Source organism: Myodes glareolus, chromosome 14 (genome assembly GCF_982192425.1).
Source record: "Myodes glareolus chromosome 14, mMyoGla1.1, whole genome shotgun sequence".
Taxonomy (NCBI): domain Eukaryota; kingdom Metazoa; phylum Chordata; class Mammalia; order Rodentia; family Cricetidae; genus Myodes; species Myodes glareolus.
In genome coordinates, this window is record NC_142039.1 from 69,906,936 (window position 1) to 70,192,027 (window position 285,092).

General features: G+C 45.3%; 9 protein-coding genes and 2 long non-coding RNA genes across 33 annotated transcripts in view; 5 read left to right on the forward strand and 6 right to left on the reverse strand.

Annotated features, from left to right (window-relative positions):
• Positions 1–14,483: 14,483 nt before the first annotated feature.
• LOC146892093 (uncharacterized) lies at positions 14,484–18,905 on the reverse strand. Its single transcript, XR_015004988.1, has 2 exons — positions 18,751–18,905; positions 14,484–15,022 (listed from the first exon to the last, which is right to left on the reverse strand). It is a non-coding gene; the product is annotated as an uncharacterized LOC146892093 (long non-coding RNA).
• A 40,379-nt stretch (positions 18,906–59,284) lies between these two features.
• On the reverse strand, positions 59,285–68,533 carry Thoc3 (THO complex subunit 3). Its single transcript, XM_087896603.1, has 6 exons — positions 68,194–68,533; positions 67,261–67,417; positions 65,841–66,045; positions 64,263–64,424; positions 64,071–64,171; positions 59,285–60,636 (listed from the first exon to the last, which is right to left on the reverse strand). Exons 1-6 carry the CDS (start codon positions 68,458–68,460, stop codon positions 60,473–60,475), a joined length of 1,056 nt encoding a protein of 351 aa, XP_087752729.1. The 5' UTR covers positions 68,461–68,533; the 3' UTR covers positions 59,285–60,472.
• A 92-nt stretch (positions 68,534–68,625) lies between these two features.
• Positions 68,626–81,959, forward strand: LOC148119911 (uncharacterized). Of its 2 annotated transcripts, XR_015734903.1 has the most exons (3): positions 68,626–68,774; positions 76,597–76,647; positions 76,908–81,959. It is a non-coding gene; the product is annotated as an uncharacterized LOC148119911 (long non-coding RNA). The 2 variants fall into 2 exon arrangements; XR_015734904.1 differs by lacking the exon at positions 76,597–76,647 and having other exon boundaries at positions 79,378–81,959.
• Positions 81,960–109,051: 27,092 nt separating this feature from the next.
• Positions 109,052–143,115, forward strand: Simc1 (SUMO interacting motifs containing 1). The gene is made up of 10 exons (XM_085699541.2): positions 109,052–109,271; positions 117,357–119,582; positions 122,022–122,254; positions 122,897–122,966; positions 133,167–133,321; positions 136,327–136,479; positions 138,317–138,445; positions 140,012–140,168; positions 140,317–140,401; positions 142,203–143,115. The coding sequence occupies exons 1-10, from the start codon at positions 109,143–109,145 to the stop codon at positions 142,451–142,453; spliced, it is 3,588 nt and encodes a 1,195-aa protein (XP_085555667.2). The 5' UTR covers positions 109,052–109,142; the 3' UTR covers positions 142,454–143,115.
• Kiaa1191 (KIAA1191 ortholog) lies at positions 143,048–156,257 on the reverse strand. 8 transcript variants are annotated; one of them, XM_085699548.2, is made up of 9 exons: positions 156,099–156,257; positions 155,424–155,530; positions 155,099–155,185; positions 152,243–152,421; positions 148,953–149,079; positions 146,779–146,903; positions 144,700–144,806; positions 144,440–144,579; positions 143,048–144,357 (listed from the first exon to the last, which is right to left on the reverse strand). In XM_085699548.2, exons 3-9 carry the CDS (start codon positions 155,124–155,126, stop codon positions 144,152–144,154), a joined length of 912 nt encoding a protein of 303 aa, XP_085555674.1. In that variant the 5' UTR covers positions 155,127–155,185; positions 155,424–155,530; positions 156,099–156,257; the 3' UTR covers positions 143,048–144,151. The 8 variants fall into 8 exon arrangements, with proteins under 8 accessions (XP_085555674.1, XP_085555673.1, XP_085555670.1 ...); XM_085699547.2 differs by having other exon boundaries at positions 143,048–144,360; XM_085699544.2 differs by having other exon boundaries at positions 152,159–152,421.
• Positions 156,258–167,663: 11,406 nt separating this feature from the next.
• Positions 167,664–176,187, forward strand: Arl10 (ARF like GTPase 10). The gene is made up of 4 exons (XM_048447836.3): positions 167,664–167,920; positions 168,335–168,533; positions 171,754–171,929; positions 174,146–176,187. Exons 1-4 carry the CDS (start codon positions 167,738–167,740, stop codon positions 174,317–174,319), a joined length of 732 nt encoding a protein of 243 aa, XP_048303793.1. The 5' UTR covers positions 167,664–167,737; the 3' UTR covers positions 174,320–176,187.
• Positions 176,188–178,195: 2,008 nt separating this feature from the next.
• Nop16 (NOP16 nucleolar protein) lies at positions 178,196–185,674 on the reverse strand. The gene is made up of 5 exons (XM_048447839.3): positions 185,420–185,674; positions 185,226–185,334; positions 183,994–184,063; positions 181,560–181,666; positions 178,196–178,763 (listed from the first exon to the last, which is right to left on the reverse strand). Exons 1-5 carry the CDS (start codon positions 185,524–185,526, stop codon positions 178,620–178,622), a joined length of 537 nt encoding a protein of 178 aa, XP_048303796.3. The 5' UTR covers positions 185,527–185,674; the 3' UTR covers positions 178,196–178,619.
• An 80-nt stretch (positions 185,675–185,754) lies between these two features.
• Higd2a (HIG1 hypoxia inducible domain family member 2A) lies at positions 185,755–186,714 on the forward strand. Its single transcript, XM_048447841.3, has 2 exons — positions 185,755–185,976; positions 186,292–186,714. The coding sequence occupies exons 1-2, from the start codon at positions 185,823–185,825 to the stop codon at positions 186,456–186,458; spliced, it is 321 nt and encodes a 106-aa protein (XP_048303798.1). The 5' UTR covers positions 185,755–185,822; the 3' UTR covers positions 186,459–186,714.
• A 2,150-nt stretch (positions 186,715–188,864) lies between these two features.
• Positions 188,865–212,750, reverse strand: Cltb (clathrin light chain B). Of its 2 annotated transcripts, XM_048447837.3 has the most exons (6): positions 212,470–212,750; positions 208,145–208,191; positions 194,700–194,817; positions 194,407–194,518; positions 192,693–192,746; positions 188,865–189,352 (listed from the first exon to the last, which is right to left on the reverse strand). In XM_048447837.3, the coding sequence occupies exons 1-6, from the start codon at positions 212,654–212,656 to the stop codon at positions 189,181–189,183; spliced, it is 690 nt and encodes a 229-aa protein (XP_048303794.3). In that variant the 5' UTR covers positions 212,657–212,750; the 3' UTR covers positions 188,865–189,180. The 2 variants fall into 2 exon arrangements, with proteins under 2 accessions (XP_048303794.3, XP_048303795.3); XM_048447838.3 differs by lacking the exon at positions 192,693–192,746 and having other exon boundaries at positions 212,470–212,745.
• Positions 212,751–227,333: 14,583 nt separating this feature from the next.
• Faf2 (Fas associated factor family member 2) lies at positions 227,334–267,997 on the forward strand. Of its 7 annotated transcripts, XM_085699553.2 has the most exons (12): positions 227,388–227,474; positions 235,143–235,261; positions 246,310–246,378; positions 250,924–251,058; positions 255,181–255,257; positions 257,993–258,131; positions 259,637–259,722; positions 259,820–259,911; positions 261,626–261,803; positions 263,409–263,580; positions 264,383–264,526; positions 267,226–267,997. In XM_085699553.2, exons 3-12 carry the CDS (start codon positions 246,331–246,333, stop codon positions 267,406–267,408), a joined length of 1,254 nt encoding a protein of 417 aa, XP_085555679.1. In that variant the 5' UTR covers positions 227,388–227,474; positions 235,143–235,261; positions 246,310–246,330; the 3' UTR covers positions 267,409–267,997. The 7 variants fall into 7 exon arrangements, with proteins under 7 accessions (XP_048303789.1, XP_048303790.1, XP_085555678.1 ...); XM_048447832.3 differs by lacking the exon at positions 235,143–235,261 and having other exon boundaries at positions 227,334–227,474; XM_048447833.3 differs by lacking the exon at positions 235,143–235,261 and having other exon boundaries at positions 227,334–227,474; positions 250,924–251,001.
• Positions 267,998–282,734: 14,737 nt separating this feature from the next.
• The window catches only part of Rnf44 (ring finger protein 44), a 14,627-nt gene continuing 12,269 nt past the window's right edge, over positions 282,735–285,092 (reverse strand). For all 8 annotated transcript variants that reach the window (XM_048447826.3, XM_087896607.1, XM_087896605.1 and 5 more), the window contains one exon: positions 282,735–285,092. This exon is cut by the window's right edge and continues 164 nt beyond it. The gene's annotated coding sequence lies outside the window, so the exon portion shown is untranslated.

The window sequence follows — 285,092 nt, forward strand, 5'->3', positions numbered from 1 at the left end:
GCATGGGCAATGGCTCTGAAGTGTGTGGGAATCTGGTACATTGTAGGCATCAGAGTGTGCAAAAGGTTGAAGGCGGGTACAAAAGCGGCAGTGGCAAGCCACAGTCCCCGGCTGCCAGTGAAAAGGAGGTGGACTTCTGCCAAAGATGCTGAGTAACCACTGGGAGTTTGGGGCAGAAGAGAGAGGGGGACAGGCAGTGTGACCAAGGCTGAAGCTATGGAAGGGACAGGAAGGAAGGGAGGTGTGTAAACTGGAGCCTGGCTTCTGAAGCGCTTCTTAATCTAGCTTCCAGTCTCATAATGAATGCCAAGGTTGAGAAAAATCTGGCAGCACACACAACCAGAAGGTAATTCAAAATCAAACATGCAATGAAACTGGGGTGGCTTGTGCAGGGCTCCCCCATGTTGTGCTGGGTTGCGTATGCTCACGGCAGCCTTGGTTCTGAATACACATAACTGTGCATGCCATGGCTCCAAGAAACACCAAGAAACACTGTCTGAACATCAGCTCTGAGTCAAGACTACTGTGTGTGATGTACTACAGTGTTCTTACTGCATGTACAAAGTCCTTCCTCTTATAGAAACATATCAAACTAGGGAAAACACGGTTTTTTATATTTTCCGTCATTTCTTAGCACGGAAGTAGCAAGCTGATCTATATTTGAATTGGGTTGTATTAGAATGTTTGATTTTTAAATGCTGTTCCTTGAGGTTCATTACAAAAAAATAAACCATTAAATGAATTTTGGCTTGGGATTAGGACAGAATTTCCAACAACTTCTGAAGTGACGCTAATTTTGTATTATGTATTTGCGATTTATTATCAGTACGGGTTTGACTTTTATTCCTATTTTATATATCTGTATATTCGGGTCATGTCAAAGTTTCTCTGGTATAAATGGGTCCGAAATGGAAGAGGTTTAGAGCGCCTATAATTAGAGTGTAGTTATAGGGAAGAGTCTGAAAGATGGCGATGGATTGCCAAGGAGAAAGCTCAAAGGGCTGAGTGGGGCTGCCTAGGGTGAGTCAAAGGAAGGAGCAGAAGAGGGGGTTCTTATATGAGGCAGCAGAGCCCTTCATGGAGATGAGGTATCACAGAGGAAGGGATGTCCAGATGCCCGGAAGCAGCCAGTCTCCACCCTGGGAGACTCCAGTAGACAGTTATTAGCTAAGAGCTTCAGGTTGGAAGCAGGAAGTTCAGCGCACTGATAACCCACAGGACAGGCAGTGAGGGAGAAGAGAAGAGGTTTGGGAACCAGGTCAGTTCCTGGGGAAATAACATGGTCCTATAGTAGGGAGCAAGAAGATGCGCCAAGACTGTACCCTGATTTGTTCCCAAAGATAAACCAGACAGGGTACAATGAATACTACATCCCCCAGCCCAGCTACCATGGAGACCAAGGGCATTTACCCCCCTCCCCAGATGTGATATAGCTTGGAAACACCATAGGAAGCAGCTTTGAGGCTAATTCAGCTCCCTACCCGCCTCCAAAAATGACCATGCGGACTCCTGCTCACAAGGAGTGGCTCCCACATAGTGAAGCAAGAGCTCCTGAAGAAGCCAGCTTCAGCCCTGCCCTATTAAATGACAAGGTATCCCCAGTCCAGGCACAGCCAATCTCCACCCCACTTACAACCCACTCCGGAGTTATATTTTTCTCCCTTATCCACCAAGCTTGCTGTGTTAGGGAGCGTTTAACCACAGGCTAAACAGGATAATGAATCTGCCTCCCTGTTCCTATCTCCTCTGAGGCCTTGGCTCTGGGCCCCATGCCCTATATGCCTACTCAGCTCTCCTGAACCCCTCACCATACTCACTGAGGCAACTGGACCTTGGGGAACCACCACCTGGGCTCCAAATGAGAAAGAAGGGGCCAAGCTTTGGGAAGGGCATTAAGAATTCTGATATACTTGGGATGGAGTCTCTGTCTGGCCTCATCCTTACATGTCACTGGAATCGATCTAGTGGCTAAGGACACAAGCAGCACACACAAACACATACGTGTGCACACACACACACATATATGTGCCATTTTTGAGGAGACACATAGTGCTTCCACTGGGCCTATGACCTATCAGTATTCAAAGGCCCTAGTTTGAAAAAAATCCTGCTTAGACCTCAAGTAAGATTAGAAGTCTTGCCTTCTCTACTTCCCAGTGTGCTGGTGTTGGTAGGCATTTCCCAGTTTTCTGTAAAATGAGGACCATACCCCTTTGTAATAGTTAATTCTCTTCTTCTTCTTCTTCTTCTTCTTCTTCTTCTTCTTCTTCTTCTTCTTCTTCTTCTTCTTCTTCTTCTTCTTCTTCTTCTTCTTCTTCTTCTTCTTTATCTCTCCTCTCTCTCTCTCCCTCTCTCTCTCTCTCTCTCTCTCTCTCTCTCTCTCTCTCTCTCTCTCTCTCTTTCTCTTGCTCCACCTAGGAAATATCTCTGTGTCTGTGCTGGCTTTTCAAGAGGTTTAACTGAGAAGGGCCAGACCTACCCTGAGTGTGAGCAGCACCACCCGTGAGCTGAGGTCCCAGGCAAAATGAAAAGCATAGGGCAAATGGAACAGCACCATTCCTCTCTTTATGCTTTGTTACTGCAGACATAATAGGGTTGGTTAGTCGCCCTACCCCCTGCATCCCTACAGCCCCGCCACCGCGTGCTCCCTGTGAGGACGGACAGTATCCTCAAACAGACCCTTCCTTCCTTCAGCTGCTTTTTGCCAGCTATTTGTCGCGTGAGTGAGGGACGCATCGGACACACCCCTCGTACAGAAAGAGGATAAAAGGAGATCCTATCTGGAAGGCACCGACACAGTGCTTCATGCACAGAACGTTCAAAATAAATTATACACCAGAAGGTTTCAAGTTGCACTCCCTGGCAAGGTGAGGTGTCCAATCAGGATGCAGCAGTTGCCCTGGAAACACAGGATTCTCTGCACAAAGGGGCAGGGGATGCCATGGGAATTGGGCTCACCTCTCTGCCTTCCCTTAGGCTGGTTTTGTCCCTTCAGGGCTTGAAACTAATTCATAAAATCCTCTTCCTGCTTAGTTACTGCTAATCCCCTGAGAACCTCATCCGACGGAGTCCGTGACTCGGGCCCATGAATCAGGGGAGCTGGACTCTTTTGTTCACATCTTCTCTCCAAATTGCAGACTTGATAGTGCAGAAGATGGGGATGTGCTCCTCCACACCCAAGATGTTGGCCACAGCCAAGCCTGCACACAGTCACACTCTCCCCGACTGTCGAGGCTATTACACCCCCTGTGAACTGGTTCTTCGGACCAGATTTCCTCTTGTACCTCCTCCACAAGGATTTTCCTAACCACTGGGTTCAGTTGCCCTGTGCCTACCTTATCCCAGGGTCAAAGCAAAATATTGATCACAGTCCAGGCTATGGCATACTCTGAGCTTTTATGAGGAACAGTCGCTGTACTGGCTAGTTACTTTCCCTCCTAGGTACAGGACTCCAATATTTTGGGGTGGTTGACTGCTTCTCCTCCACATCCAGCCCACGTAGTTTTGATCCCCTCTAGTTCCAGGTCCAACACAAAGAGGACTGTATTTCCTTAGCCATAGTGACTGGTTCAAGTGTGGTCACATGATCCTGGTGTGGCAATGAAAACTCTCCCTAGGACTTTGGAAGAAACTGCCAGGAGAAGAGGCACCTCCTTCCTGTTGGCTGAGGTGACCAAGTGCATGTCTGGAGATGCTGTTGGTCATCGTGAGAACCTTCGTGAGAGGGACGCTCACACAGAGAAAGCAGAGCTGAGTAATGGTGCAAGTTGCCTGTCTAGGCCTTGGGCATCACAAAATCAGCCTTCAGTCAGAGGACACTGCTCTCATGGTCCCCAAAAGCGCCAAGTCACAGTAGGAGGGAACCCCGAGATCTGCAGCACTCACTGGGAGCACTGATCTTGGACTCGCAGTCAGGCAGCATGGAGCACGGAACACAGCTCTGCATTCCAGCAAGCTTGACTTTGGGCAGATCACTCTGATCACCTCCTTTAAATCAGGGCGACAGGCTGGGAGATGGCACAGCAGGGTAAGGTACTGACTGCCAAGCCTGACAACCTGAGTTCAGTTCCCAGGAGTCATAATAAAGAAGGAGAGAACCAACTCCTGCAAGCTGGCCTCTGCCCTCCACAGGTGTTCCATGGTGTGCATGCACATGCAAACATGAATGCACACACAAATCAATAAAGTAATAAAATGGGATTATGACTTTCAGGGGAGGATGGAGACCCTGCTCTTCCCTTGGTGGACTGTGCTGGTCCTTCTTCTCCACCCCACAAGCTTCAGGCCCACCGTGGACTACCTCCAAGCAGTCTTCCTCTCCCTCTGTCCCCTGCCCCTGCAGTGACAAAATAAATTCTTCTCCACTTATAATAGAGTGATGCCCTAAAAAAATACATCATATGTTGAAAATATCAAAGGTTTGGGGTCAGCAACATAGCTCAGCAAATAAAGGCACTGGCCACCAAACCTGATGACCTGAGCTTTATTCTGTATCCCACAGGCTGTTTTCTGACTTCTGCACACAGAGACACATGCTAAACAAACAAATGAATGATTTTATTTTTAAGATTTTAAAGAAAAATAGCAAAGGTCAAGAGTGCATTAATGCATTCTGCTTCATATGTGGGTAAAAATGTAAAAAAATAAAAAACTGTATCAATGCACTTAACTTGGCTGGAATCATAACTCAACATCACCTTAGCTGCGGAGCTGAAGGGAGTTGCAGTCACTGTTGCTGTCCAGCATAGTACGGGAGCATCAGCCTGGGAAGATCACCCTATGTGTGGATCCTACTCCGCAGGTGATACCCTTACACTCTCATAAAGGAGCAAAAGAACGTTCTGTGCACTTGGGCAATTCTTATTCTATGCCGGGCCTCGTGTGCTGAATGGACTGCAGAGCAACTCTGAAAGGCCAAGGCCATCTCAAACAAAGCACATGAAGCCTAAATACTCGATGAATTTACCCGTGGTCAGCCTCCACCCGTCCAGCTGTCCATTGCTTCATTTTTCTCTCTTCCCCGTATCAGTTACTTTCTTACTGCTGTGACCAAATATCTGACATAAAGCACCTTACAGAAAGGAGGGTCCCTTTTGGCTGCTGGTTTGAGGGTAAGGTCCATCATGGCAGGGAGTCATGTGACAAAACGTGAGGTCACTGGTGGCATCGCATTCACTGTCAGGAAGCAGCAAGAGATGAATCCTGGTGCTCCACTGGCTTGTTCCTCTTTCCCTTTAAGAAGTTATCTACTTATTTTATATGTATGCGTGTTTTGTCTGTATGTATGTCTGCGCACCATGTATGTACCTGGTGTCCACAGAAGAAAGTGTCAGATCTCCTGGGACTGGAGTTCTAGACAGTTGTGAGCTGCCAGGTAGGTGCTAGGAATTGAACCCAGGTCCTCTGAAGAGCAGTCAGTACTCTTAACTACCAAACCATTTCTCTAGCACCATCCCTTCTCCTTGTTTTATTCAGTTTCATGCCCCCAAACCACAGGATGGTACCACCCACGCTCAGGGTGAGCTTCCTTCCCCATCCGAACCTCTCTGGAAACTCCCTCAAACATATCCCAAGATCTGCCTCCTAAGTAACACAAACTCCTGTCGAGTTGTCAATCAAGATTACCCATCATGCCCCTCACACACAAGACTGTGAACTGAACTCTAGGCTGAAGAAATGGTTCAGTGGTTAATAGTGCTTGATGCTTCTGCAGAGAGCCCAAGTTCAGCTCCCAGGACCTATGTTGGAAACTCAGAAACCTCCTGTATCTCCAGCTCCAGGAGATTTAATAGCATCATCTGGCTTCCACGGTAATTGCACTTCTATACATACTTACCCACACACATACATAAATAAAAATAAATCTTTAAAAAAAATAATGGAGTGTCTTCTTTAGAGTTTTATTGCTGTGAAGAGTCACCATGACAACAGCAACTCATAAGAAAAACATTTTATTCATCGGACTGGCTTACAGTTTCAGAAGTTCAGCCCACTACCATCATGGCAGGGAGCATGGCAGTCAGCTGGCAGACATGGTGATGAAGGAGTAGCTGAGACTCCTACGACTTGCAGGCAACAGGAAGTCAACTGACTCACTGAGCGGTAGCCTGAAAATAGGAAACCTCAAAGTCCACCCCGACAGTGACACACTTCCTCCAACAAAGCCACACCTCCTAACAGTCCAGCTCCCTATGAGATTATGGGAGCCAATTACATTCAAACTGCCACATGAAGTGTATGGATTTTGTTCATCTTGGTGTCCTGATCCACCCAGTCAACAATCTTTAAAAACACACTGAGGGGTCACATACATTCTGAACCCCGGAGAGGTCCCAAAATATCTCCTTCTGTTCACCCTACCCCTCTATCAGGATGCTTGCGTGTGCCCATGGAACCTGGAAGAGCTTTCTGGGCTGAAGTCGAATGTTCCCAGAGCCCAGCAGTGTGGCAAGAGGAAGTGCTGTGACATCAGGGCTTCCGTAGGGGAGAATGTGGTCCCTGTGAAGGGCCAGCGTCTGTCTGCAGCTTTGGAATTAGCGCCAGACACATTATTAAGTGATCAAAGCAAAGACAAAACCTGTTATAAATGAAGGGGAGATGAAAGGGAAGTCAGTCATATTCGTTTACGTCTGCATAAAAGTCACGGGGACGACACACAAGAAGCTGGCAGGATTTATTTGGGGGTGAGAACAAAGTGGATGGTGACAGGTGCACGGTCAGATTTTTATCCTTTGCTATTTTGCATTGTTTTGATTGTTGTACCCTAAAAGTGTTATTGTTTACTTACAATAAACAAATCAAACATTGCACCGTTGAAGAGGAAACCCCACTGCTTTCCAGCTGTGGGCGTACAAAGGTGTGGGTCCCGGGTTGCTGGGCTTTGCAATTACGGAGAAGTTCAAAAATGGAGATTTAGTGGAAAATAGCGGAACTTGTTTCATGCCCTTGGAACACACACAGCATAAACCCACAAGCATTTCATGTGTGCGGTTTCCCAGCAGTGACATGGTCATAGTGTCTTACATCCACCACAACCCTCTTCCCCAGCCCTTGGCCAACCTACTTCCCTGTCCCTCTGTGACTCTAGTAGCCACTTCACATAGGCAGGACCCTGTAACAACTGGGAGGATTTCACCAAGCATATTGCCCTCAAGTTTTGTCCGTGCTGTAGATTATGCCAAATTCTCTTTAAGACCAAATGTTTTACTATAGACAGAGATCCATGCATCTGCCAGTGGCCTCTTGAAAGGATCCCACATCTTAGCTACTGTTGAATAAAGCTACCCTGAATATTGTACGAACATCTCTTCATGTCTCTGTTTTAAATTTGGGGGGACACATATGCCCTAAAAAGTAGAATTGCCGCATCATATGGTAATTGTATTGTTAATGTTTTTAAGGATGCTCCATCCTGCTTTCCCAGTTAGATATTGGTGACCAGTGAATTGCACCAGCACTAAAGAAGCAGTATTTTCAAAGCAGCACCACTGAAGAGAGGGACTACAGCCATGGTGTGCTAGAGTTTTTCAGTTCTTTCTTAGTGTTGAATGCTTTACAATTACTCTCACAGCAGATGTGATCAAATAAGACCAAAGGGAAGCATAAATAAATGTTCTTAAATCCAAGAGAGACACCTGAAGACCAGACAGACTCATAGGCAGATAGTTGCTGGACTACACTGGACCCCAATCTCTCTGCTAATACTTTTTCCTTTGTTATAATGAAATGCCTGAGGCTAGGTGTTTTGTAAATAAAGTTTATTTAGCTCCAAGTTTGGAGGTGGAGAGTCCAAAACTGGGTAGCTTCCTTAGTTCAGCCTCCAAATGAGGGCTGAGTTACATACATCATAGGAGTGGAAAGAGATGCCTAACAGGACTGGAAGCCAGAGTGAAGGAAGCTGCCAGTAATGCTCTCCCGCTAGACTACACCTCCTGATGCCAGCTCCTCCCATCATTGTCACGGAGGTCCTAGTCAGCATGAACCTGTGGGGCAGGGTGCCCTGTCTCTCTGTCATAGCAGTCACTGCTGCTGCTGCTGCTGCTGCTGCTGCTGCTGTTGAACACTCAGAGTGGCCAGACCTCAGTCTCTCTGTCCCCTCACTGCACATGAACACACTACAAAGAAAACCAAAGAGACAGGGTCACCAGAGACAATCCTGAGACTGGCAAAAGTAGATGCTAGTAAGTATGCACTAAGTAGACACAAGACCAGCAAAGGAAATAAATGGTTTAGAAGTGAACTAGGCTCTGCGCCGGCCTCCCACTTCACCTGGTCTCCATCTCAGAACCAGAGCTCACTGAGCAAAGAGCCTGTTGCCAGGAGTTTAAGAAACTGGGCATCCAGAATTCATAGGCTAAAAGGAAGCTGTCTCAGTCAGGGTCTCTAATGCTGAGAGCTGACTCCTTGACCACAGCAACTCTTTATTTTTAAATTTTTTTTTGGTTTTTTTTTTTGTTTGTTTTTTTTGTTTTTCAAGACAGGGTTTCCTAATAGCTTTGGAGGCTGTCCTGGAACTAGTTCTTGTAAACCAGGCTGGCCTCGAACTCACAGAGATCTGCCTGCCTCTGCCTCCCGAGTGCTACGATTAAAGGCGTGTGCCACCACTGCCCAGCAACCCTTATAAGGAAAACACTTCACTGGGGTGACTCGCTTACAGTTTCAGAGGTTCAATCTATTATCATGGCGGAAGCATGTCAGCATGCAGGCAGACATGGTTTTGGCTACATCTTGATCAGATGGCAACAGGAAGGGGACTTGACACTGGTTGGTATCTTGAGCATAGGAAACCTCAACACCTGCCCCCACACTGGCACACTTTCTCCAACAAGACCTTGCCTACTCCAACAAAGCCATACCTCCTAAAAGTGCCACTCCCTATGAGCTTATGGAGGCATTACATTCAGACTACCACAGAGGGCCTTTCGGAAATCCCGGAAATCCGTGGCTGATGAGAGAACAGGAAGGGCTTGTCCTCAGATCAAAGCCCTCGGGTCTTCCCCAGGGAAGGCAGAAGACAAACCCAGTCCTCAGGGGTTCCTGACCTTTAGTGCAGAGAAACCTGTGTTTCCAGGGCAACCACTGCCTCGTAATCAGACTCTCTGATTGTCCAAGAAGCGCAGTTTAAAATATTCTCGTGTTTAATACCCGAACAAAGCCTGTGCCGGGCTTTCGGCCAGGTGCTTTTTACACATGCTCTCACTTAATTCTCCCGGCCGGAATCCGCTCCGCACTTCAGGTAAACACGTTGACGCGTGCCGGCGTTCAGTGACAGCCGAAGACTAAGTCCCAAGGTCACACAAAATCCATGCAAATCTGTCCACCAACCCTAATACATTCTTCTTCCATTTACCCAGAAGCTGGGGCCCTGTGAATGCATCCCCGAAACGTGGCCAGGACACAGTGCAGTGTATCTCCTGGCAGCCACACAAACCTGTTACACATGTGGACCTGAACTTGGCACAGGCCCCAGTTAGGCTATTAGAACAGGCTTGTGGGGAGACCCACCTCAACAGAAACAGACTGTCAACAAAAGGCAGAGACTGTACCCAGGTGCAGGGGGGTTGAGAGTTTTATAGAGTCAAAAAATGGAACCTTGGGGGTGGAAAATTTCATCTGTAGATTTTTTTTTCTGCATTCCCAAGGCCATAAATTCTAATAGTGAGTCTTATCGATATGTTGACTTCCAAGCCCCTAACTGCCTGTAAATGCTACCAACCTTCCTATTCAGAGTTTCTCTGCTTGCCTGAGGCTCTTAGGTCATTAGCCCTTCACAGGCAGACCAGCTGATGCTCTTCTACCCTCTGGAAGAGTAGCAGAGGTATCCCACTGATGAGGACGCGGCTGTCTTTGATTAGATTTTCTCTCCTTGGTTTTGTTGTCTGCTTGCTTGCTTGCTTGCTTGCTTGCTTGCTTGCTTGCTTGCTTGCAGAAATGTCTTTTGAGCTTCCTATCAAGAGGGGGTGGGTTCATCACCAGGTCTAGCGAAGGCCTCTGACCCAGGTCTGGCTCAGTGTCTTCCCACGTGATGAGCCTGGCACCATTAACCAGTTTGGGTTGACTGGTTGCTCCTGCTTCAGTCTAGTTTGTACCCTGTTCTACTCTGCTCGTGGGTTGTGGCCCCAGTTCACAAAGAAAGACTGCCTGAAGTGAGACCAACTCAAAAAACTTCGGGACAAGAGATAGGAGTGTGGGCGGGGGCTGGGGGGATCTTCATGGCAGCCTTTGATTTCCTGGATCCATCCATTCCTGGGGCTATTTTCCCAAACACATGAACAAATGACCTCCTCTCGCTAATCCCCTGATTTTCGTATGATGTCTTCTGGTCATATTCATGCCACTGATCTTGCCCCTCACTCCTTCCAGATCCACCTCCCTACACCCCCAAATTCATGACCTCAATTCCTGTTGTTAATTACCCACTGGCTCCAATGTATGCGGCCCATATACTCCCGAAGGCGGGGTTGTTCATTGGAGCATGGTCATGTACCTGGAGTCACACTCTTTAGTAAGTTTTATCGCTTGTAAATACCTACAAATAACTGCCTATTTGATATGTAAAACTACTCCTGGGGAGTCCTCCACGCTCAGCCAAACACTATTGAAGGACACCTTTGGCCTAGTTTTAGACATGAGTGAGTTCATGGGTGGTGCAATGAATACCGCGACACACCAAATATGTCCTCCTGTGGGATCAAACCTGTCTCCCTGGGTATGGGAAGCACCACCAGCATTCCTAGTAGCCAGCCCTTTCAGGGCCTCAGCAGAGAGAGGCCACCTTCATGCTGCTCCTGAGGCTGCTCAAATCCGGTCGTTAACTGATCAGAACCAGGGTCCAAAAACAACGCTAAGAAGTTGGGACACTTTCAGAACTCCCACCTGTCAGCTGAGGCTGCCACCGCTGCATGTCCCAGCTTGACTTCCCTCTGCCCCATCTTGTTTCTGTTCCTTGCCTTCCACAAGTGCTGATCTGAGACTAGCTCTTAATTAATGTCCCACGTGCTGAGCTGTCAGCGTCCTTTCCAGGAACCCGGCTTGCAACAGGTGTAAGTCAGCAAGGCAGATCCGGGGATGAGCGTGGGGCTGAGCTGCCTGCTGCTGGCTGGCACTGAGGAGCTCATCACGGAGAAGCCCTGGCACAGGTGATGAGGAGCCAGACCTGTGAGGGGGAACTCATTAACTGGTGTGCTACACTTGAAATATGTGAGCTGAGAGTTGGCTATAAGGACCATTCAACTGGCTGGCTATTGTTAAACACAGTTGGTTTAGAAAATGATTTTTAAAAAGCAAGCTGAGCATGACTAATGAGCAAAGACAGGCTAAATAGAAAAGGAGAAGGCCCCATCCTGGCCCTACAGGGCTCTCATCTCAGAAGCACAAGTCATCACTGGCAACATCTGGAATGAAGATTTGGCAAATATTCATCTCCAGACCCTTCTAACCTGAGGAGTCACCGAAACAGTCCTCCTTCCCTGCTGAAGGCTGACACTCCTGTCACGTCTCCTGCTTCGAATCTTCATCTCTCTTCCTGGCCTCCAGGCCGATGCTGTGGTTCAAATATGGCTGTTTTCTTCAGAAGCACAGGTTGAAATTAGATTTCCACTATGGCAGTGTCGGGAGGTAGGGCCTAAAGAGAGATCTTTAGTTCCAGTGGGCACTACCCTCTAGATGGATTGCCGCTGTCCCTCAGGAAAGACAACTCACACTCAGGGAATTGAATGTTCCTTCCCTCCAGTGCACACTGACGCAATGTACCATAATTCCCCCTTTCACCTCCCTCTGCTTCCCCCATGTAACAGTCCCCTCATGAAAGGTTAAGGTCATGCATGCTCTTGGACCTCCCAGCATATAGAACTGTTATGAATATTAGTTTAAGATGTGTTACATTCATTTATGCTGTGGAATATTTGTTTAATGATGCAAATGGGTGTTGCATTATTTTATGTTGTATTTATTTAACTCTGTAAAGTTGTGTTACTTTGCCTTCCTAAAACATCTTATTGGTCTAAAAAAGAGCTGAATGGTCAATAGCTTAGGCAGGAGAGAGAAATAAGCAGGCAGAGAGAATAAATAGGAGGAGAAATCCAGGCTAGAGAAGAGGAGGAGGAGCGAGAAAAAGAGAAGGAAAGGAGAATGCTAGCTGCCAGTCACACGGCCAACTGGGGAGTAAGAAGTGGAGAAAGATATATAGAATAAAGAAAGGTTAAGAAGCCCAGAGGCAAATGTAGAAGAGAAACGGCTTAATTTAAGTTAAAAAGCCGGTTAGAAACAAGTCAAGCTAAGGTCATGTATTCCTAAGTAAGAATAAGTCTCTGTGTATTTATTTGGGAGCTGGGTAGTGGGCCCCCAAAGAGTTTTAAAAAAAAAAACTATATAGACTCATGAGCCTAAATAAACCTTATGTCTTTCTAGGTTTCCAGTCTCAGGTATCCCAGCATAGAAACAGAAAAAAAAAAAAAAAAGCCAATGACGAGGAAGGAATCACAACAAGCTCTGGGCATATTGGGCTTGACAGGAAAGAGGAACTACATCTCCAAAGAGCTTCAGGGAGTGTTCAATACATGCCAGGAGGAACATGGGGCTGGGATTTGAGGGTATGGTCCAGGAGATATCAGAAATGTGCTACACAAGACCAGAACCCCTCTCTCCACACATGTACACCACCATCTAGCATTGCATCCAGGATCCAAAGAGCATCCACTCCCCAAGACTTTCAATAGGGCACACTTGGAAGTTCAGTGATGGCCCTTCTCTTCAGGCCAGAGCTGGCAGCAGGCAATGCTGTTATGGAACTATCTCAGAGCAGAGCAGACAGGAAGACCTGAAAATACAGAAGATGTCTGTCTTGGTACATTCCGAATTCTATAATAGAATGCAGTCATCCCTCCATTTGCCAGGGTGGGAGGGTCCAGAACCCCCACGAATGCTAATGTGAGCATGGCAGGAACACGTATACACAATGGCATGAGCATGTGCATATCACCTACACACCTCTCCCTGAGTACTGTAAATTGTTTCTAGAAGACTTACAGCCCCTGGCATCATGAAACGATCTGCAACAGTTACACTCTATTCTTTAGGGGATAATGACAAGAAAAGTCTGTGCGTGTTCAGCACAAGCAAAATCTCTTTCTACTTTCAACCCAAGGTTAGTAAAATCCACACATGTAGAACCCACAGATAAAGAGGGCCAATGGTATGTGGTAATTTAGAGACCACTGGGTGGGACCATGGGCCCAGGGCACCCCTGTGAGCTGGGCCAAGGCACTCCCTTATCAGATCCACAATAGGGCTTTGAGTTTCCCATTCCCTAGTTACCTGAGTCACTATGGAGAAGGATGGGTGGATGGCTTGGATGGAATTCCCAGCAACCATATTTGAGCTCAGTGTGAGGAATGGCATCCTCTTACCACCAAGCTGCTCAGAGGCAATGTTCCTGAGTGTCTCAGGACCAGAGAAGGCAGGGATTTGAGAAGTACAAAGAAGTCTCTCAGTAGTCTCAGGCTTTAGGATCCTTCAGATCCAAGAATCCTAGAGCCACAAGGAAATCAGCATCCCTCAATGAGTCTCCGCTTCTTCATGAAATGGCAGCAAAAAGATGCACCTGCGACTTTTGCATCTGGAAGGAGGCATTGCACATGGGAAACTGAGCAGATGCGGCTTTATTATTCAGGAGCCACAGTGCTAATTAGCCTCACTGAGGATGCAACAGGAACTCACAGTGCGGCGGCAACTGGCCTGCTGAAGGGGACAAGGCTGGAGCATCTCGTTTTGACAAATGGCTTTTGTTTACCCACGACTGTCAAACGCTCCATGATGTGTGGCTAATCACCTAAAAATAACAGCACATATGTTCTCTCTGTGGAGTGTTCCTTGTTAACATGGGCCGTGGGTGCTGGGGAATGGGGTGAAGACAGTTTGTACTCTCTGAGACAAACATGAAGACCCTCTTCTTGCATCCCACAACCCTGTAAGAGCTTCCCAAGGATCTAGTACCCATCTTCCTGCTCCCCACACCTATCTGCCATCCAGACCCATCAGTGCCACACACAAATCCATCCTCCCTTTTGCCTTCTTGCCCCAGAACCCCAGCCACTGTCCTTGGCCACGCCTCCTCATGTAGTACCAGGGCTGCTGTCACAGTCAAGACCCCTTGCAGCCCTTCAAATGCTCTCTCCTTCGGAGGATCTTTTTAACAGAGATCTACTGTGTCAGCCTCCAGCGCAGAAGCCCAGGGCTCCCTGTTCTTAGGTTATACCAATCTCACTCTTGTGGTGATATTTTGTTCATAATCTAACAAATAAAGCTTGCCTGAAGATCGGAGTGCAGAGCTAAGTCACTAGCTAGCCATAAAGGCCAGGCAGTGGTGACACACACCTTTAATCCCAGCACTTGGAAGACAGAGGCAGACGGATTTCTGTGAGTTTAAGGCCACCTAAGGGCTTCACGAGATTGATCCAGTCTAAAAGAGAAACAGAGTCAGGCGGTGATGGCTCACACCTTTAATCTCAGTACTTGGGAGTCACATGCCTTTGATCCCAGCACTAGAGAGGTGGAGACAGGAGGTGATATGGCTGGGCCAAGAGAGGAATATAAAGTGGGAAGAGACGAGACAGGAGTTCACCCCATTCAATCTGGGCACTCAGTCTGAGAATTCATGGAGTCGGGATCTCGCCCACTTTGATCTGAGGATTCAGTAGAGGTAAAAGGTCTCTCTACTGGCTGCTCCTTTACTTCTCTGATCTTTCAGCATTTACCCCAATATCTGACTCCGGGATTTTATTATTAAGACCAATTAGAATTCACGCTGCATGCTCCATAGCACGTTAGAAGAGCCGGCCATCCTCAGTGGCGTCCCTCAGCAGCTTAGAGCACCAGAGTCTTGGTTGTCGGTGGTAGACCCACACACATCTGTCTATGTAGCTCCATGGTGTCCGCAGCCAGGTGCCCTGCTCTCGGTGACATTTGTCCTGATGACCAGCTCCAGCCAGGACCATGGCCACAGCTCTCCACTGCATGTCCTCTCCTGTGATTTCAACAGTGACACATATGCAGGATCTTTCCAGTTGTTCAAGTAAGAAGCCCTGGAGTCCTCCTTGTCCTCCTTTCCCCTCCCAACCCACAACTGACCCGTTAACGCACGGGCTCAGTTCTGTCTTCACCACATCCAGCTTCTAGAACACTTCCTTGGTACCGCCACCATTTCTTATCCCCAAAGTAAGAAAAGAGGTTTCTGTCTTTGCTCGATGATCTGTTCAGGACACAGTTCCCACAGGGTAACTGAGAAGCTGCTCACTCCCCTTCCGCTCTCTGCCCCACATCTTCCAGGGCCTTCCATCTCAGAGCAAAGCCAAAGTCTCAAAATTAAGGAAGAAAATAAAAAGCAGGATGCCCAGTTAAATTTGAACTTTGAAGATATTACGTTAAGAGAAATAAGGGAGACGAGGATTACATAATCATATCACATTTATATGAGGAATCTGAAAATGTCAAAAAGAGAAAAGCAGAGTAAAATCTTAGAGTTGATCAGGGACAAGCCCAGTGTGGTGGCACACGCCTTTAATCCAGCAGTCAGGAGGCAGAGGCTAGTGAGTCTCAAGTTCAAGGCCAGACTGGTCGATAGAGAGAGTACCAGGAGAGCAGGGATACACAGAGAAATCAGTCTTAGATAGATAGACGGATAGATAGATAGATAGATAGATAGATAGATAGATAGATAGATAGATAGATAGACAGACAGACAGACAGACAGATAGATATAGATGGGTGGGTGGGTGGGTAGGTGGTTGAATTGATGAAAACTTTTCCCAGGGCTAGGGTGGGTAGGAGGACTGAGGAGGTGCTGGCCAACGTTGGTAGCTATAGTTACTAACAATATGTTGTACACTTCAAACTTGCTGCGTCTTTTTTAAAATGTTCCCCACAGAAGGGTGATGGTGGGTGGCACACAGGCATGGACCACTAGAATCTCTGGGGAGTGACTGGGGCTAACTGGAAGCCACTACTCTTTGAGTTACAGTCAACAAAGAACAACATCTTTAGAAGGCAGAATAAAAAGAGGTCAGAGGCCATCCCAGCAGCTCAGCCTTAGGCAGAGAGTGCTCTGCTCCCAGCCCAGGGGCTCAGCCTCAACCAGGGAGTCCCTGCTCCCAAAAGCAAGTGAGGGCAACTCGAAACACTTGGAACCTCCTCTTAAGACAAAGTGAGAACTCAGAAAAAAAATACACTGCCCCTTTATTAACAGGGACAGGGGCTGTTGTAGGGCTTCTCTGAGTATGAAGTTGTAAACTCTTCCATGATCATACCACAAACCCATTTCAAAGACTGACAAGTCACACAGTCAGGTCCATCACAACATTAGTCCCACACCACTTTGCTGTATTAGCTCCTCATTCCTGTGATAATACCTGATGGAGCAACTTAAGGAAGGAAGGGTTAGTTTGGGCTCGCAGTTTAAGGGCGCACAGTCCATCATGGCTACAGGATCATGAGGTATCTGGTCATATTGTAAACACTGTCAGGAAACAGAAAGAGATGAATGCTGGGCTCAGATCTCTTTCTCCCTTCTATTATGTCTCAGGGCCCAGCCAATGGGGTGGTGCTGCCCACGTTTAACCACCCTCATCTATATAACTCAACTCTCACACAGGCATGCCCAGAGGCTTGTCTTCTCAGTGAGTCTAGAACTCGTCAAGCTGACAGCCCACACTAATCATCCCAGATACAAGGGATTGCCATTAAAAATGAAATGAGCATGAGTGTTCACTCTTAAGTACTGTACTTGAGGTCATAGTTCAAGCAATAAGACAAGAGAAAGAAATTAAATGGATACAAACAGGAAAAACAGGAAAGCCATCGTGTTTGCAGGTGATATGCTCCTGCACAGAAGAGACTCTCAGAACTCATCAACAATTTAAGCAAAACATCAGGACATGAAATCAACAGGAAAACATCAATCCTAGTAGTATGTAGTGTGCCTACATACAGATAGCAAACATGCTGAGAAAGAATTTAGCCAATAACCCATTCACAATAGCTTCAAAAATACCTAGCAATAAAAATAACCGAAGAACTGGGTATGGGGGACACATGCCTTTAATCCCAGCACTCAAGTGGATCTCTGTGGGTTCGGGGATGGTCTGTTTCACATAGTGAGTTCCAGAACAGCCAGAGCTATATCGTGAAACCCTATCTCAAACAAACACAGAGAAGTAAAAGAAATCAACAATAAAAATCTTTAAATACTGAATAATGTGAAGGTGACACCAGGCTATGAGAGGAACATCCATGCTCATAGATGGCCAGAACTAATGTAGAGAAAATGGCTATGTTGCCTAAAGAGATCTAAAAGATAAATGCAAGCCCCACCAGAATTCCAATGCCATTCTTCACAGAAGTAAAAAATATAATCTAAAATCCATACGGTAGCACAAAGCAGCCCAGATACCCAAAGCAATCCTGATTTTAAAAAATAAAAACAAAAACAATGCTGTAAAGATCACCATGCCTGGTATCAGTTAAACCACAAATCCAGAGTCACAAAACCAGACCTGCAGATCAACAGAATAGAGCAGTGTGCCCAGAATTAACCCACACGGCACAGTCACCTGAGCTTTTCTTACAGAGTCTCGAAGACCATATTTTGAAGGAAAAACCAGCCTCTTCAGTAAATGATTCTGCAGAAGCTGGACATCCAGCGTAGAAGACTGAAGCTAGGTCTCTATGTATCACGATTTACAGAAAACAAGCCAACATGGAACAAAGACATTAATCTCAGCCCAGAAACCCTGAGAACTGTTAGAGGGACACGTCAGGGGGAATACCACAAGATGGAAGCATAGGCAAGGACTTCCTGAAGAGGACTGAGTGGCTCAGGATGTAATGCCATCATCTGGGAAATGGGATTACATGAAATTACAGGGCTTTCCATGATAATGAAAACATTAATTGAATTAAGAGTCAACCTAGGGACCGATGCCTGGGGCGACAAAGGTGCTTGCTTCCGAAGTCTGGCAACCTGAGTTTAATCCCTAGAATCCATATAAAGGTGGGAGAAGAAACCAGCTCTACAAAGTTGTTCTCCAATCGCTGCCTACATGCTGTGGCACACACGCCCACACACAGACCATGCACACACATAATAAAAGAGAAGGAGATGCCTACAGAGTGGAAAGGAAAATCCCTGCTGGCTATATATCTGACAGATTATTAATATCTGGAACATATAATAGGCTTTTAAAAACCTAAATGCCAAAAAAATAACTCGATCAATAAATGAGCCAATGGAGTGAACAGACAGTTCTCTAAACACGAAGTACAAATGACGATGGAGCATATGGAAAAAATGTTCAGCATCCTTAGTCATCAGGAAACGCAAATTAATATCCTGTGACTACTCAAGAGTCAGAATAGCCAGTATGAAAGAAGCAATGACAGCACCAGGCTGATGGGAGTGCAGGGAAAAGGGTCCCCCAAACCCTGCTGTTGGGAATTTGCGATTCAGCATGGAAGTTCCTCAAAGAACCGAAAAAGAATTACTCTATGATCCTGTTACATCATTGCTAGGAGCACTTGGCTTGCAAACAAAGACAGGTGATAGGCTCACGCCAGGATCCAATTCAAAGGTATGCCCCCTTGTTGACCTCCAACCAGGCCCTGCCTCCTAGAGATTCCACCACCACCTCCCAAGAGCATCATGAGCTAGGGACCAAGTGTTCAACACATGACACTTAGGAAGGAAACTGTAACACTCACTTGTCCTGGTTGACACTTCTCCACAGCATCTAAGACCATAGGTGCATTGGCCACATTCCCTGAAGGAAAATAAAGGTGACAGCCATGCATGTGTTCATCAGGGCCAGGAGGCAATGCATCTGAAAGAGCACCTTGAGAAAATCCAGCAGCCCTCCTCATCCTATGGTCTAGTAATTTTCTTCCCCTATGCTAACTTCCTCCCAAGAGTGTGGTGTCACGTCCTCCTTCTTATCCCCAGGGTCTACTCTAGCCGTCACATGGCAGGTTCTCAGTGTGTGGATCATGAGAAACATGAGAGACTGAAGAAACGTGAGAAGCAAACAGAAACTGATGCCTAAGCTTCAATGCGGGGGGCCAGTGTGAGTCTCTCGTCTCTGAAGGTAAGAGAGTTGGTGTGTAGGACCATTGGGATGCCTCTCAGGTAAAGGCACTTGTTGTACAAGTTGGCAACCTGAGTCAGTCTCCAGAACCCATGCCTAGACGGAAGGAGAAAACCAACTTCACCAAGTTGGCCTCTCACCATCACACCTTTGTTATGGCAGGCATGCTTCCACACACATCATACAAACATACACAATAATGATAACCTTTAAGTCAGGTGGTGGTGGTGCATGCCTTTAATCCCAGTACTCGGGAGACAGACAGAGTCAGGCGGATCTCTGTGAGTTTGAGGCCAGCCTGATCTACAGAGTGAGTTCCAGGACAGACTCCAAGGTTACAGAAAAAAAAAAAACCTATCTTGAAAAACAAAAACAAAAGAAAGATACATGGAAAGAAGGAAAGCAAGCCAGTCCTATCCTCTGGTGCATGCTCTACAAAGGATGTCACCCCCATGGTCCTCAGTAGCCCCCAAAAGCAGCTATTACTACTGTATTACACATTCCCAGCCCAGAAGAGCAAGCAGAAGCCCAGGAGGACCAGATCCCTTCTGAAGGCCAATGTGAGAAGGCGGAAGAGCAAAGGCAGACCCTGTCCCACACCATCCGGACCCAAGCCCATCACACAGCACTGCTCCTCTAACCCGCCTATTCCAAGGAGACCTATGGGGGAGTTTCATTTTCTGGGTTCATTTCCATAATGCCCCCATATTCTACATGGCCCCCAGAGGAACCACCCAGTCAGCAGTGTGAGTCCCCTTCCCATGTTGGAGAGGTTCCTAGTCCATTGAGAAGCTGGCACAGGAAGACTTTCTAAAATAAGGAGAGATTCTGGATTTCCACCAAAGGTTCTGAGGGACAAACCAGTCGACACCAGTTAGCATAGGACGACAGAGTCTCTGCCTAAGCTCCAGTTGCTCTGAACCTCTCTTCTGTCCAGGCATCTTAGAGGCCAGGCTTGCTGGTCCTCCTTCCGTAGCCACATGATCTCCTCTCTGCCTCTTACAACTGTTTCTTGGCCCATACCAGTTCTTCATGCAGCCTTCTGTAGCACCTACCCTGAAGCACTGCTTTTGTCTCAAAACAAAACAAAAAAAAAAAATGTTATCAGAATGTCATTCTGTACTAATGAGTCTACCCCACTTGGTCCCAGCTGGAACAGCTAATGTCTGCTGATTAATTAGTACAGCGCTCTCTGAGAGGCAAGAAGGGGAACGGGAGGGGGCAGGCAGGAAGGAAGAAATGAGCATTTGCAGACCAGAATAGGTTCCTCTGCCCACCAGCCATCCACACCCCCACCCCACCCGTCCTCATAGCGACCGGCTATGGAGAAGGAAATTGAAAAAAACGCCCCTCTTCAGTCGCTTCCTGTCCACAGTCCAGGAGAAGTGAAACACTTGGCTGTGGCCCCCAAGTGCAGAGGGATGGGTCAGAGGAGAGCACAGGGCAGACACTGAGAGATCTGGGTCCCAGCTCTTCCCAGTTCTGCCCACGGCAAATCTCTATCTGGTCTCCCCAGCCTCACTTTCCCTACCTATAAAACAGGAACAAGCCAAGGCGTGGTAGTGCACACCTGTAATCCCAGCCCTCATCATGAGTTCCCAGGCCAGTCTGGGCTCCATAGTGAGACCTTGTCAAAAGCAATAAACAAATTCAAATCTTTTTTTAAAAGAACAAAATTCTACCCCAGCACAAAAAGTTGGAAGCTCTCTGGAATGACAATATGGCTTCCAGTCCCCGATCTCCCGCTGCTGAGAGTGGCATCATTTGCCAAGTAACACACAGTAGGGTTGCAGAGGAGCCTGAGCACAGTAAGGCAGCCACAGTGTAGAGCTCACCCAAGCTCCCATCACAGTCAGGGGGAACTACTGCTATTGTATCCGAAAACAATCAACGAATTAAGCAAAGTGTATGACTCAACTTACCCAGGTCCCTAAAAGGAGACAGCAAATGGTGTGGTCCAGGAAATAGCCCTATTGAAATGTCTTCTACACTGTCCTGTTCAAGGGTTAGCCAAGGCTCGTAGTGAGGGATTTCTTGGTCTCGGGTCACACAGTAAGCAGCTGAGCTGGGAGTTGAACACAGAAAATGCCTGCCTCAGACCATAGACCCTCTCTTCCTGCTGCAATCCCTGCACAGCAAGAGGTTCAATTTGATTTGCTGCAGCCCTGAGCCTGCAGGCATTGCATCCTAACTCTGTATGATGGGGAAACCCCTGTGCCATCACTAATCACTTTTTTCTTTCTTTTTTTCTGTCTTTCCTTTCTTTCTTTCCCTTTTTTCTTTTTTCTTTCTTCTTTCGGTTTTTCGAGACTGGGTTTCTCTGTAACTTTGGAGCCTGTCCTGGAACTAGCTCTTGTAGACCGGCCTGGCCTCGAACTCACAGAGATTCACCTGCCTCTGCCTTCCCAGTGCTGGGATTAAAGGCGTGTGCCACCACTGCCCGGATCACTAATCTCTTTTAAAGGCTTGTCATAATCCCCTTTCTACTGCCATGCAGAACAAAGGGGGCTAAAAGAGGGGTCTGTATACAGGGCCACTATGGGCCCATGTGAGCAGCAGCTAGCTCATTCTGGAACTTGTGTGGTTTAGCTTAATATTCCACATTCAGTCATTCATTCAGCAGGTGTCCAGTGAGTCTAAAGCTCTGTGTTCTGGGATTGCAGCAGGACACAGGACACACAGGCGTGGCACTCCTGCCCTCCTTTCCCTAGGGCAAAACAGACAGCTGATAAGCAGGTTCAAACGTCAGGAAAGCCAATGAGCAGGATGGTGCAGTGGACAATGGGCTCCTTTGTGTAGAAGGAAGGCTCTCTGGTCAGGCGACATTGGAGGCTGAGATGTAAAGAAGTAAGGAGATCACCGTGTTGTTCAGGGCAAGTATTCTAGACAAGAAAACAGGGTGTTTGAGGGTCCTGTCTTATCTGTTTAGGTTGCTGTAACAAAATACCATCAATGGATAGTTCATTGACTTAATCCATTTTGTGCTACTCTAACAGTATACTACGGTGTCTTAGAGCTTCTATTGCTATGAAGAGACACCATGACCATGGCAACTCTTATAAAGAAAAGCATTTAACTGGGTGGATCACTTACAGTTCAGAGGTTTAGTGCATTACCATCACGGTAAAATATGGCAGCATGCAGGCAGACATGGTGCTAGAGCAGAGAGTCCTACATCTTGATACGCAGGCAACAGGAAGTGAACTGAGTGGCCACATGAGTGAAGCTTGAGCAAAGGAGATGTCAAAGCCCACCCCCACAGTGACACACTTCCTCCAACAAGGCCACCACACCTATTCCAACAAAGCCAACCGTCCTAATAGTACCACTTCCTTTGGAGGCCATTTTCTTTCAAACCACCACATATAGGCTAGGTCATTTATAAAGAAAAGGTTAATTCTTTCAGTTCTAAGGCCCAGGATTTTCCACAGCACCAACCCCATCATACAGAAAGGTATAAAGACAAAAGAGTGTGGGAGGGTGAGGGGATGCGAGGGAGGAAGGATGAAGAGAGGATACTGAATGCATCCTTTTATCAGGACCCCACTCTTGAAGCAAAAGCATTAAATAAACTATTGAGGAGAGCAGAGCACCTCTATCTAGCCCCCTTAGATGCCCCATCTCTCAGGACTCCTGCACTGGGGTGGGAGATGAGCTTCAGTACACAGACTGGAAGATGCATTCAAGCATAGTACTTATGAACAGAAATGTATTGTTGACACTAATTATATTAATGAGGACCCCCTATAACCTTTGCCTAAAAAAGGCACCATCCCCTAACCCTTGGAGACTAGTATTCAGCACGTAGCTTTAGAGGGTGAGGATGCTGTAAATCTCAGGCTGGAGCAGACCCTGAGGCTGGAGCATTCCTGGGTTGTTCAAGGAATAATAAAAGGAGCTAGAGAGATGGCTCAGAGGTCAAGAACAATGGTTGTTCTTTCAGAGGACCCAGGTTTGATTCCCAGCACCACACAGTGGCTAACAACCGTCTATAACTCCAGTTTCATGAAATCCAATGCCTTCCTCTATCCTCCTGAACAGGCAGTGCACACAAATGGTGCACAGACACACATGCACACAAAATAACCATATATAGTAAATAAAAATTACTAATTTGTTTAAAATTTTTAAAAGAAAAAGCAAGAGGCCAATGGACTGGGGTAAAGGAAGAGGGAGGAAAGGGGCGTGGCCGAGAGAACAGATGGTGCAGGATTTATCCTGTTCAATTGGAAGCATTTGGCTTATTATTTACTTGTTTATATTATTTGCATTTCCTTACCCAACAATTTCCTGTTTCTGCCTAGAGAAAACCCAGACTCACTGGTATGGTACTCAAAGCCCTTTTGAATGACTTCCCTCAGGCTGACCCTGAGCAGGTGTTTGGCATCCACTTGTAGGCACTATACTCCCCGGGGAATGCTGGGGAAATAAAAGTGTACAAAAGTCCCCCATCCTTGCCCATCTACTATCTCACCAAGACAAACATGAACCATATAAGTGGAAAAATAAGTGTGGAGGCTGGAGAGATGACTCGGAGCTTAAGATCACGAACTGCTCTTCCAGATGACCTGGGTTCAATTCCCAGCACCCACATGGCAGCTCACAAGACTGTAACTCCTGGGGATGACCAGACATGTCATCTGGCCTCTTTGGGCATCAGGTATGCAGGTGGTGCCCAAACATACATGCAGGCAAAACACTCATATGCATAAAATAAAAATAAATAAATCTAAAAATAAGTATAGTCTCCCTCCACATCTGCACGCTCCCCATTTAGAAAAGACTCTGTGTCTGTTTTGAGCATGTAGAGATCCCTTTGTGCTTGTCCTTCAGGCCTCTGAACCATGTAATACAAGATCTTACACGGCATGTATCCCGGGCTAGACATTGTTAGTCATCTAGAGATGATGCCAAGAAATAAAGCCTAGCAGGACAGCAGCTCAGGAGTAGAGCCCTCGCCTGAAGCCATGGATTTGATCCCCAGCACCACTAAAATAAAATATGGAAAGGTCACGGGCATTCTCCCTTGGTAATGGCAGGGAATCCAGGAAACAATCCTATGTGGATACCAAGGGCCAACCATTGTTACCATGTGGTAACTGCTGGGGTACAACCGTGGTTAGTAGCAGCCCCAACTGCTCTGGAATAGAGGCGAGTGATGAAGACCCTGATGGGTGGGTATGGGAGCTGAATCCCAAGAAAGATCCCGGAAAGAGGTGGATAATGACCCAGCTTAGCAGACAATGCAGGAGACGGTTGTAAGAGAGAGACGGGAGCTCAGCTCATTTTACCATCTAAGCCACACGGCACTTAGGACTCTGACGCTTGGGCCTTTGCAAGGCTTGGCTGCCAGGGCAGCAGCTCCTGACTTTTCACTTGACTGTTCTACCCCAGCCTGCTCCCAGGTGGGCATCTAAACAGAGCCAGCAAGGGCACTTAGCAAACAGGCAGCGCCTGCTTGGCTGCACACTAGGTAAACAGGACTCTGCCCTGCACCTGCAGCCCGCAGCTGCACAGGGATAAATATTTGCCTACAGATCTGTCTTGCCTAATGAGTGTTTGAGTATCTGCCAGGCAGGCCTGGCTCAAGAGAGCTGGCAGGAAGGGGCCAGTTCTGGGGGGACCCAGTGCCTCATTATCTAGCCCCACCTCCCGGGTTCAGGATCCAGACCTTGAAGAACCACGGCAAGGGCCACGGACAGGGTACCCTCAAAGGCTTTCCAAGCTCTACAGTAGGGTTCAGGAACCCTCATGCCAGCCAGCCCATGTACCAAGAATGATTCTGAGAAAGGCACAGAGAAGTAACCAGCAGTGCCCTCCACCCTTCCCTTCTCCTCCTCCTCCTAAAAGCAATACATACGTACATGCTAGGAATAAATTAATCCCGTATCAGTTGGTTACAAATAACTGGCACGTCCCCCTGGAGTCTTTGGAATTTTTGCACTTCATGTATTATTAATATTAGGTTTCAAATGACTGTGTAAGGTAATATATGCTCACACAAATGAAAATCAAGTTGTAAAGATTTTTTTAAAGATTTATTTTAATTTTTAATGAGTGGAAGGGGTGCAGATGTGCATGCGTGAGTTCAGGAACCAGCAGAGTCCAGAAGAGGGCATCCCCAGAACTGAATTCACTGGGTCGCCCGCAAGAGTAGCCCTTTCTCTTAACCAGTGGGCCCTGTCTGCGGCCTGGAAGAAGACTAATTAGTTGAAAAATTAAAGTCCCCTGGTCTCCCAGTCCTACTTCCCAACTTCATCTTAGCTTTGGAAAGAAACGTTTAATTTCCATCTCAACATTAATAGCATCGTATTCCCTCAACACCTTCCCACCCTTATGCATCCTGGGCGACCTCATTCTTTTCCGTGGTTGGAATTGATTTCGTGGTTTGAATATCCTAGTATTGAAAAAGACAGTTCCCTTTCAGTGGGTAACTGGGACCGGTATTTTTGCTATGACAAATACTTCCTACCCATTTACATCTACTTACCTCTGTGCAGATTCATCAAAGTCTATTTGTAGAGTAAGTTCTAAGCGAGAGGCTATGTGTCTCCTGCACTTGAAGAGTCACGTAGCGATGCTCTGAAAAGGTTAGTGCGCATTACTCTCCTACGTCCAGCAGCCCGTGAACAATTTCCCCACTCCCAGATAACCTTTACTGCACTCACTGGTGACAGCATCTGCTCTTCTTGTAATCTTAGTGACATTAAATATCTGTTAATGCCTGGTCTGTACATCCTATTTCCGCAAGCTCGTTCATCACACTCTGCCTGGCTCGTGGTTTTGGTTTTTTGTTTGTTTGTTTGTTTGGTTGGTTGGTTGGTTTTTTTGTAGAAGTACTTCCTTCCATTTTGGTAATACTTCAGGAGCAACTCGGGTTTTGGTGGATGTTGGGTTCTGCACTCCCCAGCGAGTTTCAAAGATTATCTGGGCTCTGATGGGGTCAGATGCGATGCGGAGCTCCTGTGGGGGGCATTCCTGAGGGAGTCACAAGCTGATGGGACCTCCCTCTTATCATCAGAAACAACACAGAACAACAGTCAGAGACTTCTGCCCCCGATGAGAAAATGACAGCAGTATGTATAAGTCAGTTTCAAGTGTCAGAAAAGTCAACCAAAATTGGCAACGACAACAACAAAAGAAAAGAAAAAAAAGGAACTGCACTGGTTCAGACTGTGGGCATGGCTGAATCCAGGTACTCAAACACCAAACACAAATGCCAAACACAGGTACTCAAAAACCAGGCGCTCGCTCTGTTTACGGGCATCTTCAGCTCAGCTTCCCACTGCTGCCTTTGTTTGCAATCTAGATGTGCTAGAACAGCCCCAGAAGCTAGAGGCCCATGTTGATTCAACAGCTCAGGGAGTTGCAACAAAGATGCTGGCACTGGCTGGGGTTTGATCCAGTTTGCATCACATGTCCATCACAAATCTAATCAAGGAGAGCTGGGTAACAAGTTATGCAAATTAGGCAGGGCGGGAGCTGAGCAATGAAGACAAGACTTGCATGAAGCATGTGTACCTGAAAAGGGAGATGGGAAAATTCAACGGCCCTTGCCAAATGGAAGCTACAGATGTTGGAGTCAGTTCTAGCCTTGCCTCCTCTCTGTGGCCCCAGACAAATCACCTCTCTTGGGACCCGAAGTTCCCCCATCTGAAAAGTCTGACTCAAAGTCAGTCGCTGATTCTGGAACCTTCTGAAAACAGAAGAATGTTCTATATTTTAATAAATATTAGAAGAAAAGAAACCCAATACAGAACAAATAAAGAGCTCTGTTGTATTGAAAATTTTATGCTATTTGCTTAACCTAGTATTAACTGGGAAGGGCCAGAGTATGCTGCCAGACAAGCTTCAACATTTCAGTCTATTAACAAATAAAGACTGGCTCCTCACCAGTCAGTGCATCTCAGAGAACTATGGCAACTCTCCCCCATCTCCCCAGCCGGTCACCCTGAGTCCCACCCTCCCGCCACTTTTATTCTATCATAGTAAAGACCTATCCTCTACGAAAGGGGGAAAAAGAAGGTTCACTGTAGCCCACACTCCATCTGGACCTCAACATCTGTCATATGTCTTAATTCACATGCCAGGGACTCTGGGAAAGGTAACCCCTGGTGAAGAAAAACGACCCATTTTTGGTACCTTTGCCATAAAGTTTGTACCATTGACATCTTATAGGTTGTATCAGTCTGCTTCTTGCTGTTAGGATGGAATCCCTGTAATGATCAGCGGTTGAGAAGGAAAGGTCTAGTTCAGTTCACAGTTTAGAAGGCTTCAGGCTAACTCACTTAGCCCCATTGCTTTGAAACCACGGTGGGACATATGGGAAGGGTGGCTGGTTCACTCTGCACGATCCATTTGTCAGAGACAGAAGGAGGAGAGACCAGAATCCTAATCCCTCTCCAGAGTACATGTCAACGACCTAACTTCCTCTTAGCAGGACCCATCTCCCAAACATCTACCACTTCCTAGAAGTATCAAAGACCGGAAAGCAAGCCCGAAGTATGTGGGCATTGAGAGGATATTTCCTAGTAGTACCACAGACTGGAAACCAAGCGTTCGGCATGTGGGCATTGAGAGGATATTTAAGAACCAAAACATGATATGGTTCAATCACAGAGTACAAGGTGAACTGTTGACGGATAAAAAGAATAAAGAATCAGCTGTGGGTGACAGATGTGTTATATGACATCACTCCGCAGCCCAGAGCCAATGTTTATAGGCTGCAAAACTTTCAAGTATTTTTAGCAGGCAAATATTTCTAAAACTACCAGTTTGCCAAAGAATAGGAATTAAAAATGCTGAGTTGCCGGGGGGGGGGGTGCACACCTTTAATCCGAGTGCTTGGAAGACAGAGGCAGGAGGATCCCTGAGTCTGAGGCCAGCCTGATCTGCAGAGCAAATTCCAGGGCTGCACAAAGAAACCCTGTCTCAAAAGAAAAGAAAAGAAAAGAAAAGATGCTAAGAGTATTCAAAAGCTAGATTTGTTTGCAATTTCAGGATTCTCTTTAATATGTACATATAACAGGAAAAACTTTAGTGAGAAGAAACTATGTTGGCTGCTGCCAAAATACTCAATGTCAGCACACGACATGTGTACTGGATCTTGCTTTGTACTCCCTGTTATCACTATTGCTATATGACAAACTATTAAACGTAATTAACGATGGTGTTTAGGAGTCTGTTTGGAGGTTCTAGAAGGACAGCACAACCAGTGGAATACTCCTGACAGACAACCACTCCTCCTCTCTTCAGGGAAAGTCTTCCTCTCCTACTGAGCACCGGGCTCCAGGAGACACCCACATCAGCCAGCCACATCAGCTAAATCAATGCTGGCGGTCAATGGGGTGGCAAATATCACAACCAGCACACCCTCAGACCCATTAAGTGACTGATGTTTAATCTTAACTCTTAATTAGACCGAGAGCCTTCTATGAGATAACAACGTCCACGTCTGGGTTTGTCCGCGAGGGGGTTTCCATAGACAATTAGACAGTGAGGACTCACACCTAATCAACACTTGGGTGCATGGATGAATTTGAGTGGGAAGGGGTAGCACTCTGGAGGGCGGGGCCTGGCCGGAGGAAGTGAGTCACTGAACGTGCACATGCGAAGGGTACAGTTTGGGTTCTGTGCCCCATGCTCCTTCCTAGAGCCATGAGGTCAACAGTCTCCTTCATTACCTGCTGCTCCTTCAAACAGTGCTGAGAACTCTGAAACCACGGGTCAGAATCAACACTCTCCCTTTTAAATTATTTCAAGCACCTGTCATAGCAACAAAAACCCTAACAGGTATTTGGCTCAGGGTATAGGGTTCTGGTATGCCATCAACTGACTGCAGGACTGGGGACATACGGTGAGGCTGATCCAGGAAACAGAATCGAACAGGAAGAAACAGGGCTTTTACAATTCCCCTCAAGGGCAAGACCCTAGTCACCAAGAGACCACCAGAAGGCACTACCCAGAAGTCAAAGCGTTTAACACAGGATCCTCTGGGGGATATTCCTAAACCATTCACTGCAATCTGTCACAGTGTTTGAATAGTTAAACATATAAAGTGTGTGTAGAGGTCTTGGCTTTAGAGAGCCGGATGCCAGGATGTTACTGAGCTTTATTATAAAGGATAAACCGTAGCGGTGGACAGCAGGGCACCCCCAGCAACTCATGGCATTTCCTCGGGCCTTGGATGCCTCATCTGGGACAATGTTTAGCAAATTCAAGGACTTGACCAGAAAAACTAGTCCATGGTGAGGTCTAGAGCTGAGATAGGTGTCTGTGACTTAACTGATAGCTGATAATTTAGTCACCAATTTTATAGATCAAAAATGACCACAAATACGGCCAAATGTTTATTGCATTATAAGCTAATATGTAAAAACCTAAGGTATACAGACATGTTCCACTTATTTAAAAAAACACACACACACATTTCTGGTGTCTCTTTAAAAAGAGAATCTTTGAAAGTAAAAGTAAAAAGTATGAGAAATCTTTATTGTGGTCAGTCGACTACCTCTATAGGAGGAGAAGCTCTCACTGGCAGTAACTGGGGCCCCACCTGCAGTATGAGGCAGTAGGCTGGTCATAGGGGTGCATCCAGAAAAAGTCTTTGTCCAGTTATGGTAATGTGTACCGTTCCCCAGCATGTAATTCTCAGAGTGTAAATGTGGGCATTCCTTGCAGTTCACGCAGTCCACACTGTCCACACAGTCCACGTTGTCCACACAGTCCACGCGGTCCACACAGTCCACGCGGTCCACACAGTCCACGTGGTCCACACAGTCCACCCGGTCCACGCAGTCCACTCAGCCCATGCAGTCCACACTGGTGGCTGATCACTCCCGGAAGGTGTGTGTGGGCACTGAATGTAATTTCCAGGTGGGGGATCCAACCGTGCAACTCAAGGGTGCTCCAGACCTGCACAGACGCTGGATGCAGAGGGGCTGCGCCCTTCCGTGCTGTCAGGTGGTTACGCTCTACAGCTCTGGGTTTGGCTGGAGCAAGACTTTTCTGTTTGGGATAGCTGGACCTCGTTTATGAAAATCTCTTCCATCCTCCTAGTCTCTTGATAATGGCCTTCCCTCCATGTTTGTGATTGTCAGTTAGGACAAAGATTTATCATTTACAACCTTAACAGGAAGACTCATGAGAGGAAAAGGAAATTGATAAACCATGCTTGACCAACATTAAGAATTCTGCTCTATGGAAAAACACTGGTGAAAGGATTTTCAAAAGCCACGGGTTAAGAAAATTCATGCAGGAAAGTTCTCTAAGTTTCTACAGTAAGGAGATGAACAGACAGTTGCGTGTGTTTCTCTAGCTGAAAAACAGAAATGCGTTGAATCATTTCTTCTAAGGAAAGGGATACTTTCCTGGCTTAAACCCTCTCTGGGTATGGGTTCTAAAGGACCATATAACCAGATACTAATACAAATCATTGCATAAAGCACAATGCTTGTATTTAAATTTTAAATAAATAAAAAACAATATTAAGTTTGAAAAAACAGCCACAGATTTGAGGGAGCACCTGTAAAACATACACAGTACCTGATTTTTAGTATGTGTATAGCATAGAGTATTTAATATGCAGATAGCATAGAGTATTTAATATGTATATAGCATAGAGTATTTAATATGCAGATAGCATAGAGTATTTGATATGTATATAGCATAGAGTATTTGATATGTATGTAGCATAGAGTGTTTAATATGCAGATAGCATAGAGTATTTAATATGCAGATAGCATAGAGCATTTAATATGTATATAGCATAGAGTATTTGATATGTATATAGCATAGAGTATTTAATATGTATATAGCATAGAGTGTTTAATATGCATATAGCATAGAGTGTTTAATATGCATATAGCATAGAGTATTTAATATGTATATGGCATAGAGTATTTAATATGTATATGGCATAGAGTATTTAATATGTATATAGCATAGAGTATTTAATATGTGTATAGCATAAAGTGTTTAATATGTGTATAGCATAGAGTATTTAATATGCAGATAGCATAGAGTATTTAATATGCAGATAGCATAGAGTATTTAATATGTATGTAGCATGGAGTATTTGATATGTATATAGCATAGAGTGTTTAATATGTATGTAGCATAGAGTATTTAATATGCAGATAGCATAGAGTGTTTAATATGTTTATACATAGAGTACTTAATATGCAGCTAGCATAGAGTGTTTAATATGCATATAGCATAGAGTATTTAATATGCAGATAGCATAGAGTATTTAATATGCATATAGCATAAAGTGTTCCAATACAAAGACCCTCCGAGATACAGAAAGACTGCCGATCACATGACTCCATCATATGAAATGTCCAGGCTAACCCATACGGAGACAGGAAATAAAGAAGTAACTCCTGGGGACTAGGAGTAGAAAAACGATTACGGGGAGTTGAAAGGTGATAACAACAGCAGACAGCTGCCAGACTGGTGGATTCTTTTTCTCCTATGATTAAAGAATTACAAGGCAGGAAATGTGCTCGGAGCAAAGCAAAAGCTAAGCTTATTAGCAAGTGATGTAGACTCCTTGAACAGGGGAGGGGCTCTCCGAGCTGGAGTCCAGTGGAGGGAACTTGGCCTGGAGATTTTAATGCCTTTTCAGAGTCCCCTCCCATGGGTTTTTCCCTCTATGCTGGTAGGCTTGTAGAAACCCCTACAGCTGAGTACCTCATCAATTTATTGACTCCACCCATTTCCAGCCCCCACCCCCAACGGTCCATAATCACAAAAGTTAACCTCTGATCGGATCCTTAATTTCACCGACCCAGTCAAACCTGGAACTGACATGATGGTCCCTCAAGGAGAAAGGAACCTTTGCCTGCAGAAAAGCCAAGTATCACTTAGCAGACTGGAGTAGAGTCATGTAGTCCATCACTTTACAGAGTTACAACCTTTCCTTGGTCTAGTGTATCCAACAAGTTCTTGCTCCGCTTTCCCTGATATAATCTTAATGCACCCATGAGCCCTCATTGTTTTAATTTACCCCAATAAACTTATAAGGTGGCTCCCTTTCTGTTCCCAGGAATAAGCCATTTTATCATCTGTGTTGGGTGGGGCTATCTGACAGATGGTGCCATTTCTGGATCCACCCAGGGCTACAGTTAACCTTCTCCCTAAAGATGGAGTCAAAGCTGCTTGTGAAATGGAGTCTCCTAGGACAGCAGTATGTGTCCTGGAAAACTACGGTTTGTTCAATGTGGAGTCACTTAAAGTGGAGCCTCGCCTAAGATCAACACTTCCCTTTTATGGACCACAGAGAGCCCTTTGTCTTCGCTTACCTGTTATGTCACTTTTCCCATTGGCTGAATCTTCCTCCTGGAAACTCTGTGGCTGCCTCCCTTCATCTGGTTTCTGGTTAAATGACCATCAGAGAAGCCTCTCTGACCATGTACAAAAAAAAGGTTGCACCTCACCCACGGAGCACCATGTCGGCCTTACTCCATCCTTCTCAGAGCATCTGTCAGCCCCTGCACACTCTATCATCTTCTCAGAGCATCCGTCAGCCCCTGCACACTCTATCATCTTCTCAGAGCATCCGTCAGCCCCTGCACACTCTATCATCTGTTTTCTGTCTTTGTGTCTTCGCAAAAATAAAAGCTAATGACAACGCAGACCTGATTTACATCATTGTGGTACCTTCAGCACCTTGAACAATGGCTGGATCATATGCCAGGAATCCAGACAGCACTTGTCAAATAAATGAATCCCACTTTATAAATGAGGAAATAAGATAGTTAGCAATAAAGCCATGGCCCCTATGAAAGCCTTGTATGAGAGTGACTCTCTCTCTCAACCGGGAGACAGTGTAGGGGACTTCAAGACAGGGACTTTGGAACCAGAAAAATCAGTAGTGCCTTGCCAAGTTGGAATCATGGATCCTTTGAGAACCTGTTGAGAGTTCAGGGCACTCTTCGAAATGCAGTGGAAAGCAAGCCTAATGTGTTAATCTTTAAAGTGTTGAGGAGCTCCTGGGTCCTGGAAACACCAGCTAGCCCTGCTGCAGTGCTGAGAAGTTCTATCCAGAGAGATCCTTCATCTGGCGATGGATGGAGATGGAGACGGAGACCCACATTGGAATACTGGACTTAACTCCCTAGGTCCAAACGAGAAGCAGAAGGAAAGAGAACGTGAGCAAGGAAGGCAAGATCAGAGGGAACCTTCATCCGACGATGGATGGCGATACAGACGGAGACCCACATTGGAGCACCGGACGGAGTCCCCCAAGGTCCAAATGAGGAGCAGAAGGAGGAAGAACATGAAAAAGGAAATCAGGACTGCGAGGGGTGCGATCACCCACTGATACAAGGGGACTGATCTAATGAGAGTTCACCAAGGCCAGTTGACTGAGACTGAGCGAGCACGTGATCCAGTCAGATTCTCTGAATGAGGCCGGATTCTCTGAATGTGGCTGGCCCAGAGTCTTTCTGAAAAGCCATTGACAATGACACTGGGACTTGTTTCCTCTGCATATACTGGATTTTTGGGATCCAGTCTGTTTGGATGCTCACCTTCCTGGACCTGGAGGGAGGGGGGAGGAGCTTGAACTACCCACAGGGCGGGAGACCCTGACTGCTCTTGGGGGATGGAGAGGGAGGAGGGGAGAGAGTGGGGGGAGAGGGAGGGGGTTGGGAGGAGGGGCGGAAATGGAGACTTTTGTATTTTAATAAACTTTGAGAAAAAAAATAAATAAAGTGTTGAGGACTCCTTGGTGCCTTCGCTGGATTACTGGATGCTGCCTTTGGATGAGTCCTTTCCTCATCCCTCTGGGCCTCACGTCTGCTCTGAAGTAAGGCTGATCAGTTCAGCCAGTGTTGGCTGCAGGATCCCCCAAGACTAGCATGAATCTTTGGTGCTCAAGTATCCTCCAGATCCATTTCCCCTTCCCTGCCTGACCCCTGTGTGGCCATATGGGAAACAGATGCTGGAGACCTGGGTCCCAGGCTTGCCCATCCTCACCCCAGCTTGTTGGACTCTCAGACTCTTACTGTCTGAGTATTAAAAGCTCTGCAAGGAAAATGGGATTATTGCTCATTAGTGGAATAATTAAAGGAATAATTCAATTTCAGAATTTCAGCAAGAAAGAAAGAGAAAGAGAGAGGGAGGGAGGGAAAGAGGGAGGGAGGGAAGGAGAGAGGGAAGGAAGAAAGAAGAGAAAGAGAACTGTTCTACAGATGTAAACCTAAGGAGGTCAAGAATAATGAAGGTCCAATCCCACATTACCCAGGCCTATTACAAAGTCTCCTTCTGTGCATGCGGCTTCTTCCTTCCGTTGTACTGCAGTCCCAGCAAAAGCCGGTTTTGTCTCCCGCCGGCCTGGCCCCAAGGGAGCTCTGTCACCCAGAACACCTTCACCTGCAGTGAAGAACTGCATTGTTAGCCCACGCAGTTTCTGTTTTAATTATACGCCGACATTTTAAAAAATGAGAAAATACACAAGGCAAACCGAGGGTTTTAACCTATCTTAGAAAATCTTAGAAAACTCAATCTATACCCAAAGTTCAAGTTCCTGCATCTCGGAAGAGCCAGAATTACACACGAGCCCTGTTCTTATTTCCCTGAGACCACCCACACAACCCCGGCTCCCACAATCCCCATTCTATTCTTACCTGCTCCTCTGCCCACGTGTTCCACGTAGTCTGGAATCAGTAGACCTGGGAGAGAGGCCTCTATTTACATTACAAAATACTGCCTGGAGCCCCCTCTGCAAGCACCACAGTCTTTGACCCAGGAGGGACCTCTGTGATGCAGGTGTTACCATTCCCCCATTATAGTGTGAACAAGTAAGTCCCCAGGAGGACAAAGGCGTGGGGGAGACTGGGGAGACAGGGACCTCATCCAAGACTATAAAGCTAATAAAAGGTGAATTTGAGACTCAGCCCTAAATTCTTGCTAATTAGAGACAGGGTAAATGTCTAGCAAGTAGTTTCCCCTTATTTAAAGTGGCATTCACTAAAACTACGTTCTGCTACATAGACTGGGTCAATGGGTCTGTTTTCGAATCTGCACTCTGCTGTGTATTGATAAACTTTACCTCATCTGATTTTACAACATTTCTACAATGAAGCTGAAAATTCTTTCTTCACTGGATTATTTTCTAATTCTTCGTTTAATTATGTGGAAAATGCTACCCTGACCCAGGAATAAAGGCCAGGACATAATGCATTAATCCCAAATAGACCAGGAGAAAGACCACTGACTCAAATCATCATGGCCAAATTAATTAAAGCAGCCAATTAATCGAAGCAAGCTTTTTTATTTCTGTGCATGGGCTGTCTCCCCCTAAGGTGGGGTTGAAGAAGTCAGCATTGGACACAGAGAAGGCAAGGTTTTTATAGCTCAGGGGAAAGGGTTTTCCAAATGGAGGATTTGGTGGACAAAATAGGTGGGGTTATAGAAGCAGAACATAGCAAGGTGATCATAACAAGGTAGCCATAACAACAGTAGGGTTTTGGGAGCATCGCCCAATCCTTGAAAATCAGGGGTTTAATCATAAATAAGAATGAGCATAGTTTGTTCTTACTATAAGATGGCTTCATTAACCCTTAGAAACAGGAATCAGCAGAAGTTTTTGTTTGCTTATCTACCCATTAAAAACACCAAAGAAGCTATTAAGGTACATGAAACAGCAGTTTCTAAGACACTGACCATCAGGCCACAGAGGGCAGCAGTCTCTGAGACACGTGAAATAAACAAGATGAAATCTGTGGCTACCCCAACAATATTGAGAGAGATTCCAGGCCACAGCCCAGAAAGGAGTAACTGAAGCAGATCTCAGCAGATACCAGAAGTCAAGGAGCCAGACCCAGACAGCCAGGGTCCCCACGTTAGAGAACAGACAACAGGCTTCCCAGCACAGCAAGCAGGCCAGGCGAGCTGGTGCAGATAGGGAGAACACTGGGGCTGTGGAGAGACTCGCCTGAGAAAGCTGAAGGAACTGCTCTCTGACATTTGCACAGGGCCAGACACAGGACTTGGTGCCGCCAGTCAGACAGCAGACGCTAAAACTTCATGGCGCATCAGACGGAGCACCCCGAGGGTCTTTCTTGAGTTATAGGGAATCATTCCCCAGAGACAAAACACTGCCCCCAACAAATGACAGAAGCAGAACTCAACGAGATCACACTGTTTCCAAATAACTTGACTTCATTCCAGAGCGGGGATTAACAGGAACACAGACATTCCCAACAGTAACAAGATGTGTCCCATCTGCTATCCAACCAAAGACTATCAAGAAACACAAAGAGTAAGAATAAACCACAAGGAGGAGTATAAGCCATGAATTGGAACTGAAAACTGACACCGATGCCAGAATTAGTAAATGAGGACACAAACAGTTAAGATAACTATAATCCATATATTCAGAAAGTTAGGCGGCTATCTGAGCTAAAAATGAAAAACAGGGGTAAAAAGAACTTCGAAAGCTAAAAACTATGCAGAGCCTTTTATAAAAAGTAGTAGGTGCCACATGCACCACGGATTTGTAGACAAGGCCCAGGCAGTCTGCTGTGTACACAACCCAAGTCATGAAGCGAGGAGAAGGAGATGAGAGCTAATATTCAAAGAAACAATAAAAGTTTTTCTAAAGATGATGAAATGACACACACAGTGCATGCAGTCCATTTAATCAAAACTTGCAAATATCTTAAAGACAGCCAAAGAAAAAGGGCGCCTGACCCAGCGAGCTACAGAGCTGGCAATAGCGTAGACATTGTGTCAGAGAAAACACAGTGGAGAGGATGGAATGGCCCCCGTCCAACAACCGCCAGTGAGGAATTCTTTTCTATGGTGGAGATGTTTTTAGAGTCAGAGCAAAGATGTACAAGCGCTGAAGAAAGCAATGACCGTCAAACCCACCGGGGCCTAGGAAACGTTAGCAGAGGGCTGGAGACTGCTCAGTGGTGAAGAGCACCGGCTGCTCTTATTATAGAGGGCCTGGGTTCGGTTCCCAGCACCCGCATGGCAGCTTACAATCATCCATAGCTCCAGTCTCAGGAGATCTGGTGCCCGTTCCTGGACTCTGTGGGCACCAGGCACTCATGTACACTGACACACATATAGGCAAAACACCCATACCTATTATATATATATATATATATATATATATATATATATATATATATATATGTTTTTTGAGACAGGGTTTCTCTGTAGCTTTGGGGCCTGTCCTGGAACTAGCTCTTATAGACCAGGTTGGCCTCGAACTCACAGAGATCCACCTGCCTCTGCCTCCCAAGTGCTGGGATTAAAGGCATGCACCACTGCCTGGCTAATAAATATTTTTAAGTGTTAACAGAAGCCCTTCAGGTAAGGGGAAATCATTATTTATGTAGAAATCCAGAACTACACAAAGGAGCAGAAAGCGCAAAAAACCGGAACCATGTCAGTGACTGCGTAAGATTTTCCTCCTGGTCCTTTGAAGCTTTTATAAAACACCAGAGCATGTATATGAAAGAGTGCTAGGCATGGTTACATGTATCTTTAATCTGGGCACTTGGGACGCTGAGGGAGGAGAGCTGTATGTAGCAGAGCAGGTTGTGAGACCTAGTTACAGACAAAGTGCTGCCCTATCTGAAAGAGAAGCAGTGGTCATGGAAGTCACCTGCTTCCAAACTGTCTCTACTTCAATCTGTGTATTGTCCTTTGACCACTATAGGTCTTAACCTTGAGGTCTTCAATCCACTTGGAGTTGCCTTTTGTGTAGATGGTGGTCTCAGCTGCATACTTCCAGGTGTAGATACTCAGTTTCCATATTCCCCTGTTGGAGAGGCTGTCTTCTCAAATGGCTGTGGTGGTTGTTATCTTTGTCAAAACTCGGGTGGCTGTAGCTGCATGGCTTGTATTAGGCCTTCCATTCCATTGATCTATGTGTCTGGCTTCATATCTGTTCACTAATACACTGCAGTCGAACATGCAGTCAGGCGTGGGCAAAACCTCCAGCATCATTCCTTTTGCTCAGCATTGCTTTTGCTACCTGGGATGTTTCATGCTTCCATATAAATTTTAGGGTTTTTTTTTAATTTCTACATGAAAACATATTGGAATTTTGGTGATGGTTGTACTGGTTGTGTAAATCATTTTGGTAAGTTAGCCATTTTCACAACATTAATTCTCCCAAACTATGAGTACGAGAGGCCTTTCCAACTTCTAGTGTCTTCTTCAATATCCTGAGTGTTGTAAAGGGTTCAGTGTAGAGGTCTTTTGCTTCCTTCATAGATTTATTCCAAAGTATTTCTGAAGCAATTGTGCATCGCTAGGGTACACCATGACTTGTAAAGGAAATTTCCTTCCACAACCAGCTGACAACAGTGATTGATGGACAGAGAGGTAAATTCTTAGGAGATAGTTTGACAGGCAGGCACATTTTGTCCATCTAATAAGGCACAGTAATTGTTTCCCTCCTGGGGGCTATGACTTCCCGACCTAGGTTTGTCCCCCTGGCTTATATAGTACTAGAATTGAGTTCCCAGTCTATGGAGCGGACTTTAAATTCAAACAGAAAGCTGTTGGTCTGCATCATTGCTGCAGATGGAGTCACGTCTTGGCTGGCATTTGATAGTGTTCTATACGGGGGCCACAGCCAAGCAGGAGTATTGGAGATTCTCCACCTGCACACTACGAAGTAGCTTCAGCATTAGGAAAGCCAGCGGCAGGGAGAGAGCCTCTGTTCAGTCCCACCCTGATTTCTGTGTCTTGTAACCAATGTATTACAACATCTGGAGCAGGAAGATTTTATTCTCTGGTTCTAGCATGTAACCAAACATTGACAACAGTCGGGCTTCTGGGGCCTCTCCAGCCAACCACTCATAGGGAGGCAGCCTATCTCTGGCATTGGGATTTTTTTTTTATTTGACAGACTTAAGGCTTTTCAGAGTGTCTCTCCCCTCAAACATGTGGGATAACCTTTTTTAAAATCGTACTGGGTTTTTAAACTGTCTTTAAAAAAAAAAAGTTTATATAAATCTGTAAGACACTCAAAGGTTACCGTTATGTAATAAGGCTTTTTTTTTTTTTTTTAACAGAGAGTGGGCAGAATCTCTGAAGGGCACAGTCTTCCATCTTCCATTCCAAGTACCAGTTGGTCTTCAACTAAGGGGATACCAAAAAGCAAACTCTAGAGAGACCCAACAAAGCATGAAACATTCGCACCACTTTTGCCAATTCTTTCACCAAAAGAGCAGTGTTGGGTCCGGGGCATGTTGCCAGACTCCGCTCCGTCTCCGTCTACGCTATCACCTACTGACATCTTCGTTGAGCTGCCTGCTCTCCTCACCCCGCAAGCTGCCCTTGCCACAGGGCTGCTGTGTGCCCCTTTGCTCTAACCATGTCAGCAGGGCCAGCTTGTACTGTTTGATCTGGCTCGGGTCCAAGGGCTGGACTCGGGCCTTCCACACCTACCGCTGGAGCTGGCCCCTTTGTTCTGGCAGCCTTTCCATCAGCTGCACCTGGCTGCAGAAAGGGCCCCCGCCAGGGTGAGCAATCTCTACCCACCCCCACATATTTTACACCACAGTCTCTGGGAGAGAGAATTGCCCATCCCTAGGACTGGCTTAGTCTTTTCTTATATAAACTGTTGCTCAGGGTTTAAAAGCTTCCAGGAAGTCACTAGCACAGCGCTTGGCTTTCTGTTGAATTTCTTCTCGAGATAATCCAGCTCCATTCAGACCTCCCACGTTTGCCTTGGAACACTTGGACAGGCTAGCCTCTCCGGTTCGTTTTTCTTGTGGCCCTTCGATTGTCTTTATGCTTTATGAACCCTGTTTCCATTTAGATCGAAGCCATTCAGCTCTATCAGAGTTTCTCTGAGCTCGTAAAGACAATAGCATACCACCAGGGTCAGCAAAGTCACCAAAATCCTGAACCATTCCTGAGGTCCCTGCTGAATTAGGCTGTTTCAATTCTCCTGTAAACTGAATATCAAGCACCTCCTCTCTCAGATCCAAGGCTCTCAGAACTAACTGTCCTTCCTTTATTGTCTTCCCACCCCAGGGACCTCAGCTGGTGATAACCAAGGACCCCCAATGGCTCTTACGAGTCAATCCATCAAAATTGATTTTCTTCCTATTGCATTAGTACTGTACTCTTCATCTCAAAGAGGGCTGAGTGGTTATGTTACTGTTTCTGTACTGCCCAGCACTAGAGTGACCTCATCCGCTCCCTTAGCCCCCAGCCTTATGAGCCAGGCTGTGACAGTATCTTCGTTACTTGCTTAAAGATTTTCTCAACTTAAGCTATGGTGAGACAGAGCACTCCCTGGCTAATGTGATCTCTTGCATCAGGTAATTTTTAGGATCTCCGTGTGCATATTGGGTTGTGGACTTTCCATTTCTCCGTACTAATGGGAAAGCGCTTCCCTTTTTCTGTATCTTCTACCACTTTCAGCTTGCTCCCTTTTTCCTGGCTGCCTGATTCCTCCCATAGATTCCTACTTTTAAGATAAATCTGATTCATGTTCTCTTTACCTTTATGGTCCCAAATTCTAAGAGTCAAGCCAACCCTTCGACCTCATCCTCCTTTTTTCTTTCACTTCCTTTCCCATCAGGGGCAAGCACTGAGGCTGGTAGTGACTGCATGTCCTTTCCCCACTGTGATTTCTCCTCTACACAACCAGGCTCTCTCTGGGAAGACCGCTGAGCCTCAGTTGCACGCCCACTTGCCCAAAGCAGGGCTTGTACACCTGATACCTCAGCCTGCTTACAGCCCATCTCCTGTGTGTGTCTTTTGGAGACATTAACACATTGTTTACTGTGTAGTAGATGTTGGTGGGGCCTCCCTGCATTCAAGAGGTAGATGCCACTCATGGAGGTAGCATGCCACCCCATACCAAGTAAAGGAAGATGGGCACCCTGGGATTCTGCCATATCTGTGCATCGTTCTCGGATGTCTCAGACTTAGTGGCATGTCCTGTCATCCATTCCAAGGATCACATGACTGCCACTGCAAGGAAGTGCTCTCCCCCATACTTCACGGATTTCCCCGGCAGCCTCCCTCACTCAAATTAACTTCAGTTGCAAGTCTCAGACCCCATTGTAGGAGCCATACAACCGCTCCTTCCCAACCCCTTTTTGTTGTTGTTCTGTCTGCCTCTGTTCAGGTGCCATCTATGCTCTGGGACACTTTTACGGAATGAAGTGAACGAACATCGTCTCACCTCAGAGACGAAACTAACAACAGACTGGGGTAACACTGGCACTGAAGTCCACCCTGGAAACCAGTGAGCTTATTGAGGTTGCTTATACAAACATAGGTAACTCAAAGGCTGCGGCATCACTGAACGCCCACCCCAGCATGGACGGTAGTATTAAAGGTGCATCTCTAGAGCCCTCTGTATGATGTGCAAGAGGCTCAACCGGTCACAGTCTCCTCTCCTCAGCAGTCCTGACTGCTAATATAACCTTGGGGAGCAGCGGCCTTGTGCATCTGGTAAGTTTCAGGGACTTCCTGATCTCAACAAGTCTCCCTGCAGACAATGTTTCAACCTTAGGAAATAGCTACGTAACAGGTAGAACAATGCTGTTTTAGTGGAAGTGTTGAAGTGTTTCTAGGTTAAGAAAAATATCCAGCAGGTGGTGGTGGTGCATGCCTTTAATCCCAGCCCTTGGGAGACAGAAACAGGAGGATCCTGGTGAGTTCAAGGCCAGCCAGATCTACAGAGTGAGTTCCAGACAGCCAAGGCTACACTGAGAAACTCTGTCTCAAAAAAAACAAAAAGAAAAATATCTATCTTCATATATTCATCTATATATTCATTCCATTAGTTGTGTCCCTTTCAAGAACTCTGAATAATACGAATACTCTTCACCTAGCTCCTCTGATATCAACAACAGACAGAATCACAGTACAATCATCAAAGCCCTCACTGTTTTACACCTCCTTCTACTCCTTTCCCTAGACTGACCACGGCTGACCAGAGTTCTCCCCAGAGACTCTAGACTCCAGCCTCCACACCAGCTACCACTCTGTGTCCCATGATCCTCTCCACTCCACCTCAGCACCTTCACAGACACCGCCCCCATCCTGCAAAAGTTTCGAGTCTTATAACTTACTGCCTCTAGTTCCCACATCAGTGCCTTCACAGTTACCTAAAGCCAAGTATGTTCATTGTTCCCACCCATAAAAACCCTTTCCTCCTGTGGTCTCTAAGCAAAGGGCACTGCCTGTCAGTCGCATTTCAAGGTCTGTAGACTTTCCCTCCACAGTCTCTAAAGCCCCACCTCCAGGCCCCAGCTATCCAGCCAAGATGTGGTGATGTCAGTCTCCCGGAACTATTAGAGCAGGCTTTAAATACTCTGAGTACTCCCAGGCTCTCTCCCATCCTACCACCAGGAGCAATCCTTCTAAATGCTCACTGACCTATGTCCCAGCCTGCTGAAAGCCCTGCAGTGGTTCCCAGATACCCACAGGGCAGCATTCTGGCTCCAAGTCTGGGCTCCCAAGTCCTCCTTTGATAACGTTTCTCAACTATTAACCAGATAGGTCATTCCCTGAGTCATCAGAGGACATTAAACTCCCCCCCCTTCCCAAGCCCACCAGACCCTTTGCCTTTCCCGCTGTTCCCTCAACCTAGAAGTTTCTTCCTGGTCATTACCATTGGGAATTCCCACCCAAGAAGTGACTCTTTTCACCTGGTGGAATAAGCCTTCTCAGGTCCCCTTCTTGTATAAAGAGCCCCATGTACAACCTTAGATACAGTTTTCTCTACAAATAACCCCGTGAAAGGTGAACGCCTAAAGAGAAAAGGTTGCTAGTTAATGTGCTTGTCTCTCCAGGCCAGGGCTTGGGGCTTGAGATACAATGATAGCTGGATGATTGGCTAACACAATAAATACATATATTAACGGAGAGACAGAAGAAGTAGACAGACGGAAATAGGAGCAGACCGTGCACTGTGAGGTCAACAGACGACTGAAAAGACACATAGTGGTTGCATGGGGGAATGAGTGGATGGATGGAGAGAAGGAGGAAGGTTTTCAGGGAGAGAGGAAAGGCCAGAAGGATGGAGGGGAGGGGAAAGGAATGAGTGAGGGAGGGGAAGGGGAGGAAGAGGGAGTTTCTAAAACTTGAAGAACAGAGTTCAACTGTTTTTATGATGCCCCAGATGAAGCCTGAGCTTGTTAGCAGATGTTGGAGTGACTGAATGGTGAAAACTGCAGGCGACAGTAAGGGTTTCAGACTAGGAACCCGAAGACCTGATCTCTGCTGTCAGGTTTCCTGCAAGGCCCTGGCAGTGTAAACAAGCATTTCTGATTTCCTCTGTATAAAATGAACCATCTGAATTACGTAATTTTTCCCCCAATCACGCTGGTTCACCAGTTTGAAGCTGTCGAGAAGAAGGGCCACACTGAGCAATGTATGCGTATTTACAACTTGTCCTAGTACAGAGCTGATCCCAGATCTCTGCCAGCGACAGAGAAGAATTAGCACACTCCAGATGACTGGCTGGCTGGAAGCCTTGTGGTGGCAACAAAAGACAAGCTGATGACAGAGCCCGAGGATACTGAACAGTGACACACACTGCAAGGCCGCCCATCCCACGGAAAAGGGAAGGAGCGAAGGATCAAAGCCCTGGAGGCCCACCGTTGCTGGGCAAGTGTGTCCTTTATCCAGAAGGGCTGGGTTTTGTTCCCAGAGCATGTTTCTGCCCTGATAGACTGGCACCTGGACTTCTGTCATGCTCAGGACTAGATACTGTGCTAAAACCACCCATCCATCACTAGTTACTGTATGAAGTCTGGACGTGCCCAGCACGGGCTATGGGGCACACATGCAGGTCCCAGATAGACATCACCTCATCACTTTCTCCTAACAGCACCATGAGGCAGGAGTGACGATCTTCATCTCAAAGAAGAAAAATGATGGAACTGATAAGGGCAGGCTTAGGTTCTGAACCAAGCATCACTGGCATCTGCCTATGATGTCTGGCTGCCATGTCTGTTGGTAGCTGCTGATCACACAATGATGCAGAGACGTTGGGGTTTGTGCCACAGCAAATTGACGGTGATGCCTCCCAGAGAACAGGCCCTCTGCGATGTGTTCTCATGCTGCCTTAAGCTGGCAACGTGAGCGATCATTCGCGCTTTGCAGCAACTGGGACACAAGACTCAGATGGTAGGTGAAAAGTCCCAGACGGTAAACAGTAGAACTGAGTCCCAATCCAGAGAGCACCACCCACAGTGGGCTGGGTCCTCCCAATTCAAGAAAATGTCCCACAGACTTGTCTATGGGCCAACTTGATGAGGAGATTCCCTCGACTGGTATTCCCTCTGCCAGGTATGTCTAGGCTCGCGTCAAGTTGACAAAACCTAACCATCGACATACACAGGACTTCCATGAACACTGATCAGCACCCATGTTTGGCTTCATCTGTTATGGTTTGGAAATATTCCCATAGGGTCTTGCGTTGATGGCTTGGTCCCCAGCTGGTGGCATTGTGGGAGATGGTGTAAGCCTTAGGAGGCAGAGCCTGGTCAGGATTCGGTCACTGGGGTAAGTTTTGAAGGTTATACCGAGTTGTGGGGCCATTCCTCGTCACCAGGAGGTGGACAACTCAGTCCTCGACCTCTGCCATGTTGTTCTGTGTTACCTCAGGCCTAGAAATAGACTCAGCACGATCATGCACAGAAGCCTCTCAAGCCATGAGCCAAAATAATCTTTCCTCCTGCAAACTGCCCTCATATTTGACACAGATGTGGAATGCCAAACTCAGATGGCACTGAGCCCTGAGGACAGAGTCCTAAGGGAGGTCGCTTGTGTGTCAAGCACCTGGTTCCTCCCTACAGAGGTGCTAAAGCTCAGAATCAAAGGTCTAAGTGCCCTCATGGAGACGGCTGTACAACCATGATGGCTGGCGTATGAGGCACCTGGTCACAGTTTAGCCACGGACAAGAAGCGGAGGGGAATGAGTGCTGGCTCTCATCTGGCCTCTCTTTCCCTTCTCAGTCAGGGTGACCCCAGTCCACAAAATGGTCAAATTGGGTCTTCTCTGTTAAACCTGTTTAAAAATAAAAACAAAAAAACAAAAGAAAAAAAAACTCACAGAGAGAGAAGTGGGAGTGGGGGGGGGTCTCTGGTGGGTGACCCAGGGTTCAAACCCAGACAGCCCAGTGCTGGATCCATGCTTTGAAGTGACCCCCACACTGTGGGACCCAGAGTTCCCAAGGCCATAGCCCTGGCTTTCTCCTTCCTAATGGTCAGTGCCCATATACTCCCTCTGGGAAAAGTCTGGATAGAGGTGAAATGGACAAGTCCCAATACTTTAAAAGGGAAAAAGCTAGGACTTTGGAGTCAGACATGCTGGTTGGAATATCTGCTAGGACCATCTTCAGGCCCTGTGCATCTTCCTGTAGCTTCCTGTCAGTCTTGACAGTCTTGACTGTCAACTTGACTTCATTTACAATCACCAAGGAGACACTCTCTGGGTACCCGTGTGAGGGGTAGCTGAGAAGGTAAGCTGTACCTTTAAGGCGCGCAAGGATGACTCAGTGGTTAAGGGAACTGACTGCTCTTTCAGAGAAACCAGGTTCAATTCCCAGCATTCATACGCAGCTCACAGCTGTCTGTAACTCCAATTCCAGGGGCCCTGACACCCTCATGCAGACAAAACACCAATGCACATAAAATAAAAAATAATATAAAATATATATAAAAAAGAAATTCTTGGAAAAAAATTTTAATATACCTTTAATGTGGGGACACCATCCTGTGGGCTGGATGATCACAGTCCGACTAAAGAGGGAAAGGGAGAAGGCCAGATGAACACCAGTACTCAACACCCTCTGCTTCTTGTCTGTGGACACTGTGACCAGCTGCCTTATTCTCCGGCCACCATCCACGCCGGTGCATCCCTGGGCTGCACCCACAAGTCATGAGCTAAAGATAAACCCATTAAGAAACCTCAAAGTTATGCTTTTCTCTTTTTCTTTTTCTTGGCATTTGGTTTCAGCCATGAGAAAAATAACTAATACAACCTTCCTTGAGCCCCACTTTCTTTGGGATTAAAACATCTCCCAGGCAGCTGGAAGAGAGACTATGTAAAACTACAGGCCGGGGTGGGGGTAGGGGGTGGGGGAAGATGGGGGGGTTCACCCCTTGCAGAGGAGTGAGCATCTCTATGTGAGGCCATTTACAGTTGTGTGCCTGTGATATGGAGTCTGGAGATCAACCCTGGTGTGGTTCCTTGGGACCTATCCACGTTGTTTTTCCAACGTTGCCCTCTCTTAGACAGGGTTTCTCTGTAGCTCTGGAACCCGTGCTGGGACTAGCTCCTTAGACCAGGCTGGCCTGGAACTCACAGAGACCTGCCAGGGTGCTGGGATTAAAGGCTTGTGCTACCAATGCCTGGAGAAAGGGTCCCTCTTAATGGCCTCAAGTATGCAAATTTGGTTGGCTGATCCAACCAAATTTGATTCAGAGGGTCCACCTGTCTCTGCCTCCTGGGCACTAAATACAACCATGCTGGGCTTTTTTCCACTTATTCTGGGGAACAAACCGGAGTCTTTGCGATTGCATGGCAAGCACTTTACCCATAGAACTTCTTGTGGATGTTATGGGATAAATCAATATACCGTGCTTGTCATAAGCTGTAGCTCCAAAACCTAGGAAGGTACTTCTGTTGTCTTTCGTCCCCTCCTCACACTTCATGACCTTGGAAGGAAAACCATCTCTGAAATGTTCCAGTCAGTGCGTTGAGAGGGCCCCTAGAAACGCTGCTCCCGGGCAGCCTTCAAAATGGATTAAGGATCTGTGGCTGACTTTAATACTCTACACACAAGATCAAAGAGTACAGGAAAGAGCTGGGAAGCAGGGAGGGTGCAAGATGGAGCAGACCGCAAGTGGCTGGCAGATCTGCAGGGAGCAGGCCCGCTTTCCATACTGCCTGTCTTCCGAAATTAAAACGCTGCTGACCCCTGGCGTAGGGCAAGCGGGAACTCTGAGTGTTTTCCAAAAGCAACAGCACGTGCACAGCGGGAAAAAAAGCTGGGCTGTCCGAGGCAGATGCACAGTCCAGACAAAGCTCCGCAACAGGGAATAAAGGCTTGAAACAAAGACAGACCCACTGCACCGGGAGCAGATTTCCGCCCTCAGCCTTGCCTCTGCTGCCCTCTAGCGATCACATGGGAACCCAACCGACAGGTCTCAACAGCTCCCCGAGGGAGGATCCCTGAGCTTTGAACCTGAAAAACCACAGCCCCTGTTCTCCTTCAGCCGCTAGCCTAAGTCCCTTTCTCCTTGGACTCTGCTACAGCATCCCCAAGGGTACCAATAAGATAACAAACAGCCTCCTGCTGCTGGATGCTTGTCTGTAGGACCTGCTCAGCAGTCACAAGCAACCCAGAATTCTTACAACTTTGTTTGAGGTAGTATCTTGTTTACAGAGGAGGAAACTGAGGCTCCCAAAGGTTGGGGAGAAGGCCAAGGCTGCAAATGTGTGGGAGATCTGCAGTTTAATTTGTCTTCATGCCGGAGCTGTGTCCTTGTGCCAAAGGAATTTGCCAGCAACAGCAATGTTTCCTGGACAGTGTTGAGGATTTAAATTTGGAGACTCGGTTACTAGCTGATGGTGAGATTAGACAGCGGTGAAAATTAGGAGGCGGAGCCTAATCGGAGGAAGCAGTTCACGGGGGGTGGGGGGGGGAGCATGCCCTTAAAGAGGATATTTCCATCTCCATCCCCTGTTTCCTTCCGTCCCTCCTCCTTCTTCCTCTCCCTCCCTCAGCTGAAGTAAACATTTCCTTTTGAAGTTCCACTGTTACATTACAGCAACACAAGAGCTAAAACTCCGGGGCCAGACCTAACAGCGGGGTCTCAGCCTCTTCAGCAGCGTCTCTGAGCGGCACCGCCCTGCAGCAGCCTCCAGCATTTCTTCCTTCTGATCTGCGAGTCTTCGCGCCACTCCAGGTGGTCTTTCTAAAACACAACTTCCGACTGCTTAAAGCAGGCAAGGCACTCAAGCTGACCCCTTAGCTCAACCGCTGGCCCCTTCACAGCCAGACAAAAGTGCTTCTCCGTCACCCCTCCTCCCTTTCTGTCAGAGAGAAGCTGGGCTGGAGCAGAGAGTCTAACAGAGGGGTCAGCCTTATGCGCTGTGTGAGAGCCCCAGGGTTGAACACATCGGAGAACATTCACACCCCACTGGTGGGGGGAAAAAAAACATACTTACGGATTTTGGAGTTTGCAAGACAAAATCCTGAGGCCATGTGACATTGCAGCCCAGATGCTTTCAAGCCAAACAGGCCAAAATGATTACAACGGATTACAAGTCGAGTCAGGGTTGCACACCTGAGGATGCTCAGATGCCAATAGGCATGGGCTTCCCAGTATCACAGAGCCCCAATGCACAAATCTCATTTTGAACCTCCTTGCTGTGAGCCACATTGGGAGTGCCCAGAGTCTGCAGATGAACAGGTAGTCCAGAAACAGGATGTATTACACTGGGGCTTCTTACTGTTTGGGCCAGAAAATTGTTATAGGACCATGGGTGTCTTATGGTTTCTATCCCTGTGAAGAGACACCATGACCACGGCAACTCTTATAAAGCAAACGTTTAATTGGGGTGGCTTACAGTTCCAGAGGTTCAGTCTATTATCATCATGATGGGGAGCAGGCAGCGTGCAGGCAGGTATGATATTGGAGGAATTGCTACATCTTGCAGGCAACAGGAAGTTGACTAACACACTGGGCTCATGGTATCCTGAGCATAGGAAACCTCAAAGCCCGCCCCCACAGTGACACACTTCTTCCAACAAGGCCATACCCTTTCCAACAAAGCCACACCTCCTAATAGTGCCAGGTCCTATGAGATTATGGGGGCCAATTACATTCAAACTACCACAATGGGCATATGAGTATATAAAATAGGAATACAAATATAAAACACTAAAAATAAAACAAATTCATTTAGAGATAGGCTTATTATGTAGCTCTGACTGGCCTGTCTCTGCCTCCCAAATACTGGGATTAAAGGTGTGAGTCATGACACCCAGCTAAGAGCGTTTTGTTTTTTTTTTTTAATGTTGGGGGAGGTTGCTTGATGTATGCCCGTGCCTGGTGCCTGAGGAGGCCAGAAGATGGCATTGAATCCCTGGAACTGTAGGAATAGATGATTGTGAGCCATCATGTAGGTGCTGGGATTTGAACCTGGGTCCTCTGGAAGAGCAACCAAATGCTCAGACCCACTAAACCCCAAGAAATTTATTTTTAAAATTCTTTGGCATACATATGTTATCATTTATTAAAAACTAAAGCAAGGCCAGGTGGTGGTGGTGCATACCTTTAATCTTAGTACTTGGAGGCAGAGACAGGTGCATCTCTGTGAGTTCAAGGACAGCCTGTTCTAAAGAGCAAGTTCTAGGACAGCCAAGGCTAAACAGAAAAACCCTGGAGAGAGAGAGAGAGAGAGAGAGAGAGAGAGAGAGAGAGAGAGAGAGAGAGTTAGTTTGGCCTAACCTGACCAAGTTTCCAGGTGGGTACTACCTCGATTTTTACATGTTCCATGACTCAAGAATGTGGAGTCTCCAGCAATGGGGTCTCATCAGCAATTCTGGAGAATAACCAAAAGCAATGGCAATTTACCCTGTAACGATCGGTGACTGTAGGACCCCACTGCCCAGCAATTCCAAAAGAAGTACCCATTTCTGGCACTGGACTTTGTATTTAGTAGTCTATGGTGTCTAGGAAGTGGCTTGTCCCTCTCCATTTCAACACTTTTGTATATTTGTACCTGTATATATATTAGGAAATTTCTAGACATTCTCAAAAGCCTTTTGGGTTGGTTATCTTCCCCCATGACCCCTCCTGTACCTGCTTCTCTCTCCTCCACTCCCCTCTTTATGTAACCAAATTCTTATCAATAACCCTGGTTCAACCGGGCAACCACATGTAGGGTCTTGAGTTTAAGAAGCTGTAGGTTAGACCACGGCAGGCAATGTAGAAGTGTCCAGGAATCTGGGTTAGCACACTCACCAGTGCAGGGGCTATGCGGAGATGCACACCCACTATAAGCCTTTGTCGTTCCTCCCGGCCAGGTCGGTCCTGTCACTCAAACCTTTCACCTAGCTAGCACACACCGCAATGCCTCCCCCAGGAAGTCTTCTCTCTCCTGGATGGCCATGCCTCCTTGTTTGCACTGAGAAAACAAGCAGGTTGAAGGCAGAGTTCCCAATGTAACTGGGATGAGGTCTGAGTTGGGGTCTGAACATCAGATGGTTCTAGTGTTTAGTTGGGGTCTCTTGACTTCTTTGCGTTCTACTCAAATTGGTAACTCCTTCTCCCTATATTTCTGTACTCAGAATTTACTGAACACTTACCTGCTAGTACTGGACCCGTGATAGACATAGAGGTAGAGCAATGATTGTGCCAGACAAGGTCCCCAGGACATGTGGCAGGTTAGTTAGAAAGGCAATCACAAAATAAGCCAATGGATGAGCAGCTCCAGATGGTGACATGTACTGCGTCTGGTTACACCACGTCCCCACGTGAAACCATCCAAATCCCAGTGTTGACAGTGACTAAAACCCCTGTTCAAGTGGCTCATAGAGCCGGAGTACTAGGATGAGACTTGAGAAGCCCAGAGGCCAAGCTGCTAACCTGGGTTCATCTTTCAAGTATTTGTTTCTATGTATGTTATATGCTTAAGTAAGGGCACCCATGTACCACAGCACACATGTGAAGGTCAAGGCACCCATGTACCATAGGACACATGTAAAGGTCAAGGGGTTTTCCAGAATTTGTTCTCTATTTCTACCTTGTTTTTTGTTTGTTTGTTGTTTTTCTGTTTTGTTTTGGTGTTGGTTTCCTGAGACAGAGTCTCGCTATGTAGTCCTGGCTGTCCTAGAACTCATTATGTAGACCAGGCTGGCCCTGAAGTCACAATGATCCTCCAAAGTGCTGGGATTAAAATCATGTTCCACTATGCCCAACTGTCTTCTGCCTTGTTTTGAGGCACAGTCTCTCCAGGTGTATGTGCTGCTGTTCTGTGTACTGGTCAGAGAGCTTCAGGCCATGTCTCCTGTCCTGCCATAGACTTCACTACCACATCGAGCTTTCTCATAGGTTCTGGGATCGAATAAGATCATCCTTGAGACATCATCCCAGTTTCTGACTTGTTCTTTTATGAAACCACTATATGAATCAAAGTTCTCTAAAAGAACAGAACTGATAGGATGAATATCTCTAAATTAAAGGGAATTTATTAAGCTGGTTAACAGGCTATGGTTCAAATAGTTCAACAGTGGCTGTCTCCTGAAACAAATGCCAAGAATCCAACAGTTGTTCAGTCCACGAGACTGGGTGTTTCCGCAATCCCAATCTGGTGCTGAAGTCATGAGAAATTCCTAAAGAGCTGTTGTCTTTAGTCTGTTCTGAGAATCACAAAGATGTGAGCTCTAACACCACCAAGGGGATGCTTCAGCAACAGGTTAGATGAACTTGACAATAAGAGTAAGAACACGCAGGCAAAAGTAAAAACTTCTGCTAGGCAGTGGTGGCACACACCTTTACTCTCAGCACTTGGGAGGCAGAGGCAGGCAGATCTCTGTGAGTTCGAGGCCAGCCTTATCTAAACTAAAGAGTTAGTTCCAGGACAGCTAGGGCCACACAGAGAAACCTTGTCTTGAAAATAAAAAAGAAGAGAGAGAGAGAGAGAGAGAGAGAGAGAGAGAGAGAGAGAGAGGAAGAAAGAAAGGAAGGAAGGAAGGAAGGAAGGAAGGAAGGAAGAAAGAAAGAAAGAAAGAAAGAAAGAAAGAAAGAAAGAAAGAAAGAAAGAAAAAGCTTCCATCTTCCATGTCTTTTATGTGTGGCTGCAACCAGAACATGTAACCCATACTTAGGGTGAGTCTTGCCAGCTCAAATAAATTCAATCAAGAAACCCCTCACAGGTGTGCCCAGCTGCTTGGGTTTTAATGGATTCCAGGTGGTCAGGTTGACAACCAAAATTAGCCATCACAACCATGACCACACTGAATTATAACCATTTCTGTGCCAGCCCAGGAGTTCCTGAGACGGAGACTATTGATCTTCACATCTGAATCCTTAGTGCTCAGGTTGGCACTGGATAGGTATCGAGGCTGAATGGACTTGCCTGCCTTCACCTGTCTTTTGTCTGCAGCTCACCAAGCCAAACTTCACTTTCCTCTGGATACACAGTGAGCACACTGGCACCTTCTCTGCAGAGAACCACATGAATCCCAAAGTCGACAGGAAAACCCCTACAGTTCCTGAGCTTTTATATCTACGCCACTGTTAGGGCTCATCTACTTGAAGCTGGATTTGTGGTCCAAGGCAGAGTCATAACACAGCGGGAGGAACATGGGCTTCAAAGCAATGTACTGATCCTGGATCCTGGACACAATCCTAACCTCTTGCCTAATGGATACCACCGGCTGCTTTATCACGCTTTCCCTGTATGAGCCCAACCGAGAGAACTCAGACACTTCCTAGCCGTTCCCAACAAAGACAGTGAGAATGTCTAAGGCCAAGCAAAGCCCTGCAGCTGCCAGGCTGGACAGGACGCTGCCCATCACAGACACTCAAGAAAGAACTGCTCCAGACAGCATCCCAGGCCGCATCACCTGCGCCATCTCATTCTAGGAGGAAACTTCTCAAGTTGGCTCTACTCCCCATTCTGGGTGAAGTTGAGGCCATGTTCTAGTTGCCTGCTCAGGGCACCACAGGGTGTTCTGACTCTTGCTCCATCTGCCGCACTCCCTGCCTGGTGTCCTTCCAGTGACATTAACGGCAGAGTAGGAAGATGCCTGTGTCTACCGTTTGCTCTCGGAGGCCCATGGCAGCCGCTGATGGTGACCGAGCATACACAGGCAACTCTGTTACTAGGGCATTGTTAGTTGGGTGACTTTTTCACACTCAGTCCTCTTTTCCTACATTACAAAAGCTGAAGGTATTAGATGTCTTTAAATCACAGCTAGGGCTTGGGAGTGTAGTTCAGCTGGAGAGTGCTTCCCTAGTATGTGTGAAGTCCTGGATTGAAGATCGACATCAAAATAAATAAAATAAATAAATAAAGCACTATAGGTTCAATTGGCAATAATTTCAAACATTAAAAACAAAAAGTAAATCTTAACTACTAACTAAACAGTTCCGAATATATTATTCTTTTAAAAAAAAAAAGTCTGAGGGAGAGGGAACTGGGATTGATGTGTAAAATGAGAAAAGACTGTTTTAAAAAATATAAATAAATAAATAAAGTAAGTAAGTAAGTCTGTGATGAATTCAATAACGGTGTCCCCCACAGGCTAGGTCCCCAGTTGGTGGTGCTGTTTGGGGAGGCTATGGAACCTTCAGAAGGCTGGAGGGAGTACTGTTAGGGATGGCTTTGAGTTTATAGCCTTGCCCCATATCCAGCCCACTCTCTGCTGTGTTTGTCCCTGAAAATGGGACGCTCAGCTACCTGCTCTGCCTGCTGCCGTCTTTCCCCAGCCATTATGGACTCTCCCTGTGGAACCACAGGCCAAATCTTCTGTAAGTTGGTTACGGCATTTTATCACAGCAATAAAAAGTAACTAATGCAGTGTTAAGGCTGTGTGAAGAGATACTGAGAAGCATTAAATGTCCATTTACAAATCCTTCCCACTCCACACCAGCCTTATTAAAGCCTACACTACACTTTGCTTAGGTGATGGGCCCAGGCCATAGTGAAAGCCCTTCTTATAGCAGCTAAGTCTACACAGCATGAGCACAGCCTAGCATGTGCTATACCTGCATGTGCTATGATGCTATACCTGTAATGGGGAAACTATCAACCAATCACATCTAGTTAGGGTGTGGCTACCTCTAGCCCAGGTAGCAAAACTGGTAGGACACAGGCGTGCGCTCTCTCTGCACGGTGCCTGCCGGACATATAGGACATCGGACCTCCCACTCTTGTAGCATGAGTTTCCCCTTTTCAACTATTAAAATATAACTGTTATTTTTGAGCTGGTCTGGTTATTTATCTTACCGACCTAATTCGCCAACATACCTGCATGTGTTATACCTGCATTGCTATACCTGCATGTGCTATAATGCTATACCTGCATGTGCTATAGTGGTATACCTGCACATGTTATGATTCTCTACCTGCACATGCTATACCTGCATTGCTATGATGCTATACCTGCACATGCTATACCTGCACATGCTATACCTGCACATGCTATACCTGCACATGCTACACCTGCACATGCTATACCTGCACATGCTATACCTGCACATGCTATACCTGCACATGCTACACCTGCACATGCTACACCTGCACATGCTATACCTGCACATGCTATACCTGCACATGCTATACCTGCACATGCTATACCTGCACATGCTATACCTGCACATGCTATACCTGCACATGCTACACCTGCACATGCTATACCTGCACATGCTATACCTGCACATGCTACACCTGCACATGCTATACCTGCACATGCTATACCTGCACATGCTATACCTGCACAACTAAAAGAGTTTTTTTTACCAAACATCTATAATGTGCCTGGTATTTTAATGCCAACAGACTCCACCCCAGCCACTCTGCTAATATTAACACTTTAAAGACTCAGTGGAAGAGCACAGCCCAGTGTGCGAGAGGCTCTGGGTTTGATCTCTAGCACTATAAAAAAAATTTAAAGGATAGTCTTAGCTGGGCTTCTATCACTGTGATAAAGACTATGACTAAAAGCAACTTGTGGAGTAAAGGGCTTAATTGGCTTACATACCCTTGGTCACAATCCACTGAGGAAAGCCAAGGAACATGGAGGCGGGAACTGAAGCAGAGACCATGGAGAAAGACTGCTTTCTGGTTTGCTTTGGTGATTTGTTCAGCCAGCTAATAAGACCCAGAACCACCAGCTCAGGGTAGCACCACCCAGTGAGTTGTGTGTTGCAGAATAGTATTTTAAGAGGTATTACATTCATTTATGCTGTGGAATATTTGTTTACTGATATAAAGATGCATTGCATTCTTTATTTTTTTGGGGGGGGTTCTTCAAAACAGGATTTCTCTACATAACTTTAGAGCCTGTCCTGAAACTCGCTCTGTTGACCAGGCTGGCATCGAACTCACAGAGATCCACCTGTCTCTGCCTCCGAGTGCTGGGATTAAAGGCATGACCACCACCCGGTGTGTTGCATTCTTTTATGTTACATTTGTTTAACTGGAAGGCTGTGTTACTTTGCCTGTCTAGAACACCTGATTGGTCTAATAAAGAGCTGAACAGTCAATAGCTAGGCAGGAGAGACAGGTGGGGCTGGCAGGCAGAGAATAAATAAGAGGAGAAACCTGGGAAGAGAAAAATCAAGGATTGAGAGAAGAAAGGAGGATATCAGGGGCCAGCCACCTAAACACACTGCAAACCACAGAGTAAAAAGTAAAGAAAGGTATATAGGATAGAGAAAGATAAAAGCCCAGAGACAAAAGGTAGATGGGTTAATTTATGAAAAGCTGGCTAGAAATAAGCCAAGCTAAAGCTGGACATTCATAAGTAGGACTAAGTCTCCATGTATTTATTGGGAACTGGGTGGTGAGCCCCCAAAGAGCGGAGTAAAAGGTAACCAAATCCAGTTGGGCCCTCCCCCATCAGTCACCAACCAAGAAAATGCCACGCAGGTTTTCCCACAGGTCAATCATGTAGTCGTTCGCTCAATAAAGATTACTTCATTCCAAATCACTTATGCCGAGTTGACGTAAGTATAGACAGCACAAGCCGGGTGTTGGAGGCACACACCTTTAATCCCAGCACTAGGGAGACAGAGGCAGGCAGATCTCTGAGTTCGAGGCCAGCCTGGTCTACAGATCGAGTTCCAGGACAGCCAAGGTTATACAGGGAAACCTTGCCTTGAAAAATCAAAATTAATAATAATAATAATAATGCCAGCACAGAGAGCAAAATCATGACGGTGAAGTAGCTTGTCCAGATTCCTCCAGAAAGAGAATTGGAGCCCAGGTCCCAGGACCTGACACTCCCACTTCCCTCCCCACCCAATCCCCTCCCACTCCACCTGACCATCTTCTCCACCACAGGACACCTTGCTGTGGGGCCAGCTGCAGCCCCCTCCCTCGGGTGGCCTCTGCTGCACATGTGACCCCACTCTACTCAACACTTGCACTGAGACCTCCTCCTCCCCCACATCTACCCCTCCTAGGTACCCCAGCTACCTGGAACTTTGCCTTCCTCCCCCATACCACCCACTGGCACACAGCATTGAGTTACACTCTCCTTGCTGTGCACACACAAACCCATCATGGACCCAAGCAGGCTGCAAGCAAACAGTCCCTCTGCCATGTCAGCGTACCACCCGCTGGGCCGGGTGTGAGGGCTGAGCCTTCTCCACAGCACCCACACCTGGGTGATTAATGTGGCCCATTCAGCTGTGGGAGGACCAAACAAGCTGAGGGGCAGGGGGGACAAGGTCTCTGCAGCCAGCCCCTGTGCTCACTGGGAGCTGCCCCACCTCCCTCTAGGGAAGAGAGTTATAACGCACAACCTGTGCCAGGGGCTGTGCGAGACACTTCCCTTCACTTCCCTCCCCTCAGCCCGCGGGAAGGGAACTCATTAGTCCATAGCTTCGTGATCAGAGTGGTTCCGCTCCATCACGACTGGCAGGTTCTCACGACTGGCAGGTTCAGAGTAAGAGGTGTCACTTGGACCGTGCCAGTGTCAGGGGAAAAGGCAACAGCTCACGTGCACATAGGTATACCGAGTCTGCAGTGAGCTCCAGCGTGTGGTTTCCCGGCTTCCTGATCTTTGAGACAAGGTGTACCTTTCCACTCTGTGAGGGCTTTTTCCTCCCACAGAGGGTCAACTTTCCATGGTTTGTTCTTTCTAGGATTAAGTCTCTGGGAATGGAATCTGCCCTTCAGAGAGTTAAGGGACTCAAGGACATACCTAACACTTGCTATATTTATATATTTCATGAGTGTTTTATCTGCAAGTATATATGTGTGCCACATGTGCAGTGTCTATGGAAGCCAGAGATGGTGTGAGCACCCTGGAACTGCAGTTAGAGTCTTGAGCTGCCACATGGGTACTTGGAACAGAACCAAGTGCTCTTAGCTGCTGAGCCATCCCTCCAGCCTCTCCCTACCACTCTTTAAACTGAGTCCATCACACTATACTCCAGCCAGCTCCTAACAGGCACAGGGCATGTAGGCACACACATCCCCCAACCCCCACAACATAGCCATCATAGCACCAGGGCTGCCGCAGAAGTACTGCAGGCCTGGCTGGCCTGAAACTCTGCGCTGACTAGGCTGGCCTATGCCTCCTAAGTGCCAGAATTAAAAGGTGGGAGCCACTATGCCCAGATAAAAGTTCCTACCCTTCAGCTATTTTTTTTTCCTTCAGGCCAATACCATGATAGATCAGGGAATAGTAAATCCCAGTTTTAACTTGCCAACTAAAATCCAGTCCTTAGCCTCCCTTCAGCCTCCCACTAACTCTACACCACAGAATGCACTCAAACCATGGGAAGCATCAGGTCTAGGACACACACAATGTCATTCTTCCGATGCATTTGACACCAAAACTTCCTAGGTTCTAGGAAGTTCAAGCACTGTGCAAAGACTGCCACTAGAGGGAGCTCTTCTCGAGTGGACTAGTGTAGGTGACAGTTAATCTCTAATAAGCAGTGTGCACCACACTGTAGACAAACTGAGAAAGGAAAACCCCCACACAGATGAGGGGGGAGTCAACTGCACAAACCCTCAACATCCTTTTCCAACGTGAAGGGAAACAGCTAGGTACAGCAGTGGCCACAGGAATTAGAAAACAGGAAAAGAGTGCCCACAAGTACACCGGTGACACGAACACCACTGAACTTAAGTAAGGGTGGCAAGGAACGTCCACGACAGGCTGCTGGGAAGCTGAAGAAACAACACCCAGCCCAAGACTGAGAGCAGCAGGTCCCCTCACTAACCTGGGACCAAGGCCTCCTCCTGTGAAACACGAAGGACAATCTTCAGAAACAAAGTTAAGGTTCGCAAGGCCTTCCAGCAGACCTGGATCTGAACATGATCCCGTTGTGATTAGCAGTGAGTTACCTATAATTCCCAAGACTAGAAAGTCGGAAATACCCTCCTCAAAAGGCAGTAAGAACTGGTAACAGGCAAAATGCTCATCATCACAGACACAGGGAAGGTCGTAACTAAAAATGTCTTTAAGACTTAAGTCAGGAGACCGAGGCAGGGGGATTGTTTTGAATTAGAGGCCACCCTGGTGAGTACCAGTTCAGGCAGGGTTACACTGCAAGAGCCCATCTCAAAACATCCCCAGCCCTGGCAAGCACTGCTCCTAAGAAGCCAGGCTTAATGAAGCAGAATGAGGTTGATTTGTTGACTACTTAGTGATGCGCTAATGGCACGGCTTGTACTGCCTCCTTGCCAAGCATGACTTCACTTACTCCCTGGAACAGAAGGACCTGGTCAAGGCTGAACCGATGGATCGTTGCCCCTAACAACCAGCCTGCCAGTACGCTTCTGTAAAATCTCCAATGCCTCTCACAATGCCTTGTGGCTTTTAAAGTGTAAAACGAGAATGCAAACTGGACCCAGGCCTGAGGCTTTCAGAAGCTGGCCTGGCTTCCGTCCACTCTCACGGGTGTCAGAGTACTTATTCCAGAAAGATCCCTACAACAAATGTGCTATCTGCCTGTAATAATAGCACTCAGGAGGTTGAGGCTGGAGGACTGTGTAGGCCAACCTGAGCTACAGAGCAAGTCCCAGACTAGCCTGGGCAACACGATGAGAACTTGTGACAAAAACAAAGACCAGCACACTGCCTGTCTCCATCCTGAGTGCTGTCAAGGAAGTTCAAAGACATTTAAATTAATAAGTCATCCATGTAGGTCCTCACTTTTCATATATTTCCTTCTTTTAAATGATTCCTTTTTATGTATGTGCGTTGGTGTTTTGCTTGCATGTCTGTCTGTATGAGGGTGTTGGACACCCTGGAGCTGGAAATACAGTTGCGGGAATTGAACCAGGGTCCTTTGGAAGAGCAGTCTCTTAACCTGAGCCATCTCTCCGGTATTTGCATTTTTCTCAATCTGATTTTGTATTTATTTGTTTTACAATGTTTCTCTATGTTTGCCCTAATTTGTTATATACAAAACCAGATAGAATGAGGTCAGACACACACACACCATGTAATCAAATGACTTTAAAGTACTGCAGCAGCCCAGCACTGCAGTTCAGAGTTCTTGGTTAGAATGTTACACAGGATTATAAACTCTATCTCTCTCAGATTTAAAAACAAAACGAAATTTAAAAACTTCAGTTTCTGACTGGAATAAAAATAGTAACATCATAACTTTAGAAGCATTATAATAAAAATCAGTTTTATTAAATGCTCAATTCTTAAAATTATTTTTTAAAATCCCATCCCTGCCCTGCCCTCCCTCTAAATAAGCACTGACTAAGAGCTATGCTCAGCAAACTCTGCCATTTACCTAAAATCCTGAACAGGGCTCAGACAGAGGGCGTGCTGTGCTGGTCATGTGATGGCTAACCTTGGATCAGCTCGACTGTGTCCGGAAATCACTGAAACCACCCAGCAGGGCACATCTCAGAGATTTCTCTTGATCATTTGAGGTCGGAAGACCTACCCTAAATCCAGGCCACACATTCAGGTGGCACCCTAAAAAAGGACATGGAGAAAGGAAGCGTTTGCTCTTCGCCTGCTTGTTCTCACTCTCGTTGCCACGTTCACCTATGCTGTTGCTGAGATTAGAACCTACTTCTTCAGGACTCCAGCGTAGGCTAAAGACCAGCAGTTCTCTAGGGATCCCGCGGGACTCCAGCACCAGAACAGACACCATACAGTCCTGGCCTTCCTACCAGAAGACTGCTGTTGTTGAACTACTCGGAAATCAGGCTGTAAGCCTCTCTCTCTCTCTCTCTCTCTCTCTCTCTCTCTCTCTCTCTCTCTCTCTCTCTCTCTCTCATACACACACACACACACACACACACACACACACACACTCACACACACTCACACACACTATCAGTTCTGTTCCCTTAGAGAACCCTAAAAGGGATCAGGACCCATACTTGCAAAGCCCTCATTAGCTAACTGGCAATACGGGGAAGGATGGAAACACCTAACACAAAACACCAAAAACAAAAACCAGGAAAAGGGGCAGGGCAGGGTGGGGGATGTAGCTAAGTAGTTAGCACTTGCTTAGCTCTGTGAGGTCACTTCTGGTCTCAGAACCACAGAGAGGATTAGGGATGCAGTTCAACCACAGCGTTGTAGTCTATGACAATTTATAAACACTCAGAGTGCCCACAAAGTCCAGAGAACAGCAGACACAAAGGAAGGTCTCCGCAGCGTTCAGGAGTCATTTGGGAGCCCAAACAGCTTCACAGTGCCAGCTTCCCGACTGCTGTCATATTTGCCATCTTTGTCATCACAGGCAAACGCCAGCAGAGGCCTCTTGGGGTGCCAAGCCACGGTGAAAGTTGGGGACTCACATTGCACTTCCCACAGCTTGTCTCCTACAGAAATCAACATAAAAATGTTATTTTTTTAATAACTTATTTAATTTTATGTGCATTGGAGTGAGGGTATGAGATTCCCTGGAACTGAGCTACAGATAGCTGTGAGCTGCCATGTGGGTGCTGGGAATGTTTGAAACCAGGTCCTCTAGAAAGGCAGCCAGAGCTCTGAACCCCGAGCCATCTCTCCAGCCCCCATAAGGAATGTGATTAAGCAGCACATTCATTAAGTACTCACAGAGAACACAAAGGCATAGAGATGTCACACACAGGTAGGTGACAGGCTCTATACCCCCTAGAAGAACAATGAACAGCTACCATTTGGACCTTAAAAAGAGGCTGAACTTTACTGAATCCAGTAAGACAGCTTTTTAAACTATTTATGAATGAGGGAGAAGTGGTGTCTTAACAAAGGGACACTAGACAAATAGCACACACAGTCAATGAGGCAGTTTGTCTCCAAAGACACGGGCATCATACACCACAAAGTCTTGCAAATAATCTTTCCCAAAAGTGACTCTTCTAATCTGTTGAAATTATTCATGACTTCTTTCAGCTCTGCTCCACTTTTCCCCTAACTTAAGAGTTAAGACTTATACTGTCAGGAGCTGGAAAGTTGCTCTTAGCAGCTAAGAGCATTGGCTGTTGTTCTAAAGGAACCAGGTTTGATTCCCAGCACCTACACGGCAGTTCACAGCCATCTGTTTAACGCCAGCCTAAAGGAATCCAATACCCAAGAATTCAACCCCTCTCCCTTTCTGGTCACTGTGAGCAAAAGGCAAACATATGTAGATATATATGCAGGAAAAACAGCCATAACATCAAAAAAGTTTTTTTTTTTTAAACTTTACAAAAGACTTAAGTGTAGTACACATCTAACAGGTCAACTATATGGCCAACAAATTATATTATAAACTATAAAGATGTATGCATATATATGCTTATTATAAGTACTTACTTTTATGTTTATATATATGAAGTATTTAAAGTAATTCTATGCCAGGGCAGCTATCTATGGCTTGTCTGAATAATTTCTAAGCTATGTGGACATACTCAGTGGTTTGGAGGCACTCACTACTACACGATTCTCTCTCTCTTTACCTGCTTAATTCTGTATCATTTGTTATGGATTTAGTTAAGACAAATACTTCACACAACTCAAGAAAACCAAAGCAATCATGAAAAAGCCTGACATGTTTCCCAGGTAACCATGCAGCCTTACAAACTGAGTGCTGTGCTGGCTCGTCTATGTCAACTTGACACAAGCCAGAGTCAATGGAGAGGAGGGAGACAACTGAGAAAATGCCTGCATGAGATCTATAGGCAGACAGACAGGGCATTTTCTTAACTAGTGATTGATGGGTAAGAGCCCTGCTCAATTTGGGTGGGGCCATCCATGGGTTGGTAGTCCTGGGTTCTATAAGAAAGTAGGCTGAGAAAGTTACAAAGAACAAGCCAGTAAGCAGTACCCCTCTGTGGTCTCTGCATCAACCCCTGCCTCCAGGTCCCTGCCTTCTTTGAGCTGCTGTCCTGACTTCCTTTGATGATGAACAGTGATGTGGAAATAAACCCCAAATCATTTTGGTCCTGGTGTTTCATCACAGCAATAGCAACCCTAACTAGGATAAACACCCCGATAATTTACTGCAGAGCTTGATCATCAGATGACATACAATGCTGACTGTGTGAGACTGAGACCACAATCCCAAGCCACCAGCTAAAACAGACTACTGCAAATTGTGAGGTGTGTCTGAAACTGAAAACTGAAATAATTCTATTAAAATCGGTCCTATTCTATACATTATGAGGAATAAAATCAAAATTCATTCTTACCTTGTTTCAACCTATCAAAAATAGTCAGGAGTTGTTTACTCCAATAAAAATACATAGACAGAAAAAAAACTGAAAAGAAATGTACAAAAAATTAGCAATAGTTATCTCTAAATTATGGACCTAAAAATGTGAAGCTGGCAAAGTAGCTCATCAGATACCAGCATTTACTAAACAAACCTGGTGACCTGGGCTCCACCCTAGAACACTCACTATCAGTAACTGTTCTGTAGACCTATATACCCAGGGTCACATAAAAATTCTCAAGCAACTGTACCTGCCCCCTTTGGGCCATGGCTGGAGAATGTTTAAGAAGCCTGTCCTAGAGGCCCTGCATTACTGAGTGGTTGGCTACGCTCACCCAAGATTAAAAACCTTTATCTCTCTCTTTTTTTTAAAGATTTATTTATTTTTTATTATGTATACAACATTCTGCCTCCATATATGCCCACGCGCCAGAAGGCGGCGGCAGATCTCATTAAAGATGGTTGTGAGCCACCATGTGGTTGCTGGGAATTGAAGTCAGGACCTCTGGAAAAGCAGACTGTGCTCTTAACCACTGAGCCATCTCTCCAGCCCCCAAAACCTTTATCTCTTTAACACACAGACCCACTATCCTCTCAAAGGACTTTACATACTGTAGACGGTTCAGTCAGGACCGTGCTGCCAGTCTGCATTGTCAACAACCTGTGAAGGGAGTCTCCCCGAGCTTCAGTCTAGAGGAGGCATGCCTGTGAGGGGCTTTCTTACTGAGTTCCCTGAGGTGGGAAGACCCACCAGAATGTGAGTTTCGGGGGCTGGTCCCTGGACTGAACGGAAGAAGGGAAGCTGAGCACAGGCATTTATCCATGGCTCTCCGCTCTTGGCCATGATGTAATGTTGACTGGCTCCCGCCATGATGGTCTGTAACTAACTGTAAGCCAGACCATTCTATCTCCAGAAAGCTGCTTTCAAAGAGTGTTTTATCACAGCTACAGGGAAGAAGCCAAGACAGATTATCACAACTTGGTGATAATCATGCAAAATGCAACAGAAAGGTGAACACTCCATGCTTTCTCGCATTTGGGGGGGTGCTAGATTTTACAAATACATAAAAGCATGTATTTACGAACTACTTCAAAGTAGAAGCAAAACTGGGGAACACAGAAAACTGACAGGAGAAGCCAGAAAGGGGCAGGACAGTAGGGCTTGGGAGGGAATACGCACAAATGTCCAGCTCTTTGTCTCTTATTTAAAAAGCTTTTTACTCAAACATAATTGTGTATCACTTTAATCCCAGCACTCAGGATGGATCTCTGTAAGTTCAAGGCCAGCCTCTTCTATATCAGGAGTTCCCAGGCCAGTTAGAGCTACAAAGTTAGACCTGTCTCAGAAAAATACACTTTTTATAATGAAGAACTAATAAATGTAAAGTGTTTTCCTACAGCACTTCCTTCAAACCTGGCACCTCTTCCTGTGCTTTCATCCCATCGCTGTGTGAAACTGACGGTCATATCAGCAAGCTGATCTCAAGACAAGTCCATGTCGGATAAGCTGGTGGAGTAGCAGGGTGCAGAGCTAAACATGCCAACAAAGGCATGAGGCCAGCTATCACACACAGTTACCTGTCTCCACTTCAGCTATGTCAATGAAATGGTCCTCAGAGGCCGACGCCAGCATCTTCCCATCGTGGCTAAAACTCAGGGTCCTCACCGGCCAATCCAACCTATGAGAAAACGAACAAAAACATCAGAATTGTCCCAACGGAGGCAGGAGCAGTTAGTTTACCCGACAAGAAAGGCAGCAGAGCTCCTTACCTGGAGAAGCACCGCACGCACACTAACTCATCGACATCCCAGAGGCTGACCAAAGCATCTGCACTTCCTGTGGCGAAGTATTTCCCCATGGGGTCAAACTTGATACAGATGCAGTTAGAAGGATGGGCATTGATGGACTGCACAGGCTTTAGTTCGGGGTAGCTGAGAAACAAGACATGCAGCCATCAATGTGCAGGAAGGGACCGTGGCACTAAAACACCAAAAGAAAAAAAAAAAAAACTTCCCTAAAAAAGATTTGCTCAAGCCACTAAACGAGTACAACACAGGCCTAAGCGTGAACCTATACCATTAAACACCAAGATAAAACCACATCACCTCTGGGCTTTCTGAGAGCGCCACTTCATAGCAGAAATAAAGAAGAGTGGCACACCCAAGACACAGAAGGAAAAATGAAGCCAGGACTGTTATACCCAGCAAAACTATCCAACACAAGACACAGAAGGAAAAATGAAGCCAGGACTGTTATACCCAGCAAAACTATCCAACACAAGACACACAAAAAGCACAGTAAAGTACCTAGAGGTTTATAAATATATCACTCCTTCAGTATGACGACTTCTGTTCTGTTCTGTTTAACTATGGATGCACAGCAAACTCCAACTTCTCCACCACAGCATCTACACCCCTCTGTCTTGCATTACTCACTGATATAACTGATACAGCCATAGATCCTACTGACCTGATTTTAGTACCACGTTTTCATTTATTTATAGAACAAATCTTTACTGAAATCCCACCATTAAGACAGGCATTAGGTTTGGCAATAGCAATTCAATGGAAAACAAGGCCAGCACAGTCCTTTCCACCATGGAAATGCTAATATGAGATAGAGATAAATAAAATACACACTATAATATAGAATTAAGAAATGCTTCCTATAGGATGTTAGAAAGTGCATAAGACACACTAAAACCCTCCTCTTATCTCAGAGAGAAATCAGGATAGAAGGATGGGAGTTTACAAAGCAAGTTCCAGGACAACCAGAGCTATTACACAGAGAAACCTGTTTCATAAAAAAAGGAAAGAAAAAAAAAAGGATAGAAGTGACTTGTGGCTTGGCTAGAGGGAAAATGATATTTAAGTTGAGATTTTAAGGGAGTCAATTAGTCACAATTCAAGGTACATTAAGTCCCTGGGCCAGCAATCTGATAATTAACTGAATCTTTACAAACTCAGTCCCCTGTCAGTCAAATAGGACGATACAATCAATACCAGTAAGAACAATAAAATCCAGACTATCTGCTTCAAATGTGACAAAAAGAAACTAGGATTTTTTTTTAATTTGTTTGTTTATTTTTCAAGACAGCAGGCTTTCTCTGTGTAACAGCCCTGGGTGTCCTAGAACTCACACTGTAGAGCAGGCTGGCCTCGAACTCACCTGCCTCTGCCTCTCAAGTGCTGGGATTAAAGGCATGCACCACCACCACCTGGCTGAAACTAGAATTTTTAAATATTCTTCTTCAGGTCTTTTAAGATAGGCTCTCACCTAACTCATCTCTGTCCCTGACACAGCACCTGTGCAGAGGTATAACAGTCCCCGCAGTCAGAACCCCTCACCTGAGAATGTTGATACAGCCATTGCCATTGGTCAGGAAGAACATGTTATTATCGTTATTCCAGGAGATTTCGTTGACCTCAAACTTGAACTGCTCTTCTGCTTTGGAACGGTGCGTCTTGGCATCAATAAAGGTCACAACGTCATCCTTGTTGCCCACAGCAATGGTCTGCCCATCGGGACTCCAGCAGATATTAATGTTCTCCCCTGGGAACCCAGACACAGTCTGTCACCAACATCACCCTTGCCCAGCCTCCTCCAGAAGCTTATTCTGCTATCCTGGAAAGAAGATCAGAGCTAGCTTCAGCGCTCACATCACCAGGTCAATGGAAGGAAGCGACCACTGGCCAAATGGTAACCGCCAAAAGCACCACACCAGGCCACTCCCAGGTGCCTGTCGTCATCAGGAGACAGGCGTCGTCCACGCTGAATACATTAAGTTAAAATGTTCAACTTCACTGAATCAAAAATGCCATTTTTTTTCACACTTTACTATCCACAGTGCATTTTAAAATCTATCAGAATTTGTTGTGGGAGCTGGGTGGTGGTGGCACACGCCTCTAACTCCAGTACTCAGGAGGCAGAGGCAGGTGGATGCCTGAGAGGACAGCCTGGTCCACAGAGTGAGCTCCAGGACAGGCTCAAAAAGCTACAGGAAAACCCTGTCTTGAAACACAAACAAAGAGCACTTGTTTTCCAGGAGACCCCAGTTAAATTACCAGCACTCACAGTTCACAGTCAGCCGTAAGATCATTTACAGAGGATAAGACGCTTTCTTCGGGCATCTGTACAAATGTGGCACACATACTTGAAAATGAAAAAATCTAGCCGGGCAGTGGTGGCACACGCCTTTAATCCCGGCCAGCACTCTCAGGAGGAAGAGGCAGGTGGATCTCTGCGAGTTCAACGTCAGCCTGGTCTACAAAAGCTAGTTCCAAGACAGGCTCCAAAGCTACAGACAAACCCTATCTCAAAAAACCAAATAATAATAAGGATAAAAACAACAAAAATGCTTCTGAAAGAAAATTTAAATGACCACTTGGAGTCAATTATGATAGCTCGAGATTTGGAGGATACTATATGACATGAACACAGTGTTTAAATGGAATGCACAACTTTCCAATCACTTCTTCAAAACCGAGTTTTAGCCATTCTAACCTGCAAGAACCTCCTGAACTCTTCATGCCTTTGCAATACTATTCTTTTTGTACTGTTTCGATTGCTTGCCCTCTCACTCTGACCAGGAATTACTACAGATGATCAAAAGTGCCCAAATTCTATTCCCCCTTGTCTCCTCCAGGCAGACATATGTATTCCATCCTGATAACCCACGACGTAGAGCACTAGCTATAAAGAACACGGTAAACGGTTGCTGACAATTACCCTAGCTTTCCCACCTAAAGCTCCTCGTTCTGAAGTTACCTTTGGTGTTCACGGTGGCAATGCATTTTGTAGTCCTCACATCCCAGATGCGAATGGTTTTATCTCCAGACGCCGTGACAAAGAGGTCAGGGTTGCTCGGATGCCAGCAAAGCTGATCCACGCTATCTCCATGTCCCCGGTAGTTGTTTTCTTTGACCTAGGAAGAACCCGGATGCCACTTCACACAGATGTATGTGCCTCCACATGCAACCTAACTTAATCCAGTCCTTTCCGAAACTTCCGCCCCTGTGAACTGCTCTGAGCTTCGACACTCGCCCTTACTCTTGCCCTTCCTGCCCTCCCTATTTTCTTTTCTACCAGCACCATCATCCCCAACCCACCAGTCAATTCCCAAAGGCCATGCTATCATTTTCTTTTTTTTAATAATTTATTTATTTTTGTCTTATGTGCATTGGTGTTTTGCCTGCACATATGTGTGTGTGATGATGCCGGATCCCATGGAACTGGAGTTAAAGACAGTTGTGAGCTGCATGTGGGTGATGGAAACGGAACCCAGGTCTTCTGAAAGAGGCTAGTGCTCTTAACCGCTGAGCCATCTCTCCAACCCCATGCTATCACGTTCAGATAAAACCTCCTAGACACCCTAAGGGACTCTACCACCCTTTCAGTTCCCAGCCACTCCCCGTCAGGGATTCCTTCCCAGGGCTCTTGGAGACCCTCACCACTCCCAGCCAATTGATTCAACTTCCTCTGGCTCGCAATCCCTTCGCCACACCTCTTTACTACCACTATGTTCACACTCAGCTCTCCTCCAGGCGGCCTCACCCCACTCGTCGTCCCTCCCCCCCCCCCGACTCTTCCAGCGCCATCACACTCTTCCTCATCACCACCACCGACAGATCACGCTCCTGTTCATTCCTCTGCCCCCTCCTGCATCCTCTTCCCGGCCTGAGCTAAGCCCTATAAGCTCACCAGTCGGTCCTTCTCCAGCAAAAACACGCTGGCAGTCTTGTCGAAGGACCCCGAGGCCAAGCGACGACCGTCGCAGCTCCAGGCCACCGAATGCACCTTGGCACTGTGCGCCGGGAACTCGCGCGTCTTGCTGTGGCCTCGGAACAGTTCCTGCATCCCGAGCACATAGCGAGACGGGCCACTGCTCATAGAGCTCCAGGCCACCATCGAACCGGGACCAGTTTGGGGGGGCGGCGGGGGCCCGAGAATCGACGTGGGTACCGCCATACCGCCCTCAATGCCGCCCTCAGCAAAGACTGTGTACCGGTAGCTAGTTAACTGGGCCTGGCGCCGCTGCCGCGCGCATGCGCACGGAAGAGCGCCGCGTCGCTCGGCGCAAGCGCGTCTTACCTGGGGGGGGCAGGACTACAAATCCCAGCATGCAACGGGCATCCACATTCCCTTTTGGAATAGCAATGATTGGTCCCTAAATTGGCTTCGTTATGGAAGAGTTCAACTTTTTTAATGGTCTTCTTACCTGTTTTTCTAGTCTTGCTCATTCGAAGAAGAGAACCAAGATAAAGCCTCCAGTTTACCTACCAGTAAGATATATTTTTCTTTTTTCCTTTTTGTTTTTCCAAGACAGGGTTTCTCTCTGTAGTCCTGGCTGTTCTGGAACTCACTCTGAAGTCCAGGCTGCCCCGAACAGAGATCCACTTGCCTCTCCCTCCCCAGTGCTAGGATTAAAGGTGTGCAACCACCATCACCAGGCTAAAAATATCCTTTTTCTTGTGTTAGTTTTTTTTCCACTACAAAACCTTCATCCCTTCCCTAAAGCAGGAGACCATAGCTAGTTCTCGCTCCAGGAGAAATGTTAGCTGTTTGTAAATGTAAGGAGTTGATAAGAGCCGTGGGTTTGTTGATTTGGGTTGGGCAGGGTTGCTTGGCTGATTTGGGGTTTGGTTTGTTTGGGGGTTTTGCTTTGTCTTTTGGTCTTGGTTTTTAGAATATATTGCTCATGCATGATAGTAAATTTTTAAAAAAGGGTGAAAAGTAAAATGACCGTTTGTGTATGCCACACGCACGTCTCAGATCCTTATGTCTCTCATAAAACAAAAATTTTCTAAAAAGAAAGAAAGAAAAAAAAAAGAAAATCCAGTTGAAAAGAATCAGTAGTGAGCTCCCGGAATGAGCTAAGCTGCTAGCTCAGGATAGGGAGGATGGGGCCACGGGAGGAATATGCTCAATATGTCAATATATAACATATGCGTGTGTGAAAACGCCCGTATGCAGCCAACTGTGCTGTCGCAGGCTTGTAACCCCACGACTGGGGAAACAGGCAGGCAGAGCCCCGGGACTCACTGGCCAGCTGGCTTCCTTGGCAAACTCCACGTTAGTGAGAAACCCTGTCTCCAAACAAAACTATGAACATGCCTGAGGACTGACCTCCATGGCCTCCACATACACACAGATGTACATATACACACCCACAAAGGTACAAACATGTACACATATGTACATATACATGCAATCTTTTTTTTTTTTTGGCTTTTTATAACAGGGTTTTTCTATGAAGCTTTGGAGCCTGTCCTGAAATTCACTCTGGAGACCAGGCCAGGCTGGTCTTTTTTTTTTTTTTTAATTTGTTTATTTTGTATACAATATTCTGTCTGTGTGTATGCCTGAAGGACAAAAGAGGGCACCAGACCTCACTACAGATGGTTGTGAGCCACTATGTGGTTACTGGGGATTGACCTCAGGACCTTTGGAAGAGCAGGCAATGCTCTTAACCGCTGAGCCATCTCTCCAGCCCCCAGGCTGGTCTTGAACTCAGAGATCCACCTGCCTCTTCCAAGTGCTGGGATTAAAGGTGTGCTCCATCGCATAAAAGAAAATAAAAAGAAAATAGAGGAGGTCGAGAGATGGTTCTGTGGTTAAGAGCACTTGCTGCTCTAGCAGAGGATGGGTGTTCTCTCTCCAGCACCCATAAAGTGGCCCACAACTCTTGGTACCTCCAATTCCAAGAGAGCTCTCTCTCTGGCCTCCACTGGCACCAGGACCCATGCAAAAAAAAAAAACAAAAAAAAAAACCACTTGTTCACACAGGATTAAATATTTTTTTAATAGTAGGGGGAAAAAACGAACAGCCTTGCAGGGGCAAGGTGAGCGGAACGTCTTAGCAAGGTTTGTAGCATGATGCAGCATTCCTTACATAATTCTCTCTTTCATAAATATATACAGACTTTTAATTGTTTGGGGATTGCTTTTTGCCTTTCTTTTTTTCCTTGAGAAAGGGGCTTGCAGTTAGCTCAGGTTAGCTTGAGACTCGCTAGACAGCCAGAACTGACCTTGAACTTCTGTTTGCCCTCCCTGCCTTTCTCCCCCACTGCTAGGATCCTGAGCGTGTATTACCACTCCAAGCCAGGAGGGCATTTCCTGTGGGGATATACGATGTCTCTTCTTCAAGGGTGCAGTTTTAAATTATAGAGCTATATAATCCTTTATTCTCTTGTTTCCTTAACAAATTTATTCTCACAACAATGTGGCAGTGAATATCTTTATACAAACTTGTGAGTGCCACATTTTGTTTGGGTAATTTTGCCAAAGCAGTTGATGAGGAGTTTCTAAGGATGTGCCCAGCCATGTAAGGAAATATGGGTCCTGAATAATAAATGAAGCCACGTGTGAATGGGGCTCCTACTTCCACGTTCTCTTTCCATCTCATTGCAATCAGATGTTTGGAAACTGCGGAGATTTTATATAAGATAAAGTGCCAATGAAGTCACTGAGTCTTTGGGTTGAAAAGTATATGCTATCTGATTTGTCCCTCCTTACCCTTCTTTTTCAAATATTTTTATGATTACATATTTTTATATTTTTGCATACACTAAGGACTTATACCTCCTTGAGTTGGAGGCAAAGTGGCCTACCCCAAGTCACAGGACTAACATATGACAAAGAAAGTATTCTTTTTGTTTGGTTGGTTAGTTAGTTGTTTGGTTGTTGGTTGGTTTTTCAAGAAAGGGTTTCTCTGTGTAGCCCTGACTGTCCTGGAACTCACTCTGTGGACCAGCAGGCTGGTCTCCAACTCACAAAGATCTGCCTGTCTCTGCCTCCCAAATGCTGGAATGAAAGGTGTACACCACCACCACCTGCCTGGGGTTTTTCTTCCTAGACTGTTGGGAAAATAACAGTCTGCTTAAACACGGGATACTATAAGACAAGTTATCAGGAATATAATTATAGATGTATTGTTCACAAGTTAAAAACTTCAGGCAAAGAAATATGACTGTCCCATAGAAGACAGGCTCAGTGTGGGAACAGTTTGTTCCTTGGGGAAGCCCGGGGGGGGGGGTTGTATTTCAGGTGGGAGGGTTGTATTTCAGCACGAGTCATTTGCTTGTACTGTAACATGGAGTATGGAGGTCTCTTGCATCTACTGCTTCATCTTTAGAAGCTGTTCCCCAACTGTAAGAATCTTTATAACAATGTCTTTATAAGGACACCTGTAGAAGGGTTAACCTGTTAGGTTAGCAATATCCTGTGCAAGTTTACACACAGGAACAAGACAAGCACCCAACACACTTTCAACATTTAACTTCTCCTTTGGACAGAAGTCAGCAGTGTTTACAATATGAGCTAATCTTACCCAGGTGTTAGAATGAAAATATTATCATAGGGAATTTATTTCTATTTATTTCTGTCCTAGACTTGGGTAGTTGTCTTAGTTAGGGTTTTTACTGCTTCAGTGAAACACCATGGCCATTTAAAGCAAATTGGGGGAAAGGGTTTATTTGACTTACACTTCCATAGCACACTGTTCATCAAAGGAAATCAAGACAGGAACTCAAGTGGCAGAGACCTGGAAGGAGGAGCTGATGCAGAAGCCATGGAAGGATGATGCTTACTGGCTTGCTCCCTATGGCTTGTTCAGCCTGCTTTCTTGTAGAACCAAGACCACTAGCCCAGGGATGGAAACAACCACAATGGACCAGGCCCTCCCCCATCAATCACTGATTAAGAAAATAAAATGACCTACAGAGCTTACCTATAACCTGATTTGTTTGTTTGATTGATTGATTTTTGTTGAGAGGTTTTCTCTCTGTGTCTCTGGCTGTTCCTGAAACTAGCTCCATAGGCCCAGTTAGCCTCAAACTCACAGAGATCTGCCAGCCTCTGCTTCTTGGGTGCTGGGATTAAAGGTGTGCACCACCTCTGCTACTAAAGCCTTATCTTATGGGGGCATTTTTTTTAATTGAGGCTCCTTCCTCTCAGATGGCTTAGCTTGTATCATGTTGACATAAAGCTATCCAGCACAGTAGTCAATGCAGAGAAAACTTAGTAGGAAGGGGAGCCAACTTTGATAATACTTGGGAATTTTGATGTCTTATCTGGAAATTGTGGACCTGGATCCACCTCTGGAACCCAGCCAGGTGAGTTTAACCTTTAAAGGATCCTCTGAACAAGTGACAGTGTCTGTCGCTCACTTGAGCTGGCTGTGACAAATCCAGGGAGCAATCCCAGCCACCTGAACAGCTGTGGGTGTGGTGAGGAACACAGGATATAGTCCACAAGGCACAAGTGTCTTTGGATGCTGTCTCTTAACTGAGATGTTGAAAGCATCATTGGTCTGGTAAGGATGGGGAGTCAGTTCAGTCTCTTGGCTGGGTCTCTCTCACAGTTTTGGAGACATGCTGAAGAACCAGTTTCAGGGCCTGGAGAAGGGAATGGTTAGGAATTTCAGCTGAGTATACATCTTACACATCTTATAGTCTAGGTAGGAGAGGGGGATGTTAGCCCAAAAAAAATTTCAAATGGAGAAAAAAAAAAAAACCTCTGTAAGAAGTCCCTGGGTCCCAACCAGATTTTCTGAATGTGGTCGGATTCTCTGAATGTGGCTGGCCCAGAGCCTTTCTGAAAAGCCACTGACAATGACACTGGGACTTGTTTCCTCTGCATATACTGGATTTTTGGGATCCAGTCTGTTTGGATACTCACCTTCCTGGACCTGGAGGGAGGGGGGAGGAACTTGAACTTCCCACAGGGCTGGAAGCCCTGACTGCTCTTAGGGATGGAGAGGGAGGAGGAGGGGGAGGGGGGAGGAGGAGGGTATTGGGAGGAGGGGCGGAAATGGAAACTTTCATAATTTAATAAACTTTGAAAAAAAAAAAAAAGAAGTCCCTGGGTCCCATAAGAGGACAAAGGGAAAGGGGCTCACCCAATCTTCACTGGCCTTGTTAATATGGTTAGCGTTTCCTTTGGGATTTGGTTCATCCTTTCTACTGTGGTCTGTAGGCACAGTGTAATTTTCTCAGTTTTCCTAAGACCTTAGTCAGTAATTGAGAGATTCGACCTATGAAAGCCAGGCCATTGTTGGACCCCATTACCAATGGGGTGCCAAATCGGAGAAGTAACCCCTGTAACAGCCTCTTTACAGTAACCTGTGGCATTTCCAACCTGGTAGGAAAGGTCTCTACCCAACCTGAGACTGTATCTACAAATACAAGGAGGTACTTATACTCATTTTGGCCTGGTTTTACCTCAGTGACACCTCCCATTGCTCTCTAGGCATCTCACTTGGGTCCTAACTCTCGTGGGTACCAGGGATGGTGGCCCAGTGGTTGTTGGGGCACAATTTATACACCATCTGATGATGGTATATAGGCCTGTAATTATTAGTGCTGGGTTGATGGGTTGGGGGAGGGGCGTGTTGCAAGGTGACTGGCAAGGACTAAAGTGTTAGCCTCCCTGAGTCTCTGGATGTGGATTGAGATTCCTGTTTTGCTTCCATTCCTGTAGGATATTGTTTCATTCTGATTAAGGTTGGGCAGTAGTCAGCTGAACGACTACGGGGGCTTGATGCTTTGCTGGTCCAGGTGGATTTGTTTCTGTCCACACCCCTGGAATCTTTGCTTGTAATTCAGCCAGATGTGAGATGGATCCCAGTTGGGCTAGGGATGGCTCAGACAATACACTACAATTGGTATCCTACAACCGAACAAGTAACTAGGACTTTAGTGGGGAGTTTATAGTCTAATGCTATCTTGTCTTAAAGGTGATAGTGGCCTGCCATTTGTGTAACACGTCTCAGCCCAGTAGAGTGTAGGGGCAGCCTGGCATAACCAGGAACAACTGAGTAACATTGCCCCTTCCTAAGGCCACCACATGATCAGTTGTCCAGAAGTAATCACAGGATCCCCCTTTTACACTTTGGGCTTTTATTAATTTCTTTTTGCTAGGGTCCATTTGGGTTCTTTAGGACTGACAGTGTCCACCAGGAAGCCAACTGGCTTGCCCCCAACTCTCAAGGTAACCTTGGGTTTTGAGGGCTTAAAAGAATTGAGCCCTGGCTCCATCAGACTGTTCCAGTTTCTAATTGGAGCACTTTTGCCTTGGGTGTTCCAACCTACTGATTTGGACATCATTTTTCATTTGTTTCTTTGTTTTTGTTTTTTTCGAGACATATTTCCAGTGCCCTTCTCTTTTACAATATGCACGTTGATTTTGGACTAGAGTGGTTCTGCGTGGTCTTAACGTATCCCCTGGTCGCCTCTGTAGACTTTATTCATTGCCTTCTGGCAGATCATCCATCACTGTTTCTCGGTGTTGGCACAGTTGCCTTTGCTAACCCTTCTGCCTGCCTATCTTCTGGCAAGTCTCTGGTATTACTCTCTGAGCAGTCTACTGCCAACCCTGACAAGACCTCTCCTTCAAATCCCTTTAGCCTCTGGAGACTCTTTCTACTCTCCAGGGCTGACGGGGTGACAGGGGCTGTGCTAATCTCCAGCCATTCTCTGGGGTTTCTGGACCAGTGGGTGGGAGGCGAGATGGTTTCCAGAATTGGAGGACCTCAGAGGCTGTGGTCTTCCTTACTTCCCTCCAGATCCCCTGTCTCTTCTGAGGTAGAGTGTGGAGGAGCTGCTGGCAGGTTGGTGAGTGGAAAACTTGGGTCTTTAGAAGAGACGTTTGGTGTGGGAGAATTGTCTGTATTCTGTCAATCATATTTTAATAAAACGCTGATTGGCCAGGCAGGCAGTATAGGTGGGAAAGCCAGACCGGAAGTAGGGGTGGAGCAAAGAGACTGCAGGAAGCTCCCTCTGCCACTCCTGTGCAGACCACCGAAGAGGCAACATGTAAGCTGACAGCTGAAAAAGGTACCAAGCCACGTGGCTAACATAGATCAGAATAATGGGGTAACATAAGTTATAAGAGCTAATAAGTAGCCTGACCTAATGGGCCAATCAGTTTAGAATCTTATGGAGTCTTGTGTGTGATTTTCTTGTGGCTTGCCGGCTGTGAGGTACTGGGTGGGACAGATACCCCAACAAGCCGGCCCTTCATATTACAGACGTTCAACCTTGAGTTTTGTCAGAGAGGGAGGGGTTTGATCTTCCAGTTATGAAGATCGCTGGTAGAAATGGGGACAATAACCCATAAATGGAGCTAGCTGCAGGAGAGGTGTCCCCATCACCTGTGGCTTCCCTTGGGGGAGAGGAACCAAGAATCCAGAGGGGCTGGGTCCTATGAGGACAGTCAGGAGAGAGAAACCCTGGATACAACCAAGAGCAGGAAGGTAGGGCATAGGGGGACCCACTGTGGGTATGGGAAGAACTAAAGGTAGAGTCAGGAGCAGTAGCTTAAGGAGTCACGGGCAGGAGATAAATAGGGTGGCAGCAGAAACTCAGGGTCAGGATTCTCAAGTAGTATGGAGGATTTATTCTTCCACATTGCTAAGACCTAGATACCATGTTTATGGTCTCCAGCAACCAGAAAGGTGTGTTCCTGGGATGTCTAGCCATGCTCAAATGTAGAGAAACTGGTCTGGGTGCCCAGGTCTTCCTAGACTAAACCCTGGCAGTGAAAGACCTGGATAAATCCAGATCCCCCTAGCAGGAAAACAGAGCCAAAAATCTAGCAGAAAGAGAAGAATCAGAAATCTAGGATTAACCAATTTCAGGGTTTCAGGAACTAGCTGATGATAAAGGTAGATTGTAATCTTGAGAGTAATCTTGAGAAACAGAGTGATTCCCCCTAGTAATTATCACCCCCTAGTAATTATCATTGGTATAGGAACTAGCTGATTACGACCTTGAGAATGATCTTGAGAGGCAGGGAGTTGCCCCCTTATAATCATCACTGGAATTTTCAGAGTTTTCTGTGACACCCTCCCTGCCCCCCTTTCGGATTACTGGGCTGTGTGGTTTCTTCCTATAAAAACTACTTCTCCTGGTCACTCGAGGTTGAACTCTTCCCTTGCGTGGGTTATGAGTCTCGGCCCCAGTGCACTGGTCCCCGTCTTGTCGTCTTGTCATTAAACCTTGTGTGATTGCAACAAGGACGGTCTCTCGTGAGTTATTGGGGGGGTTCGCGTCATCCCGAGGCTCGAGTGAGAGTCTCCCCTAATCGGGGGGTCTTTCATTTTAGGGGCTCGTCCGGGATTAGCGACCACCCTCGTCTCCGAAGACCCACTTGGAGGTGAGATATTGTCTATGTATTTTTGTCTTTATATGCAGGCAGGTTCTTTGTGTTTTTGTGTGCCAGCTGAATTCAGGTTCGAGTTTGTACATTAGAGGTTACAGTTGTGCCTTTGTGTTTCCGTGCCGTTCAGGTTCTGTACAGTCGTGCCTTTGTGTTTTTGTGCTGGTTGAATTCAAGTTCAGTACATTCGGGTTTACAGTCGTGCCTTTGTGTTTCTGTTGAATTCAGGTTCAGGTTCTGTATTTTCGGTTTTGCAGTCGCCTGTGTCTCGGGAGGAGACAGAGGGAGTGATCAGCAGGCATGCTAGATCACCGACTGCTGCCCTGGGAGACGTCCCTGGAGGTGAGAAGGGACCCAGGGACGCCTGGGAGATTCCCGTCTGGGTGCTGGTGAGGATATGGAAGTTCTCCTGGATTGGAGGAACTATGTCCTCTCAGCCGTCTGTATTTCTGGAATGGTTTTGTCTGTCTCAGTGGAGACGGACATCTGCTTGCATGTCTTGTGTGCCTTTTGTTTTGTCTTACTTGTGACTTTGATGACTGGAACAGACTGTGACATTGACTCTTGAGTCAGTGGTTTTGTCTTTCTAAAGCTTTGTTAGCCCTTGAGTATCTTCGGTCTCTGTTTTGTCTTACATACAGGTAGCATGTTCAGTTCTCTGGTGAGATACGCAGGTGGCGTTTCTCAGTTCTGTGGTATGATGCATGGATGACATGGTCAGTTCTCTGTAGAGACTGCATGGATAGCAGTCTCATTTCAAAAGTGGGGCTGGTCACACCCGTGAAGCAGCTTGAAGTTTTTAGTTTGTTTGGCGCCTTTGTCCTGTATGTCTGTGTAATGTGTGTTGTGCTTTTGTCCTGACTTAGACTGACGCTGACTACTCAAATAATGACTTCTTTGACTTTGATATTGTGACCACTTACAAGACTTTAGAGATACGGCCATAAGCATACGGGTATATTTCATAAAAAAACGAGTCAGCCTCAGCCCCAAGCACGTGGCTGCGGGGCCGCATGCTTGTATGGATGGCTGGGCCATTCAGCTTTGCTGTTACAAGGTATTGAGGCTGCCAGACACAGTTGTAGAAGGTGGATGTACCCCAACAGGATTTCAAACACCAAACAAAAAAAATCTGAGGGTAATTGCTATGACCTAAAGAGGTTAACAATCTTTTTTCCTCAGTGCTGTGTACCACCCTGCCCCCCCCCCCATGCTGATGGATGAGTTCCCTCTGTCTGCCCTGGGAGCTGTGTGCCTCAAACCTTTGGTCAAAGCTGGCCAAGGCTTAACTCCACCTGTGAAGAACTCTTTCAGATCCTATGGGTTATAAGTATTATAAGTATCTGTCATCATTTATAGAGGCTGGTTACAAATTATTGTTGGTTAATGCTAAAAAAAATTGCTGGTCTCAAATGTTTCACACTGGTACAGGATTTTATGTGCTGTTCTTGTTTAAAAATTATCACTGGTTAATGTTTTATCTTTAAAAAAAGAGTCTATTGTTGATCTCAAATGTTTCACGCTGGTATAGGATTTTATATGCTGTTCTTGTTTAAAATATAGCCATATATCCCCACTGAGAAAAACCACAAGAAAGACTTTGGTAAGAGTTTTTATGTTGTCTAAAAAGCAAGAGAAATTTTTGCTGTGTTGTCTAAAAAGCAAGAGAGACTTTGGTTAAAAAAAAATATGTAAACAGATGGGCCTTATCTAGTTCCCTGTGTATGTTTTTAAGGTCAAACTTAAAGCAGGTAGGGAGCAGCTGACAGTCTATCACCGCAGGGCTCTGCCATCTATGTTTCTTGAGCATTTAAAGGAGGCTTACAGGCATTATACTCCCTTTGACCCAACCTCTGAGGGTCAGTGGTAGCTATGGCCTTTATAGGACAGTCAGCATCAGATATTAAGAAAAGTTACAATGGTTAAAAGGGTTGCAGGATTATATCTTGCAGGATTTGGTTAAGGAGGCAGAGAAAGTGTTTCATAAGTGAGAAACTGAGAAAGAGAAGCGAGAGAGAGAGAGAGAGAGAGAGAGAGAGAGAGAGAGAGAGAGATGGGAGGCAGAAGAAAGAGGACTGGAGGGATCATAGACTAGAGAGAAATTTGATAGAATTTTGGCCGCAGTGGTAGGAGAGAAAGGGAAGATAGGACCTAGACAGATAGGGAACCTGGGCAACAGAAGATCAAAGATGAGTGAAGATGGACAGAGGGAACCTGGGCAACAGAAGATCAAAGATGAGTGAAGATGGACAGAGGCACCCCTTGGACAAAGAATGATGTGCTTATTGCAAAGAAAAAGGACATTGGGCAAGAGAATGCCCAAAGAAGAAAGGAAGGGCCTCTAAGGTACTGGCCCTAGAAGAAGATGATTAGAGGGAATGGGGCTCGGACCCCCTTCCCCGTGCCTAGGTAACCCTGACTGTGGAGGGGACCCCAATGGATTTTCTAATGGACATAGGGGCTGAGCACTCTGTGCTGTAATAACCATTGGGGAAGCTAAAGAATACAAAGACTATAGTAATTGGAGCAACTGGACAGAAACAATATCTGTGGACCACCTTACGAACTGTAGATTTGGGAAGAGGACAAGTGACTCATTCCTTCCTGGTTACCCCCGAGTGTCCTATGTCTTTATTAGAAAGAGACTTGTTAACAAAGTTGAAGGCCCAGATCGGGTTTACTCAAACCAGGCTGGAGGTGATTAAAGCCTTTCGTTGACTGAACCAGTGACCTTCGCTCCCCCTGCTGTCCTCAATCCCGCTACCCTACTGCCTGAGACTGATGACACCTCATCTACTCATCACTGCGCTGACATTTTGGCAGAAGGAGCTGGTACCCGAAATGATCTGAAGGATCAGCCTTGGCCTGGAAGTCCGAGCTGGTATACGGATGGCAGCTGTTTCGTGGTTGAAGGTAAGCGGAAGGCGGGGACAGCAGTGGTGGATGGGAAGCAGCAAGTAGTCCTCCCTGAAGGACGTTGGCGCAGAAAGCCGAACTTGTGGCTTTGATACCAGCTCTACGAATGACAGAGGGAAAAGTCTCAGCATCTACACTGACAGCAGGTATGCTTTTGCCACTGCCCATATTCATGGAGCAATATACAGACGAAGAGGACTGTTAACATCTGCAGGTAAAGACATATACTTGTCCAAGACACCAAAAAGCTTGAGATGCTGTGGCTGAAGGAAATCAGATGGCAGACCTAACTGCTAAACAGGCGGTCCAGGGAACGATGAAAAGCTGCAAGGCCTGTGCTATGACTAATGCAGGACACTCCACATATGCCCCTGGGACGAGGCTCAGGGGTAACCGGCCTGGGACCTACTGGGAAGTAGATTTCACAGAGATTAAGCCAGCCAGATATGGTAACAAGTACTTCTTAGTTTTTATAGATACCTTTTCAGGCTGGGTAGAAGCTTTTCCTACCAAGACTGAGACAGCCAATGTGGTAGCTAAGAAGATCTTAGAAGAAATCTTTCCGAGGTTTGGGATACCCAAGGTAATCGGGTCTGATAATGGACCTGCCTTTGTTGCCCAGGTAAGTCAGGGACTGGCACCCAACTGGGGATCAATTGGAAATTACATTGTGCTTACTGACCCCAGAGTCAGGACAGGTAGAAAGGATGAATAGAATTCTAAAAGAGACCTGCGGAAATGACTGGACAGCCCTCCTTCCCTTTGCCCTGTTCCAGGTTTGGAATACCCCAGGGCGATTTAAACTCATCCCTTATGAGATCCTATGTGGAGAACCGCCACTGCTCACTGAGTCGGGTGGAATGTATAATCCTGATGCTATTCTTTCTAGACCTTTATTTTTCCCGTCTAAAGGCCCTTGAAGTGGTGAGACGCCAGATCTGGGAACAACTGAAAGAAGTATGCATCTCTGCCTGGAACCACGCCTCTCACATGAAGCGAGCTCCTGAACTACCTGAATTACAGTGTCTGGGGCTTTTGACAGCACTACCAGTCAAGAGGCTTGTGTTTGGAGGACTAATCATAGACGGACTCTTACTGAAGTTATGTAATGAGACTCTTAAGAGCCCTAAGACTCCTGACACCAGGTATTTGGTTCCTGGTTTAAGTAGATGATGGGCTTGTAGTACAGCCTTGACGCCTTGCGTGTCAACATTAGTTTTTGATGATACCAAAGATTACTGTGTGCTTGTACAACTGGTATGAGTTTGACAGGCACCCAACTCGCTTTCGATGAGAACCTATTTCTCTGACACTAGCAGTAATCCTGGGCCTTAGAGTAGCTGCCGGTGTTCGGACAGGTACTGCTGCCCTAATACAGGCCCCTCAGTACTTCAATGAATTAAGATTTGAGGGCTTTAGAACAATCTGTTTCCAAACTCGAAGAATCACTGACTTCCCTCTCAGAAGTGGTCTTACAGAATAGAAGGGGATTAGATTTGTTATTCTTAAAGGATGGAGGATTATGCGCTGCTCTCAAAGAGGAATGTTGCTTCTATGTGGACCATTCAGGAGTAATTAAAGATTCCATGAGCAAACTTAGAGAAAGATTAGACAAAAGACAGAAAGACAGAGAAGTACATCAGGGATGGTTTGAGAGCTGGTTTAATAGATCTCCCTGGATGACTACTTTGATATCCTCCTTATGGGACCACTCCTAATTTTGCTTCTGCTACTGATATTAGGTCCATGTATATTAAACAGACTAATTACCTTCATTAGAGAAAGAATAAGTACTGTTCAGATTTTGATGTTACGCCACCAATATAGTGCTTTACAACGTCAAAAAGATACTGAAATCTAGTTCTATGATTAGAACTAGGCACTAGAAGAAGTGGGGAGATGAAAGACCTGGATAAATCCAGATCCCCCTAGCAGGAAAACAGAGCCAAAAGTCTAGCAGAAAGAGAAGAATCAGAAATCTAGGATTAACCAATTTCAGGGTTTCAGGAACTAGCTGAAGATAAAGGTAGATTGTAATCTTGAGAGTAATCTTGAGAAACAGAGAGATTCCCCCTAGTAATTATCACCCCCTAGTAATTATCATTGGTATAGGAACTAGCTGATTACGACCTTGAGAATGATCTTGAGAGGCAGGGAGTTGCCCCCTTATAATTATCACTGGAATTTTCAGAGTTTTCTGTGACACCCTCCCTGCCCCCCTTTCGGATTACTAGGCTGTGTGGTTTCTTCCTATAAAAACTACTTCTCCTGGTCACTCGAGGTTGAACTCTTCCCTTGCGTGGGTTATGAGTCTCGGCCCCAGTGCACTGGTCCCCGTCTTGTCGTCTTGTCGTCTTGTTGTCTTGTCATTAAACCTCGTGTGATTGCAGCAAGGATGGTCTCTCGTGAGTTACTGGGGGGGTTCACGTCATCCCATGGCTCGAGTGAGAGTCTCCCCTAATCGGGGGTCTTTCAGCAGCAACTTCGATGTTGAGCAACCTGGCTCATGTTGCCAGATGTTGCAGATGTTGGCATCTGGCCAACACACACTGACAGCTGGCCAATGGAGTTCCCTTGGAGAAGTGGACTCAAACTCGGATTCCCCTGTTCTGAAACCTAATTTAAAGGTTTGTAATATTCAATACAAGGGGAAGGTTGAAAGCATCAGTGAGGTTCAGTTTCCCATGTCTGCCTATAACTGGAGAGGATTAATGGGAGCACAGAAGTACAGACAAGGGACAGAGACAATGAAGATAAAACTAACAAGCCAGGCGGTGGTGGCACACACCTTTAGTCCCAGCATTCAGTGGTGGTGGCGCTCACCTTTAGTCCCAGCACTCAGGAAGCAGAGGCAAGCGGATCTCTGAGTTTGAGGCCAGCCTGGTCTACAGAGCAAGTTCCCGAATAGCCAGGGCTACACAGAGAACCCCTGTCTTGAGGGGAAAAAAACACACCCAAAACCAATGGACATATGACACAGATTGGTGGACACCCAGACAAACCAGATTAGGGTGTGTGGTGGCATACCAGCCACATACCAGACTCAGTTTTCCCACGAGTTCCCTGATTGGTGCCCCAGACTGGCCAGAAGTCAAAAACCCAGGTCTCGGGGTCTCTCTCTCTCTCTCCTCCCTCTCTCTCTCCCTCTCGCTCTCTCTGTCTCTCTGTCTCTCTCTCTCTCTCTCTCTCTCTCTCTCTCTCTCTCTCTTTCTCTTCAAGACAGTTTCATTGTAGCTTTGGAGCCTGTCCTGGAAGCTGGCCTTGAACTCGAAGAGATCTACCTGTCTCTGAGTCCTGGGATTAAAGGCATGCATCACCACCAGCGCCTGGCTATCCAGGTTTCTCTTACCTCCAGAGGTCGCAGATACAAGTACACAAGACGGACTCCCTCCAAAAGTTTTAAGGGGCAAGTTGGTGGGGGGGTAGTCTGTTCGTGGGGCTGAGGAATGTCCTTAGTAGTCTCCACTAGGACCACCAACCCTTGCCTAGGAGGAGTTCTGCCTCAGGTATTGGGGTTTTCTCCTCAGGGATCTCAGTGGTACCCCAAATCTTACAGGAAACCGAAGAGAGACCACCCGAGAGGCCTGAACTAATCAAGTGACGTGGAGCCTTTACTTTCCACCAGCAGAGCCGCCCCCTACAGAGTAGAGGGAAACAGCTCTGACCTCCAATTTCCTTGAGCTTTTACAGGCAAAAGCCATAAATGTGTCACTTATTTAGAAAGGCAGCTGTGGGCATCTGTAGGAAGCAAGCAAGTGCTGTTTACAGAAGCAGAAAGGTGGCAGTTGAAGGTCAGGCTGTTCTCATAACCTTGAGGTCAGGGACACGCTGTGTAGAAATGTGTGGCTGGTCTACATGACCAGTTCACCCAAGATCATTTTAGCACTTAAAGTTTTTCTTAAGAATGCTTTCATGAGATGGTGTTAACTATAGTTCAGCGACCCGCTACACTTGTGATGGTAAAGCCCAGATTTTGCTGGAGACACCAAGACGCTGGAGATGCCAGAGCTATGGGATAACTGGCGAGGAGCGCTGCAAACCGGGGGTGGAACCAGTCTGTGAGAGAGAAGTGTGTTGCACTGAGCAAAGCCGGAAGGAGTTGGGGATCTAGAGTTTGCCCTGCTGGGGTCTGGTCTTGCTTTGGTCCAGCGTTTCCTAACGTCCCCCCTTTGCTTCCTTTGGGAATGATTATATATATTCTGTGCCATTGAATACTGAAGGTACGTACCTTAATGTTTGCTTTTATAAGAGGGTTACAGTTAAGAGATTGCCTTGAGTCTCAGAAGAGGCTTGGACTTTTAAACTTTTAAGACTGTGATAGACTATGGGGACTCTTGACGTTATGCTAAATGCATTCCTGCATTATGATGTAGCCACAAGCCTATGGGGGCCAGGGAGTAGAATGTGGTGGTTTGAATAGGAATGGCCCCAAAGACTCATATATTTCATGGTTTCCTGTTGGTAGACTATTTAGGAAGGATTAGGAGATGAGATCTTGTTGGATAAGATGTGTCACTGGGAGTGAGCTTTGGGGTTTTAAAAACCTGTACCAAGCCCAGTCTTCCCCCCTCCTCTCTCTGCTGCTTTCAAATCAGGATGTAAGCTCTTAGTGCCGTGCCTGCCTGCCCACTTCCGTGCTCTGCACCATGATGGTCATGGATTAACCCCCTGAAACTGCAAGCAAGCACCAATTAAATGTCCCCTCATAGCACTAGAACAGTAGTTAAGATGGAAATACTAAATGTCCATTTGTGAATCCCTACCCACTCCACACCATCCTTATTAAAGCCTACACTAGACTCTTTTCCATCTCTTTGCTCAGGTGATGGGTCCAGGCCATAGTGAAAGCCCTTCCTATAGCAGCAAAGTCTACACAGCATGAGCACAGCCTAGCATGTGCTTTACCTGCATGTGCTATGATGCTATACCTATACATGCTACAACTGCATGTGCTATGATGCTATACCTGCATGTGCTATGATGCTATACCACACATGCTATGATGCTATACCTGCATGTGCTATGATGCTATACCACACATGCTATGATGCTATACCTACACATACTATACCTGCATGTGCTATGATGCTATACCTACATGCACATCTAGGATGCTATACCTCACATGCTATACCTGCGTGTGCTATGATGCTATACCTGCACATACTATACCTGCATGTGCTAGGATGCTATACCTGCACATGCTATATCTGCATGACTAAAAGAGCTTTTTGCCAAACATCTGTAATGTGCCAGGCATTTCAGCACACCAACAAACTCACCCCCCCCCAGCTACTCTGCTAATATTAACACTTTAAAGACCACCATGGACTCAGTGGAAGAGCACAACCCAGTGTGTGTGAGGCTCTGAGTTTGAGCTACAGCAAAATAAAATTCGAAATGTTTAAAAGAAAGAAAAATAATAAAGGTCCAGATTCCTCCAGAAAGAGAATTGGAGCCCAGGTCCCAGGACCTGACACTCCCACTTCCCTCTCCACCCAATCCCCTCCCACTCCACCTGACCATCTTCTCCACCACAGGACACCTTGCTGTGGGGCCAGCTGCAGCCCCCTCCCTCGGGTGGCCTCTGCTGCACATGTGACCCCACTCTACTCAACACTTGCACTGAGACCTCCTCCTCCCCCACATCTACCCCTCCTAGGTACCCCAGCTACCTGGAGCTTTGCCCTCCTCCCCCATACCACCCACTGGCACACAGCATTGAGTTACACTCTCCTTGCTGTGCACACACAAACCCATCATGGACCCAAGCAGGCTGCAAGCAAACAGTCCCTCTGCCATGTCAGCGTACCACCCGCTGGGCCGGGTGTGAGGGCTGAGCCTTCTCCACAGCACCCACACCTGGGTGATTAATGTGGCCCATTCAGCTGTGGGAGGACCAAACAAGCTGAGGGGCAGGGGGGACAAGGTCTCTGCAGCCAGTGCTCACTGGGAGCTGCCCCACCTCCCTCTAGGGAAGAGAGTTATAACGCACAACCTGTACCAGGGGCTGTGCGAGACACTTCCCCTCACTTCCCTCTCCTCAGCCCGCGGGAAGGGAACTCATTAGTCCATAACTTCATGATCAGAGTGGTTCCGCTCCATCACGACTGGCAGGTTCAGAGTAAGAGGTGTCACTTGGACCGTGCCAGTGTCAGGGGAAAAGGCAATAGCTCATGTGCACATAGGTATACCGAGTCTGCAGTGAGCTCCAGCGTGTGGTTTCCCAGCTCCCTAATCTTTGAGACAAGGTGTACCTTTCCACTCTGTGAGGGCTTTTACCTTCCACAGAGGGTTGACTTTCCATGACTGAAAGAATATGCCTTTGGCAATAGATTTTTGCCTTTCAGACTGTTAGGCAACTCCAGGACAAACCTACCACTTTTTAAAATTACTATTATCATTTTTTGTAAAAAAAAAGAGAGAGAGAGAGAGAGAGAGAGAGAGAGAGAGAGAGAGAGAGAGAGGGTTTCTCTGTATATTCCTGGCTGTCCTGAAATTCACTATGTAGAACAAACTGGCCTCAAACTCAGAGATCTGCCTGCCTCTGCCTCCCTTTAACCTGCTGGGGCTAAAGGCATGTGCCACCACTGCCTGAGTTCTCCAACCACTTTTCTTTTCTTTTCTTCTTTTGGTTTTTTGAGACAGGGTTTCTCTGTAACTTTGTATCCTGTCCTGGAACTAGCTCTTGTAGACTAGGCTGCCCTTGAACTCACAGAGATCTGCCTACCTCTGGCTTCCAAGCACTGGCGTTAAAGGCGTGCACCACCACTGCCCAGTCTCCAAAACCACTTTTTAAACTGAGCCTATTCACACATCATGTCACCTTTATCATCTCTTAGTAGGCTCACGTGCACCCACATCCTGGCGTTGGCCTTTCCTATTTCCTCTCTGGTGTTCCACACCTCAGTCTAAAGAGGGCTGACTCTCCACAGGGTCTGAATGCACCTACTGCAGTCCGGACTCCTGCCTGGATATTCTCTTCTTCAACACAACATCCTCAAGTAGGGCCTGTGCTTCATAGCTTTATCCGCTCAAAGCTTGGAGAGTAAATGTCACCCCAAGGTGTACACATCCTCCTCACAGGCTTGCCATTTGTTGTGATAACGGGATCCCCCTGATCCCACCTCAGATGCTCCAGGGACACTTACAAAGGTTCTTGTAAAAGATTAAAACAAAAGGAAGTAGTTCATACCAGAAGCTTGTTGTTTTGGGATTATAATTGTTGGCCCTACATATAATCGTAACTGTTTTTCAGAATAGTTTCGGACATTATTATCCAATCTATGTGTTGAAAACCTTGGGCCCAAACCATAAAAAGAAAGAAGGGGGGGAGAGAGAGAGAGAAGAAAGAAGAAAGAAAAAAAGGAAGGAAGGAAGGAAGGAAGGAAGGAAAGAAGAAAGAAAAGGATTGATGACCATGTGGAATGTTAAGAGTGTTTAGTGGACCCTAAAGATGGGTGTGGTGACTTGAGCCTACAGGAGATTGAGGCAGGAAGGTCAGGAATTCAAGGTCATCTATGCTACACAGTATGTTTGAGGCCAACCTGTGATGTCTGTTTCAACCCTTTTTCCCAAAAAAACTAAGTAGTGGGCCCTGTCAAAGGTGGGGCTTAGGGACTGGAGCGATGGCTCAGCAGTTTAAAGGACTGGATGCTCCTTTAGAGGACCCAGGTTCAATTCCCAGCAGCTCACAACTGACTGTGATTCCAGTTCCAGGGCATATGGATGGATATGCATGCAGGCAAAATACCCAAGTTAAAAGAAAAAAAAAAAAAAGTGGGCTGGACAGTTGCCGTGCCAGCACAGCATCTGTAGTTCTCTGAGCGAGGGATGTCAGGATTAACACACAGCACAACTTCAGGTTCTGCAGACAAGCCTTTATTCCACTTTCTCACACAGTATATATAGCCCTCAGCAGGGGAAGCTCATCACAGTAGGGGTAGGGGTAAACATTTTAGAAACATTGCCGAAAGCAACAGATTGTTCTTGTTTTCAGAACAACCCTTGTTTTCGGAACAACCAACCACAAGAGTGCAAAACATCAAGTGGGGATGCGAAGGCCTGTCCTCAAGGGACCCAGCAGGCGGTGGTGTCACACACCTTTAATCCCAGCACTTGGGAGGGAGAGGCAGGTGGATCTCGATGAGTCCTAGGCCAGTCTGGCGAGTTCCAGAGTGAGTTCTAGGGCAGGCTCTAAAGCTACAGAGAAACCCTGTCTTGAAAAACTGAAAGAAAAAAAAAAGTGGGCTAAACTGAGTAGAGTGATCAACATCGTGATCCCAGGACTCAGGAGGTCAAACAGGAAGACTGCAAGCTGGAGGCTACCCTAGGCTGTAGAGCAAGACCCTGATGCAGAAACCAGAGTGTGCAGCATCCCTAGGCTGTATAGTAAGACCCTGATGCAGAAACCGAACACCGTGTGCAGCATCCCTAGGCTGTATAGTAAGACCCTGATGCAGAAACCAAACACCATGTACTGGTGCGGGAGAATTGTCTGTATTCTGTCAATCATATTTTAATAAAACGCTGATTGGCCAGGCAGGCAGTATAGGCGGGAAAACCAGACAGGAAGTAGAGGTGGAGAAAAGAGACTGGGAGTATTCTGGGAAGCTGGAAGCTCCCTCCTCCATTCCTGTGCAGACCACCGAAGAGGCAACATGTAACTTGCCCAGCTGAGAAAGGTACGGAGCCATGTGGCTAATGTAGATAAGGATAATGGGGTAACATAAGTTATAAGAGCTAATAAGTAGCCTGACCTAATGGGCCAATCAGTTTATAATCTTAAGGAGTCTGTGTGATTTCTTTGGGATATGCCGGTTGTGGGGTACCGGGCGGGGACAGATACCCCAACAAGCCGGCCTGTCATGTTACAATGTACAGCATCCCTAGGATGTAAAGTAAGACCCTGATGCAGAAACCGAACAGAGTGTGCAGCAGAGTAGAAGGTCACTGAGGCCAGCACCCTCAGAGGAAAGTGGTGGGTGCTTAACAGACACTGATCACTTCTTGCAAGATTGAAAAAGAACCCCAGTTCCTGAACCATTCCATGGCTTCTTGTCTCACCGTGTGGTCCCTTCTTACAATCACTGCCACCATATTGCCTCTGCCATGGTGTGAGGCAGGCAGGGGGCTCCTCACCTGAGCCAATGCTGTGAAGGGCAGTTTGAGCTCTAGCCCCAGGAGTGTGAGCTAGACCCCCCTTCTTTATAAGTTACTTTGTAAGTCAATTATTTCATTATAGCAATGAAAAATGTGCGATACAGATCTTCCTGCAATCAATAGTGATAGAACTTGGCACGGCCTTGGTTTTGGCCATTCCAACTCAATTACTGGTCCATAACTGACCTCTCCATCCTGCTGGCTTCCTACCAGTTGAGAAGAAGTGCACGGTACATCTGCACTGACAAATTAATAATTGACCAAACAATGAAGTTGTTAGTCTCAATCACTACATGTCACTTCCCTGGCATCTCTTCAAAGCTCATTTTTCTGGCGGCTTTCCAGCTAGGCTGACTGGTCAGCAAGCCCCAGTGGTCCTTCCTTCTTGGTTCTTACTCCCCAGCACTCAGGTTATAGGCATGTGTGGCCATGCTCAGCTTTTGTGGGTAGTAGGGATCCAAATTCAGGTCCTACTGCCTCTGCAGCAAGCTGATTCCCTAGCCTATGTTTATCTTCACTTGCAAAGGCCTCTCTAGTCTCTTTTCTGGCTTCAGTTCTGTGCCTCCACTCTAACTCAAGACCTTTGTGTAACACCCGATTCTGTGTTACCCCCTCAGTACAGTTCGCACGCCACTGTACTGTATGCAGTTGGGCAAGGGCCTGGAGATTGAAAGAACACACAAGAGACCTGGGTCATTTGAAAGGAGATCAGCCCATGCTGGTTATTCAACTTTGGGGAAATCCTATTATACCTAGCTGCTGCACAAGGATTTCCCCCCAGGCAGGTGGGAAATTACCATACCAAAGATGAAACAATGCCCTATACCAATGCCTCACCAGGCGGGGCAGACGGAGCACAGGAACAAACAGAATGTTTTAGCTGGCTGACCAGAAACTGTCCTCAAGATGCACCCCAGGAGCAGGGGCAGACCTAGGCCCTACACCTTTGCAAGACTTAAGGTATAATTCAATACTTGAACTGAGACTTTAGCTTTGAACCCCTCTTGGTGACTCAGAAAACAAAACACAGATAAAACGAGCCTTTACCCTTATTGGGGACCATGCTGGTCTTAATAAATACTGACTAAACATGAGTTAGAACAGATAAATGGTACATGGGACAAATAAATAGTAGCTTGCATCAAAGTGGAAATACTGTGGTAAGATTTAGAAGCTCTCTCTCGCCCCCTCCCCATCTCTCCCCCTCTCTCTCTCTGTCTCTCCCCATCTCTCTTTTTGTGTGTATTCATATCACAATTATATCTTTTCTGTTTGTTTGTTGAGACAGGGTCTTTCTACATATCACTGGCTGTCCTGGAACTCATCATGTAGACTAAGTTGGCCTCAAATTCACGGGAATCCCCCTGCCTCTGCCTCCTGAGTGCTAGGATTAAAAGCATGCACCACCACACCTGGCCACACAATTATATACATTTTAGTTCTTTAAAAAAATCCCACCATCTTGGGGCTGGAGTGATGCCTCAGAGGTTAAGCATGCTGGCTGCTCTTACAGAGGACCCAGGTTATAGAGCACCAGAATTACAACAGCCCACAACTTCAGCTCCAGGAGACCTGATGCCCTCTTCTGGCTGCAGGGAATCTGACGACCTCTTCTGTCTTCTGAGAAGTCACTGCACCCACTGTGGTGTATAAACATGCAGGCAAAACACTCATACACATTAAAAAGAAAAACTGAAGAAGCAGCTCTGCCATCTCGGCCCATTTTAATTGCTCCACTGAATTTTGATAGCACATCAGTAGGACAAAACTTGTCAAAAAGCCCAGAGGAAAAGGCGTGTGACTGACATTACCCATAACATGGTATCGTAGGCTGCCAGGGAGTCTTCAGTTGTGATATGGACTCTCTGGAAAGCAGATAGGACCACAAAGCTTTATACAGATCATAAATTCCTGTGGGAAGAGATTAGAGGAACTAACAAAACAAGTCTCACAGAGCCCTGGGGCAAAACCTATCAAAGGCCCTCAAGCAGTCAGAGAATCAATTGCTAAAGCTGTAATAGATTTATTCTGTCATTCCCAAGGGATTTGGGGAGACATGGGTGGACCAGGACTTCTTCAGCCCTAGGGGGATGGAAGGCTGTGATTTCCTGTTGTTGGAAATCATGGTCAGTCAATTTACAAATCTCCATGAGGCTTACCAACGCCTAGAAAGTAGACCTCAGTGATCACAGGAGGCTGGCTTTCTACCAGGACCTCCTCTCCCTACATTAGGTCTGCCTCTCGACACCTTCACAGTTCCTGCTCCCCATCATTATCTTATTTGCCCTCTTGGCCAGCAGAAGCCGGTGCCAACCGAGGCATTCAGATGTGACAACTCATGCCAAGGTCAAAGGCTCACAATACATCTCTCCAAGTCGCCTTCACAGAAGCCAGCACTGCTGTTCATGGCATGATGACACTGCTGTCAGTGGTGGAACCCGGACACAACTGCAGCTGTATCACATAGAATAGGATGCTCTCAAATGCAGGCTAGTGTGAGTCTGCCCTGTGATGTTTATGACAGATTCCTCTAATGATGTGTTGCTCTATCCTTACATTCTATAAGAGAACCAATAAATGGCATTACTAATAAAAGAGACTTTTCATTAAGTGCTTGCCTACATTAACTTAGTTAATCTTCTTACTAACCTGTAAGGACAGGTACAGCTCCTATCCCACTTGACAGAGAACACACAAGCCAGAATGTGCCAAGCCTGCAGACCTGAATTTGATCCCTGGAGCCCACACAGTAGGAGGACAGAACTGGCTCCCACAAGCTGTTCTCTGACCTTCACATGTATGCATACATGTACTCACACACAAAACAAATAAACATAAAAGCTAAAAATACAGACCTTACAGAAATTTGTTGGGAAAGTATCTGATCATCTTTCTGTCTCTGTCTATGTACACTGTTAGGTCTCGAACTCAGGACAAATGGCTATCTGAGGTGCCAATTCAACATACCAGATCAGACACTGGCAGTCAGGTTCCCAGTAAGCACCTGTTACAGAGCCATCCCAGCTGGCATACCCAGCCCCCGCCCTGAACCTCTCCAGCCCCTGAGCTTCCTTTCCCTTCCCCCAGTTTCTGATTCCTATATAACCTCAGCCATTTTGGCTACAGTCTCGGTGACCTTCAACTCCAGGTTCCCAGGCACTCTCTTTGCTCCTTCTCCCTTCTCTTCCTTTCTCACTGGCCCCAACCATGGCCCAGTGCAGTTCAGCTGTGGGGTCCCTCATATCCACAACAGACCTCTTTAGTACACACCAAAGAGCATCATGTCCTCATTTTTTTCATTCATATACACATGACCTGGTCCAGCCATTCCATTGGAAACGTGGAGTGACACATCACATGGATTATGAGAAGATATGTTTCCAGTAGCATTATTCATAACCGCTAAAAAGTACACAAAACCAAATAGCCATCAGTTTGTAGACAGATAAGGTGTGCTCTGTCCGTCAAATGGGAAACCATTAAGCAATAAAAGGGGCTGAGCACTGGTAAATGCTGCAATGTGGACGAAACTCAGGAAAGAGGCTTGGGCTTGATGAACATATTTGGGCATCAGCTGCTTATTCCCCAAGAGGATGAGTGGGAATTCTTCAGGAAAGAGAGTAGATTACAAAAAGCGAAGAGCCTATGCCTGGACCAGGAGGGCTCCAACATGTAATGGCCTGGGTTGGAGAAAGGAGCCTAAGAAGGAAGGGTTGGTAGGTAGGCGTTGATGCCATGCCCCAAAGCCGGAGTGTTTCTAAGAAGAGGGTGATGCTGATCAAATTATTCTTTGTATTTAGTGACTGGAGGTCATATTCATTATCCATCATGAGAAGCAAACGTGTCTGGGCATGCTCGGTTCAGCATCATAACGGGTCAAGTTTACTCTAAGTCACCGAAAAGAATTAGCCATAGTGGTTTAGTGACCTTGTCTGGTTCTTCATGAGTTTCTTCAAAGAGTTTTGGCTGAAATAACAAAAAAGGACAGTTTGGAAGGCATGGTAGTAGAGTTTCACCTAGAAAATGCCCAGCAGCTAATACTGTGTCAAATATTAATCTTTTAACAAGTTAAAACAATAAATAGTTATTGTGTCATGGCTCAGGGTCTCTCAGAAGAGTCAGTCTTCAGAACGGCTGAAGGGGTTGAAGATGTCAACCACGGTTGTGGTTAACAGAATGACTGGCGGGGCTGAAGGACCCTTCCTCAAAATGACCCACCAAGAGTTGCTTTCTCCCACAGTGAGCAGCAATCTAAGACAGAGGCTGAAGCCATGATGTCTTTGATTACCCCGGCTTGGAAGCTGGATGCCATCAGGTTGAAGAAGTATCATTACCCAGAATATTCAGAGAAGATAGCAGAAATGAAGGGTGAGAGCAACCTCAGGCTTCTCTGAGCTCAGAGCAGGGGACATGGGGAAGTAAGAAAGTCCAGAAGCAGTGAACAGAGACGTTGTCCAGCCTTCATCCACAACATGGCAACAGAAGTTTCTGCCTCCAGATAAACCTGGAGAGGTAGTCATCACAGTGCCTGTGGTAAGGATGAGGCTCAGGGTTCCCACATTTACTCCTAGCAGCCCTCATCTAGCAGTAAATACAAACCCTCCTAAGTCGCTGGCCACAGTGTATGGGAAATAAATCCGGCACTCACTGAGGTACTAACAAAAAGAATTTCAGGGACCTCTCTAGTACCAGATGTGATAAATCCCAAGCCCCCAGAAGGAACAAAGCAGCATTTAAGGATGAGGGACCACTGGGGCAAACAGCGTGACTGATCCTTCTGCAGCCTGAGCCAGAGAGAAACCTCAGGCTTCAGAACTTGCCTCCTTGCCTCTGGTTCTGTTACAACAATCGCAAGGCACAGAATGACTCAGAACTTAGTTCTGAATGGAGAAACAGTTAGACATCAGATAAAGACACAGGCTTCAAAGTCAGAATGTTTTCCCAGCACACCAAACAAAGGATCGTTTCACCTACGTTACAATATTAATGCAACAAGCAGAATTCGGGACAAAGAGTGCTGTAAGTGATACTTTCCATCAATAAAATAACAACAGACAAAGAGTTATTAAAAATTTTATACATTATATCAGAGTTGAAATAACAAACTTAGAAAATATATTAAAGGAATTTTCTCCCTCGGTATCTAAAAAACAAGCAATAATGGTAAACACACACACATTCGCAGCATCAGCAAGTTAGATTGGTGTCAGGGAAAGCAGCAGAAGTTGCTGAAGCAAATGGGTACAGCTTAGCTCAGAAACCACGCACCTCAACCCCACCTCGATGCTTAGCAGCCTTGGCAGCGTTGGCAAGTAAGCAAATCCCTCTTACTAATGCCCTCAAAGCTTGTGGGATCCAATGAATGGGAACTCTCCTTGTATCCCTGACCAGGAAGTAATACACTGGTTTATAAAGACAACTGGGGGAGCCAGGCAGCTGTGGCACATGCCTTTAATTTAATCCCAGCACTTGGGAGGCAGAGGCAGGTGGATCTTTTGAGTTCTAGGCCAGCCTGATCTACATAGTGGGTTCCAGGACTGCCAGGGCAAAGAATGAGACCATGTCTCAAAAAATACAGCAACAATAACCAACAAACAAACGTTAAAAAAAAAAAACTAGCCATATAAGGAAATGGGGGCTGTTCTGCCTTTTCCATTCGCTTGCCACAGAGTAAGGTTAAACAAGGAATTCCTCACGCCTTTCCCCAAGCTAATAACTCTCTCAATTCATTGACTCTCTGACTGACGTGAAGGAATTTCTGATACTCATGGGAGTAAAAGAGAGCACCCAAGATGGGAGCTTCCTGCAGCCCCTTCCTCCTTGAACTATGCTAAGTTCTCCATGTTTCTGAGTCCCTTGCACAGCTCAGAAGGGGGCTGGCATTTCTTTTTTGGGGGGTGGGGGTGGGGCTGGCATTTCTCAAGACACCCCTCTGGATTCCTCAACAGTAAAAGATTGTTAGCTATCCCTGGAAGGCATTGGTGGGAGTTTCCAGGAGAAAGAAGCTGAACCTGCAGTTTCTTAACTTAGGAGCCCCAGAACGTAACGAAGTGCACACAGTGCAGGCAAGAAAGCCAACACTGACACAATGGGACATCTGTTACTCAAGAAAGCAGAGTGACAACTGCCACGATTCAAGGACAGTCTTGCAAAGAGCATTCTTTCTCCTCTGTGTTTCTTTCTTAGAAGAGAAGAGGGGAGAGAAAGGGAGGAGATATCACCAACCCTTCCACTGCAAGCAATTGTAGGTACAAATTTACCTGTACTAGAATAGGAAGAGCTATTAAATAGGAGATGAAATATTTCAAAGGGTCAGGCTGAAGTTTTAATACTTGGAGCAAGATCACATCAATGATTCCTTTGAAAGAGGCTACAGTAGAGGGTCCTTGGGGAAGTCGCTACTCAGAAAGCAAAAGGATGTCTAGAGAAAGTGGTAGTGGTTATTGGGGGAAAAATAATTTTTTTTTCCTAATCTGTTCCCCTTAAAGTATAAGCAGTGTGAGGCTAAGACCAAGGCAATCACCTCCATAGGCATAGCCCTTAAGTTAATACTCTATATCTAGATTAGAAGTGGCTAAATATTTATATGATCTAAATACACATAGTAAACTATATTTGTCTTTATATTTAGTTCACAATGTGTTTTGGGACTGAATGTTTGCATTTTTCCCAAACTTATACACTGAACTCTTAACCTTCAATGTCTTTGGAGATGGAGTACTTGGGAAGGGCCTAGCTTGTTTTCTGCTGCTTTGGTGAACACCATAACCCAAAGAAACTTGTGGGAGGGAAGGGTTTGTTTCATCTTATACCTTCCAGGAAACAGTCCATTACTGAGGGAATTCAGGGCAGTGATTCAAGGAAGTGACCTAGAGGCAGGGACTGGAGCAGAGGCCATGGAGGAGTACTGCTTACTGGGTTGCTCAAGTTACTCCTTATATAGCCCAGAACCACCTGCCCAGAGGTAGCACTATCCACGGTAAGGTGGACCCTCCTACATCAATCATTAAACAAGAAAATGACCCGATGGATGTGCCTCCAGGTAGAGACAATTCCTCTGCTGAGGTCCCCTTTTCCTCAGTGACTCTAGTTTGTGTCAAGTTGTCAAAAACTGAGCAGCACAGGAGGTCCGGGTTAACTGGTTTAGGGGGATCGGTGGTTTTGCGGGAGGAAGAGGAGGAGCTCTTCCTCCTCTGAGTAACCCAGGCCATGTGAGGACACAGTGATAAGTTCATCATGTGCAACACAAGAGAGAAGTTCCTCTCTAGGAACTGAGTGCACCAGCACTCAACCTTCTTCTAAGACTTGGAAAAATAAATGCCATTTAAACCACACAGTCTGAGATACTCTATTATGGCTGATAGAGTTAAGGCCAAGTAGAGAAAAGTGGCTGAAGGAAAAATGATACATTCATACTTTTTGTTTGTTTGTTTGAGACAGAACCTTGCTGCGGAGCCCAAACTGACCTCAGACTCTTGATTCTCCTGCCTCCACTTCCCTAGTGCTGGAACTTCAGGCGTGTGCTACCAGATACGATTACATACATACATAAAGATTCCTTTGACTGAGTGAGCGACAAGGGAGTGGAAGGAAAGCAGCATCAGGAAGATTGGGACAGAGGTGACAGTAACTTGGCAAGAATAACAGGAGTAGAAGCAAAAAAAAAAAAGTGAACGAATACAAAAGACAGGAGACTTAAAGTAAAAATCAAGCAGATTGCTCACGTGAAAAATTGCTGGCTGGCCATTCACTAATACTAAATACTAATATTTAGAAAATACTGAAAGAAAAATTCCTTCAAAGAAATGGAGAAAAGTAATGGGCCAATCAATTTATAACTAATGTTGACCTCTGTGTGATTTCTTTGGGACTAAATGGCTGTGGGACCTGGTGGTACAGAAAACTCAGTCAACAGAATGGTGCCCACATGAACAACTGCATCCACATAAAGCCTGAGAAAGCTTGGGAAGTAATTCTAGGCATAGAATAATAGAGTTAAGCACGGCTTATTGATAGCAGCACTTTCTCAGGTGGACTCTGCTTGCTAGAGGCAAGTGCTCTCATTTAAGAGAGGCTTCCTGACATTAGCTGCAAAACCCTATAAATCTTTTCAGAGGTCCTGTCACGAAACCGTTAAATGGTGTTGATGAAAAGGTAACCGCATGCTTTTTGGTGATGGCAGGGACCTTGAAATGCCATAGAGTTGTGGCAATAAACAGGGCTCAGGCTGGTACCTCCACCATGAGGCTGCAATCTCAGAAAGCTAAAGAATGAGCTGGATCTAGCCGTCAAAGTCAGGGCTTTAATCCTACCCATATTGCTTAGCAAATTAAAGACTCATGTGGTCAGAAAAAGAGAGAGAAATACAGTAAAAATAGATTCAAAGACAAAAAAACTCTAAATGGTTTACTGTGTGTTTAAAAATATATGTAGGCTTGGGAGAAAAAAAAAGCATAAAGCCCTTAAAAGAAAAAAGAAAGTAGTTGGGTGTGGTGGCTCACACCTTCAATCCCAGCACTTGAGAGGTAGAGGCAGCCAGATCTCTGTGAGTTCAAGGAGAGCCTGGTCTACAGAGAGAGTTCCAGGACAGCCAAAGATACACAGAGAAACCCTGTTTCAAAAAGCCAAAAAATAAAAATAAAAGAAATACAGGTTAAAATAAAGCCATATAAAGATGAAAAATAAACAGAGAGTCTGGATACTGTATGTTATTATGCTCTCTTTGAATTGTTGGAATGCTGAGGAAAGAGCAACAGCTGATAAAAGACATTTAAATATAAATGCTGCTGGATTAATAAAACATAAATATTTTGTAAATGCCTTGACTTCAAACTTAAAGTCAAAAGATATGTTACTTTGGAGAGGAGGTTTTGCTTTTGTTTCCACAGAAAATGAGAGGCTATGGACTTATTCTGGACTAAAAAAAATAAGGTTTGATCAAGGAAGACCCCCTAAGAAATCTCTGATAGGAGTGGATGGCCTATCTGATAGGAGTAGATGTCTGAGTTCTACATCCAGAGCAGATTCAAGACTGTTGCCTGAAATGATCAAGCCTCACAGGATATTCCAATCATGACTTGATCATAATTCTATAATTTTTTAGGTCCCCATAAGATTATCAGCACCCCCAACCAGCAGGAAGTAGCCTGGAAAACTACTCCCACATTCCCAAAAAAATGGACTATGGATATTTTCCTTTGTTTAGAATGTTGGTTACAAGTTATTATGGATAATGGTCAGGAGAAAAGCTAAACAAAGGATATCAGATTCAGAATTCTTGTTTTTTAAAAAGGGGGGAAGTGCTGTGGGACAATGGTTTGTACCCTGTCAACCGTGTTTTAATAAAATGCTGATTGGCCATTATCCAGGCAGGAAGTATAGGTGGGGCAATGAGAATTATAGGAAGAAGAAAATTCTTTCCTGTAGTTGTGACCCAGTCACAGAAAAAGCAAGATGTGACTGCCTCACCAAAAAAGGTACCAAGCCACATGGCTAACCAGGCAAGAATTATGGGTTAATGTAAGTTATAAGAATTAGTTAATAAGAAGCCTGAGCTAATGGGCCAATCAGTTTATAACTAATGTAGACCTCTGTACATTTCTTTGGGGCTAAACGGCTGTGGGACCTGGTGGGACAGAAATCCTCAGTCAACAGAAAAAGACAAAAAAAAATGGAAGAAATCAACAAATCCCTTAAATAAAACCAAGAAGAAGCAATCAAACAGATGAAAAAAACGATTCAAGACTTGAAAACCGAAATAGAGACAATAAAGAAAACACAAACCAAGGGAATTATAGAAATGGAAATTATGAGAAAGTGATCAGGAACCACAAACGCTAGCATAAACAGCAGAATACAAGAGATGGAAGAGAGAATATCAAGCACTGAAGATACAATAGAAGAAATAGACTCATCGGTCAAAGAAAACATTAAATCTAACAAAAGCTTAACACAAAATATCCAGGAAATATGAGACACCATGAAAAGACCAAACCTAAGAATAATATGAATAGAAGGAGGAGAATTTTAATTCAAAAACATAGAAAAATATTCAACAAAATCAAGGAAGAAAATTTTCCAACCTAAAAGAAGATATGCTTACAGTACACAAGATAGACTGGATCAAAAAAAAGTCTCCTTGCCACATAGTAATAAAAACACTAAACATACAGAATAAAGAAAGAATATTAAAGAGCTGCAAAGGAAAACGGCCAAGTAACACATAATGGCAGACCTATCAGAATTACACCTGACTTCCCAATGGAAACAATGAAAACTAGAAGGTCCTGGTCAAGCATTATACAGACATAAGAGAACATGGATGCCAGCCCAGACAACTATACCCAGCAAAATTTTCAATCACCATAGATGGACAAAACAAGATATTCCAGGACAGAACCAGATTTAACCAATACTTAGCCACAAGCCCAACCCTACATAAAGTGCAAGAAGGATAATTCCAAACCAAGGAAGTTGTAGATGATCTCACAGCAGCAAATCCCAAAGAAGGGAAAAACACACACAATAACATCACCAACAATAAAAAGTAAATTAACAGGAACTAGCAACCATTGGTCATTAATGTCCCTTAATATCAATGGACTCAACTCACCTATAAAAAGACACAGACTAACAGACTGTATACAAAAACAGAATCCATCCTTCTGCTGCATAAAAGAAACACACCTCAACCTCAAAGACAGATATCGCCTCAGAGTAAAGGGTAGGAAAAAAAAAATTCCAATCAAATGGACCTAAGAAACAAGCTGGTGTAGCTACCCTAATATCTAACAGAATAGAATTCAAACTAAAATCAATCAAAAGAAACAAGGACATTTCATATTAGTCACAGGAAAAATCCATCAAGAGAAAATCTCAATACTGAACATCTATGCCCCAAATGCAAGGCACCCTCATATGTAAAATAAACACTTCTAAAGCTTAAATCACACATTAAACCACACACACTCACAGTGGAAGATTTCAACACCCTACTCTCACCACTGGACAGGTCTGTCAGACAGAAAATTAACAGAGAAATAAGGGAATAACATATTATGATTCAAATAGACTTAACAAAGATCTATAGAATATTCCATGCAAACATAAAAGAATATATCTTCTTCTCAGTACCTCATGGAACCTTCTCAAAAATTGACCACATACTAGGCAACAAAGCAAACCTCAACAGATACAAAAGAAATTGGAATAATCCCCATGTAGCTTATCAGATCACCATGGCTTAAAATTAGAATTCAACAGCAACACTAATTTCAGAAAGCCCACAAACACATGCTCACCTGAATCATCAATGGGTCCATGAACAAATAAAGGAAGAACTTAAAGTCCTTCTAAAATTCAATGAAAATGACCACACAACATACCCAAATTTATGGGCAGTGTTAAGAGGAAAGTTCATAGCACTAAATGCCTACATAAAGAAGCTGGGGAAAACCCACACTAGTGAGTTAACAGAACACCTGAAAACTCTAGAACAAAAAGAAGCAAGCTCACTCAGGAGGACGAGATGGCAGAAAATAATCAAATTGAGAGCTAAAATCTACAAAATAGAAACAAAGAAAACAATACAAAGAATCAATGAGACCAAGAGTTGGTTCTTCAAGAAAATCAACAAAATAGACAAACCTTTATCCAAACTAACCAAAAGGCAGAGAGAGAATATTCAAATTAACAAAATCAGAAATGAAAAGGGGAACATCAGACATGGAGGAAATCCAGAGAATCATTAGGTCATATTTTGAAAACCTGTAATTCACAAAACTAGAAAACATAAAGGAAATAGACAATTTTCTGGATAAATAGCACTTACTAAAATTGAATCAAGACCAGATAAGAAAATTAAACAGACCTATAACTGCTAAAGAAATAGAAACAGTCATCAAAAGTCTCCCAACCAAAAAAAACCCAGGACTAGATGGTTTCAGTGTAGAATTCTACAAGATTTTCAAAGAAGAACTAATACCAATACTCCTCAAATTGTTCCATATAATGGAAACAGAAGGAACAATGCCAAACTCTTGCTATGAGGTTACAATTACCTTGATACTCAAACCACACAAAGACATTACTAAGAAAGAGAATTACAGATCAATCTCATGAACATTGATGCAAAAATAGTCAATAAAATACTGGCAAATCAAATCCAAGAACACATGAAAAAATTCATCCACCATGATCAAGTTGGTTTCAACCCAGAGATGCAGGGGTGGAAACATACAAAAATCTGTCAATGTAATCCACCATATAAACAAACTGAAAATTAAAAACCACATGATCATCTCATTAGATGCCTTTGACAAAATACAACATTCCTACAACGATAAAGATCTTGCAGAGAACAGGTATACAAGGAACATACCGAATATAATAAAGGCAATATACAGCGAACCAACAGCCAACATCAAAATAAATGGAGAGAAACTCAAAATGATCCCACTGAAATCAGGAACAAGACAAGGTTGTCTACTAGATATCTATTCGATAGAGTACTTGAGGTTCTAGCTAGAGCAATAAAACAACAAAAAAAGATTGTAACATGAGGGCCGGCTTGTTGGGGTTTCTGTCCCACCTGGTACCCCACAGCTCGCAAATCCCAAAGAAAATCACACACAGGACTCCATAAGATTATAAACTCATTGGCCCATTAGCTCAGTCTTCTTATTGACTAATTCTTACATCTTACGGTAACCCATAATTCTTGTCTGTGTTAGCCATGTGGCTCAGTACCTTTTCCAGTGGTCAGCTCACATGTTGCTTCTTTGGTGATCTGGGCAGGAATGGTGGAGGGAGCTTCCTGCTTCCCAGCATTCTCCTATTCTCATTGCATTACCTCTACTTCCTGTCTGGTTTTCCCACCTATACTTCCTGTCTGGCCAATCAGTATTTACTTAAAATATGATTGACAGATTACAGACAATTCTCCCGCACCATTTCCTCCTCTTTTTTTTTTCTTTAACAGAGGAAAATATCCATAGTCCATTTTTTGGGGGGAATGTGGGCGTAGTTTTCCAGGCTACTTCCTGCTGATTGGGGGCACTGATAATCTTATGGGGACCTAAAGAAAATTTAGAGTTATAATCAAGTCCTGACTGGAGTATCCTGTGAGTCTTGATCATCTCGGGCAGCAGTCTTGAATCAGTTCTGGATGTAGAACTCAGACATCTGGGCCATCCGTTCCTACCGGAGATTTCTCAGGTGATCTTCCTTGATCAAACTGGATTTTTCTTAACTCAGAATGAATCCACAGCCTCTCATTTTCTGTGGAAACAAAAGCAAAATCTCTTCCCCAAGGTAACATACCTTTTGACTTCAATTTTGAAGCCAAGGTATTTTCAAAATACCTATCTTGGGTTAGTTCAGCAGCATTTATAAACAAATATCTTTTAGCAGCTGTTGCTTCTTCCTCAGCATTCAAACAATTCAAAGAAAGCATAATAGCATACAGTATCAAGATTCTCCATGTATTTTCCATCTTTATGCGGCTTTATTTCAACCTCTATTTCTTTTATTTTTATTTTTAACTTTTGGCTTTTTGAGACAGGTTCTCTGTATTTATCTTTGTCCTGGAATAACTCTGTAGACCAGGCTGTCCTTGAACTCACAGAGATCCCTCCGCCCCCCCCCCCCCGCCTCTGCCTCCCCAGTGCTGGGCTCAAAGGTGTATGCTACCACACCTTGAACTCACAGAGATCTGTCTGCTCTGCCTCCCAGGCATTGGATTAAAGATGTGTGCTACCACACATTGAAGTCACAGAGGTCAATCTATCTCTGCCCCTTGAAGTCTCAGAGGTCAATCTACCTCTGCCTCCCAGGCATTGGTATAGTACGAGGGCCAGCTCGTTGGGATATCTGTTCCCGCCCAGTACCCCACAACCGGCAAGTTCCAGAGAAAATCAATCACACAGAGATCTCTATAAGTTATAAAGCTGATTGGCCCATTAGGTCAGGCTACTTATTAGTTCTTATGACACATATTACCCCATTATCCTTATCTATGTTAGCCATATGGCTTGGTACCTTTTTAAGCTGGGCAAGTTACATGTTGCCTCTTCGGTGGTCTGCACAGGAGTGGCAGAGGGAGCTTCTGCTTCCAGAATACTCCCAGTCTCTTTGCTCCAACCCTACTTCCTGTCTGGCTTTCCCACCTATACTGCCTGTCTGGCCAATCAGCGTTTTATTAAAATATGATTGACAGAATACAGACAATTCTCCCACACCATTTCCCTCTTTTTTTTTTTAAACAAAGGAAAATACCCATAGTCCATTTGTTGGGTATGTGGCCATAGTATTTCAGGCTACTTCCTGCTGGTTGGGGGCACTGATAATTTTATGGGGACCTAAAGAAAATTTAGAGTTATAATCAAGTCCTGACTGGAGTATCCTGTGAGTCTTGATCATCTCAGGCAGCAGTCTTGAATCTGTTCTGGATGTAGAATTCAGACATCCAGGCCATCTGTTCCTACCGGAAATTTCTCAGGAGGTCTCCCTTGATCAAAGATGATTTTTCTTAACTCTGAATAAATCCAGAGCCTCTCATTTTCTGTGGAAACAAAAGCAAAATCTCTTCTCCAAAGTAACATACCTTTTGACTTCAATTTTGAAGCCAGGGTATTTTCAAAATACCTATCTTGGGTTAGTTCAGCAGCATTTATAAACAAAAGTCTCTTAGCAGCTGTTGTTCCTTCCTCAACAATCAAACAATTCAAAGAGAGCATAATAACATACAGTATCAAGATTCTCTTTGTATTTTCCATCTTTGTGTGGCTTTACTTTAACCTCTATTTCTTTTATTTTTACTTTTGCTTTTTGAGACAGGTTCTCTGTATATCTTTGTCCTGGAATAACACTGTAGATCAGGCTGTCCTTGAACTCACAGAGATCTTTCTGTCTCTGCCTTCCTAGTACTGGGCTCAAAGGTGTTTGCTACCACACCTTGAACTCACAGAGATCCACGTGTGTCTCTGCTTCCCCAGTGCTGGGTTCAAAGGTGTATTCTACCACACCTTGAACTCAGAGATCTATCTGTCTCTGCCTCCCAGGCGTTGGGATTAAAGGTTTGTGCTACCACACCTTGAAGTCACAAAGGTCAACTACCTCTGTCCCTTAAAGTCTCAGAGGTCAACGTACCTCTGCCTCCCAGGCATTGGGATTAAAGGTGTGTACCACCACACCCTATATCTCCCTTTCTTTCTTTTTTATTTTTAATGACTTTAACCTTTAGCCTGCATATATTTTTCTAACACACTGTAAAACATTTAGAAGTTTTCTTCATCTTTGAACCTCTCTTTACTGTATCTCTCTTTCTTTTTCTGACCACATGAGTCTAAAACCATGGCTTTGACGGTTAGATCCAGCTCATTCCTTAGCTTTCCAGGCTCATGGCTGAGATACCAGCCAGAGCTGTGTTCACTGCCACAACTCTATGGCGTTTCAAGGTCCTTGTTAGCCAGCAAGCCGCAGCATTCTGCTCACAGACCACACTCAGTCCGACTGCCTGCCTGAAAGAGTCAGAGATTGCCCTGGCAGGACAGCCCAGAAAGCTGGCATGTTAAAACAGTGCAGCTTTTTTTCTGCTACGACTGACAACCGAAAAGCATGCGTTCAGCTTTTCATCAATACTATTTAAGTATTTCGTGGCAGGACCTTTTAAAAGAGCTGCAGGGTTTTGCAGCTAAAGCTGAGTCAGGAAGCCTCTCTTAAATGAGAGCATTTGCTTGCCTCTAGCAAGCAGAGCAGACCCGAGAAATTACTTCTACCAAGAAACCATGCTTTACTCTATTCTTTCCCAAGCTTTCTCAGGCTTTCTGTGGATTCAGTTATCCACGTCTGGGCGCCATATGTAACATGAGGGGGCCAGCTTGTTGGGGTTTCCGTCCTGCCTGGTACCCCACAACCGGCAAATCCCAAAGAGAAATAACACAGAGTCTACATTAGGTTATAAACTGATTGGCCCATTAGGTCAGGCTTCTTATTAGCCCTTGTAACTTATATTAACCCATTATTCTGATCTATGTTAGCCATATGGCTTGGTACCTTTTCCAGCTGTCAGCTTCACATGCTGCCTCTTCGGTGGTCTGAGCAGGAATGGCGGAGGGAGCTTCTGCTTCCAGAATACTCCCAGTCTCTTTGCTCCACCCCTACTTCCTGTCTAGCTTTCCCACCTATACTGCCTGCCTGGCCAATCAGCATTTTATTAAAATATGATTGACAGAATACAGACAATTCTCCCACACCACATTGGGATTAAAGGTGTGTACCACCACACCCTACTTCTCTCTTTCTTTCTTTTTTATTTTTAATGACTTTAACCTTTAGCTTACATATATTTTTAACACACTGTAAACCATTTAGAGGTTTTCTTCCTCTTTGAATCTCTCTTTACTGTATATCTCTCTTTTTCTGACCACATGAGCCTTTAATTTACTAAGCAATATGGAGAGCCGTGGCTTTGACGGCTAGATCCAGTCCATTCCTTAGCTTTCCAGCCTCATGGCAGAGGGTCGCAAGAGCCATTTTTATTGCCACAATTCTGTGGCGGTTCAAGGTCCTTGCCAGCAAGCAAGCTGCAGCATTCTGCTCACAGATCACTCTCAGTCAGGCTGCCTGCTTGAAAGAGTCAGAGTTTGCCCTGGCAGGATGGCCCAGAAAGCTGGCATTTGAAAACAGCGCAACTTTTTTTTCTGCTACGGCTGAAAACTGAGAAGCATGCAGTCAGCTTTTCATCAACACCATTTAAGTGTTTCGTGGCAGGACCTCTTAAAAGAGCTGCAGGGTTTTGCAGCTAAAGCTGTGTAAGGAAGCCTCTCTTAAATGAGAGTGTTTGCTTGCCTCTAGCAAGCAGAGCAGAACCGAGAAATTGCTGCTACCAAGAAAACATGCTTTATTCTTTGCCAAGCTTTCTCAGGCTTTCTGTGGATGCAGTTATCCACGTGGCACCAAAGGGATACAAATTGGAAAAGAAGAAGTCAAACTCTCACTATTTGCTGATGATATGATAGTTTACATTAGAGACCTCAAAAATTCTACCAAGGAACTTCTACAACTCCTAAACACTTTCAGTAATGTAGCAGGATACAAGATTAACTCAAAAAAATCAGTAGTCCTCCTTCACAAAGATGATCAATAGGCTGAGAAAGAAATCAGAGAAACATTACCCTTCACAATAGCCACAAACAACATCTTGGAGTAACTCTAACCACACAAGTGGACGACCTATATGACAAGAACTTCAAATCTTTGAAGAAAGAAATTGAAGAAAACACCCGAAAATAGAAAGATCTCCCATCCTATTGGGTAGGTAGAACTAACATAGTAAAGATGGCAATCTTCCCAAAAGCAATCTACAGATTCAGTGCAATGCCCAGGGAAATTCTTCACAGACCTCGAAAGAACAATACTCAACTTCATGTGGAAAAGCCAAAAATTCAGGATAACCAAAACAGTCCTGTATAATAAAGGAACTTTTGGAGGCATCACCATCCCTGACTTTAAACTCTACTACAGAGCTACAGTACTGAAGACTGCCTGGTACTGGCATAAAAACAAACAGGAGGACCAATGGAAAATACTGTAAGAAAGTAAATAACTTTTTGTTTTTGAAAGAAAATAATTTCTGTGGGGAGAGCAAAGGTGAATTCAGATGCCAAGAAACATCACTGTCCACTTGGAGATTTGCAAATGAAGCTTTAAGGACAGGCTGGGTTGGAGATAAACACGTTGGGTGTTGTTAGCATTAAGATAATCACTGAAGCCATGGGAATAGTTGAGATTATGTGAGGAGAAAGTAACTTCGGAAGTGGCCCAGGTCAACACGCTGAGGAGCATCATGAAGATTTAAGGACTGGTGGTGTGGGAGGTCTTTCTATGTGTTGTTTTGATTGGTTAATGAATAAAGGAACTTCTTTGGGCTTATAGCAGAGCTATAGGGGAACAGAGCTAGGTGGGGAAAACTAAATGGAGCCGCCGCTGGAGATAGACGTGCTGAAACTTTGCTGGTAGGCCATGACCTCGTGGTGATATACAGATGACTAGAAATGGGTTAAATTAAGATGTAAGAGTTAGCCAATAAGAAGCTAGAGCTAATGGACCAAGCAGTGATTTAATTAATACAGTTTCTGTGTGATTATTTCAGTTCTGGGGGCCGGGATGAACAAGAGATTCCTTGCAACAGACTGGGAGTGGAGAGATGGCTCGGCAATTAAGAGAACTTGCTGTTATGGCAGAGAACCCGGGCTTAGTTCCCGGCACCCATATGATTCACAACTTCCTATAACTCTAATTTCAGGAGATTCAGTGCCCTTGTCTAACCTCTGAAGCCACCAGGCATCTGTGTAGTGCATGTACGTACGTACATACATACATACATACATACATACTAGCAAAACACTCATTCATATAAAATAATGAATTTAAAAAATCTAAAATAGTTTTTAAAAACAAGAAACTAAAAAAAAAATTAAGCTCAGCAGTGGTAGTACACAACTTTGATCCCCACACTCAGGAGGCAGAGTCAGGTGAGTTTGAGGCCAGCCTGGTCTACAGAGCAAGTTCCAGAATAACCAAGGCTACACACAGAGAAACCCTATCTCAAAAAACTAAAAGGAAAAAAAAATTAGGTCTGACCAGAGGGATAGGAATCGGGAGAGACTACAAAGAACTGACAAGAGAAATGCAAACACAAAGCCTAGAAAATGCAAGGTTTCCAAAAAAGGCGACTTTGGCCCAGAGAGCCAGGGATGGTCCAGCATCCTAGATTCAATTCCCAGTGTGCAAGTGTGAGAGCTAAAATGAATGTGTCATAGCAATTCAGGAAGCTCAGTTTACTGAATCCCTTCATAGCAATTCACCTATTGGATCTGAAATCCATGCATCATAAACTACCTGACCACAAGGCCAGCGATCTCTCTCTCCTTTCCCTCCTCTTCTCTTTTTCTCTCACCCTGGCTGATCTCAGCCTTCAAGTACTAGGACTGAAGGCATGCACCACCGTGCCTGGCTCAGACCAGTGAGTCTTAAACTGTGTTCACCAGACTTTAGGCAATGTCAAAGTCACCTGGGAACCTGAAAGAAATACTAGTTTGGGGACCTCACAACATTTGGTTTCTCAGTCAGAAATGCTGGTGTCATCCAGAAGTTTACTAAAGATTAAAAACACCACACTAGACATGGCTTAGAGCACCCAACAGCTGTTCCTGTAGGGAAAAACAAAAACAAAAACCCTTTTTGCTAAAGACATTTTAATTCGAATCTATTACTCTATTTTTCAGTTATTTGAGCCCAATTGACAGGATTTTGCCAATATCCCACATTTTAAAAATAAACATGGGTCGTATTTTGATTTTAATGTCCCTGCCCTCCAACAGATAAACCAAAGAATTCACTACTTACCAATGCTTCCCTCTGTGGGACACACAATTTTATCCTTATAACTTCTGCTTGTTCCCAGCGGGAGTATCCATGCACTCTGGGACCCCATAGCTCTCTCTACCTGACTGCCTTTTCTGCGTTTCAGCCAACTAGTAACTCAATAACTCTTCACATCTGACAGTTTAAATTCCTGAGACACGAGTTGTTAGTGAAACTGCAGATTGGTACAACTTAGGGTAATTTGGCAACATTTGCCAAAATAACAATAAAAACATAGATTTGATCCAATAATTCCACTTCTGGGAATTTATCCTACAGATCTACCTGCACATACGAAGAAGTGGGGGTCTCTTACCTACCTCAGTCAGAAGTCAGGTCACCTTCTAATCAACTGACTGCTTTAGTCAATAAGACACCAAGCTCAGGTGACCTTTCTCAGACACTGGCGGCCTTCCTAACCTGTTGGAGTCTCTCACACTGTCTGTCAGTTGGAGGCCGCACCACCATCAGTGAGAAGCTCTATCAGTGGCCAAGTCAGCTCACCTCTAGTGACCCCTCTCTGTGGGAATCACGCAGCTGATCAACCTTCCGGCACCTGCAGGCTAGGAGCTAATCACCAGCACCGCACGCACGCACACTGTGATCAGTTGAGAGCTGGGATGGACACCCCCTCAACATCAACGTTTTTCACACCCGCGAACCGCACGGCCCAGCCTCTCAGTTCTCTCCCTCCCTTCCCTGTGTCCTCCCCACCCCCGCCCCACCCCCACTTCCTCCTTTCCCTCTTTCTTTCCCTGAGGGAAAGGCAGACCGGCGCCTCCAGGGCTCAGTCTCACTCAGGCGCGGCTGCCCGGCGGAGCGGTGGGCGGGGCTCAGGCGGGGGCGGGGCAATGGAGGGGGCGGGGCCGGCGGGGTACTAACCCCAGTGTCGGCGACGCGGTCGCTGCAGTCGCTTCGGCAGCTGGAGTCGAAGTCGCCGTCGCCGGGGTCGCTGGCCGCTCGCGCGTGGCTCAGCCGGGCCCGTAGCCATGGAGGACTTCATCGTGATCTCCGACGACAGCGGCTCCGAGAGCTCGGCCGGGACCCGCTCGGGCAGGGCGCGGAGATTGCGTCGGGCCCTGTCCCGGACCCCCGGCGCGCTGCCCCGCCGAACTGTGGTGAGTGAGCCCGCTGCCGCTCGCCACGCCCCACGGGACCCGAGCGTCGCCTCCGCGGGGCCTCGGCGTTGCGACCCTGGTTCCCCGCCGCCGCGTCTTCCCGCCTTTGGCGGCCTCTGGCCTCGAGGAGCGCTGCGGCGCCGCCGGCACGGCAGGCCTCGGGCTGACCAGCGCGGAGCCCTACAGGGCTGCGCCGCCCGAGCGGGCCGAGCACATGGGCGACACACTGGGCACCAGTGCGCGCTGCCGTTCAGTGGCTGGCGGTGGCCCGCGGCCCCGGGTGGCCCCAGAGCTTTGGCAGCGGGAAGAGGAGGTGGGGGTTCTGGCCAGGCCGCAGCCGCTGCTAGACCTCGAGGCGGGCGCGCGGGAGCGCGTAATTGTTTGGCTTGTGATGGGGCACAGATGTGTGTAGCGAGGTAACAGGAGCCCCGGCTGCGAGCGAGGGAAGCGCCGCCCTTGGCACGGGGGCGGCTGCGCTCCGGGGCCTAGTTCCCTAGCCAGGGGCCCGATTTTTGAGTTGTGGAGAAGGACAGTTTAATTCGTTTTGCAAAAGCGAATCGCGTACAAAGCCCGAGGGCGGGGCACTTGCACCTTTTGTTTTTCCTCCAGATCCTTTATCTCTGCCCTTGCCCCTGAAGTGGTGAATGAAAATATTTGTAGTCTCTGCCTTTCTAGAAACCTCCACAGAAATCTAGAGAACCCCTACCGTGCTCCAGATACTGTTGCTTCGGTTGCTCCAGGGGTCATTTTCTGTTCTACCTAATCTGTGTCCTAAATCAAGGTCAGCTGCTGCAGAAGCCCACAATCACTCTTGGAGTGCTCATTCATTCTAGGTTGCCTTTGGGAAGTTGGAGGCATTTCCTACACCCAAACGTAGGTTGTCTGAGTTAGGGGTCCATAGCTGTGATGAAACACCATGCACATCCACATCACTCTTCATGTCAGAAACACAGGACAGGAACGCAAGAAGGACAGGAACCTGGAGGCAGGAGCTGATGCAGAGGCAGGCATAGGGGAAGGGATGCAAACTGACTTGCTCTGCTTGGCTTGCTCAGCCTGCTTACAAATCCCGAGACCACCTGCCCAGGGGTGGCCCCACCCACAATGGAATGGACCTTCCTCCAAAAATCATGAATTAAGAAAATGCCTTACAGTCTTCCTTACAGCCCCATCTTATGGAGGCATTTTCTCAACTGAGGTTCCTTTCTCTCAGATCACTCTAACTTGGAACAAGTTGATATAAAACTAACCAGCATAGTAGAAGAAGAGCTTAATTTGTGTTTTTGTATTATCCAGCTTGTAAATATATCTTTATTCTAGTGCATCTTTTAATAGTACCTTTATTATGGTACGATTCCATATAATAAAATTCATCCATACAATACCTTGGAATGTACAGCCTTCATTACTAATAAATCATTTACTTCACCACAAAAGGAAGCCTTGTTGCTGTTCTTAAGGTCCACAGTCAAATTTGGGAAAATGAATTTTCACTACTTTGGATTATAAACATAATTTTACAGTAGAGGTAAGAAATGTAGTATTGTGAGCAATGACTTGCCCTTTTCCACTGTCTGGAGAGCTACAGTTTTGTGTGTGCATTACTACAAGAAAATTTCCCTCTATGTGTGCACAAATGCTTTTAAGTATCTAATTATTTTCTAATGGGGTTGTACAATTTTTTTTCTTCTGAGACAGGGTCTCCTGTAGCTCAGGCTAGCTCCAAATTTGCTGTGTATCTGAGGATTACCTTGACTTCTGATTCCCCCTGCTCTATTTCCTGAGTGGAGAGACTACAGGCGTGTATGACTGTACTTCATTTATGGGTGCAGGGGATCAAACCTAGGACCTCATGTCTCTTAGGCAGACAGGATACAAACTGCTGGGATATTTCCCCAATTCTGAGATGTAGTAACTTTTTAAAATCTCATAATAATTTTAAGCATTTAAATTGAACATCTCTACCTCATTCATATTATACGCCATTTTATTGATATTGTTATTCCCTATATATAATATGGATCCTGGTAATTTATCAGCTACATGTTACTCTGACATTAAAAAAAATGATACAACTGATCTCTTTTGCTTTTGCTATTGAAGGCTACAATGGGATGTCTGTAGGACGAGTTCTTTGCAATGGAATATCAACATGTGTCTGTTTTTGTGTTAATGCCATGTGTTTTTATTACCATAGCTCTGTAGTACAACTTGAAATGAGGCATGGTGTTACCTCCAGCAGTTTTTTTATTGTTCAGAATTGTTTCAGTTATCCTGGGTTTTTGTTTTTTCATATGAAGTTGAGAATTGTCTTTTAAAGGTCTGTAAAGAATTGTGTTGGAATTTTGATGGGAATTGCATTGAATCTGTAGATTACTTTTGACAGGATGCCCATTTTTGCTATATTGATGGATCCGTCATTGATCCATGAGCATGGGGAGATCTTTTGGTCTTCTGATATCTTCTGATACCTGTTGGAGTTGGGGCTGCTTCTATGGCTGGAGATGCCTACAGGTTCCCAGGGATTGCCTGTTGGAGTTGAGGACTGGGATAAGGCAAGGAGTGGTGGGGCAGAAGGAGGGGAAGTGTGTGTAATCCACTGGAGATGGGAGCATGGTGGGTAAGAAGCTGAAACAAGTTGTCTTCTGCAACACTGGGGGCCTGGATTTGGAGGAGAGAGGAAGAGATGAAGATCTGCCATAACTGAATGAATTTTTTTTTAAATATACTAAATGAACTCATCAGAAAATTGGAAAACAGTGATAGAACAAATAGGGAAGTTCAAGACAAATCAACAGACATCACCAAGTTCAAAAACAGAATGGGAGCTAAAGAGATGGCTCAGTGGTTAAGAGCACTGACTGCTCTTCCAGAGGACCATGGTTCATTTCCCAGCACCCACATGACAGCTCACAACTGTTTGTTACTCCAAGATCTGACACCCTCACACAGACATACATGCAAGCAAAACGCCAATGCAAAGGAAACAAAAATAACCAGAATGGGCAGGGAGAGTAAATAAAGCTCAGTAACTGCATAGTTATATAAGGTACCAAAGTGTGTGTAATGGAGTCTTAAAGGAGCAGGGATAGATGAGAGAAATGTTTTTGAAAAACAATTGATGAAATTTATCAGATTTGATTGGGGAGAATTAATATACAGACCCAAAAAATAAGACACATGGAAGAATAAATCAAGAAAACTCTTTTTTATCTATAGAGAAAAAAATTAGATGTTACACATAGAAAACAGCTATGCAGTTAACAGCTAACATAATTGTGGAGGCCAAAAGACTCAGATTGATATGTTCAAATAATGGAAGAAAGAAACTCTTCAGTAAAGAATTCTGTGTCTAGAATTACCTCCAAGAATAAGAACTAAATATAAACTGAACTTTTCACTAGCACCTCTGTATTGCAAGATATTTAGGCTGAAAACAATGACATCAAGTGGAAAGAGTATTTTCACAAAAAGTAAAAATAAAAAAACATCAGAAATTCTAAATATAGGCTTAAAAACTAATACTTTAAGAAATAGAAGCTGGAGTCAGGCGGTGGTGGTGTGCACGCCTTTAATCTCAACACGAGAGAGACAGAGGCAGGTGAATCTCTGAGTTCTGAGAACAGCCTGTTCTACAGAGCAAATTCCAGGATAGTCTCCAAAGTTACACAGAGAAACCCTGTGTGAAGAAGGGGGGCGCTGGAGAGATGGCTCTGTAGTTAAGAGCACTGCCTACTTTTCCAGAAGATCTGGATTCAATTCACTTTCCCCATCTGGCAGCTTACAACCATCTATAACCACAATCCCAGGCGATCAGAAGGCATCAGGATACACATGCATATAGAACACTCTCACACATAAATAATTTTTAGGCATACTACAACATATTAAATTTCCAGACTATAATCTCCAGATCAGCCACTGAAAATATAATTAAAAGATGTATAACTAGGGGGCTGGAGAGATGGCTCAGTAGTTAAGAACATTGCATGCTCTTTCAAAGGTCCTGAGTTCAATTCCCGGCAACCACATGGTGGCTCACAACCGTCTGTAATGAGGTCTGGTGCCCTCTTCTGGCCTGCAGACACACACACAGACAGAATATTGTATCCATAATAAATAAATATTAAAAAAAGATGTATAACTAGAAAAATGAGAAATTCAAAGGAGATAGTTAGGAAATTAATAAAAGTTACCCTAGTCACTGCAAGTAAAAGAAAGAGCAGAAGCAAACATTAAAGATAATTGAGAAATTTAGCACATTTTGGGCATACGTCACGCGATAAGGAGTAGACAGACTTATGATGAAGAACCTTTATGAATCTTGCTAATGCATTTGACTTTAATCCTGAAGTTCATGTCAAACTGATGGTTGAAAGTGGAAGTGACTTGTGATGTATCTGTATGTGTGCGTGCATGTGTCTGTTGCTGGGGTTGAGTGCAGGGTCTTTTGCTAGCTAAGCAAGTACTCTAATCCTGAACTATACACCCAACCTTCTGAGTTGCATTTTAGCAGTTGGCTATGGGGGAGTGAGTTAAATTCAAACCTTTGGAGCTCAGCTCTGTATGTTCAGCTTTCTGCTGGGTATCATCAAAGGCACCAATGCCGTATGGTTCTTTCCTAGAAACTGAGGATTTTGATTTTGCCAAACAATTCCTATTCTAGGACTAGGTACATCACAGATTTGTACTTGACCCACTCAGAACTCCATGTCTTTGAATCTGTTGACAGATGTGATCTTCACATCTGTTAAGAGAAACAGCATGAAAGCAAAGGGAAAGAAGGGTACCAACATGATGTGGGATTCCCCTCTGTATGCTGTGAATCTCACTGATTAATAAACAACTGCTTTGAGCCTATGTCAGGGCAGGGCAGAACTAGGCGGGGAAAACTAGACTGAATGATTGGAGAAAGAGGGCGGAGTCAAGAGAAGCCATGCAGCCCTGCCAGAGACAGATGCCAGAACTTTACCCAGTAAGCCACAACCTCTTAGCAATACACAAATTAATGGGTTAATTTAAGGTATGAGTTAGCCAGAAATATGCTTAAGCTATTGGCCAAACAGTATGGCAAATAATATGATTTCTGTGTGATTATTTCGGGACCGAGCAGCTGGGAACAAATGAGTGGCCTCCCTACAACACCAACAAGGAGTGGGGAAGATGAAGAAAGCTGTTCATGACCACCAAGAAGACAAACTCTTGTATAAAAGTATCATAGTGAAACACTTTGTATGCTAACTAAACAATAATAATATTTAAAAGTGAGAGAAATTGTATGCTGACTATAGTAGCTATAGTTTACATTGCCAGACCATAATATACCAATAGTGATGGTACCTAATCAGGTGAGAAGACTTCTGGAGACCAACATAGTGTTATTCCAGGCTCATGACACAACAGGTGGTGACAACACCTCTGGCTGGCATCAACTTATAATTTGATCAACCTGTTGAGGAATGGGAATAAAGATTAGTGGTTTTTCCATTAGTTAAAACTCAGACCATTGCTTTTATACCTACCCCTTACTGTTTTAAAAACAATCTCTTTTAAAGCTGATCACGGGTGAGGTGTGGTGGTGCATGCCTTTAATCCTAGCACTCAGGAGACTGAAGCAAGGTGATATCTGTCAGTTCATGACCAGTCTGGTCTACACAATGAGTTCCCGGTCAGCCAGAGCTACAAAGTGAGATCTTGTCTCAAAAAAGCAAAGACAGGGAGCTGGAGAGGTGGTTTAGTGGTTAAGAGCATGGCTGCTCTTCCAAAGGACCCAAGTTCAATTCCCAGCACTCACATGGCAGCTTACAACTGTCTGTAACTCCAGTTCCAGGGGATTTGACACTCTCACACAGGCAAAACACCAATGCATACAAAATAAGAATAAATAACTCATTTAAAAAGTAAAAATGAAAAGAGTAAAGCTGATTACATATTGGAAAAAGTTAATGCATCCCTAGGTATTCAACAGGAAAGACAGAAAGTTGGATTTGAATATCTGCCCCTACTACTTAGCTGTAGAATCCTTAGGTAAGTAACCTGGTCCCTCAAAACTAATTTTTGAATGTATATAATGGAAATGGTAATACCATCCTGTGTAGCACTGTGAAAATTTAAGAAATCATAGAAAAATGACATGAGTAATCAGGGAGACAAGATAATGGAATGTAAATATTTTTAATTTTATTTTATGTGTGGGTGTTTTGCCTGTGTCTGTGTATCAGCTATGTGTCTTATGTCCGTGGAGACCAGAGATCCAGTCCCCTGGGACTAGAACTACAGAGGCTTGTAAACCATTCTATGGATGCTGGGAGTCGGACCCAGTCCTCTGGAAAAGTAGCCAATGCTCTTAACTACTGAGCTATATCTCCAGCCCCACTACATGTAAATTTAACCTGATGGTTATGGCTTCATCCAGATACAGACTGCACAACATAGTGTGTTCTGCAAGGGTAGTTAGCTGTGCTCTATAGGAGATTTAGAGACCCAAAAGCCCCTTCAACCTCTTAGCATTTAATTATAGCTGTACTTACATATAGATGCTGCCCAGGACTCTAAACATTTTATGTTTAGTCAAACCTCTCCTGTGATTCTCAAAATGCCCTCCCAGTTTCCAGAAAAAAATTACACTTACAAATGCATAAGATAAATGGAAGATTTTTTTCTCTAACCCTTAAAAATTCAATTATCGAGCTAAGTTGCCTACTTTTCTCTCTGTTTTAGGAGTGTACTTTTGCATTTGTTCCCAATAAATTTATTCCTATTTATATGTCCATCCTTGAAAGCCTTCTTTGATGAAACTAGGTATTTTTGGGAACTCCTGAATCCTGTGACAAACACTCAATGTATCTTAGTACCAAGGTCCTCATATTAACTTACCATCTTGCTTAGCTTCTGTTGCAGATTATTCTGGAAATTTGTTTTTCAAGTAAAGGTTGCTTTCTGTTTGTGAAGGATGGAATATTCTCTACTATTCACCTGTCTTTCTTGGATCAGAAAATTAAAAAAGCACATCACATTCTCACATACATCTGGCATTTGGATAATTTATGATGTATAGAAGTTGACAGATTTGAAATTAGTGCACTAGGCTTTCTTTTCTACCAACCAGCTCCCAAATCATGACAGAGACTTATTATTAGTTATGAATGCTCAGCCTTACCTTAGCTCTTATTTTAATTTGCTTCTCTTTATCTATGTTTTGTCTCAGGACTTTTAACCTTCCTTACTTTCTGTATATCTTAATTTCCTGATGTCTCCATATCTGGCTGTTGGCTGCCTGGCTTCTGACCCTGGGCGTGTCCCTCTCTCCTTTGTTCTCTCCGCCTTCTCTCTATAGTATAGATTTCTCCTCCTATTTATTCTCTCTGCCTGCTAGCCCCACCTATCCCTCTCCTGCCTAACTGTTGGCTGTTTGCTTTTTATTAGACCAATCAGGTGTCTTAGGCAGGCAAGGTGAAACAAATGAAATACATCTTTAAGTGCCCAGTGATAGTGGTGCATACCTTTAATCCCAGCAGCACTCAGGAGGCAGAGGCAGACTGATCTCTGTGAGTTTGAGGCCAGCCTGACCTACCAGAACTAGTTCCAGGACAGGCTTCAAAACTACAGAGAAACCCTGTCTCGAAAAACAAAGGAAAGAAAAGAAGCACATCTTTACATAGTTAAACATGCAGCTCAAACAAATGTAACACATCCTTATATTGTTAAACAAATATAGCATTAAACAACTGTAACACACGTTTACACCGTTAAAATAATATTCTGTAGCATAAACAAATGTAACACATCTTTGCCTAGTAAAAATAGTATTCTACAACACATTAGCAAAATGTTAACTAAAGAAAATAAAACTAATATTTATGTTATAGAAGATGCATAGAAAGCTTGAGATATAGCTCAGAGGGAAATTATTTACCCAGCATGCACCAGGCTCTAGGTTCAATCACTAGCACTTCGAGTATATATAGAAATGCCAATGAGATAAAAAAGTAAAGTGATGTTCATCGTTAAAAGCTAAAACCTCAGTCTTCTCAAATAAAGTTAATGTGCCCTTCTCTCACTCTTCTCTTCTCCCATCTTTAACAGGACTTCATTGACCTAACTAGGGAGACCAGAACAAGGGCAAAAGATCGTAATGGACTTTGTGTGATTGATCTAACAAGAAGTGAGGAAGAAAATAGACCTATTGCCACTTTTGATTTGACTTTGGAACCTGTAGCTTCCTCTCAGAAGGAGCCACCCTGTCTTCAGACAAGTGTCAGTCTTTCAGGCAAAGAGGTAACGGAAGCCCATAGAGACAGAGACTCTCAGCCTGCAACACAGAGAATCGTCCACAATGATCCTGTAGATCTGGATTTGTTAGAAGAAAACATGTTTGAAGGTTCTCGACCCCCTACATCTATTAGCCAGGACTCTGTTTATCCACCAGAGCCAAACTGTAGCTCGATCACGTACAAAGGTGACCTCAGCTTCTTGACAAGCCTACAGCTCTCTTCAGATGTTAGCTCCTTCTCCTCAACAAGCAATAACAGTAGCAGCAGCAATCAGAGGGCCTCTTTGCCATGCCCACAGCAGGATGTGCCTTGCCAACCACAAGGCTTGCTATGCCCACTGCAAGCCTTAGCATGCCCACTAAGAGCTTCACCTTGTCCACCACGAGCTTCCTCATGTCCACCACAAGCCTTGTCGTGTCCACCACAAACTTTGTCATGTCCATCACAAGCCTTGTCATGCCCATCACAAACTGTGCAGTGCCAACTCCAAGCTTTGCCTCATCCACCTCAAGAAGTGCCATGCCCTCCTCAAGATGTGCCATGCCCTCAGCAGAGTATGCCAAGCACACATCAGAATTTATCATGGCATCCTCAACACCCACTTTACCCACCCCAAGACACTCTGGGCCTACCTCAAAATGTTCCAGGCCGACCTCAAAACCTGTCCTATCCACAAGACATGCCATGGTCACTGCAAGACATGCCACTGTCACTACAAGATGTGCTGCAGTCACTGCAAGATGTGCCACCACTGCTGGGAGATGTGCCACAGTCACCAGAAGTGGGGCAGTTACCAAGATACGTGAAACAGTCATCAGGAGATGTGATGCAGTTACCAGGAGGTTTGATACGGTCATCAGGCGTGATACAGGCACTGGAAGGTGTGACACAGTCATCAGGTTTAACACAGTCATCAGGATGTGTGATGCAGTCACTAAGAGGTATAACACAATCATCAGGAAGTGTAACACAATCAGGTGTAACGCAGTCACCAGGAGGTGTGATACAGTCATCAGGTGTAACACAGTCATCAGAAGGTGTGATGCAGTCACTAAGAGGTATAACACAATCATCAGGAAGTGTAACACAATCATCAGGAGGTGTGATGCAGTCACCAGGAGGTGTGATGCAGTCACCAGGAGGTGTGATGCAGTCACCAGGAGGTGTGACACAGTCATCAGGTGTAACACAATCATCAGGAGGTGTTATGCAGTCGCTAAGAGTTATAACACAATCATCAGGAGGTGTGATGCAGTCATCAAGAGGTGTGACACAGTTATCAGGTGTAACACAGTCGTTAGGAGGTGTGGTGCAATCACCAGGAGGTGTGATGCAGTCCCCAGGTGTGCCACAATCATCAGGAGGTGTGATGCAGTCCCCAGGTGTGCCACAATCATCAGGAGGTGTGATGCAGTCCCCAGGTGTGCCACATTCATCAGGAGATGTGATGCAGTCCCCAGGTGTGCCACAGTCATCAGGAGGTGTGATGCAGTCCCCAGAGGGTGTACCACAGTCACCAGATGTGATGCAGTCCCCAGAGGGTGTACCACAGTCACCAGATGTGATGCGGTCCCCAGAAGGTGTGCCACAGTCACCAGATGTGATGCGGTCCCCAGAGGGTGTGCTACCGTCAGTTGTAGATACACCACACTTACCAGGAGATGTGTCACACTCACCACAAGGGTTACTGGACTTAACAAGAGACAAGCCAAAGTCTTCCCCGGATGATGTGCAGAATCGTGACACTCCTATGGATATCTCAGCTCCGTCCTCTCCAAGTTGCTCTGCCAGCCCACTGTCTCTACAGTCTGAATTTTCCTTAGAAAAAGTTCCTTGGCACCCTGTCACAGACAACTTAGCCAGAAAAGAGAAATCATTGCCACAATTTGCCAACCCTGGGTCTGCCCAGATACAAGGACAAATACCACAAGTTGGGGTATACAATAAACCTTGCCTGCATAGACTGAAATACTTCTTACGACCTCCAGTACATCATCTCTTCTTCCAGACATTAATACCAGATAAAGACACACGGGAGGTAAGCTAGTATACTCACTCCCTTGGGGATTATGTCTCCTCCCATAGACCCTTGATAAAGTTACTATGACTAGAGTCCACACATTAGAGAATGGGCCAAATAGAAATGGTGTGTGTGTGTGTGTGTGTGTGTGTGTGTGTGTGTGTGTGTGTGTGTGTGTTTCTTTCTCTGTGTAGCAGTTCTGGCTGTCCTGGAACTTGTTTGTAGACTAGGTTAGCCTCGAACTCACTGAGATCTGCCTGCCTCTGCCCCCCAAGTGCTGGGATTAAGGCGTGTGCCACCACTACCTAACTAGAAATGAAATTTTTTATCTTCCCCCACTTTAAAGTGGAGTTAGAGCTGTGTTCCAATCTCAACCCACTCTTTAAAACCCAGCACTGTGTACATCACTTTCCTTGTGAGCCTTAGCCTTCCTATCTGTAAAGCAGGGGTAAAAACACATCTCCTAGGGCCACTAAATGAGATGATGTGTGTAAAATACTTGTTAGTTTGATTCGTCGTTGCCCTTCATCAAATTCTTGTCTTCCATTCCTTTCCTCTTCTCTTCCTGATACCATACAGTACCCATATCACAGAGAAAAGACTCTTGTCACTTCCATGCCTCAAGTCACCCGTGTATTTAGGAGTAGAAATTCAATTTTAAAACTTTAATGTGGATACCATTTCTCATATATCTTCATTGACCTATGGGAACTAAATTAGACATATATGGACAAATATGTTGTGACAGTCTCATAGCATGAAACCTTTTTGTTATCTAAAACCAAACCCTCAACTTTAAGGTATGTCTAAAGTACTCAGTAATGGTGCACGCCTTTAATCCCAGCACTCTGGAGGCAGAGGCAGGAGGATCTCTGAGCTCAAGGACAACCAGGGCTACACAGAGAAACCCTGCCTCAAGAAACAACAACAAAAACAAAAACTAAATCAAAAGGTAGGTAGGCTGGCAAAATGGTTCAGTAGATAAAGGCATTTGCGCCAAGCCTGGCAACTTGTATCCTGTAGACTGAACCTACATGGTAGAAGCAGAGAATTGACTCCTACACATTGTTCTCTGACCCCACATTTGCACTGTCGTGTACACTTGTGCTCATAGACACACACACAAATAGATAATAAATGAAATGTAAATTTTTAAAAGTCAACAAAGCAGGACTGGAAAATAGCTCAGTGGTTAATAGTGTCTACTGCTTTTCCAGAGGAACAAGGTTCAGTTCCCAGCACCCACATAGGGGGGGTGGATCAGAGCCTCCTGAACTTCAGCTCCAGGGTACTCACTTGCACAACTCCACACACAGACACACATGCATTCATAACAATAAAAATGAATGTGTTTAAAATCACCCATTGTGCTATCAGACAACATTTATTATGGGTAATTCTGGTATTCCCTTCCCAATTGCCTTTTATACATAACCATTTTCCTTTTTTTGTTTAGTAATTGGTATTTTTTAAACATGTATTTGCTATTGATTTTGTTGTTTATAGAGGTAACAGTTCAAAACCATGCGTGGTGATATATGCTTGTAATGCTAGTGCTTGGGAGCTGGAGGCAGGCAAATCAGGAGTTCAAGGCCAGTGTCTGCTGCAAACATAGTATCAACCTAGGCTGTATGAGACCTTCTCAAGAGGAAAAGAGAAGGACTGGAAGGAAGGGAGCGGGAAGAACGTGGTATTCATTCTTCCAGCAACAAAACCTGCTCACGTCTGTTTTTTTCTTTTTCATGTATGAACGCTCTATCTGCAATACAACTTTATGCCAGAAGAGGGCATAAGATCCCACTATAGATGATTGTGAGTCACCATGTGGTTGCTGGGAATTGAACTCAGAACCTCTGGAAAAGCAACCAGTGCTCTTAACCGCTGAGCTCTCTCCAGCCCCACTCAAATCTTCTTATCTCTATTAAAGTATCTACTATACTTTTGTCACTGCCCCGTAATCCTAGCACTTGGAAGGTGGAGGCAGGAAAATTATGAACTTAAAACCCATCTCTGACTGTTCTTGTCATCTCTTGCTTTGATATTTGCCATTCTGTTACTTTTCTGTTGTTCTTGTTGTTTTTTTGAGACAGGGTTTCTCTGTGTAGCCCTGGCTGTCCTGGAACTCACTCTGTAGACCAGGCTAGCCTTGGGCTCAGAGATCCGAGTACCTCTGCCTCCCCAGCCTGAGATTAAAGGTGTGCCACACCACATCTAGCTTTCTGTTACATTTTAATATAGATGAAGTCATCTTGTATGAAGAATTTAGAATTCCTGTCTTTTAGCTTCCCTACATCCATCATTAAAAGATTTCTTTTTAAATAGAGTTTTCTTGTCTCTCTTTAGTACAATATTTGAAATGCATAGAAACCTTTGCTGTTCTCAATCTGTTGCAGAACCTCTTGCTTTCAGGAAGTATAGAACCTATCCTGATGTCTGTCTATCTCTTTGTCTCTACAGAGCAAGGGTCAGAAATTAGAACCCATCCCTCATCGAAGACTAAGAATGGTGGCAAACACTATTGAAGAAAACTTTCCTTTGGGGACTGTGCAGTTTTTAATGGATTTTGTTTCACCCCAACATTACCCACCCAGAGAAATTGTGGCTCACATCATCCAGAAAATCCTGCTCAGTGGCTCTGAGACTGTGGATGTCCTCAAGGAGGCCTACATGCTTCTCATGAAAATCCAACAGTATGAATCATTACCACTGGTTGACCAAGTCTTCTAGGAATATAGACTCAGGGCACAGCTTCTCCTGTCTAAGCATTATTCAGCTGACCTAGGGAAGTTTCTTAATAATGTTGATTGCAAGTGATAGGGAACCCAATCAAAACTGGCTTCAATTGCTGGTAAAAGAATTTAATGACTTGTTTTCACTAGAAACCTGGGAATAAGATATTATTTGACACTTTCATAAGAAGCTACTAGTACCTTCAACTCTGCCTTGGTTTTGGCTTTGGGGATCTACACTGTAGTCTTCAGCTTCAGATTTTTATAGCTCTTTAAGTTAGAAAATCAACTTCCGTAATTACACAACAATTCTGAAACTGAGTCCTATTATAATTGGCTTATCATGAAATATGAATCATTTTTTGAGACAGTCACAGTGAACCGAATGATAGAATTTTGTAGTTAACACAATAAATCACAGCTTCATGCAGTCCCAGTATGTAAAGCTCAATAGCTATGAGCTGGCCAGACTGACATGGTGTGGTACTGGGGTAGGTCAGCTGCTGAGGGTAAGAAGATGCTTAGTTGCCTGTCACCTTACAGACCCTATCCCTTCTGCCACTAAATTCTCTAGAATTCTGACTGATGTCACCTGATTTTCAGGTTGCATCCAGCCAATGCCAAGACAGTGGAATGGGACTGGAAACTGCTTACCTACGTCATGGAGGAAGAGGTAACATAAATCACAAAGATATATCTTTTGCAGAGGAATTTTTAAATTACATTTATTTGTATGTAGGTGTGAGTATGGTTGTGTGTGAAAGTCAAAAAACAACTTCTAGGAGTTGGTTCTCTCCTTCTGTCCTGTGGGTCCTGGAGACTGAACTCATGTTGTCAGGCTTGGGACCAGGTGTCTTTACTGCCAAGCCATTATTTCCTGTAGACAGTCAGACTTGGGAGCAGTGCCTTTACCCCTGAGCCATTATTTCCTGTTGATAACCCTAATCTACAAAAAAATTACTGTTAAAAAAAAAATGTGGTTTCCCAACTCAGATATTAGTATATTGTGTCTTCTCTCCTTGAGATGAAACTGAAAATATTAGTAAAAGGGTTAGTGAAACAGCTCAGTGGTGGAGCAAGCACTTACCTGCTATGCATGAGATCCTGAATCCAATCCCCAAGGCTGCAAATTAGTAACTGTTACAGTGCTCGCAAATGCATAGCTTTGAAAACAAAGAGAGGGACAGTGCATGTGAATGAAGATTCGAGAGGGCTAAGGAAAACATCAGAGTGATGAGTAACAAAGCTGGGCAGAGACAGCCGTGAGTTAGAGAACGTGTGGAAGGGAAATCTTCACACTGGAGCCCAAAGAAGTCTTCCACTCAGAAATGCAAGCTACATACTGAGAGGGAAGAGTGAGTCCAGTGTGGATGGTGAGTGAGTGCCTGCTGAGAGTCATTACATGAAGCTGTTGACTGCTGCATTCTGGAACAAAAGCTACAGAGAAACCCTGTCTTGAAAAACCTAAAAAGCAACCGGAGAAACGGCTCAGGAGGCAGAGCGCCCGACTGCTCCACCCGAGGACCCAAGTTTGATTCCCGGCCCAGCCACATGTAGTTCCGTATACCGTCAGTCAGCACCACCCGGCGGCCTGCAGAACGACCCGTAGATCCGCGTAGAGTAGTAGGCAAGAGAGAGAGAGAGAGAGAGAGAGAGAGAGAGAAACCTAAAAAGAAGCCTGGAAAGTAGTGGTGCACTCCTTTAATCCCAGCACTCAGGAGACAGAGGCAGGCAGATCTCTGTGAGTTCGAGGCCAACCTGGTCTACAAGAGCTAGTTCTAGGACAGGCTCTAAAGCAAGAAACCCTGTCTCGAAAAGCCAAAAACAAGAAGAATTTAGAGCAAGGGCACCTGCCTTTTGGGAGACGGGGCAGGTGCTCTCTGAGTTAAAGGCCAGCCAGTGCTATTATACAGAGAAACCTTGTCTTGAAAAACGAATAAAATAAAAGATGGAAGAGTTTATTTATGGCATACAGTCTCAGAGGATAAGAGCCCATCACCATCATGACAAGGAGCATAGCACTGGAGCAACAGCTGAGAACTCTCATCTAGATCCACAAACAGAAAGCAAAGGAAAGCAAAGAACACACACCGGCACCAAAGGGGGCTTTTGAAGCCATAGGACCACCCACAGTGAGACACCTCCTTCAACAAGGCCACACCTCGTAATCCTTCCAAACAGTTGCACTTACTGGGGACCAAGTGTCAAATATATGAACCTATGGAGACCAATCTCATTAAAACCACCACATTCCACTTCCTGGCCCATAATCTTGTGGCCATATCATAATGCAAAATGTCCAACTTCAAAAGCCCCATAGTCTTTCAGACTCAACACTGTTTAAGTCTAAAGTCTCTTATGAGACTCAAGGTAGTCTCTTAACTGTAACCCTATATAAACTCAAAACGCACATTATACACTTCCCTCTACAATGGCACAGAATACACATTACCATTCCAAAAGAGAGGAAATGGGGCAGGGGGAGGAAGTGTTGGACCACAGGGAAACACAGTAGAGCAAACTCCAAATCCTGTATCTCCATGTCTAATGTCAAAGGGCTAGATGACTCCACTCTTCTGGCTTTGCTGCCTACAACATACCTCTCTCTCTCTCTCTGTCTCTCTCTCTCTCGTGCTGGTCCTACTCCTTGTATGCAGTTCCCCTTGGGAGATGTCTAATGGCTCCGGCATCTCCAATATTTTGGGATCTTCAATGCTTTGTGCAATAACCTCTCAGGGCTTCTGTGCAGGGACTCTCTTGCCACATAGCTGCTCTCAGGAAGATTGCACAGCCCCGTTACTCATGTACCATGCATGGCTGTAAAGCCAGAACTACATGGACAATACTGCCAAGCTTGGCTGCTTGCTTGGGATGGATTCTGGCCCCCTCGAATCATATTTGCAGCAGGTTTTGTTTGTTTGTTTGATTTTGGGTTTTTGTTTTGTTTTGTTTTTGGTTTGTCAGGACAGGGTTTCTCTATAGCTGTGGAACCTGTCCTGGAACGTGTTCTGTAGACCAGGCTGGCCTTGAACTCACAGAGACTCTGCCTCTGCCTCCCAAGTGCTGGGATTAAAGGCATGCACCACCACCTGGCTTCGCAGCAGTTTGTAGGAGCAGAAAATTCCTCCAGTCTTTTCCTTTCAGAAGCTGGAAGCTTAGTTGGGTGGGATCTTCCGTGAAGGTGTTCCTCCATTTACTCCAATGTCAGGCCTTCTTAATCTCCTCATATCTTTCAGCACAAAGCTAGCTCCAATATTTAAATTTCCTGGATGCTATTCTTGTCAAACTGTACATTTTATATTTCCTCCTGCTCCACTTTCTTTCCTCATTCTAGACTTGAGAGAGTGATTACTAATAGCCACAACACAGTGAATATTGGACTGTCTTCTTCCAAGGAAACTAATCTTCTAATACTTCACAATTTAGCCTCAGGCCAATTCCTAGAACAAAGTCAAAAAGCAACCATGTTCTTTGCCAAAATATTACAAAAACAGTTTCTAGCCCAATTGCAAATATTGTTCCCCTCCAAAACCTCTGAATGGGCCTCCAAAGTCCACACAGCTCTCTGTACTGTCTTCCAGGCTCCTACTAACTTGACCCATTAAACTCTTACAGCATTTAGTCACTTTTAGTTCAAAGCCCCAAAGCCACCCACATTCATCTAAAAACACTACGTATTCATAGCCAGTCAGAGTGGCGGAGGGGTCTCTTCCTACAACCAAAACCAGCAGAATGTGGATCCGCAGGAGGCAAGAAGGAAATTGGTTCAGCACGACTCCAGTGTTATTTCAAACATTGAGAGTCTGACACCTGGAAGTTTATTTTAGGCATATTTAAGCACACAGTTTGAGGAAAACTTTCCTGGTGATAATGAATTCAGTCGCATATGTACAACAAAGCTTAAGACATGATCACATCAAAACTCTTGTAAAGTAGAAGTGACTTGTGGTTCTAGAGGGTTAGAGTCCAGGATGACTGAGCAAAATCATGACAGCAGGAACATCTGATAGCTCACATCTTGATCTAAAAGCAGGAAGGGAACAGTGGGAGACTTGAAACCTCAGAGTCCACCCCAGTGACACACCTCTTCCAAGGCCACACTTTCTAATCCTTCCCAAACCACCACCAACAGGAGACCAAATATTCCAATGCCTGGGAATTATGGGAGACATCTTACTCAAACCATCAGACAACAAATAGACCACAAGACTTGTGAGAACTCCAGAGACCAGAGTAACTGCAGAGGGTGCTCCATCAATAGAGCAGTCTAACTCCTGACCCTGAGGGTGCTCCATCAATAGAGGGAGCAACTTTGTACTGTTGACCATGCTCAGGTGTTTACCCCTTTCTTTTATTATTATTTATTTATTTTTATTTTATGTGCATTGGTGTGTATGTCTGTGTGAGGTGTCGGGTTCCCTAAAACTGGAGTTACAAACAGTTGTGAGCTGCCATGTGGGTGCTGGGAATTGGATCAGGGTCCTCTGGAAGAATAGTCAGTGCTCTTAGCTGCGAGACATCTCTCCAGCCCACCCCTTTCTTAATGAAACAAGCTACATCCAGAAAGAAACCACTCATTCCCCAGCTCCTTCTTAGAGACAGACTTGCCATACCCCAAGTGTGCCAGTTTGTCAGGGAGCTGCTCAAGAGATTAACTTTTGACCTGCCTGCATCAGAGCATGGGCAAAAACAATAGAATGTTTGAAAACAGGCCATAATGTCTGGTTGAAACTACCAATAGTGCCTACAGTTCAATAGACAGACACCAGGGGGAGCAAAAGAGGTCTGAGAATCAAGCCACATGGGAAAAATTAAGACAGTTAAAAGTACAGTACATAGCCAGGCAATGGTGGTGCACATCTTTAATCCCAGCACTCAGGGGGTAGAGGCAGGCAGATCTCTGTGAGTTTGAGGCCAGCCTGGTCTACAGAGCGAGTTCCAGGACAGCCAAGACTGTTACACAGAAAAACCCTGTCTTGAAACAAACCAAAACAAAAGTACATGAAGGCTAGCAAGATAGTTTAGTAGATAAAATTGTGGCATCCTGGGTTTGATCCCCAGAGCCTATGTTAGAAAACTCACTATGTTTTACAAATGTGTAATCCCAGCACTCCTACAGTGAGCGTAGTGAGTTGGAGACAGCATCCCCAAGAGATGGCAGGTTAGGTAGGGATGCTGGAATAAGCAGTAAAGCAGACAAACTAGAGGTAACCTGTTTCAGGCCAGGCGTGGTGGTGCACGCCTTTAATCCCAGCACTCAGGAGGCAGAGGCAGGTGGATTTCTGTGAGTTCGAGGCCAGCATAGTCTACAAAGAGTTCCAGGACAGCCAGGAGCACAGAGAAACCCTGTCTTGAAAAGCCAAAAAGAGAGAGAGCCTGTTTCAACAAAATGGAAGGAGAGATGGAATTCTTAAGTTATCCTCTGACCTTTAACTGCCACATGCAGATCATGGCATGCTAAATATACATTTAAAAGCACGGTATAGGGACTGGAGAGTTGACTCATGTGGCTGCTTTTCCAAAAATCTAAAGTTCATTTCCCAGCAACCACACGGTGACTCACAACCATCTATAATGAGATCTTGTGTCCTCTTCTGCTCTGCAGGCATACGTGTAAAAGTATGATATATGAGTACCAGCATGATGGCTCAACAGGTAAAGAAACTAGGTGTCAAGCCTACCAGCCTGGATTTAATCCGCTGGACTCACATGGCAGAAGGAGAGAACTGACTTTCATGAGTTGTCCTCTGCCTTCCACACGTGTATATATTCATGAACATGTGCACATGCATATATACTCATGTAACTATAATTAATATTTAAACAATAAGGTTTGGTTTGGTTTGGTTTGGTTTGGTTTGGTTTGGTTTGGTTTGGTTTGGTTAAGACAAGGTTTCTCTGTATTCCACTGGCTGTCCTGGAACTCGCTTCATAGACCAGACTGACCTCAAACTCAGAAATTTGTCTGCTTCTGCCTCTTGAATGCTTAGATCAAAGGCATGTGCCACCACCGCCCAGCACAAAAAGCTTAACTATCGTGCAGGGGGCTGGGAAGATAGCTCAGCCTCTTCTGTGCAAACATAAGTACCTGAGTTCAAATCCCCCACATCCATGTAAAAAGATGGGTGTGGCTATACATACCTAACCCCTGGCACTGTAGGGGCAGAAACAAGAGGATTTTCTTGAGCTTGTACGCCATCAGCCTGCTTCTAAGTTAGTGAGAGACCGTGGGGATAAGACAAAGTGATAGAGCAAGGCACCTGATGTCTTCCTCTGCCCCCCTGCAAGTGCATACACCCACATATACACACATGCCACATGTACAAAAGAAAACAGAATAAGGGCAGTACTTGTACATGCCTAAAGTAGATATTACTGGAAAAGGGACAGGTCCAGAATTTCAAGCCATGCCAATTGCTAAATGTCTTACCCTAAATAAATCCAATCTGTACATAGTAGAAAAGCTACTTTCTTCAAATACATAACTCTCAAAAAAGATCACAATGAATGAACAAGAGTTCATTCTCCAAAAACTCAAAATAAATAAAGCTGTTAGGTAGAGTTAAGGGAAAAACATAATATTTAAATAAATAAGAGATGAAAAAGGAAATAAATATAGGAGATCATTAAAGGAGCAGGGAGAGCAGAAGCCGGGAGCAAATCCAGCCCTGGGAGCCAACCCAGTCCAGGGACACTGGCAGACCAAGATTGAGCCAATGACCTGACTCAGAGTCTGTGACCTCCACCAGAACTGGAGTGGGACTGAACCAGTTACCTGAGACATAGAGAGGAACAAGCTCCACCAGAAGCAGAAGCCAGGAGCAAACCCAGTCCCAGGACACAGGCAGATCAGGATTGACCCAGCAACCAGATCTAGAGTCAGCGATCTCCACCAGAACAGGTCCAACTCCAAGCCAGGGACTTCTGCAGGAAGAAATCCAGACCAAGATTTACAGAAACGGATCAAAACCAGCAGCCTAGCCAAAGTAGGCTTGAGACAGCAAACTCCAAGGAAGCAGACCAAAGCACAGGAGCACTGAGCTACCTCCAGGAACAAGAATAACCAACAGGGTAATTAGAACTGTGACACTGACTGTGCCATGCAGAACAACCATCTGAGCTTTGGATTCACTGGCACCTAGAAGATTATTCAACAGAATCTCAGACAGCCCCAACCACACCTATTAGAGGAAAAGATGAGTAGAGAAGGTAAGATCACACGCCACACCACAAAGAGCAACACAATACCAGTAAAACCTAAAGACCCTACAAAAAGCAAGACCTGAACAACCAAATATGGATGAACCAGAAGAAAATGATCTAAAAAAAAAAATAACCTCAAGAGAATGTTTGAAATTCTTAAAGATGAAATGAGAAATTACCTTAAAGAAATGGAGGATAAAACAAACAAAAAATTGGAAGATATCAGCAAATCACTTAAAGAAAACCAAGAAAAAGAACTCAAACATATAAAAGAAACTATTCAGGACTTGAAAACTAAGATAGAAAAAATAAAGAAAAAACAAGCCGAAGGAATTATAGAAAAAGAAATCATGAGAAAAAGATCAGGAACGACAAATGCAAACATGAACAACAGAATACAAGAAATGGAAGAGAGAATCTCAAGTGCTGAAGATAAAATAGAAGAAATAGACTCATCAGTTAAAGAAAACATTAAATCTAACAAAAGCTTAACCTAAAATATCCATGAAATATGGGACACCATAAAAAGGCCAAATCTTAGAATAATAGGTATAGAAGAAGTTCAACTCAAAGGCACAGAAATTTTATTTAACAAAATCATAGAAGAAAACTTTCCCTACCTAAAGAAAGATATGCCTGTGAAAATACAAGAAGCTTACAGAACACCAAATAGACTGGATCCAAAAAAAAAAAGTCTTCTTGCCACATAATAATCAAAACACTAAACATCTCAGTGGAGACAATGAAAGCCAAAAGATCAGGGTCAAGCATTATGCAGACATTCAAGAGACCATGGATGCCAGTCCTGACTACTAATACCCAGCAAAACTGTTGATGACCATAGAAGGACAAAACAAGATATTCCATGACAAATCTAGATTTCACCAATACCAGTCCTACACAAAATACTAGAAGGAAAACTCCAACCAAAGGAAGATGTCTACACCAACAAAAACACAGACAATTGATGATCTCATTACAGCAAATCCTGAAGAAGAAAAAAATGCACAAATTAACATCACCATCGATGAAAATTATATTAACAGGAGATAGCAACCACTGTTTATTAATATCCCTTAATGTAAATAGACTCAACTCACCCATAAAAAAGGCACATGCTAACAGATTGGATACGAAAACAGAATCTAGGGGGCTGGAGAAATGGCTTAGTGGTTAAGAGCACTGACTGCTCTTCAAGAGTCCCTGAGTTCAATTCTCAGCAACCACATGGTGTCTCACAGCAATCTATAATGTAGACTTGGCGCCCCCTTCTGGCATGTGGGCACACATGGAAGGAATGATATACACATAATAAATAAATAAATAAATCTTTAAAAAAAAAAGAAAGAAAGAAAACAGAATCCATCCCTCTTCTGCATACAAGAAACGCATCTCAACCTCAAAGACAGACATCGCCTCAGAGTAAAGGGTTGGAAAAAATTTTCCAATCAAATAGACCTAAGAAGCAAGCGGGTGTAGCTATCCTAATATCTAACAAAATAGACTTTAAGCTAAAATCAGTCAAAAGAGACAAAGAAGGACATTTCATATTAGTCACAGGAAAAATCTATCAAGAGGAAATTTCAATAATGAACACCTATGCCCCAAATACAAGGGCACCCTAATAGGTCAAAGAAACACTTCTAAAGCTTAAATCGTATATTAAACTTTACACACTAATAGTGGGAGACTTCAACACTCCTCTCTCACCACTGGACAGGTCAATCAGACAAAAAATGAACAGAGAAATAAGAGAACTAATAGATGTTATGACTCAAATGGACTTAACAGACATCTATAGAATATTCCATCCAAACAGAAAAGAATATACCTTCTTCTCAGCACCTCATGGAATCTTCTCAAAAATTGACCACGTACTTGGTAACAAAACAAACCTCAACAAATACAAAAAAATTGTAATAACCCAATGTACCTTATCAGATCACCATGCTTTAAAACTAGAAGTCAACAACAATACTAATTCCAGAAAACCCACAAACACATGGAAATTAAACAGTACTCACCTGAATCATCAGTGGGTCAAGGAAGAAATAAAGAGGAAAATTAAAGACTTCCTAAAATTCAATGAAAATGACCACACAACATACCCAGATTTATGGGATACAATGAAAGCAGTGTTAAGAAGCAAGTTTATAGCACTAAATGCCTACATGAAAAAGCTGGAAAAATCCCACACTAGTGAATTAACAGAACATTTGAAAACTTAAGAATAAAGAAGCTGGGAGTGGTGGCATGCGCCTTTAATCCTAGCACTCAGGTGACAGAGTTTAAGGCCATTCTGCTGTACAAAGGGAGTTCCAGGACAGCCAGGGCTATAACACAGTTATACAGAGAAACCCAGTCTCAAAAAACTAAGAAAGAAAAAGGAAGAAAGAGAGAGAAAGAAAGAAAGAAAGAAAAAGAAAGGGGGAAGAGGTGAGAGAGAGGAAGGAAGGGAAAAAAAGGTCATTAGATATTAAACAACTGTATGACCAAAAATGATAAAATGGAAGAAATGGATAAATTTTTAGACATGTATATCTTACCATGAATAAATCATGAAATATATATACATATATATATATATATATATATGCCCCCTCCTGTGGTCCTATAAATGCTCATGTGTTAAAGGCTTTGTTCCCAGCTTGTAGATTTAGCCCTTAAAAAGGTAACTGACTAGAGGGCAGAGGTGGTGCACACCTTTAGTGCCAGCACTTGGCGGGGGAGGGTAGCAAAGGCAGGTGGATCTCTGAGTTCAAGGCTAGCCTGGTCTACAGAGTGAGTTCCAAGACAGCCAGGATTACACAGAGACCCTGTCTCAGAAGGAAAAAAGGAGGGGGGGTGTGACTGAATGAGGGCTTTTAGTCCATTGGTGGGTTCATAGTTGATGGCATTAGAGGAAATTGGTACTGGTTGGAGGAAGTTGGATACTAGAGACATTCTGGGACATTCCTCTGAAGAGTGTATCCCCCCTGGCTCTCAGTTTTTCAGGATGGCCGACTTTTGTATCCTTGTGCATGACTGTGAATAAGCTGATCTTGTATCCGAATTTTCCTTACAGTGACCACTACTTGAAAGAATTTGAAAGGACAGATTTATTTGGGCTCTTGGTTTCAGAGATTCCAGTCTATGGCTGGCTGGCTCTGTTTCAAACTAGTGAGTCAGACAATCCAGTAGAAAGGTGTGGCAGTGGAGATAAGTCATCAGTTAACAGCATTCACAAAGCAGGGAGAAAAGGGGCTGGATCAAGACGCATCCTTTAAAGGCATACTCCCAGTGACTTAGCACCAGCTGAGCTGTCCCCTTTGGAACATGAGCCTGTAGAGGACACACATTCAAACTTTAACACTAATTTGAAGGGGCTGAGACCGAATTTAATGTAGTATCTCTTTTGCACACATTTTTAGGCAAGAATGTGAAGAATAGCGAGTCTGTTATTGCGGTGAGAAAACAGATGGTACAGCCACTTCGGAAAACAGAGTATAGTAGAATCTATGGTGGATTCTATAGACTCAGAATACCTGCTGTCTCCCACCAATCTCTCTTTGATACAGGCAAACCTACTGGCTCATGGCCTTTCCTTGGACTTTTGGTTATGACAACCCATGGTTTCCTGTCATTCAAGGGACTAAGAAACAAGTGTGAATGCTTATTTGTTTCTCCTCAGGGCCAAACTCTGCCTGGACGAGTCCTCTTTCTGCGTTATGTAGTGCAAACCCTGGAAGATGACTTCCAGCAGACCTTGAGGAAGCAGCGGCAGCACCTTCAGCAATCCATCGCAAACACCGTTCTTTCATGTGACAAACAGCCTCACAATGTCAGGTAATAATCAGCTGTTAGAGTTCTAGTATGCCGAGAGTCGGGACTGTAGGTGTGTAACGAGTAAAGGCCAGTGTGGTCGTCAGTTCATCACTGACAACTGTGTAAAGAAGACAGTCAAGGAAAGAGGATTTATTTAAGCTCATAGTTTTGGAGGTTTTCATTCTGCCATGGCAGGAGCAGAGCTATTCAACTCGTGGCAGCCCGGAAGCAAAGGAGTAAAGGAAGGGGCCAGCACAGCATGCAGCCCCAAGGCCCTATCCCCAGTGATCCACTTTTCCAGCTAGGGCCTCCCCTTCCAGTTTTGCCATCTCTCAACAGTCCACTCAGACCTGGATTCATCAATAGATCGGACCACTAGAGAAGGGCTCTCCTGACGGTGGAGCCTCATTGTTTTAAGTTCTGTCAGACACACTGATCTGCTGGGTGTTTTCAGTCATTCACGATGAACCCAGAGACTACAAGAGATTGAGATTGTCCTCATTGCTAAATATTGGAAAAGGGATAAATACCAAAAATTGTGGAAATCAAAAGAACTGAACTGACTATGTGGCTAAGTAGTGGGGATTACTCCCTTGTTCTGAAGATTATTTGGAAAGTAAAATTCTGAGATCTCATATGACTGAAAAATCTCTTCTTTTCTCTCATGTATTGACTAATAAGTAGGCTAATTATTTTAGATATTTAGAAATAAATTTTGTGCAGAACTTTGAAGAAATTGTCTTCTAGCTGTCAAAAGTACTGTTAAATCAGAAGCAGGGCTGGAGAGATGGCTCGGCGGTTAAAAACACTGGCTGCTCTTCTAGAGGACCTGGGATCAATTCCTAGGTTGTGGGAATTGTGGCTGACAATCGTAGGATCTGATGCCCTTTTCTATCATGCAAATAGAGCACTTGCAACCATAAATAAATAAATCTTTAGAAATCAGAAGCAGTACTGGAGATATGACTCAATGGTTAAGAGCATTGGCTGCTCTTCTAGAGAACCTGGGTTCGATTCCCAGCATCCACATGGCAGCTCCAAACCATAAGTAACTCCAGTTCTAGAAGATAGGACACCACCTTCTAGTTTCCATGGGCACCAGGCATATACATGATACACAGACATACATATAGGTAAAATAAACATACATATAAGATAAAAAATAAAGGGCTGTCTAAATTTCATCAGTAATAATTTATAGAGAAAAACAAAAGAAAGGGGCTAGAGCCCAAACATCTGATTTGATAATTTTCTCTGATTTTGTGCATAACATCTGTTTTCCCCAAGTTAGTTGCCTTTGGCAGAGGAGTGGAGTTGTTTTGGATATTTAGGTCTCTGATTCCTTGAAATATGGTCTCTATGTAGCCCTGGCTACCTGGAACTCACTGTGTAGCCCAGGTTGCCTTCAAACTCATAAGATCATTCTGCCTCTGTCTCCCGAGGACTGGGATTAAAGGTTTGTGCCACCACACCCAAATCAGTATTTACAATTTTCTCTAGTATTACTGTCGTTTTAAGAGGGAAACAATTAAGTGTGTGTATTCAATACAATTTTTTTGTTTTGTTTTTTGATTTTTGAAGACAGGGTTTTTCAGTGTAGCTTTGACTGTCCTGGAACTTACTCTGTAGATCAGAGATCCTTCTGCCTCTGGGTCCAATTGCTGGGATTAAAGGTGTGCGCCACCACCACCCAGCTCAATACAACTTTTTTATCTTGTTTACTTAAGTAGTCAGTAATCATCAAAATAAATTTTAGGACTAAGTGGTGGTGGTGCACGCCTTTAAACACTTGGGAGGTAGAGGCAGGCAGATCTCCATGAGTTCAGGTACAGCCTGATCTACAAAGAGTGTTTCCGAACAGCTGGGACTCTACAGAGAAACCCTGTCTCGAAAAACAACAAAATATATCTTAACAATGTTTTTGCCTTACTGATAGAGTTTAAGCCCTATATAAAGTGTCTGCACTACACATCCTCCAGCCCTAGTACTTACCTTCATAGATAGTACATGATAGTGGAGACCTGGGGAAGACCTACTTGGTCCTCTAGTCCTGATTTCTACCTAGTTAGGTAGTATTGTTGCTCAGAAAGTCATCTTTGCCCCAGAAAAGCTTTTCTGTAATTATAACTTACGGTAGCCACTTTTGTCTGTCAGTTGACTGGATTAGTAAAGCACACCTCAGTGGTGTGTGATGATATTTCCAGAGGTGGTTAGATCTTGGGGCTCTGCCCTAATGAATGTGTCAGTTCCTTTATGAATTCACAGTACACTGATAGTATTTAGAGGTGTTGGTCTACTTGAAGGAAGTAGATCATGGGGTGCAGCTATCCTGGGCATACAGCTCATACTGGCCACTTCCTGCAGCCTCTTTTCTCTGATTTTTATCCAATAAGAAGTGAAGAACAGCCTCTGCTCCATGCTTCCCTCACAGGGTGTTCTCCCCGACTGCACAAGTCCAAGAGCCATTGACGGAACCCTCTAAAACTGTGAGCTGAACTAAATCCTTCCTCCCTTAAGGTATTTCTGTCAGGGATTTGCCACACTATGGTGAAATGTAACTAATACATAGCTTCTGGGAGAGTGTTGAGGGCTAGAGGTACAGCCTAGGGATAGAATACTTGGCTGACATGCATACACAAGGCTCTAGGCTCAGTCTCCAGTACCACAAAAGAAGAAAAAAGAAAAATGTTTATATTTCAGCTTGCTTTTATAACTAGACTGCAGCTAAATGTGTGATTTTCATTAGACTTATTTAAATATTGAAAATAATCAGGCAGTGGTGATGCACACTGTTAATCCCACCATTCTGGACGCAGGGGCAGGTGGATATTTGTGAGTTTGAGGACAGCCAGAGAAACCCTGGATTGAAAAATAAAAATTAAAAAATTTAAAAAAATAACCTAAAGGTCCTTGACTCTCTTTGGAGGAGTCTCCTGCTCTGGGAACCCAGCATAAGTATGCAGGTGTGGACACTGTAGGTAAAACAGCAGTGCAAACCTTTCCTTTCTTACTTTTCTGTATTTCAGAGATGTCATCAAGTGGCTGGTCAAAACGGTGACTGAAAATGAATTAACGCAACCCCCAGATGGGACTCAGACCTCTTCAGGAACAGGAGTCTTGAAAGCTAGCAGTGGCCACCTGTCTCCCCAGCCTAACCTAACCAGGAACACCAATCAGCTGTAAGGAGCAAGCACAGAGTTGTCTTCCAGGGCAGCAAGGATTTGATATTTAAAGAACAGGACCAGTCTCAAAGATCAGCTTGCCCCCAGATTACCAACTCTTGTAACAGCCTGATTCTCATTAAAGACTTAGTCTAGACTAGGAGTATAATTATGGTAGAATCCCTGCATTGTGTGCTCTAGGACCTGGATTCCACCAGCAGACAAGGAGGACTTCTCCTTACAGGCCCTCACTGCTAGCCACTGTTAGTTCTCTTTCAGAGTGTCACTTCCCCTCTTTCCAGCTCCCTAACCGAAGTCCTGAGCCTGCTTTGTCCAATACTCTGGGCAGCTGCCCCCTTTGGGGAACACTCCCATATCATGTCACTGTTCAAAGGGATTAGCTTTCCTGCCCTTTGACTTCTAACTCTGACCCATCTCCTATCCGCTGCCGGCTGCCAGGACCCCGAGGTTATCTGCCCTGTTGTTTCTCCAAACTCTAACAAATGGTCCTTATGTTGGTTAGCTATGGACACAGACAACACAGTGAATTATAAATGCATCATTGCAGAGCCGAAACTACCCACCCTGTCCATTGTTTGTCCCTGGCTGCGGTAGTTTCTGAAAATAATGCCTTTCCATCAAATAAGATGTGTTTAAATGGCTGCTGTTGAACCAGACTTGCCCTTCTGAAGTATTACCCAGCTTTCCAGCCATGTCTCCGCCTCTTTCCCATATTTGTGTCTGATGGGAGAGAAGGTGAAGGTCCATCAGTGAACATTCTGAAACTTGTCTTAGTAAGAACTGCTGTGTGGTAAAGAAACTAGGAATAGAAAAATTACATGGTAGGGCTACAGAAATGACTCAGCAGTTAAGAGCACTGGCTGCTCTTCCTGAGGACCCAGGTTCAATTCCCAGCACCTACATGGTGACTCACAACCACCTGTAACTCTAGTTGCGTGGGATCTAGAGCCCTCTTGACCTTTGAGGACACCAGACATGCACATAGTGCATAGTCATACTTACCCAAAAATATTCATACATAAAAGTAATTAAGTAGTTTACATTTTTAAAAACTAAATGGCAGGGGCTGGAGAGATGGCTCAGTGGTTAAGAGCAGCACTGCCTGCTTTTCCAAAGGTCCTGAGTTCAATTCCCAGCAACCACATGGTGGCTCACAACCATCTGGTGCCCTCTTCTGGTGTACATGCAGACAGAATACTGAGAATACTATATGCATAATAGATAAATAAATCTTTAAAAAAATTAAGTGGCAGATGCCTGTCTTCTCCTATAACAAAGAAATTAAAATAAAGTTAGTCATTTTGGACCTGTCTCTTCATTTACAAAACCAGGAAGTTAATGTCTTTAAAGTTCTCTAGACCCTTAGGATTGTGTGGTTCTGGTTTTAATTTGAAAGCATTTTGCTTATGTAGTTTACCCTCAAGTTCTGAAAGGTTGACATATGATCTGACAAAAGGATTCAGGTAGAGGAATTGCTCAATGAGAGCAAGCTAATAACTTGTTACTTTCCTTGGCCTGGTGGGTTTTGCTGACCCTTTAATAGTCTCTGTTCTTTTGTTGTGTTGTTGCTCTTTGTTTATTTGGTTTGTTTTGTTTGCCACAGAGTCTCACCATGTAACTCTGACTGGCCTGAAATTCACTATGTAGACCAGGCTGGCTTTGAACTCATAGAGGCCTGCCCACCTCTCCTTTCTGAGTGCTGGAATTAAAGGTGTGCACCTCCACACCCAGCTGTCTGGTCTTAGTATACATTGGTGGGGACCTCCAGCTTCAGGAAGCCTGTCACTAACTAAGTTTTCCTCTCACTTGTTTCTATCCTGTGCTCTGGATCCAGGATCGTGTGTCAACTTCAGAGGATGTTGTCCATTGCTGTAGAGGTGGACAGGACCCCTACATGCAGCTCCAATAAAATAGCTGAGATGATGTTTGGGTTTGTGCTGGACATCCCTGAGAGGAGTCAGAGGTGGGTCTGGTTTGATCAGTTTGTTGTGGTTTTAGTTGATTTCTCCATTAAAAAGAGAACTAAAAAGTAACTTTTTACTAGCTTTTTTATTTCTGCCTGCCGGAAACAGAATTTACAGAGAGAAAAATCACAAACTAATTGAAAAAGGAAGAAAGGAGTAGGGGGACTATTTATGTCTTTGAGATGAAAGGAGGAGGTTCCCAAACAATCGAAATGCACTCAAAGCATAATTCCTTGGGAAGAAGTAGACGCTATCAAGAGATCCTGAATGTCCCTACCATATTGATTTGATTAAATCAACACCAACACTAAGATTTTCTCAGAAGGGGTAAATTAGCCACCCACCCAAATTATACTAGCAGATACATGAAGTACCCTTTACTTTTATTCGTTATTAATTCAGGTATAATTTGCAGTTATTTTTATAACTATGCAGATTTACATAGGTGGTATTTATGAGTCCTGACAAATGCCTGACCTGTCATTTTCCAGTGACTTGTTGGTAGCACATAAGTCAGTAATTGTCTTCTCCTATGACGTTCAGCTTCATCGTTTTTAGAAAGTAAAAACTACATCCAGATACCATATTTGTCAGTGTCTGACAGAACCACGTGTGCAGGCCAGAGTTTACCTTTTTTGCTTGTTTGTTTGTTTGTTTGGTTTGGTTTGGTTTTGGTTTCTCTGTGTATTCCTAGAGATCAGGCTCTCCTCAAACTCAGATCTGCTGGTCTCTGCCTCCTGAGTGCTGGGATAATAATGAAACATGTGCATGAGGATATTCACTACAATGATGTTTACAATTGTAAAATATTGGAAACAACCCAAATGTTCGTACACGGGATATGAATAAATACTTATTATATGATACCTGTACATGATGGAACATTATGTAGCTAAATACATAGGAAACTTCTAGTAAATGAGAGCTGGGCCTGGTGTTTGAACCCTGTGATCTCAGCACTCAAGCCTGAGGCAAGAGAATCAACCTACCTACATTGATGTTGATTTTTAGGGAGTGGGATGGGGCTTAAAACGGGGTTTCTGTGTGTAACAGCCCTAGCTGTCCTATAACTAGCTTTGTAGGCTCATAGAGATCCTCCTGCCTCCAACTCAAATGCTTGATTTAAAGGTGTGCACAACCTTGCTTGCTAAATTGTTTTATTTATCTTGATTTTGTTTTATTTCACCATTTTTTAATACAGCCCCTAATTGCTAAGTACTTTATGTATTTTAAAGATACTCTGTTTTCCTTGAATATATCATCTCTGATGAAAAGCTCTAGAAACTTAAAGTCTGGGGTCCATCTGAGTGACAGATAGCATATTGAAGCACAGGCCTCAAGCTCATGATCCTCCTGCCTCCCTCCCTGGATATGCACCAGGATACCTGGCTTTGTCTTTTTCAAATGTCAGGCTGTTCCCTCGTCCTGTAAGTTATTACTTCATCAACAAATCTATTTCTGTCTGCAGCTGTGTTTTTATAGACCTCCATTACATGTCGGAGCATCCAGGGCAAACCATAGAGTCTTTGAGAGCACTTCTGCCTAACTCCCTCTTCTCCACACAGGGAGATGTTCTTCACTACTATGGAAAGCCACCTTCTGCGCTGCAAAGTGTTAGAGATCATCTTCCTCCACAGTTGTGAGACGCCCACCCGTCTCCCCTTGTCTCTGGCCCAGGCCCTCTACTTTCTGAACAATTCCACGTCACTGCTCAAGTGTCAGGTACTTGCCTTTCTGCTTCAGCTCCTCGCCCAGAGCACCTTCCCTTCCTGCTGTTTGGCCATCGTGGAAGAGCTTTGGAAACTATGCTGTAACTGGGACCTCTAACTGGGCAAGCATTCATTACCTGCTGCTTTTACTATCTCTGCAGTCAGATAAAACCCAGTGGCAGACATGGGATGAGCTGGTTGAGCATCTGCAGTTCCTGTTGTCCAGTTATCAGCATGTGCTGAGAGGTAAGGGGCACTTGCTCAAAAGCAGGCCCTGTGAGAAGTCTCACAGTGGACATTACCAAAAAGGACAGCTTCTCAGAGAATTCTCATTTGTTTACCTAAGTAATGAATTGTTCTAGGCAGGTGTGGTGATGCTGGCCTCTAATTCCAGCACCCAGGAAGCTGAGGCAGAAGGATGAAGAATTGAAGGCTACATAGTAAAAATGTGTCTCAAAAATAATAATACAAGCTGGAAAGATGGCTTAATGATTATGAGCACTTGTTGCTCCTATAGAGGGCCCAGGTTTGATTCCCAGAACCCACGTGGTAACCCAATGCTCTCTTCTGTCCTCCGTAGGAACAGTACATATGTGGTCAACAGAAAGAGATGCAAACAAAACACCCACACATAAAATAAAAATAAGCAATTTTTTTTTAAAGATATGTTTATTTATTATGTATACAACATTCCTTCCATGTATGTTTGCATGCCAGAAGAGGGCACCAGATCTCATTATAGATGGCTGTGAGCCACCATGTGGGTGCTGGGAATTGAACTCAGGACCTCTGGAAGAGCAGTCAGTGCTCTTAACCTCTGAGCCATCTCTCCAGCCCCAAAATAAGCAATTTTTAAAAAGTTTTAAAAACAGAAGCAAGAAGCCAGGTGGTGGTGACACATTCCTTTAATTCAGCACTCAGGAGGCAAAAGCAGATGGATCTCTGTGAATTAGAGGCCAGCCTGTTCTACAGAGTGAGTTCTAGGACAGCCAGGGCTACACAGTGAAACCCTGTCTCAAAAAAACCAATAATACCCAGGCAATGGTGGCGCAAGCCTTTAATCCCAGCACCCGGAAGGCAGAGGCAGGCAGATCTTTGTGAGTTCAAGGCCAGCCTGGTCTATAAGAGCTAGTTCCAGGACAGGTTCCAAAGCTACAGAGACCCTGTCTAAAAAAAAAAAAAAAAAAAAAAAAAGAAGTAATAATAACAACAAAATAAAAAATTTAAGGCACTGTTCCTTGATTATAACCACAGAGAACACAGCTGGATCACTGTGGTGATTATAGGGTGAGCTACGCATGGGTGTCTAGGTTCACTTCTCTACAATGCTGGTGATAGTAACTTAGGATGGATTATTCTTGTATGAGAAAAAGTAGTATCTTCCATTATGATTGCCTTACTTTCAGCCTGCCTGTTGGCCTGGTTGGGGACAGACAAGGGTCTTTTCTGTTGCATACTCTTGTAACTACAGTGGTCTGGGGTTGTGGTGCTACAGAGTAAACCAAAGCCTCCTGTGTGCTAGATGAGCACTTTCCACTTAACTGTACCCCAGTCCTTACAACTAGATGTGTCAAAGGGTACACTGTCAGGCCACAGTACACAGTTGTATAGTGTGTGCATGTTTTAGCACCCTCAGTGAAAGGCACACCCAAATACATACAGTAAGTAGTAAAAAAAAAAAAAAATTAATTCACATGAATTTTTCCCTAAGTGGTTATTATAGTTTTATTTAGTAGAGTTGTTTAAATCATCCTCTGGCCTCTGTGGGCACCTGCATACACACACAATAATATACCTTTTAGAAGCTCTCCTTTTTTCTTTTTGAGACAGGGTCTATTTAGTCATGACTGCTTTGCCCAGCAACATTTTTTCTTGACATCAGGGTTGAGGCAAGAACACAAACGTTTAAGAAATGGGGTTCCCACGGTAACTCACATGACCTTTCATCTCCTAGTAGCCAGGCACCAGGCCTTACTTACAAAGTTGGACTTTAACTTTTAAATCCCAAGGAACAAAAAGCAGATGTTTGACTCCTTCCCTCTTACAGAGCACCTACGGAGTTCAGTGATTGATCGGAAAGACTTGATCATCAAAAGAATCAAGCCCAAGCCCCAGCAAGGAGATGACATCACGGTGGTGGATGTGGAGAAACAGATTGAGGCCTTCCGCAGCCGCCTGATCCACATGCTGGGAGAACCTCTAGTCCCCCAGCTCCAAGACAAAGTGCACTTGCTGAAGCTGCTGCTCTTCTATGCTGCGGACTTGAACCCCGACACAGAGCCTGCCCCACAGCACTGAGCCAGCCAGACTTCTAAGCACTGAGTACCAAGAATACCTCCTGACTGTGGCCAGCTACTTAGAAGCTCTTAAGTATGAACAGTAGTTAGGACTATCATAGGACCAAACCTATCTTATTTATCAGTAGGCTGTAATAACTTTATAACTCCTCAGCATCTTTTTTTATAATCCTATCCTAGCCTATTCAAATATGGCTTAAATATACAAGGTGTATATATTTTTTATTAAATTATTTATGTATGCTTTTGAAACAGGCAATACAATATGCACTATATGTCCAACATTTCCATTCAAGATGTGAAGACCCCTTCTGCTGAACAATATTCATCAGTGTTACATCAGTCAAGGTACTGACGGCCTGTTTCTGGAAAGAGTGTTTCCTGAATACAGCACATTCTAATTAGACTTTTCATATTGCCTATGAACATGACTCTGTGGCCAGTTAATTAAAGCTAATATAACAAAGCAGGCAAAGAAACAAAGTTAGAGCCCGTTAATGAAACATCTGACGTCAAAAGTTATATCAAAAGGCACCAAGTTTACAAAGCTCCGGCTCCACTACTGGGCAGGTAGAATGGACAAGAGAGACCTGGGTTTGAGAAAGTAGTAAAGATTTTTATTGTCAATACAAGATAACACAAATAAATTAATTTTTACAACAATCTGAGACTCCAGAGCTTCTCTGTGAGAAGGTTATTATGTAAACAGCCTACTATCTAAAATGATCTAGCAAGCAGCTGTGACAGTGTGCAAGACCAGCAGACCTGTGGATAATGAGAAGAGAGAAAAGCAGTTTTCTTGCTTCCTCTCCTCAGTAAGATGTGTTACCGAACAGATGAGGCTAACTTGGTGGAAAATGGTCTCAAAGTTACTAGAATAAGGTGACACCAAATTCAGGTGAACCTGAAGACTATAATCCAATTGTAAAGCTTTAGCTGGGTATGGTGGTGAATGCCTTTAATCCCAGCACAGGGAGGCAGGGGCAGTAGATCTTCTCTTTGAGTCTAATGAGTGAGTTCTAGCCTAGCCAAGCCTACGTAGTGAGACCCTGTCTCATAAAACAAAACACACACAACTAAAAAAAGCTTAAGATCCAGGAACTAGGGCGAAACTAACTTGGTAGAGCAAGACCCTAGGTTCAATCCCCAGTGGGGTGGAGGGGGAATCATCAGTATGAAACTAGTAGACTCAGTTCAATTAATTTCATGTTAAAGTGCAAAAGAGGCCATGTGAGATTAGTGTTTGTTCTGTGACAGAGCAAATAAGCAGGCCCAGGAGGACAAAGTGTACACCGGACTAATCAAGACAAAAAACCTGTGGTCCTGCCAAGTGTAGTCTCTCAGACAAGTCCAGGCCCACTCACAAGGCTAAAGCATGTCAGGAAGCCATGGCTGTCCTGATGAGTTGGTGGGCACCTCTATCATGATTTGTAACTGCTCACGTTGATCAAGGAAAAGGAATCCAGAGGTCTTAGTTTTGGAAGCACACCAGCACTATTTACCTAGAAGAGCAAGGGTCAAAGTCCTTCCCTAGGATAAATGATTAAAAAAAGGTGAGGTCACTCAGCACCACTGACATATTCCACCAACCTGAAAGCAGTGCAAAATGGTTGCACACAAGGACAATCTGCACAATGTCACTCAGGCCTCCAGTTAACTACGTAACTCCTATGTCAGAGCCCAGGGGACAGAAAACATTCTAGAAGCCAGTGGGTGTGAGCACATTCAGGTCACGGGGTTTGAGATTATGGATCCGAGGTGGTTGTTTCTTCCCTTCTACCACTGGGATATCCATCTTAGGCGGCTTGAAGGTTGCTGGATCTTCACCTACTCGTGTGGCTTGGGCACGCATTAGCTCCATAGGAGAGGGTTTGGGGGCACCTTTGTAAGCCTGGATGGCAAAACCTGCTAAGGAAAAGCAAATGATTATAGCCCTCAGCCCATACACCAGCCAGGGCCTCGCTGCTGTTTCTGAAGGAGCTCTTACCAGAGTCAGACCTCTGCAGGGGCCGTGGTCCAAAGAGGCTCCACTTGTCTACTGAGTTCTTGTCATTTCCACTCCCAGGATCCATGGTTTGAGGATTTGGGCCAGGTAAAGCTGTGGAAGAGCCAGGGGGGAACCAGCCTCTGGAACGGAGAAGTAAATATGTATTTCTGAATGTCCTTTTCCTATGTCATGAGAAGTGTCTTCCACAGGCTGGAGGCCAGTACCACCTCAGCACTAGCTTTCCTGAAGGACGGACTCACCTGGATTTCTGCTTAGGGGAGGAGTGAGGGGTGCTGCTCGGGGTGGACTGGGCCGATGCAGGCTGCTTCTCGTCCTTTGCTGTCTCTCCACTCTGCAGCTTTAGTTTCTGTTCAGAAGATGAGAAGAGACTTTCAGAGGAGAGCAGACACAGAGCCGCGCAGTCGGTGTATGCACTCCGATGCACATCCTAACTTCAGGCAGGAGGGATTCTGTTTTTCCCACACCAGATGGACTTCATGTTTCTATGAACTGTACTCCACAGCACCTCACACTCTTGTGCTACAAGCTGTGCACTACAACTTACGTGTCCAAAAAAGCCAAGTCGTTTAGGGGAAGAGACACCAAACTGCAAACCCCTTAGGTCTGAACTTCAGTATAAGCCCCGCACTGCTCAGGCTTGCTGTCTGTCCTCTGTAGTAAAATGCTAAGAAACCTACCTCATTGTCCCTCCTCCCCGTAACCAACCACCTCCACACCATTGTTAAAATAGTGCCAGTACACTAGCCGGGAGAGTCAGAGCTCTATGTCTAAGCTCCATAGTAGTATGTCTGTCCTCCATAAGGGCTATGCCTCTGCTGGACCTAAGTTCACTTTCTCAACACATCAATCTGTGTATGTTGGCAAGATGAATGGCAAAAACTGAGCACCCCCCAAGAAGCATCAGTCCTGTCTAAGCTCAGATGGACACCAGTTCAACACTGATTTCTCACAGCAGTGGCTTCTGAACTTATCCTGCAGATTCATCTGGAATGCTCATTCCACAATGCAGCCCATCCACTCACCACATAGCTCCCCCATCCCCACACACACAACTGTGCACCACCTCCTGATGCTTTTTATGTTCTCCCTATGCCCACAGGAACTTGCCATGGCTACCTGGGTTTTGTTTTGTGTTTCGTTTTCTTCCAGACAGGTTTCTCTGTGTAGCCCTAGCTGTCCTCAAACTCAGAAATCTGCCTGCCTCTGCCTCCTGAGTTCTGGGATTAAAGGCGTATGCCACCACCGCCCAGCTTTTTCTTTAAAATAAATAAATAAAATAAATAAATAAAAGCATATATATATAGTTTTTTGGTTTCTTTGGGTTTTTTTGTTTGTTTGTTTTGTTCTATTTTTTTGTACAGGGTTTCTCTCTATAACAGCCCAATAGCCCAAGCTGGTCTGGAACTCCCTTTGTAGATCAGGCTGGCCTCGAACTCAAAGATCTGCTTGCCTGCCTCTCTCCTGAATGCTGGGATTAAAGGCACATGCCACTACTGCCCTGCTTTCTTTCTTTCTTTCCTTATTTTCATGTGCATGAGTGCCTGCATGTGTGTATATGAACTGTGGAGGAGAGGGTGTGCACACGAGGTAGGAGTACATATGGAGATCAACTTGTGTCACTATTCAAAAGCTACCTACCTTGTTTGTTTGGGTTATTTTGAGACAGGGTCTCACTATGTAAGCTCTGGCTGTCTTGGAACTCACTATGTAAACCAGGCTTGAATTCACAGAGGCCTGCCTGCATCTGCATCCAAGTGCTGGGAGTAAAAGCATGCACACTATATCTGGCACCACTGTGTTCTTTGAGATCACAGCTCACTGGAATCTTGAGCTGATTAGGCTGGCCAGCAAACTCCAGGAAAGAATACACCTATCTTTATCTCCCTAGCACTGAGGCAGCCAGCATGGATCATCCATCACATCCAGCTTTATACATGGTTTCTAAGAATTGATCCTCCTGCTTCATAGCAAGCACCTTATTGACTGATTTATCTCTCCAGTATCTTCTTTATTTACAAAACAGAATACAGTATCTATCTCCAAGGATCAATGTCAAGCTGATGTGAATGCATGAGTCACAGAACACCATTCAGTACGAAGAGACCTCTCTAAAGATCCATGTATCCTGTAAACACCACTTTACAGACAAGCAAGCAAAGTATCTGCAGGAGTGCAGGCCTTCAGCAGGAATGCACCTCAGCAGGGCATTCCTGGTCCCTTTGCCCATTATCTTGTCACTCTTAGTTGCCAGACAGCTAAGCTGTAAACTTCCAAACCATAGCCATTATTTCAAGCCATGAACAACATTGGTTGCTTACATGGAGTGCTTCTGCCACTCGGAGGTACTTGGTCTCCTCAGTGGTGAGGCCCTTGTGGGGTGTGTAGCCAGCATCTCTCAGTCCTGCTTGTTGCTCAAAACGCTGGATGCTTTCCTGGGTCTGTTCTGAAAAGAAAGAACAGTCATGCTCAGCTCTGAACCAGTCACAAACCAGCCAGGACAAGCACTTTCTGCAGTTCTTCCCAGAAGCAAGAGGCCACACTGGCTCGTGAGAGTAAGGATGCCCCAGACAGGTCCTGGCACGGCAATTCTGACCCTCAGGTGTGCCTTCCCTCACAGCATACTAAAAAGCTGCCCGACAGGGATGCTGGATGCCTCACCTCCTCTCACTTAAGACTCCATAAAACCCTCACATTCAGCAACAGGCCAGGAGGCCCTGGCATCCAGACACAGTAAGAATTCCCAAATCACTAAGCTCCTAAGAGACTTAGCACTTGCACAGAAGCTTTGCCAAAGAGAAGCAGGTCACATTCCTACCAGCTGTCCCCAAGGTACCAGTCAGATTCACAGCACAGCCACCTACCTTAAACTAGCCAAGGTCCACAGACCCCACATTTCTTACACATGATCTGCCTGTTGCTGTTCCTGCCCTAGCTAACAATGTTCTTTCAGCTTGGTTTATTATTTATTTCACAAGTCACTCACTATGGAATGAACAAGAAAAAATGATGCTTTTCTTTTTTTTCTTTTTCTTTTTTTTTTTTTGTTTGTGTTTAAAACATTTTTTTCTTAAGGTACAAACTTTGCACACTAAACATGAGCACGGCAGCTGTGAACGGTCCCCACACCAACAGACTTTAGATCTACACACTCCACTTCCTTTTTATGTAACAGGTGTGCTGCCTGCATGTATATCTGTGTACCATGAGCATGCCTGGAACCCTCAGAAGCCACAACAGCTGTGCCCTCCTAACGCCAGAATGGTCAAGCTACAGAACACAAGTAGTAGCTGCTGTTCCTTCCGGTGGTGCAGTCACAGAAAAACAGAGGGGGTCTGGACTCTGACTTTCTGAGTCAACTTTCCAGAAGTGACCAAGACACTCAGATGCCCTCCTGGAGAGGAAAATAAAGGCCAACCAAGGAGAAGTCCTGTGCACCTCAGCCATGGGGTGGGTATTACTGCTGACATGCAGAGCCATGCACTGAATAATTAACTCCCCACACCAACTAGAACAGCCCTTGAAAAGAAGCTTAGGCAACTTGTGACCGAAGTTTAAAAAGAGGAGCTGGAAAGAGGGCTCAGTGGTTAAAAAGGACTTACTCCTCTTCCAGAGGACCCAAGTTCAGATCTCAGCACCCATACTGGGTGGCTCACAACTGTCTGTAACCCTAGCTCCAGAGGATCTGATGCCATCTTCTGGCCTCCTCACCACCTCCAAACACTCACACATACATACTATATACATAAATTTTAAAAATTTTAAAAAAAGTTTAAAAAGATAAAAAAAAAAAAGCTCATTAAGCCTCATTAGGACCATCAATAACACATTCTAAAAACTAAAGAAACTGAGGCTCCAAACCTGGTCTCCCTCCTGGTGGACCATCATGTTCAAGGCCTTGATCAGCACTATCAAAATTTATTTGTGAAAATATATATAAATTATTTTTAAATGCATATGTAAAATTTTTTAAAAGTAGCTGGGTACGGTAGTACATGAGCAATACTAGCCATAAGAATTCTGAGGCAGGAGCACTACTTTGAGTTTAAAACCAATGAAAGCACAGAGCAAGATCCTGTCTCAAAACCAAATACACATGTATAGCAGTGCAAGGCCAGAGGGCTGTTCTCCAGTGTGCCACCTTCTCTAGCAACACACCTAGGCCAGGAATAGCAGTGGATCCAAAGCTCCTGCTAATGAACTATTCAACCTTAACATCAACCCGTCAGCTAGATCCCCTATTTCAGAAAGTGGGGTGCCATATCTAGTATTTAGTGACCACACTGGTCAGTCCAGGAAAATGAGGCTGTATCAAGCAACAGCAGGACTCTACTGAAGCTAATAAGATGCTTAACAGGCAGAAATCTTCCTCCTCAATGAGGTTCTGCAGCCAGGTGAATGTGGGGCTCCACAAAAGCAGGTCTGAGAACCAGCTACAGCTGAGGCACAAGCACTCCCTCCCTCAGTTCCTCTGCTGAGACCCAAGGGCGCTTACTTGTGATCAGGGAATTCATGATGACATGGGTAGCTTTGGCCTTCACCACAGGGGCCTTGTCTGAACTGTCAGTGGCTGTTGATGGAGTCACAGCAAGGGAAGAGACACTGGCCGCTCCTTCCTCTGTCTGTTCAAGAAAGGTAAGGAGGCACATGAGTAGGAGCTGCACCTAAACTACTTCTCTGTCTGTCTTTCCTTTTTTGTTTGTTTGTTTGCTTGTTTTTTGTTTTTCAAGACAGGGTTTCTCAGTGTAGCCCTGGCTGTCCTGGAACTCACTCTGTAGAACAGGCTGACCTCGAGCTCAGAGATCTGCCTGCCTCTGCCTCCTGAGTGCTGGGATTAAGGACATGCACCACCACCACCCAGCCTAAACTTATTTCTTAAGAGAAAAAGTTACAAGAATATGTAACCTGTAAGAGAAGAAAGATTTAAAGCCTCTACTAGTCCAGTGACATCAGAAAAAGACCTTAGGGGAAGAGCCTGGAATCACCCAATGAAAGGCAGAATTTGGAGCCCTGAGACCTAACTTTCCAGACTGTCTTCCCATAAGACTAAAGATGCAACATTGGTCTTGTGGTACACACATATAATCCCAGGGCTAGAGGGGCTGAGGCAGGAGGATTGTGTGAGTTCAAGTCTAGTCTGGGCTACACAGTAAGTTCAAGGCAAGGATGAAATACCTACCAAAACAGAGGGAAAATTAATGAGGGACAGAGGAGAGAAAGGACCAACAGGGAGAACAGAAACAAAATGGAACAAACACTTCTTACAAAGCACTGACCATATGCCAAGCATTGAGCCTTATTCAGCCTGAGCAGAATATTTCCTCAGGCTTGACCACACATCAGTCACCTGAGTACTGGCCAATTACATTTCAGGCTACTTGGCAGGTCTAGGCTGTCAGGTGAGACACAAGGGCTCCATCTTCAGGACCACATAAACAGAGTATGGTGACACCCATCTGTAGTCCCAGCACTCTGAAGGCTAAAGACTGCCGTTGAGTTCAAAGTCAACCTGGACTACAGAGTGAGACCCTATATCAAAAGAAAAAAAATTGTCTCTAGCCCAGTATGTCTGATGCCCTGGGTTCTAAAATAATAAGATTTTTAAGTAAAAATTATGTTTCTAATAAACTCCCAAGTGTGATGGTTAGTGTGAATGGTGTTAACTTGACAGAACCTAAAACCACCAAGAGAGAGGCCTTTGAGCACACCTAGGAAGAATCATCTAGATGAGCATTAGCCTTTGAGAGTGTCTGTGAGAGGTTATCTTGATTCTCTTAATTGATGTGAGAAGACCAATCTTTATTAGAGGTGGCACCATTCCCTGGGCAGGGGATCCTGGGCTGTATAAACTGGGGAAACGAACAGAGCATCAGCATGCATCCCCTCTCTATTCCCTGACTCTGAATGAGATGAAGCCCACTCCTTCAAGCTCCTCCACCTTCCCTTGCCCACAGGATGAACCGTACTTGAACTGGGAGCTTTATGAGCCCTTTTCCCCAAGCTGCCTCTGCCAGAACATTTTATCAGAGCAACAGGAAAGGAGGCTGGGCCAGCAAGTACTACCGCCAGACCACTGCATAAAGGCTCACACAACATTCTCCCCTGCACACCCCCAGGCTGAGGGTTGACCCCAGGGCCTTACACATGCTCAGCAAGCACTCTACCACCGAGTACATCCCTGCCTATTTTTTTTTTCAAACTTTTTTTTTCTTTTATTTATTTATTATGTATACAATATTCTGTCTGTGTGTTTGCCTGCAGGCCAGAAGAGGGCACTAGACCTCATTACAGATGGTTGTGAGCTACCATGTGGTTGCTGGGAATTGAACTCAGGACCTTGGGACGAGCAGGCAATGCTCTTAACCACTGAGCCATCTCTCCAGCCTCCCCTGCCCTATTTTTTAACATCTATTTTGAGACAAGACCTCATTAAGTTGCCTGGACTTGCCTTGAATTTACTGTGTAGCCCAAGCAGGCTATAGCTGGAAACAGCTATAGTTTGTTTTTGTGTAGATTTTTATTGTAGTTGTTATCTGAGGTCTTTTTTCTTTGGGTGGGGATCTTTGTATGGAGCTCATGCTGGCCTCTGGACTCAAGACCGTCTATACACAGGTTGCTACAGTTCTTACCACTGTCTTTATTTTCGTTTGGGGGTTTTTGTTTTTCAAGACAAGGTTTCTCTGGGTAGCCCTGGCTATCTTGGAACTCTCTCTGTACATCAGACTGGCCTCAAACTCACAGAGATTCACTTGACTCAGTGTGCAGGGATTAAAGTTATGTGCCACCACCACCCGGCTAGCTTCCCAGTCTTTAGAACATTTTCCCTTCAACAGCCACCTGGATCCGATTCCAGCAGACAGGTGATACTACAGAGCGCTCCACAGAGCAGTGGGGAATGGGTCTTAGAAGTCCCTGTTCTGCAGGTGTAACAAGGGAAACAGAGAAGGCACAGCAACAACACAGCAGGCATTCCAGAGACTGTGCTTATGCCAATCACAAAACCAACTTTTAGTGGTGGTGATTCATGCCTTTAATCCCAGCACTCCGGAGGCAGAGGCAGGCGAATCTCTGTGAGTTTGAGGGCAGCCTGGTCTACAAGAGCTAGTTCCAGGACAGGTCCCAAAGCTACAGAGAAACTCTGTCTCGAAAAAACCAAAAACAAACAAACAAACAAAACAACTTTTAAAGGTTTTTTTGGGGGGGGCTCTGCCAAACCTTCAGCTTAATGCTGCAATAGAATACAGGCTGAGCATCACTATCCAAAACCCTAAACACTCAAAGTGCCCCAAAGTCTGAAGCTTTTAGAACGCTGCGATGACACAAGAGGAAGTAAAACATCCCACAGTGTAAAACTTCATTTTGTACATAAAAAAAAAATGACTACCTAAGAGTAATCAGGCTATGAGTGGAAAGTATGTATACAACATAAATTAAGCATATTTAGACTTGAATCCTATTCCCCCACTAGCTCATTGTATGCATGCAAATATTCCAATAATTCTCTGGCTAGATAACAGAGAAGCTCCAAAGAGGCAAGCAGGATTCATCAGAACTCAGGTAGTGAGAGGTTCTGGAGTTTGGCTTTTTAGCTGGGGAAGCAGAGTCCAGAAGACTCTCATGCAGACGATACTACATAAGTTTTGAATTTTTAAAAAAGCGTCAAGTGTAGAAGATACACAAAGGGAACAGCTGCTGCCTGACCTTGTGGGGACTGAGACTCACTGAAGGCTTCTGGAGCAGGACAAAGGGGCGAGTTTGCCAGAAGTCGTCAGCAGGGTAAGGTACCTTGTCAAGATGCTGATACTTGCGCTCTGGAATCACTGGCTTCCAGGGGATGCTGCCCATGTCCGATGGAGGAGGAGTCATGGGTGCAGGGTCCTCTAGGGCATCATCATAGCTGAATGCCCGGCGGCACACCCCGATGGGCAGGGACATCTTGCCTAGAGGCCCACTGGGCGCAAGAGCTAAGAATAGAGACACCTGTCAATATGGAATATCAACTCAACATACTAGTGGCTTTAAGTTAATCTGTAGACAAGGAAGCTATGAAATTTATTTAGGGACAGTTTGTCTGTGGCAGCTATCAATCCATTCAAGGGAGGGTAATAGCAGTGCTAACTGCCTTCTTTACCCACTCACTCTAGAGTCTCCACACAGCCACTCAACACTATCCTCTTTTCTTTCCTCCTTTTTCAGATAGGGTCTTGCGATGTAGTCCTGGCTGGCTGGTACTCACTATGTAACTTGCACAGCTGACCTCAAATTCTGTCAGTCCTCCTGCCTCAGTTCTTCCCAAGTGCTGGGACTACAGGCATGCACCACTACACCAGGACCTAATCCACTTTTAAAGACTGAAGAACCTTAAGCTCAGTTTAAATTCACCTGTGCAAAGTCTCAATTTCAAAGCATGATTTCCAGTCAAAACCCAAATTTATCTCATTTCAAAACTTATACACTAAACTCTCAGACATACAAGACTAAGAGGGACATAAAGTGGCTGAGATATCTTCTCTCCTTTTCCCCCACACTCTACCTACAGTCTGTCCCTGTCTCATCTGATAAGGAAACTAAACCCTAGTGTGAACTGATCTGCCTCAGTTCATAGAGAAAATAGCTGGCTGAGGTCTGACCAAGTCTACGACAAACCCCATGCCTTTTGTCTCCCCCACAAAGAGAACTACAAGCAGCAGTCCACAGCCTGGCACCACCTCCAGTTTCTAGTATTCTGATGACTGAAAATTTCCAAAGAAATGATTGACAGCCGCTCTCATCAACACTACCAGACTGGTCCCGCCAGTCCTGTCCACAGGCCTGCTGGAATGTAGAGCTGTGACACAAGCACCACGCTTCAAGGGCACTCTCAGCTGTGCCAGAGCAAAGAGCAAGGTTCACTTTGGTTTACTGATCCAGAACCTGCCTTCAAGGTGATACTTTCCTGTTAGATAATCATATTCTTCAAGATAGCAGCCTGCCTGGCAGCAAGTCCCAAACCCCAGAAAGTTTCACTTAAACAGCAAGGAGACCCACAACTACCATGTGACTATTACCAATATTAATAACTACTAACAAACCCAAGAGGTTGCCAGGGGCCAGGCAGAGAGGGCAATGAGGTGTAACTCCTAATGGGAACAAAGTCTTTCTGAGAGAAGGAAAATGCTCTGGAAGTAGGTTAATCTGATAGATGCAAATCTTAAGAACACACCAGCCATTACATTACCCACTGTAAGTGGTGAATTTACAGGATGTGCATTGCATCTCAACTAAAACAGACAAATAGAAATTATCAGGCACTAACATCCCTCCTTATATCCAATCCTCACTAAACAAATGCTCTTCCCATGTCCCAGACCAGGAAACTGGTACAGAGCACAAGCAATCACACAGCTTGGTGTGCAGCAGACAGTCAAGCCAGGGCTCCCACCTTGTGCCCACCACTCCATGCATCCATGCTACAAAGCACTAACCTAATGAGTGCGACACCATAGTTCTGCATGGTTACAATGAGTTTATGGCAATGCAGTATGAGTGGAAGACACACATAATGGAAGAGACAAGAGATTTTAAGACACATGGAGAAGCTTCCATTAGCCTACCTAACTGGGCAGCAATTTCAAAACCATGTTTAAGACTTTTCTCAGTGGTTTCATAAAAACCATGACAATAAAGTTAGCTAACCTCTACTAAGAAATATGTGCCTACAAAGAGCCAGGCGAGGTACACATGCATTTAATCCCACACTCAGGAGGCAGAGGCAGGAGCATCTCTATGAGTTCCATGACAGCAGTCTACAAAGTGAGACTGTCTCAAAACAAGCAAACAACACTTTTTGAGCAGTAAATGCAGATTTAGCAGCCACTTTTAACTTCCATTTGCAAAATGTGTTTTATTTAAGACGGTGTGGTGGTGGCTCCTGCCTTTAATCCTAGCACTTGGGAGGCCAGGCAAGAGGATCTCTGTGAGCTCAAGGTCATTCTGGTCTACAAGAGCTAGTTCCAGGACAGGTAACAAGGCTACAGAGAAACCCTGTCTTGGAAAACAAACAAGCAAGTAGAGTTCCAAAACAGCCAGAACTACAAACCACAGAGAGAGACCCAGTCTCCAAAAATCAAATAAAGAAAAAAACTGTTTAATCTTCACATTAGATGGGCTGGCAACACCATCTACACTTCTGAGAATCAGAGACTCAGTGATTCAGACTGATTTAAAAAAAATCACCTTCCTTTCTGGTAACAGTCCAAGGAGAAATCAATGATTTCAGTACTGCATTACACAAACCAAGAGAACACACTACGTGTCGATACAAACATTTTTACAACTAAGTTAGATTTAACAGTGATTCTGTCTTTTGTCCAGACCGCCATCCTACATTAACCACCCAGGGTAATTTATTCACGCTGACATACCCTACAAACATACTGTTAATTCTTCTCCTTTGGTATAATGTATTTGTCAAACACTTAAGGGCAGTGGCTCTAAATAAAGATCTGAGCATGGCTGGGAAGGTAATGAGATAATATTAAAATGATGACAATCTAACTACTTCCCTAGTGGCAAATAGGAACTGTTAACATATGATTTGGAGAAAATAAGTTTAAATCATTAAGGACAAAACAGACTTAACCAAATAAGAACTCTGTTTACCAGGCACTTCTGGTTGTCTCGAAGCCATTGAAAGAATGGAATCCAGGAGCTTTTTCTATACAGAATTCGGAGCGGTGTCCCTGCCACCTAATAAAAATAACAAAGGGCATTTTTCTTAAGCTGAACAGCGGTTGATCACTCCTGGGCCGCTCTTCTGATAGACACACAGCGATTTAAGGCTTGTTAATAAGGCTGAAACTTACATACACTAGAAACAATGTGTGACAAACACACCCCAAAGGATAAAGTTTAGTGGTTCACCGTGTCCACCGGCTCATCTTAACAACGGAGAAAGCAAAGACAAGACACAGTGAAGATGCCTTACCACAATGAAATGACGCTGAACTATGCGGACAGACAGATGGTAATGAGGAGCATTGCCCAGCTGCTGCAAATTAGCAAAGCTTCCGAGGAAGAATCCATCAAGAGGCTCTAATAACAATAAACAACCAGGGTTGGTATAGCGCTCCCAAGTCCACCAAACGATGCCCTGTACATAACGTTCATTCCCTTCACAAGCCGTATTACATAGCATCTCCCCTCGACAGAAATGGGCTACGCAGCAGCGAAGACCAACACACTCTTACTAACGCCGGCTAACAGTAACCGCCTCTTACACAAAACTGTCCTTAAAACCCTTGCGCCGCACTGCACAGCAGGCATTATTGACCCGAATTTTTATTCAAGTTCATAGGGGCCACTCACCGCAGCCCCGAAGGGCATCGGCAAGCCAGACACACGCCCTTCACCTCGCCCACAACGACCCCAAGCCCACGACTTTCCTTCAGAAGGTACAAAACAAAGCCTCCGGGATGTATAAAGCCCGGCTGGACCCTTCTACGGTCCCACCCCTCGAGGCCAAGTCCAAGGGTGCGCGGCGCGCGGGTGCACGGAGCCTCACTCGGGATCTCTGAGGAGCTCCAGGCCCCCACCCGGCCCCCAGGCCGCGGCGCCCCAGGGCTCAGGCCCCCTCCAGCAGCGCCAGGCCGCGGCCCGTCACCTGCTCGCCGGCCGCCTGCGGCCCGAACTGCGGCACTAAAGAGGCTCCGAGGCTCCAGATGGCCCAAGGGGCTGCGGAGCTGAGCAGAGAAGAGCCATTGTGAGCGCGCGACTCACTCTTCCGACTGAGCACTGCCGACGGCCGGCAGCCTAAGCACAGCCCAGCCCGATACCGCAGCACGTCGCGCGAGACTTGACTCGGCGGTTCGCGGGGCGTGCTGGGAGCTGTAGTCCACGACCTGGGCTCATCACCACATTCACCTTCCGCGTAGGTTAGACTCTTAAGGCAAACCCCACGGGGTTCCCGGAGGGAGGGTCGCCTGGTGGTACCAGCACTTCCTCTGTGCCTGTAACCCCAACACTTGGAGGCTGAGACAGGAGCGTGGCGCGAGATGGGGTGAATGGAGGGAGGGGAAAAGAATGAAGATAGGTGGAGATGGTTCAGCAGTTGAAGAGCAAATCCCACACTTGTAGAGGACCTGAGTCTGTTCTAGCACCGACTTTTGGGATCTCACGACAGCTTCACGAGATCTGCCACCCTTTTCTGGTTTTCAAGAACACTACACGCACACGCACATTCCCACACACGTAATACATATAAAAATAAAATAAATCTTTTAAAAAAGAAGATGGAGACGGCATAGTAAATATACCTTGAATCAAAGCCAGAAAGCTCAGAACGGACTTCCCTGGGTTTGTGACCCGGTCACCATTTCCTGCCCTCTCTTTCTTGCCGAAGTCTGTCCATAAACTACACACATACACACAATGGATCCAATAAAGTCAATCCCTTAAGTTAATAAGCAATGGAGTGAGCAAACTGTCTTCTAGAAGTATCTAAAACGGGCAGGCTCCACACTAGTATTGACCAAATACAGGAGCATACCACAGCCTTGCTTTCCCAGCGCAGGTGATAATAACTGTGAGGAAAATGGAGCTGGAGAGGTAGCATACAGGTATCAAAAAAAAAAAAATTAAAAAAAACTTCTCTGCTGCTGAGAAAAAGTTGAAAACACCTACCTTCAATTATACTCCAAGGTTTGCAATTACCTCAGGGGCAATAATGGTTGTTCAAAGGAGGGCCATCTTTTTATTTGGTTGGTTGGTTGGTTGGTTGGCTGGTTGGTTTTTCAAGACAGGGTTTCTCTGTGTGAGACAGAGTTTATCTGTTTAAGTCCTCTCTGGCCTGGCCTGGCCTGGCCTGACTGGCCTGGAAGCCCCTTTGTAGCCCAGGCTGGCCTATGAACTCACTGAAATCCACCTGCTGGATTAAAAGCCTGTACCACCACCGCCAGACCGGCAGAAAGGAGCAGAATCTTTTTTTTTTTTTTTAAGGAGCAGAATCTTAAATGCAGAGTTCAGGATTTGTCTTTGCCTGCCTTCTGTTAGGACCTTGAGTGCACCAGAAATCAATGTCTCCTGTCGATTCTTTAGTTGGCTTGTGGATAGCACAATTGGGTTGCAGAATGACTTTTAAAAAAACATGCTGAATTTTCTTAACTTTTGTAAATGTCTTAACTCTTACCCCTTCTACTACTAGGGAGGAGTACACACCTCTATTAAGTTTCAAACAAAAGCCCAAGGTGCCTATTTAACATATCACGGGGGACCAAGCCTCTAGATTCTCCCAGCATCCCTCAGTCCCTACCTGTTAGAGGGTGTGGCTGGCCTCTCCCAGGAGCTCTCCAACCCAGGGTCTGGGCTGCCCTTCCCACAGAGACTCCTTTCTATAGAGTCCAGACATTTTGGTGACCCACCCCTTTTGTACCTTTGGTCTCCTGGCTGCTACACCTGGTTCCCCTCTCTCCTTTCTCCCTTCCCCTCCCCTGCTCCCCACATGGCCCAGCTCAGCCTGACTCTCCTAGATGTCCCTGTCCCTACCTATGCTCTCCTTTTGATCCACACTCAACCTTCTCCTCCTCCAGACCTAGGAGCAGCCATGACCTTTCCTTTCCTTTTTTCATTCTGTCACAATTCACAAGGTGAAAATGGAAACTGGGGAGAGGCTCAGGAATTAAGAGTCCTTCCAGAGGACCCAGGTTCAGTTCCCAGCACCCACATGGCAGCTCACATCTGTACATAACTCCAAATCAAGGGATCCAACGCCTTCTTATGGCCTCGGCATGCAAATGGCATACGTTCAGCAAAACCATCCACACACATTTAAAAAATAAAACTTTTTTAACTTTAAAATGTCCTAAAATCTACCGTGTTTCTAATAGTCAGATCTTTGGATATGCAGATTTTTGAATAAGTATTACTTAATGCTATGGAGAAAATAATCAGATTAACAGAAATAACTTAAAATTAACAAATGAAAACTAAATGAAAGGCTACAAAAATCCCTTGGTCCAACTTTATGTAGTCTGCAGGTGTTTAAGCACTGTCTACATGTGTGCTCGTGTTTGCCATGTCCTGTATATGGTACCAAATTGGTTTATAAGTTGCTGCTCACATATACTGAAAGTCTTAAGTTAGTGTTGGTTCCGTTTAGTTCATACTGTAATAGAAAATTCAAAGCAAGGGCTGGAGAGATGGCTCAGTTAAGAGCATTGCCTGCTCTCCCAAAGGTCCTGATTCAATTCCCAGCAACCACATGGTGGCTCACAATCATCTGGTGCCCTCTTCTGGCCTGCAGGTGTACACTCAGACAGAATACTGAGAATTAAAAAAAAAAAAAAAAAAAAAAAAAAAAAAAACACTGCCACGAAAATTTAAAGCAAAAGTCCTGGCTTTCACAACCCCAATAATCTACACTCAGCCACTCACCCAAACCCAGTTTAAAGAGACAGTAGTGAGACGTGGAAAACCTGCTTAGTGTAGCCACTTACCAAAGTCTGAGCACCAGGGTCATCTCTGGGGCTCTGACATGAACTTTAGATTTTAATAGAAACTTCAAAGAGGCTGGAGATAAAGCAGCTCAGAGTATCCCGCTCTTGCCACAGAGGACCGAGTTTGGCTCCCACCTGCAAACTCAGGCTCCAGAGGATCTGATGTCCTCATCTGGATATTGCAGGTACCTGCATTCATGTGCACATATCCATATACATAATTTTTTTTAATTTTACAAACATTTTTCTAAGACACTGTCTTACTATGTAACCCTGGCTGGCCTAGAACTCTCTGTGTATACTAAACTGGCCTCCAACTCAGAGATCTGTCCGCTTTTGACTCCCAGCTGCTGAGGTTAAAGAAATGCACCATCACACCAAGCTTTACTTTTATTTTAATTGTACGTGTGAGTGTCTGCATGTAAGTATGTGTAGCACATGAGGCCATAGGGTGCACTGGATACCCTGGAACTGGAGTACCAGCAGTTGTGAGGTGGCATGGGGGTGCTGGGAATTGAACCTGGGTCCTCTGGAAGGGCAGCCAGTGCTGGGGTCTGGCTTCAGCTCAGGGTCAGGTCCTGAGATGGGGACTGGGCACTCATACAAGGAAAAATTCTGACCACCAGGTGGATTGCACACTAGTGGCCTGAATATCTCTAGCCATCTTTATTTATACTTTAACAGAGTTTTTTTTCTACCAGGCTTACATAAATAGCTTTATTATTGGCTCCTATTTTTTACTTTTAAGAAATACACTATAATCGTTGTGAAAACCCCAATTGTTCCTCTTCATGCTTCCTCAAATACACTTTCCCACCCCCTACATAATCTTATTCTAGACATAGAGGTCAGTATTTTTGCATCATTAACTAAATATGGAGCCAGACACACCCTGCTCTCACAGTGCTTATATCAGCTGGGAGCTATGTGCAGTTACAAAGTGAAAAGGTAGCAGACGTGGGTCAATGCTTTAAGGACAAGAATATTCAAGCCCCCAAAGTCCTTCATGTCTGTAAGATGTGCTTTTATACCGCTCCCTTTCCTACAAGAGGGTCCATGTCTCCGTCTCTCTGTAAAGGCGGACTTTGATAAGGCATTCTTTCCCATCCACTAGACCATACTTCTCCCACCAATATGAGCTCCTGTGTATGGTAAAGATGAATCTCTCCATCCCATATTTTTCATTGCATTTTTCCCATTGGATCATTCTAGATCCTATCATTGATTCTATCTGCTTAGTGTCCAGCGAAGCTACTCTCAACAGTTGGCATTGTGTGTACTCCTGAGGCTTTTCCCCATTCTGTCTGTGTGTGTCCTATTCTCCTTTCCAGAACTGTGAGACACGGTTAATGCTCCAAGTGTTGTTTTCTCATATGTACCTGTCTCTATTGAGTCAGAAAAGTTCCCAGGATTAGGTAGTGTACTTAGTAATTCCAAATAAAAGATTTGAGAAATATTAGCCCTCTGCTGATTCTTAGGGGGAAATATTTAAGAAAGAACAAAATTTCCAGAGAAAAATCACAGTTGTTGCATGTGTGAATGACAAAATAAAACTAAAAACTGGCCAAAGGATCAACAATATGAGAGAGATCAGTGTACTCTCAGGACCATGGGTTTGTGCCCCACATTAGGTGCTATTTGTAAGCAGAGACTTTCTCGTTCATGTCCCAACTGCTCAGGCCTGAATAATCACACAGAAACTGTATTAATTAAAACACTGTTTTGCCAATGACTCTATTGTATTTCTAGCCATCTCTTACATCTTACGTTAACCCATTTCTATCAATCTGTGTATCGCCACGAGGCTGTGGCCTACCAGTAAAGTTCCTAAGGTACTGACATGTCCTTCTCCTTCGGCAGCTACACGGCGTCTCTCTTGCTCCACCTACTCTCTATCTCTGTTCTAATTTCCCACCTGGCTTTACTCTGCTAAGCCATTGGCCAAAAGAGCTTTTTTTTCATCAACCAATAAGGCAACACATATACAGAAGGACATCCTACATCAGAAAAGAGCTTGCAAGCTGCACAAATTCCTCCCTATTTAGAATCTATTTCCACAGGTGCCTTACCCAGAGGAAACCCACTGGACAGGTAGTCACATGCTGAGCCAAGACAATGCAGAAAGGATCCTGACAAACCAGTGCTCTTAATCATAGAGTCGTCTCCAACCTCCATATATATATTGTTTTTTGTTTTTTGTTTTTTTTTGAGACAGGATTTCTCAGTGTAGCCTTGGCTGTTCTGGAACTCACTCTGTAGGCCAGGGTGGCCTCAAACTCACAGAGATCTGCCTGTCTTTGCCTCCCAACTGCTGGAATTAAAGGCATGCATCACCAACTCCTGTGTAATATTTTAAATTTTTATTTGTTTTATTTTATATGTATTAGTGCTTGGTCCACATGTATGTCTTTGCACCATATGTGTGCCTGGTACCCATGGAGGCCAGAAGAGGACACTGGAATCCCTGAAACTGGAGTTGCAGACAACTATAAGCCACTAGGTGCAGGTATTCAAACTGGGATAGCTGGAAGAACATCAAATGTTCTTAATGGTGAGCCATTCTCAAGCCCTGCAAAACAAATCTTTTTAAGGAAAATAAATGAAAGCATTCATAACTGGGTAATCTTGGTTGGGGTGTTATCTGGCTGATTATTATCTTAGGTCTGGCTCTACAAGATGAACCAAAAGACACCATGTTGCCTGGTCAAAGGGGCTACTTCTCAGGACTAGGCTGCTAAAGCTGCAGGGAGCAACTTTGCTGCCATGCTAATTTCTCTCATATAGGGACTGTCTGTTCCTGGAATCTAGGCTGAATGCAGACTTAAGAAAGTTACTTATCTCTATGCTTAGTTTTCCAAGAATGGTTAACATGCTTACCTACAGAAATAGCTGATGGGATTGGAGAGATGGCTCAGTGGTTAAGAGCACTGGCTGCTTTTCCAGAGGTGCTGAGTTCAATTCCCAGCAGCCACATGGTGGTGGCTCACAACCATCTGTAATGAGATCTGGTGCCCTCTTCTGACACAAAGTTGTCTATGTAGACAGAGCGCACATATACATAAAATAAGTAAATTTTTAAAACAAAAAAAGAAATAGCAGTTGAGGGGCTGGAGAGATGGCTCAGCAGTTAAGAGCACTGGCTGCTCTTCCAGAGGAACAGGGTTTGATCCCCAGGACCCACATCAAAGAAAAGGAGAATCCTTTACTGTAAGTTATCCTCTGACCACATGTGCACCCACACAAATATAAAATAACTAAATAAAATGTAATAATTTTTTGGCTTGAGGCAGGGTCTCACTCTGTAAACCAGGGTGGCCTCCAACTTCGAGCAAGGATGGGGTTAAAGGCGTACTCTGCCACATCCAGCTAAAATATAATGTTGTGGTTTTTTAATTTTTGTTTTGTTTTTGCCAGACAAGCTCATTAAAGGTTGCATACACTTTTAATCGCAGCAGAGGAAGGAGGATCTTTGTGATTTGAGGCCAATCTGATCTACATAGTGAGTTCCAGTAATTTTTTTTAAGGTAGTTCAGGGGACTGGAGAAGCGGCTCAGTGGAGTACCTGCTACTCTTGCAGTGGACCCAGGTTTGGTTTCTAGCACCCACATGGCAGCTTACAAACCTTCATAACTCCAGGTCTTCCTTCCTTTCTTCCTTTCTTCCTTTCTTCCTTCCTTGCTTCCTTCCTTCCTTCCCCCTCCTTCCCTTTCTTCCTTCCTTGCTTCCTTCCTTTGTTTTTTGAGACAGGGTTTCTCTGTAGCTTTGGAGCCTATCTTGGAACTAGCTCTTGTAGATAAGGCTGGTCTCGAACTCACAGAGATCCTCCTGCCTACCAAGCGCTGGTATTAAAGGCGTGCACCACCGTCCGGCTACCCCAGGTCTTTATTTTTTTAATATTTATTTATTTATTTTGTATACAGTGTTAGTTTCCATGTCTGCCATGTTCAGAAGAGGACATCAGACCTCATTATAGATGGCTATAAGCCACCATGTGGTTGCTGGAAATTGAACTCAGGACCTCTGGAAGTCCTGGGTCTTTATAATGTCCAGGTCTTTATAATGCCCCCTTGGAGTGCATCTTCAGGTCCTGGAAAGATGTTTGTTTAAATAATAGGCAAGCTGGCAGGCTTGATGGTGCATGTCTTTAATCCCAGCAACAAGGAGGCAGAGGCAGGAATATCTTTGCGAGTTTGAGAAGAGCCTGGTCTACAGAGCAAGTTCCAGACCAACCAAGGCTTTAGAGTAAGACCCTGACTCAAAAAAAAAGAAAGGGAAAACAGTCTCTGGTCAAGATATACTCCCACCCATCAGTGAACCTTCACTTTTGGCTACAGTATCTCCCCTGAGGCGTTTGAAAGGTTACAAGCTTTTAACACCGACTTTCAACCTTTCCTTCTCTGAACATGAGACTGGGTTCCAGGGCAGGGGCGGCTGCAGTGATTACAACCGTAAACTGCTGACTCCAGGATATTGGCCTGCAGAGGAGGAATGAGTCAAAGGCGAGTGCTTTACCTATTAGAAAGAGAAATAGAGGACTAGAGAGATGGCTCGGGGTTAGAAGTCCTTTTACAGAGGACGTGGGTTCAGTATCCAGTGACGCATCCACATGGCAGCTCACAGGTCTCTGTAACTCCAGTTCCTACACCCTGTTCTGCTTTTTGCAGACACCAGGCATACATGTGATATACAGATATGCATGTCAACAAAACATAGATACACATAAAATAAAATTTAAAAATAAATGTGATAATTTAAAAATAGTTATTTTTATTTCATATGCATTCATGTTTTGCCTGCATGTATGTCTGAGTGAAGGTGTTAGATCCCTGAAACTAGAGTTACAGGCAGTTATGAACTGCCATGGGGGTGCTGGGAATTGAACCTGGGTCCTCTGGAGGAGCAACTAGTGCTCTTAACTGCCCAGTCATCTTTTCTGCCCCTTTAACTTTTTTTTTTAAAGATTTATTTATTTATTATGTATACAGTATTCTGTCTGTCTGTGTGCTTGCTGGCCAGAAGAGGGCACCAAATCTCATTACAGATGGCTGTGAGCCACCATGTGGTTGCTGGGAATTGAACTCAGGACCTCTGGAAGAGCAGTCAGTGCTCTTAACCTCTGAGCCATCTCTCCAGCCCCCCTTTAACTTTTTTTAAAAGAAAAAAAAAACTTTCATCAAAGTTGGAGGAGTTTCATGAGGTGGCATGGTTCAAGTGGCAAGGGTTAGGTGTTTTAAAACAATACAGAACAAAGTAAACAATAGTGGAAAAGAGGTAAAAAGATAACTTGTCTTTTCCCAGTGTACAAAATGATGATCCCCACCCTCACCCAGCACCAGAACTCACTCATGATTACCTAAAGGTCATCGAATAGAGGGGCTTTGATCCATGGGCTACTTTCTTTTTTTAGTTTTCAAGACAGGGTTTCTATGTGTAACAATCCTAGCTGTCCTGGACCTTGCTTGGTAGACCAGGCTGGCCTTGAACTCACTGAGATCCACCTGTCTCTGCCTCCCAAGTGCTGGGATTGAAGGTGTGCACCACCACCACCTGGCCTATGGGCTATTTCCAATCCAAGTGAGGAGAATCTGAACAGCTTGCTGGAGTCAGGTCTTACTGGGGCCAGACTTTAACTGCCTTAATTTCTCTAGCTTCTGCTTCAATTCCTGGAGAAAGGGGTTAATTCCAATTCCTTGGGGTCCATTGTGTCAATAATCTAATAGCCAAAGGGAAGGATGTATTTAAATGCCTTCTTCCCTGAGGGCTGGAGAGGCAGCTCAGCATTTTAGGGCACTTGCCACTCTTGCAGAGGACCCAGATTCAGTTCCCAGAACCCGACAATGATCCATTAACTCCAGCTCTAGGAACTACACCATCCTTTCTGTCCTCGGGAGGCATTAGACACCCGGGTAGCGTACATACATGTAGGCAAACACTCACACACTAAACCTAAAAAAAAAAAAAGTAAATATCTTCTACCTGTGAGTCACAAGAGGGGTCCTATATCAAATATTTACATTACAATTCATAGTAGTAGCAAAATTACAGTTGTGAAGTAACAACAAAAATACTTTTATGGTTTGGGGTCACCACAACATGAGGAACTGCATTAGAGGGTCACAGGAAGACTGTGAATAAATCACTGAGTAAAACCTTTTTGTACACTTATTTCTTTCTGCTGTCTCCAGAGGTAGGCAGTTTTATGTCCTACCAGCCAGTTCCCAAATAACCACACAGAGATTTATTATTAATTATAAATGCTCAGTTGATAGTTTAGGCTCATTACTAACTAGCTCTTAGACGTAAATTAATTCATATTTTTAATCTACACTTCACCTCATGGCAGTGCCTCTTTTCAGCATGGCATGATCATCTCCTACTTCCTTTGTATCTTGCTGGCAGCTCTGTCTTTCTTCTTCCCTGATGTGGGATGTCCTACTGTATATGTGTTGCTTTTATTGGTTGATCAATAAAACTGTTTCAGCCAATGGCTTAGCAGAGCAAAGCCAGGTGGGAAATCTGAACAGAAATATATAAAGAGAATAGGCAGAGTCAAGGAGATGCCATGTAGCTGCCAAAGGTGAAAGACACGTTGTGGAACCTTAGGAACCTTACCAGTAGGCCACAGCCTTGGGACAATACAAAGATTGATAGAAATAGGATAATTTAAGGTGTAAGAGCTAGCTAGGAGGACTAAGAGATGGCTCAGAGGTTAAGAGCACTGACTGCTCCTCTAGAGGTCCTAAGTTCAATCCCCAGTAACCACATGGTGGCTCATAACCATCTGTAATGAGATCTGGTGCCCTCTTCTGGTGGACATACATGCATGCAGAACACTATATACATAATAAAATTAAAAAAAAAAGAGCTAGCTAGGAATATGCTAGACTAGTCTCATTGGCTAAACAGTATTGTAATTAATATAGTTTCTGTGTGATTATTTGAGTCTGAATAGTCGGAAAACGAACGAGCCATCTCCATTTACACTTCCCAGCATCCTTTCTGTCTAGCTCTCCTGCTTAACCCCTTCCTGCCTTGCTATTGGCCAGCTGGTTCTTTATTAAACCAAGGAGAGAAATACATATTCATAGTGTTCAAAAGGACTATTCTACGGCATCCAGACATCAATCTCAAATAAGCGACAGGAACTGCTCCCCCACAAAGGTGTTGATATGGAGATGGGTTGTTTTTGTTTGTTTGTTTTGTTTTGTTTTTCGAGACAGGGTTTCTCCGTAGCTTTTGGAGCCTACAACTAGCTCTTGTAGACCAGGCTGGCTCGAACTCACAGAAATCTGCCTGCCTCTGCCTCCCGAGTGCTGGGATTAAAGGCATGTGCCACCACCACCTGGCTGTTTGTTTTGTATAGGTGTTTTCCCTGCTTGTATGTCTGGGCATTATGAGCACGTGTGTCCATGGTGTTCACAGAAGACAGATAAGGGTGTTGGATCCCCTAGAACTGGAGTTACAGTGGTAAGCAACTGTGGGTCCTGAGAACCGAACTCAGGGCCTCTGAAGAGCAGCCTGCACTCTTAACCAGTAAGTCATCTCTCTAAGCCCTATAGAAATGTTTTTGAAAAATAAAAGATAGAAGGGGAACAGAGCTGGAAAGATGACTCAATGATTAAGAGCTCTGGCCACTCTTCCAGAGGTCCCAGGTTCAATTCTCAGCACCCACATGACAGTTCACACCTATCTGTCTGTAAGTGGGGATCTGATGCCTTCACACTAAAGCATATAAGAAATAATAAATTAAAAATAAAAAAAGTAGAGGGGAGCAGCATAGATACATAGCCAAAAGGAAAGGGGATCCAACAAGGACAGAGTCTGGAACACAGAGAAGTTGTACTGTAAGGAGCATGTAATGTGGGTCTCTTTAAAGGAAGGCAGGCACACATGGACACTGGGAGTCAATGGCTCTTTTCCATTATCCTGCAGCCACAGCAAAGGGCCAAGGGACTGTTGTAGCTTGAATCATTTTTCTATTCCTCCTTTTTTAAAAAAAATTTACTTATTTAACTTTATTTCATGTGCATTGGTATGAAGGTGACAGAGCCCCAAAACTGGAATTACGACAGTTGTGAACTGCCTTGTGGGTGCTGGGAATTGAACCCAGGTTCTTTGATCTGTAATAGTAGCCAGGGCTCTTAACCACTGAGCCATCTCCAGTCCCGCTCCTGTTCCTCCTTCTAACGGGGAACCTGGAGATCTCGCAGTCTCTGGAAGTGGCTGCTCTAAACTTTCTGACTCCACTTACTTCATCACCGCCTTGGTCTCCAGGAGGCAACCAAAAGAGGGTTAGAAGCTGCTTCAAATAGGGAACTCCGGTTCTGTTCCCTTCTGTCACCCCACTGGTGTATGATCCCATATGAATAGCTTCGATTTTTCTCTTTGTGATTCTGAGAAATACCCAAGTGATTGCTACCAACTTGGGTTTGAATGCAAAATTAGACCACCGTACTACGGTGCGTCCTTAACACCTCCGAAGTCTCAGTGTTTCTTTCTCAGAAGTACTGTGGGGTCTCAACGGTCCGCACAGCCTCGGGCCTCCCACACTGGGCAAACGGAGCGGTAAAATCCATCCAATACAAAACCACTAACCGAAAAGACCAGACCATGCCCCCCTACCCGGAAGGCCCGTCCCACCAAGCCCCCTATCCCTGCCTCAAGAAGCGCGCGGCCGTCGCAGGAAGCGGTGCATTGTGGGGCTTGTAGTGTGGCGGGGTCGGGCGGGTGGGCGCGGCCACAGCACCATCTTCCACGGCTGGCTGGGCTGGTCGGTTTTGCGCCGGCCCCAGCGACTCTGCCTAGCCAAATGGCGCCGCGGCCCCTGGGCCCGTTGGTACTGGCTTTAGGTGGCGCCGCGGCTGTACTGGGCTCAGTGCTCTTTATCCTTTGGAAAGCTTATTTCGGCCGCAGCCAGGAGCGGCGCTGGGACCGGGGCGAGGCCTGGTGGGGCGCGGATACGGCCCGCCTCCCTCAGTGGGACGAATGGGAGGTGAGTGTGGCCAGCCTGCGCGTGCTGAGAGCTCGTGTTAGGGCCTGGGCCACGCCAGACGGGCGTCAGGGTTCGGGAGCCCCGAGGGCGCGGCAGGAGCCAGCCGGGTAGAGCCCTCAAGCGCCGGGTATGCCTGACGCCGAGGTCTTGGGAATAGCTTGGGGTTACACACTGAGGAAGCCAAGGAACTGCGATGGGGAAGAATGTGCCTGAGATCGCTGGGAGTCAAACAGAAAAGTGAGGTTTTTCAGTTCAGGACTCGAAAGGCAGCTCCTGCCCCGCTGTTCCAGACCACACCTGCCTGCCCTGGGATGCATGGAAGTTGTGCGTGGGCACCGCCGCCCCTTAGTTGTCCCTAGGGAAGGAGGGGTCAGGAGGGATGTTGGAGACTGCAGCCTTATGTCTGTCCCGCAGCCCGAGGATGAGGAAGAGGAGCCGGCTTTGGAGGAACTGGAGCAGCGCGAAGTGCTGGTGCTGGGGTTAGATGGCTCCGGGAAAAGCACGTTCCTGCGCATGCTGTCTGGGAAGCCACCGCTGGAAGGCCATGTCCCCACCTGGGGCTTCAACTCTGTGCGACTGCCCACCAAGAATTTCGAGGTGGACCTGTTAGAGAGTGAGCGAGGGACCCCTTCACTGCTGCCCGGGCCTAGATTCTTTGGAGGAGTCTATAAAACGCATATCTAAACAGGAATTCCGCTTTAGGAAATCCTTCCTGCTCGTCTCTAGGACACAAGATACAGAACATTCTGGCATTTAGGGTTCTTCCTTATCCCATGTCTCCAAATGGTTCTCCTACCTACCCTTCACCACACATGCCTTACACGGACAGACAGCTAAGGGTTCATATGCCAAGCACTTGACAGGCATTGCTGATAAAGTACCCCAGACAACACCATAAAAGTATAACCAGTTAATCTGCTTGGTAGATACTTGTAGAAATGGGTGACTCATGAGAGGTTCCCAGCTTCCCAGTGTCCTAATGCAGAAGGTCCTCCTCTAGGCCTTTAGGAAGGGCACTAGTTTCTTACCTTCTCTTTTTGGCATGCACTGGAACACTTGATTAACTACTACTATGCTTTCTTTAAACTGTGGTTCCTTTTTTCCCATTCTTTAGGGTTTTTTGTTTGATTGTTTGTTTTAGTTTTGTTGTTGTTGGAATGCTTAATAACTACTGTTAGTCATTCTTTGGTTGGTTGGTTTTGATTTTTTTGAGACAGGATTTCTCTGTATTAGCCCTGGCTTTCCTGGAACTAGTTCTGTAGGCCAGACTGGCCTCGAACTCACAGCAATCCGCCTGTCTCTGCCTCCTGAGTGCTGGGATTAAAGGCATGTCACACACACACACACACACCCCCTCCGCTAGTGTTTGTTTTGAGATGATCTCATGAACTCTTGACCCCTCTCTCTCTCTCTCTCTCTGCCTTCTGAGTGTTAGGGTTACAGGTCCCTGCCACCATGACCAGTTCTCAGTTGTAGTTTGTGATGCTTTCCCTGACTCTTTCCTGACTCTGCCCCCCTTCTGCTGCCCTGTTTGTCACGTCACCCTCTGTCCCTGATGAGGCTGTGAGCACCCTGGTCACAGACTGATGTCATCCACACTGACCGAAGGTTTAGACCGTCACAGGTATCTGGGAGGGCTTACTGAGTGAGTAATCAGAAGGGAGCTGAGGAGCCTACCCTCAGTCCTAACCTCTTGGGATGTTGGAAGGGCTTCCAGAATATGGAGAAGGTAGCGGTTCTTGTCAGCCTGGGTCTAGTCCAGTCTTTGAGGAAGCAGGGGGGCACTTCCAGCCACAGGACTAAAACCATGAGGCCTAGATGTGTTTATTAAGTACTGGGTGACAGAATTGGGCTTTGAGAACCTAACTCTGGGCCTGAGGGTACTTCATTCTTCTGGTCTTAGGCATTGTGGTCTGGCCAAGCCTGGCCATACCTCTTCTCCCTGGGTGTAGCAGATAACATTGATGCTTACCTGAAATTTTGGATCTCCCATCAAGTTTTCTCTGTTTCTTCTTGCTTTTGTTTTGTTTTCTTTTTCTCTCTTTTTTAAAGACTTTATTTATTTATTTTATGTATATGAGTGCTCCATCTGAATGTGTATGCCTTTATTCCAGAAGAGGGCATCAGATCACACCATAGATGGTGTGAGCCACCATGTGGTTACTGGGAATCTAGCTCAGGACTTCTGGAAGAGCAGCCAGTGCTCTTAACCACTGAGCCATCTCCCCAGCCCCTCTGTCTTTTCTTGTGCCGAGGACATGAGGTTCAGTGAGGGTATTATCTGACAGAAATAGTATTTCTTTTCCCCACCCGTATGAGAAGGTATTCCCATGTGCCTGCGTTGAGTCGTGGCTCAGGGCGTTCCTCATCTAGGAGTCCAACCCAGATTGCTGTCAGACGTGGTGATTCACACCTCCAATCCCAGCACTCAGGAAGCCATGGCAGGAAGATTGCCACAAGTTTGAATGAGATTCAGTTTCAAAAAACTGAACAACAGCAAAAAATCCCAGATTCCCAATTAAGTTCTAGAGCTCTCCTCCCTCACATGGTCTCAGCAATCTGGCCTGGGTCCAGCTGAGAGTGCACGGTTTGGGCAGAGTTGGTAAGGGGGCAAATTCAATACTGGTGACACTTTGCTGAACTCACTGTGAAGGCTGATGTGTTGGTCTGTCAGCTGTGTGCTTGGATAGACTGTCTCTCTCCTACTCCCTCCATTGCTGCCTGGTCCAAGCCGCTTTCGCCTCCCCCACCAGGACTACAATTGCTTCCTTATCGATCTTCCTACTTCTGCCCACAGTCAGCTGCTAGTACCTTTGAGAAACAGATTCTAGACCTTTAAGGGCCAGCTTCTATCCCTTCTCTTGCTCTCTGGAGGTCCCTTACATTGCTTTCTCTTTCTCAGATACATGGAATTTGTTCTTTGCTGTGACTGGAATGCTTTCTTTTGCTTTTTCCATGGCTAACTCTTCCTCAGCCTCTACTCACTTCACATGCAGCCTCCTTGAAGAGATGTTCCCAGACCACCCAATCCAAGACCATCCACAGCCCCTAGCCACTTCCCTGTGTTCTGATTCCTTGCTTTCTAGAATATGCCTTATCTGATTGACTGGTCCACTCACTCGGTCAGGGAGGGGTCCCTTGAGAGCAGGACTCCAATCCTCGTGTCTGTATCCCCAGCACCCAGATCAGTGCTTGGCACCTGGTAGGCACTCAGTAAATACTTGATGAGTGCCTGCTGTGTGCCAAGGCATTGTGCTGGGGCTTCGGGGGGATTTAGAGTGGACAGTTACTAGAAACAGAACCAGAACGGGGTGATGCAAGGTAACCAAGGAGAACTGAGCAGAGGAACAAAAAGGAACAGAAAGGCAGCTCCAGGTACAGACACTATGTCAGTAACCTTGATCAGCATGGCTCCGTACAGTGTTTTCAGAGGAAGAGGAAGGAGCGACAAGAGTGAGTGGGGACGGAGTCGAGAGTGCAGTATGCTGGCGTTTCCGGCATCGGGACCCCGACTTCTGATCTCAGTTATCACTATCAGGGAGGAAGCTAGGACCTGGTAAAGAAGCGAGGCAGCCCAAGATAGACAACTGACGACTACCACTGGGTGTCCGTCCTGTGAGGGGACGTCACAGGCAGTCCCTGTGCTGAAACTTCTTCGCTCAGTAAGAAGAGACTGGCAGTGCAGTGACCTCTCTTAAGAGGGCTGCCTGGCTCTGGACTATGGTGCTTTCTTTGCCCTTGGCTAGTGGAACCTTAGGAGCTGGAGGTGGGGTGGGGTTGGGCCAGGCCACAGGGAGCTCTGGACTCTGACCTATCCCTGTGCCTCTCTTCAGTTGGTGGCAGCCAGAATTTGCGCTTTTACTGGAAGGAGTTTGTGAATGAGGTGGATGTGCTGGTGTTCATGGTGGACTCGTCTGATCGACTGCGGTTGCCCTGGGCTCGGCAAGAACTACAGAAACTGCTGGACAAGGACCCTGATCTGCCTGTTGTGGTCGTGGCCAACAAGCAGGTGAGATTATGAGAGGTGGGCTGAGGCCAGCGGGGCTTCTCGTAAATTCCTGGGCAGATGGGGGTGCACAGACGGACTAGAGCCTGAGGCCCATGTCCAGAGAGAGCCTGAAATACTGTCCCACTTCCCCATCATCCCCATCATCCTTCCACCCTAACTGGTGTCTTCTCTCGTCTCCCTCTTCTCTAACCCAGGAGAGGTGAAGGAACAGTTATTAAGTACTTACTATATGGCAGGTGTAATTTTGAAGACTTTGATTTTCGAGACAGGGTCTTGAGCACTCAGATAGGTGCACTGTGCAGCCCAAGCTGGGCTGGAGTTCATAATTTTGTCCCTTCTTGAGTGCTGGAATTGTAGTTGTGTGCCACTACACCTGCTGTTGGGGTGGGGTGGAGGTGAAGGATGGTAATCTCCATAGGGACATACAGGGCAGTGGAGCTGGAATGACTGCTTCTAGAACCATCCTGCTCCTACACTAAGATGAAAAGTAACAAGCAATGGGGTACTTTAAGTAATAATATGAATGCACTGTGTTGGGACTCAGTGTGATCACCCCACTTCAGTCTGGCTGTACCCTGTGACAGGCCCTGCTGTCACTAACGATCTTCCTCAGAGTCTGATGTTTAGCTGGAGTGGGACTCAGTGTTAAGTTGTTTGTTCAACTAGGCTCTGAACTCCCAGCCCCCACAACACCCCCCCACCCCCCACCCCCCCGCAAAAAGATTTGTCCTTGACGCTTTCCTTTTCCGGGGTCCAGAGGGCTGTCTTAGGTTCAGCAGCTCTCAGGATCACAGACAGACAGACTTTATGTGGCATCCTCAACTCCAGGACAACCGCCACAGTCAGAGTGCCTTGGGGCTTGTGCCAACGTTTCTAATTTGTTTCTTTGACCTCATATTTGCCCTGTATATCAGAGGACACTTGATAATTATTTTAAATATGACTACCATTTTTCCTGATCTACCTGGGACAGTTCCCATTTATGCATGTTCTGGTCCACCTTTTTTGTATGTTTTTGCTTTTTTGAGATAGCCTTGGCTGTCCTGGAGCTTGATATGTAGACCAGGCTGGTCTCAAACTATGGAGATCCACCAGCCTCTGTCTCCTAAGTGCTGGGATTAAAGGCGTGTGCCAGCAAGCCCAGCCCTAGTGCCACTATTAACGGTGTCTTGGAGCCTTAGAAATACTTTATTTTCTTTCAAAGAAAATTTTTCTAGCATTTTGAACCAACTGGTGGTGTCTTAGTTCCTTTCCTGGTTCTGTGCAGCGACACCATGATAAGGTGTACTGGGGCTTGCTTACAGTTTCACTTCTGAAGCCTTGAAGACGACCATCGTCACACTTCTACAGAGCACACCTCCTCATACTTCCCAAACAGTTCTACTAGCTTTGCACCAAGCATTCAAATATATGAGCCTGTGGGAGCCATTTTCAAACCACCACAGGAGACAAGTGAGGGCCTACTGTGTATGATTGCTCCAAGAATCTGAGCCAGTGATGAAACTTAAAGGTACCATCGCCAACTACAGTACCAGTAGCCTTTTCCCTCACCTCACCCAAGCTAGACTATCCGGAACTTACCCCTCTCTATGATCTTACATAGTAGATACGTGTAGTGGGTACTGGTGATACACGCCTTTAGTCCCAGCACTCAGGAGGCAGAGGCATGGAGGTCACTGAGTTCAAGGCCAGCCTGATTTACAGAGTGAGTTCCAGGACAGTCAGGGCTACACAGAGAAATCTTGCTTATAAAAAAAAAAAAAAGTGTATGTGTATGTGTGTGTGGGGGGGGGGGGGTAGGGATTCCAAAAGGTTCAAAAAGTTTGGCCATCAACATGAATTTGGAACCTAGCTCTGCCATTTATCTCTGTTACTGTTGCTAAGTGACTTCACTGAACCAATTTCCTCATCACTTCAGTGGATTGTCAATCAGAGACTTGGTAGGCAGATGCCCATCCTGGTGCCTAACAGTAGGAAGGCTGTTTCTTACCACACTAGTGAATGGTGCCGTGAAAAGAGGGTGCCACAAAGGAAAGTCAGGATGAAGGAGGGCACTGAGTTTATTCTGTAGAATCTAGAGGTACCTCCTGGGATGTAAGATTCTGCTTTTTCCAGCATAGCAGCTGAACATTTCTGTCCTTCATAGTTGACAAGGGTGGGGTCACACTGCAAGCATTGTCTGACAGCCATGCTACACTGGCTTGTGTTCACTGCAGGACCTGAGCGGGGCCATGAGTATGGTGGAGCTGCAGCAGGAGCTGGGCCTGCTTGCTAGCAACAACCAGAGGGAGGTTTTCCTCTTGGCAGCCAGCATTGCCCCTGCAGGATCTGGCTTCCAGGAACCCGGCACTGTGCGCATCTGGAAACTGCTCTTGGAGCTTCTCTCCTAAGCTGGAGCTACCTGCTTGCTGCCCAGCCTTGGAGACCACAGTTCTGCTTCTTCCTGCATCTTCATTGCCAGCCTAAGCCTTGGGCAGGATCATCATAGCAACACGTTCTGTCCCCTCAAGAACAAGACCAGAAGCACGCAGAAGCCTTCCTGATGAGGTGGACATGGGGCAGGAAAGTGTAAGGCAGAGAGGAGACGGTGACTGCCTCACCTGAGACCGTAGTGGAGCTCCAGCTCCCCTTGCCTTCCTACACAGTGAGATGTTCCGCGGACTTGTGCTCCCTCCCTGCAGGTCCCACTGGTTGAAGAACCAGTGTGGGTATCACAGGTACTCCTGAGCCTTCAGGTCTCCCGTTTGACTGTTCACCCTGGGTGATGTCATACGTTTTCCATGTGGGAAGGGTCTGGGTGGAGCATAGTATATCCTTGCTTCTAGGCCCTCATCATCCTCCAGCCCCCCTTTGTCTGTGGCCTTGTGTTTCTGCCTTTCTGGTGCAAGGGCCATCATTTTTAAAGGGAGGAGGTGATTTTCTAAATTTTCCTAAATGCCAGCCTTGGCAATGCCAAATGACGATCAACCTGAAGACTTTAGCATAGAGTGCTCTGACCACCTCCCTGCTCTTAAGGCCTGGCCTGCCAGCCTTTATTGCCCACACAAAGTGCAGTTCGTCACACAGGTGAAGAAGGATGGTTTTCCCAGGTCTGGAGACAGCCTGCTGCTTTTGCACTAACTGTGCCAATGCCCATGTTTACATAAATCTAAAGGAAGGAACCTGAGTACTGGAACAAGACTGAAGTTGGGGGGAGGGGCATTTTATTTATTTATTTATGTATTTATCAAAGGAATAGGCCAAAGTTCAAGGTTCTGTTTCTAGGTGCTGTAATTGAAACCCTAGATTGTCAAAGAAAATTTGAAGCTGACAACTATCTGGAATCATGGACATTGAGGTAACCTATGGGTATCAGTGGAGACAGAACTATAGCTTCCCCTCCCCCAATCTGGCCTTGAGACCAGAATTGAAGATAAGTACTTCAAGGGAACCTAGTACTTAGACTCTGCCTTGTGGCCCAGGACACAGGAAAGGACTAGCAGAAGAGCCGACAGAGTGGCCCTGGGTGCATCAAGCCTTCTGGAACCATTTATTTGCCAGCAAAAACAGAGAATGAAATTCTGTGTTCTCTGCAATGAACATTCCATGACTGTGGTGATCAACCAGTGCACAGCCCGTCTTCATGTTGACACTGGTGCAAGGAAAGGAGCCGTTGCCAGGACTACTGGGTGAGACAAGGTGTTACTCTAGCCCAGGGTGGCCTTGAGTTCGTGGTGTCCTTCCTCAACCTCCCGTGTGCTGGGATTGCAGGACACATTGGGCCATCATGCCTGGCTTCCAGTTTGCTTTTTGAAAATAGGTGTGTGCTGTTTGCCAGTTGTCCAACATATAACTGGGAAGTGTAAAGCTTCCAAGCTGAAGTGAGCATAGTCAGTCATCAGAAGAGGGGCCCACTGTGCCCTTGGCCTCCTGCCCATAAGAACAGATTACCGGTTTCACCAGAAACCAGTAATCACCAGAAGTGATCTTTCTGCCTTTGTATTAAATACTTAAGGAATGACTTGGATTTTCCAGTATTTGAAACTTTGTTGGCAACTCTTCATCTTGTCCTTAGGAAGGTAAGAAACTGTCATTGTTTTAAGAATCCCACCTTCTCCAGTGCTTAAAGCTTACCTTGAAATCAGACTCGATGAGAAGGACCCTTTTTCCTGATTTAAAGTCCTTTGTCTAATGAGTATCATTGTGTACAATTGTCATATTCCCCAGGTGGAGGGATGAATTTCAGAATAAAGAGTTTCACTGTGTCTATTGAAGCAGATTTACCTGAGACCAGGCCTATTAGTGTGTGATCCCATCTACAGCTACTTGGCCTCAGTTGAGGTCTGCCTGGTTTACAGTGAATTCAAGGACAGCCTGGACAATTAGCTGAGACCTTGACTCAAGATAAAAAGTCAGATAGGCCTGTGAGATGGATTGGTGGGCAGCTGGCAGTGGAAGCCTGCTGATGACCTAAGTTTGGTAGAGTGCTTGCTTAGCACATACTTGGTTCAAATCCCCAGTACTAGGAAAAAAGTAACAAACCAAGTAACCACTTTCTGGGCGTTCTGTACTTATTAGTTTGGGAAGAATTGCCAGCATTACAAGCCATCGGACTGTCTATGGCATCCTCCTGCCATGGGTCCAGACCTCAGACCAGATTCAGGCAGAGCAGACACTTTACCTTCTAGCCTTAGAGGGCAGAGTCCTTTCTAGGTGCTATGGAGACTCTGCAACCTCCCCCATTGTTATACCTGGAAGATGACCATCAAGGGATGGGGTGAAGTTCCTCAATATGTGGAAAGTGTCTGTCCACCCCATGTACCCAGATGCACAGGGTCACCAAGGACAACTGTGTAAACAGGAGTGTCACTTTCTGAGGTACACAGTGCCAAAATGGGTATATTCAGTGAATCTTCATCCTGAGGGAGAAGTGTGCTGAGTGCTTCCAGTTCCAGTCCCTTACCCCCTTACCTTTGGAACAGACAGTGACCCAAAGCCTTCTAACCCTTGGAAAGGATCTACCTGAGGGACCAGAGTGAGGGTCAGAAACAGCTAAAGGACACAGGAAGCTTACATGCCCTGGAGCAAGGAACATAGCAGAGGTGGCTTCTGGAAGCTGGCACCCAAGCTACAGTTAAGGAGACCCTCTAGTCAATGACACAAAATTTGAATTCTGTAGAGGCCAGAAAATGCAAAACCAAAAGACAGGAGCTTCTTGTATACTCTAGATCGAAGGACTAAATGAGATTCTAGGGCCCTCGATACTGTGGGAAGGATGGGCTGCTGCCTTCGGAACAGATTTGATGTCACACCCCACCCCCACTTCGGATACCTCTGACCTGTTGTCTTCCCTATAACAAAGATAAAAGTGCATCTTAGCCAGGCAGTGGTGGTGCCCCCTTTAATCCTAGCATTCAGGAGGCTGGAGAGATGGCTCAGAAGTTAAGAGCACTGGTTGCTCTTCAGAGGTCCTGAGTTCAATTCCCAGCAACCATATTGTTGCTCACAACCATTGAAAATAGGATCTGATGCCCTCTTCTGGTGTGCAGGTAGATGCAGAACATTCATATACATAAAATATAAATTATTAAAAAAATACATCTTCCAAATGTCATAGGCAATGTATAAAGATATGCTTTCCAAGCGTGTTATAGACTATAGGTGCTCCCAAGAGCATCTGGAAATTTAAAAGGTTTTTACATGATTCATAGTTAGGGGCACCTAACTTAAATGCCCACCTCACCCCTTTTCCATGATCCTTTTGCAAAACAGGCATCACCTTCTCAGGCCAAAACATCCTGGTACCAGAGGATGGACACATCACAGAAAGCCCAGTGGGTGGCACATACTGGAGTGGAACTAGTGGTCTGCCAGTCCCAGAAGGCAGGCTGGCCGCAAACTCAGAGATCCGCCTGCCTCTGCCTCCCAAGTGCTGGGATTAAAGCGTGCACCACCGCTGCCCGGCTCTCTGATATTTTCTTTAAGCCATGGCCAACAAAAGCAATCAAAAGTGAACAAACAGGACCTGCTCCTTACCCTTCTACAGGCAGCCCAGGCTTCCAAGCAAGTTTCCAGGAAACCAAGGCTGAGAGCACTCAAGAGGAAGGCAGTGCCCATAAACACCCATGACTGCAGTGCTTGTCAAGCTTGATGAGCAATCTGCCCGAATAAAGTTAGTTTTCCCCGGAACAGAGCTTAGCTGGGCATAGTAAACACAAAACCATTACATGCCTTTAATCCCAGCCAGTGCTACACAGAAACCCTGTCTCAAAACAACAAAAACCCCATTACACAGGTAAAATGCTTTTATTATGTACAGATCACATTCAAATAAAGCATCACCTCTGGACACTGAAGAGCCAGTCCTGGCTTTTCTGTGAGCCTACAAGAAAGCATAAACCATAGCCTCTAAAGAGGTCCTTCTCCAGCCAGGTGTGGGGGCGCACACCTTTCCCTTTAATCCCAGAACTCAGGACAGAGGTAGGTGGAGCTCTGTGGGTCTGAAGCCAGCCTGGTCTACAAAGCCAAGTTCCAGGACATCTACGGCTATTAGAGAGACACCCCCACCCCACCCCCCAAAAAAAGAAAAAGAAAAAGAAAAGTTCCTTCTGATGAAGGAGAGTGAGTGAGTATGTGTGTAAAAACTGATTCTATAACACTTTGCCAGCATCATCTGAAACAATACAAGCCTTGTCAGGGGATGCACACCACTCAGTCAACCTCCATCTTCTTATTCTGCAAAGAATCAACGAAGGATTGCCACTCTGTTGGGTAAAAACGCTTATAGACATTAATCTTATTCCGAATCTGTTTTGGGGTATCTTGATAATAATTCTTCTCATCCCGGGCCATAGCCTATAAAGAAAGACAACATGAGGAAGGCCAAATCTAAATCCTAGTTTTGCCTAAATTGTGCATGCCACTCTTATCCTTTTTTCTTTTTTAATGTTTTATTATTTTATTATGTGTACAGTGTTCTGCCTGCATGGACACCTGCAGGCCAGAAGAGGGCACCAGATCTCATTATAGATGGTTGTGAGCCAACATGTGGTTGTTGGGAATTCAACTCAGAACCTTTGGAATGCAGTCAGTGATCTTAACCTCTGAGCCTCTCTCCAGCCTGCCACTCCTATCCTTGAGGTCCAGATTTCTCACCTCAAAAGTCATTAGAGGGCTAGAGAGTTGGTTCAGTGGTTAAGAGGACTGGCTGCTCTTAGAGAGGACCCATCACAGCTTATAATCACCTATAACTCTAGTCCTAAGGGATCCAGTGCTCTCTTCTGACCTTCATAGGCACCAGACACACATGTGGTGCACATACATCCATGCAGGTAAAACACTCACACATATCAAATAATAAAGGGAAAAGGTGGGGGGGGCAGAGGAAGACAGATTTCCTTCTTCTTCCTTTTTTTTTTTTTTTTTTTTTTTGGTTTTCCAAGACAGGGTTTCTCTGTAGTTTTGGAGCTTGCCCTGGAACTAGCTCTTGTAGATCAGGCTGGCCTCAAACTCACAAGAGACCCGCCTACCTCTGCCTCCCGAGTGCTGGGATTAGAGGCATGCGCCACCACTGCCTGGCGGAAGACATATTTCTTGGTCTACATTTTGAGTTCCAGGCCAGCCAGGGCTACACAGACCCTGTCTAAAATTAAAACAAAACAAAAAACAGTCAGAGACATGTCCTTCTGCGTTAAAGGGCTGGGGAAAGGATACCCTCCTTAGGGAAGGGACCAGACAAGCCTGAAAGAGCAGTGGGCCTTTAAGAAACTGGGCCCAGGGGCTGGAAAGATGGCTCAGAGGTTAAGAGCACTGGCTGCTTTTCCAGTGGTCCTGAGTTCAATTCACAGCAACCACAGGATGGCTCACAACCTATAATGATATCTGGTGCCCTCTTCTGGCCTGCAGTGCAGGTGTACACACATGCAGAACACTGCATACATAATAAATGAATTAAAAAAACAACTGGGGGGCTGGAGAGATGGCTCAGAGGTTAAGAGCATTGTCTGCTCTTCCAAAGGTCCTGAGTTCAATTCCCAGCAATCACATGGTGGCTCACAACCATCTGTAAGAAGATCTGGTGCCCTCTTCTGGCCTGCAGGCAGACACACAGACAAAATATTGTATACATAATAAATAAATATTTTAAAAAAATAGAAAAAAAGAAGAAGAAAAATAAATAAATAAAATGTAAAAAACAATTGGGACCAATTAGAGTTCAAGCCCCATCATAATCAATTACTTCCATATAAGTTCAGATCCAACATAACCAGATCATTCATTTATTTACTTATTTATCTATTTATTTTTGAGACAGGGTCTAATAGCCGTGGCTGTTCTGGCACATGCCTTTAATTCCAACACTTGAGAGGCAGAGGCAGACAGGTCTCTGAGTTTGAGGCCAACCTGGTCTACAGAGCAAGTTCCAGGACAGCCAACACTATTACACTGCGAAACCCTGTCTCAAAATACAAACAAACAAACGTGTGCTAGCAGGCTGGGTAACCAGATCTTTTCTTAAAAAATCAGGGAAATTCCTAACATGTGCCTTTGTACAGGAGGCTGGAATTCAATTAAATGAATTTGCAAAATGAAGCAACAGCTAACAAAACAAAAACCAAACAGGGAAATGGCTCAGCAAGCAAAAGCACTTGCTACAGTGTCTTGGTGCAGGAGCTGATGCAGAAGCCACAGAAGTGCTGCTTACTGGCTTGTTCAACCTGCTTTCTTATAGAACAGAGGGCGGCAGTAGGCTGGTTCTCCCCGTCTCAATCACTAGGAAAAATGCAATCCAGGTGTGTGGTAGCACACTCCTTTAATCCCACGACTTGAGAGGCAGAGGCAGGCAGATCTGAGATCAAGGCCAGCCTGGTTTGTTCCAGAACAGCTGGAGCTACACGGAGAAATCCTGTCTCTAAAAATCAAAACATAACAAAAACAAACCAAACAAACAAACAAAAGACAAAAAAAAAAAGGAAAGAAAAGCCCTATCCTGGTGTGGTCGCACATGCCTTTAATCCCAGCACTTGGGAGGCAGAGGTAGGTGGATCTCTGCAAGTTCAAGTCCAGCCTGGTTTACAGAGGAAGTTCTAGGACAACCAGGACTACAAAAGAAAGAAACCCTGTCTAAAAAGAGTATGAGAGAGAGATACAGAGAGAGAAAGAGAGAAGAGAATGACCTATAGCCTTGCCTACAGTCTAAGTATATAGAGGCATTTTCTCAACCGAGGCTCCCTCCTCTAGCTTGTGTCAAGTTGACATGAACCTAGCCAGCACATTATGTAAGCCTGGTGTTAAGTTCACACCCCAGAACCTATATAAAAAATCAAATGCACGGGTGTGCATCTGTAATCTCATAGTGTGATGAGAGGCAAAAGGAAAAGCTCAGCAGTGAAGAGTTCCATTCACATGGCATCTCATAATTTTAACTTTAGTTACAAAGGATCCAATACCTTCTTCTGACTCCCACAGGTACCAGGCATGCATGTAATACACATACATAGGGGCAAAGCACTCATACACATAAAAGTCTTTAAACACTGGGATGCTTTCCTCTGTAGACTCCTCTTTCCTTCTATTCCATCTCAGATCAGGCTAAAACAGCCCAGTGTATTTTCCCAATAAGCCCAAGTGGTTCTTCCCAGGAGGCCTCACCTTATAGTCTTCCCCATGATTTTCTACCATGTAATGAACATATTCAATGAGGTCGCGAGACAAGGTATTTCCTTTCTTCTCTGGGAGGCTGGCTTCTGCCTCCAGGTCTGGGGTAAAAGAAGTCAGAAATGCATTACCTTCTGCATTACTTGAGCTGCCCAAACACCTCTCCACCCAACCCCAGGACACAAGAACAGCACAGTAATCAGAGCCAGAGCCCTCTTCTTCAGGCCCTAGAATCCCAAAGTCAGCCTTCCACCTCTGCTCGTCCATCAGGGTGGCAACTCCCTGAAAAGCAATCCTCAATTTACGATTTAAAATGAAACACACTAAGCTCACCAGTCTTAACCGGTCCCAGGCCCCAGGGCAGAAAAATGCAAAGCTGGGCTCCCTTCCAGGGCTATCACCAACAGAAGAGCTCTTCCTGGTGTATTACGCCAGTGTCTGAAATGGGAAGGTCTGAATTGCTGAACCCTATCCCTCGCTGCATCATATGAAGGGGAAATCAGGACCACGGAGCCAATCACTTAGGAGGCTAAAGCAAAATAATCTCAAGTTCATAGCTAGCCTCAGCTATATAGCAAGACTCTGTTCAAGCAAATAAAAGCCAGACACACTGCAGACAGTAGCAGAGCATGCTTTCAAGACCCTGAATCCAATCTCAGCACAGCCAAGTAGGAAAGAAAAGCTAGGCAAATGGGCAAACTATAGAAACAATGTAGTTCAATCTGATCTAAGTATGAGGCACTAAAATTTCTTACAGCAAAATCATCTTTGACCTGGTTGTCAAAGGCAACCTCAGCTTTGCAAAACCAAAGTTCAGGAGAGCTGGTTTATAGCAGTATGAATACATTCAACATAACTGAACTGTACATTTTGTTTACTTTTTGGTTTTTCAAGACAGGGTTTCCTGTGTAGCCCTGGCTGTCCTGGAACTCACTCTGTAAACCAGGCTGACTTCGAACTCAGAGATCTACCTGCCTCTGCCTCCCGAGTGCTAGGATTAAAGGCGTGCGCCACCACCGCCCAGCTTAACCGTACATTTAAAAAAGACCAAGAATGCAAATTTTACGTGGTTTTTTTTTTTTTTTTTCTCAAGACAGGGTTTCTCTGTAGCTTTGGGGCCTGTCCCAGAGCTAGCTTTTGTAGACCAGGCTGGCCTCGAACTCACAGAGATTCACCTGCCTCTGCCTCCCAAGTGCTGGGATTAAATGTAAGGGTTTTTTTTAGTGACAATTTAAAACTTAAAAAAAAAATTAATTCTTACAGGACATGGTGGCATATGACTTTAATTCCAGAACTTAGAAAACAGATGCAGGTGAATCTCTGTGAGTTCAAGACCAACCAGGGCAACACAGACCCTGTCTAGAGATAAATAAATAAATGAATAAATAAATAAATAAAATTACTACATTAAGTATATGTAGCTTTGTATATACAGTCAGGTGTAGTAATTCTCCCCACTCCCACAATGAACTATGTAAGTTTTTTTAAATGAACTAATTTTTTTTAAAGATTTATTTACTATGCAGTGTTCTGTCTGCATGCATGCCTGCAGGCCAGAAAAGGGCACCAGATCTCATTGCAGAAGGTTGTGTGCCATCATGTAGTTGCTGGGAATTGAACTCAGAACCTCTGGAAGAGCAGCTAGTGCTCTTAACCTCTGAATCATTTCTCCAGCCACTGAACTGTGTAAAATTCTCATGTGAATCACAAAGATAAGCTAAAGATAGGACTCAGGTAATTTCATATCAAACATCTGTCAATTCACAACAGGAGATTCAAATCAGAAGATGTGGTAAGAAAAATAAAAAACAAAACAAAAATACCTGAATGGAGGTATAGTTAAAAGGTTGAGCCGGGCGGTGGTGGCTCACACCTTTAATCCCAGCACAGAGGCAGAAGCAAGCGGACCTTTGTGAGTTCGAGGCCAGCCTGGTCTACAAGAGCTAGTTCCAGGAAAGGCACCAAAGCTACAGAGAAACCCTGTCTCGAAAAACCAAAGGCAAAAAATAAATAAATAAATAAACTCACAATAGGCAAGGGTAAGTAGGCAAGAATTCCAGAATATTCTTTCTTTCCTGCAGGGTCAAACTCACAGGGAATTTAGACTTGTCACTGGAAAGATTAAATGACAGCAGAATCTCTACAAATCAGCTCATCTTAAGTTTGTGTAAAACTGGGAACAAACCTGAGACTTACTGCTTTCTTCTTCATCCTTTCATACCCAATTTTCTCTTCTGTTAATGTCTCTGTCTTATCTGAGTTCATACATTTAAATCTTATCCATCTTTGCTGGAAAATGTCTTGGCTATGACACAGCTACTTCCGAGCCCTCCATCAGACGATGTCATCTACCGCTGTAGTGAAGGGACTGAGTGCCTCTCCACCTTCAACAGGCAGGACGGTGGCCTAGAACACAGCCCACACTCACCATTTACCACGTAGGGCTTCCGCACAAGGTCCTTGGGTCTCTCCTCCACGTCTACCTCCATGCCCTTTACCTGTAAGAACAAAGCCTGTGAGACCAACAGACAAGCACCTTTGATCAGAGAAAGTCTGATAGGACTAAGCAAGGACACTGTCCACAACACAACTATAGTGTAAGAAAATCCCTGCCTGAGGTCAGGCAGAACTAGATAACAAACTAACCCTTGTTATCCTTGAAGTCCCAGCAAAGTTATCAAGAGAAACACAAGCAGGGCTATCAAGATGGACCACCAGAGTTCAATCCCTAAAACCCCAAAGTGGAAAGAGAACCAACTCCTGGAAGCTGTCCTCTGACCCGCCAAGTCCCACAATATGCTCACGCCCACACTCAAGCAATTTAACAAGCCCTTCATCTTTCTACAGCTGTGCCTTTCCTGCTCTGCTGTGTGGTAACCCAGGGAAACACTGCACAGGTAGCGATGTCGGGTAGCTAGCTTCTCCATGTCAGTTGCCTGACAGTGCTTAGTTACAGCTTAATGTTTGCTTTAGAAAATCGCTGTGCCATTTTCAGTTGCCTGAAGGAATAGAGAAAAACTTGCCTAAAGTCAATGCACCAAATTCACTCAGCAAGCCCATTTATTAGGTTAACTAACCTGTCACAGCTTAGCTTTCTGAGAATTTAGTAGAGAACAAAACTCAAGATCATGTTAAGGGATGAAGAGGCACATTTAATATACAAATGTGCAAATAAATAATATACCATCACGTGCTTACAATTACTGTGAATTAAAATAAAGCAGGAAAGAGTATATTGGGCAAAGTGGGGTGCTATTTTTGAAAGGCTCAAGGGGTGATCCTGATAGATTTGTTGGGAAATAACTAGATGTCTCACGTGAAGGATAACTGAAGGCAGTATAGGAAACAAAGATCTCAAGCTCTGGACAGTCAAGAACATAGTCTGGAAAATTCCACCAAATTCCCAAACAGGCCCGAGAAGAAATGGTAAGCGGAGGAGAAATAACACTACAAACCATGCCCGTAAGTGTGCTGAGGAGGAAGTGTGAGTCATTAAGGGGCTTTGGCCAGAATTAGTGCAAGCAAATGACTTTGTCGAAATTATGGAAAGGATGTTCGGGGAGATCAAATTCTGAAACTCAGCTCAATGAAGGAAGGTGACGAAGAAAATTAGGGAAGAGCTAGGGTGGAGATGAGGAACATTCCTGAACCTTGCTTTACCTTCCTCTTTCGGAGGGGAACCGCTTTGTTGGGGTCCATGGCCAACCCCATCTCCGCCAGGTTCTGCCGCACGGATTTGGTATGGTCCCAGGCATGTCGAATGTGAGAGCTAACGGCAAAGAAAGAGAGATGGAGACTCTGTCACCACGCCGTCGATCCCAGCCGAAGTCCCTGCCTCCGAACTGGCCCCTCACCACTCGATCCGTGGAGCTGCCTTCCGACGAGCATTCCGGTTCAGACGCTTTCGGTTGACATTGTAACCGTACTTCTGCCTCCGAGTCTTTCCCTTGACCTTGGGCATCGCGCAGACTGCCGCACCAGGAGCTCAAACTCAGAAGTAGCAGCTTTAACTCTGAACCACACTTCCAGAACCGCGTGTTAACAGGCTCTGCGCCCAAGCGCGCGCAGGGGTTCTCGGGAAATGTAGTCTTTCTGGTAGCGCCTCCACATTGATTTACTTCAACTCCCAGAATAAAGTTAGCAATAGCGCCTGCGTACTACCCTCAGCAGGCTCTTTCCCCGCCCTCGTGGTGACCTCATCAGAAGGCGGGGTTCGACGTCCGGATTTTTGTCCTACCTGTTTCTGTGCCGGTGGCTATGGCGGCTCCCCGTCCTGTCAGTTCAGAGGCGCCTTTCGATCCGTCCCAGGCTCCAGTCATCGAGGGCTTTAGTCCCACGGTCTACAGCAACCCAGAGGGCTTTAAGGAGAAATTTATTCGCAAGACCCGTGAGAACCCAATGGTCCCCATAGGTAAGTGTGTGCTTTAGGAACCGAAGACCGAGGCGGCAGAGATTTCGTGGGGGAATGAAATAGGGGCTGACCAGGTACGCTTTGGGTGCGGGAAAGGGAGTGGACCGAAGACGTGACGAAAGGGTAGGGCGGGGAGGACTGAAACGGATCGGAGCGTGGTGCGGGGCTTGATGAAGAGAACTCTAGACCTACCCACTCTCGCCCTCCTGTTGTCGTCTACAAAACGAGGCTCTGGGAAAGTGGAGGTGGGCTACATCCTCAAAGAACCTACAGGACCCAACCTGCTGCCCCCTGTGTGTGTTGTCCTCTCCCCAGGCTGTCTGGGTACGGCGGCTGCCCTCTCCTATGGCCTTTACTGCTTCCACCGCGGCCAGAGCCACCGCTCCCAGATAATGATGCGCACCCGGATCGCTGCCCAGGGTTTCACGGTCGTAGCCATCTTGTTGGGGTTAGCGGCATCTGCTATGAAGTCTCGACCCTGAGTGTCTAGCCGGACCTTGAGAGCTCCATGGAAATCATTGTAAAATCCAGGAGCAACAAACAGCCCTGTCAGACGTATTCCCTCCGTTTCTGACTGTACTCAGTTGTCACTTGGGTGAGGAAGTGGCCGATTTTTGTGACTGATGTCCGTCCTCCTCTCCCCCGAAATCCCAGGTTCACTTCAGTTGGGTTGCACACTAAAAATTTGTGATGCGTCCCCTTAACTACTTACTTAATAAAGCCTTAATATACTGGCAATGTGATGAATTCTTAGTCTCATTCCTATATTCAAAGCCCTGATTTTTGGTCTGTTTTTAGGAAGGAACAGGAGGCTGTTGGTAGGATTGGCCTGTAGAAATCAGCGGGGCCTGATAGTGCCTATAACCTCAACTACTCTGCAGATTGAGGAAGAAGAATCTCGCCTGTAAGTTCAAGAGTTCAAGGTCAGCTAGAGGAGTAACTTAGTGAGACCTTATATCAAAATTTAAAATGGTCTGGGATACAACTCAGTTGTACAGCATGTGGTCCTTGTGAGGCCCTAGGTTCAACCTCCAGTCATGAGAGAGAAACATAGAGTCTAGTGCCACCCAAACTTTCCTGGTAACAGTCAAGTCACTTGGCCATTAGTTAAAAGTAGAGTGTCCCAAATGTTCATCCTTGGGATTCTAGTTCAATGGGCCAAAATTGGTTCCTTTTGGTGGAATAGGGGGAACTTTGCCAGCAATCTTCAAGTTTCTATAGCCTTTAGATGAGGCTTGTTGTAGTCCTGTTGGAGTTAGGATGTTCAACACCCACACCACCACCATCCTTTGTCTACTTCTTACTTCCGTTCTGACTCCTCTGAGGCCCTCAGGCTCTGCTGATCTATACCACCCAGCTTTTGATGCAAAAGTCTCAGCAGGGATTTGTGGCTCTGTGGTCAGCACTGTGTTGACTTGAGGAACTGAGCTCCTCCCATGTGTGACTCTCACCCTCTCAACACCTGCTTCAAGCTGGGAAATGGGAAGAAAGTGAAGGTACATTTCCTGTGCCTGACATGTCTTAGATCTCTGAGTGGAAGGTCCATGACTAGAGCCAGGCATTTGCACCTCCTTCATGGTCTTAGCTGTGAGGCAGATTGCCGGTGTTGAACACTGCATTGTGAAGCCCAATGCAAGATGCAAGGGCAGAGTATAATGAGCTGAAGATGGCACCACTTTTCAAGGTCATGTCCACTATGTTCCTGTTACAATGCCCACCCCCTAAGATACACTGGAGAGTTGGATTCCAGCTCTCAATTCTTTTTTAAAATAATTTTTATGGTTTATTTAACTTTATTTTATGTGCATTGGTGTGAAGGTGTCAGATCCCCTGCAACTGGATCTTCAGACAGCTGCGAGCTGCCATGTGGGTGCTGAGAATTGAACCCGGGTCCTCTGGAAGAGCAGTCAGTGCTCTTAACCACTGAGCCATCTCTCCAGCCCCCAACTCTCAATTCCTTAGGTATTATTTTAGCAATAGGAACTTTATAGCCATTAATAATTGAAGTCTTTAAGGAAGACTTTGGTCCAGTAAGACTAGTATTCATATTTTTAACAAAAATTGGACAATTATGTCCATTGTTCCATATGGACAAGACATATATGGGAGGAGGATGAAGACAGCCGTATGAGGGTGTAGGCAGAACCAGAGGGCCGGGCTGTATCTGCAAGCCAAGGGATGCCTGAGCTACTGGAAGTTAGAAAGAGGCACAGATCTTGCCATAGCATCTACAAAGGGAGTGGCTTCATGGGTCTCTGATTTGGGAATTTAGCCTCCAGAACTGAGACAACAAATTTCTAATGCTCTACGACACCAGGTTTTAGCACTTTGTTATAGCAGTCTTAGGGCACAAATACTGTTGGTAGTTACTCAGATCTTTTTAACACATGGAGAGTATAATGGTTTAAATGTCCTGTTTACAGCCTCAGCTGAAGGGAAGGTGTGGTCACTGTTGTTTACCCGAAGTCCACAGGCGGGAACGGCCGAGGAGGGGGGCTGAGGCGGGGTGGTGCAGCAGGCCTGCCACATCTTAGAGGGTCCCGGTCGCTCCCAGGAAAGAAGGTCTGGCAGTTGATGTGCTCAGTCTCAGACACCATCACAGAGGCCACCGGCCTCACCTGCTTTCTACACTACAAGCTGATTCTGCTCTGGAAGCCATAGTTTTCTTAGCAGAGACCCTACCTTCAGGCTTGTTAGAGAATCATAAAGAGCAAGGTTGAAAAAGTGTTCTGTGAGAGCCTGTCTTTCCTCTTGCTGGGGGAGACAGCAGACAGAGTTTGGGGTCCCTGCTTCCAGTTGGCAGCTCCTGAGTCTGCAAGAGTACATCCTCACCTCTTGAGGGCATGAAGCTGGAAAAGTTGTAAGCACAAATCGAGCCCTGACACCAGTTGCAGCTTCCAGAGAAAGAGGATAATAATAAATAAGTGTAAAAAGAGTTAACATACCCTTTAAGCCAAGAAAAAATACATCAGGAGGGACAGTCACAATTGAGTGAACTCAGGAGTCTTGAGGGGCTGAAACATGGGGCCAGGAGGGAGTGGGGGTTGAAAGGGGTAAGGGTCCCACTTCCCAGCTCCCAGAGAAGCAGAGGAACAGAACAGGATGTGTGTGGCAGCTGCCAGAGGAAGTTCCACCCTGGCTGAAGCAGCTGCTCCTCTGCCCCAGCAAGGCCCATGCTTTGTGGCCATTCTTAACGGCAGGCACCTAGCGGGACAGTGGTGTCTGCTTCAGGGACATGAGCACCGAGCGCAGGCGGGACACGTCTTTGCACTGCTTGCTGCTCTTGGGATTGAAGTCACACAGCTGGGCCACCTTTTCCCACTCCGTGCCTGGGGTCTCCTCCTTGGATTCCTTCACAAAGGCCTCTTCGGATGCCCTGAAGGTGGAGAAAAGACAGGCGTTTTCATGGTTGTTCCTGGGTCACTAATGTCCTGCTCCCATCAGTCTGTGGTGTGCAGCCTACTCTGGGGCATTAGCCAGAAGTCTCCCAGGCCCTGTGCCCTATGACTTCAGCCACCGGGAACAGTCTTTACATAAGAAACCTAGGCCTAAGTGTGGAGGCCTAAGTCATCTAGACTAGGGCTTTTGAACTTACTGTCACCTCCTTCTGAGAGGGTTTTTCACTGGCTCATGCCTATTGCTTTTTGTTAGAGCCCGTGGTTCATTATGTAGCCCAAGTTGCTCTTGAACTCTTGAGCTCACGGGGTCCTCTCGCCCTAGCCTCCCCAGTACTGAGATTACAGGTGTGTACCACTGCACCTGGCTAGCACATTGCTTATCATTTCATTCCCCAAGTGGGCTTCACCTCCTCAGAAAGGCCTTCCTAGTCTGGGTATTCTGTTTTCTCTCTCCCTTCCTACCATTTCCTTTTTGTTTGTCTTTGTCTAAATGGGTCTCACATAGGCCAGGCTAGACCTTGAACTCCTGACCTTGCTGAGAGCACAGAAGTGTGCCATCACACCGGGCTCACTCATTATCTTTCCATCATGAGTTCCTGCACTGGGGATTCTGGTACGTAAAGGCCACCAGCTTCCCCCCCCCCCCCGCCCCACCTTTCTTTCCTTCTTTTTCAGTACTAGGGATTGAACCTGGGCCTCAGATATTTTGGGTAAGTCTACCATTAAGCTATGTCTCTACCTCTACCACAACTGTTTTCAACACCTCCAAGACCTTCACCAAGAGAGAACACTGACTCACCACCCACTAACTATGTGATGGCTGTAGGATTGCCTGCAAGCATATCTGACTTCCGAAACCTGAGCTTGAAAGGTCTGTGTGGATGGAGCCACAGCCTGGGGAAGGTTCTATTGGAAGCTTTGCTCCGGTTGGAATCATGCTAGAATAAAAACTGGGGTGATCTCTGCTTCAGGAGTCTGCTTGTTTAGATGGTGCCGGGTGTTGAATTTCTGTCTGTGTGTATGACACGCAAGAACTCTACCACACTTCAGAATTTCTGGTTGATAGTTTTGATAGTCACTGACTTAGAGTGTTCAGCTGTAATTGGGACATCTGTAACACACACCAGGGTTCAGTGACCATAGTGGAAAGGGGACAAAAAGATCTTATAGAGCCAGCGGTCAGGAGGGATGGAGAGCAACAGTGTCTTCTGTCATGACAGGACACTGGCAGGCATGAACTCACAGGAGCTGGTCACCTGTACAAGAGCAAACCAGTCAGCATTCTAGCATGGAGTGGGAAGGGTTCACGAGCCCCCACCCGTAACTGAGGAGCTGTATAGACAGCCTATGGCTTCTGGGGGAGGGAAAGTCAGTTTTGTTTATCAGTGTGGCTCCCAATGAGGTCCACACTGAGGAGTTTATGAACAGCACCAACTGGACTCAGTTATTTGGGAGGGGGAAGAAAGGATACAAAGTTGGGGGAGTTGGGAAGTGGGTCTGGATGGTAGCAGAGAGCTCTCCAGGTGACCCCACTGTACTGCACCTACTGGAAGTGCTGGCCCCGGCTCTCCAGGTGACCCCACTGTACTGCACCTACTGGAAGTGCTGGCCCCAGCTCTCCAGGTGACCCCACTGTACTGCACCTACTGGGAGTGCTGGCCCCGGCTCTCCAGGTGATTCCACTGTACTGCACCTACTGGGAGTGCTGGCCCCGGCTCAGTGACGTGGCCATCTGTCATGATCTTGCCTTTCTGCAGTGTACTCGGCTAACCTGTGCAGGGAGAAGCATGGCTTCCACTCTTCAGAGCTGTTCTCTAACCTGAGCAGCCATGGTGATAGGTCTATGCTGTGTGTGGCTGGACAGCGAGTATGATGAAGGATGTATCCTTGGAGCTGCCCATGGGGTCAAGAGGTTGCCGTCTGTCTTTACTGCTGATCTGTGGGCCATGGTCAGCAGCATAGGCATCACCATGGAGCTTGTTAGAAACAGGCTGAGCCTCACCTCAGTCCTGCAGAACCAGAATCTGCTTTGCTCAAGCTCCCTGGAAATGCGTGGGCATGTAGAAGGCTGAGAAGTCTTGATTCCAGTTCTGTCTCCTTCGTAGCCTTCTTGGGTCCTCTGGACCATTTCCTTGGGTCCATTAGGAGCCCTGAACCCAGCAGTGTTCTATAGCACCCACACCTGCCAGGTATCCCTTTCCCTCCATGGCTCCCCACTGCCTTGATGTCAAGTCTAAGTTTCTTTAGCCTAGCACAACAGAGAGTCCTGCCGGGACCTCCCAGTCTCAGTGTCCATCCATCCCCATAAGCCCCGCCCCTCAGTCCTCTCCAGGCCTCTGCCCCAGCTGTTTCTCCCACCTAGAGTGCCCTTCTCAACCCTTACTACCCAGAAGTTCATCTTTAAATCTTAAGGTGCAGCCGAGGGTCATGATTCTGAAGCCCTGGGTCCCCAGCAGAGAGGGCGGCTTCCAGAGCTCGTAATAAATGTGTTCCAATCCATGAGCAACTTGCAGGGTCAGGGCTATGCGTCTCTTCTCTGTGTTTGACCAATGACTGGCATGGGATTAGTACCAGCAGGTAAGGGCCAGATGGGCGAAGGAGGGGCTGGGCAGAAGGAAAGGAAGGCTGCTACCTGCTGTGCCCGTGCTGTGTAAAGGAGGGCCAGTGCAGATGGCATGTGGTTCAGCAGGCCTGGCTCCAGCAGGAACAGTAAGGAAATGTGTGAAATGAGTAAACAACACTGCTGTCCAGAGCGCACTACCCACGCCTGGGGCTGGTATGAGAGGAAACCCGCTTGCCATTCCAAATCCAGAGCAGCACAGTGCCAGCCAGATTCCAAACTTAGATACACAGGAGAGGGGCTGCTGTGGAGTGGGCCAGGCATCACGGTCAAGTCTGTGCGCTCGGGTGGGGGCGGGGTAGACACAAAGGCATCCCTAACTGTTTATACCTTCAGCACTCTATGCTTGGTGCTTGTCCAATAAAACTCCCCTTCTCACCTACCCATCCACAAGAAGCATCTCAGAGAAGATGCAAGGCTGCTGTGACCTCTGCCCTCCCATGTGACACTGGGTAGTACACACGCCCTCCTCCGCCCCCACTTGGGAACTCTAATGGGCAAAGCTGCCTCCAGTTTGCTGGAGGGACAGAAATGGAAGAGTGAAAGGCAAGGGCTGCTCCGGCCCTGGAGTTCGCCTACTGCTCTGGTCATTGCTCTGAGCCCAGCCACATGCATTTATACCACACAGACAAGAGACTCTGAAAAACCGCTGGGGTGCCCTCCACAGCTGCCCTGCAGAGAGCAAAGGGGACACGTACACATAGCCAATGATATCAGCATCTGGCTGCTGGTAGAACGCTTTGTCAGCGATCCTTGAGAAGAAAGTTAGGAGGAGGAGTTAGGTGGGGGAAGACAGACAGCAAGACAGGCAGGCACAGGGTTAAAGAGAAAGAGAAACATGTGTTAGTACCTCCATAGAGACATGTTAGGAAGTACAATTTAAAAGCTAACAATTACCCGTAAGAGTGGGGAATCCTGTACCTTTGATGGCTTCCTACTACTCAATGAGGTCTCTTCCCAAGACCCTTCCAATGCCATTCCCATAGCCACCTACTTCCTAAAACCATTCCCTCTACACCTTGACTCCCTGTAGACCAACAACACACTATATGCTCCCAGGTCTAGAATGTTCTTCCATATATTAATCCTTTTCCTGATGAACCATCTTCATCCCTCAAAGGCAAGTCTCTAGACCAGTGGTTCTCAACCTTCCTAATGCAGAGACCCTTTAACACAGCTCCTCATGCTGTGCTGATACCCGACCATAAAGTTATTTTGTTGCTACTTCACAACTGTAATTTTGCTACTGTTATGAATCTTAATGAAAATATCTGATATGCGGGATACGGATATGCGATACTGTGGGGGGTTGCGGTCCACAGGTTGAGAAACACTAGCCTAGACACTGATTCTTCTCTGACGTGTTAACTGCTTCTTTGCTTCTATGGTCTTCATGTATAGAGTCCCAGTGGATCCAAGTTCTGCTGCACACGTGTGATTCGCTCCTCTGAACTCCTAGAGGACACAGAGGGGTCCTCATCTGACACCTAGTGTCCAATTTGGCATGCAAGATCTTGTATTTTGAAGGACACAGCATCCAAAGCAGGAGAACATCCATTTCCACAAACGTGTTCTCTGGTTTGCACCCACTCCCTTATCTGACCTGTGCTTTACAGGATCGGCTGCTCATCCTGCAGTCCACTGGCCCCCATGTGCAGCCCAGTGAATGAGGCTTCCACCCTGGCTGGGTCCCATTGGAATACCCCCCTCCTGTCTACAGTCAGGGGCCTGGCCTGGGCACATAGCCCAAGCCAACTCTGGCAGGAGCCGCTCGCTAGATGCTTGCTGTTTTCACTGAGCTTGCCAACCCAGTAGAGCAGAAAACCTGAAGCTGCTGCTCCCATACAGGGTGTACATCCAACAGGAAGCCAGAGCAGAAGGAAGCTCAGCTGAGCAGCAGGGAGACTGCTGACTGACTTTGTTTGTGCCCCAATGCCACTGTCCTGGCCTTTTCATTTATAGAGGCCACTAATGCTCATCCCTTCGCCACACTGGGCTGAAGTACTGTCATTTCTATAAGAAGTGAAATCAAATACTCAGGCTGGCTCTTCACTCCCTACCAGGCCTGTGCCTCTCTAAGTTACCTGCAGAGGGCTTAGGGTCCTGGAGAGTCTAGTCATACTCCATTGTGGCACCCATTCAGCTTCCTGTGAGTCACAGAGAGGGCTCAGGAGTGGGCATGCTATGAGGAACCCCAGGCTTCCAGCAGCTCTTTCCTCCAGGTCTTTACTACGTCACCCATCTCAAGACAGTCCCCAACACCACCGTGCCCTTCACTGCCTGCATGGACCCTTCAGCCTCCTCAGACCCCTGAGGTGCTCATGGCTCCCCTCATCTCCTCACAGCCACCCTAGTGCTGCCCTGACTGCCCTCGGTCTCTTCAGCTACCCTGGGGTCCCAAGGGTCACTCACCTGTTGTTGATCTTGTTCTTCTCAACCTGCTCACTTTGGCGCTGGTTCCACTCCTCTAGGTCCTTCTTGGCCTTCTCCCGCCACTCCTGTTCAGTCACCTTCGAGGCAGCGTCTGTGAGCCCAGCAGGAAAAAGAGCACAACTTTTCTGTGGCTGTTCCCCACATCCCTGGATGCCCCAGGACCCACCCTCAGCCAAGTGGGCCTGTACAGACTCCAAGGCTGCCTCACCTTGTCCCACCCACCGTGTCCCAGCCATCCCTGCTGGAAGCAGCTCTCCCAGCTATGCCCTCACCCAGCTCCTGCAGCCTCTTCTTCTGTTCCTCTCTCCACTTTCGGATGCTCTCAGGCTCCTGAGTCAACCTGTCCGCCTGGGCAATTGCAGCATAGCCGTCGGCAGGCCCATTAGCCTCCTACAACATAAGCACAGTGTTCCGGGCCCATCACGCCTGCCCTGCTGTTTGTGCTCCTCTGCTGCAACCAAGATAGCGCCTCCCGCATCAGGCCAGTCAGCCCATTCCACCACCCAGTGACTGTACCTTTACTCTCTGTTCCCTCTGCCAGCAGCTCTGTTCTCTTGTGGACTCGCGCAGGGCACTCAACCTCTCTGTGCCCGATCATTATCTCAAGCCCAGCCAACTCATTTATACTCTCTTTTGTTCATCAGAAAACAGGATAAGTGATAGCACCCACTTCCACAGAGTTGATAAAAGAATGAAATGAGTTTTAAGACAGGCAGTGGTGGCGCACACCTTTAATCCCAGCACTCAGGAGGCAGAGGCAGGCGGATCTCTGTGAGTTCGAGGCCAGCCTGGTCTACAAGAGCTAGTTCCAGGACAGGTTCCAAAGCTACAGAGAAACCCTGTCTCAAAAACAAACAAACAAAAAAAACCTGTAGATGTCATTTGTATTCCACGCAACAAGTCCCTTGTGCTACCATTATTAAAATCTGTTACTGTTGTGTTACATGGTAAAACTTAACACAGCCTACTAATGTCCACCAGAGTGTCACCTTTGTAACAGCAGGGCCCCTGTCTGTTATGTTCCATCACTTTGTGTACAGAGCCCACCACAGTGCCTGGCACACAGGAGGCTACAGACATTTGCTGAGTGAGCATGCCACCCAAAGCAGGCAGAACCACCATACTAAAACTTTGCCATGGCAGCAGGGGTGGGAACAGCTGGGGAGATGACTAAGCAGTTAAGTGTTGGAGGATCTTTGGACACTGAGTAAAGGTGTATTTGTTGTGATTGGTGTAATAAAAAGCTAAATGGTCAATAGTATAGGCAGGACTTCCAGGGAGAGAAAGGAAGAGGAGGAATGAGGCGTGCAGGAGAAGCCAGGAGACACAGAGAGGAAAGAGGAGGTGCAAATGGAAGAGAGGTAACACCATGTGATAGAACATAGATTAATATAAAAGTTATAAGAGCTAGTTACGAACAAGCTAACCGACCGAGCTTTCATAATTAATAAGAAGCTTCTGTGTCATTATTTGAGAGTTGGTTGGCAGGACAGAAAAGGACTTGTTACATTTAAGAGCATGACTGCACTGCTTTTTCAGGGGACTCAGGTGTGGTTCCCAGCACCTACATGGCAGCTCACAACAATCTGTCACTCCAGCTCCAGAGGATCTGACACCCTCTTTTGGTCCCTGTAGGCTCCAGGCATAGACATACATGCAGGCTTCGGTGGTTTGAATGAGAACAGTCTCTATATTACCATATATTTAAATGCTTGGTCCCCAGTTGGTAAAACGGTTTAGGAAGGGTTAGAAGGTGTTGCCTTGTTGGAAGAGCTGTGTCACTGGGGGCTGGTTTGGAGGTTTCCGAGCTCACCCATGGCTAGTTAGCTCTCTCTGTCTCGTGCTAGTGGCTCAAGAGGTCAGTTCTCTGCTACTGCTCCATCACCACGCCTGCCCGCCTGCTGGCATGCTCCCCACCATGATGGTAGTGGACTCTGACCCTCTGAAACGGTAAACCCCAAATAAACTTTCTTCTCTAAGCTGCCTTGGCCATGGTGTCTTATTACAGCAATAGGAAAGTAACTTAACACACAAGCAAAATACCCATACACATAAAATAATAAAACCTCGCTGTGGCAAGCTTGGACTCTAAAGCCATACAATCCCATTGCTGAAAGCTGGAAGATGTGCGTTTGGCTGAGTGAGTTCCTGAATATATCCAGGCTGTTTTTCTTGCTAAGAATGGGACTCGTAGTAAGTGCTGGGGTTTGGTGCAACAGGATTTGTAAGGCATTAATTTCTTTGCATAGAGACAGGGCCTCATGTCGCCCAGGATGGCCGAGAACTTGTTCTAATGAAGATAATCTTGAGCTTGTGATTATCCTGCCTCCACCTCCCAAGTGCAGGGATCAGGTGTGCGCCACTGTTCCTGATCCAGTGGAACAGTGCGCCACTGTTCCAGCTTTATTCAGTGTCGGGATGAAACTCAGAGCGTAGTGCCGGCTAAGCAAGCACCACCAACGGAGCTACACTCGGACCCCTTTGGAAGACAGACAGTGCCTGTGCAGAATGATGGCCCAGAGGGCTGTAGTAGAATCATTCTATTCATTTGTATGTGCCAGAGAGGACCTGAGTGTGGAGGTCAGAGGGCAGCTTAAGGGAGTTGGTCCTCTCCTTCCACTATATGAGTTCTGGGATTGAACCCAGGTCCTCAGACTTGGCAACAAATACCTTTGCTGCTTTGCCATCTCACTAGCCCATCATTGTCATTTTTCATCCCCATTGTATAGAAGAGAACACCAAGGCCAAGAAGTGGACAGGAGATGTGGTGGGGTTCAGATCTAGTGACAGAGTTGCTAGAGCTTCAGACAGAAGTGTTGTGTACTTCGGTAGGTCCTGCCACCATGCCTGGCTGGCGCCCTGCCTTCCACCTTTCCTGTGGGCACTGACCCCCAGGGCTCCCACTGCAATGTGCCCTGCCTCCTTCCTCCACCATAGGCATTTCCACCTCTTCCCAGCATGCTCCAGGCCCTTACATTCCAGGCTTCTCCGTCCCAGGTGCCCTGTCACAGTCTTCTCCACCTCTCCTATCTACCCAAAGTTCCCAGTGGGCAGGGCCGGGCCTCCTTACATTACAACCCCCTATGCTCCCCCATGTTGGGATTACTGAGTCCTGGCCTTCAGCTGGATTTTGGGACTAATGAGTTCTGGCCTTCAGCTGCTCTTCCCTCCTAGAACCTTCTAACTAAAGTTACTAGAAACTGTGCCTAGTTTAGAGGATCAGAGGATGGGATTATCACCTGTTGGCCATTGACTGCAGTGTATTTAAGCCTACATGGTGTGAATAAAGGGGGCTTTCTGAACCAGCGTTTAGAGGTCCCTGTGTCGGTTTGTCTCTGTGTGTGTATTCTCAACCTCCAGCTCCCTTACCCAAAGCTCGCGAACTGGGTTCTAGCGCACAGAGTGCAGACACGGGGCCGCGGTGCGCGGCAATTGGAGGTCCCCACCGAGATTTCGGGAACTAGGGAACGCTGAGAGGTCGCCCTCAGAAGGTGACGGTGGATTGGGATATGTGTTAATCCTGACGTCCTTCGCTCGGTTTCGGTCTCTGCGCCATGCAGGCAGCAAGTGGAAGTCCAACCGAGAAGGACATATGTATTGGGGAAAGATAGAATGTTTATAGCTCAAAAAGATAAATGTGTACAGATGCATGATATGTTGATTGTGTTGTCTTTTGTGTTCTGGACTGGAGAAAGACATTTGATTCTAGGAACTGCTAAGAAAGGTATTTTGACTTTAAAATATGGGCCTAGGGGGCTGGAGAGATGGCTTAGTGGTTAAGAGCATTGCCTGCTCTTCCAAAGGTCCTGCGTTCAATTCCCAGCAACCATATGATGGCTCACAACCATCTGTAGTGAGATCTGGTGCCCTCTCTGGCCTGCAGGCACACATGTAGGCAGATATTGTATGCATAATAAATGAATAAATATTTTTAAAAAATAAATAAAAATAAAATATGGGCCTAAGGATTTGATGTTTTGGAAAAGAGGTTCTGTTTTTGTCTCCACAGACGATGAGAGCCTAAGGATTTATTCGAGATTAATGTGGTTTGAATCACCGAGATCTTCTGAAATGTTGCAGTAAATACCCCTAAGAATGCAACGTTCCCACTCAGCAGAAGTAGCCAGACAGATTGACAACGCCCAAATTCCCTAAAAGATTGTTTAAGTGGGGCCCCTTCAGTGGTTGCAGAGCAGCAAGCCTGCTTCCCTGAGTTCCACTCCACTCCATGCACCAGTTTGGACCCAGAACGAATGCAGCTGGGACTAGAAGGCAGCTGGAGCCGAGCTTTGCTAGGTGGCTGTGGTGGAAGGCACATTGTCTCAGCCCAGTCGGTGCCTAGCCTGGCAAATGCCACAGCAGTGCCAGGAGTATCAGCAAATGCAACAAGTGCTGGAGCTGAGACAGACCCCACTGGGCTGCCTGAGAACGCAGGAGAAGGCAGTGGCAATTCTAGGCTCTGCACACCGAAGAGTCTGCTGCAGAGCGAATTTAAATCAATAGACTGCCCTATTGTAGGAGCAGGTGGACTTATGGCTAGTTCACATCTGTTAATAATGCCTTTTTTTAAAGATTTTATTTATTATGTATGCAATACAGTGTTCTGCCTCCATGTATGACTGCATGCCAGAAGAGGGCACCAGATCTCATTGTAGATGGTTGTGAGCCACCATATGGTTGCTGGGAATTGAACTCAGGACCTCTGGAAGAGCATTCAGCATCCTTAACCTCTGAGCCATCTCTCCAGCCCTGCTAATGCCTCTTATGTGATGAAACAACTCAATGGTTACTTGAATAGCCCTTAAAATGTTACAATTAGCACACCAGATTGTTGATACCTGTGTGCCCTGTTTTAGCCAAAGAGTTGGTAGAATACCATAGCCCAAATGGGAGGCTGGGTCCAGTAGTGATTGGGGACCCTCTTGCTGGCAATCTTAACGCCTGTTGCCATGGGCATTCATTTCTGAATTCTGTGTAAGATCAGACAACCCATGAGAATTGCAGCACATGGTCACTTAGCAAGTCCTTCTGACCCTGTTGGCCAGTAAGGTTTGGTTGCAAATACTGCACCAACAATGAAGACTCCTCCGTAGACGGGCAACTTCTACAGAAGAGGGCCCGCCTAAGACAGGGAAGGGGCCTTCCAAAGACGGGTAAGGGTTTACTCTTCTGAGACAGGAGGGTCTTCTGTTTTATAAAAAAAATTAGGAGGGAGATGTTGGGATTACTGAGTTCTGGCCTTCAGCTGCTCTTCCCTCCTAGAACCTTCTAACTAAAGTTACTAGAAACTGAGCCTAGTTTAGAGGATCAGAGGATGGGATTATCACCTGTTGGCCACTGACTGCAGTGTATTTAAGCCTACATGGTGTGAATAAAGGGGGCTTTCTGAACCAGCACTTAGAGGTCCGTGTGTCGGTCTGTCTCTGTGTATGTCGGTTTATCTCTGCGTGTGTATTCTCAACCCCCAACCCCTTGCCCGAAGCTCACGAGCAAGGTTCTAGCGCACAGAGCGCAGACACGGGGGTGCGGTGCACAGCACCCCCAGATCTTGGTTCCCTGTCCCCCTTCAAGCATTTGCCCAACTGTAGGTATTGCTGTTGTTTAATGTCTTCCCCTCACCCACCCACCCACACAGGACAGTATCTGGGAGCCCTCTGTCTCACCACTATCCCAAGCATACAATATGTGCTCAGTGAGCTGTGGCTAAATGAGCCAAGACTCCAGAGCTGGCAGTATCGGCTGTGGGGAGGAGCCTGGTAAGCACTCTGTGAAGCAGTGGGGCTCCATGGCAGGTGTCTGAGCAGTGAGGGCAGGGCCAGCCCTGGGCCACGTGCCCAGGTCCAAGCATGCCCAGCCTTGCACCTAGGACTCTTTCCTACACAGAACCACACCTCATCAGGTCCTGTTGAAGCCTGAACCTTATGTGTGTCCTTGATCTTTTTTCCCTTAACTGTCCCATGTGCAGTCTAACAGGAAGCTCTGTTGGTGCTCCCCTAAGATCTGTCCCCAGTCAGATTACCTCCCATTTTCTTCCCTTTCAACCCCTGATGACTTTGTCATAGATTCAGTCACCAGATGAAAATAAAATGGCCCATGCAAAGCCTAACTAAAATAATGTCCTGTCCAGTTTTACAGTGTCCCAAAACTGAGCATGGTGGTGCACACCCTTAATCCCAGCACTCAGGAGGACCTCTGAGCCCAAGGCCAGCCTGGTCTACAGAGTGTTCCAGGACAGCCAGAGCCACACAGACAAACCCTGTCTCAAAAACAACAAAACTAGACACAGGGCTGTAGAGATGGCTCAGTAGTAAAGAGCACTGGCTGCTCTTCCAGGGGTCCTGAGTTCAATTTCCAGTTATCATATATATATGGTGGCTCACAACCATCCGTAATGCGATCTGGTGCCCTCTTCTGGCCCGCAGGCAGATGTGCAGACAAAGCACTATACATAATTAATAAATCTTAAACACACACACAACAAACCCAAAGGCTTTCTACTGCAATTTGAATAAAAATCCAAGTGTCCTGTTCTCTCCTGCTCCCTGATTTGGTGGTCAGTGCACTCTTGACACACTGTTCCTCCCCACCCCTAAGTGTCCTAGTCTGGAGCTCTCTTCCCCTTAGGTCTAGGGTTTCCATCTTCACCGCTCTTCCTCTGTCTAATTCAACCCAGTGCTCTGAGAGAGGCCTCCCATGACAACCATTGTTTGTTTTCTTGGTAATAGAATAAACTCAGATCCACTGAGCTATCTCCCAGGCCTGCCCCTGCTTTCTTTTTAAATTACATTTATTTATTGTGTGCGTATGCACACACCGTGGTGTAAGTGTGGGGTCGGAGGACAACTTGCAGGAGTCGGTTCTCTCCATCCACCACGCAGGTCCCAGGGATCAGATTCAGGTCGTCAGGATTGAGAGCAAGCTTCTTATGGTGAGCTATATTGCTCCTTCCTACCTCTCTCCCTCCTTTCCTTCCTGTTTTGAGACAGGGTCTTGTTGAGTTATCCAGTTTGGCGGTGAATTTTTGATCCTCCTGCCTCAGCCCCCAGGTAGCTCAGTTTACAGGCCCTGCCCCACCCCGAACTGTGGCCACTTTCTTAAACAATTTCTCCACAGTCAGCCTCTCTTTTGTGTCTGCTCATTGGTCACTGACCCTCAGCTATGAAGTTATTTCCACAACAGTGGCCACTGTAATTGAATATACGCAGTTTTGTTTCTTGTCATTATTTCCTAAACAGTATCCTCTGACAACTCTTTGCAAAGCAGTTACATTGTATTAGGGATCACACATAATCTAGAGATAATTTAACGTGCACAGGAGCATGTGACTAGGTTACATGCAAATACCACACCATTTCCCTTACACACACTGCTGAGATTGGACCTGGGGCCTTAGAAGTGTTCTGCTAAGCCACACCACAGCCTCAATACTTTACCATTTTATTACAGTATGGGTTTTTATACTTTCAGGGTTCTGGACCCGTCCCTTTGGAACCCAGGACAGCTGTATTTATTGTCCGCAGAGCACTTGCTGCTTCTGAAACGGCTTCTTTACATGGATACTTTCTGCCCTTCCCCAGCCCTCTAGCCACCTAAGAAAGTATGCTCTACCAGGCTGGAGAGATGGCTCAGCGGTTAAAAGCACTGTCTACTTTTCCAGAGGACCCCAGTTCAATCCCCAGCACCCACATGGCAGCTCACAACTGTCTGTAACTACAGCTCTAGGGAATTTGATACCCTGACACAGACTTGCATACAGACAGAATACCAATACACATAGCATAGAAATAAATAAATCATGTAAAAAAGAAGGAAAGTATGCTCCATTAAAAACCAGAGACTGACTGCCTTCATACAGCATCCAGAGCAGGAGGGCCTACCTGAGGGAGGGTTTATTGAGGGCAGGGACATAGCTCAATGGCGGAGTGCATCCCTAACAGTCACAAGACCCTGGGTTCAAGTTCAATCCCCAGTTCAACCAAAAGAACAAGGAGAAGGAAGAGGAGGAGAAGGAAGAGAAAACTTATTAAACCCATATATGTGATATGTGTAGGTACTTATGGACAGGAATGAACAAGATAACCTGTCTTCTGGTAGCTTGAGATGGGGACCACAGCTGATGGGTGTACTGTAGTACAGGACAGGTAAGAGGTCAGACAGAAAATGGCATGACCATTCTTGGGGGGGAGGGGACAAGAGAGCACAAAAGGATAGGGGAAGGCAGTGTAGGCCACCATCCAGCATGCTAAAGGACCGCACAGGTAGGTCCGGTGCCTCTGGTGCTAACGGGTGTGGGAGGAAGAGGGGTGAGGAGGCACGGGAGAAGCACCGCTGGGCAGGCATCTCCTGTCCGTGTCCTCACACCTCCATTATCTCCAGAAACCTCACCTAAGGTTAGGATTCTCGAACACTTGTAACTAAACAGATGTCTTTGATCTTTACAGTTCCACTGAGAAGGTTTTATTGCCTTTGTTTTATAGGTAAGGGGACTGTAGTTCCAAAGTGCCACGGTCACCCTTGGCAAGCAAGTGACAGAGCCAGGTTCAAATTGAATAACTGGGTGTGAACATCCTTGGCACAAGACAGCTGACAGGAACACTACTGCTTCTGTTCTGTTCTGTTCTGTGGCCCCTGTACTGCCGCTTGTCTCCTTGATTGGTCCTCTGTGCCCTCTATCACCCCGTGCCGGGGACAGAATCCAGGGCCCAGGCATGCTAGACAAATACTCCACCACCCAGCCACACACCCAGGCCTCCGCCTGGCTGCTGCTAAGTGACCTCAAGACTTTGTCCATTCGTGGTCCGTGCCACGCACGCATGCACACATACAGACACACACACTTTGCTACCTCAGGCTACTCCTGAGCTCACTTAGTGGACAAGTCAGTAATTTATAAGACGCTGTCTTGGTCACAAAGTACTTTTCCCAACAACCCTGTGGGGACAGCAGCTACAAATGAGAAACCAGGCCTTGAAAGGTTATTAATCTAAGGTCATCCAGCTGGGGAAAGCCAGAAAATGAACAGTAGGCTTCCACTGCTGTCTGTGGTCTGGGTGTGAAGCCTGAGCAGCCTTGCAGCAATTCTCCCTCACACCCAGGGCACACGAGTCCCAGGGTTCCAAACACGTCCCACACTTGGAGGTAGATCTGGGCTTGTTCCAGGGTCAGGATATGAAATCTGCTCAAGCTGGGACCACTTCCTACACCACACAGGAGGCCACGGTCGACTGTGGCTGGGACTTATGTGTGACTCCTCTTTAGACAGTCACATCAGCCCTGTGTCTGTGGCCTCTAAGGGCTTTCCTGACACGTCCCTCTGTGCAGCAGACTCCACAGGCGTTCTGGATGAGCCCGAGCCAAATGTCGCTATTACCTTCTGTTCCTCTATATATGCTGTTCCCTCAGCCAGGACCACAAGGCCTCCCTAGGCGGCCTTGAAACCCACTTCTGTGTCGCTTCCCTGTTGGGCTCCCAGACTTCAGCTCCTCAAGTTACTGAAGCCATGTAACTAGCACAGCTATTAAATCTCCTTGAGAGAAAAGGGGGATTAAAAGAAACTGCCTAATGGGGTGTTGGGGGATTAAGTAGGTTAATCCCTGTAAAGCTCTCAGTTGGTTTTAGACACAAAAACACTCAAGTTGTTAGATTTTCTTTTTAAAGGCCTCAAAATGTGCCCCATGTAGCCTTGAACTTATGACCTCCTGTCTCAGCATTACCCTCAAATCCAAGCTCCTGGGCTATCGTGACTTCTTTCCAGGTCTCTGTACTCCATTAGAAATGAGCTTTGGGGACAAACACTCCATTGGCTTTGCCTTCACATCCACCACCGCACCCAGGCCTGGCCCATAAAGAATGTGAGTTGAGAAATGAATGAACAAATGGCTGATTATAAAGGTGGGGGAGGGCCCAGGAAAAGCACTGAACATTGTATCAGAGAGGCTTAGAGTGCCTGTTCTGCCACGCACTGGGTGATTACTGTCGAGAAAAATCCCTTCCCTAGGCAACTTTGATTTCCAAACTGAGAAAGGAGAGTGGCAGCGTCCCACTCACGGAACCTAGTAAGGCTTACACAAAGCAACAGCCACAGAAATCACTGCCTACTCGCGTAAGGAAGTATGACTACTGAGGCTTACTGAGGTGTGGCTAGGGTCCTCACTACCAGACAGCGTGAGTTCAGCAGCGTTGCCGGCGGGCAGGTCCGAGAAATACTTCACTGGCTTTTCTCCTGGTTGCTTTGGGTTTATTTTCCTGTTGTGCCAGTGAGTGTCAGAGGCCACAACCGAGGCTCAGCCTCCCGGCTAGGAGGTGGGGTCACTTCCAGAAGGTGTAGCAGCCCAGGGCTATAGTGGTCATACTAGTGACTGAAGACGTACTCTGAACTCCTCCAAAGTTCCATTGAGGAAAGGGCTGGGTATGGCCAGGAGCAGAAAGCAAGAGGCCACAGACAAGCCAGCTGCTCTCCACCCAGTCTCCTGCCCCACCCGCCTCCTGAGGGATTTCTTGCTGGCCAAGTGCACACTAAAGCTCCAGGGATGGCCAGGATGATGAGGCATATCTACCTTCAGGATTGGGCAGCTCAGGCTAAGCTGGGCTGAGCTGTTGAGTCCTGTCAGTAGCTCACAGGAGAGGAGAGATGCAAGGGAGGGTGGAGAGGAGAGGAGGAGTCTTACAAGGGCCCTCCATCCCTGTCCCTGTCCCCCACGGGGCCGGAGGAGCTGGAATAGGTGCTGGTCACTAACCCTCGAACTGTGTTGGGGATGAGGTTGGTAGCTGGTCACCCACAGAGTCTACCTGGAAAGACTGAGGTATAGAGGCTCTTGGATGTGCTGGATTTGCACAATCCAAGGCCTCCACCCCTGAAAGTGCATGCCAGATGCTGCTGTGCTCATCCTAAAGATAGTTTTCTGGGTCCGGCAGCAGAGTGAAGCACAGGACAGAGTGTAGCCGTGCAGGTAGGCTGGAGCTCTGCTGCTAAACGAAGGGAATCTCTCTTCTGTGACCCTCCCTTGCCCGGGGGTTCTAGGGCAGCATGGGTGTGATATGATTCACAAATCAGCAGCCTCCTGAGAGCAGAGAGCAAGAATTACTGCTGAGGGTCAAGTGGGGGGAAGGACAGAGAAGGAGAGCAAGGAAAGGGATATCTTGATAGAAGGAGCCATTATGGGGTTAATGAGAAGCCTGGCACTAGGGAAATTCCCAGGATTCCACAAGGATGATCCCAGTTAAGAATCTAAGCAGTAGTGGAGAGGGTGCCTTAACTGGCCTTCCCCTGTAATCAGATTGAAGACATCATAGAACCTTCATCCAGAAACTGATGGAAGCAGAACCAAAGATCCACAACTAACCACTGGGTTCCTAGAGTACAATCGAAGAGAGAGAGGAGCCGTAATAAGAACAAGGGGGTCAAGACCATGATGGGGGAACCTGCAGAATCAACTGATCCAAACGAGTGGGAGCTCATAGACCCCGAACTGGCAGCTGGGGAACCTGCATAGGTCTGAACTAGGCCCCCTGAAGGCAGGTGACAATGGTGGCGCTTGGGCAGTATATGGAGCTACTGGCAGTGAGACCAGGATCTAATCCTAGTGCATGAACTGACTTTGTTCATTCTCTATGGAGAGATACCTTGCTCAACATAGGCATGGAGGCGGGTGTGTGTGTGTGTGTGTGTGTGTGTGTATGTGTGTGTGTGTTTGATCCTGCCTCAACGAGAGATGATGGGACAGACTTAGTTGCCTTCCTAGGGGAGGCCTTACTATCTCTGAGAAGCGGATAGTGGGGTGGGGAAAGGTGGGGAAGAACAGGAGGAGAGGAGGGAGGAGGAACTGGGATTGGTTTGTAAAAAAATAATAATTATTATTAATTACTTAAAATAACTACTTCTGAGACTGTGCTCTTCAGATCTCCAAATGCTAAGTGATGTTGGGGTGAGGGGTGGAGGTGGCAGGTGGGGGACTCAAGGCCTGGACAGCCAGATCATCCAAGTGAACTTCAGCAATGGTTGATATGACTCTTTGACTTCATATAAGTCTCTCTTATATGTATAACATCTGTAAATCTCAAACTTCTGTCAATTGAAAAGTACAAATCTGCTGCTCAGTATGGTCTAGATAATCTTGCAGTTCCAAGTGCTGCTCCAGCACAGCCACTTTAGAACAGAGGCCTTTTGAGCCATTAAAGTCCTGAGTGTTCTTAGAGCCCAGAAGTGGCCCGTCAAAAGTCCTAACAGTACAAGAATAACACTTACTCCTTAGCTCTGCTATATGCAACTGGACATGGAGCTGAGGGGTCCTAGGGAGACACTTTTCTAACTCCCTGATGTTGAGTCATTTTCCAGAAATGGGGTTAGGCCAGTTTTCCTGTGTAAGGACCAGCCCATCCCACTTACATAAGAAAGTATTGTTTACTCTCCCAGGATCCAAGAGGCCAACTCCTCCACAGGGTGGGGCTCAGGAGATCAGGAAGCAGCAGGCCCCAATATCCGTGTCTTACCAAAGTTCACACAGTGGAGACTAGGCTCCGTCTAGACATTAGGGGTTCTACACACCTATGTGGGGATATAGGGGTGTCATTGGCATCTGCACTCTCCCAGTCTGTTTTTGTTCTGTTTTGTTCTGTCTTTGTGATGCTGGGGGTTTAACTTGGAGCTTCTCCACTGAGCTCCATCCCCAGACTATTTTTAACAACAACACCCTCTACCCTCGTCCACCCCCTACCAGTCCCTGTGGTGCCAATAGAAGCCAGGGCCTCTCACTCTCAGAACTATCATAGTTAACAACTGGAACGCCTTTTCCAAATATGCGAACACTTAAGAATGAAAGTGATGTGCCATGATGCTCTGCCATTCATTCTGCATGTTGCTTAAATAAGGACATGTATGTCTGGAAGGACAGGAAGCTCTGATAGCCCTTCATATCAGGAACTTTGATTCCCAGTCTACTTAGGCTCCTGATTTGGGACATCCAGACTGTTTCTAGTTTGTATGTGTTAGGAATCGTGCTGCAGAGTCTCTGGGTACCCTTTCAGAGAAATTCTGAATGCAGTCTCCCAGTGGAAGAGCCCACATAAAGTACTCAGTCAGGCCAGCCTCCCACCAGAAGCACCTGCTTGGGCAGAGCTCTAATTTCCTTTGTCCCATGCCACTCCTTCTGAGGACAGTCTGAGCAACTCATCAGCTCCCGCCCTCAATGGTTCCCTCCCCAACATGACAAGAAATGGTCAAGGCAGCAAACAGTGAGCACTAGTGACCTCCAGTGAGACAAACAGTGAGCACCAGTGACCTCCAGTGAGACAAACAGTGAGCACCAGTGACCTCCAGTGAGACAAACAGTGAGCACTAAGTGACCTCCAGTGAGACAAACAGTGAGCACCAGTGACCTCCAGTGAGACAGTGAGCACTAAGTGACCTCCAGTGAGACAAATAGTGAGCACTAGTGACCTCCAGTGAGACAAATAGTGAGCACTAGTGACCTCCAGTGAGACAAACAGTGAGCACTAAGTGACCTCCAGTGAGACAAATAGTGAGCACTAGTGACCTCCAGTGAGACAAATAGTGAGCATTAGTGACCTCCAGTGAGACAAATAGTGAGCACTAAGTGACCTCCAGTGAGACAAACAGTGAGCACTAAGTGACCTCCAGTGAGACAAACAGTGAGCACTAAGTGACCTCCAGGGGACTAAAGGTGCTGAGCCCGACACAGGCAGTCTCATCTCTGCTTACCTGAAACACATCTCCATTGACTGTTGTCCCCATGTCCTCAGAACCAGCTGGAAAGAGCAAGGAGACAGAATCATTCACGGTCCAGTTGACCGGCACAAGATGGTCCTATGGTGCATACAACCATGGGTATACTGACACCCTCCCCACAGACATAATGGATATATAAACAACTGAGGCCCAGACCCTGGCTGTTCCCTGTGCACCCGCTGTCATAATTAATTTTTACCACAGCCCTGTAATAAAACGTAGTGACCCATTTTACAGATTCTCAAGTGGAGACTCAAAAAGGCTACTGTGATTGCTCAAGATTACCTAGTCAGTGCCCTGTTCCTTACCTACCTGACACTGTGGAGCTGGAACCCGGTAAGCAGGCAGAGGTACTGCGGGCTTAGGGAGAGGCCACCAGGGTTGAGGAAGAGAGGGTCTGTGCCTCTGCATGTCCTGGTGGAACCTTGAACAACCGCTCTGCCTGGGAGAGCAGGGCTCACAGTCCCCCTGGGCAACGCTTGGCCTATTTTCCTCTCTGTGCCCCTCCCAAGGTTTCACTTTGCCTTCACAGTGAGCGACTCCTCCCAATTCCTTTGTCCAATATCCAGTTGGTCACAAATTACCTGTAGCTTCTGCTGCAACAGTGACCCTCAAAGTTGCCTTCCCCTCGCTCCTTTACCAGTCCAGCCTGTGCCCCCCATCTCATACCTACACACCTGCTTTGGTTGGTCTGTCCTGCTAGTGGCCAGCACCCGGAAGAGCACCATGGCTGTCTTCTTGGGCCTTTGTACAAGGTATCACTAGATGCTGAATAAACAAAGGACTTTTTTTTTTAAATGGTGTACAAGTCACCTCCTACAGGGAGCCTTAGACTGCTTCCTCTACTTCCCCGAGGCACCAAAAGAAGTTCTCATCTCTAGGGTACTCTAGAACACTACAGGGTGTCCCACTCTCGTGCAATAACACTACGCAGGGTGTCCCACTCTTGCGCAATGGCTTGGTATGCCTGGGGGCATATACTCTTTACCAGGCTCTGAATGCCTATTTTTCCCCAGCCAAGGGCTCCTGCATAGAATGGGCGAACAGAGACAGTTGGCCAAATGAGAATTCAATTGCTCTTTGGGGCTCACTGTGATTGTCAAGGCCTCTCTGAACTTGTCATGCCTACTAGCTGTGACCCAGAAGGACAGTCAGTCCTGTACGAGTTAGACAGGGCTGAGAAAACAGCAGTACTTCTGCCTGAGCCCGAAAGGACACAGGGGCGGGGGGCAGTCAGTCTCATGTCAGTCACCTGCCACTGATATATATTCTAGCCTCTTTACAGAGTCAAGCAGCAATTAGTCCTGATCTACTAGGATAGCTCTCACCTCACCCACTTAGACAGGGTTTCTAGTGCACAGGAGGCCTGCTCGCTAAATGAGGGTGATCCCAAATGGGTATGAGCATCCTCCTCAGCAGGGCTTCTTCTGGGTAGCTTCTCTATCTAGCTTTCCTTTGCCAGGGTCCATTCCTGATACTGTGTGCCTATGGGAAGAGCCTTTGGAGAAGTGGCATGTCCTCTCTTGGCAAGGCCACATGAGTTTCCTGGTGCCCACCTCAGCCTTCAGAAAGGTGGAGCATAGTCAGCCTCTTTGGTATGGCATACACACCTACTCACAGAATCTCCAGTGTCTATTCCACGGTGTTCTCTGGCTCTTAGACATTTATGATCCTGAGTCTACAGCAGAGCCCAAGAACAAATACAGTAAGTAAATACAAGTCCCAAGGATATGCCGTTCCGTGTGGGACCTCCTCAGATGCCTGACCCATTTGGGAATCCAGAACATTCCTGTGAGCTTACTGAGGCCCAGCAGGGGCAACAGATTACACAGAGCTGGCCCATAAGTCAGTCAGGCCAAGAGCCCAGAGAACTGGGTGTGAAAGCGTAGACCGTCTGGGTCCTACCCAAGGTCGACGAGTGGAAACAAAGTGTCCACGGCTCAAGCCTGCTGCCCGGCATCTGCTCAGTGGAGCTCTGGGCCCCAGGCCTACACCACACAGGACTTTCCCCAGGGCCTCCTGAGAGCCAGCATTAGCGAGCTCAACATGGAGCCAGAAGACCCCATTGTCTGAGGGGAGGTGACTCAGAGGTGTGCCTTGGTGGCTGCTGTTGGAGCCAGCTTCTTCCCAGCTCCCAGAAGGCCCAGGCCATTTCCCTCAGCCACCAGGTTCCTACCACTCCTGCTACTCAGAGGAGAATGGCTACCTGGCACTGGCTAGGCTTAAGAGTATTAGGTCCACAGGGGTAGGAGTGGCACATGCCTTTAATCCTAGCACTCGGAGGCAGAGGCAGGCGGATCTCTGTGAGTTCTAGGCCAGCCTGGTCTACAAAACAAGTTTCAAAACAGTCAGGATTGAGAAACCCCTTGTCTCCAAAAACAAAAACAAAAACACATCAGGTCCATTCTGTTTGTGCCTGAACACCCTCTGATCTCCACTTCTGAAGTGCCTCCTTGTGCTGGGCACCTATAACACCACATGTAGGAGTCTGGAAGACTCTCAGAGGGCTGTATCCCTGGCAGCTTCCCCAAGGATTATCACCCACTGTTTGTCTCCCTGTCATCTTATATCTAGGGCCAGTCAGTGACCGGTCCCGATTGTAAGTCCCTGGAAAGACCACAGCTTGTTAAACCCCGGGCCTTTATGGCTACCCTCAGCCTGAATGCGAATGCATGCCATCCATCTTTCTCATGACTTTCTAACGACCTGGGACCTCCTGATGAGGGAAAAGCGTTCTCAAGGAGTAACTGGACAAGTGAGTTCCACGGAGAAACCTGGGCAGGTGCCCTGGGAACATAAAGGGCCCATGCTGAGGAACTGAGAGCTGCTACCTCAGACCTGTATGGTTTGGTTAGGCCTCTGCTTCTCCTTGCCGCATCCGGTCATCTCCTAGCAGACCTACACACAGTTAGTCTGTGAAATAGCAGTATGGATCCAGGAGGCCTGAAATCAAGCCTGCCTCTCACGGCTGTGGAGCCCTAGGCGAGACCCTCAAACTCCGGTTACTTTTCTGTTATTATTATTTACTCATTGTGTGTGTGTGTTTATATTTGTGGTGCACATACACACGTCAAGTCTGAGAACATGCGGGAGTGAGTTCTCTTATATGTGGGTTCCAGAAATCAAACTCCTGTGTCATCCGACTGATTCACGTCACCCACTGGACCACCCTGATAACCCCACAAACCCTAATTCCTTGCATGTTACAGAAGGCTTACTACTTTTCCCACGTCGGAGCTGACTGATTCAACCCCTCAGCCGTACATAGATACGGTTCCTTCATTCTGTGTCCACAGTGGAGATGGCAACACAGCAAAATGTTGAATGAAAAATTCATGCCTGTCAGAGAGCCTTGTGTTCACATACATATGGTTATTTGCAGCAGGCCCATTGAACCTCTCTAAAACTGCAACCAGAAATAAGAAACAAGGTCTATTAGGAGTAAGGCCCTTTTTTTTTTTTTACTAAATATTTATAAGAAATCGCTCCTTAAGGCGGAAGTATTAATGATAAACATAACATTGCAAGAAACAGGTCCTGAATCTTAAGTCTGAAGCCATCCACAAAAGTCCTGGGCCACCTTTGTAAATCCACTAAACAGCCAGTTACAGACAGGAAGGGTAGGACTCGTGGCCCTTTGTGCTCCTGTCCAGACTTACAGCCCGACACACGGAAGACTGTGGTCAGGACAGAAGGGGTCTAATTCTTGATTGCTATTTCCTAGCTGTTTCAATAGTGTACCTTTCCAGGCTTCCAGTGGCCAGTTCTGAAATGGGTTCAGTAACGTGTGTGAAATTATTAAATGTAATTAACATGTTTCCTCCACTGCTGCAGGACAGCAGGTGGTCGGTCCCCAAGGAAGAGCCGCAAGTTCCTGGAGTGCCCCCTGCTTCCTAGCAGAATGGACGCTAAGCCCTGGATCAGGAGGATTGCGTTTGTCCCACACCTGTACCACTTAGCTAGGACTCTGGGACAGAGAATGACTCTCAGAACGGAGCAGGGGATAGATTCCAAAGCCAGAGAGTGGAGGAGCTGGCCTGGGGATAAAATGTCACGACTAAATTCCTGTCCCCAGAGTCAGCGGATCCAGTCTCAGCCCAGACTCCAACTCATTTCCCCGGCTCCTCCCTGCTTTCCCAGGCCCTACCGACACACACAACCCCCGGGGTGCCTCTGATCAGCCCAGATAGCCAGGCTCCAGACTACTGCAGGGACCCAGGCCGGGTCTGACCGAGCCTGGGCCTCCTGCCCCCGGTGCTGGCCTCAGCCCCCGGTTCCAGGCCGCTGCGCTGACTCACCCCCGCTCGCGAGTCCCGGCTGCGCAGAGGCCACCTGGCTGCCGGCAGGTGCCCCGAAACCGGGGTCATTCTCGATGCCAGCAATCTCGCTCTCCTGCTGGGCCAGAAAGGCGGCCGCCGGGTCCTCCTCGGCAGCCTCGGGGGCCCCGCTCTCCGACGACGAGAAGAAGCCGAAGTCCTCAGCCATCTTCCCCGCGTGGCTGCTGTCACCTCCCGCCCGCGCCCGCGGCCCGCACTTCCCGTCACCCGCCCGGCTCGCCTGTCACTGCGGCGGCAGCGGCGGGGCGGCGGGAGGAGCCGCCGCGGGAATGTGGTGACGTCAGCGTCTGAGGGCGGGGCCTGCGAGACTCGGTGGTCGCCCCGCCCGCAGGCCCCGGCAGCCTCCCGGTCAGCCCCCCCACTCCCCACCCGCGCCGCCCTGCCTGCTCCAGGGCACCGTGCTGCGCGGAGCCCGCTCCCGGTCCATTCACCGAAAGTTTCTTATGGAACATGATCGTCCTCTTCCTGAGTGAGAGGAGGGAACTGAGGCTCGGAAAGGCTTGCGTGCCGGTCCGTGCAGCCTTTCCTTGGCCCAGGACTGCCTGTGACATCCTGCCGCCATCTAGCCATAGTATCCCGTATCTGCGTGATGGTCCCCTGAAATCAGGATGGTTCCTCTTCCTCTGTGTCTGGTGACACTGGTGTTCATGAAAGCAGCGAGCCAGTTGTTTTGTCTCTGGATTTGAGCTCTTACATTTCTTTATAGTTATTCAGATTTAAAGTGACCCCGAGTTCGTAGCGCAGAATGACAATTTGTCCCATTACTGATTAGGTTCACGCTGATTACTCTGTTAATGTGGAGCCTGCTTTCTCCACAGTAAAATTGCTATTTTCCTTGGTAATTAACATATGTATTGAGACTGTGCAGATTCTATGTCATGCCTCAAAGTCCCACCTCAATCCTTTTTTTTAATATAGCCACAGGCTGACCTCGAACTCTTATATAGCTGAGGCTGGTTTCAAACTAGTCACCTTCCTGCGTTATTCTCCCAGATGTTGAGCTCATAGGCATGCACACATCATGCATTTTTTGTTTGTTTGTTTTGCAAGACAGGGTTTCGCTGTAGTTTTGAAGCCTGTCCTGGAAACTAGCTCTTGTAGACCGGGCTGAGGCTTTATTTTTTTTAATAGAGTATCTTTTTTTATTCTTCCATATTTTCATAATGCCAGTAATGCATCTTAACCATTTGCACCCCCCTCATTTATCTCACTCCTCCCAGGTACCCCCAACACATCTCCCTCCCCCATTATATCCTTTCCTTTCTGTGTTAATGGCCCACTGAGTTCAATTAATGCTGTCTTATGGGATGTTAATTGATCTTATTGATCTTGGGCAGGTGATCATAGCTGCAGTGAGTTCATGGTCGATGTCAGCCCCCAAACAGCATTCATCATCCTCATCCTCTGGTTCTTGCCTTCTCTTCATCTCCTCTGCAGCAGTGTTCCCTGGGCCCTGGTGGGTGCGTTCCTTCTGCCTCCTCTGCAACAGTATTCTCTGGTCCCTGGTGGGCGCATTCCTTCTGCCTCCTCTGCTGCAGTGTTCCCTGGCCCTTGATGGGTGGTGTTATATAAATGTCCCGTATAGGACTGGACATCCAGCAGTCACTTATTCTCAGCACTTTGACTAGTTATGAGTCTGCATCCATGGCTGACTACCGCAGAGAAAAGATTATCTGGCCAAAATGGAGAACAACGCTAATTTATGGTTATAAACATAAATGTTTAAAAGGCAGTTGGACAACAATAGCAGATTCCATCTAGAACCTGTGACCTCTTGAACCACGGGGCTTTTGACCAGTTTACACTACCAGGTATGAATTCTGTCCTGCAGACAGGCCTCAAATCCAACCCAAAAGCAATTGGTTACCCCGATAGCCTTCATGCCATTATTACACCAGCGAGACTATTTCCCTTCCTTCCTTTCTTCCTTCCTTCCTTCCTTCCTTCCCTCCTCCTCCTCTTCTCCTTCTCCTCCTCCTCCTCCTTCTTCTTCTTCTTCCTCCTCCTCCTCCTCTTCTTTTTTTTTTTTTTTGAGTCATGGTCTCAATAGGCAGCCCTGGCTAGCCTTGAGCCTGGTATGTAGGCCAGACTGCCTCAAACTTACAGAAATCCGCCTGCTTCTGCCTCCTGAATGCTTTTTAAAATTACTTTTTTATTTATTTATTTATTGTGTATACAATATTCTTTCTGTGTGTATGCCTGAAGGCCAGAAGAGGGCACCAGACCTCATTATAGATGGTTGTGAGCCACCATGTGGTTGCTGGGAATTGAACTCGGGACCTTTGGAAGAGCAGGCAATGCTCTTAACCACTGAGCCATCTCTCCAGCCCTAAAATTACTTTTTAAGTTTTGTGTGTGTGTACGCATGTGTGAACACACACACACACACACGTGTGTGTGGAGGTTACCTGCAGAAGCCAGAGGTGTAAGCTCCAGATACATAGGAGCTGGAGTTACAAGAGGATGGGAACTGTCAGATGTGGGTGCTGAGAGCTGAACTCAGGTCTCCTGCGAGAGCAGCATGTGCTGCTGGGTAATGGTGGCTCACACCTTTAATCCCAGCCCTTGGGAGGCAGAGGCAGGCAGATCTCTGTGAGTTTCAGGCCAGCCTGGTCTACGAAGTGAGTTCCAGGACAGGCTCCAAAGCTACACAGAGAAACCCTATCTCAAAAAACAAAACAAAAAACGCACAAAACGAACGGATTTATTTACTTGTTATGTATACAGTGTTCTGCCTGCATGTAGTCCTGCATACCAGAAGAGGGCACCGGATCTTATTGTAGATGGTCGTAAGCCATCATGTAATTGCTGGAAATTGAATTTAGGACCTCTGGAAGAGCAGCCAGTGCACTTAAACTCTGAACCATCTCTCCAGCATCCACAAAAAAGGTTTTAAACAGCTGGGTGGTGGTGACACAGGTCTTTAATTCCAGCACTCAGGAGGCAGAGGAAGGTGGATCTCTTTGAGTTCGAGGCCAGCCTGGTCTACAGAGTGAGTTCCAGAACAGCCAAGGCTACGCTGAGAAACACTATCTCGAAAAAAAAAAAAATTAAACAGCATTATTTAGCTGGGCAGTGGTGGTGTACGCCTTTAATGCAAGCACTTGGGAGGCAGAGATAGATGGATCTCTAGTAAACAGAGCGAGTTCCTGGACAGGCTACAGAGAAACTCTGTCTTGAAAAACTATGGGGAAAAAAAGCATTATTTATTTGCATGTGTGCACATTCGTGTGTGTGCATTCATTCGTGTGTGTGTGTGTGTGTGTGTGTGTATGTGTGTTTATGTGCCCTCTGTCTACTCCTTTGAAGCAGGGTCTCTCATTGAACCTGAGGTTCCCATCAACAGTGATTTTTGGTTGTCACTGCTCAAGTCTTCACCGCTCTCCTGACTCCTTTCTGCCACTGTGATAAAATACTCAGAAAACGACCTAAAAAGACCAAAGATTGCTTTCGGCATCATGGTTTCAGTCATGACTCCATTGCTCTTGAGCCTCTGCCCAGTGAGATAGAACATCAGCATCATGGCAGAGAGTGTGTGGCAAAGATCACTTCATGGTGGGCAGGAGGCAGAGGGACAGAGAGGAGCATTCCGGTCAGGACAAGACACCCATTCGCATTACTTCCCTTTTCTATTCAGACCAGTCTGGTGCTCACCGTGCGGTCCTGTCTGATCTGAACTCATGGCTGTACTGCTTCAGGCTTCGGAGCACTAGGGTTACCAGTGTGTACCACTCTGCCTGACTTCTTGGTTGATTTTTATGTGTTGGATCAACCTTGAATTCCAGGAACAGACCCCACCTGTTTCTGGTGTATAATCCTTTTGTTGTTCTGCTAAACTTGGTTAAATGGTGTTTTTGTAGAGGATTTTTTTGTGTGTGTTGATTTTATTTATTTATTTTTGTGTTTTGAGACAAGATCTCACTATGTAGCCTTGGTTGGCCTGGAACTTATTATATAGACCAAGCTGGCCTTGAGCTCATACAGATCTGCCTTCTTGAGTGCCAGGATTAAAGGCATATGCCACTATGCCCAGCTCATGTTGATTTTAATAAGGGATATTGGTCTAGGGTTTTATTTTCTAATTTAAAATTATTTTATTTCCTAATGAAACAAGGCCTTACTAGGTAGCTCTGACTGGCCTTAAATTCACAGGGATCTGCCTGCCTCTGCTTCCCAAGTGCTGGAATTAAAGATGTGTGACACCATGCTGGGCTCAAGAGTTTTATTATTTTGTTGTTATGTATTTGGTTTCTGTATCATTGTACTACTGAACACATGAGTGAGTTAAGCAGGGAACGTTCCCTACTCTTCAATATCTTGAGATGTTTGAGGCAAAGACTGGGGGTGCAGTTCAGAGTTGGTGTGGTAGTTTGAATGTAATTGTCACCTCCCACACATATACACACACAGTAAGCTCATAGGGAGTGGTATTATTGGGAGGTGTGGCCTTATTGAAGTAGGTGTGACCTTGTTGGAGGAAGTGTATCACTATGGAGGCGTGTAATTTTCAGCTATTACATAATGTTTCACAACCATCTATAATGAGACTTGGTGCCCTCTTCTGGTATGCAGGCATACATGCAGGCAGAGCACTTTGAGGTCTCCTGTGCTCAAGTTACACCTAGTTCAGATCACTTCCTGTTGTCTGTGGGATCAAGATGTAGTTTCTTCTCCACTTCCAGCTCCTTCTCCAGCAACATGACTGCCTGCATACCACCATGTCCCACCATGATGATCATGTACTAAATTCTGAAACTGTAAGTTACCCAATTAAATGTTTTCCTTTATAAGAGCTGTCGTTACTCTTCACAGTAATAGAAACCCTAAGACAGTTTGACACTTGCATGTTTTGTCAAGGCCCTGAATTTGATTCACAGTATCACCAAAATAAGAACTAATTGGCATCTAAGTGAGATGACTGAGCCTAAAGTGCCAGCTACCCAAAAGTCTAAGTAGGAAGAATGTTTGATTGTGGGAGGTCAAAACCAGCTAACGTATCAAGATTCTGTCATCCCCACCAAAATAAAAGATTTATTTATTTATTTATTTATCTATTTATTTATTTATTTATAGTTTTTCAAGACAGGGTTTTCCTCTGTAGCCTTGCTGTCCTGGAACTTGCTCTGTAGACCAGACAAGCCTTTAACTCACTCTGCCTCCCAAGTGCTGGCATTAAAGGCATACACCACCACTGCCCAGCTTCTCCCCCCAAAAATTTTAATTAAATTAAATTTTTAAAAGATTTAACTAAATTAAATTTTAAAAGATTTAATCTTTTCTCCTAAAAGATATATACAAATGAGGTTGGCATAGAAGTATATAGCTATAATTGCACCAGGAACAAAGACAGTGTGGGAACAAACTGAAGACCAGCCTGGACCACATGGTGTGACCTTGTCTTAAAAACAAAATAAGGAAAATGTGCAAATGGCCAGCAGTCACATGAAGAGAAACCCAGCATCATTAGTCATTACAGAAAATGCAAATCAAAACCCCAATTAGATCCCACTTCACACTCTTCTGATAGCACATATTTTGTTTTTTAAGGGAAAAGTGTTAACAAGGACACCAAAAGCTTGGATTCACTACAGACTGTGGAATGTAAAAATGTAGCTGATGTTTTTTCAAAATGTTAAAAATAGAATTACCAGATGACCCAGCAACTTCAGTCTGGGTATATCTGCACAAGAATCGGAACAACTATTCCAAACAAAGTTAAATCCAAATATCCATAGCAGGGCTATTAATGATAGGCAAGAGTGAGCCAGGCAGGTGGCATGCTCCTGTACAGCTGGCACTCGGAGGTCTGAGTTTGAAGGTTCAGGAGTTTGAAGATAGACTTTTTTATCACAATAAAGACCCCTGTGTCCGAAAAGAAGAAAACAAAACACAGCAAAGTAATTCAAATATGAAAATAATTCAGATTCCATTAATGGGTGAAAACGGTGACCCCACCATACAGTACAGTACTGTTCAGTCGTAAAAGCTATGACATATGCGTCAATATAGTTAAACTTTGGAAACATTTTGTTAAGTAAAAGAAGCTATGCACAAAGCCAGCATATTGCATTATTCCACTTTTTTTTCTTTCTTTTTAAATATTTATTTATTTATTATGTATACAATAGTCTGTTTGCATGTATGCCTGCAGGCCAGAAGAGGGCACCAGACCACATTACAGATGGTTGTGAGCCACCATGTGGCTGCTGGGAATTGAACTCAGGACCTTTGGAAGAGCAGGCAATACTCTTAACCGCTGAGCCATCTCTTCAGCCCCCGCATTATTCCACTTATATCAAATATCCAGGATAGGCAGATTTATAGAAATAGAGTGTCAGTTAATGTTTCCTAGTGGCTAAAGAAACAGGAAATGGTGAGTAACTTGTAAAAAAGGTTTACATTCAGGATGACCAGACAGTAGGATTTTTTTCCCTTCAAGACAGTGTTTCTCGGGGGCTGGAGAGATGGCTCAGAGGTTAAGAGCATTGCCTGCTCTTCCAAAGGTCCTGAGTTCATTCCCAGCAACCACATGGTGGCTCACAACCATCTGTAAGGAAATCTGGTGCCCTCTTCTGGCCTGCAGGCATACACACAGAAAGAATATTGTATACATAATAAATAAATAAATAAATAAATATTAAAAAAAAAGACAGTGTTTCTCTGTGGCTTTAGGACCTGTCCTGGAACTAGCTCTTGTAGACCAGGCTGGCCTCGAACTCACAGAGATTCACCAGCCTCTGCCTCCCAAGTGTGCACCACCAGTGCCTGGCTGGCTTTCTTATACAGTGTGCTAGGCTCTCCTTATCAATCAACTACAGAGACAGTTTCCACTGGACATACCCACAGGCCAATCTGATCTGGGCTGTCCCTGAGTGCTGAGACTCCCTTTCCAAGTGACTCGAGGTTGTGTCAAATTGACAATGGAAACTAAGTAGGTCAGGAGAGACAGCTGGATATCAGTTTGCTAAATGTCACTGAATAGTAGAGGATAAAATAGGCAAAATGGCCGGGAGGGAACCTGAGGCTATTGTCTCACCTTGGTCTCCTGAGCACCTCAAACAGTACAGTGCCTGGGGGCTGTGACAGAGCAACAGACACCGTCAAGGAGTCAGGAAGGTTGGAGATTATTCTCGCAGCCCAAACCTGGAGAATGGCTGTGGAGTACAGAGAGCTAATAACGGAGCGTCATGTGTTGTCCTCCCCATTGCACTGCACCCAACCTTGCTCATTTGACACAAACAACTCATGTGACCGGGTCTTCCTAAGCTAGAGTAGAACTTCCTGGTGCTTTATTGATATTCCCTTATATTATTATTATTATTTTGGTTTTTCAAGACAGGGTTTTGCTGTAGCTTTGAAGCCTATCCTAGAACTAGCTCTGATACACCAGACTGACCTCGAATTTACAGAGATCCATCTGCCTCTGCCTCACGAGTGCTAAGATTAAAGGCTTGCCCCACCACCGCCCAGCTTCCCTTATATTATTGTTATTATTTTGGTTGTTTTTTGAGGCAGGATCTCTCTGTGTAGCCCTGGCTGTCCTGGACCTAGCTCTATAGACCAGGTTGGCCTCAAACTGAGAGATCTGCCTACTTCTGCCTTCTCAGTGCTGGGATTAAAGGCATGCGCCTCCCCTGCCTGGGATATTTTTTTATTAATAGATTTTATGTATGTATGTATGTATGTATTTTTCGATATGATTATTTGCTTGCAAGTATGTATGTGTGTCACATGTGTGTCTGGTGCCCACCGAGACTAGAAGAGGGTGCTGAATCACCTGGCAGTGGAGTTCCGGATGATTGTGAGCCACCATGCAGGTGCCAGGAACAAAATTCAAGTTCTCTGCAAGAGCAACAAGTGCTTTTAACCATTGAACCACTTGGTATTTGCTTAGCTCCCAGATCCCAGAACCAGTCTGCGTTCATTAGGAACGGTCACTACCATCACCGACGGTCCCTCTGTCATGGATGCTGATTCAGGACTATGGATTCCAGGACCAGTCTGCATTTATTAGGAATGGTCACCACCATCACAGTCCCCTGTTTCTAATGGATGCTGGTTCAGAGTTATAGATCCCAGGACCAGTCTGTGTTCATTAGGAATGGTCATCACCATTACGGTCCCTCTGTTTGCCAGGGATGCTGGCTCAGGGCTATGTTTTCCTGCTCACTTCTACAAAGAGGTTTCATTACATAGATGGCAATGTTAACATCTGTTTAATGGGTTAGGAAAGCTCCTAAAAGACACGGGGGCACTAAGGGAATGTGGAAAAAATGCAGACACAGCTGTAAAGTTCTCCAAAGTATTATGGTCTGGTAAGAAATACATGATACCCGACCATGCTGGTATCATAAATGAAAACGTTCTACAAAAGTCTGTGCCTGTAAATATAAAGGAGCTATGGGTATTCTTGGGGATCCCTCGGAAAGAAGATTTTTATACTTTACCTTGTCTGAGTCCCCATCCTCCATATAACTTGATAAAGACTCTCCTGTGTGGTTGAGACAAAAGGCTCAAGGGCTTTCCTTTCTTGTAGAGCAGGTTCAACAGCTGATGCCCGTCACTCCTGTTCCCATTATGTTAGAAGTCTCCCGAAGCTTAGAGCTGGCAGCGATAGCAGAAATAACCTGAGCAAATGGTTCCGGTAGAATTTTGATGTCAGGCATGGATAGAGCAAACACTAGAACAGCACATTTCTGCCTGTAAGTGAAGCACTACGAAGGGGGACTCCATCATCTGCCCTACCTCGATAACCATAAAAACAGCTTATGCAACTGAGGTCTTGTAATGAAGGCCTTTTGACAACGCCTCTTTCTGGTGTGGCACAGGACCAACCCCTGCAAAGGTGGCATGTGTAGTGACAGCAACACGGTATGGTATCTGCCCGCCCACTCACCAATGCCATTTCAGATGCCTTCCGATTTAAGCATTGTCACAGACTTGCGTGACAGGTATAATATCAGGGTACTTACAGGCAAAGGTGAGCAAACTGAGGCTTAGAGGAATTAACTACCTGGCTGTGGTCACACTGTCAAGCAATGATGACCTCTGAGCTCTCTCTCTCTTTGTGTGTGGGTGTGGGTGGGGTTAAGACAGAGTATCTCTACATAGCCCTGTTTGTCCTGGAACTCATTGTGTAGATCAGGCTGGCTTCAGACTCACAGGGATCCTCCTGCCTCTGCCTCCAGAGTCTTGGGATTGAAGGTGTGCGCCACCACACCTGACTGACATCAATATTTGTACTCAGATCTTGTGACTTACATAAAGCAGAACTCAGCCTCCAAGCCTTATTTGTTCTATCAGTCCTGATAACCTTCTCAGAAGCCTAAGGATCTTCAACATACAGCCAATAAAAACTATTGCTGACATGGTGTCTTATTTAGGGTTTCTAGTTCTGTGAAGAGACACCATGACCATAGCAACTCTTACAAAGGAAAACATTTAATTGGGGCTGTCTTACAGTTCAGAGGTTTAACCCATTATCATCATGGAGTGCAGGCAGACTCGGTGCTGGAGAAGAAGCTGAGGGTTCTACATCTTGGTCTGCAGATAGCAAGGAAAAGATTGACTTGTGCTCCTGAGACCTCAAAGCCCGCCCCCATGGTGTCACACTTCCTCCAGCCACACCTCCTAATGGTGCCATTCTTCATAAGTCTATGTGGACCACTGTTATTCAAAACAACACAAGTTTCACCATATGCTGTATTCAGCAGTCAAAGTGTTGTGTTCTCAACTGATAGAAAATATCATATGTTCTGACTACTCAAAAAATGAGGGCTTATCCTAGGATTTCCATGTCTATATGGGACAGAATTTGGTCTTCATCAGGAACCAAAAAATAAGATGGGAGAGTGTGGAGGGCCACAACCACATTCTCCATTGCTTCAAGGAACAAAGGTAGAGATTGACCTCTGTGACCCCAAGGTGTGGCGGTACATGCCTTTAGTCCTGATGCCTGGGCGGCAGAGGCAGATTGACCTCTGTGACCTCACGGCGTGGTAGTACACGCCTTTGGTCCCAATGCCTGGGAAGCAGAGACAGGCAGATCTCTGTGAGTTCAAGGTGATGTAGCACACGCCTTTAATCCCAGCGCATGTGCTTGTTAACTCTCTACCGCTGCGTCCCTGCCTACTCCCGAGGCATCATCTGGGATAATGGGCAGCGGACCAATCCAAGAGTGACACGTCAGAAGTGAGGACTGTTTCCTTTATAAGGGCTGGGTTCCCCTCATTCTGGGTCTCTGCCATGTTGGCTGATGCTCGCTCTCCCAAGGGGCATTAAAGCTTTTCTGCAGAAGTATCCTAAGTGCTCCGCGTCGTTCTTGCTGGCGAGGCCGAGCGTGGGGCAGGAGAGGTGGCTCAGCATTTAAGGACATGTGTTATTGTGCCAGGCAGTGGTGGTGAACACCTTCAATCCCAGCACTTGGGAGGCAGAGACAGACAACTCTCAGTGAGTTCGAGGCCAGCCTCGTCTACAAACTGAGTTCCAGGACTACCCCGCAGAGAAACCCTGTCTCAAAAAACAAAATAAAAATAAAAATAAAAAAGAACATGTAATGCTCTTGCAGAGGATCTAGCTTCAATTCTCAGCACCCACATGGTGACTCGTAACCGTCCATCACTCCAGAGAATTCAATGCCCTCTTCTGAGCTCCCGAGCACCAGGCACGAATATGGTGCACATGCATTCATGCAGGCAAAACACCCACACAGATAAAATAAATAAGTAAAAAATCGATAGCACAAGATTAAGACATAAAAATTAAAAAGGGAGGTTGGAGAGATGGTTCAGCAGTTAAGAGTACTGGCTGGTCTTCCAGGGGACCTTGGTTTGGTTCCCAGCACCCCAGTATGGGCACATAGCCTTCTGTATTGAACTACAGCGTATGTAATAGCCTCTTCTGGTCTCTGAGGGCACCGGGTATGAAAGTGGTGCAGCACACACATGCAGGCAGAGCACCCATACACACAAAACTAACTAACTAAATAAGCAAAGTTGCAAGGAATTGGCAAACCTTCTTACTAAAGAAACAAATACAAATACAATTCTCTGAGATAATTGTTAATCACAAGTCTTAGTATGGCATAGGCATGACTGAAACCAAGGACATAATGACATTTGCCTCTCTCTCTCTCTCTCTCTCTCACACACACACACACACACACACACATGTACATACACACACAAATACTTCCAGAGAGTTGATAACATCCATTTAATTTTTTATTTATCTGTGTGTTTTTAGAGGATAATAGCTATGCACCATTTACCTTTGATGATGTCTGTCCTCAGTCCTCAAAGCAAACACTAAGTATTTCTTCTTCTTCTTCTTCTTCTTCTTCTTCTTCTTCTTCTTCTTCTTCTTCTTCTTCTTCTTCCTCTTCCTCTTCCTCTTCCTCTTCTTCTTCTTCTTCTTCTTCTTCTTCTTCTTCTTCTTCTTTTTTTGAGACAGGGTTTCTCTGTAGCTTTGGAGCCTGTCCTGGAACTAGCTCTTGTAGACCAGGCTGGCCTCGAACTCACAGAGATCCAACTGCCTCTGCCTCCCGAGTGCTGGGATTAAAGGTGTGCACCACCACCACCCAGTAGTATTTCTTGATTACTTGGATGAATTCCTAATATCTATAGAAGAACATCATTAACAAATGTATATTGGTTACGTTCTCATTGCTGTGATAAAATACCATGCCCAAGGCAATGTAAAGAAGAAAGAAGTGTATTTGACTTGTGGTTCCTGCGGGACAAGAGTCCATCATGGCAGGGAGTGTAAATCCCAAGCAGCAGGCCAGAAGGCATCAGATCCCCTTGTTGGACTCTAGTGTCCAAACTGAGAAGGAGTCGACCCCAGAGACCACCTCATATACCACAGTCGATGCAAAAGCATGAGGATTTTATTAATTCTGTCATGACAGGGTCCCTCAGCATTCGGGAAGTCGAGAGACCCCCGAATAGCTGGTACAGCTACTTTTAAAGGAGAAGGCCCCATAGAAACAAGAGGGGTTGTTCCTTGACCATTATGATTGGTTTATTTGAAAAGGGTTAATATCAATAATTGGCTGGAGAGCTATTGTCAGATCAGATGAGGTAAGAGGTCATTTTGACCCCATTTCCCAGGGGACTGAGTCAAAACATACGTGTGTGGGTAATTGTTCAGGAACTGAGTACGTGCATGTGTAGCTGTTAGGTCCTTGTTCCCAGGGGAGGAGGGGAAGCACTAAGGCACAGAGGCTGAGAGGGTTTGGAATTGCCAGAAATGGCTTCAGAATTGTCCAAAATCTTACACCCTGAAACTGGAGTTACAGAGTTTATGAGTTGTCTGATGTAGGTGCTGGGAACCAAACTCTGGTCCTCTGCAAGAGCAGCAAGGCTCTTAACCACTGAGCCATCTCTTCAGCCCTTCTACCTTACTTTTTTGGAATAGGCTGACTGGGCTATGTCCCAAATTTGAGACAATTTGGCTAGGCTGGTTGGTCAATGAGTTCCAGGGATCTGCCTGTCTCTGCCTTTCAGTGCTGGTATTACAGGCCAACACTGTGGGGGCTGTACTCTTCTTTCCTTCCTTCCTTCCTTCCTTCCTTCCTTCCTTCCTTCCTTCTTTTTTTCTTCTTTTTTTTTCTTCCTCCGTCTCCTTTTTCTGACAGGGTTTCTCTGTGTGGCCCTGAATGTCCTGGAACTCACTCTGTAGACCATACTGGCTGCAAACTCACAGAGATCACTGCCTCTGCCTCCCAAGTGCTGGGAATAAGTGCTGGCAGGGTCTGACTTTGATGTGAATGCTAGGGATCTGAACTCAGGTCCTGGTGCTAGCCTGGCAGAGACTTAACCAATTAAGCCATCTGCCTAGCCCCTCCCTTGGAGTTTCCCTTAGTATTATACTAATTACACAAAGTAAAGGCTAGTTCCATATGTGTCTGAAGGTATACTTTGATCATCTCATCATCCTTTCTTAATGCCTTCCTCCCCACATTTTGCCCTTCATCCCTGCTAATCTTTCTTTTCCTTTCAGCTTTAGATTCTACATATGACAGAAAACATAGGATACTTTGTGAAAATGGCTTCCTTCACTTCTCCCTGCAGACAACATAAGTGCATCCTTCTTTACAGCTGAATAAAATTCCATTTTACACATATAAACAGATTTTTTTTTGAGACAGTGTTTCTCTGTGTAGCCCTGACTGTCCTGAAACTTGCTCTGTAGACCAGGTTGGCCTGGAACTCAGGGTTCCACCTGCCTCTGCCAACCAAGTACTGGGATTGAAAGTGTTAACCACCATGCCCAGCTATATACAGAATTTGCTTTATCCACTCATCTATCCACCAATAAATGAATACTGATATGAACAGATATTGGTAGAGAGATGAATGGCTCATTCATATTTATTGTGCATTAGTAAATATGGGAATATGGGCATTTCTTCTTCTTCTTCTTCTTCTTCTTTTTTTTTTTTTTTTTTTTTTTTTTTTTGGTTTTTTGAGACAGGGTTTCTCTATAGCTTTGGAGCCTGTCCCGGAGCTAGCTCTTGTAGACCAGGCCACAGAGATCTGCCTGTCTCTGCTGGGATTAAAGGTGTGCACCACTACTGCCCAGCGAATATGGGCATTTCTATAGTAAACTAACTTGGATTCTTGCAGATATATACCAGAACTAGTGCGGCTGGATTATGTAATACTTCTAATTTTAATTTTGAGAGGAATCTTTATACGGATTTCCATAGTGAATGGCTTAATAATTTATGTTCCCATCAGCAGGATTTCACTTCTCCCTAGTGTGATTACTGTTTTAGATTGCACGTGTGGTCCATGTATTTTTTTTTTATTGGACAGTATATTACTCTAGAAGGCTCTAAAGGTTAGAAAAAATGGTTGGTTAGAAAAATGGTTGGGCAGAGGTTGGGTGTTGTTCGTTTGGTTGTTGTTTTTTATTTATTTGCTTGTTTGTTTACTTACTTATTTATTATATATATAGTGCTGGCATCAGATCTCATTACAGATGGTTGTGAGCCACCATGTAGTTGCTGGTAATTGAATTCAGAACCTCTGTAAGAACAGTCAGTGCTCTTAACCTCTGAACCATCTCTCCAGCCCATGATTGTTGTTGTTTCAATACAGGATCTCATCATTTAGCCAGGTTGGCCTTGAATTCGAGATTCTTCTGCCTTAAACTCTCAAGGGCTGGAGTTGTGAGAGTGTGTCTCTTTGGCCCTGGAAAAGGCACGGGAGGCATAATGGGGCTGTAAATTAATCGCTTTCAACAAAAAGTAACACGGAGTCCAGGTGGTTGCTCCAGGATGTCTGTCATTTGCAAAGGTGTCAAATACACTTAAAGTCAAGTCTCCGGGACCTAGTCCAAGTATCTTTGGTCTGTCAAAGGGATGAAGGGCGAGTGGCCTAGGCCATGCGATTGAGCCCAGACAAAGGTCCCACCCGAAGGTCTGGGAGGACCATTAGCCCCATCACAAGAACTAGCAAGTGGCCCCACAACCTCCCCACAGTTTCCCCTGCTAACGCAGCCAGATTAAGAAGAGGAGTAAGCATCAAACCTTTTTATTTCATCGAAACAATAATTTCGTGAGAAATCTTCAAGAATATCCGAAATGGTTGGAAAACGTTTAAGAAGCAGCCAGACTGCGGGACTTTTCGAAGATACTGGAGGTACACTGGGAGCCTTTGGGCTCTGACATCTTTTCAGCGATCTCAGATCTTTGCTAGATCGGCAGTTTCCGGAATCGTTCGGCATAGCCTCGAGAATGTCGCCCTCTGGCGGCGGGATTAGGAAAGGGCATGGGAGCCAGCGCGCGCAGACGCAGTTGAGTACCGGCGGCGGTTCGGACCGGAAGTGGTTGCACCTGAGATCACTTCCGGCGGGTGACGGTGCGGACGGGTCAGGAGCGTAGAGGCGGCGGCAAAATGGCGGCGCCTGAGGAGCAGGATCTAACTCAGGAGCAGACCGAGAAGCTGCTGCAGTTTCAGGTAGCAGCGAGTTCTCGGTGCAGCAAAGGCCGCCGCGGGATGGGGAGTGGGGCCCTATAGGAGCGCACAATCACCCTCAGGTTGGGGTTGGGCCCATTTTCAGAGCGGCGGGCGGCCCCCTCCCCCCAGACACCAACTGCCCGGATTTCCCCGACCCCCGAGCTCTGTCGGTACCCAGCCTTCCAGCCACCGCTGCCAGCCAGGCTCGACCGCGGTGGGTCAGCTGCCATAGTTTCCCTTAGCGGCGCGGGTCCGCAGCCCTTGCCAGCCTGGCTAACCCGCCAGACCCTCTCCGCCCATCGAGATCCTATATCCCCAGCGCAGAGTTGGCGTCGGCTCGCGGGTCTGGACCGCCGACCACCGTCCGGTGCTATTCACAGACGTTTGCCGACGGTCTCTTGGTTGCTAGATCTTGTGTTGAGGGCTGTGATAGGGAAGGAAGCTCCTACACACAGACCTGGCACCTGCCCTAGAATGTGGGAGGACGCCACATGCGGAAAACAAGGCAACATTGAGTCTCGTCGATGGCTGCTGACTGGATTTGTTACCTTCGGCTTTCTCCTGAACTGCTGACTATGCTTGAGGAGGGTGGCAACTTGCAGGACTCGGCTTCCAATTAGTGGATGTTACGTTTTTGTTTTTGTTTTTCTTAAAAGCACTAAACCCTTAACCGAGGTGGAGAGTCTGGTCGAAAGAGGCCACCGTGGTGGTAACCATGGCACTATTGGCCAGTTGCCTTAGTTCTTAAACAGACTTCAGAATGTCTGTTCCCTTGAGGATGTTTTGGAGGTAAACTGGAGTTTATGGATGTTACAAGGTATTAAAAGCACTCTGTAAACAGTAAAATGCGCCTGAACAGTTGCTATTAATCAACATTTAACTTCAGGTAGAACTAAAGTTTATAGAACTTGTTTCCTAATAGTAAATGTGCCAAGAATTCATTTTGAGCAGTTTTTATTTTTTTAAAATGAAAAATCTTAGTGCCAGACACGGCTAGTTAGAATATTGCCCACCTAAATATTTATGAAGCTGTGGGACCTTCGCTAACACTTAGCATGTTACCTTGTCTAACACACAGCATATGGTGTTCATTCTGTGACAGCCCCTGTCTCATACATGGGTATGGATCGTAAGAAGTAGCACCAGTGGATGTGGCCCGAGACTGTAATCTCTGCAGACAGGAGGTGGAAACAGGAGGATTCAGAGTTTGAGGCCAGCCATTTCCCAAACAAAAGGAAACAGCATGCTTAGGCCACACAGCTAATAAATGCTGGTGTCACAGAAGCACGGTCTTTCTGAGCCTTTCGTGGGCTTTTGAAGTCTCAGCTATACAGCCTGCATTAGAATGTGTAGTGGGCTCTAACTGCTGTGGTGTTTATCTTGTGTGTGTGTGTATATGTGTGTGGGGGTGTGGGTGTAAAGCAATGTGTTGGGCGTGTGTAAATGTTAAAATACTAGCATAGGCCTTGTTGACATTTGAATGGAGCTTGTAATAGAGAGATTGATGACAGCAGATTAAAGAATGAAGAGCCAGCCTTCACTTCTGTGGACTACTCCCTTCGGGGTTTTTTTTTTAACTTGGGCAGATTACACTTCACACCTCTTAGGGGTAAGCCCCACGTGAAATGGGATGTGAGTTATACAGTACGTGTGTGAATATACGGCAGTGTTTGTGAAATAAAATGCTTAAGGAACTTCTGGTCTTCAGTGGACATCGTCAGAAGAGAGGTGGCTAGCAGGTTAATAATATTGTTGTAAGATTAAGTTAATGTCAAGATTTATGAAGTTGAATTTATTCAGAAATTTTTGTGTATTTCTATAAGCAAGCCTGGATCAGATTTATCATTTCAAACTGCTCTTAAATATTGCTTGACATTTGTACATATCAGACATTATAGCCTTAAACTTCTTCAGAGGACCTTAAGGGGTTAACTGCTGCTCTTTTATTACTGAAGAAAATAGATATGAGCCAGGTGATTTGCACAAATAATGCCTTGCATATATTAAAAAATTCTCATTCATAAGTATCATGTTTGTATCCTATTCTTGCAGCCAGGGTACATAACATGAATAATGGGAGTGCCCAGAAAGCTCTTTGGGCTATGTCTGTGTCTGTCTGTGTCTTTGTTTTTGGAGTTTAGGGAAGAGTTAACTTATTGATGTTAAAGGAAGGATTTGTTTCCTACTGTGCCATTACCTACTATTAACCATTATGCTTAATCCACACAGTTAGCTTGTAAATACAAATGGTGGTGTGTCTGTCGTATCTGGTAGAGACAGATTTGTTGATTTACTTGCTCAAGACTGAAGTTGTTAGTAGAACTCTGGTGGGTCTAGCTCTTGACTGACAGGGTGAGCTCTTAGCGCAGTGCCTTGCAGCTTTGAAGGCGGAATAGAATTCCAGCAGCTAGTGGGCAGGAGAAAGTTCACAGCTGAGGAAACGGGCTGCTCATGTGGATTTGGGGAAGCGTGGCTGTGTCTGTTGTAATACATAGACTTCAGAATAAAAGATAAACTAGAGCCAGTTTGGAGACTGATCGATTCTATGCTCAGTTCTGCAAACGGAGACAGTTAGGAGAGTTTTTAAACTAGGGAGAGTAACGGCACAGGTTTGGGTTTGCTTCTCTAGCAGTAGAGGTCGTGTGCTTAGAATCTGCACAGGCGTCAGAGGAGAGCAGGTTGGCACTGCTGACAGTGTTTTCAGCGTTTGCTCACATTTCACGTGTTACAGTTGTGGCAGGCATGGTGGTTCACACCTGTAATCCAGTGCCAGCACTTGAGAGGTTAAGAGCCCCAGCTATAGGCTAGGCAGTGGTGGCACACACCTTTGGTCCCAACACTGAGAGGCAGAGGCAAGTGGATCTCTGAGTTGAAGGCCAGCTTGGTCTACAGAGCGAGTTCTAGTACAGTCAGGGATACACAGAGAAATCCTATCTTGAACGCCCCTCCTCCCCCCACAAAAAGAGGATTGCTTTAGGTTCAGGGCCGGCCTGGGCTATGTAGTGAGTTTCAGGTTAGTTACAAGGTGAGGTCTCAAAAAGCCTAAATAAACAAATTAGTAGAAATAAAGCATTTCAGGAAATCTGAGATTTCTTATGTTTGGTTTTGTGTGTGTGTGTGTGTGTGTGTGTGTGTGTGTGTGTGGCATATGATTGGATTAGAATTTTCTAAAGCTATTTTACCATTTCTCAGTCCCTTTGATCTTTTTAAGTTTTGTTTTGTATGTATGTATAATTCTCATGGCTCTGGTTTATTTTGGATCCAGGTGAGTAAATAATGTGGGCATCTGTTTTGAGTTATTTCTATTGGAAAATGATAGGTGTATAAACTTAAAGAGGAAATGCAGGTATGTCGAATATAACTTTTATTGAAGTCAGTGTCCCCAAATTTCCAAATCTGCAGACTTCTCCAGTGCTTTAGTTTACTGCCTCTGGGCTGGGGTTTTAGCACCGAGGGGGGAATGGCCTGGTCAGAAGGAAAGGCAGAGATGTACCGTTTCCTATAGGAGGACGTGATCCCTTTCTGTTTGCACAGGAATGTGACATTTCCCCCTTTTTTTGTTTAAAGAACTCGTTATGTTTTATTTATTTAAATTGTATGAGTGTGGAGCTACACATACCATGACACACATGTGGAAGTCTACAGTTTGGGAGAGGCAGTTTGATCCTTCTGCCATCTGGGTTCCAAGGATGGACCCCAGGTCATCAGGCTGGTCAGACAGTGTGTTTACTCACTGAGCCATCTCATTAGTTTTGTTTGTTTCTCAGAGAGGGTTTCACTGGGTATCCTATGTAGCCCAGGCTTACCTCAACTGCCACTTAGGGGTAGAGATGACAGGTGTGTCACTACCACACCTGACTGAAAAAAAACCTAAGTGGGTAACAGGACATAACTCACATTCTCTTTAAGTTATTTAAAGCAAAGTCTGGACTCTGAGCTATAGTGTAGGTACCCAGGTCTTTTTCCCTTTTCTTCCTTGGCATTTTGCAGGGCTGTTTGACCTCTGGCCCCTGGAGATTCTGCATTAGCACTGGCTTGAGGGTAGCTTAGAAAGAACATGGCTGTCTTTGTTATGGTAATTCCACCTGTAAACAAGGTTCTGATTCTCTCTGAGGGGCTGGGAATGTATCAATCTATTCTACTGCTCCTGATGGGAGGGGGCCATGCCCTTTTGAACCCTCTTGCCTCCTGGTATAAATACCCTACTTGAGTTTAATAAAGGGCTTTTTTGCTCTTTGGCAAGCGAGCAGGTCTCTTGTGTTTGTCTGTTTAAACCCTTAGGACAATCGTCCATTCTCGTGGCCCTGGTTCAGGAAAGCACGCTCCTGGATTAGGCCTGGGTATCCACAGAAAGTGCGGAGGCTTATACTATAGAAGCAAATTTATAAGTCATTTTTAGGACTTTCCATTTGGAAATTGGGGTTGTGGTGAGTACATGATAATTTTCATTCGTCCACTTAACAAAAAGTAATAGTGATCTATTTTTGTGATTTCTCCCTTTATCTAACTGTGGCCAAGGAAGCTGCTAGTGAGGTTTACTCTCTTGGGTGAGTTCTCACATTGTGTGTGTGTGTGTGTGTGTGTGTGTGTGTGTGTGTGTGTGTGTGTGTGTTTGGAGAAATGGGAACCCTGTATTATCTGATGTACAGTATCCATTTTCTATTTTAAAAAAGTCTTTGACAGTTTTATACATGTATACAATCTTTCTCTCTTTCTCTTAAGCCAATTTCTCTATGTAGCACTGGTTGTCCTGATACTGTATAGAACAGTCTGGTCTCAAACTCAGATATCCAGGGCCTCTTCCTCCTGAGTGCTGGTATTAAAGGTGTGTACCACCTTGCCTAGCCTATACAGTGTATCTTGATTATTTATATTCATCCCTAGTTCTCTCCTCTCCTCAACCAGATATCTCCTAACACATTCCCTTCCCACCTTGATGCCCTTTGTTGGTGTAAGAACCCACTAAGCTCAGTTATCACTGCCGGCTGTAGTAGCGACATAGCTGAGCTTGATTTTGTGCAGGTAGTCATAGGTGAAGTGAGCTCATGAGTGCAAGGGCCATGTCCTATCCAGACAACACCACTCTTCAGCTCTTAACATTCTTTCTGGAAGCTCCTTCTGCAGTGTTCCCTGAGCCCTGTGGGAGAGTTGCTATGAATGTCCTATTTAGAGCTGAGCACTCAATAGTCAATTATTCTCAGCCCTTTGACAGTTATGGGTCTCTGTATGAACTGCTTCCCATTTCAGAAAGAAGCTTCCCTGGGCACGGCTGAGAGCTGCACTGATCTATAGATATAAACAGACATTTAGAAGGCAGTTGGTCCCTGCTCGAGCGAGTGATCTGAAGCGGCTTTGGGCAGATTTGCAGTACCAGGCATGGCCTTCCTCCTGTGGGGTAGGTCTCAGACCCAATTAGGAAGTAGTTGGATACCGTCAAACACTTGTGCCTCTATTGCATCAGTGGTCATACCTTGCCTGCCTGGCAAGTTAGCATTGTAGCACACAAAGTTCAGCACTGAGTTAAGACCCCCCCCCCCCCCAGTGACCTGCATAGCATCTTCTGGCACCGGAGGTAGGTGGTAAGGAGGACGTTTTCTGACCAAGTTCCAGTTTCATTTCTCTGTCCTGTAATCAAAGTGTGTTGTGTCTTCAGCAATAGAATCTTACTATCTAGTTTTGGTGGGCAACAAAAAAACAACTGCCTGTAGCTCCAGGTCCTTGGTTGTGAGCGGCCTGATGTGGCTACTGGGAACTGAGTTTTGGATCTCTGCAAGAGCAGTGTATATGATCTTAACTGTGAAACTATCTCTTCTCCCCCTCCCCCTTTAATTTTATTTTTTTAATTCGCTTAATAAACTAGTGAGTTTCCATAAGGACTTTGCATACATCCTTAGTTTTGTTTAGCCCTCCTCCACTCCACCCTTATCTCCCCATTTTCTTTTTTGGGATAGGTCTCACAATATAGTCCAGATCGTCTTTGTACTCATCCTCCTGCCTCTGCCTACAGTGAGCTGGGATTATAGGCGTGCACCACTAGATTTAACTTGTTGTATGGACTTGTCTGGTTTTTTTGTTTTGGTTTGGTTTTTTTGAGATGGTTTCCTGTGTAGTTGTGACTGTCCTGGAACTCACTTTGTAGACCAATCTGGCCTCAAACTCACAGAGATCCACCTGTCTCTGCCTCCCTGAGTGCTGGGATTAAAGGTGTGCGCCACCACCACCTGGCTTGTTTTGTTTTATTTTTGAGTCAGTCTCACTATGAAACCCTGTCTGGCACCAAGCTGGCCTTGAACTTGGAGCCATCTGTCTGCCTCTGCCTTCCAAACTTGATTTACTTAAAAAAACAAAAACAAAAACCTTCCAAGCAATGTATGGAATATGCTAGACAATATGCATGTCATCAAATAAAACATTGGGGATTGTTTGTATCTTCATGTCCCTTTTCCTTTTATATATACAAATACTTAATTTAGAAATGATCTTACCTTAATCTTCACTTCACTGAGTGTAAGAGATAGCCTCTTTTCTGAGGTCTAGTCCTTATCTATTTTTTTTAAAAAATGTTCTTTAGGGGAGCTGGAGAGATGACTCAGTGGTTAAGAGCACTGACTGCTCTTCCAGAGGTCCTGAGTTCAATCCCCAGCAACCACGTGGTGGCTCACAATCATCTGTAATGAGATCTGGCACCCTCTTCTGGCATACATGGAGGCAGAATGTTGTATACATAGTTAATAAATAAATAAACAAATAAATAAAAATGTTCTTTAGATCTTTTAAAATTTTACTTTATGTGTATGAGTATTTTGCTCACATGCGTGTCTCACTCTTGTATTTTGGAACTGGAGTGATAGATAATTGTGGATGCTTCAAATCCACCCAGGTCCTCTGTGAGAACAAGTGCTCTTAGCAGATAAGGCACCTCTCCAGCCCAGTTTGTTTTTCTAATTGTGTGTGCATGTATTTGCACACTTTTTTTTCCTGTGTGTGTGATGAGGGGTTGTGTGCGTGTGGAGGTCTGAGATTGATTGATCCTGGGAATCATTATCAGTTGCCGTTATACCTAACTTCTTGTTGCAGGGCCTCTCAGTGAAACTCACAGCTCAATGATCTGGTCTTGCTATGCTGCTTGCTCAGGGAGTCCTTGTCTATGCTTTCCGGGGCTGGAACTACAAGTGACCTCTGTATCCACCTGGCATTTATGTGGGTTTCTGGGGATCCAAGCTCCAGTCCTCATTTGTGTCACAGTGCTTTAACTGTGGCACTGTCTCCCCAGTTCAAGTATAGTTTTAAAAATACACTCACTTCTCTTTTTTAAAGTTTATGGGGACAAGTTACCAGGTAAAAATTGTTACTTGGTTAGTTTTAGACAAAATAACTAAATGACATGAGGAAAGTGACTGAGATAAGGGATTATACACTGATTGTTTGCCAGATGTTTAAGGTTGCATTCTTCTTAAAATAAATACAATATGCTTTTGCTAGAAAAGTCCAAGAATGCCAGTGGGCTTGTTCCTGTTGATCAGAAGATTGCTGCCTGGATGTGTGTGCTTGTTAAGATGAAGTACAACAATGTATGGAATATTCGATTCCTTCAGTGGGCTTTCAGTTAACTGACTAACGGTTATAGTTCCCATTCTCATTGGGCGAAAGAGTGTCTTTCTCTTCCAGGGACATGTATGTACTGTGACAGTCAGCAGTGTATAAATGATTCTTGTGAGGACTGATTCTGGAATAAGGCTGCCTGGATTCAAATTCTACCTTCTCCAGTTACTAACCTTCAGCTCTGGGCAAGTTATCATTTAATTTGTCTCTGTGGCATAGTTTCTTTGTGGACTAATATATCCACTTCACAGGGTTGCTTTACTATTTAAATGTTAATATAGCTGAAGAATTGGGAAATATTCAATACCTGAATGTTACACATTATTTTTAATTTATTAATAAATTTGAGAAAAGGTCTCTGCATGTTATAGAGTAGCTGGATGACCTGGAACTTGCTATATATACCATTCTAGCCTGGGCTTAGGGAGAGCCACCTGCTACTACCTCCCAGTGCTGCGTGTGCCACCATGACATTTATGGACAATCAAGTCTCTCCCTCCCTCTCTCACCCCTCCCTCCCTTTTTTTTCCCTGTTACCACAAGTAGTGCTGCAGTGTATGTCCTTGTGCACACAGCCTTATCCCGTTCTCAGTAAACTCAGCCATAGTCGCAGACACTGGATACAGTAGCACAGTCAGCACAGTGCTCATCCTGCTGGAACCCCATCCCTGCGGGGTCAGCAAATGAAACGTGATGAACGTTAGGTGTTTAGCACTATGGAGAAATTTGGGAATTTGGAGGGAGGGCTTTCATTTAAGGGAATTTCTCACTTGGGTAAAAGCCCCTAGACTGTGAAGAGCTTTGCGGCTATTGTCCGAGGAGAATTGTGACTTGCCCAAAATGAATTTAGCTAGTCGCTACCTAGAGGTCTGTGGAGGCCTTATAGGCAGGCATCTGTTAGTGCTTGAGGTGGACTGCTCTCAGGAGTTCCCACTGGCCCAAATTCTAAAGATGTTCAAGTTCCTTATATAAAACGGTAGTGTTTGTATATAATCTAAACACACTTTTTTATATACTTCATAATATAATAATAAATGTTACAGAGATAGTTGTATTGTTTAAGAAATAACGAGCCAAAAATGTTTACATGTACATGTTTGGTATTTTTTTTTTCTTTTTTGGGGGAGTCAGCCCAGGGCTTCCCATCCTCAGCCCCTCACTGAAGTTGATATTTTCTTTGGATTGCCAACCAGCTCACAAGTGAAGACAGACTTATTATCAATTATGAATGCTTGGGGGCTGGAGAGATGGCTCAGAGGTTAAGAGCATTGCCTGCTCTTCCAAAGGTCCTGAGTTCAATTCCCAGCAACCACATGGTGGCTCACAACCATCTGTAATGAGGTCTGGTGCCCTCTTCTGGCTGGCAGGCAGACACACAGACAGAATATTGTATACATAATAAATAAATTTTAAAAAAATTATGAATGCTTGGCCTTAGCTTCGGTTTGTCCCACTAGTGCTTATAGCTTAACTTAATCTGTTTCTGTTCATCTATGTTTGGCCTCGGGGCTTTTTACTTCTCATTCTGTGTGTCCTACTTTCCTGCTTCCTCTACCTGGCTGCTCCTGGTGTCTCTTTTCTTTCTTCCCTGGAGCCTAAATTTCTTTTCCTGCTTACTCTCCCTGCCCAGAAGTCCTGCCTACACCTCCTCCATCACTATTGGCCTTTCAGCTTTTTATTAAACCAATCAGCTACCTTAGGCAGGCAAGGTAAAACAGCAACACATCTTTACATAGTTAAATAAATATTCCGCAACACCTTACTCCTGTAACAAGGTCTTGCTTTGTAGCCTAGGGTGGCTTCTAGCTGGCAAAGTTTCTGCTTCTGCTTCCTAGGTACAGATTCCTGGGATTATAGACACATGCCATTATATCTAGCTCCTAAATGTTTTGATCTAATTGAATTTGTGGATACAGAATACAGACTATATTAGAATAATTATGTAAATAGTAAAAATCCTATTCAGCTATAGAGTTGGAGATAGTGATAGGGATCTGTGATCTAAAATTTTTGAGAATTAGAGACAATGATTTGGAGTAAATAGCAGTTCCTTTATGGAAGGGAATTAACTAATGTTCTGATTACATCTTGAGATTTAAAAGTATAATATGGTATTGCTTGAACATTATTGAATTTACCAAGGTTCCAAATAAACAAATGAGGTAAGTTCTGTTGTTGGTTAGTTGACCAGTTTCCATAGGTGACTTAGCCAACTGTAATTGAGGTTTGACCTGGAAGTCTAGCTCTGTTCTTTCTGTTCCTTCTCGCTCATCACTGATGCCACTTTTCTGGCTCCTATTTATTTGTTTTAAACTGCGGACAAGTAGGGCTGTTAGAAATAGCTATGTGACAAGTTGGGTTTTGGTGTTTTGGGTGGTGTTCTTCTCCTTCCAATGCTGAATAGAGAAGCAGGGGCTTAAAGTTCCAGGCAAGTGCTCCATCGCTGAGCCACACCACCCCTGTGTGGCAGTTTAAAGACAGAAAATACAGCAGAGTTCTAATCCTACATGTAAAGTTCCTGAAGATAAACTTATAAGGAGAGGAGAAGAGAATAACAAAGAATACCGTTTTCTCATTTCCACATCCACAGGGTAGAGAAAATGTGGGAGAAAGGTTCCAAGGAACGAGTGTCCTTGGAGACAAGGAAAGTTTAGTTAGACAAGGAAGGTGAAGGAAATATTCAGACACGTCAAGGATAAAAGAGGATATTGCTACCCTGAAGAGGCTGAGACGTACTGTGCATCAGTACAGTACATTTTGTTCTACAACAGAAAACCCAAGATGGGTTGTTTATAAGAACAAAGATTTGTTTCTCACAGTCCTAAGGGTTGAGAAATCCAAGTTTATAAGACCTGTACTACCTGGAGCCTGTACGTTGTGCCATCCCTATGGTATAACATGGAGGGATAAGAGACTATGAAAGACAAGCACCTGTAATCTCTGTGCTGGGAGGTAAAGGCAGGAGGATGCGTTCAAGGCCAGCCTCTTCCACTAAGTAAATTCAAGGACAGCCTGGGCCACTTAAGACCTAGTCAGCTGTGAAATGAGTCCTAAGTTGCAGTGGAAACCCTAGGAAGTTGGAGATGGCAGTGCCATGGGACATCTGCCAAGGGAAGCTGCAGGGAGAGTGGGCTGGCCCAAGAGCAGTGATGCCTAAGTGACAGACTGTGTGTGTTGTAGCCGCAGAACTAGGGAGGTCAGTGTGTCATACCCATTGGAGCTCAGACCCAGAGACCCATATTCTAGACATAGAGATGCAGGATTTGTTTGGATCTTGCTTTGATCTGATCTTTCTTTGTTAGGGTCCCATTTTTCCTTTTTCAAATGATTTTTTTTTCTGTGCCATTGTATACTAGAAATATATAACTTTAATTTTTTTTGTTGTATGGAGACTCACACTGGTGTGTCACAGTAGAATTTGATTTTTGAATAATATTAAAACTGTTACGATTTGGAGGACTTATTTTTGTTTGGTTTGTTTTGTAAGACAGGGTTTCTCTGTGTAACAACCCTGACTGTCCTGGAGCTCGCTTTGTAGACCAGGCTGGTCTTGGTCTCACAGAGATCCACCTGTGTCTGCCTCCTAAGTGCTAGGATTAAAAGCGTGTGCCGCCACTCCTAACTGATTTGGAGGACTTTTACAATTGAATTAAATTCATTTTGTAATTTTAAAAACTATTTTAGTTAATATGGATATTTTACCTGCATGTATGCCTGTTTACCATGTGTGTACCTGGTGCCCATTGAGGTCAGGCATTGGATCCTCTGAAAACTAGAGTTACAGGATTGAGAGCTGCCATGTGTTTGTGGGTAATGGAGCTCAGGTCCTCTGTGAGAACAGTAAAGGCATTTAACTGCCTCTTAAGCGCATTTTGCACTAGAGGCGAGCATGAACTGTAGGAACTGGAGTGTTATTATTTAAAGCGATATGTTTGGCTGTCAAGTTGACAAAAGGTGGACTTGAGTCTTACTGTTTATGATCAGTTTGACTATATTTGGGATCACCTAGGAAACGCACCTCCAAATTTGTCCTTGAGGCCATTTCCAGGGAGGTTTAACTGAGAAGAAAAGGCTCATAGCACGGGTCCCAGGCTGAATGAAAAAAGAGAGGAAGCCAGCTGCGCATCAGTTTCTCTCTCCTGAATACCGATGCAGTGTGACTTCTTTGCCGTGATGGGCTGTCACGGCATGTCATGGTTGCCTCAAACCATGAACCACATTAAACTCCCTTGTTTTTTGTCTGGTGTTTGGTCACAGCAATAAGAAAGTAACACAAAGGTGTAGCTGATAACTTGTCACATGTATAGAATTAAACCCAGTTTTAGGATTGAAAGTATTATTAAATATTAATGTTTTGGATCTGGAGAGATGGCTTAGTGACTAAGAACACTGGTGCCTTCCAGAAGACCTGGATTTAATTCCCAGCACCCATAAGGTAGCTAGCTCACAACCATCTGTAACTCTAGTCACTAGGGATTTGAAACCTTCTTATAGCCCTTGTGGGCCTTGCATAGACATGGTGCACAGACAGGCATGCAGTCAAAACACCTATATACTTAAAAATAAAGGTTAAAAAGTTGTTGTGTTTTTTTTTTTTACTTTAATTTTAAAAGCTTATTTTGAAACACAAAGAAGCATATTTTCGCAGAAGCGGAGGTTGAAAGTAGGGAAGGCTAGGCTCTGGGCTTTTGATTCTGTGCGGAAGACTCATATTTAGAGGAATTTGGCCAAGATCACTGCTTTTGCTTTTCATTTTGGTAAAATGCCTCAAATGAAAGGATACTAGAGTAGGAATTAAGCAAAAGATAATTTTGACTTTCACCAAAATGGTCTGCAGCACTTGCCTCCTAAGCAAGTCCAGGCCCATCTCCCCACACTGACAATGCCTTTATGCTACATTTTTGCCATCTCAAACTGCTGAGTTGATCTACACTCTGAGCCCAGAGATAAGTCTCTTTTTGTTGACCTGTTGCCAGTGAGGAAGCCGAACCTAAAAAAGATGGCTACAATTACCAGTCTATGAAATGGTTGGAAGTGTTGAAAACTCCAGTGTCCCCAGACTTTCTAAAGAGTTCAACCCCTTATTCTGCCTAGTATTAAGAGTGGTGTGGATTTATTTCTGGAAACGTACGTGAGAGAGAAATAGACGTGATAAGTGAACACTGAGCAATACTCCCAGTATTCACGTAGTATTTTTTAAAAATTGTTTTTATTTGATCTCATTGATGTTTTGCCTGCATGTATGTGAGGGTGTCAGAAGCCCTAGAATTGGACAGACAGGTGTGAGCCACTGTGTGAATGCTGGGAATTGAACTGGGTCCTCTAGAATTGAGAGCAGATAGTGCTCTCATTTGCTGAGCCATCTTCCCAGCCCCTTCATTTTTGTTGTTGTTGTTGTTGTTTGTTTATTTTATTTTGTTTTTTGAGAGGGGGGTTTTCTGTGTAACAGTCCTTGGCTGTCCTGGAACTTGCTTTGTAGACCCGGCTGGCCTTGAACTCATTGAGATTCTCCTGTGTCTGCTGCCGCCATCACTGGGCTCATGTAGTATTTTTAAGTAGGTTCAAATATTTGTGTGATACATTTGGATCCAACTAAATATCATATTTAAGAAGCCACTATGAATACATATAGTTGTCTCTTGATTGACATTTGGCATTTGGCTTAACATCTAAAGGACTAACTGGTGATTTCCAATCTGGTTCTAAAAAAAAAACTTAAAGGGATGTTAATGGTGGTGGTGGTTGTTGTTGTTGTTGATTTGTTTTTTGTTTTTAAATTTTTTTGAGGCACAGTCTCATTGTATTACTATGGCTGGCGTAGAATTCAAGAGATCTTCCTGCCTCTGTCTTCTCAGTTCTGGGATTAAAGGTGTGTGCCATCATGACTGACTAATAGTGTTCTTTTTAAAAAAGATTTTTCAGTCAAGCAGTGGTTTAGTTCCAGCACTCAGGAGGCAGAGGCAGGTGGATCTCTGTGAGTTCAAGGCCAGCATGAGCTACAAGAGCTAGTTCCAGGACAGTTAGCACTGTTACACAGAGAAACCCTGTCTCAAAAAACAAAACAGAAACAACAACAACAAAAGGTGTTAAACTGTTGAGCCAACTGTCCAGCTACACATTTCTAGTCTTAGTTGATTACAAACCACTTGCAATTGAGTAAAATTATATAAATGGGTTTCTTTGTTTGTTTGTTTGTTTTTCGAGACAAAGCTTTGGAGCTTTGGAGCCTGTCCTGGAACTAACTCTTGTAGAGCAGGTTGTATAAATCTATTTATTGGTTCTGTGCATAAAGAAGAAAAATACGTATTTTTCCTTCTTTTTCTTTTCTTTCTTTTTTTTAATTGTTGTTGTGTGTGTTTTTTTCTTTTTTGTTTGTTTTGTTTTGTAGCCCTGACTGTCCTGAAACTTGTTCTGTAGAACAGGCTGGTCTTGAACTCAGAGATCTACCTGTCTCTGCTTTTCCCCACCACCACTCAGCCATATTGTATTTTCAATCAACATTTAAATTTTTTGAATTAAGAATTGGGAACTTGTTTTCAAACATGAGAATCTAATACTGGGAGACATTTGCTTAAGAGAACCTGGACATTGGAAGTTGGTTCTAGCTTTCACTGCTATCAAGGACTATTGACCAGGCAGTGACCTTTGGATCCTTGGCTTTCTCGTTTCTAAAAATGAGGGCTTTTACGTACACAGTGCTTACTTATCACCTAATATCAGTGCTTAGTAAGTGGGAATTGCTGCTGTTTAATTTAGGAGATGAAAATTAAATGTAGACAATGAAGACCTTTTAGGAGCTTTAGTTACAGCTCAGCCTAGTAGCCATCACTTTAAATTACAAGTAAGCAAACCTGCCTTGTTTGGGGAGGAGAAAACAAAGGTTACCTGGTTTTGGTTGTTGTTGTTGTAGTTTGTTTTGTTTGCCAAGTTTTACTCTCAGAATAGCTTAAAATATAAGCCTTAGCAAGCCAGTTGGAGTATAGAGCACTTAGATGTCTGCTGAGTGTGTTATTACCAACACTTGAGATGTGGAAAGTGAAAGAGTTAAGAAGGCCAGGTGATTTCTCAATCCATATCCAAATAGTTCATTAAGACATCTAGTTAAATTGTTACACACTCAGCCTGTTGTGATTTCCTCCTTGAATTATTCTCTCCTAAGAGCTAAATCAGCAGTCATAAGTATTTGTTTTCCAAGTGATCAAGTTAACTTCTGACTAGGGAGAAGTTAGCACAGGGTTGGATGGAGGAAAGTAGTTCACATTCTTCTAATGTCCCTCTACATAGTACTTGTGATTGGAATGCAGGAGGGTTCCCAACAATAAATATTACCCCTTCTCTCTCTAATGCTGTCATCGTTTACATTTTTGTGTAAATTACTCTATCTGAATGCTGCTCCTAAATCATTGGGAGGTCACTTCATGGAGGAGTATTGTCTGAGAAGTAGGGGAGTAAGACATACTCAGATGGGCCTGCCTGAGGGGATGTGTGGCAACAATTGCTGACATTTGCCTTATGGCAAGAGAATAGTGGGAGAAGGAACCACAGTGATAAAGTTAGCCTTTGTGGGCTGGAGAGGTGGCTGAGCCATTAAATGCTAAGCTCACAAACAAAAAATGTAAATTAGCCTTTGTTCCAATTGCACCTGTTCCTTCCAGTGTTGCCTCAAGCCACATGGATGTCAGTGCATCTGAATGTGAGCCAGGTTCACTCTGAGGAGCAGACTGGTTAGGAAGATTTTGCTTCTATTGTTCACTGACTCCGTACACAGATCTTTTAACTCATGGTGGCCATGACATGATGGTAATACTTTTCTCATAGAATTATTCAATATAGTGAAGATAGTCAAAATAGTTTCTGACACAGTAGAAACAAAACTATTAAGAATGATGTGTAAGAAATGAGGAAGGGCTGGAGAGATGTCTCAGAGGTTAAGAGCACTGACTGCTCTTCCAGAGGTCCTGAGTTCAATTCCCAGCAACCACATGGTGGCTCACAGCCATCTATAATGAGATCTGGTGTCCTCTTCAGACATGGAAGGAATGCTATATACATAATAAATAAATGAATCTTTAAAAAAAAAAAGAAATGAGGAAGCCTGGCGGTGGTGGCACATGCCTTTAATTCTAGCATCCTGTTTTCAAAAAAGCAACCAAACAAATAAGTTGAGTGATTACTGAGGAAAATACCTAGGTTCGTCCTGTACCCCTCCCCCCCACGTACCAATATATGAGCAGACAGAAAGAGAGAATGGGAAGAGGAAAAAAAGAAATGAAATCTGTTGTCAGGGTTGTGGGAGAGTCATTAATTTTATTTCCTTAATTTTTTGTTTTGTTTTGTTTTGAATTCCCTCTATAGAGCAGACTGGCCTTGAACTCACAGAGATCCGCCTGCTTTTGCTTCCCTAGTGCTGGATTAAAGATGTGCACCAACCATTGCCTGGCCTTCTTGTGTTTTTTTTTTGTTTGTTTGATTTTTGTTTTTTGAAACAGGGTTTCTCTGTGTGGCCCTGGCTGTCCTGGAACTCATTCTGTAGACTAGACTGACCTTAAACTCAGAGATCCACCTGCCTCTGTCTTGTGAGTATTGGGATTAAAGGCATGAATGCTGCTGCTGCCTGAACTACCACCACAGGGCTGAGTCACTCATTTTCTAATGAATGACATTACACTGCAAGCAGGGCTGAGGGTATAGTGAGCCTGTGTGAGATCCTGGATTTAACCCCCCAGCACACACACACACACACACACAAAATGCTTTAAAAAACAAAAATGATAGGTTGGAGAAATGGTTCAGGGCACTTGCTTCTCTTCTAGAAGACCTGAGTTTAGTTCCTAGCCGCTTGTCACTTCCTTCCAGGGGAATCTGACACCCTCTTCTGTCCATCACACAAATGGCGTCTACAGACACATACGCATAAGCAAAAATAAATATTTTTAGAAGATGAAATTATAATCTGGGGAAATCTCTGAAGCCATTAAGTCTAGCATTACTTCTGTTTCGCTTCTGTGATGGTTTTCTTGACTGTCATCATGGAACCAGATTTCTGGGCTTGTACGTGAGGGTTTATCTAGATTGGATTGATTATCATGGGAAGGCCCGCCCTAGAAGTGAGCAGCACCATCCCGTGGGCTGGAGTCCTGGCTGGATAAGGAGAAGGAACGGTGAGCAGGAGAGTTCATCTTCCTCTCTGCTTCCTGGTAGTGCTTGCCGTGTGACGAGTAGGTGCTCGGCACTGTTCTCTGCACTTCCCTGCCATGATGGACTGCACCATCAAACTGTGAGCCACAACTTCCTTAAGTTGCATGATAGCCAAGCTTATTTCTGCCAAGACAGCACATGTGGCATCAAAACCAAGGGGTCTCTTCAAGGAAAACTCTCCACTCCTCTGGCATTGGAAAATACTTGTTGACAGTGAATGGGAATAAGGTAACTTTTGACTTGCCCTGGAAACAAGCTTTACCGTGTAAACTGAAATAGTCTTTATGAAGACTTCATACTGGTTTTGGAAATATCCCTCAAGGTTTTAGAATGTGCATATTCCTAAAGGGGAAAAAAAGAAAGCTTGTCAAGGTCAGGGGTTCTCAACCTTCCTAATGCTGCAACACTTTGATAATAGTTCTTCATGTTATGGTGACCCCCCCAACTATAAAATTATTTTTGTTGCTACTTCATAACTAATTTTGCTGCTGTTATGAATTGTAATGTAAACATCTGTGTTTTCTGATGGTCTTAGGCGACCCTTGTGAAAGGATCATTTGACACTCCTCCACTCCCCGGGGTCCTCGACCCACAGGTTGAGAGCTGATAATCAAAGTGTTTGTGACCTGGTCTCACAGTGTAGCTAAAGTTGTCCTAGAATTCAGTGGCCTAGTCTGGCCCTAAATTTGCAACCTTACACCACACTATGCCCAGATAGAGTACTGAAGCTGGCTGGAGTTACAGGTGATTGCCACCTTTATGGGTGCTGGGAGCTGAACTGAGGTTCTCTACAAGAGCAGTAAATGCTTTTTAACCATTGAGCCATTGCTTCTGCCCAAGGGAAAAATGTGTGTATTTTAAGATTTATTTGTGTGTGTGCGTGTGTGTGTGTATGAGAGAGAGACAGACAGACAGACACACTCTTGTTAGATAGCCCAGGCAGTCCTCAGACATAACTTCCTAGGCCAGTGAAGCTATTATACAGTATTTCACACGATTGTGATGAGATGGCTCAGGTGGCTATAATGCCTGCTGCACAAGCATGAGAATCTGAGTTCAGATTTCAAACTCCATAGTAAAAGCCAGAGGGTGGCTTTTAATGTAACCCCTGTAACTGCAGTGCTGGGGAGCCTCGCAATCTGTGCGCTTCAAGGTCATTGAGACTTGTCTTAAAAAATAAGGGTAAAAGGAATGAAACAGAATTTTGGAGTTTCGTTTGTTACATTTGGAAAGGGGACTGGAGAGGTGACGGGTTAAAAGCACTGCCTGCTTTCCCAGAGGAGCCAAGTTAGATTCCCAGCACCACATGATGGCTCCACTTTTTCTAGCCTCCAAGGCCACAGTTGCACATGTATTGCACAAAATGCAGGCAGAACACTCATACAAAAGTGGAAAGGATTTCTAGTCCAGATTAAATCCAGATTAAACATTGTATGTAAAGGAAACTAAATTCCAGAATTAAACATCTTGTTCTTGGGTACAGAGTACACAGTCAAGACAAGAAACTTTGTTTTGACTTATCAGTCTGGTTGAGATAAATCACTGCAATAATTAGGAATTCTACCTTACCTCATGTTTATGGTCCTCTGAAGTTAAGCATCTGTTGACTGAAAGAAAGGTCTACTAATGGAGGTGGATGTGGCTTCTGCAGCCTTTTGAAGGGCCTACCACTGTGGGACTTTTAGGCATGTGATATGCATATGAACTGCTGCAGATTGGATCCCTGAGGGGAAGTAGCGAGAAAGGAACCTAGAGAGCCAGATATGCTCCCTGTAGAGAGGCACTTTCTGGTGCTCCGTGGTCCACAGGTGCATAGGCTCTGAGGGTTAAGCTCAGGTCCTTGTATGTGCAGGCAAACACGTTACTAAATGGTCTATCTCAGCAGCATCCCATGTGGCCAACAGTGACCCTTCTTCCTGCACCTTCCAGGTGCTAGTACATGCGTGTGCTGCCATACCTGGTTTCTGCATGCTAACTAGACAAGCACTCTACCCACTCAGCCCCATAGTAACCTTGTGCTTTGTCTTCCCTTCAGGATCTGACTGGCATAGAGTCCATGGAGCAGTGTCGCCTTGCTTTGGAGCAGCATAACTGGAACATGGAGGTATGGGCACCCACTCCTCCCTCCCTCAAAACAGTCCCGCTGCTACAGCGCCCTTCTTCCCATAGGAGGGTCTGCTGGTGTTTGGGGTTTTTGTTTGTTTGTTTTTTTGATATTAGAAGTATAGCTTCTTTGTATTTAAAATATGAAAATAATTCCATTCATGTATTGCCTCTCTCCTTATGTCATCCTGGCAACAACTGCTCTTTCCACCATGCCTATGAGATTCATTATACTTCTTTTTTGAAGACAGTGTTGTTTGTTTTGTTTTGTTTTTCTTCAAGACAGGGTTTTTCTGTAGCTTTGGAGCCTGTCCTAGAACTCACTCTGTAAACCAGGCTGGCCTTGAACTCATACCTATCCTCCTGCCTTTGCTTCCTGAGTGTGTGTGTGGGGGGGGGGGAGGGTGTTAAAGGCATGTGCCACCCCACCCCGACCTTTATTTATAGATTCTTGATGCTAGGCCGTGGTGGTGCACACCTTTGATCCCAGCACTTGGGAGGCAGAGGCAGGTGGATCTGAGTTTGAGACCAGCCTGGTCCACCAAGCAAATTCTAGGATGGCCAGGACTACACAGAGAAACCCTATCTCAAAATAAAAAAGTAGATTTGTAAGAAATAGATATTGCTTACCACTTCTAGCATATTAGCAGCTTATATATACTGTCTAAAAGAGATCCTCTCAAACAGAATGGAAAGCACCTGCGGAATGACATAGAGGTCATCGCTGACTTCAGCTTGCACACTAGCATGTGCACACACACACACACACACACACACAATTAAGTTTTATTTTTTTTCTTTGGCATAATTCTGTTTATCCTTTTCATATTAGTCTTTTATTTAGGTATCTGGGTCTCTTTAATAATTTTCTGTTGACATCATAACAATAAAGATACTTTAAGGGTTGGAGAGATGGCTCAGAGGTTAAGAGCACTGTTCTTCCAGAGGTTCTGAGTTTAATTCCCAGCAACTACATGGTGGCTCACAACCATCTGTAATGAAAACTGGTGCCTTCTTCTGGTCTGCAGGCATAAATGCAGACAGAATATTGGAAACTAAATAAATAAATCTTGGGGAAAAAAATAAAGATACTTTAAATATTTCAAACAGAAAAAATAAATATACTTAAGGGAGGGATAAACTAGGCATGGTGACACCTAGATACCAATACTGGGGAGGCTAAGGCAGGAAGATCAGTTCAAGCCCTGTTTTTCTCAGAGAGAGGGAGGGAAGGAGGAAGAAAACAGGGCAGTCCTGTACCTCCCATCCAACTCCTAACCCTGAAGAGTTCTGTAATACAGCTTCACATTTCTGCTCCTCAGACGTGGATAAAACAGTTTGAGTTGCTTGCATGTCCTATCTTGTTCCCTATTTCCTTCTTTCCTAGAGGTAACCACTGTTGACAGGTATGTGCTTACCAAAGAGTGACTATTTTGTGAGCTACAAATTTACACTCATATTTTTTTTATTCATGCTTATTTGGTGAGATTACTTTGTATAGCTTAAATGTGGCTGGGAAGATTTACTTGCCAATGGTACTCTATGTCTTTTTCCAGTTACAGAAATAAAATAAGTCTATAAAAGTTTAAATACAAAATTCTTACACTTTCTAGAAAAAGCACAGAGCTTTAGTGTGTGTCCTTCCAGACTTTCTTCTGTAGGTAACTCTGTTTTACCTTCTCCCACGTGAATCCTGTTGATCAAACCCAGAAAAGTGAAGCTTGGCAGCAAGTTCTTTTACTTAGAGTTTCGGTTGCTGTGATAAAAATACCATCAACAAAGCAATTTGGAAGAAAAATATCACTTCGCCCTACAGTGCCACATCACAGTCTATCACTGAGGGAAGTTGGACTGAGAACTCAAGGCCGAACTGAGGTAGAGAATGTGAAGGGGTGCTGCCCACTGGCTTGCTCCTCATTACTTGCTCTGCCTGCTTTCCTGTATTATCAAGGATGACCTGCTCAGGGATGGATGAGTTGGGCCCACCCATATCAATCATTGATCAAGAAAATGCACCACAGACTTGTCTCATGGAGGCGTTTTCTCCATAGAGGTTCCCTCTTCCCAGATGACCCTAGCTTGAATCAAGTTGATAAAAAGCTAATTAATATACCCACTGAGCCAACTTTGCCAGACTGGAAAGGTTATTTTTTTCCCACTGAGTGTGATTTGACGGCCTGGAATTAGTCAAACAAAAGGTTAAATACAGGTCTCAAGTTTAGAAGACAGCGCAGCCCTCCCAAAGACCACTCTTTCTTCAACACCAGCTGTGAGTTCAAAGGTGGTATACAATGACCCTCAGGCTTAATAGTTCACGAGAGACACACTGGAAACGGTTCCATGCTCCTGATAATAGTTTTTGATAAGATACTAGCTACGAGACTTGGAACAGAATCTCAAAGGTTTCCCACATAGGAAATGTGTATTGTCTTCTGTGAAATCAGAATGCACACCTTGCTTGTACAGATGTGTGATTGTGTGAGACACATGCCTTAGCGAAGTGTCCAAATTGGGTTTTGGTTTTTTAGGGTTTTTTATTGTGGTTTTGTTGAGTGTTTTTTGTTTTTTTTTGATTTGTTTGTTTTGGATTTTGTTTGTTTGTTTTTGTTTGTTTTGTTTTGTTTTGGAGACAGGTCATCTTTAGCTTTGGAGCTTGTCCACAACTAGCTCTTGTAGACCAATCTGGTCTCGAACTCACAGAGATCCACCTGCCTCTGTCTCCCAAGTGCTGGGACTAAAGGCATGTGCCACAACTACCCGACTTTGGTTTTTTTTGTTTGTTTGTTTGTTTTTGTTTTTTGGTTTGGTTTGGTTTTGGGGGTTTTTTTGTTTTGTTTTGTTTTTGTTTTTTTTGATGTAGGCATAATTGATTCGATTGGCTGCCCATATGGTCAAATGCAGCCTCCAAGTTGACAAACATCCAGTTATCCAAAGTACCAACCCTAAGTCACACAGCTGGTCTCTGGCTTTGTCACATTTTCTCCTAAGACTATTAGGTGGAGCCGGCCCATTGATAGTATCAAAGGGGGTGCTCCCATCAGTCTGAGTAGAGCATTGAGAAGGGGAACCAGGTATCTCTCTGTGTATGGCCAACTTGTCACAAAACTGGGACAGAAAACTGTTTTCAGAGACAGAATTTAGAGAATGAAGGTTTGTTTTGTTTTTTTAAAAAAAAGCCTAAATATTCAGATTTTTTTTCTTGATGATTTTGTTTTGTTTTGTTCTGTTTTTGAGACAGAATCTCTAGCCAAGGCTAGACTCATTCTCCCTACATAGCCCAAGATGACCCCAAACTTTTGATCTCCCTTCTCCACCTCCTGAGTTCTGAAATTAGAGCAATGGTTTCTGCCTCATACCTGTAAGCAAACACTCAGTCATCTGGGCTCCATCCCAAGCCCTGAATATTCAGATTTTCAGATTAAGCTGACCCTCCTTTCAAATTCCTCCCACTTTAGAAACTTTCTCACTTTTTTTTTTAAGCATCCTTTTCTTTACTAAAAATAAAAAAGGGCTGGAGAGATGGCTCAGAGGTTAAGAGCACTGCCTGCTCTTCCAAAGGTCCTAAGTTCAATTCCCAGCAACCACATGGTGACTCACAACCATCTGTAATGAAATCTGATGCCCTCTTCTGGCCTGCAGGCATACATGCAGACAGAGTACTGAGAATACTGTATACATAATAAATAAAATGTTTTAAAAAAAATAAAAATAAAAAAATCCAAGCATTAAGTTTCCTTCAATTTTGCACATAAAGCATCTAAAGCTGGGGCTAGAGAGATGGCTCAGTGGTTAAGAGCATTGTCTGCTCTTCCAAAGGTCCTGAGTTCAATTCCCGGAAACCACATGGTGGCTCACAACCATCTGTAATGAGGTCTGGTGCCCGCTTCTGGCTTGCAGGCACACACACAGACAGAATATTGTATACATAATAAATAAATAAATATTTTTTTAAAAAATAATCTAAAGCTTATGTTTATTGATATTCATGGAAGACCCGCCCTTTCCTGGATGGAGACCAAAGAGGAAGGAATGTGGTCATGGTAGGAGATACGGATGGGGAGGGGAGACTGCAGCCAGGATTTAAAATAAATAGATGAATTTAAAAGAAAAATTCTAAAGCATGTAAGTTAGTCTCTTTCTGGGCTGTGGAACTACAAACTATATATGCTTTGCCAATACTGTCAGTTACGAACAATCAGTACTGCCCACTGCACAGACCTGGAGGTGCTATCTGCACTGTATTCTGTGTACTGCTTTTCCTGGGATAGTAGGTAAAACACATTATATTACGGCCATTCTGAATAACACATATTAATAGTAATAATGTGCTTGCCATGTAAAGTGGCTTCAAGACAAGTTGCCTTGTAACACCATGTGAGAATTCTTATTGTCCCATAGCATAGCAGGATAAAGGTCCCTTGGCACGTATTCATCAAGTGACCTTCATGTAATGTTCACCTTTTTTTGAGTCACCAAGCAGTAGTTTCTTCTTGGGCGGATTTGAGCATTACTGACATTCTGTATTCTTTTCTGTTTTCCGTCTCAGGCTGCAGTCCAGGACAGACTGAATGAGCAAGAGGGTGTACCAAGTGTTTTCAATCCACCTCCATCCCGACCCCTACAGGTTAATACAGCTGATCACAGGATCTACAGCTATGTTGTCTCAAGACCACAACCAAGGGCAAGTTTTGTAGCTAGAATATCCCCCCCCTTTTTTTTAAATGATTTCACCCATTTGGTTTTGTTATCTTTGTGTGATAGAGCAAAAGAAATGTTGACAGTCTAAACTTGTTAGCTATGGGCCCTTGGCAGACTTACTGGGTTCATCAGTTTCTCTAGATTTTTTTATAGGAACTATTTTTCTGTTCTTTACTTGCTTTGAGTAGCTTCCTTTTGAAATGTTTGCTGCAACCTGAATAGAGCTGCTTCTGAGCCTGTGTCTGTGCCCACATGCCTACAGGAGCCAATGGAAGCCTGAAGAGGCTCTGCATTCCTGGGAACTGGAGATGGGCTGTTGTGAGCCACCATGTGGGTGTTGGGAACTCTTGACTACTGAGTCATCTCTTCAATCCTGCTCTCTCTTTCCCTCTCTTTCTCTTTATCTCTCCCTCTGTGTGTGTGTGTGTGTGTGTGTGTGTGTGTGTGTGTGTGTGTGTGTGTGTTTTGTTTGGAGACATGATTTTACTCTGTGGCTCAGACTGATTGTTGACTCAGTATAGCCCAGGCTGGACTAGAAATCATTAATTATATAGCCTCATGTGGACAGGAGCTCACTAAATAACCCAGACTGATTGGCAGCTCACTGTAGCCTAGGCTGAATTGGAACTCACTATGTAGGACAGGCTGCCTCAAACCTTGGTCATTCTTCCTGCCTTGGCCTTCTTTTGCATTCTGAAATTGTTACATCAACAACCTACCATAGCTAGCAACTTCCCACCATTAAATTAAAATCTGATAACTTATGACTCGAGTTTACTTGACTTCAGCTACTTTTAAGGAAGTGCTTAGAATCCTTGGTAATTCTGTGCCATTGTTTTGAAATTGATCCTGAAGGACTGGTAGCAAAGAGGTGGTTCACTTAGGTCTCTTGGTTGTTTCAAAATGCTCTAGTTGACCGCCACTAAGATGTGTAGAGAGAAAGAAACTCATTTACTATTCAGTTCCCCCTTCCCTAATCTCTACTAGAGGTTTTTCTCTGTCCTGCCCCATCCAGCAGCCATTTCCAAGTAATCACCCAGAGGCTTAATAATAATTATAAACATTTGGCCAATGGCTCAGGTTTATTACTAGCTAGCTCTTACATTTAAATTAATCCATTTCTATTAATCTAAGTATTGCCATGAGAATGAGGCATTACCTCATTTTCTATGTCTTTTTTCCTTAGCGGCTGACTGGCCTATTCTGTATCTTTGCTTGGATTTTCTGCCTGGTTCTGTCCTGCTTTGCCATAGGCCAAAGCAGCTTTATTTATCAACCAATGAGAGCAACATACATTCACAGCATAGGGCAAGACATCGCACAGCGGGTCCCTTTCCATTCATTCCCTCCCCTCTTTCATTCTTTCCCTGCCTTCCTTTCCTTCACTGCCTCTGCCTCCCCCACTTCCTTTTTTTTTTTAAATAAACATTGGTTTGTTGCATTTTATTTGTTTTGTGTATGTGAAGGTCAGAGGACAGCTTGCAGAGTCAGTTCTCTCCTTCTGCTGTGGGTCACAAAGATAAAACTCAGGTCGTCAGGCTTGGCAGCAGGCACCTCTGCCTGTGATCCATCATTCCTCCTTCCCTCCCTCCCTTCCTCCCTTCCTTCTTCCTTCCTTCTTTTCTCCTTCCTTCTTCCCTCCCTCCCGCCCTCCCTCCCTTCCTTCTTTTCTTTCTTTTTGGTGTTTTTTTGTTTTGTCTCATTTCGAGATAGGGTTTCTCTGTAGCTTTGGAGCCTGTCCTAGAACTCACGCTGTGGACCAGGCTGACCTCAAACTCACAAAGATCCACCTGTCTCTGCTTCTTGAGTGCTGGGATTAAAGGTGTGCACCACCCCTGCTCTGCCTCACTTTCTTTTTGAGGCAGGATCTCACTATGTAGTCCAGGTTATCATCAAACTCTGAATCCTTTCATCTTAGCTTTCCTATTTACAGTTCAATTTCTCATGATCTGTTAAGGGAATTAGATACATAACTGATCATGAACTCTGAAGAACTTTCTGGAGCTTATCCTTCTTGTCCTTCAGTGATGACACTCACCCCCTTGAACATGCATTTAGAATTAAAAAAACAAGAGCAAAACAAAAACAATAAACCTTTTTAAACACTTTAATCTTAGAGCAATTAATATTACTCCATTATTATACTTTTGTATGTGTGTATGGAGTACTTAATGTTTCAAAAATGACTTTAGGTGGTGCTGCATGCCTGTAATTCTAGCCCTTGGGAGGCTGAGATAGTATGATCTCTAGTTCAAGGACTGCCTAGCTCTATTTATGAGACATTGTCTCAGAGGGAAAAAAATACTGCACTACTGAGATGGTTCAGCAGTCAAGAGCAGTTGGCTACTCTTCCAGAGGACTTAGATTGGATTCCTTCACCCACATGGTAACTCACAACTGTCTGTAGCTCCAGTCCCAGGGTATCCAGTGCTGTCTTCCAGCCTCCACAAGTCCTCAGCACACAAAAAAGATTACTGAGGCAGGAGGATCACAAGCGTTGAGGCTAGCCTGGGCAACGTAGTACAACTATGTTTCCAGATAAGTGTGAAGTTTAATTTACACCTTTTCCATAGAGGATACCCTTGCAAAGTCTTCAGTAGAGTCCCCAAACTCCCAGTACTTCTGAGCCTGATTATTTCATGCTTTTTCCATCTTCGTCAAGCATTTGCTGTTTAAGGTACAGCAGCAAAACCAACAAAGACTTCTCTTCTTTCACAGTTTTATGAATTAAAGACTCGTTGTTATTGTAGATCTTAGCAACTGCACCATAGGGTTCCTTGGCTTCAGTCTCACTTACCTTTTCACTGAAGCCGATCGCTTCACGGCTCCCTTTGCCGTATTAGTTCCAGCATCATCACTTGGGGGCCATTTTGTCATTTTGAGGCAGGGTCTTGCTATATAGCCCTACCTGCCCTTGCTGTGTACACCAGATTGCCTCATACTTACAAAAATCCACCTGCCTCTGCCTCTTCAGTGCAGGCATTTAAAGTGTGCACCACCGTGCCTAGCAGAGGCCACTTTTTAAGTAAAATAAAGATAACTTGAAAACAAGTAACACCCAGACACATCTAACCAGGGTGGCTCCTAAGACACTGATAGGCAGGTATCATGTGTAGAACATGGTGAAGAGACTTCCCGAGGGGACTGGACAGCGTGGCGCACTTGCACTGTTACCTCACTGCTCAATGTGCAGTTTAAAACTTACAAAGTATTTAGTTTTTGAATTTTCCATTTAATATTTTCAGACCCCGATTGTTTGAGGGTAACTGAAACTACAGAAAACAAAACCATAGATAAAGGGAAGACTAAATTAGATGAGTCCTCAGACCTCCTAGGTAAAGGTACCCACTTGAAATACGAAGCAGGCCAGCCTGGGCTACATAGTGAGTTCTGGGATAGCCAGGACTACATAGAGACACCCTGTCCCAAAACAAACAAACAAACAAAAAACCCAAAACAGCAACAAAAACCCTTCCAGATTTTCTAGAACAATACATAACTCAAGGAGTAGTTCTCTATAAACCCCATGTTTCCTCAGCTTGAACTGGCCCCACCTTGTGATTGAGACCCTGATCCCTGTTCAGTTTTATATCTCACTCCGAAGATTACACAGGACATGTTAACACAGTCTGACAGTAAGCCCTGCCTGTGTAAACAGCAATAAGATAAGATCAGTGTTATTACAAAGATTAGTAGCTATGAGGATTTGCCCTTGTGGTAATAGACTTTCTGTTGTATACAAATGCCCAAAGTAATTATCTCTCTTGATTTTTCTGTGTGCCATATATTGATGTTTAAATATAAAATGGAAAGAATGAATATTTGTTGTGTGGGGAGAAACTTGAAGTTGACAGTAAGTGTAAGTAAGGCTGGAGAATGTTATGGAGATTAAAGACAGAAATTCTGTGGAAAAAAACAATTGTCTTAGGTGAAATAGTACCAAAAGCAGTAGCACTTAAGGATGAGATGGCCAGGAAGAGGACACTGTGTTATTGAGAGAGGGTCGCCATAGTGGGGTGAGGGGCATGGAAGTATGAACTAGCCATTTTCTGAAGTATTGAACATTAAGAGAATGGAGTCTCTAACTTTGTTTTTGGAATTTCAGGGGCTGCTTGGATGGGGTTATTACTTGATAATGCTTCCATTCCGGTTTACCTATTACACGATACTTGATATATTTAGGTATGTACCTCTGTGTTTATATGCTACTAGCCACAGTCTATAGGCTTTGAAGCTGACACTTAGACTAGAGTAAGCTTGATGCTCAATCATTTTTGACTAGCCAGTTTGTTATCGAATTAAATATTCTTCCTACACTCTTTTTCTATAGTAAAAAAAGTGTTTTAAATTGTTGCATGGTGGAAGGTATTATAAATGACTTTAAATTAGTCCTGGCTATTGTTTGTAAGAATCAAATCAATCTGCCTGTGTTTATTGGTCTTTCCCCTCCCCTCACCATGTTTGTCACCGCTACATTCCTGAGTTAATCACCATGCCCTTTCCTTTCTAACCACCATTATCTACCTCCTAACTTCATACTCAGGAACTTTTACCCTAAACCACCTCTCCTCCACCTGACGGTTCACAACCCCAGAAGGTTTTCTATCCACTTTGCCATAGGTTGTTGGCATCTTCCTAGGCAGTGTTTTGTACATTTCCCTCTGCCCTGTTGGCAATGCTTAGGTTGTTAACACTGGCACCCTTTCGTGTATACACCCAGTTTGTTTCATACCTTCACTATCAAGCTTTCTTTGTGTACCATTCAAAGGACTTAGCATTGGAAACCATAGTGTGTCCAGAGCTAGGAAATGTTGAGTGTGACCTGACTTTTGGCAGATCAAGCTTAGCACAGAATATGGTCTAGAGCTATGCCCAGACTTTGTGAGACCAAATGTTCACTGGAGGCTGGGCGCGGTAGCATGTACCTATAATCCTGTTGAAAATGAGGCAAGAGGATTTTGAGTTTGGGAAGGGGTGGGGGGAGTATGAATGAATGAGCATGACATCTAGGCCAGCAAATGGAGCTGGAAATACAATGTATACAAAGTGCCTCTTTCCAAATTCAGTGGCTTTTGCTCTGTTCTGAGTAGCAGAGGCTGGAAATAAGGACCTAGCCACTGCAGAAGTTCAGGGAATGAATAATAGTTTCCACTTGGTCTCTCATTTAATGAGATCCTTTCTATAGCAAAGTTTTTTTTTCTTATTTTTATTTTTTTGGCCCCTCTGTGTTGCCCTGTCCCAGAACTCTCCCTGTAGACCAGGCTGGCCTTGAACTCAGAGACCCGCCTGCCTCTGCCTCCTGAGTGCTGGGATTAAAGACTTGTGCCACCACCCGGCTGATGCAAACTTCGTGACTTGCCTTCTTTGTAGCTTTCTCATCTCTTGTTTTATTCAGGAATGGGCATGTGGAATGATAAAAATCAGTGAAAACTGAGTTGAGACAAATGTCTAAATATATTAGCTGTGGAAATACATTGTATTGAGAAACAGTAGACTTTTTCGGGACAATATTTCTTCCTTTCTTTTTGTTTCTTTGAGACGGGACTTCTTTGTAGCTTTGGAGCCTGTCCTGGAACTAGCTCTTTATAGACCAAGCAGGCCTCGAACTCACAAAGATCCACCTATCTCTGCCTCCGAGTGCTGGGATTAAAGGCGTGCACCACCACCACCCGGCTGAGAAACAGTAGACTTAAAGCCTTTACCCTTCCTAGAATTTGGACACTTGAAAAGAGATAACCCAAAATAATCTTTCCAGAAAAACAGTCAAACTACCAGCCTTCTGAAGCACTGATAATTTTTCTTTATATATAGAAGTAATTACATTTTATGTCTTTAATTTTCTTGAAATGTTTATGTTAATGAATTTGGTTTGATGACTCAGGAAAAATTATGGAGAATTTGTTAAATTATTAAGAATAGGCAAAGAGTGTAGTCATCTTTCCCTTGCTAAAAATTTAAGTAAATGAATATTGTTTGCTTTCCCTGGAAAAATATGCATGGCATGTTTTTACTAATTTTAATGCAATGGTGTCATCAGGCAACTTAATGTGAAATGTACCACTTCATCCTCCACCCTACTACCTTCTATGGGAACCCAAAGCATAAAGAAAGGGTAAGGTATAGTATGATAGCATAGGCTTTTTAGGAATAGATGTATAGGCCCATTAGGTAATGCATCCCTGAATCTAAAGTGCCACATGTGGGTCAGTTTTATGACTCCTTCCATGGATGTCATTAGTGCAGACACATCAAACAAATTTACCTGCTCCTTTGAAGAACAAATAAGTTGTGACTAAGCTTAGATTTGAAGTCCCTATTGATAACTCGAGAGTGTAAGTTAAGAAAATCAGAATCCCAGAAGAACATAAAGGAGAGGAACCTGCAAGTAGGAAGATGCAGAAAGAGGCGTCTACTTTAGAGCAATGTTTGTCCCGTGCGCTTTTTTTGATTAAGACACCTTCTCTGTCTCTGTTGTTGAGTATGGAAATCACTAACCACATATGTCTGTTGAGCACTTGAAACATGGAGGTGTAACTGAGGCACTGAGTTTACCTATATTTAATTTAATGTATTTAAATATATAATAGCCATAAATAGTGGCTGCTGTGTTAGACAGTATCAAGGGTTGTGATCTTCCTTACTCAGCCCTTCTGCAGAAAACACTCACAGTGGGTTAAACCAGTGTTGGAATGTTATAGTCCTAGTGTGTGCATTCTTCTTGAGCAGTTAGTGGAACACTTGACAGCTTTGTGGCTTGTGAGCCAGGTCTGCCCTCAGGTCTGATGGCCCACTCACTGACAATTCACGTCCCTTTGCTACCACGGCTCTGGCTCTGTGATAAACGTCTGTACAAACTGGCCCACTCCATATGCACTACAGGAAGCCAATTTATGTGATATTTATTCCTTCCTCCCCAGGTTTGCTCTTCGTTTTATACGGCCTGACCCTCGCAGCCGGGTCACTGACCCTGTTGGGGACATTGTTTCATTTATGCACTCTTTTGAAGAGAAATATGGGAGGGCACACCCTGTCTTCTACCAGGGAACGTACAGCCAGGTCAGTGCCACAAACTAAATAGATGCCAACCTAACACTATGATTCTGTTCTCAAAGGAAAGTGTAGTGTAGCTCTGATCATGTTGCTCTGATATCAAAAGACTTACATAGCTATAGCTCTTCATTGATTATAGGAGAAATTTTTTTAAAAGGATGGGACCAAACCTTTTATCTAGGCCCTCCTTGATCTAATCCCAGTCTTTTTGATGTCTTTTTTGCATAGACTTGTTTCCCCATGCCCTGGGTTCCAACCACACCCTTCCCTGAACACTTCCCTGCCTCAGTGCCTCGCATATTGTTTCTGTCACCTGGAGTGTCTTCTAATACCGTGACTAATGGATCCTGCCCACTTCAGACCAGCCCTTCCTTTCCTAACCATTCCATTGTCCCTGTCTTGCCCTACCTTGCTTTTTAAAGTACTGACCTTCCCTTTGTTTTCCATCCCTCTACTTTGAAATTTGCAGCACTTCTACATTCCTCCTTATAGTGGTTTGTGTTCACGTCTTTGCTCTGTTATTAGACCGTATACAGCTTGAAGGAAAAACCTGAATTTGTTTCGATCCTTTATAGAATTGAATAGAATTTAGACCATGGGCTTAAAGTGGCTCATTTCATTCAAACTAAGCCACAGAGACCTTTCAGGGAGGAAAACTGGGTGATAGGAGCATATATTTTGTCAGAGAAAAATAATAAACACCATGGACATAGTTCAAAGTTCACACTATTCAGTAGTGTCCAGGATTTCTGATTCTTACCAGGATAAAGGGGGGGTTCACTTTTTTTCTGCTTTTCTCCCCACTCAGTTTGTCTTCTTGGTGGCTGCTGCTGTCCCACTCAATAAACATTACATACCTGCTGTACAGGCTTAGGGATGAGGGGGAGAAGTGCTTCTTTATATGATCTTGAGGTAGACCACGATCAGCCCTTCAGAAAATGGAGATTGGAGTGGAAGGACTCAAGTGTATACCATGTATGGCACAAGATTCGTGGACACTGGCTTTGTCTTAGATCTTCTAAACCCTGCACTCTCTCGAATGCCTTTAGTGCCCTGGTCCTTCGTTCTTGCTTGCATTCCTATTGGATCCAACTGATTTTTGCAGCTGTTTTTTTATTTAATTAACAAGAACTTTATAGCTGCAAAGTAGCTTTTACATAGTCACAGTCTCCTGTTTTTATCTTTAAGCCCCAAAACAGCTGACTTTCTCACTCGTCTGTGTTGCCTTGTCTACTCTCTTGTGCCTGGTGCAGTGCAAATTCTAACAACACTAAAACCTTTTTCATTAAAATTTGTTGGCTTGGACTTTTTATAGGGAGAAAATGCCAGGGGTGGGTGTAAAGGTAGAAGCCTGAGAAGTACTCAATCTCTTGCTTTTCTTTTCCCCCCATTTTCCTCCCCAGCTTTCTGGTTGCCATTGTTGATTAATACATAGTTATATCCATTTGGACCTTTAACCTAAATAAAAGTCAAAATCTTAATAGTGAGTGGTGATCTTCTGTCTGTCGCAGGCACTTAACGATGCCAAGCGGGAACTTCGGTTTCTTTTGGTTTATCTTCATGGAGATGATCACCAGGACTCCGATGAGTTCTGCCGGTAAGTAGATGGATTATTTTCTTTCTTTTCTGACTTTTTTTTCTGACACTTTGTAGTTGGTGAGATGTTCTTATGTTGTTTTCATCCTGTTCCATAGCAACACACTCTGTGCACCTGAAGTTGTCTCACTAATAAACAGCAGGATGCTTTTTTGGGCTTGTTCTACAAACAAACCTGAGGGGTACAGGGGTAAGTGGTGTTTCTTTGCCTCATTGACAGTATCAGAATACCCTGGGGGATGTCTGGAAAAATGTGCCATGCCATTTCTTGGATGTTTGTTCTGTGGTAGACACAATCCTAGTTGTAGTTCTTATCTATATTTTAATTTTGTCAGTAGTCCTAAGAGATGAAGGTTGTATTGTTTCTTTGATTATATGAAACAATCTCAGAGACTAACATAAGACAGTTCCAAAAACATAGTTAGCACATTCTGAAGCATGATCAGGATTAACAGACTTTAAGGCCCATTCTTTCATCAGAGACTTTCATTTTAAGTCAGTCCTGCCCAGCAACTTACCTCTTATCACAATGGGCCTTTTACTGCGCATTTATCTTCTTTGTGGTTTCAGCAGACTCTTGAGTCTGTTGTTTAGTGCTGGAGTGCTGACCATGGATGCAGGCAGTTCAGCTCTTTCTGCCAGTAATTCTTAATAAAAATAAGTAACTTCTTAAATATCGTCAGAAGAAAGCCAGCCATCTGTGGTGGTGCACGCTTTTTTGTTTTTTTTTGTTTTTTGCTTTTCAAGACAGGGTTTCTCTAGCTTTGGAGCCTGTCCTGGAACTAGCTCTTATAGACCAGGTTGGCCTTGAACTCACAGAGATCCTCCTGCCTCTGCCTCCCAAGTGCTGGGATTAAATGCCTGCGCCACCTGGCTTTTGGTGCACGCTTTTAATCCCAGCAATCAAGAGACAGAGACACAGGATCTCTGTGAATTTAAGGCCAGCCTAGTCTATAGAGTGAGTTCCAAGACAGTCAGGATTGTTACACAGAGAAATCTTGTCTCAAAAAACAAACAAACAAACAAAACCAAATAGAAATCATCAGAAGAGACAAAGAGCTCAGTCCTTTTGTAGCTTTCTCCCTTCGGCAGCTACTGTGTGCTAATACCTAGGCATTGTGACTAGTGTTCAAATATGCTGCAGCTGCTTCTCCTGCATCTTAGTGCTTTTCCCTCTTATTTGTTTGTTTGTTTATTGGCTTTTGAGACAGGGTTTCTCTGGGTAACAGTTTTGAAATTCACTCTGTAAACCAGACTGGCTTTGAACTCAGACTCAGGCTTTGAACCTGCCTCTGCTTCCCAAGTGCTGGAATTTTGTGCCATCACCACCTGGTCTTGCATCTTGATTCTTAATCTTTACTCCTAAATGTTCTGTGGACATTGGCATGTTCTGTAGCTTGTGTTTTGCCATTCTACTCTGGCTCTGTGGGACTCGTAGATAAATGGCACAAAGGATACTGTTGTAGAAAGTTATAAAATGTCTTCTTTCCTAACATTGGGACAGAGATTCAGCTGCATTATATAGTACATCCTTGGTTCTTTACTCTATTGGAGGAGAAAAACTGGCCTTGTAAGGGGAGAAAAAAAGAATAGGGAAATGAGATAAGGAAGAAATTAGATGAGGACAAAAAGACAGCACATGTGTGTGTAGAAATAGCTGGTTGATGGTGGTGCACACCTTTAATCTATGGAGACAAAACACTACTTTACATAAAATAGAAATAAATCTTTAAGTGTTTTTTAGCAGTTACAAAAATTTTAAAAAGAAACTAGTAGGAAAAACATTAGACAGAGAAGAAATGACACCCATCTTTTCTCCAGCAAATTAAGGCATTCTGCCAGTATGCAAAGTCTGCAGTTGATCTGTTTCATCCCTACGTCTTACCCTTGGATCTTTCTGTCAGTTTCACAGGCTTTACGAGAGAATACCTACCCTTTCCTGGCTATGATTATGTTGAAAGATCGCCGTATGACTGTGGTGGGACGGCTGGAAGGCCTCATTCAACCTGATGACCTCATCAACCAACTGACATTTATTATGGATGCAAACCAAACTTACCTGGTGTCAGAACGCCTAGAAAGGTACCATGGAGTTCCTTTCTAAAAAGAGACAGATGTTGTGTTTGAAGGACTGACCTGGGCTCCACAAACCTCTTTCCCTTGTCTTACGCACTCTAAGCTTTTGCTTCATGTTGAAGAATAGTTTAGAAGGCTGAACATTATAGAAAGGATTTAATGTGAAAAGGTGGACTGGTTATAGCTTCTCCCCCATTACTTGAATTTTGTACAGTAATTATAGAAAATTTGTAATGGGGAAGTCAAAGAAATTGAAAACACTCATAGTTCTAGAGTACTTTTAATTTTGTAGACACCTGTCCACACCTCTGTCTTACAATAGAAAACAAACAAAGGGTCTGCTTATCTGGCCATCCTCAAAACAGATCACTTCTGGTACCCTATGTGTAAGTGGTTTCGCCAACACACCAGACAGCAGCTACCTACAGCTAGGTGTCTGCTTAATCAGTTCACTTCTGACCCTCTTGTTGAGAGCACAAGTTCCAAGGCCCCTTTTTCACTTTAGAGCCCATTTGCGACTCCTGCCTTTTCGCATGTATTTTAAGAACCATCTCTCAAGGCTCCCACAGCATGCACGTTGATTCGTTTACTCACGCAGTTCAGCAAACTCGGGGAAACACTCAGCTTCACTTGTTTGAACTCTAGAGAGGTTGTTTAAATTGTGACTTTCCAGGATCTAGCGCAGACTTCATTGCAGGAACGTGATAAAGATATAAACAATTGCTGGGCGGTGGCGGCACACACCTTTAATCCCAGCATTCGGGAGGCAGAGGCAGGCGGATCTCTGTGAGTTCGAGGCTAGCCTGGTCTACAAGAACTAGTTCCAGGACAGGCTCTAAAGCCACAGAGAAACCCTGGGGGCGGGGGAGGCGGGAGAGACAGAGGCAGGCAGGTCTTTGTGAGTTCAAGGAGAAAGTTACAGCACAGCCAGAGCTACACAGAGAAACCCTGTCTTGAAAAATAAACAGAAAGAGGAAGGAGAAATAAAGTAGGGACTGGCTGAGAGATGGCTTAGCGGTTAAGAACATGTATTTGTTTCACAGAGGACCCAATTTCAATTCCTAGCACTTAAAACGGTCAGCTCATGCAGCTCTACATGCAGATCAAACTCCTTCAAGGGCACCTGTGTGTACAATCTCTCTCTCTCACACCTACTTTTTTTTGAGACAGGGTTTCTTTGTGGAGTCCTGGCACTTGCTTCAAACTCACAGAGATCTTCCTGCCTCTGCCTCCTGAGTTCCTATAAGCTAGGCATTCTCTCAGCTGTGTTTTCCTCTTCTCAGGTAACTCCAACTTGAGTCAAATTGACAAGTAAATAAATAGTAGCAACCAAAACACTGTCTCAGAAAAAAACAATTTTTTAATTAAATAAAAACATGGTAGGCATGTCTCTAATCTCAGTGCTTGAAAAGCTGAAGCAGGAGGATCGCCAGCTAGCGGCTAGCCTTCAAGGGAAGTGGGAGAAACAGAGTCAAGAACTGTGCTTGCCTAGCACTCGGAGGGCCCTGGGTTCTATACCTAGGAAGACAGGAGTAAGGGAGGAGGAAGACATGTTAGGAAAACAGTTGTGAAATTAGGGTTGTGTTTGGTGTGTTTTTGATCTGTCCGTAGGGAAGAAAGGAACCAGACCCAAGTGCTGAGACAACAACAAGATGAAGCCTACCTGGCTTCTCTCAGGGCAGACCAGGAGAAAGAAAGGAAAAAGAGAGAGGAACGAGAGAGAAAACGCCGAAAGGAGGAGGAGGTGCAGCAGCAGAAGCTGGCAGAGGAGAGAAGGCGACAGGTGAGCCATGTCTCTGTTCCTTGTCATTCCCAGCATGCCCAGACTTTGTCGCCCATGGCTTTGTGTGTGAAGGCAGAGTTGAGTTGGCATTATGGGTAATTGTTTCCCACCTTACTTGTTCTCGATATCAGTGTTAGCAGACTGGCATTTCGTTCACGGTGTTGTTTTAGTGTGTATTGCCGTTTGCTTACAGCCAGGATCCTTTTCCCTCCAAATACTGAAATGCATAGACACAGTCAGCAATACAGGGAGCACAGTAACGTTCCACATTTCTTGCCAAGTTGGTTTTGTGGGGAGGGGGAGTGGTTGTTTTTATGATTTTATCCACAAGTGTAATGGTACACGCCTTCAATTCCATCACTTGGAAACCAGAAGCAGTTGGATCTCTGTCAGTTTGAAGCCAGACAAGGCTACATAATGAGAACCTGCTTCAGTCAGTCAGTCAGTCAGTCAATGAGATTTTGTCTGGGTGTGTATATGTTATGTGTGAGTGCTGGCACACAGTGCCACAGTGCTTCTTTGAAGGTCAAAAGACAACTTTGGAGAGTCATTCTCTTCTTCCACTCATAACACAGTTTCTGAGGATGGAACTTGGTCTCTTTTTTTAGGCTCGTACCTTCAGGGCCCACACACCTTTATCTGCTGAGCTCTCCTGCCAGCCCCTGGGAGAGTTCCCTACATTTATTGTTCATTAGATTTTCTTCCTTATGCACAGTAAACCTACATAGCCATTGTATTCCTGGTTTCTTGTTTCCCTACTTAAGCCATATCCTTACCTTATCTTTGTTTTGTGTTTCTCTAGAACTTACAGGAGGAAAAGGAAAGAAAGTTGGAATGCCTGCCTCCTGAGCCATCCCCAGATGACCCTGAAAGTGTCAAGATCATTTTCAAGTTACCCAATGATACCAGAGTAGAGAGACGGTTCCATTTTTCACAGTCTCTAACAGTAAGGATCGCCTAAGCCAGATGATATATGCAGTTTTAGGCTGTAGATGTGTGTCTGTTGCATGTGTGTCATGGTGTGCAGGTGGAGATCAAAGGACACATTATGGGAGTCCAATCCCCTTCCTCTGTGTAGGTTCTTGGAATGGAATCTTCTGGCTTGGGAAAAAGGATCTTTACCTGCTGAGCCCTTAGATACGGCGCCTCTCCACCCCTTAACTTTAAACTGAAAATACATTGTGATTGGAACTAGACACACGAGTGGTTAGTACAGAAAATAAGACTCAAAGGACTAGAATAGAATGAAAATGAGGTGGTGGCTTGGGAGAGAAGAAATAGCTCCATTTATGTGTTCATTTATATTGAGAGGAGAGTGTTCACACCTCTGATTTTTTTTTTTTTTTTTTGAGGGGTGGTTTGTTTTTTCAGTGCTGGGGATAGAGTTAAGGGTCTCCTATATGCTAGCAGGCATTCCAACATTGAGCACAACTCCAGACCTGGATTTTATTTTAAAATAAGATTTATGTATTTTATGTATACATGTGTTTGTTTTGATTTTTCAAGACAGGGTGTCTCTGTAGGCTTGGCTGTCCTGGAACTCACTTTATAGACTAGACTGACCTTGAACTAAGAAATCAGCCTACATCTGCCTTCCCAATGCTGGGATTAATGTATGTTTTATCTGCATGTACATCTACACATCAGAAGAGGACATCAAATTCCATGAGAATTACATGTCATAGATAGTTGTGAGCCACCATGTGGGTGCTGGGAATTGAACTCAAGACCTCAGAAGCAGCCAGTTCTTTTAACCACTAAGCCATCTCTCCATCCCTAGAATTTTTAATTAGGTAACACAAATGTGCCTCCCAGAAGCAGGCCGATCTCTATGAGTTTGAGATCTACATGGTCTACATGGTGAATTGTAGGCCAGTCCCAACACAATGAGACCCTATCATGAAGAAATAAAAAGACTGACCACAAGGGAAAGTCATCTTTAGATTCTATGGGTGGTCACAAAGCAGCTGGGGCTGCTCAGTTATTATAAGCACTTGCTTCTCATTCAGAGGACCTGAGTTTGGTTCTCAGCACCCACTTGAAGTGGTTCACAACCACCTGTAACTCAAGCTCTCGACCTCCACGGGCCTTGCTTTCATGTGCACATACCCATCCAATATCCCACCCCTCCCCCTGACAGCCATAGATACACATAATTTTAAAAATAGATTTTATTTTTTTTATTTTTTTAAGCAGTTGACTGGTTTCTCGAGAGATGAGTCAGTGTTTGAGAGCACTGACTGCTCTTCCAGAGGACCCGGGTTCAATTTGCAGCACTCACAAGGCAGCTTGCAACTGTTTATAACACAAGTTCCAGTGGATACGATTTCTCTCACACAGACAGGCAGGTCAAACACCAATGCACATTTAAGAAAAAAAAGTGATTAAAGAAAAAAAATAAATTAAATTAAAAAAATATATATTTGACTCCCTTTCAAACATGGAGACCCAGCTGCTACTCAGCCCATTCTCACTGTTTTTTTGCTAAAATATGAAGTGAGGAACCTGCATTAATATAAATACATTTAAAAGACTGAAAAACCACATGCTTTGGCATTTTCAGAGTATTTCCATGTGAAGCCCTACCAGTTAGAGAATACCTACAGAGGCAGTACCAGGCAGGCACCTCCTAAATCACATGATCAGAATTGAGTGTCATAAATAATAGAAGAAAGGGAAGGTGTGCCCTGCCCAAATGGGTGCCCTGAGTATGCCCTTTATCTGCTTAACATTCTGCAGAGATGTCTGACTCTGAACTCCACAGAGTAACAGAGTTACTTCCAGGCTAAAGGAGAGTCAAGGGACAGGATTGAAATATGCGATACAATTCCACCATAGACCAGTTTACCAAGAAAAAGAAAAGCAGTTTGAGTGGGGCCCAAATAATAACATAATAAAATAATGAATAAAGTAATAGTAATTAATATATAAATAAAATAAATAAATAACATAATATAAATATATAATACAAAACATAATGATATATAATAAATAATATAGATATAAAATTAAATAATGAACATCTAGATAATAAAATAATAACAATACAGCGTTTGTAGATACAGCCACCTATATATAGAATTACTGGATGAATTTTGCCTTTCTTTCTCTCTCTCTCTCTCTCTCTCTCTCTCTCTCTCTCTCTTTGGTTTTTCAAGACAGGTTTTCTCTGTATAGCTCTAACTGTCCTGAAACTAGCTGTTGTAGACCAGGCTAGCTACAAACTCACCCAGATCTGCCCGCCTCTGCCTCTGGACCTTTAGGTGTGCACCACCACCGTCTGGCCTGGTGAGTTCTTTTTATTTTTTTTTTAATGATTTATTTAACTTTATTTTATGTACATTGGTGTGAAGGTGTTAGATTCCCTTGCGACTGGACTCTCAGACAGCTGTGAACTGCCATGTGGGTGCTAGGAATTGAACCCTGGTCCTCTGGAAGAGCAATCAGTGCTCCTAACTGCTGAGCCATCTCTCCAGCCCCGCCTGGTGAATTCTTAAAAAGAGCTACCACATGTTTTCTAGGGAACTAAACCTACTTGCAGGAGAATCCCATTGTGCTGTGTGCTGGGTCATCCTGGGAAGGTTGGGGACCTGTGACTTGATGTTGTGTCTTCTCACTGCATTGTTTCCTGTGTGACATCTGCAGGTCATCCATGACTTCTTATTCTCCTTGAAGGAAAGCCCTGAAAAGTTTCAGATTGAAGCCAATTTCCCAAGACGGGTCCTGCCGTGTGTCCCTTCAGAGGAATGGCCCACCCCTCCCACACTGCAGGAGGCAGGACTTGGCCACACAGAAGTTCTCTTTGTTCAGGACCTGACAGACGAATGACACTTTTCTGCCTCCTCCCTCCCACCCCAATCCCTAAAAGAAATGGAAAAACAAAGAGAACAAGAGATAAATTCATATTATTATTATTATAATACAATATTTTTTTTAAGAAAACTGCTGCATCCTAAGGAAGGATCAGAAACCATGCTGCCTGCAAGAGTCGCAACCTTTGTGCGTGTGCAAGGTCAGCAGTGAACATGCCTGCTCGGCAGACTCGCCTTCCCGCAGCCTCACCACACACCTTCCAGAGAAGAGACTTCTCCCTCAACCCATCCATTGTCCCGAGTGGGGAAGGAGACATTCCCACGGTCTCTCATTCATTCTTGCTTTTATAGAATACACAGATGGAAACCTCCACCAACCAGCTACAGCAGCATCTCCTGAGGAGGAGGGGAAGCGTGGATGGAACAGACTGCCCACAGTTTACGAATAACTCTGTTTCTGTTTGTTTTGTAATGATAATGACCAAAGGAATGAGGCTGACTTAGGTGTATTTTTTTTCCTTAAATTTATTTGGTAAAGAGCCAATACCCTGGGTTTCTTAGCCCAAGGTAGTGTAATAAAGGTGCCCTGGGCTACCTTGCGCTTATTTCTGCCCTTGCTCCTCTCATGTTCCCAGAGAGGTCATTTGTTTTAGTACAGTTCTGCCACTTGTGTATCGTGTTTGGAGCAATGAGAGGAATTCTGGGTTTGTGGCCCACAGAGGCTGTGTGTGTACAGTTTATACCTGTGTGTAGGGTGTGTGTTCACCTTTACACAGAACTACAGCTCTTCCTTGGCATCTGTCCCAGGTGGTGGTGGTGATGGTTGTGGTTCCCTCTGCACATGCTGCTCTTTCCCAGTTTTCCCAACTCACCAAGCTTGGTGCCTTTCCAAAGGACTAGTGGGACCCACCCTCGGGCCACCATTCCACCTGCGTCCACCCGCCCTGTTTCAGTGCAAGTGTGATAATGATGTTTTAAACATTGCGGCTCTGGGAGACAGAGGCAAGCGGATCTCTGAGTTTCAGGCCAGCCAGAGCTACAAAGTGAAACCCTGTCTCCACAGGGGAAATGGGACTCGCAGCCTGCATGAGCTGTGGGAAGAAGGGCACATTCACTTTCTGATGAGGCCGCTTATCAGAGGCAGCTCTTAGCCTTCCTCCTTTGCCATGGTGAAGCAACAGGAGCTTTTTCCCCTTCTAAACGTCTCCTCTGTGGTTTAGTTTATGATAGTGTGTACATAGTGAAGCCGTGCATTAACACGCCAGTGTGCACTGACAAGGATTCCTAAGTGCGGGCTAGCTACACTGGTAACAAACTGACACACTGCAGTCCTGTGGAGTCACTGTGGTCGTTATATACCACGAGGCAAGGCATTCCAGTCAAGGGAAAGCGTGGCTTGTGTTGCCACCTCCAGAAGCCCCTCCTAACTAAAGCCACGCCTCTCTGAGAGCAATGTACTGTTGCTGCAGCTGCGGCTTCCACTGTTAGAGTAGGCGTGGTGAGGATGGCTTGTGGAGTCCCTGGAAAACCCCAGAATGTCCTGTGGCCTTAGCAGAGGAGAGGGCTCTACATTCTACCTTAGGAAACATTAGCTCTGCTTGCTGTCTGCCATGGCGGGTGAGAAACCGCCCCTGATGCCAGAACTGCAGTGATGGGACTGGATGGTCCTCAGATGAAGTCTGTCTCGGTGACAGCTGTGCAGAGGGACTTTTTCACCTGGAGCAGCCTCCCTCAGTTTGTAGTCGCTGTCTGCCTGGCACACAGGCAACTGTTCTGTGGAAGTCTCTTGCTCACACCTGCTTGAGGAAGCTCCAATTTCCCCCCTTAATCTCATTCTGTAATGTATATATTCTGTGCTTCTTGCCTTTTGAAAACTACAAAATGTTAACTAGGTGCCAGAGTAATAAAGCAAGGGCCCTTCCTGCTTCCCGCTCTTCAAACGGTGGGTTCGTGGGTGAGTACCACCACCCCGGCTCTGTGGTGTCTGTAAGATGGTTTATTTTCTTGCTGCTCCTAGTTCTGCTGTCTGGGTGCCATTTCCCCCCTTCCTACATGAACTATGAATTTGACTTTTGTCCCTCATGACCACAGAGTCTTTGACTCCCTAAGACCTGTGAGCTTGGAGAGACTGGCAAGCTTTTGTTTTTGTTTAAGTTGCTTCTGGGCAAGTCACGGATGATAGAAGCACTTGTTTCAAGTTCTGCCCCTTGCTCCCCACGGAAGTAGCCACAACTGAATGGCCATGGGGATGACCAAGCAGCAATGCCTGAGTGAGCTGAAATTCTGCAGTCCCAGTGGGTCCAGTCTGGTCTTCCTCTGCAGAGTTTTCTGCAGCAAATAGGGTTGTTTTTGCTTTTTCTTCTTGCTTCCACCGAGATAGTAGAAAAAGAGATGGCAGGAGAATTCTTGTCTATTAAAAAAAAATAGAATTTCCAACTGATCAGCTATTATGAATATTGCTAATGGTGCCAAGGCTAACAAAGGAGTTTCAGAAACTGAGAAGTAGCCCCAAGAACACAAAATTAGGGTGTCGCCTGGTGCTGAACAGGGACCTCCACCTTACAGCTAGGTGGGTTTTCTGTTTGACTGGGGGGAGGGTTTGACTTGAGAACACAGCAACAGAAAATCTGTCCACAAAAGATGCAGTGCCCCATCCTGTACTGCACCTGAGTAGTTAACAATAGTTTCCTGAAGAAATCTAGTGTACTTCAAATTTTTTTCATAAAGGTTTACATTGTATTGTAGGTTAACATTAAAGGTTTTATAACAAAAATATATGCAACCAGCTGTGGGTCTTTCTGTCTAGAAACTTTCCCTTGTGAAGGGAAGGGGGAAAGGCAATGTGGAAAAGAATCAAAGACCTTGCACCGATAACACTGTATCCCTGTGAGGAACAGCGAACGTAGGAAGAGCGGCTGCGTCAGATTTCAGCTGTTACTTACCAACTCTGGGACTAAAGGCAGCTTTAGTTTCCCCAATTATAAATGAAACTAACGGCTGTCTTGCCATGGGAGACTTTTGAAGAGTAAATGAAAAGAAATGTTAGCTCCCCCATCCCACAGGAATGGATTTTGAAGGAGCATTGTCATGCAAGAGTAGCTACCTGTTCCTGTCCGGCAGCGTTGTTCTCACAAATATCTAGCAAAGAATCCCCTCGAGGGCAACTCTTGCTTCTGCTGTCACTGAAGCCCCTGCCTTTCTCTTCCCTGCCCTTTCCTGGAGCAGGGAACTCATCTGAGAATTCCAGAATCCTTGTCACCTTTTTGTCTCCAAAGATGGGTTGGTGGCTTATTTTTCTAGCCTTTAAAACTTTTCTGTGGATGTTTTACCTGCATTTATATCTGCATCACATGTGTGTACAGCTCCATCTTTTTAAAGTACATGGTAAGTATAAATTTAATAACCTGTGCCCAGACTAAGACTGCAAGACTTTATTCACCTAAGGCCAGAAGATACTAAAAATGGATATTTCACAATTTATTGAAAGTTTGCCCATAAAAATTGTGGCAATAACAGAAACAGACAATTTAAACTCTGATGCCAGACACAAGTGGTTTGAAATCCTGGCTTTGACGATAATTCTGGTCATATGATCTCAGTTCTTTAGGCCAAGGTTTCTGCAGCTATGAAGTGAACTGGCTGTAGCACTTTGTTTCTTGAGACAGGGTCTCCCTGTGTACCCCTGGCTGACCTGGAACCCTGACCTTGAACTGAGATCAACAAGTGATGGTATTAAAGGCTGCACCACCACGCCTGGCCTGGCGGTAGCACTTTAGCTTGACTGAGTTTCTACATACTGTACAGAAAGTGTTTGCTAATAGCCTTCATGTTTTCCACAATGTGTAGTTTGCTCAGTGAAGGTTTTCCGGGGTGGGCTGGAGTACAGCTCAGTAGCAGACAATGGTACAGGGAGGTCTGAGGTCTCTTCCTAGAGACAGAAATTCAACCAAGTATGAATAAGGGGTTGGGGCAAAGTGGGACTTTGCGTATTGGCAGGTAGTGCCTGGTTCTGACACACCTTATTTTCAGCACCTTCGAAACTCCTGTGTGCTTAAAAAAAAAAAAAAAAAAGACAAGTTAGATTTTCATTTATTTTGGGAATAAAGCGGTCAAGGGGCGACATGAAGGAGTCAGTTCTCTCCTCCCATGTGGATACTACGGATTGACTGATCGTCAGGGCTGGCAGCAAGCACCTCTACCTGCTGAGCCAGGTCGCTGTCCCTGCTGGAGCCCCTTCCACACACCTAGGAAGGAGCTCAGCTGCCATGCCTGATGAACCTTCACAACCCGAGTACTTATTTTGTGTCCCTTTTGCTAACTCAGGATGACACTCCAAAACCCCCAAGTTTCTTTTCTTTAAATGGAGGTTTGCAGCTGGGAGGTGGTGGAGCAACGCCTTTAATCCCAGCACTCAGGAGGCAGAGGCAGGTGGATCTCTTAAATTCAAGGCCAGCTTGGTTTACAAAGGGAGTTCCAGGACAGGACAGCCAAGGCTACACAGAGAAACCCTATCTCAAACCCCCCACCCCCGCAAAAAAAAAAAATTTAGGCTTGCTTTCCCTGTAAGAGGAAGCCTGCATGTGGGAAGCTAGGCATGGCCATCTCTCCAGTACCTGCACTTTCAAGGCCGAGGCAGGAAGGTTTAGGTAAGCCCATTCAGGGCTACATAGACCCTCAAGAAACAGGCGATCTGTGGAAGCCTTCTGGTTCCCTGTGACTGGTCAGCAGGAATCAGGATCTGTTCTGTCATTTGATGGATGGCCCTGAAGAGCCATTCACTTGGACCACTTTGTCCCCATCTGTTACCTGCCATTCTCCAGATGTTGATAACCCATGACTCTCACATCTACAATGAAGATTCCCTAAAATTTTTGCTCTTGCTCCTTCTTTTAAAGATTGTGTATGTATGTTTGCCTGCATGTTGGTGTGTGCACTTCTTCTGTGCCTGATATCCTCAGAGACAAGAGGGTGTTGGGTGCTTTGGAAGTGGAGTTAGGGACAGTTCACCCATACGGGTGGGTGCTAGGAGTAAATCTGGGTCCTCTCTTAGAGCAGCCAGTGCTCCTATCCACCGATTCATCACTTCAGCCCATGACTTTTTTTCTTGTGATGCTGGGAATCCTAAGGAAGTATCCTAGGCCTTGTAGGTATGGCATTTTCGTTGTTTTGTTAGAGACAAGATCTTTCTATTATGTAGCTCAGGCTGTCCTGGAACTCCCTATGTAGATCAGGCTGGCCTCACACTCACAGAGATCCTTCTGCCTCAGCCTCCCAAGTTCTGGGATTGAAGGCATGCACCATCATGCCCGGCTGGTATTTTTGATAATTTTATTTTTATGTATTATGTGTGCATGAGTGAATGTGTGTGTAAAGATTTATACAGAAGCCTGTGGGCATCAGAAGAGGGCATCAGATCATCTGGAACTGGAATTATAGGTGTTATAGATAGTTGTGAGCCACTATGTGGGTGTTAGGATTCAAACCTAGGTCCTACACAAGAGCAGTAAACACTTCTTAACTGCCAAACAATATTCAGCCCTTGGCTATTTTTTTAATGAGACATACTTTGCATAAGTACCCAGATTTTTAAGTTTTGCACAAAAGTTGATGCATATGCCCAAGATGGAGATTTAGAGGACTTCAATCACCTCAGAATGTTATGTGAGTGCAGCTCCTTCGTAGCCGCCTAGGAGAGGACCTCCCTCTGCCTTTCACCACAGGAGAGAGGACTACACTCTGCCTTTCACCACAGGAGGGAGGACTACACTCTGCCTTTCACCATAGGAGGGAGGACCACACTCTGCCTTACACCTTAGGAGGGAGGACCACACTCTGCCTTTCACCATAGGAGGGAGGACCACACTGCCATTTGTTGTAGGCAGTGGTGTGGGGTCTTGGTTTGTTTGCTTTTGAGTGATGTGTGTACGTTGTTGATGATTGAATTTGGAACCCTGTGATGTGATGGTACCATTGCTCTCCGTCCTCAGCCTTCACGGCAATTATATAACATCTGCCTCCGTGGGGGAGTTGGGAAAGGGAGAGATTATCGTTTTCTAACTATGGTTTAGTTTGTTCATTTATTTATTTATTTTGGTTTTTCCAGGCAGGGTTTCTCTATGTAGCCCTGGCTGTCCTGGAACTTGCTCTGGTCTGTAGAGAAGACTGGCCTTGGTCTCAGAGAGATCCTCCTGCCTCTGGCTCCCAGGAGCTGGGATTAAAGGTGTGTGTGTGTCACCACCGCTTGGCAAACATAGATCCATGTTAGTTCTTTTTTTTTAATGATGGTTAAATTCAGGAAGTACACAAAAACAAGAGAGTCAGGGATAATGGTATACATGTGCAACCACACCACTAGGGAGACTGAGACAGAGGCAATTTGAAGCCAGTCTAGGCTACATAGAGCCTGAGGAAAAAAAAAAAGCCCAGCAGTGGTGGCGAATGCCTTTAATCCCAGCATTCAGGAGACAGTGACAGGCAGATCTCTGAGTTTGAAGCCAACCTGTTTCACAGAGTGAGTTCCAGTACAGCCAAGTCTCAAAAATCCAAACAAATAAAACATCCACACTCTGCTTGCAGGCAAGATACCAATACACATAAAATAAAAATAAATAATACCATGCCCATACTCACCAGAGATGCCTGCTGTTAATATTCTAGTCAATTTTATTACATTTTATTTATTAATTTACTTTGTGTATGGAGAGGATCATGCCACACTATGTGGGTGGAGGTCAGAGGATAATTTGTGTGAACTGTTTACTGCTCATAAAATCTTCTTTTAGGCTGAGACTATAGCTGAGTGGCAGAGTGCTCAGTAGTGGCATGCACAAGGTCCCGGGTTCCATCCCAGTACCAAAAACATACATAGAAAGCCAGGACTTTAAAAAGTATTTCTAGTTCCAGGACAGCCAGTGCTACACAATGAAGCAAAACATTTCTTACTACATTCATTCTTTCAAGTTTTTAAAGATTTATTATTTTAAGCCCATGAGTGTTTTGCCTGCACATGTGTATGTGTACCATGTGTGTCTGGTGCCTGTGGAGGTCAGAAGAGGGGGTCAGCTCCCCTGGGCCTGGAGCTATAGGGGGTTGGGAGCCACCGTGTGGGTGCTGGGAATTGAGCTAGCTCCTCTGGAAGAGCAGCCAGTGCTCTTAACCCCTGAGCCCGAGCCCCAGCCCCAGCCCCAGCATTTATTTATTTCTATTGTAGTGTGTGTGTGTGTGCGTGTGCGTACATGCTTGTGCCAAAGTGTACACACAGAAGGCAGAGAAGAACTTTCAGGACTTGGTTTTCTTTGGGCTCTTGCTCCAAAACTTCTATGAAAACGACAATATAATAACTGTATTATCTAAATTGGTGTGTGGGGGGGTCTGAGACGGGGTTACTTTGTGTAGCCCTGGCTGTATTGGAACTCACTCTATAGACCAGGCTGGCCTCGAACTCAGAGATCTTCCCGCCTCTGCCTGGGTCCTGGATTAAGAGCTCGCATCACCACCACTCGGCTCCAGCTGCTTTTCTTATACTGTTCTGGTTCACCTGCCCAGCGGTAGTGCCGCCCACAGTTGGCTGGATCCTCCCACATCAATTGTCAAAACTATCTCTCACGGATATGGTCATAGGCCAACCTGATGAAGGAAAGTTTTCAGCCAAGATTCCGTCTTCCCAGCCAACTATAGGATGTCTGAAGCTGACATTTTGAATCAACTGACTCTCTTCTCTCTAGAAAGGACTGTTGTTTTCTCCCTCATAATGCTTCAACCTTGATTTTCAAACTTCCCATAGACTCCCTCTCTAGTGTCCAGTTTCCACAGTCAGCAATGAGTATATCCCAGGCTGGTTTTATTAGGACAAGGTGTGTGCCGCCCCGCCTTTTTTTTTTTTTTTTAAACACTGTATGTGAATTGAACTCAAGACTCTACTATCAGGAAGTTACATCCCTATTTTCAGTTTTTTTTCCTGTGAATATGTCGTGGTTAAATATCACAGAAAGAGTTTATACATGTACAAAAATAAATGTTTTTGTTCAGCCAGTGTAGCTAACGTGCAGCCAAGCTGCATGTGGATGCTGTTGTTGTGCAGAATGAGCATCCAGGAATGAGCTGGCTTGTTTTGAGGGTCTGTCCCAGAATGCACTTCGCTACCAGAGCTCTTATCTGGGATAGAAATAGCCGACCAGAGATTTATCTCGGGTTGCCACATTATCACATCCCAAATAAAACAACAGTAATAATTGTCATGGGTAGGTAACTGCTCATTTCAGCTGAGCCACGGAGGAGGCCATGGCACTGGGGCCCCGGAACTGGGTCAACATCCCCACGCGCTTTCTCTCTGAGCAGTTCACTCGGTTTTGATTGTTTTGTTGTTTTTCGAAACAGGGTTTCTCTGTACCTTTGGAGCCTGTCCTGGAACTCTCTCTGTAGATCAGACTGGCCTTGAACTCACAGAGATTTGCCTACCTCTGCCTCTGGAGTGCTGGAATTGAAGGTGTTCACCACCACTGCCCGGGTCAGTTCACTCATTTAAAATGCTTGTTTATTCAATCCATTGTTCTGAAAATGTCTACACTGTCCTTTTTGACCCATTTGCTAGGGGTCTGGGATTACAGTGCCTGTGATGGCTCTAGGTCTAATGCAGACACCTGTCAGCGGGAGCCAAGGTGACAGGACAGCACTCTGCAGGTGTTGTGAGAGCCAGCAGACCTGGAGGGCAGACTTGGGAAAGGGCTCATGCGATTTAGTTTTTCCTGACAGGGTTATTTTTGTGTAGCCCTGGCTGTCCTGGAACTCACTCTGGAGACCAGGCTGACCTCGAACCTGCCTCTGCCTCCCGAGTGCTGGGATTAAAGGTGTGGTGCCACCACCACCAGACTGCCTGTGTATTTTAACCTCTGCTACGGAACCTGGCTTCTAGAAGTAAGGATTTTGTGTCTCGGTTGGCTTGAAGCAGAAATCATCTAGTTTTGTTGGATAAATTTATTTGACATAAATGATATGCCAAGTGCTCAGTAGACTCCCCCAGGAGTTAGGGTAATCAAAATTTCCCTAGAGAATGCCTTGGCTTTTATATGATCCTTGTGACCCAAAAACTTCAAATGTTCTTCCTGCCAAGGTACAGGTTGAGCTCACAGGACAGACAATGTTCTCATCATGGGCTAGATACAACTGGAGTTGCTAAGCAGGCAGAGCTTCTTAGAGGTAGCAACCAAAAGCCCACATCATACCTTAAAGTGGTAATTCCAGTTTGCCCTGTTGCCCTGGGTCTTTATCGTTTCTCACAGGCTGTTTGGCTTTGAGACTCAACTCATGCTGCCCAGCCTGGCCTTAAACCCACTGCAGTCTTCCCGGGTTACCTTTGCAAATGGGTGACTGCAAGACTGGACCACCATGCTCAGCTGTCCTCAGCTTCTTATGTCAAAATAACTTCAGGGTTCTACGGATTGTGCAACTATTTCAAAAGAATCTGATGTGTGCCTAGCTCCTCTCTGATGGCACCTGGCAGGCCGAGTGGCCAAGGATGCTCTGCAGCTTGCTGGGAGAACATTAAAATGCAAGAAGCTCATGTTTGAGTCCCAACACTTTTTTTTTTTTTTGGTTTGTTTCTCTGTGTAGCCCTGGTTGTCTTGGAACTCACTCTGCAGACTAGACTGGCCTTGAACTTGCAGAGAATCGCCTGCCTCTGCCTCCCAAGTGCTGAAAATAAAGGCATGCGCCACCACCACCCGGCAATTCTCAAAGGTTTTCTTTGAGCCCCTGTGCACAGCACACATGCACATCCTCGTGATTCGCTCCCCTTTGTCCCGCGTAGATCCACAGAGACCCAGAACCATTCTGCCATCACGAAGGCCTTCCACACAGCTGCTCTTTCCTACTCCAAACCCCACACTGTGCTAATTTGTTTGCTGTTTCTCCAATGCTATCTCCGTTTTGTAATGCTAGATAAATAGAATCAATCCTGTAACCCTTGTGATTGGCTTCAGTAGTCAGTGAAGGCCAATCTCCTGTCTTCACCCAGGTTCTTGTTTTGCTCTCTCCAAGAACAAAAGTTAGCAGACAAGAAAGTACAAGTAGGGTACCTTATTAACTTGGGGTTACTGACCTTAAACAGGGTAAACACCTGTAAACAAGAAAAGCTGGTCTGCACAAGGGAGTAACTCAAACAACAGATCTGAATTCTGGGTAGCACCGGGGAGTTAACCTGTTAGTGCGTTACAGCTTTCAGGTTTCCTGAGTGGCTGCAAACAAACCTCTGTTGAGTTTTCCTGCTGCAAACTCTGGTGACATTCTGGAGGTTGACCTGAGACAGAAACCTTTAGTTTTCATTGTTTTTGTAAGTGTAATGTTTTAACTTGAATTTCTGTAATGGCTGATGGGATTGAGCATTTTTTCGTATGTATATAAAATGCCCTTTGATAAGTCCACTAACTTGGTTTCTATCGTTTGCAGGGCTTCTCTGTGTAGCCCTGGCTGTCCTGGAACTCACTCTGTAGACCAGGTGGCCTCAAACTCATAGAGATCTGCCTACCTGTGCCTCCCATGTGTTGGGATTAAAGGCATGAGCCACCATTGCCTGGCAAACTTTTGCTTTTATTTTTTTAAAAAAATATTTATTTATTTATTTATTTATTTATTTATTTATTTATTATGTATACAATATTCTGATTACATGTATGCCTGCAGGTCAGAAGAGGGCACCAGACCTCATTTCAGATGGTTGTGAGCCACCATGTGGTTGCTGGGAATTGAACTCAGGACCTTTGGAAGAGCAGGCTATGCTCTTAACAGCTGAGCCATCTCTCCAGCCCAAACTTTTGCTTTTATGTATGAGAAATGAGTCCTTTGTCAGATGTGTAGTTTGCAAGTTGTTTTTTGTTTTTTCCATTTTGATGCTATCCAATTACTGTCTTTTACTGTTGGACCCTGAAGTTCAATTACCGAGGAGAAGTTGCCCCAAGAGATCACTCTCACACCGCAGTTGATGTAAAAGCAAGAGGATTTAATTAATTCTGTCACGACAGAGTCCTTCAACATTCAAGAAGCCAAAAGACCCAGAATGACTGTCACAAGCTACTTTTAAAGTAAAAAGCCATAGAAATGGGAGGGGGGGACTTGGGGGTTGTTCTTCAACTATTAGGATTGGCCTATTCAAAGGGCTATTAACAATAATTGGCTTGAGCCAGGGCTGGAGGGCAGTTGCCAGATCAGGTGAGATAAGAGGAAACATTTGAGGGTTACTTTGACCCCTTCCCAGGAACTGTGGACATCTGTGGGCTATCTTGTCCTAACTCCAGGAGCAGAGGTCTATTTGGAGAACATCCACAAGGACTCAGGGAGATGGAAAGTCCCCAACATTCTAGTACGTGCAGGTGCAGCTGTTAGGTTCCCAGGGGAGGGGGGGGAAGCACTAAGGCTGAGAGACCTCAGAAATGGCCTCAGAGTTCTACAGTATTAATAACTGATTTTGATGTAACAGCCAAAACTACTTTGTTTAGCCCTAGATCTCCAGAATTTCAGCTTGAGAGCTATGATCTGCTCTGTATCTCTGCTGTACAAACTGAGGAATGTCATTGTTAGTAAAGCCAACTGGGGTTGTACAGACCGACTTCTGGGTGGCTTTTTGCCTTAATTTTAAGATAATATGGTGGCGCAAGCCTTTAATCCCAGCACTCCAGAGGCAGAGACAAGTGGACTTCTGTGAACTCGAGGCCAGCCCGGGCTACGTGGTAACAGGACAGCCAGGGCAACACAAGAGACTGTTGTGTTGAGACTGCCTAAAAACAAGCCAAAGTGTTTGGTTTTGACGGTGGTTATGTCTGGCCGCCATGATGTGCACATCTGGCACCTGCAGAGGCTAGAAGAGGGCACTCTACCCCCATGGGACTGGCGTTTCAGAGTCTCACCAGTGGGTGCTGGGAATCAAACCTGGGTCCTTTGTAAGAGCAACCTCTACTCTAAAAGACGTAGCCATCGTTCCAGCCCCAACTTCTGGATTCTTTTGTTCTATAATCTATAATAATGTTGCTTTTTTACGTGTATGTGTGTGATATGGTGTGTAACATGGCACAATGTGGAGGTCACAGGACAACTGAAGAGTTCTCTTTCCACTGTGAGTTCTGAGGATCAAACATAGGTCGCCAGGCTTCACCTAAGGGGCCATCTTGCAGGATCAAATACATAGTCCTGGTGGATACAGCCTGGCATGGAGTGGTGCGTTGGGCAGACTCTGCCCACTTTTGTTCTGCAAAGTTGTTTCATCTGTTTTCTAGGTCCTTTGTTATTTTCCTATTTCAGAAAAGGCCAAACAATTCCCTGAAATGTTGGTTATGCTGCACTGAACAGACTGATCTGAGGAGCACAGCATTCCATGGAGCTGCTGATTCCAGAAACACTTTCCGTTTATCTGGGCGTGATTTGTATATGAGCAGCTACACGCTTGGCTATACATCAGTTTTTACAGTTTCCAACATATAAGTCTTAGATTTTCCTTTAAATTTTATGTGTATAACGTCTGTGTGACTGTATGCCATGTATGGATGCCTGTGGAGGCCAGAGGCACGGGGGCCTTTGAGGCTAGAGTGACAGGCAGTTTTGAACCACTTGATTGGGAATCAAACTCTTGTCTTCTGGAAGAGGAACACTCTCAACTGCTGAGCCAACTGTACAGGCCCACATTTTTGACTGGTAAGAAATGGTATATTTCCCATTATATTCTCATGTGTCCAGGTTGGGAGGGTTGGCTCAGTTGAGTCCCAGCATAATCGAAACCCTACACAGACCACATGCCTATAGTCCTGGCCCTCCAGAGGCAGGAGGATTAAAAGTTTAAGCTCAACCTCTACTATCTAGCAAGCTGGATGGAGGCTGACCTAGGATATATGAAATGCTCCCCCCCCCATATATTGTTAGCTTCTAGAAACATTTTTTTTCCTCTTCTTTCCCTTCCTCTTTTTGGTTATATACCCTAATCTTGCCCAGTTTGTCCTGTTAGTTCAAGGGATCATTGTCACACCCGAGTGGCTTCAACTCCAGGCACAAAGTACCATTCAGCTTCCAGCTGTACTGACCTTGTTCCCTGCGGTTGTTCCTCAGGATGGGTTTTCTTCATTGGTTTTCATTAGCTGGGCTACAAGTCCAGGATGTCCCCCTTTCTTTCCAATTCTCTGGACTTCCTGTTGCTGTTTAGCAGTGAGATTCTTGAAGCACCCAGGCTTTTGTTAAGTGGGATTTAGCCCAGTCTTTTGCTGCCATTTCTTATGTCTAGTTGATTTTGATACAATGTGACTTTTCTTTGGGCTTCTGCAGTCTTGCAGCACTTACAAACTTCCACTTTCAGTTCTCATGGCTCTAGGGCTGTGGGGCCACAGCTGCTGCCAATGTGTGACCTACCAAGTCCCAGTGTGCTGCATGCTATGTAGTTGGAGCCAAAGCAAATACAGGACATGCCACCCTAAGAATCAACTCTTGGAGATTTTACAGTTCATGTAGGCACAATGCCCAATGAAGGCATGTGTGATATTTTGTTTGTAATCTAATAAAGCTTGCCTGAAGATCAGAGTGCAGAGCTAGCCACTAGTTAGCCATAGATGTCAGGCAGTGGCAGCACACACCTTTAATCCCAGCACTCGGGAGGCAGAGGCAGCTGGATCTTGACCACACGAGAAGGATCTGACCGGAGATCTGGTCAGTGGCACCACACAAGCCCCCGGGTGCCAGTTTAGTGCCCTGCAGTGAATGCTGTCTGACATGATCACTCCTGCACCCCTGCATCAAACGCCACCATGGGGAGAAATGAAGCCCCTGCGGGGCAGGGAACAAAAACAAGGAGTGCACAGGTCTCTGGGGTTACGGCCTGGCCGATCATGCTGTTGACGGAGACAGACTGAATGAATCGAATGCCTCAGCAACCAGAGTTGTCCAATAACTAAAAGTCATCCCTGAGCAAAAGTGGTTTTCCTCCGGAAAAATGCCAAAAGTGGCAGGCGGACTTACCTCAGGATTTTTGTTTTCCACTGTGCTGGGGATGAGGACCAGAGCTTGGCACATGCTAGGGTAGCTAACACACTCTACCACTAAGCTACATGTCCACTACCTCAGAAATTTCAATGTCAGTACCTGTGTGATGACACACACCTATGACCACAGCACTTGGGGAGGCTGAGGCAGGAGAACTGCCACAAATCGGAACCCACCCTAGGTCAGACAGCAAGGATGTCTAAAAACACCAAGTACTTAGGTGATGGAAGAGGAGGATCCAGAGGTTCAAGTTCATTCTCAGCTACACTGATATTTTGTTTGGGTTCTAACAAAACTTGCCTGAAGATCAGAGTGCAGAGTGAGCCACTAGTTAACTAAAGAGGTCAGACAGTGGTGGTTCGCACCTTTAATCCCAGCACTCTGGAGGTGAATGGATCTCTGTGAGTTCAAGGTCACCCTGGGGTACAAAACTAATCCAGTTTAAAAGAGAAACAGGCAGTGGTGGATCACACATTTTTTTTTATATTTATTTATTTGGTATACAATATTTTGTCTTTGTGTATGTCTGTAGGCCAGAAGAGGGCACCAGACCTCATTACAGATGGTTGTGGTTGCCGGGAATTGAACTCAGGACCTTTGGAAGAGCAGGCAATGCTCTAAACCACCGAGCCATCTCTCCAGCCCTGGATCACACATTTGACCCCAGCCCTTGGGATCACAGGCCTTTAATCCCAGCACTAGGGAGGTGGAGACAGGAGCTCAGAAGATTCAGTCTGAGGTTTCATAGGGAAGGCATTCAGTCTGAGGACTTGTAGTGATAGTATACCCCCCCCCCCCAACACACACACGCACCCCATTCAGTCTGAGGATTTTGTAGAGGTTAAAACCAGTGGTTTAGCTGGGAGGTGGTGGGGCACGCCTTTAATCCCAGCACTCGGGGAGGCAGAGGCAGGAGGATCTCTTTGAGTTCGAGGCCAGCTTGGCCTACAAGAGCTAGTTCCAGGACAGGCTCCAAAGCTACAAAAAAAAGGGGCTCTGCTTTTCTGATCTTTCAGTTTTCACCCCTAATAACGGACTCCAGGAATTTATTAAAACCATTTAAAAACCATGCTACACTTCACAGCCAATCTGAGGCCAGCATGGGCTACATGAGCTCACCTCAGAAGGCCAGAAAGAATCTACAAGCTAGGACCACTAAGGGATGGATATCTCCTCGTGCTGGTTCGATGGACTCTTGTAACTTGCCAACAGTGTTGACTAACTTCACGGTTTCGGAGCAGGGACCACGTTCTCTGTGACCCACCTCAGCACCCACCCCCAGTATTCCTCACTTCACTTCTCATTAAGAACACACGAGCAGCCAGAGGCGACTTGGGCAGCACTTGTATACATCATACATTTATTAGTGAATATCCCTCTGAAATCAGCAACAATATTAAAAAAAATAATGATTGCACTACTTGGTCAAGCAGAACTAGCAACTTTCATTTTAAAAAAAGTACAAATCTGTTAAAAATTTCAATCCGTATACACATATATAATACAACATACTAGTTATGTTAAATGCTACAAACCAATGTGAGTCCAGTGGGATGGAAAAAACCACACATTTAAGCTTTAAGAACCATTTTCTCTATATATTAGCATTTTCTCAAATACATACATGGGAAAAATGAGGTAACTGTAAGATGTGCAAGGAACAGGGCCCCCAATCACATGTGTTTATATATATATATGTGTAATTACTTATATATATATATAATATAAAAACCTTTCTAACAGAACACAGGCGCTGGGCCCAGCAGTGCTGGGGGAAGGTGCCCACTGTCATGCCTAGGCCAGAAGTTGGTAAATAAAGAGTAAACAATGCCAAGCCCCCACCACAGGAAATCATTGGTAACATGGCATCTACAGCAAGGTTGGCAAATCACAAACATCCTAAGTAATTGTTTGGTAAATCTTTCTTAAATGATTAAAAAAACAAAACAAAACAAAAAATACAAATAAAAAACCGTGTATTCCCCACAGTAGCTGCTCGTCGGAATCGTCACTGCAGCCAACACAATCCATGAGCCAATTCCGCCGCCCCAGGAAACCACAAGGGTTTGAAAACCTTTTGTTGGGGTGAGGAAGGGACAGGGGTTGGATAAGGTGGTTCTGTGTAAAACGTGGATTTTCAACACTGCTATAAATATAGAAACATCACCTGGAGTTATATACAGTAAGACTTTGGGTTCTTGTGGGGTGGGACCAGGCCGATGGGCACCCTGGCAGGATGGGTTGTGGGAGGCAGGGAGCCAGGGCTGCTGAGGAGAACGAGGGTGGTTGGAGCATCCCTGAGGCAGCAGGCGCCAATGGCTGCCTGCTAGGATGTGCCGGCCCCACACGCGGTTCGTTCACTCAGGGCAGCAACCCCAGAGAGGGGCAGGGAAGGAAAAGAATGGGACCTGGAAGGAGGAGTAGGGAACTCAGCCTCCTCCAGACCTTGGAGGGCAAGGGATCAGATTGGGAGGGCCCCCAGGTAGAGGTTCACGCCCTCCCTGATCTCCGTCCTCACGGGATTCCTAGGAGGAGATTCAACCAGGCAGGTAGGAGACAGCCCCTGGCTAGAGGAAATGCCCTGAAAAGCAATCGGTCCCTGGTAGGCTCTAGGGACATGTGCAGTACAGTGCATGGCAGTTATCAGCTGAGCATAGACCCCCAACTCTGCCCTGTGACTTCCAGCCGCCCAGCGCAGTCCCAGCCACACGCTCACATGGAGGCCTGGTGCGGTACAACCTGACCCTTCTCTGCCCCCTGGGCATTTGGTCCCGGTTGGTCCCTATGCCCTCACCCCACTCCTATTAAACCAAAGAAGGAAAAACAAAACAAAACAAAACCAAAAAAAAAGAAGGAAAAAAAAAAAACAAAAAACCAACCAACCAAACAAAAAAACAAAACAAAACCCCCGAACACCTCTAAATATCCACACCCCTACACGCAATTTTGGGCCAAATGAATAAACAAAAACTGCTGTTCCTCACATTCATGCAAAACGACAGAGGGGGAGAAGATCGAGCATGGGTCTGACACTGTCCCTGGTGGGGGGGCACTCACCAGGAACACAAGGACATGCCCAGATTGTGGCTTGGCTCCTGCAGAACATAATGTGTTCAGCTTGGAGCCCCCATCCCATTTGCTCAAAGAACGTGGCTGGGATACCCTCCAGCCTGGGGGTGGGCTGGAATGCTGTGCCTGGGGTGGGGTCCTGGGGAGTCAGACCCACACTGCACAGCAGTGGAGGCAGAGCAGACTGCCTAAGTCTGTCTGGTGTCTAACAAGACTCAGACCTGGGCCTTAGGAAATGGTCTCTGGCTCCCATCTGCCCACAGACCTGGCAGTACCACCTGTGCAGGGAGTACACTTCTCTTCAGTAAAGAGACCAGCTGACCCAGGGTGGCTACTCCTTTGCCCATTTTGGGGGGTGGTGATCATACCAGCCACCACACTTGGGGAATGGACTCCTGCCTCCCAGAGCCAGCAGGAAGAAGGACCCAAGGGCAAATTAAGAGGCAGACTGAGTTGGAGACACTCAGGCAGCTCCATGGCGGGCGGGCAGACGGGCAGGCAGGCAGGCAGGCAGTTTGGGGAAGGAGTCTTTGGAGCTTGGCAAACGCAGGGGCTTATTGCAGGGGCTTCTCCAGGCTGACCCTGGCACCAGCTCTCAAGTTGCAGGTGGGAATGCTGAGA

What these genes read in the sequence shown, in the direction of transcription:
- Thoc3 (XM_087896603.1), bottom strand. Translation starts at nt 68,460, where the DNA reads ATGGCGGTACCCACGTCGATTCTCGGGCCCCCGCCGCCCCCCCAAACT. An exon ending in TGCGTGCGGTGCTTCTCCAG is followed by an intron (nt 64,172 to 64,262) that starts GTAAGGAGCTCT and finishes GTTTTCTCATAG; the next exon opens with GTTGGATTGGCCGGTGAGGA. An exon ending in CATAGCTGAAGTGGAGACAG is followed by an intron (nt 60,637 to 64,070) that starts GTAACTGTGTGT and finishes TGATTTCTGTAG; the next exon opens with GAGACAAGCTGTGGGAAGTG.
- Simc1 (XM_085699541.2), top strand. Translation starts at nt 109,143, where the DNA reads ATGGAGGACTTCATCGTGATCTCCGACGACAGCGGCTCCGAGAGCTCG. An exon ending in CTTCTCATGAAAATCCAACA is followed by an intron (nt 122,255 to 122,896) that starts GTATGAATCATT and finishes CCTGATTTTCAG; the next exon opens with GTTGCATCCAGCCAATGCCA. An exon ending in TTATCAGCATGTGCTGAGAG is followed by an intron (nt 140,402 to 142,202) that starts GTAAGGGGCACT and finishes TCCCTCTTACAG; the next exon opens with AGCACCTACGGAGTTCAGTG.
- Kiaa1191 (XM_085699543.2), bottom strand. Translation starts at nt 155,126, where the DNA reads ATGGCTTCGAGACAACCAGAAGTGCCTG. An exon ending in CATGAATTCCCTGATCACAA is followed by an intron (nt 146,904 to 148,952) that starts GTAAGCGCCCTT and finishes CTTTCTTTTCAG; the next exon opens with AACAGACCCAGGAAAGCATC. An exon ending in TCCCCTAAGCAGAAATCCAG is followed by an intron (nt 144,580 to 144,699) that starts GTGAGTCCGTCC and finishes TCTCCGTTCCAG; the next exon opens with AGGCTGGTTCCCCCCTGGCT.
- Arl10 (XM_048447836.3), top strand. Translation starts at nt 167,738, where the DNA reads ATGGCGCCGCGGCCCCTGGGCCCGTTGGTACTGGCTTTAGGTGGCGCC. An exon ending in CGAGGTGGACCTGTTAGAGA is followed by an intron (nt 168,534 to 171,753) that starts GTGAGCGAGGGA and finishes GCCTCTCTTCAG; the next exon opens with TTGGTGGCAGCCAGAATTTG. An exon ending in TGGTCGTGGCCAACAAGCAG is followed by an intron (nt 171,930 to 174,145) that starts GTGAGATTATGA and finishes TGTTCACTGCAG; the next exon opens with GACCTGAGCGGGGCCATGAG.
- Nop16 (XM_048447839.3), bottom strand. Translation starts at nt 185,526, where the DNA reads ATGCCCAAGGTCAAGGGAAAGACTCGGAGGCAGAAGTACGGTTACAAT. An exon ending in TTCCCCTCCGAAAGAGGAAG is followed by an intron (nt 184,064 to 185,225) that starts GTAAAGCAAGGT and finishes TTGTTCTTACAG; the next exon opens with GTAAAGGGCATGGAGGTAGA. An exon ending in GAAGCCCTACGTGGTAAATG is followed by an intron (nt 181,667 to 183,993) that starts GTGAGTGTGGGC and finishes CTTTTACCCCAG; the next exon opens with ACCTGGAGGCAGAAGCCAGC.
- Higd2a (XM_048447841.3), top strand. Translation starts at nt 185,823, where the DNA reads ATGGCGGCTCCCCGTCCTGTCAGTTCAGAGGCGCCTTTCGATCCGTCC. An exon ending in GAACCCAATGGTCCCCATAG is followed by an intron (nt 185,977 to 186,291) that starts GTAAGTGTGTGC and finishes TCCTCTCCCCAG; the next exon opens with GCTGTCTGGGTACGGCGGCT.
- Cltb (XM_048447837.3), bottom strand. Translation starts at nt 212,656, where the DNA reads ATGGCTGAGGACTTCGGCTTCTTCTCGTCGTCGGAGAGCGGGGCCCCC. An exon ending in TCAATGGAGATGTGTTTCAG is followed by an intron (nt 194,818 to 208,144) that starts GTAAGCAGAGAT and finishes CTTATGTTGTAG; the next exon opens with GAGGCTAATGGGCCTGCCGA. An exon ending in AAGAACAAGATCAACAACAG is followed by an intron (nt 192,747 to 194,406) that starts GTGAGTGACCCT and finishes TTTCTTCTCAAG; the next exon opens with GATCGCTGACAAAGCGTTCT.
- Faf2 (XM_048447832.3), top strand. Translation starts at nt 227,412, where the DNA reads ATGGCGGCGCCTGAGGAGCAGGATCTAACTCAGGAGCAGACCGAGAAG. An exon ending in ACCAGGGAACGTACAGCCAG is followed by an intron (nt 258,132 to 259,636) that starts GTCAGTGCCACA and finishes TGTCTGTCGCAG; the next exon opens with GCACTTAACGATGCCAAGCG. An exon ending in CAGAGGAGAGAAGGCGACAG is followed by an intron (nt 263,581 to 264,382) that starts GTGAGCCATGTC and finishes GTGTTTCTCTAG; the next exon opens with AACTTACAGGAGGAAAAGGA.